At 43.2% G+C, this 250866-nt stretch overlaps 5 protein-coding genes and 1 long non-coding RNA gene across 9 annotated transcripts; all 6 read right to left on the bottom strand.

The window, feature by feature from the left end:
* Window positions 1–82165: 82165 nt before the first annotated feature.
* Window positions 82166–85538, bottom strand: LOC118115893 (gap junction delta-2 protein). Of its 2 annotated transcripts, none has more exons than XM_035167100.2 (2): window positions 85046–85538; window positions 82166–84092 (listed from the first exon to the last, which is right to left on the bottom strand). In XM_035167100.2, exons 1-2 carry the CDS (start codon window positions 85124–85126, stop codon window positions 83424–83426), a joined length of 750 nt encoding a protein of 249 aa, XP_035022991.1. In that variant the 5' UTR covers window positions 85127–85538; the 3' UTR covers window positions 82166–83423. The 2 variants fall into 2 exon arrangements, with proteins under 2 accessions (XP_035022991.1, XP_035022990.1); XM_035167099.2 differs by having other exon boundaries at window positions 82166–84267; window positions 85046–85532.
* Window positions 85539–86871: 1333 nt separating this feature from the next.
* LOC118115892 (actin, alpha cardiac muscle 1) lies at window positions 86872–90630 on the bottom strand. 2 transcript variants are annotated; one of them, XM_035167097.2, is made up of 7 exons: window positions 90507–90630; window positions 89717–89855; window positions 89156–89480; window positions 88905–89066; window positions 88430–88621; window positions 87305–87486; window positions 86872–87223 (listed from the first exon to the last, which is right to left on the bottom strand). In XM_035167097.2, exons 2-7 carry the CDS (start codon window positions 89843–89845, stop codon window positions 87080–87082), a joined length of 1134 nt encoding a protein of 377 aa, XP_035022988.1. In that variant the 5' UTR covers window positions 89846–89855; window positions 90507–90630; the 3' UTR covers window positions 86872–87079. The 2 variants fall into 2 exon arrangements, with proteins under 2 accessions (XP_035022988.1, XP_035022989.1); XM_035167098.2 differs by lacking the exon at window positions 90507–90630 and adding an exon at window positions 90253–90500.
* Window positions 90631–98729: 8099 nt separating this feature from the next.
* On the bottom strand, window positions 98730–101640 carry LOC118115894. The gene is made up of 2 exons (XR_004697608.2): window positions 101484–101640; window positions 98730–99390 (listed from the first exon to the last, which is right to left on the bottom strand). It is a non-coding gene; the product is annotated as an uncharacterized LOC118115894 (long non-coding RNA).
* Window positions 101641–102855: 1215 nt separating this feature from the next.
* Window positions 102856–150525, bottom strand: aqr (aquarius intron-binding spliceosomal factor). 2 transcript variants are annotated; one of them, XM_035167092.2, is made up of 36 exons: window positions 150394–150525; window positions 149874–149966; window positions 149093–149149; window positions 148858–148898; window positions 148708–148743; window positions 148470–148590; window positions 148211–148351; window positions 147370–147438; window positions 147103–147203; window positions 146924–147000; window positions 145898–145962; window positions 143479–143595; window positions 143282–143395; window positions 142762–142865; window positions 139847–139949; window positions 137662–137782; window positions 137074–137215; window positions 136307–136485; window positions 135243–135410; window positions 133369–133538; window positions 132016–132257; window positions 131714–131863; window positions 131198–131267; window positions 129793–129903; window positions 129070–129179; window positions 125953–126088; window positions 123535–123744; window positions 121250–121387; window positions 121082–121153; window positions 120032–120219; window positions 119729–119900; window positions 116076–116246; window positions 110454–110539; window positions 106195–106369; window positions 104759–104869; window positions 102856–103332 (listed from the first exon to the last, which is right to left on the bottom strand). In XM_035167092.2, the coding sequence occupies exons 2-36, from the start codon at window positions 149946–149948 to the stop codon at window positions 103048–103050; spliced, it is 4428 nt and encodes a 1475-aa protein (XP_035022983.1). In that variant the 5' UTR covers window positions 149949–149966; window positions 150394–150525; the 3' UTR covers window positions 102856–103047. The 2 variants fall into 2 exon arrangements, with proteins under 2 accessions (XP_035022983.1, XP_035022986.1); XM_035167095.2 differs by having other exon boundaries at window positions 102856–103329.
* Window positions 150526–151626: 1101 nt separating this feature from the next.
* On the bottom strand, window positions 151627–155607 carry LOC118115891 (zinc finger protein 770-like). The gene is made up of 2 exons (XM_035167096.2): window positions 155443–155607; window positions 151627–155112 (listed from the first exon to the last, which is right to left on the bottom strand). The coding sequence occupies exon 2, from the start codon at window positions 155074–155076 to the stop codon at window positions 151780–151782; it is 3297 nt and encodes a 1098-aa protein (XP_035022987.2). The 5' UTR covers window positions 155077–155112; window positions 155443–155607; the 3' UTR covers window positions 151627–151779.
* Window positions 155608–156212: 605 nt separating this feature from the next.
* On the bottom strand, window positions 156213–218187 carry dph6 (diphthamine biosynthesis 6). Its single transcript, XM_035168603.2, has 15 exons — window positions 218045–218187; window positions 217671–217762; window positions 216281–216471; window positions 203373–203446; window positions 202070–202188; window positions 194398–194459; window positions 193564–193658; window positions 193342–193435; window positions 191280–191430; window positions 190741–190866; window positions 189067–189196; window positions 188763–188937; window positions 170861–171109; window positions 164340–164724; window positions 156213–159803 (listed from the first exon to the last, which is right to left on the bottom strand). Exons 1-15 carry the CDS (start codon window positions 218065–218067, stop codon window positions 159685–159687), a joined length of 2085 nt encoding a protein of 694 aa, XP_035024494.1. The 5' UTR covers window positions 218068–218187; the 3' UTR covers window positions 156213–159684.
* Window positions 218188–250866: the final 32679 nt, after the last annotated feature.

Below are 250866 nucleotides of genomic sequence, written 5' to 3'. Positions count from 1 at the left end.
TGATGTACAGCTCCCTCTAATCATGCACCTTATTTGTTAAGGGACCCTTAGAATAGGATGAGCAGAGTACCACCTTCCCCATGTGCACCCACATGCACATTAGAACCAAGTCACTGTGTTTGACTGATTGCAGGCCATTAATCATCCTTATGAGCTGCAGTCCGTCTCTGTTTACATTGATCTGTGAGCAGAAGGGGGCCTCTGCTGTTTGTGTGATGTGAAGATGTAGCTTCACCAGAATCAGCTCAAACCTTCATCTTGTTCTCAAGTGAACCTCTAGTCTCGCTCGTCTGTGTGTGTGTCAGACAAACCTTTAAATGCAGAGTTTCTGTTTTTTAAAGGATGTTTACGTGCAGGGTGTTTTCACGAGGGCCAGTTACGCCTGTGAAGGATAGTCCCATTAAAAAGGATTGAAGCCTCTGAGTCCCCTGCTCACAGCGAGCAGGACATCAGTATGCAGACAACGCCCTGCAGTTTTGCAGTGCAGGATGTGTGAAGCCTCTGAATCACGGTGGAATATGCAGTAAGGAGAATTCATAACAAAATCTGTCACTTCCTTTTCGGCTATGATCCATCACCGTGGTCTTCTTAATATTCTCCAAATTCAACCAGAGGATTGCGGATCTTGCAAGACGAGTTATTGTAAGTGTGGTGTGTTTTCAGTTTTTTTTTTGCTGTCTCTGGGCCGGAGGAATCTGCAGTGTGAAGCTGTGAAGCAGCAGGAGTGTGTATCTGTCTCTCCATCGACTCGGGAGATTTATCTTGTGAGCATTGAGGCGGCGCCCGAAACCGTGTGTATCAGCAAAGTAACGACAACTGCTGCACTGACACCAGGGGGCAGCAATTAACATGAATTAATTACATTGATTTAGGATTCGAGGGCCCTGGTTAGAGCTCGGTCTTCCTCTGACACACGCTCACACACACACACACACACACACACACACACACACACACACACACACACACACACACACACACACACACACACACACACACACACACTCACAGGCACACATGTTTTTCATACATGACAATAATGTCCATATTAATGGTCTGTTAATGACTTTTTAATCATGAGTCCGGGAGCAAATGGTTAAAGTACAATTTTCTTGTTGGATAAGATAAGATAAGATAAGACTAAACTTTATCGATCCCGGGGAAATGCACCAGATAGTCAGACTGAAGTAGACAAGCAAACATGACAGTATAGAAATTCAATAAAATAGGCAATAAAATAGAAAATGAAAAGTTAAATAAAAGAAACATATATTCACTAAAGATGAAAAATATATATTTGTACAGAAAGGTGCTCCTGAGCAGTGGCACAGGATGTTTGCATGAGGATGTAAACTGTACGTGTGCATTATGCATGAGCTAATGAAATTGATGTATACGTAGGAAACAATAGTGAACTGCCCAAACATAAACATTATTATCAATTCAATCCAAAAAATATAACTCAAAAGCTTTTATCTTTACAGGGAGAAATAATCACATCAAAGCTTTCCCATTTAGATTCCACTAATCTTTTCTTTTAGCTCCGTTGTATAACATGTCTTGTCCTTTCCCTGCCCTCACATCTCCTCCACTGATCTCCTCCTGCTCAGAGGTTCCTCTCCCTGTCTGTGTCCGGGCTCCACCACTGAGAGGCACTGCAGCTCAAGCAGAGGCCCGCGGAGCGTCAGAACCCGGCTGAACCTTTAGGAGCGACACTGTCAGCTGCTCGCCTCAGTGCCAGCCCCTTAAAAGTTACCCAGGATTCCCAAACCTGCTGACTCCACTTCCCCTCCTGCTCCTCTCTCTCTCTCTCTCTCTCTCTCTCTCTTTACCGCAATACGACTTTTCCACCCAACTCGGAAAAGAAACTTGTTTATATCCTATTCTGCGGGCTATCCTCCTCTCCTCGTTCCCTCCCTCCCTGCCTCTCTTGCACTATCTTTCCCTTTTTCTGAGAAGCACGAGGTCCAATCCAGCTGTAGTCAAATCTAATCCCTCTAATTCAGTTAATCTAATTTTCTGGATGTGGTCACACTGCTGATCTCCAGCGCTGGTCGTCCACAATCTCTCTCTCCGCACTCTTGATTTCTGCCCAAATCTCCTCGGAGCTGCACTTTCCCACTTTGAAAAAGTAACTGATCGACAATAAGTTGATCCGGGGAGAGTTTATAAAGAATCAAAGTACCACACATTAATGTCAGGTTTTAAAACGGGGAATTTAATCCAAGATAAATTACATCCTTACCTTATATTATCCTATATAGGCCTCCCAGTGTTTCAGTCACAGTGGCAGTGAATCACAGGTTGTAATCTGAATAAACCCCCTGGATGATTCATCCTTGCACGGTGTTGTTCAGTTTGCTGATTATTAGTGATTAAATTAACATTTCGCAAGTCAGCTGTCTTTGTCGGGGGGGGGCTACCAGTTCATTTGATTAATTTAAATGTGACGCAAGGACGCAGTGCTAGAGGTTGTATCGTATATTTTACCTTGAAAATTCTGCATTACAGGGGTAGTTCGACCAAAAATGAAAATTCACTTAGTGTCTACTCACCACTATGCCGAAGGAGGTGGTGGGTGAAGGGTTTGAGTCCACAAAACACTTACGATACGATTGAAATACATGGTGTAAAACAACAGAAAAAAACGTATAATGCCTCCATCCTGCTCCTGTGGTGTCATCCAAGTGTCCGTAAGCCCCGACATTCAAAATGCAACTGAACCAAGGTTATTTACACCAGGTTTTTAGCCTAAATGTTACTGATTTCCTCCTTTGGAGCCGTGTTCGCACGTGGATCAAACGTCTACGTCTTAAGAATCAGTCACCATTTACTTCAATTGTATTGGATTTAGTTGCAACGCTGTTTACCCCTGAAACTCCAAAAGTGTTCTGTGGACTCAAACACTTCACCCACCACCTCCATCAGCACAGTGGTGAGTAGATAATGGTGGTAAGAATTTTCGTTTTTTGGTTGAACTATCCCTTTAAGTTTAACAGAAACCAATGAGTGTGTCCTGTAACCTGTATTTGCAGTTGTAGTAGTAGTAGTAGTAGTAGTAGTACTCGGCCATTCTCCTTGATAAACCATTATCTCCAGTGATGGAGCGTCTACAAATAGGTACCAGGGTAGGAAATGATCCGTTGGTCTCGCATCTCATTCAGTATTCATTAGAAGCTGCCAGTGTGCAGTACATGCGTGTTTGAGGGATTACCAAGGTCTATTAACAGATAAGAGGGACTTTCTCGGTGGAAATCACTGGAGATAGGGGTATGTAGGTTAAACAGTATGTGTCCCAACACTCGCGCTTTAATCACATTCGCAGATAAGCTCAGTGTTGTTTGGATCTCGGCCTCACAAGCGACACTTGTTTCATCATGCCCTTTCTGCTGCCACTCTCCACTTTGTCTCCCTCTTTCACTCACTCTGCCTCGTCTCTCTCCGGCTCCTGGCTGCGGCAAAGCTCTCTCCGCAGTGATCGTCAACAGAATGAAAAATCATCTTCTTTAACCTGTTGTCATGTAAAAGTGCAGAAGGGGGGGACTGGGATGGTGTGAGTCTCACAGAGAGAGGATTAGGGCCAACCAGGACACACCCTGGTGCCATGTCTCATTGTCTGGGTGTGTTTGTCCTGCCTGACAGCTGAAGAGGAAGAAAGCACATGATACCCTTTTAATGTGTCTGTCTCCCTTTTTTTTACTCGTCTTTCATTTCTATTTTCTCCTCCCTCCTCTCTCCGGACCTCTCCTTTGATCCGACACTTTCTGTCTCCCTCTTCCTTCCTTCAGCTGTTTCTTTCAGGCCCGTTCCTCCACCAGCGCCGCCACCACCACCACCACCCGCGGATCACTTGTGAATTTATAGGTCAACTGTCTGACGATTGCAGGCCCATCTTATTTAATTCCCTCCCAAAGGATGTCAGGGGGTGGGGTGGAGTGGGGTGGGGGGGATGACTTACCTGCTGCAAGCTCGGTTCCCTGAGCTCTTACTGCATGCTGTCTGCTCCGCTGATAGACTGCAGGAATCTAATTTGTGCAGCTCCGAAAGTCATGAATAGTGAGAGGGAGGTATCTGATTAAAGGGAGATCGTATAAGTGTGTGGCACGGAAACCTGTGTCCATGAAGTGTTTCACTTGTGAGGAGATAACCAACATCCTGATGTGTGTAATGACAGTTGTGACTAATCATAATCCCTATTTTTTTATGTCCCACTAATGATGCAATGTTGGACAAGGGATTTAAAACTGTTCAGCGATCCTTTTCCTGTCTTCCCTACCTTTTGTTGTGTCTCTACTGTACACAGCACCTTCCCCTACTCGCTGTCCTCAGCTGCCTCCTCCTCTTCGATCTATGGTCTTTTACCCTGTGAAATATGGATGTGTTCAGGATGACTGCAATGCAGCTGAGACAAAAGGGAGGGTGGCCTTGTCATCTGGGCTTGGAGGGAGGTGTAAAGAGCCCCCATGCTTTCAGGGAGCCGGATTGGACGGGGGGCAGAGCAGGCGAGCGGTCAGCAGATCCTCAACGATCCGGAGAAGAGAAACTCGTAGCCTCTCTCTCAGCATGGATAAAAAACAAAGGGAAACATGAATAGGAAAGGCCGAGCCAAAAAGAAATAAGCCTCTGTCCCATTCACAAAGAAGAATTATTCATATCGATGGCATATACACAAATATTACATTTTGATCATATCTGCAGTATTTTCAGACTTGCGTGTTGCTCAGTGTCGACTCAGCCTCTTGTGGTTTGTTTTCCACTCTGCATTTTGGTTCAGTATTTCTCTCACCCCTCAGCCAGGCCCCACGCCAGCAAATGGGGGAATCAGTGTCATCCAGTACCCACGGTGCATCACCGCGGGAAATACAACCCCGACTTTGGGGCTTTAGAAATGATCTATTTGCCACAAGGAGCGTTCATGCCGTCTGTACCTGAAACTATATAGAGAGGAAACGAGGTGGGAATGACAGGACACAGAAGCCTGTGTGAACATATGTTGTGACTTTTATTCAGATGTTGAAATAAAATGTTTAGGCAAATGGTGATTAAGAAAACCCAAATGTCAATGGCTCCAAATTACAATATTTGAATCAAGGGATGAGATAATGGCCGCTACTGACAATTATTATCATTATCATTGAATTACATGACATTATCAAATAGATCGGAATGAATTACTCGAGCTATTTTACCCCAATAAGCGAGATAAACGATCGAAACAGTTCAACCTATTGATTAAAGAACTAATAGGTCTAGTTGTTACGTTTGTGAAGTACCTCCTGTTTGCTGATAACATTTCCCTACTTACTTTACAAGTAAGGTTTTGCAGGAGTATTTTACAGCCTTCACCTATTTAAATACAAGATCCGAATACTTCTTCCCCCACAGCTGGTAACTTCCTGTATTCTCATTATAAAATCTTGTGTAACACGTCTCTGACTTTCTCTCAGTTCGGGCACTTAGATCGTCTCCATCTTCGCAGAATCCAATCGTGTCCTGTCTGTGTGACCAGCGTCTGTGTCCTGCTGCCCGTCAGCTCGGAGTGACAGACAATTAGCGGCAGTGGAAATTGTTTTTAGAAGCAGCCCCACGCCTCCTGAATTCCCTTGTCCCAGCTTATTGCGATAAGACGGTGACTCCAGAAGCAGGGCAACTGCACCACGCATTTATTTTTCAACAGGCACTGAGCACATACTCCTGAAGTCATGCATATACTAACAATGGCACTCCGAAAACAGGTCCTGCTGCACCTACTGCATGCACACACTTTGTCTCCAGTGTCCTTGTGTCTTCGGATGAGCCCCGTCTTACTCAGCACAGTTGTTTTCCTGACACTTGATATCCAATGCACGGAAGCGTTTTGGAGAAAATTAAATGTCTCCATTCGTGAGCAGAGCTGCTATTCATTGGCCGTTGAGGTGATTAGTTTTGAGAGCTGGTTTCCCCACAGCCTGAACAAAACGAGTCCCAAGTGTCTAATATCTTCATGGAAAATAATCAGTTTAGCCCATTTTGTTATCAGTGAACGGAGACGTTACTTTGTCGTCGGGTGTCTCTGGTAAGCCTGGAAAGGGACGCTGGTTTAGAGTCTCCCGCATTAAAACTTTAATATATATGCATGACTGTGGTCGACCAAAACATGTTCAGCCTGTTGCTTTCAATAACCATCATCCGCTCGTGTGTTACCCGAAAAGAGCGTGGGTAAGAATTCACACGGAAAAGATGTGACGAATGCTTTTTAGTATATTTGTGTTACTCATCACTACTTTGTCGTCAGATTAAAATTAAAGGATTAAATTTGACAGAAGACATTTTAGGAACAGCTGCTCTGTTAAGCATCAGTTAAAGTCAAATTGACTCAGATACTGTTTCGAATAACAAGCTTTATTTTGAACATTCTGTGGAATTTGTCCATTAAAATAACATTAGGGGCTGTGAAATAGTTTTTTAATGTTGTGAATTTACATGCCACTAAATTTCCATTATTTGTGCCCATTAACCTGAACCTTACATCAGGATCCCATTAACATCCATTAAATAAACAAGGGAAATTATCATTTTAAGAAACAACCTAATTTACAACAAATTACTGATTGTTGTTTTACGAGTCAACACTCGTAAAACAACAATCAGTTGAAACAAATAACTAAAACAATAATAGTGTGATAATCTATTCATACTTACGGCAATGACAAACCCTGAATGATTGAGTTAAAAGAAATAATGACTGTTACAAAATAAACTTTTATTTGCTGTTTCCAGGCCAATATTGGTACATTTCCTTATCACTTATAATAGACAGAATTATATTGGTGGTATTTAATATTATACAGCAGACAAACACCTAAAGCAACCTGTTAAAGTGGAGTGTAGGAATTAAAGGTGGAGTAGGCGAGTCAGACTGTTGATATTTAAATTTAACATAAAAAACAATATACGAGTCCCGTTAATGCTCATTCGAAACTCCACCCCCAAAACGAATTGACACACCCCAAAAATTGCACCCAATCAATAATGCAATTGATTGGAGCCACTGTGGAAGTGGATATCCTTTCTTGTAGCTGAGGCAAAATAAACATTATAATAATAAATGTCATCAAACAAACAACATGCACACAATATTGAAAAGAGACAACATTGATGGTAGAGAGGGCTGCAGGTTTTTACCTGATGTCGCATTTCAAATTATGAATCAATCCAAATAATCCAACCGTTCTAACAGACACATACAAACTCCACTGGCTGGTGTGTAGTTTCTTAGAAACGATGCAGTTAATGAAACGGGGTATTCTGGAGGAGAAACTGCACTGAAAATACACAGAAAGTAAATTGAATAGTAAACGTATTTATTATCAGTACACGCATGTGAGTACATATACTGCGTTGTATGTGTGATGTAAAAAGACTCTTTTCCTTTACATCTCATGTTGTTAGGTTACAGCACCTCCTCCTCCTCTTTGAGAAAACATAATACAAGGCGCTGCCTGAATTAATAATGAAAAAAGCAGTGGACTCTATAGGAAACAAAGCTCTGCAGAGGAAACTGGTGTCATGTGCAAATTGCAGGGGTCTCGATTTAAAGCCGACCTTTGTACCTTGACCCTTTGCATCTCTGAGTCGGCAGAGTTGGATAGTGTGCACTCAGCATCCCACTGCTTTGTACAGAGGGAGCTGAAGGAGGATGAGATGTGGGGAATGGGAGGAGCTGGGACACTTGAGTGGAGCTCCAGAGGTTGGAGGGTCAAAGGGAGGCGCTGGGCCTCTGAGACCTGCCTTGATCTCCTGGTCAATGCTCACAGCATCCCGCTCTGTGATGTAATGTGTGCGCTAGCATTTTGTTTTTTTTACAATGCAGTGGGATACGGTTTTAAGTAAAATAAATCCACTGGGGACTCCATATAGATTCTTGTAAAACAAGCATTAGGACAATATGAACAATAAAACTCTACCATAATCATGACTACTTGTCAGATTCTTACCACATCCCATGGGATTTGAATTTAGTTTGAACAGGGAACATCTAAATCTGACATATAAATTTTGTTCTGACAATGTTTCATTTTTATGGCACCTGGTGAAGTATTTTCCAGATTAAGAGAGTGGAACATTTTCCTTCAGGCCTCGTCAAGATCCACTTACCTTTCAAAGTGAATTTGACATCCTGCATTTGAGTCAGGAGTTATAAAGTCATGGGCATGCAGATATTAAAATCATACAAAGTTATAGCCACACATTCTTTGCACAGGTTATTCAAACGTCATTGACCCTGGTAACTGCAACGTGTCTGTGTATGTGTTGATGTCAGTACCCTGCAAAGACCCTGTATTTGGGAATAATAATGAATTCACGACCCTTCTCAGCAACCCCCAAGGAAATGATGTAACATCACACAACTCACTTCAATTTACACTTCACTCATCCACACCTACATCACTGTCGCCTCACCTGCTCCCTGGAGCTACAGGCGTCTGCAGTCTCCATAACAAAGAGGAGTTGTGCTGAGGAAATCTGCGATGACAAGTACATACAATTCAATTAAAAACGCTTAAATACCACATTCCTGTTTTGTGTCTGGCTTGAGATATATTTGACATTTAGCCTTTCGGACAGTCAATTAAATAAATGTTTTTGTAACATCCGGCATGAAAACGTAAATGTGTGGGTGAGGAGGAGGCAGATGAGGACATAGACATTCAGCACCAGATAAGTAATGACCAGAAAGTGTTGAGTCTCTGGTGTTAATAAAGGCAAGGTATTTACAGGAAGATAAGGAATCACATCAGAACCTGTAGTTTTGCCTATAGAACCTTTTTGGCCTCACAGTGTTCGTAGTATTCCTGATGACACACATCACCGGGACGGCGACTTTAATTTGTGTTTACACTGTGCTGCATGGACCACAATGCACTGCAGCCCTTCAGTTGAGAGTGTCGGTCTGTTTATCGTTGCGTCTTCCCCTCAATGAACCTGTCAGTCTCCAGTAATGGAGGGTTCAGTCTTGACCCTGACGTGGACCAAACAACATGTCAGAGCTGTCTGCCATTTTAAAGGAGAGCACACGGCGATGGTGAAAATCTCTCTCCATCTTACAGCTGGTTTGGAAAAAAATGATCTACTCTCCTACACTTTCTATTTATTTAATAAATTGTTCCCTCTTCCCTTGGTTCTCTTATTTCTTTGTGTTGTTTTTGACTTGTTGAATATTCAGTTGAGTCAAATGCAGTCGTGCATATTGAATCATTTTGTCTGTTTTGGTTAGCGTGATTTCATTTAATACCATTGGTTGATCTAAATAAGCTGTAAATCATGTCTCTACAATCCTATTGGCTGCCTTCATAGTGATGTCACGATGACACCTTTCCTTCCATATATTCATAATTATTATTCAATCTATATAAGCTTTAGGTTCATTTGTATAGTCCTATAGGAGGCAGAGACTTCATGTGACTTATATGATTTCTTTATGATACAATCTTCTGATCAATTGAAGCCTTTATTGTGTTTTTTTGGCCCTTATTTTTAATAACCTGATCTTGACCTTGACTTTTGGCTGAGCAGATCCAAAGGTGAATCATCTGGAGATAACCTGGTGAAAACAAGTCCATGTGTTGTTGAGTTATTTTTGTACACACACACACACGGGCGAAAACAATACCCTGATTCTGGCTACGCTGGCTCACAGGTTAATCACGATCTGGACTGAGGCGAATATATACAGCAATCTGAAAATGACCTCAGCTCGCATCCTGAACCTCCAGTCACCCTCCACTCGTGCATTGCTTTCCTGACAAAGTGTCAGTCTCTCCTGTGTCTCTATTAGCCTCAACTCTCCATCGTGGCGCCTCCCTTCCCCCATTCCTCCATCCCTCCGTCCCTCCCCCCTTACCTCAACCCCCTGGAGAGGAGCGATACCGCTGATGCATCACCACCCAAGATAATTTGTTTAAATGACAGATTAGGAGGGTAACTCGATTTGTGTCCGATACAGTATGTAGTGTCTGTTACCAATCTAATAAAGCCAACCCCCTCTGCTTTGCGTCCACCTCTTGGCCCCTCCCTGCTCAACACACCCTGCCCCCACTTGTATCTGCTGCAATAAGCTTCCCAGTTCAATGAGGAAGCAAAGGGGGGGGGGCAGCAGAGGCTTGTCTCCAGGGCTGTAACACGATCGCAGGCAGTGGCCACCAAGGCCTCGACATTAATTGAATTGCAAGGCCGGGAAGCTGCAAGGTTCGGCGAGGCGCTCATTGACACATTGATCGGCGGAGAGGGGCTTCAGGAAAATATGCCTTCGCAGTCGCAGCCAATCAATCAAACAATTAAGGCCCAGTCTCTAGCTGGCTCTGCTCCATTTAAGTCTAACCTCCCAGCTCCTGGTGCCGCACGTTCCAAATTAATTGCTTCTCGCCACAGAATAGGCCCGCCGCCTCCCCTCGTCTGCTCTCTGTACCTGGGGGAAAAGGTGACTGTGAGTCTGCATTTTACACAGTTCACATCTCTATAAAGCTTAACGCGTGAACACTGGCATTACACAATCCCCCCCCCCTGCAGTAGGCGTGTATGCAAAATGGCTGCTGAGATCCTCCTGTTATCTGTACACGCAAGCATGTCTTTATTAGATTTACAAGAAATTGTTATGTCAGCCCTTGTGATACTATCCAGGAATCCTCCACAGCTATGAGATGGGACAGAGTATTTTCCTATTCAGTCAGAGGGATGCACCCAAGGAGAGGGTGGAGGAGGAGAGGGGGGTGGTCATCAGTGCAGCCCTTCGTGCAGCATATCCCTCCTCCTTTCCAATCTCCTCCACCTTCTTCCTGATCCCTGTTCCCCTCTTTGCCTCTCCCCTCCTCCCAGTCTTACAGGGGGAGTAAAGCCGTGTCCTACAACAGCAGAAGGGGGATTATTCCTGGTTCGTGGCTCCGTGACTGGAATTCGCAGCCGCACTCTTCCAGCCATATGGCATTATCAATTGTGTTTACTATGGCAGAGCCTGTCACCTTAAGACTGTGCCTCCCTGGCATGCCGCCCCACCGAGCATCTGTCAGAGAGTACTAGTGGGGGTTTACTGTCTCTGTCTCACTTACACTCTGCCTCTTAAAGCCCCCCCCCTCTCACCTCTTTTTCCTTCTCCCACTTTTTTTTATCTTCCTTCACTTTCACCACCATCATTTTGAGGTGTAACACGCAGAAGGCTTTAGGAGAGATTATACATCTCGCCTGATACCTGATGTCTGTTACAAGCCCGGCTCCATAACCTCTCGCTACCGCCCTTGTATAGCAGAGATCACTGTGGCTACTGGCAGTGTATGATAAATCAAAGGTGTCTCTTTTTTAGGAACATGTCCTTAATCTTTTCCAATGGCCACCTGGCCTGATTTGTGACCTTGAGGATAGGTGTCTGATGCTGGGAGGTAGCGGTAGGATGTTACAAGGCGCATGCACACACTGCTCGCACCCTCACACGTGCACACACATACGTTCAGCAGTGCATTGGTTGTGCGTATATGTCCTTGGGCTGTAAACACACATGCACACACGCAGACAACTGAACGACCTTGGGTGTCACCAAATAAAGATTGAAGGTGTTGAGGAGTAATTCTGTCATCAAGGTGGCACCTGATGTAAACAGCCAGAGACAGACAGTCGGACTCCTGGATGCAGCCGGTCAGTCAGTCTGCACAAAGAGGTGAATACATTACATTAAACATTTTTTTATTTTTGCATTTAGCTGATGCTTTTATCCACCAGCAGAGTATAATGAATACACAATGAGTTCAAATTCCAAGCTCAGCAGCATACAGATGAGTTGGATACTAAAGCACCCTGTCTACACAGGTAATAGCCTCTGTATTTTTTGCATGATTCAAGATAGAGAGGCCTTCAATCTTCCCCCACGGGCACAACTTTCTTTATAGTGTGTTGTTATGTGTGCAGTAAATGTAAGTGAGTATTTTCCTACATATCTGTGTATTCATTCATGTCATAGTTATTTAGCATATTTGTGATTCTAGTTTATTGCATGTGTGAGCTATTGCTATGTGTCCTCCTCCCCATTTTGTATGTGCCATATCCAAGTGTGTATATGTCTCTAGCCAAGTGTAGGCCTTGTTGGTTTTTTTATGGTTATGTAAGATGGCTGTAGATCTGTTTTTGTTGTTGTCATTGTGTGCATTGGATTTAATTTAGTTTAAAATGGTAGAAAGTGGGTTGTGGTAGAAACAAGTGATTACTTACATAAAAACCACACCCAAACATAATCGATCGAACCTTTTAGAATATATAATATAAATAATTTATGATTTGGACAAATTCTCGATAAAACCCGTCTTCCACGAGTGGACCATATTGAAATCATCCCAGGCTTGACTGCAGCTTATTTTAGCCGGGCAGCTCTGATCTCATGCCAAGTCATTTTTAGCCGGATGATGATGTTTCCTTTATCTTTACCTTTTAAGAGCTGTTGATTCTCTGAGTCTTACGTTTTAAATACTCAGCACAGAGTCCAGGGATCCTCCTTGCTTGAAAGAAATGAACATAATTATCAGAGTGGCAGTAACAAAACGGAACCGGCTTCCGAATCGTCTCTGCTTCGTGAGACGTGATGATACATGCTCTACTTTTAGAGAGAATCTCCTCTTCTTGGCCGCTGTCTGGTCGCACAGATGTGTTGACATGATTTTTTTCCCCTTATCTTGCACTCAGTCGTTCATTGAAAGACATTGATTTGCTAAATTGGTCTGGCTGTCTTGACTGCATCAGATGTACAATGGAGTGACGATGGGAGCCAGCTGGCAGAGACGGCGATAACTGGCTAGAAGGACCCGATAGGAGGGCAGCACTCGTATTGTGTCCTCCATAATTTCTCTTTTTTAAATTGGTGTCTTCTGTCGTCCTCCATAAATTTCCACTTGAACTGAATATGTTCACACGTTCGCCCTTTCTTACATTTTGTGCGACGCGGCCTGGACAAGAAAATGGGAGCCGCTAATGACTATCACACTCGCAATCTCCAATTAGCTAAAGAGAAGCGCTGGCTAATTACTTTTTATAATGTTCACCAGCCCTTCAGGCTCTTAGATACGTGATGTTGCACTGGGAGGGGGTGATTCTGTGAGTGTGCGGCTCAAGAACAGCCAATTTATTTCACATTATATTCTGCTTTTAAACGTGTTAATGGCCAACAGATCAGATAGTTAAAAGTAACAGAATCCATGTATCTATTTTATTATTATTCATACATAAGAGTTGAACAATAACCCATCTATGTGCTTTTTATTTTCCCCATGGCTGCCAATTAGTGGTTTGAAAGTCTGATCACCTCTGAGAGTGTCTTACCTTAGTCAAGGAATCACACACATCAATAGCTGTGTGTCAGCAAGCCTATTAATTAACTGTTCCGAGGCAAAGTGAACTGGCTCGCTACTAGTTTACTCGTACACCTCACTTACCTTGGTGTAGGCAGACTAACTGACTAGGGAGGTTATGGATTACTTTTGCTTTTCAGACGAACTTCCCGACTTCTTCCACCAGCGGGCTCGTGAGACACCTCGTGTCTGTTGGGCGTCCCCTTCGGCCACGAGCTCAGCCAGCTCAGAAGCTGCCGTATGGTTTTAATTCATAACTGAAGGGGAAGTGTCCCTGTGTCGCGAAAAGAGTCCTTTCTGTGGGTCAGTGACTGTCTTCAGAGACGTCTTGGACAGAGGTTTGTTGGGCCACCTGTCCGCTGTCGTCTCGCTCTGTGGTGTGGGTGTCGTCTCTGAGTTCTCCACTAAAAAGGGAGTTGACCCCACCGCCCGTGTGCAGTGTCAGTCTCCCCTATAACCTTGCTATACACATAACAATACACCTACACCCAAAAAAAGATTTATAAACAAACCTCCTAACGGATCTTAACACTGACTGTGTTCATGTTTGTTCACCTGGAGAAATTGGAGGTAAGACTCAAAACTCAAGTCTCCGAAACGCTTGCTGGAAACTGACAGATGCATTTTGATGACTTGTGTGTGTGAGCAGGAAAGTGGTGTGTCCTATCTTGAGTTTTAGACTCTGGCTTTGTCAGTGCTGACTGCTGACGGTGGAAAGCTGCTGAGGAATCCCACAGGGATCCTATTAGGGACACTTCATCTGGGTGCTGAGGCTGCACTGCAGACATACAGTGCACACACACACACACACACACACACACACACACACACACACACACACACACACACACACACTCACACACTCACACACTGACACTTACAGTATTATCTCCTGGATTCTAAGTGGAGACATGCTATCACTTTTGTGCATATACTGCACAGTATTGTACTACTGATGTTCGACAACGTCTTCCCATCTTCCTGAGGCCTGTATTGACCTCAGTAGTTTCTGAGTACTGATCAAAATGTGTCTGCACACTGAAATATCTGAAACTGTCAAGTATCCAAACAAAGCGTTGAATGCTTCATCCGATTCTTAACAGTTTACTTATTTTATAAAATTTTCCCCCCGATTCAAATCAAAACTTAGGTAGAATATCTGGTATCTTAAATATTCCAAACAAGCTCCAGCCCAATCGTATTGCTTCCTTTTCAGCTGCTGCACCAATACCCATTTGCTCCAATGATCCCACAACCCCCCTTCGGTTTCGGTAGAGTAACTAAGACGAAGAGGTTCAGGAGGTTGAGGCAGAGGCAGCGTACTATTGAACTGTCTAAAGGGCACAGATTGATCTGGGATGGAAGTCGTCAATAAATGACCCTCATGATAATCAAAGGCTGATCAATATATGACCCTGTTGCTAAAATGCAGATCGATACACAACCTTGTTATTATCATGTAATGATTTAATCAACTGAAATACCCCTCTGTAGTGTCCTCAAGCACTGCTGAAGGCTGGAGTGAGTCTAGAGACTGGAGGTCAGGTTATAATTGTTAGTAAATCAAATATTTTTTGAAATTTGAAGCAAACTACTTGTAGTTCTTTGCACACGATACCAATTTGGATTAGTCAGCAGTTGCTTATTTCATGATTCAAAAATGAAGATGGGGCAAAAAAGATCAATGTTGATATTGTGATGATTAAATTCAGTCAGCAACCCTTTAGCAGTGGACACATAGAAAACCAGAGCAGAGTTACAGTCCATCCTATAGAGAGGACATGTACTATTTGATGGTCTTTGGAATTACACGAAATAGAAGGGGGGATTATAAAAAGGGAGTAGCACAAGCACAAGCCCTGTATCTGTAAGTCCTCCCCAAGGTCCTCTCTTACATTACTTCTGCGTTTGGGAGAGAGAGGGAGGAATAATAACTGCGTCCTTGTCTGATTGAGGGGTCTTTTTCTTTATTGGTTGGATTTAGACTCATGTGTGCTGTTCATTTTCTTTCCCTAATGGGCGAAGCAAAGATTTCCAACAGCCTCAGCAGAGACGGAACATGGCTGCACAGAAAGCTCTGTAACGTATAGAAATACAGACGTTCACTGCGGTTTAGCTTGGGGATTTACTTTTGCTGTAAAAGTAAGAGATATTACTAAAAGTTTCCTTTTCCCCTTTTCTTAGCTCGTATCAGGTATTTAAACATACATTATTGGGTGTTATATATGCTAAGGGTCAGTAAAGCCTCTTTTTCACAGGTCAAAAAACCCAATAACACCCACTAAACATCTGGCTTTTGTCTGCAATGGGAATGGATCTGCATTCACTCCCGGGTCAAATGGCTTCGCAGTAGACGCAGGTTTTTACACCTCGGTGAATGCACTAATTTGACACAACAGTGGGGTGAGAGAGCTCTTCAGTCTTTGGTGTGTTTGGGACGTCGAACACGAAGCACCTGGGGAAAAAAACAGAAAGGCAAAAGTAATTTGAATGTAAAAGAGGAACAGAAGTGAGGTCCGATAGTAATTACTTCTGATCCCCCCCCTGAAACCACAGGTCTCTCACAGGTTTACATATGAACCACACAGACAAACACAGATGAATGCATGTTACAAACAGATATACACATGCACGTATGCATGCAGTGCCATTTGTCCACACGGCTGTATACATAGCTGAAGCAGAGAAAACAGAGCAGTGCCCCAGTGTTTGAATAGCTGAGGAGGACTAGCAATGTGTTTGGCTCTTAGTCAGCTACAAGATGACCTTCATTCACATCTATCTCTCCAGCATGGATCCCCGTGAAGAGGAGGGAGGGAGGGAGGGAGGGGTGGTGGTGAATGTTTCGGTTCTGTCCACCCGCTGCAGTTCTACGAGTTCCTGGCGCTGAAACCGATACTCTCGCTCACGTGGGAGGAAGAAGAAGTGGGGGAGGAGGTGACGAGAGGACACCTCCTGAAGGTGAGCAAGGCAAAGGGATCCAGGGGGGGAAATGAAAAACTCAAGATAAAAGGGGGATGGGAAACAAAATTAAGACAGAGGCACGGAATAAAAAAAAAAAAGGGAAGCAGCTTGGCAAACGTGGAGACGTGCAGTGAGACAGACACAGCAGGGAAGACAGTGGGAACTGCAGATTTATTTCTGATGGATTCTCGAGCAGAAGGCAGAGGGAAACTTCTTCCCTGTAAGCGGATTTATGCATGAAGCTTCCCTCACGCTATGACACCGCATATCACGTGTCTGATTGGGAAAAGCTGATGGAGAGATGAAAATGCAACTATGGGGCTTTTTCAGGCACCGAAATACACACATTGAGATATACACATTGCAAAATGTTACGCTAGGGGCTAATGCGTCACCTCGAGAGACACTGACGCCACTTTTCGACCAGAGGAATTTCCCCAGGGATGAGGAACCTTTGCAGGAACTGTGTGCGCTTCCACCCCAGGGATCTAATTTCCTTAAGGTCATTCATGTAGCATCGTCGCGGTTGTATAGTCTTCATTACTGTCGCCTGGTGGACTGGAGTGGAACAGCTTGTTGTAGCCATCGGTCGTTCATATACCTGCAGGATAATTTGCTAAATGGTCTTTAGACCACAGTTGAAACATGTGATCTGCAGGAACCTTGAAAAAAGTTCACGAGAACAAAAGTTCCAGGTACTTCCAGGCCGCTCGAAACGCGGCTTTAGCTATTTGATGCACAGTGATCAAAGCTAGATACACACAGGACATGAGCATGTAGCTAAATACGCATAAAAACATTTCTGCTTCAACTACACCTGCACATTCAAACAAAAAATAGCACCTATGCTTTAAATTGAAAATGCCAAACCACACACCAGATTACCATCCAATCATGTGGTATATCCAGGGCCACGGTCCACTCACAAACACACAGTGAGAGACATGCACGGCGGATAAGAGCGCCCAATGTTGGTTAATCAGTGCAGCAGCTGTAGTGAAGTGAGAAACTTCTCACTGCTAAAGAGTCGTGATTGACAAGATAGTGTCGAGAGGGAGAGGGACACGTAGAGAGAGAAGGGTGAAGTGATCAAGAAGGAGGTTTTTTGGGAAGGACGCTGATAATCACAGTCAAAGTGATAAAACAGCCAGAGAGAACAGAGGAGGTTGCCTTCTCCTCAGATTGTTCATTTACCAGACACAGGCTCATAAAACAAGCACAGTTACGTTGTGAGGCCAGCAGGTGAAAGAGCTGTCTCTGGGAGTAATATAGTGTCATCGCCACTGGCCGGTGCTTCATTATGGACGTTATCCAAGGAAATAATCATTGCTCCTGCTGGCCAGTGTCCACATCCTTGCTTGGCGAGCAGAGCAGGCAGCAGAGTGTTGAGAGAAACATCAGTGTATCGAAGCAGTTTCCTTCTATCTCATTAACAGTGTTACAATAAGTTACATGAAATCTACTCGTAAACTCATTAGACTCAATGTCTTACTAGCTTAGCTAATGTTTCTGTGGTTTGTTTTGAATTGTGTGTCTTTCCACACAGGTCCAGGTAGTCCACGCATCGCCTTTAGAGCATAAGCTGATTGTTCCTCATTAGTTGTGTGGATTAGATCAGGATCGTAAACCTGCTCAAGGACTCGCTGACCTTCTACTTCCAGCGTTCTACTTCAAATATCAGCATGGCAACAGTTGCAGGGTTCAGTCGCCCTTTTGATCGTCCGCTGCCCTCTCGCACCTGCTTTGATGTGTCTCTGTGGGACGGACGATATCGTGACTCAATTAGGCAACAGTGATTCACTGGTGAATAATTATCTGCACTCAAGTGTTCCTCTATTCTTATGTAAATCTCCTTGTATCTAAGTCAGCAGGTTTTAAGTGCAGTGATAGAAAGAGAGTAACTACAGCCACTGTCAGGCCGAGTAGGTCACTTAGTCCAGCACCAGATCTGGGTCTAGACCTACTAATTTGGGAATGTAATTAAAATTTCAAAATAAAATGCTTCCTTCCCTCCTTCCTTTTCCCGTTTCCCTTTCCATCTGACATAGATGAGTGTGGCCTCAACACTTCCTTATTCTGTTTTAATTTTTCAGTAGTAGTCCTAGTAGTTTCCTGGTCCACAGTGTGAAAGAGTAACCCTAAAGAAGAATATATTTTTTACTGCCCGTCATTTCCCTTATAATACTTCTGTAGACCTATAGGCCTCTGTGTAAAATAAATTACTTTTAATGTGCTTGATCAGCAGCTACTTAGTTTTTATTAAATGGATCAAATAAATCATGATCATTAATTGATGATCAGTGACATTTTTTATTAAGGGAATTAATCACAAGGTTTGAAATTGAAGTGATGGAGAATGATCTGATGGGTAGTTAATTGTGGGTTTTACTCATCTCATCAGTTCATTTATTGCTCAATTCAATTGTAATGGTTTCCAGTTACATGCATTGTTTGCTATGGTTGTGAAATTACTGTTCCTGTAAAATATCAAAAAACAAACAAAAGCTCAGCAGGAAAGAGTGAAACAGACCAAAAGCAAGTTAAAAAGAAACTAGTGCATGTGTCACTAAGTGGCTGTGTCTGCCTGCGATAAACCTACTGTATTTGAGTAAGTCTTGTCCATTGGATTTTGATGAAGAAGGTCAGAGAAGAATAATCTGATTCAGATATGATGTAATCCAACTCCCGGAGCTGACAAAACAGAGGCAAGACGACGGGCTTTATGTGCCCACAGTGACTAATGTGCCCGCCAGCGCTGAGCTGTGGGGGGGTCATGGGTTTGTAGACACGTGTCATACGAGGAAAAGACTCCAATCCCCCACAAACATGCACTGCTGGTCCTTACTGTCACTTGCTTTATCAGACTGCTTCTTTGAAACGGTGATTTGAAAAGACGCTGGCGCCGATCTATCGCAATTTACAATTTAAAACGGGTACAACTGAAGATAAACAAACGTGTGAGCCAAGTTCTTTTTTCCCCTGTTATCGTGAAAAGATAAGGAGAGAATGAGGAGATGGAGAATACAGAGGAAGGACAATTGATAGGGACTTTGGTTATGCCTTCAGGTTTAAGTGTGACTTCAGCTCCGCTTTGACATTGGGTCTCTGTGACAGCCTCTGCTCCTGCTGCAAGACGCCCCACACTGACAGTTGTGGGTTTGTGTGTGCATGTGTGTTGAATAAGAAAAAAAACCTATATACATACACATCACTCCAACAGAATCATTAGACCTTTATGCTATTGAATGCACAGCAAGGACTGCATGAAACCACATAGTACAGGAGGGAAAGGACGCGTGAATCCGTTGGAACGCACGCCACGTACTTCTGACACGTTCACACCGACAAAGAGACGAAGGAATTAGCGAAATCAAACGTTTGTCCGCCGTCTTTGCTTCGCCAGCGAGGCTTAATTACTCACTGCCTCGCTCTGGCAGATTTTAGGCTCTCTCCTGATTACTGTAACTCAGAGGAGCGTTTGATGTGTCACTTTGTTGGCTGCGCTCGTGCCTTCTTCACAAGTTTGGAGTTAGTGCTACACCCGGCTCCACACACCTTATGGTAAGCAATAAAAAAAACCGAATGGAAATCAAGTAAAAATGCATTCTGAATACGTAGCTTGTGCACAAATGGGCTAAAAGTTGTGCAAAAGTGTTAAGAGTGGTTACAGCAGATATATACGAACACTGAAACATGTCGGAACATCTCTCCTTATACATCTGTGGATCCGTAAACTTGATAACTAGTCTAGTTCGACTCATTTATGCTGAATGTTAGATACGTATAGAGAAATGGATGAAGACTTCTGTTCCTACTCTTCATTCATTCTCTCCGTATTTGTTCAAATCTTCTGAAAGCTTACGGATACGGACGAAACGGAGCAGTACCACCGAAAACCATTGTGGGACAGTGTGATAGTTCAAGTGAAACAATCATAGGACACAAAGAAGAAATTTCAACAAGGGCAGAACTTTTTGAGGACATACTTTGTGAGTTGGTAAGAAACTAAAATCATCTATATGATAGAAAATCTCTCAGTCACTAAAAAACGTAATCGGACCATCAACTCCTGTCCTACTGAAAATCATTTATCTTGTTTGTGGAGCATTGGGCAGAGGAGTGTTAAATAAATAGCACAAAGACGCGCAGCTAATGAATTGCCTCCATTTTTGGCTCCTCATACAAATGTTGGAACAAATCCACTAATCACAGCAATTTGACTGAAATGGAAATGATTTTGCCACAAACTGCTGCTTTAGTCTGAAAATATCACATCCTGGAAACGTAGTCTCAATGAAGCAGATTAGCCCAAATTATATTAGAATTTTTCAGAAGCTACATATTAAAAACAGCTTTTAATCTATAAAGGAAAACAGTGCAAGGAAACAATCCTCGAGGTAGCACTGTGATCCTAACCCTTGTCTGGATATCGTGCCAGATTCAGTGCACGAGCGAGATTTAAGATCTGCAACGAAGATTAATGGCGGTCAGGACTCGTGGCTGATGGATGGTTCCGTGGGCGGTGTGGGTGATCTGTTCGCTCTGCCATGGCGGCACATTGGCTTGTAGATTTAGATCTAACCGGCGTCATCCTGTCTGTCTGTGTCTCCGTCTGCTCTGATTAACCATTGGTCCAATGTAATGACAGGTCATTTAGACCTAATCTGTAACAGGACTATGAATGTTCTGCATGTCTCTCTGAGGGGAGAGTGGGGGGTGTTATACAGAAAGTGAGAGATGCATTCTGATGGTTTTAATGTGCGTATCACGAGGAACCTTAGCCACTGTCAGCCCTGATCCTCCAGAGGAAGGAAATCCTTGGCTATAATCCATACACCTATTATATCGCTCCTGTGGAATGTGGCCAGCTCGCCCCAACTTTCTCACCGTCATGGAGGTAATGACGGCAGGAGCAGGTTACAGGTTCTGGCCCTAACAACAAATTTGGTTATATGTAAATGTCTGGGACAGTGTTTTATCAACTCATGCACTCCTTTATATATCCCGGCTTGTTGTCGTCCATATACCCTTAAAGTGTGTGTCTGACTTTGTGAATTTACAGTAGCGATTGTGCTCTTTACCCTTTCGGCCCTCACCCTGCACACACACACATACACTAAAAACTGCTTGTTGTGCATTCATGTAAAAGCTATTGATTCCCCTCCTCTTCATTTCTCAGAGGATCAATACCTGTCCAGTACAATGCATGTGAACACGCAGCTGAAAATCAGGGAACAAGCCCTTTTGATGTCTTTTCTTTCCCCGGGTTTCACAAGAAAAAGAGGCTAATTGGTGGCTCTTACTGAGAGCATTGTCCAGCTTCAGCTCCATTGTTTTCAATGGAAGAATATACCTTGACTAGTTAGCACGGTTGGCTAACTAATGGCTTCTCTCCGAGCAGCCAAGGGCTTTTGCATATAAATTGTGTTTCCCATAAAGTTTGTTGTTTCAGTCTTTATTGGTGTTTACTCTGCAGCTCAGGCGTCTAATTACTAGACAAATTTATGATAAGAACTGCATTATGTTTTAAATCCCTCAGCCGTGAGTGAGCGTTATGGCATTGTTGTTGCTGTCGATAATTTCCGTCCTATTTTTTAATTACTCTTGCATTAAAAAGGGCCTCGTGCTGCAGCGGCCTGCGTGGTTTAATAATAGCAGTTTCGCCCGGCTCTGCTGTTTAGCCCCGCGCTGCTAATTTTACGTCTACACAATTTCATTACTGTGTTCCAATAAATATTCATAGAATCTGAATGAAAAGCAGTTTGGTAATTAGGTGTTTGTTAAAGCACGGACTAATCCTTTGTGGGGCATAAAACACTGACTGACAGCTGTCAGCTTAATATCTTGTTTGCTATCAGTCCCTGTACAGTTGTTTCACCACCAATCACACCCTGCATGTTTGCGTTGTGTATTTGCCATATATCTACATTAAGCAGTGTGTCGAACAGATTTTGCACCCTGTATGTTTTATTTACTGAAACGCGTGACACTGCAGATTAATCAGGCTTAGGTATGTTTGTTGATTTATCTGATGATATTAGACATGTTACATGTGGTCAGGCTGACATTCCATCTGCTCTGCCATTATGGAAAATGCCTGGGCCTGATTGGAAGTCATGATCCCATAAATCTTCCAGCTGTCTAGCCAGTCTTAAATAACATCATACAGCGGCTGCTTAATAATCGCCATGACTTCAGGCGCAGTGTGTTTCAACTTTGCTCGTCTGACCTTTTTTTGATTAAAGTTTGTTGCTGATATTTTGAGTGGAGCCAGACCCATTTATTTTTTGGACAATAATAGAGATGAGCCACAGACATATCGATATCTGCATTTATGTTTGCTTAGATGAAAACTTTTATTTTACAGAATAAACAATACAGAAAAGAGATTTCTGTTTATATTTTACAGATGTATCTGTATCAGTAATTTTTTACTCCCTACAATCGGTATCGACATTGTCTCCCAAAAATCCATATTGGTCGGGCCCTGGATTTAATTTTTCTCATGTAAATCCAGTGATTTCACATTTTTCTTCTTAAAATCTTAAGACTTTGAAGGACGAAAATATATATTATTGATCTACAAATACCGTGAATCTCCTTTCACCTGTATTCACACATGTGAAGTAGCGATGCATGCTGACGGAGAGAATAGACATTTCTAGAGAAGCCAGTGAGGTGTGCACAGCAGGGGCTGGAATAAAAGAAAGAGGCTGTAGGGAGCCAGAAAGAGAGGAAGATGAAGGCAGAGACGAAGGGAACACAATGGGCTGACAGCACCTGCTGCAGTCTCAAAGACCGCTGTCGCCGCTCCTATCCCACAGCCCCCCTCTCCCTGTCAACACCACAGAGGAATGCTGCCACATGCAGGGGCAGGTGACACCTCCATGGCTCATCATAATACTGCACGTATGCAAACACACGCACATTCACACCACAAGTTTAGAGTGTATGCTGGTGTCCTTGTAGGTGCCAGGGCCTCCTGTCTTAGACGCCTTTAAACATTAACATGCACTCTTGCACGTGGCGAAGATCTCCGCACGAATGTCCTTGAAGATCTGTCTGTTTTCCTTCACAAGGATTTTCAGAACTTCTTTGGGTTGGTGCATGTCAGCTTTACATCTGTGACATCATATCAGTGGCGCCAAAGAAAAAATGGCACCAGCGTCATCCTGTAGACTACGGAGATGTTGTCCTTGACTTCCTGGCATCTTTGCTTTATGTGCTGCAGAGGGAGCAGCAGACTAAGTCCCTGATGGATTGGTGACACACCGCGATGTGTCTGCTGGGACTGTCTGCTGGTATTCGAAAAGTTCTTCTGTTTCCATGCTGCATTACTGCTGCTAGATTCCCAACAAACACTCTAACATGTAGACATGCTAATACTTGCGTGTGCACACAGCGCGAAGGGGCCTAAAGCCGCTTTCAATCATTAAATCCTAGAGGGAATAACTATTACTTACTGAGAATTTCTCTCTGGAACAATAGATTTCTTTGCAGCCATAGTGTACATTTTGGATGTGGACAATATTTCGTCAGGCTTCATGCAAAGAAGAATTTTGATTAAAAATGGAATGATAATAGAATGGATAACTGGTTAGTCTGTTTGGATCTCATTACTTCATGCTAAGATGCCAGTATCCCTGCGGAGAAGATGACTGGGATATCGGCTGCTTGCAGCAAGGAGGTGTTGGTTTCTGTGGGGGTTTTTTGATAGCTGGTGCAGTGCCTGTTCTAATCCTGCATGTTTGGAATGGGCTGTTTGCTCGTCCTGTGGGGATGCTGGTTGTCGCTTTCTTTCTGAAAATGTAAAAGTAAGCCGCAGTAAGTAAAGACCCGTCGAGGGACTCGGTTAGCAGAACCCTGAAGCTGCTCCACCGCTGCTGCACATAGAGCTGTTCACATGAATCATTTACATTAATGAGTCCCAGCCGCTGCTGCCAGAGCACTGGTCACCTGTTTATTAAAAGTGTATTAATATAGCATTTCCAAATCACACAATTCAACCTTGCTCATCCTTGGGCCCTTAACAACACACATGCTAAGTGTGAAGCCGATAAGATGGACGGTTCTCCAGGTATACCTTCCACATACAGACAGACGGATTTCTGGAATTCGTAGATGGATAGATAATAATATCTGAAGATTTGGTGGTTTGTACACTTAGACCAGCTCAGTGGCTCCATGAAGGATGATCAAAGTTCACCACTTTAGTCCAGACCAGGTCATCTTTTACAGCTGCTGGATGGATTGCTGTTAACTTTTGTCATGGTCCCCAGAGGAGGAACCCTTAGAAACTTGGAGGTTTTCCTCTAGCGCCACCATTGGTTTCTTATGTTTGGGATTTGAACGACACGCTGAGGTCCAAAAGTCTGGGAAAGTGGCCTCAGACTTTGTGAGGCCTCATTAAATTTCCATGAATTTTGGCTGAGCAATCAGTGTCGCCCTCCAGATGAATTATTAAGTTGTAATTTGCCCAATATTTTTGTTTGCCTGCAAAACCAGAGGGATTTCAGTTGTATTTTTTGTAATTCTAGGAGCAAATGTTAGCGCTGCCACATTAAACCAAGATGGATAACATATTTCTTACCATCTAAATATCAGCATGCCCTCACTCAGTTTTTTGGTTTTTCACTTTCAAAATATAACAAACTTCATATTGATAACACTTGCAGAAGTCAGTTCATTGCCTGTGTACTCTGTGCAACAACCCGACTTTTTTAAAACTCTACTTCAGAGACAGGAAATGCAAAAGGATGTTTCTTGTGAAATGAGGAGAGAATCTGCTCGATGAACAAATCTTTGACCTTTTGCAAAAAATGATTTCAATCACAATGAAATGTTCACTTAAAAACATGCCTGAAAACAAACCCAAGTGGACCAGTTATCTTGTCAGTTCTGCTTGCACTCACACTCGTGCACACACACACACACACACACACACACACACACACACACACACACACACACACACACACACACACACACACACACAAACAAAGCTATGCAAAGCTGACAAGCTCAGCAGGACAGGGCCTTCTTCCTCTTCATCATTTATTCACCAACACAGCACACTGTGGCCAGCACATCCTATAGAGCAAACATTTATTCTCAGCATTCTTCAATTTCCCACACAAAGCTCTTTTCTCGCTACACTCTGCCCTTTCACTAAACACTGTGCCGGCCATGTTGGTTCCATAAGCCAATTTTGCTCGCCACTATACTGTGATCTGGTCAGATAGTGCTGAGGGGAGATATATCGGCGTAACTGAATACATGCATGCATGGACAGTATTATATCTATATATATGAATGGACAGGATGGAGCTGTGTCCCCGGAAGGTCTTCATTTGTCAGCTCTAGACAAAGAGCACTGGACTCTGCTGGAGGCGCATCAGGGAGATGACACCATCTATCAGGTTCCACTTGAACCCTCATTAAATAAATGAATGAATATAAAATAATCAAATGAATTCAAAATTAACAACACAAATGTTTTATATCAAAATGGTATTTGTTTGTCTTTGTGCCCTATTTTTTTATAATGACTTTGTGTTGCCTTCAGGATTGTATGTGTCAGTCCTTGCACCTTCACATTTAGAAAGTCACGTGCTCTACAATCGTCCAATTTTGTGCATTGCCATTAAACTTTGACTTACCAGTAACTTTGGCCACAAGGGGTCTCTCAATCAAGACAATAACAAAAGACCTAATTTCATGATGTCGTGAAGCAGCGTGGGATCATGGGAGTTTTTGCCTTCACCACCATTGCTGATGAGAATCCACCCGACGGGACTCAGGCGCAAATCATGATATTTTTTAGACTATTTTAATGATTTCTTACATATTATAACTTTAACTTCACCTGTCTAATATATACATCCATCCTTCCTTCTCTGTTATTGTCAAACTAACATTTGTTGGTCTTCAGATGTTCAGTTAACAACACGAGACCAAAATTGTGAATCCCATTCAGCTAATACATTATGGTTGTTTTTTTTTACATTGGGAAATTGAACTTGTAATAGCTTCTCATTTGCCCGGCTCGTTCTCCACGAATCGTCCCTCGTGCTTGCGTCTCCTGAATCGCACACTGATGGTATTCATGCTTCGTGTTGCCTGCGAGATAGTTTCCCCGACGCGACTGGAATCAAAGCAATGGCCACATCATTAGCATGCCAGTGAGTTTTACAAGTGATGGTGGGGCATCTTCATGGCCCATTGGCACTGTGGGCCATGTTGTGGTCATGCATTTTTCATCTTCCTCGTAATATTGTGAAGCAGGACAATAATGTAAATTTGCGGAATGACTTAAATTAGCCAGCTCACCATGACAACCATATCAGAGGAGCGCAAACATATTTGAAAACCCTTTACGACATGTCATATTTGTACATCGGAGGACAAATGCACAGGAGAATATGAATTATTAAAGAAAACAAACGTATGCGAGGAAATAAAGAGCCTCCCACTGTGTCTTACTGTGCAGGTGTTCTTTTTTTTTTTCATGCATATCAGTTAGTGTGACTAAATGATTTTTTTTCTTTCAACATTAGAGTATAAACACACACCTGGGGACATATTGCAAGAAGAGATACGTCCCATTAACAGACAGCTTTCTGCTGCAGCAGCTCAAACCAGCAGGCAAAGGCTGCATATTAGAAACTGTACGGTTTCAGTACAACATTCAGTATAATTCAGTTCCAGGAAGGCATGTTCATATAAGTCCGAAGAGTAATGACCACATGTACAGATTTCTATTGAACTATCAATACCAGTTTAGATGTGTCATAAATCAAAAGGGTGGATAACATAATGAAAACACTGGAAATGCATGGCCACAGCATGTATAGGAAATAAAACTGTACCCCACATGTTATAAAAGATTACGTAAATGATAAACTTAAAGGCGCCGAGTCGTTATATTTTTACGTTGTGTGGTAATTCTGGGATATTTGCAGCCTGTGCTTCACGTGTCTGAACAAACACATTTGGACATTGTCTTCATTTCACCGACCACAACCGTAAACTACTTTTACTGTGAGACACGGTTATGGCGGTGATCGCTTTCCCCATTTCAATAAAAGGTCCCGTGAGAGCAATCAGACGATCAACTCTCTTCATGAAAGTCAAAGGATGGAAACGCTGTTTGCAGGAAACCGGAAGCCAGGTGTGACTCACAGATTGACGGTCACAGGAGACGCTCCGGAGCAACATGAGTAAGATTGTGAAATGTAGTGCCTCCGTCTGCAGGGGTTTTTTAAGCTCTGCGTCACTCACCCACCAAGTGCCTGTGCACCCCCGAGGGGGCGGAGCAGGAAGTCCGTTCCCCAGAGCATGAATCTCGCAGCCTGGCTACAGCGATGACAGCCTCCCCCCCCCGAACTTGAATCCCAGTGCCCTCGCTGCTAACCTTTGACCTTGAGCGGCTCAGTTATGCACAAGGGCCACAAAGTTCTATCAGAGAAGGGATGACGCTGCAGACTTTGGCTCACAGCTCGACTGTAAACTTTGATGCCCAAGTCGCAGCGTACGGGGCAGGCATGTGTGGATGCATGGACTTTTGGAAGATAAGTCATTTGAGTCATAGAAGAATACAACAGGCTCAAGGCTCCAGTAGCTCAGACGAAATAGAGTTGTAAGAAGTAGGTAGGCTGGAGCTGGAAGGGGCGAAGGTCACTAGGATACATAATGTTAACGATAACTTTTTCCCCATCCTCTGTTTCACGTATGTCTGTATACCGAATATTGTGCTTTATTCATCTATTTTTGCTCCTACAGCAGATATGTTTGGGTTGTTCATCCGTCCATCCATGCTTCTGTTCGTTCGTCAATTCCATTGTTGTGAACATGATATCTCGAGGACACCTTGTGGGAATTTATTCAAATTTGGTACAAATGTTCAGTCGAACTCAAGAATGAACTGATTACAATCACTCTGTCGAAGGTCAAAGGTCACACAGAGCAGTAGCACACGCCTGTAAGAGGTTTTCAAACAGTGGTCCCTCTCCAAGAGGCCCTAAGAATCATGTGTGAGGCCCTTTAAGACTCATGTGTGTCATGATTTGTAGGGTGTGTCTCTGTTTTCTGAGAGAAAACCTTGATGTGGTTCTGCAGCAGGACTGGGTGTGGCACCCTGAGGTTTTACTGCACGGCTGCTCAAAGTTATACGTAAATACTGTCAGAAGCCACTGTCTTCACACACACACACACACACACACACACACACACACACACACACACACACACACACACACACACACACACACAAAGCTCTCCTCTTATGGCTGTTCGTGCATACAGCTCACCGGCAGCAGCTTAGTTCCTGGTCGACCTTGAGGAATCGATGCAGAGGTGGTACAGCAGAGCTGAGTGGTCGTGTGGAAGCTCATAAATAAGAATGAAGGATGGCCCCAGGGGCCCAGTGTGAGGAGGATGTGGGGGCCATCACGAAAACACCCCAGCACAGAGAGGCACGACACAGACACTCGGCTGCCCAGCACCCCCTCGCTGATCTGGAGATTAATTACGTCTGTTTCCACATTACCATCAAGCCCCCCCTCTGGGGAACCTTGACTCCTTCAACCCCATACACACTCGTCTTCCTCCACCCACCCCCCCATCCCATCCACCCACACGCTGTAGTCCACGTCAGGGAAACAGGCAGAGCACTGTAACTCAATCTTGTCTTTTACAGCTCCATGAAAATGTACAGGGCTGCAGATTGCAGCATTTATGGCACTGATACTGTATCTCAGAGCCGGAGAATTTGTTTCCTTGTCATCAGCTATCATTTAACACAACATCTTTTTCCCCACCTCTGTAATCATATGTGCAATGCAGGAGCAGGCGCTGGAACTGTTTTCTCATTAGCCTTCCCTGCATGATGACAGCGCTGCCTTCATCACTCACTGCTCTGCCCTCAGAGCTTACACTGCCATTGGATATTGATAGGGCCCTTGAAAAATCGCCCTCCTAGAAAACATTCTGCCAACAAGACCCATAAAGTGAGCTGTGGATCTATAGAGAGGGTTAATGGTGCTTAAAGCCTGCCACGCTGTACACCCTCGTACATCAACCACCAATTATGCAATGATTGTGTTTTTTTTTCGAGACGACGTGAACTCGCTTAGAAACAAAACCTGAAATCTGTCAAGAAATCTCGGCTAAAGGTCAATTTGGAAAACCATAGATGTTTCAATGACTTAAAGGTGACACGTATCTAGAGGGAGAGGAGATGTCACAGCAGAATCTCTTAGTCTATCAGCAAGTGTTATTCAAATTTATAATATTTCAGTTTCCCGAAAGTTGTATATTATCTATTTTAAAAATCTTTTAAAATTATGGCTTATTTTTGGGGTTTATCAGGTGTGGCACTGATCTGTGATGCTGTCCCTCTGCTCCTGAGTGCATATAATCCTGAGTAAAGTCTAAATCAGGGGGAAGAGACTACAACGTAAAGCCATAAAACTGAATGCCACGGCAGCGAGAGCAGCTGACATTTCGACTAACCTTGTAATATATGACGAGACAAAAGCGCTGACATAGTGTCTATAATTCTGTTTGCACCGGGGGAATTTGAGAATTGTGTATTCTGGCAACGGTGCTATTCCTTGAACCGGGAATGCATTTGGCAGCCTGACCTTTGAGGTGGCCTGGTAAAAGGTTGTCATTGTTCCGCTGCAAATCCTCACAGGCTCTTTTTCCTGTCATGAGGATTACATACAAAGTTGTTCACCTCGGTTCGGTTATAAGCTGCGCTCTCTGTAATTTCCTGTTAAAAGGCCATGTCAAGGTCACAAGGCCGAGGACACGAGTTCCTCTGTGAGGATTTTGTTACATAATGGAGCACAACACGCGGCACCTATTTAAAGTCACAGTGAAACACAAGCTAGAGCATCTTTGCCGTCTGTGTCTGACATATTTCAGAGGGAATTTCTTCATTTTTAATGGGATATCACACTAATCAACTCCAGCCACACTTTTCTCATCACATTGAAAGATCAGGAAGAGAACAATGAGAGTCAAATTAATTTAAAAAAAGCTATTTTGTTAATTCTTTTTCCAGATTGAGATCAAACACACGTTTTCTCTGTAAACCAGCAGCAAACAGTTGTATCTGATAAGATGGGTTAGATTCCCCAAATCACATTTGATTGGTTGAATTAATGATGTGCACGACCCTGACCCCAACATGAGAGCGCATACCTCCCCCAAGGTATACCTCCCACTTTATCACCATATTGCATGTATTGATTCAGATACATTTACCATGTACACACACATTAAATGCAGGCAAAATATCCATTCTCTGATAAAGATAGAATATTTTTTGCTCTACGGTAATTGAATAAAGATCACCCCCCCCCCTACAAATATTTAATTTGATTGAAAAAGTTGGCACCAAATGTCACATGTTTCTAGGTATACAGTATACATGCCTGATGTTTTTCATAAAGACTAAGACTGCATTATTTTTTGAGAAATTCAAAGGAAGTGAAAACAATTTCCTGAATCTGCCCCCTTAATAAAATCTTCTCCAAAGGTTAATGGGTTCTTCTTTGGCCCATCCCCCACCATTCCACCAAGTTTCAGGAAAATCGGTTCTGTAGTTTCCTTATAATGCTGCTACAGACAAGCAGCAGTGAAAACACACCGTCCTTAATGGAGGTATACAACAAAGAAAAAATGTATTTGATATAAAATGCTCTAATGACATATATATACTGTATATTTGACATCTTCCAATTTAATTAACTTTGCTTGTTGTTCACTTGTTAAATTATAGGAGGCTGCATACAGTAATTAGCTCTGACCTTTAAAAACATCAATGTAAATGGGCCAGGGTGAGCCCATGAACTCATTACAATTTAGAATAAAATGAATTAACATTAAATAATAATGAAAAAATACAGTCCAGCTGTTATTGAAACGTATAAACACATTAGCATGAAACTATGTAAATCTAAGATCAGTACCACCCTGTTCTATTCTGTGCTGGCTACATCCAGTGCCTGTAGCTTAATAGCCAAAGCGGGTTGTTAATTCCAGCCTAATTATGTGCTTGATAATTGTTAAACTCATTATATGTGTATATCTCTTTAGCTGCATTATTAACTGCGATGTAGCTCACAGGTGTTTCCCCCAAAGGAGCCAGGAGAGCACCAAAAATAATCTAATTAAACACCAGCTTCTCCTCCTCCTCCTCCTCCTCCTCCCTAGGATATGATGGAAAAACATAAAACTGCTGCAGATTTGAAAAACAGGCTCCCCGAGCCACAGCCGGGGCATTTTGATTAAACACAGGCCAAAACTTCACTTCGACGTGTGAATTAATGATAAGGTTTGATGGGAGAATGCAATCTGATCCTTTCTGTTTCTTGGGTTTTTTAAATCCAGCAGAAAAGGCTTGACACCGTCTCCACTTATCTTCTGCTGCTACCCCATGCCTAAAGAGATTTCTGCTTATTTAATTGCTGCTGCAACAAAAATTCTTAACTTTGTACTTGTGCTGATGCTCGTACATTTATCCTCTTTTTATTTTTTTTCTTTACTCCCTCTGCTCATACCCTTCAGTCACTGTCTTTGCCTCTGTGCTCCCATCTCTCCGTCTTTCGCCCTCTCCGTCCCTCATTTCTGACTCTAAGCCTCGGAGGCCTCTGGGGACTGGAGCTGCCAGGCCCCCGCTATAGGTTCTTGGGGGGGTGCTTGTCGGACATTTTCTATTCTCGCCTCCGTGTGCATATCGATACCGGCGGTGAACTGAGGCTGGTTTTTAAAAACACGCCCTCCCTGCTCACTCTGTCAAAAAAGAAAGAAAAAAGAAAGAAAGCTCTCCATCATCTTTATTTCTTCTTCAGGAAACTTGTTGCACTTTTATATATTTTTTTCAATCCTCTCTCCCTAAGTTTGAGAATCTTTCAGTGTCACTTACCTGTCACCTTCACTCACTGAGACTGAACAGAGGTTGCAGGGACGGAGAGAACAAACACGACTCTGGCTCTGTTTAACAGTAAAGCATCTATACCTGACTCAGCCCTCTCCATCTGCCCAAACCTGGAACCCTCTCTGCATGGGAGAGCAGTTTCAAACAGCACGTCCCAGAACATTGTGGAGTCTGCACACCTTTCATCCCGCCCCCCCTCTGCACTGCAGCAGGAAAGGGTATATGCTCAGTTCTCATTGTTTGCTGCGGGCATGTATTGATCCAGCCGTAGGCATGCTGCTCTTGAAATAGCACAGACAGAGGCACAGAGAGTCGCTGGAGGGACAAATCCCTTCCAGGAGCTGAATGAGAAACAGCGGGATGTTATGTGAGTCTGGAAACCACACACCCTCTTTCCCCTGCTCCCTGTCTCTCTCTCTCTCTCTGTGTGTGTTTTCAGTCCCTCTCCATCCCCTGATCCAGAACAAGATGACCCATCTGAAAGCAAACCTTGACCCCTGCACACCAGGGACCGGCGGTTTACTCTGGTTTACTCACCGCTGTTCTGACCCTGTGCTGTGAAACTCTGGATCCGCTTTTTAAATACAGCGACGCTGCCATAAATCAAAAGCAGTTGTTCCCCTCTCTCCTCTTCTGCGAGGTTATTAATGATGTGTGCTGAGAGAGCTGAGGTGGACAAAGCCGAAGGCCTGCTGCTGCTGCTGCTGCTGCTGCTGCTGCTGGGATCGTCCCCTCTCAAATCCCAGTGTGGGCCTCGCCTTGTGTTTAAAATACCTCATTCTGCACAGCCGCACGTGTGTTTATAGCCGTTTTCACACATTAACTCTGGAAAACGTGCGGACATTTGGGTCTGGATATTTTCCGTTGTTTGCCTTTCACATGTGAAGAATGCAGCAGGAGATTGTCCCAGACAAATAGTTCACAACAACAGGAACAGGGGCGTCTGGGTGGAGCATGCAGGAGGCCTCACGTATGGATTCTGCTGCAGAAATTGTGTGTTTTTCTTTACAGCACATTGACGGCGTCGGCCCTCATCTTGTATTTCCAAAATTACATCTTTTTTTTTTTTCATCTGTCACGTGTTTCAAAAGTCATACACACACCCACCCGCTCGACATTTCCTCTCCCGACATCTTCCTGCTGTGTTCACACATGGGTTCACTCGGACATTCTCTGGAGTTTTTACTTGGGGGCTGGCAGGAGAGTTTTCCAAATGGCTCGGGCAGTTGCGTTGTGGCATCCGGCCCCTCGGGACAGATTCAGGAGAATATCCAGAGTTCAGTGCGTGTCTGAAAGCAGCTTATCTGGAGTGTGCACGTGCACGCATGTGTTTTTGTTTTGAACAAAGCGATCACTTTTGCACATCGGAAAACTAGCCCCCCCACTCGGCTTCATCTGCACACAATGCAAATCTCATAATCCTCGTGATTTTGACACGGTTCGATTAAAGTCGGGGAGCTGAGCGTTTAACAGAAGGACAGAGAGGAAGTGCTGTGATATGCAAACCCCACTTCATAAAAAGCTTAGTTGGGGGATAGTTTATGACGGGCACGATAGAATTTATTACAATAGACTGTCAGACGGCTGGATGATGGATTCTCCAGGCTATGAATGAGGGTTAAAAAACGTGGAGCCAAGCCTCGACTTGTATGGTCAGAAAAAGCAGAAAATAAGTGTGGCAGAAAAGATCAGCGGCCGGGGGAATAGCACACGGTGTCTGGGGCAAGTGAAGTGGCATCTGCAGGCATTAAGCTGTCTGTCAACGAGTGTTTGTCACCCCGTCTGACCTTGTACCCCCCCGCCCTACTGATGCCGGGCAGACGCATCAAAACAAGAGGTCCAGTTGAGTAACACCGACATGTCAGAGCTTTTTCTAACCAGTGGCGACTCTTTAATCATCGCATTTATTAAGCCACATGAATTATCTTGGCTGGTGGAGCGAGGTAAAGAAGTTGGAGTAGCACTGACCTGCTACTGGACATCTGTATTTAACAGAGACTCATCTTTGTGTGGACCTCTGGAACAAAGTCAGCTGCATGTTAAAAGACAGTAGAGTGTGGAAAGGACACAAATGAGCCCTATGAAGAGGCTGTACTAACGTCTCAGCTTGTCCCTGCAGCCATCACGTGCACACCATTTTGAGCATCTTAATGGCCTCTGCTGTACTGGTTTTGTGGAGCCCTGGAGGTTTAATTAATGAATGATTGCGGTGCTACTTTTGAAACCTCAAACATTTAATGGCATTTAATCATGTGACTCTCAACACACGAACACTCACACGTACAAGCACAAATATACACATGAGGTTTATGTGCTTTCAGTTGTATAATGTACAAATACAGACCAACACATATATACATTCTACATACATATACATTTGTTTCTTCTAGAGAAGGACCGATATATTGGTTGGTAGATAATTCTACAATATGAGACTTTAATGTGTCAATATGAAAATGTGTATTTGACACAATAAACAATGAAGAAAAGGTTTACTTTTATGTTTCAAGTAAGAAATCTTTAAGTTATATATATATGGTTGTATTTGTGTTTTCATGTTATTTATAGGTATTTATAACTAGAAAGGCCCAACAGTCCCCTTATAAAACCACATTTAAATTCATTAGATCCGGATTTTTATTTGGATCTGCACCAATTTGCAACTCATAAATATCAGTCCCCTAAACATGCCTGATTTTTTGTTTTCCTCATCATTTTAAAATACTGGAGACCATACGGATTATTGAAGCTAATAAGATGTTCTTGAAGCAGTGCTCATTAGTTTGAAAGGTCATGAATGTCATTTAATTTATTGATTCACGTCCTTTTACTCGTATACGTATGAATCATGTTGACATTTCGTGGCCTTGAGGGAAATTTGAATACTACAGCTTGTTGATGTTCACAAATAAAGACCAAGAAACAAGAGCTAGAGGCTGAGAAATCTACAGAACATGTTGCTGCACTTGCTGGTTACATTCAGAATGAGACGTTCAATAGCTCATCAGATAAAATAAAAATATTCTGTATTACGCACTGTTTATTATAATGAATCACTGCATATTTGTATTTTACAATACAGGGAGTACACGTTTCAGGCCTTGAGCTACATTAGCAGATGCTTTTGTCCAAGTGACTTGTTCAGGTGGTTACTACACATATTTATCAGGTTTTTCTACCGACGTTAGACATTAGCCGGTGCTAACGTATGATAAGTAATTCAGAGGCTCATCATGTTCCTGTTCCATGCTAGAAAACTGCATGATTCTCTCGTTTCTGTGCTGTAAACCATTTGATTTGATGCATAAACACTAGTTGTTGTGAGTCACGTCCGCCCAGTGTCGGGCAACACACTGAGTACACAGGATGAGATCTGAATATTTCCTTATCAAAACAAAAGCGCAAAGGAATTGTTGAATTATTTAGACTATAAAGGGAATGAAAAAGCAAAGCATGACAAGCTAAGCTATGAAAAATCCTTCATTTTTAGATATTTGTAAATGAATTCAGACACATCCAAACACAAACACACGTAGGTGTCTTTAGAATAGGTATTTGTATTGTATTGGTTTTGTGTTGTATTATTTATGTGATTTATTTATTTTTTCACTGTCTGTATGGTACGTACCTAAGGCAAATTAGTTTCCCTTTGTGGACAGTGAAGAATATCTGTCTGTCTATTTTGGACTTGAGAGAGTGTTACACCTTTTATCCGATTAATAAGAGGAGGGAAAAGGAAAGTGAAGAACCAAGCAGAGAGCAGAGAGAACAGGTGACACTGGACGACTATCCCATGAAAATGACTTTGCTGATGGCTGCTGTGCAATAGGAGACGACATCTGCAGGTGTCAGCAGATTTTTTTATGGAATCCCTCCTCCCCCCCCTCTCTCGACGGGGTGTCACGGTAGATATTTCATGTCATCGGGCGGATGCAGAGAACCTCTCCGGTCCTGTCGTGCTCTAACCTCTAAAAAAGGCCGACATCAGCAGGGTAACCTGTCATCCCACATGGATAGACACTGACCTGACCTGTGCTTTCCAGGGCAGGACACAGTCAACAAACCCCCAGCATCCACATATACTGAAACAACCCTACCAGGAGAAGTGTTATCATCCCATCAAAACAAATGTATAATTAATCACCCTCAAAACTGTGTCACTTCCAGATTCGGCTTTTTGTTGACGTGTTGAAACTTGGGCTCTGCGTGTGACCCCCTCGGTTTGTTTGTGTTTGGTTTAACTCTCCACTGTGGCAAGTTTTCTGGGTTCTTAAAAGGGTGAACTAGAAATACCATCATACTGAAGCAGCTTATACTGGGATATAGTGATTGAACTACACTGTTCTCTCTTTATAAGGGTTTTGTCAGGTCAACTGCAGCTTGGATTATCAAGTATCCTCTGGTCCATTGGGATTGGCTGTCTCTGGGTGTCTCCTCGATCACACCTCCTTTATTGTCTTTGCTGTTTTCACATGGGGTTGTTTTTTCCGAGCGTCTGTTTTTCGAATCTAAATTTATTAAACTGTAAAGACCTGTTGATCGATTGATTATCCTATAAATGGAAGCACATCTTTAATGGCACTGAGTGGAGCCCATTCCTCCCACAAGGCCCAACGGTCCCCTTATAGTCAACCAAGCTGCACCACATTGCACACACTCATAGACATCAGTCCCAGAAATAGGCCAGATTCTATTTTTTCATCAAGATCCGTAAATTATTTCTTGGGAAATTGATAGAATGTCAAAAAAAAAAATTGCAATCTGGAATTGCCCCTAATGGGTTCTTTTTTTTACTTATGCTCCATCCTCTAGCAAGGCTTTGTAAAGATATGTAATTTGTTACATATCACATTGAAAAAGCAATTACTTAATAAAATAATTTAATAGACATGTCTTTCATTATATGAAAATTTACTGGATAGTTCAATTACTCTCAGGAACTTGATCCATTGGACGATCTTCATATGAAGTTGCCGGGAATTTATTTCTCCTGGTTTTTCCACGAGAGGCACATTTTAACCAGTTCTGACCTGTGCTTCATTAACCACATTTCCTGTGAGACCACCACGACCAAGTGAAGCTTCACTTTGTCGACTTAATACTAACATCGATTCTGCTGTTTCAAGGTAGTCTGCAACACTCTAATTGCCACCTCTCTTCTCACTCATCTTGTTGTCTATTCGGCACATCTGCCTGTGTGTTTGTGTGTGTGTGTGTGCTGCGTGCATGTGCGTGTGTGTGTGTGTGTGTGTGTGTGTGTGTGTGTGTGTGTGTGTGTGTGTGTGTGTGTGTGTGTGTGTGTGTGTATGTGTGAGCTATGATCCTTCCCCGAATGGCTCCTGGTGTGAGGGTGGGAAGCTCATTAGCTGGGCCTGTCTCTAGTAGACAAGAAGAATAACCAATCACTAATTAAGTCAGACTTGATTGCCATGTTAGAAATCCAATGCCTCCATGAACATGCATGTATATAAATGGTAAATGGTCTGTATTTACAAAGCCCTTTCTTGATGACCACTCAAAGCGCTCGCTTATATGCATGAGAGAGACAGAGAGCATTTTCAGTATTTGATGATAGAAGTGTAACAATGCATTTAGCCTAAAGGCAGGCTCAACAGCTATGCACAATAATACAGATCATACTCTACTGGAACCTTGAAGTGGATTTAATAAAGGAATCAAACCCCAGTCGATTGTCCTTTTGGATAAAGCCTTAAAGCTATGTACCCATCCTGCGTGGTTCTGAGGACACAAGCTGCTCCTGGTGGAAAGTCTTCAATAGCTTTAAATGAAGGGCCTGTCAAAGAGGGGAAGCATTAAATATCTCAAACCCAACAAACCTGGAACAAAAATCAACCGAAAAAAAAAAATGTAGACCAGACATCTGTTCTATAAATTTTAGCCTTTGTGTAAATAGAAAAAAACTCATTTCCACTCCCACAGTTCGCCATCAGCGGATGTAGAGATGCTCTTAATGAGCATAATGATACTTCAGGCCGATCCACCGCTCATTAGAGCTGTCAGTGGGAACAGCAAAGAAAGAGTGCAGCTTTTACCTATTGTGTGTATTAACTATTACGACCAACATAATCAGAGCAGTTGTCTTTATGTACGAGCCATTACATACTGCTGTTGTCATCTATACCACCCCCACTGCGTCTGTAAATCATCATCGCTGAACTATCTCAATCATCATTGTTAAGTGTCCGAAAGATGATAAACAATTGTTTTATAACGCTCAGTTATTTTGAATTCCAGCACAGTCTGAGAATTTGGCAAAACACACTTAGCTATCTTTTATTTCCATAAGATTACATCTCTTAACTTATATATATTTTCTACCTTCTCCTGTCAACCACATCTGGCTCTAGAAATGTGTGCATGAGGTGCCCACATCCATGCTGCACGCTCTTCTTTTATAAATGATGTGGAAAATGCCATATGCAAGGTTTTGTTTACACACATTGTTTATACATGTGGCTCCCGCTTTTCCCGTGACAGGTTTTTTTGGGACAATATTTGCAATTTTCTTCAATCGCCGATGGAATAAACAGACTTCACACAGGTGCCAGATGTGTGGCAGTAGAACGTATGCAGAGAGTTTTAAATTCTGTCTCGAGCTCTCTTTACAGAACAGCTTATCACTCTTGGTCTTGGTTTTGGTTGTGCACGGTGAATGCCTTTAAAGAGAGTCCAAGACTGTGTGGTGTTCTCTGGCTTTAAGCTACGTGTTGGAGTGTGACCATTTGGAACAGGTACAAACACTTTTTCCTTTACGCCCGGTTAGACAACACTTGCTTGTTTCAGACATGATTTAGCCTTAAAGAGCATTTGTGAACACTGCAGCAGCTCTAGACCTTATGAGGAAAAGACATTAGCAGGGGCTTTGAAACAAGGTGGACAAAGCGGTCACTCACCTGGGTCCCCAACCCTACAGGACACTGCAACTACACCAAAGTCGGACACCCCCTAACGAGACCCCAGGCCAATAACTTCCTGCAAAAACCTTTTAATTTTCATTTTAAGAGGTTTGGTTAGAGACTATAACGTCTAAATGTGTGTTTATAAGGTACCTGGGATGGTGGTGGGGGTTTGCACTAAAAATGGACTTCGTTATTCGTATTGATGTATTATTTTCTTTCTAGTTTTGATACAAAAAGATTGGAACGATGTGGTTTGGTATCACGTGTTCATTCTGGTGGTTTGGGCCCCCTCGGGTCCCTTTTGCCTGAGGCCCCCAAAGTCCCTTAAAACTCTCACAGGCATCATTTACAACACCACACATGATTTCAAGATGATTCTTTTGCCTGTCCACTCTCTGAGTTTACAATGATCACACTTGACCAACTAGGTTTAAGAATTGTCTGCACTGCAGGTCGAGAGAGGACACTAGTAAAAAATAAAAAAAACCTCCCCTTTGTCTTAATTTATTCCTGCTGCACTATAGGTAAGCTGTATAGGTTTGATATGACTTTGCACTTTACCGTGGAGCTCCTGGCCAGTCTATTGTTTCCATGGAGTGTGGAGCTCTGCAGAAATGAGAGGAAATGCGTCAGAAGGCTTTCCAGGGCGCTGGGATGTCATCCCGCTGTATTTATCACCTGCTCGTCCTTCCTCTGCTCTCCTGCTGAGGTGGTTGAGTCACACTCACACATTCTCCCTGGCTCTCAGCTCGCCTTTGCTCTCATTCTCTCATACCTCTGATACTCATATCAGTCTTTCTTTTTTCGGTCTTTTCATAACCTCTCCCCATCCTCCCTTCCTCCATCTATCTCTCTCTTTCCATCTTCCCCTTGGTCTCCTCCTTGGAATCCCGTCGGTCCCTGAGGGATGAGCTGAGTTTGAAAGCCACTCATTGGGATAAATGGGTGTGCTCTCAGAAGTTTCTCCAGCCTCCTGGGAGGTGCAAAATCAGGCCTTAAAAAGGAGAGAGAGGGAGTGGGAGGAAAAAATCGCGAGGATTTGGAAGGGGAAAGAGAGACAGAAAGATAGGGGTAGACCGAGAGAGATTGTACATCAAGGGGCCCTTTGTACATTATTAGGTCGATATCTCAATCACGGCGTCTGCCATGCAGTGCTGCCGTGCTGCCGTGCTTTATCAGCCTCCACTTCTCCCTTTCCGCGGAGAAAAGCCCTCAGAAAACCATTTACTCTTTTTCTTTGATGTGAAGAGCTTAATGTCGTTCGGAGGCTTTCTCTCCACATTAAAACAGAGATTCCTGAGCTCTCAGATGGATGTGATAGAAGCCGAATTGTTACTGAGAGCTGATGCAGAAATTGTCCCGCGGCGACTGAAGTGAACTCCCATGCACTCTGATGAACTTTTTTTTTTCCCTCCCTTGGTGCAGCAACAAAAGGTCAAATGAGGAGAATTACCTGAGAGAGAGATGCACTTTCTCCTTGAGCTAAAGACAAAGAGAGCAGGATTCATTTCACTAGCTGCATTTGTGACGATCTCCAGAAGACGCTAATTAATTACAGCCATAATGAGCGGAGAGAGAGAGAGAGCACAAATTCCCCCTGCAGCCATCGGTCACGTGTTGAGGGATTTGATCCTGTCACTGTTTGTTTTAGCTGTAATTAATTTCCCGCTCTGTGCAAATAGGACTAACTGCTGCTACCGCAATCCACGTGTAGACATTTTTGGGGCCTTTTTAATGAACGCGGTGTTTAACAGCATCATGCACAAACCCCAAATTTCTGCATTTCTAAATCCCTCTTTTGTATACTTTGTCAGTTTTTAATTTCACAACTGTGGATTCGAGGATTATGAGTTTACGTCTGTGTAAACAAAAACACACCCTCTTCTCTTTTTACTCAGAGATTGTGGACATCAAACCTATAGAGTGGTTAAGAATGGCTGATGTTTCATTGTATGCGTTGTCTTCTGTGAACCGAATAATTAGAAACTCCAACTTAGCTTATAGCTGCAGAATCATACATATTAGTTGTTGTCAGGTAGATGTAGTATATTATCATTATATTATCAGTTTGTATACATATATTATCCATCTCATGCAGAAGTGAGTTCAGCTTCCAGAGTTCAAATTTAAGAATTTCAGTTTTGAGCAATATCTGGTTCATCTGCATCCAAAGACAAGAAGGTTTAGTGTTCTCTGATTGGCCATCTTTGAATTACCATCTAGTTGAAGGAACAGTTAAGACGTCATAAAATTCAAAACATCTTAAATTACTCTAAAAACCCTCTTTTTGTGTTTTTTTACACTTTAAATCCATTTTACAGAAAGAATAAAAATAAACACAATATTTCCTATTAGTATTTTCTCTTACTTTTTTGTCCCCCTTCCCTCAGGACCGCTGACACAGTTCCGTGGCAGAGGAGCGTGTGATTTCCAGTGAAGGATTAGATTGTAGCCTGGTTATGAATCTTCACCCGCTCTGATTTAGTAGCCGTGACTCCTGCAGTCCTCTGACAGCTGTGATTTGTTTATTTCATCAATCTTCCCCCTCGTAGACAGACAGGCAGATTTAAGCTGTTTTCATATTCAGCATCCTGTGCAGTGCCCTCCACACACACCTCTTGATATGTCTCACTAGCACTAGTATAAACCTTGTGATCATATTCATGTTGATAAAACACATTTTCCTGCATCCTACATGTTTTTTTCTGTGTGTATTTTCATACTGTCTTCATTTACACCAAGATTTTTTTTACCTAAAACTACGGTTAAATTTGCAGCCATAGTGGTAGCAGTAACTAAGGTGTCTGGCTAAATAGGTTCTAAGTGAGATGCAATAAACAGTGATTGGCCGTTAAAGAGCTTCCACGAGCTAGTTTCCAGTTGAAATTGGAGCAGGCCGGCTGGTGTCGAGCTGCAGGATTGATGGAGCAGCAGGATCCAGAGCCCCCATCACACCACCAGCTCGTCCCGGTCTCCCATGCCGATAAATTCTGATCCTGACCGCCCTTTCAGCTCCTATTTGCTTATTGATCACAGATTTTCATCAGTCTTAAGTATTGAAGTATTGCAGGGAGGAGGGCCATGAATCTTTTGCCAAATAGCACCAGAGGCCATAAGTTATAGAGCCCAAAACAGGGGCCCGGCCGCCCAGTGGAGGTCCAGCCTTAACCTGTCAGGGTGGGACCAGCATTGTGATTCCAGGTCCGCAGCCTGTGATGGATATGCAGGGATTGGAGTGATGGCCTCAATACCACCAGACTGACCTGCCGCTTAATCACAATGTGCTGTTTAAGCAGCCTAGCACCAACAGGAACGCACCAAAAAACACACACATAACTCTGTCTCATTAAACAACCACACACACAATTTGCAATCACACACACACACACTTTTGCTCCCTTGTTATTGGGCACATGCATTAACACACACATAAAAACACTACACCTCTTGCACCTTTCACGACATGTGAGTGCAGCTAATGGCACCACGGTACATCACGTCACACGCACACAGAATTCACACAGTCGCTACACCGGTCGTCCCAGTGTTCCCAGGAGAGGGGTCTCTGTCACACTGACCTTTTATTCTGCCGAATTAGCATGTCAGTCAGCGGCCCCTCTCATGGGGAGCTACATATAAAGTAGGGAATCACCCATGGTGTTAAGTGCACTACGCCTTGTAACGTTGCTATGTCACTACAGGGCCATGTAATTCATTTTGAACGCTTAAAATAGAGTTAGATCCCTTTCAAACCTATTTTTCCTTAATGTCTACCTGTGTTGGTGCAGATTGCATGTGTCTAAAACTGCTTTCAGACATGCACTGAACTCCAGATAATCTCCCAAAGTTATACAGAGGGGCTTTATGTGAGAACGCGGATGTCTGAGTCAGTTGACATTCTCCTGAGTTTCTCCTGCCAGCCCTTTCGTAAAAACTCTGGAGATGTTCAGAGGATTCACAGCAAGCGAGTTGAGGAAGTTTCAAATGCGTAACGGATGCAAAACTGATAAAATGTAAAAGAATACAAATATCTTGGGTTAAAAAAGAGGTGTCATACGTGGAGATGCTGACAAAGATATCAACTTGGAGAGAGAACAAGATTTGAGAGCTTTTTGACGATAAGGGCCGATATCATGTCCTGCCTCCTGCATCCTTTACTCCGCCCCACATCTGAAACAATCCAAAGATTTCCCTGTTGCTGTGAACGCGTCCGACTCCGAGAATCTCCTGCTGAGTTCTTCGCATGGGAAAGCAAACTCCGTAAAATGTCCGGACCCTCTTGTGTTCATTCCTGAAAATGTCAACATTTACTGCCCGTCCCTGACAATGTTAACTCGCTGTCATGAACAGCTGAAATAAAAAAAAAACTGTTATTCTTTTGGTTGAATAAGAATCATTTGCAGTCAGCCCTCTGAAGAAGTATCCATGCTGAACATAATCACTTAAACTGAAGTGACAGCACGTCCCAAGCAGACCCTCAGTGTAAACAGTCCTTTTGCTGCATTACCATTATCTGGGATGAATATGCTGTGTGGACATGCATAATACATGATAAAATGGGTGTTATTGTAAGCACATTCCCCTCCGTTTCTCCATGTAACAGACACATATATGTACTGAAGGGGACACCGCAGCACTGGAGGCCCATGGCTCTTGAAAACTCAAAGGCCCCAGAGCTGCGACAAATTATTATCGTCCTCTCTCTCTTTCTCCCTCTGCTTTCCCTGCCTCTCACATCCTCTTCTCTGTCAGTCAGCCTCCGGCCCTTTAGCAAGCGTCTTCCTCTCTGTCCCAGTGGGTTCCCACCAGTCAGTGGATCCGCCCTGGGTGCTGGCACTAAGCGCTAATTACACCGTCTATCTCACCACAGCGGCAGCCGTGGCCAAGCAGATCTCCCTTGTTTGCTAATCCACAGCTGGGCAACACTTCAGTGAATACTCTCTGCCAACCGCTGAGCGTAAGTTGACATGTAGCGGCGTACGGCAGCTGATGGGAATTCTTCCACAACATGATACATAACAAAGCATTCATATGTAATTCTACTGAGCAACATGCATCGAGATACTTCGGTTCGGTAGATGATTTTTATTTGCCGCGGTGTCCTGTGTGGTCTGTTAAATGTGAACGATGCAAGGCTGAAATCCAAGAAGCACGAGGGGTCATGCCACCAATTCCCATGCACATGGTGGGTCTTCCATGTTGTGTAACACTGCTAAGTGAGCATCAAGTGGCAGATGTCTGATGTCTGACACAAGATAGCTCCACAGTTTGGAAAGAGGAATTGAATCATTTACATTGTAATCCACTTTACCATCCCTTCCTCCAATCGTAAACTCCCCAATCCCGTTACTTTAAGCCCTCTTCTCCAACCTGAGGCTGCCAAGCTCATTGCCGGCTAGACTCGTAGTCGTGTGTCCTAGAGAGAACCGTGCCCTGAGAGACTCGGCTGAGTGGTTGAGGTTACAATGGGGATCACGTCGATCACGTGATTTGTCATGAGATCTCAATCCACAAGTGACAAACAAAGTAAAAACAAAGTTAGTTTGCTTCCCTGTGAAGCCTTGTAGTCAAAAGACAATTGGCCACAGACTTTGCGCTTTATTCAGCGACGTAAAGGAAACAAACAAAACCCAATTCAACCCACACGGAGTGAATGCAGTGAGTGTGCCTTGGCCCATTTAATCAAAATAGGCATTTCTATTTACTGAAACAGTGTCACCAAAATATGAGCTTTGATCAGAGGTTCATTATGCACTCGCATGAAATAGAGCAACATATTTCTCATGGCCATTAACTCCAGTTCATTCTTTGAAAAACACTTTTTATTGTCATATTCAAAATTCTATTGTAATTCTTGGATCAGCAAAGTATTTGTTTTATTCTTGTCACATACTGTAACTAAATTATTTGCCAACATTCATGTTTTATTTGCATTAAAGATACACAAGTTACTTTTATCCACTTGGGGGCAGCATGATGAGCTGAAAATAACCCACTGACACATTATAACAGAGTGAAATTGATATTTTGGAATTGGGGCGACATAGTATGTAATTTTGTAGCAGCTTTGGGGCAGGGCTGATGTTGAGCCAAAGTCTGCCTACCTGTCGATGATGGTAAACACTTTACAGGTGTTTTATCGGAAAAGAATTGACAAAATACATGTTGTATACTGCCACTGCAGTGAATGTATTCAATTATTTTCTTTTTTTGGAGGGGGGGAGAGAAATATATTGGGTTTTAAATGTCTATATTCTCCTATGTTCACAAGCTAGGCTGTGAATCTGGCATTGGTTGGTGATGGCAGCTAAACAAAAAAATACTTCATAAAGCCGGTAAACTGAATCAGGTGTAAAGTCCTTGTGGGTTCAACACTTCATCCTCACACATTTTGTACTGCCCCTTGGTTTCCTCACACCAAGGTCAAGCAGCATTAATTAGATCCTGGCACTGGCCATATGTGCCATTGTGTCTGAGGAAGCAAAGAGGAGCTTAACCGCAATCTGCCCTGCAACAGGTTCTATGTGAGTCCACACCGAGGTCTCCCCATGGACACGTGAACATGTCTGATGATGACAAAATCAGTTTCAAAAATCTTTATTATTTGAGATACTTGGGTAAAACAGCATAAAGTAGAAGCAGAAACAGAAGCTTTCACATGTTCTTTGCATTAATTGCGGTATGTATTGTCTAGTTACAGCACAGTGAAGACATAGGGTCATCGGGTGTGACAACCAGTCACCTCGCCCTCTCAGCGACAAGTTGTGTAATCTCGCGTGTGTGTGTGTGTGTGTGTGTGTGAGAATGATATGTTCTGTATATCACTTCCCCTGGAGGGTAGCTTTTCAGGGAGATATACCATCACACTGACGGGAGTGCTGATCTGCAAACGGGGACAAGATAAATGCGCATGTCATTCACAACCACATGGGATCTCTTCTTCACATGCCAGAGGACGGGTAATAATAAACAGTTGGGCCGTGACGGCGGAAGGCGCAGGTTAAATAGCGGTGGGGATACTGGAGGCCGTTTAGCACTCGAGCCCCTTTAAAACAGTTGCTGACCGGCACTGCGTATTACAGTGCAACAACTGGGGAAAAGATCGCTTTGGGTCAGCTCCATCTCTTAAGTCAAGGTGATGTAAAAGAACCCGAGTCCTGTCTAAGTGAAGCCCTGCTGACTGCTGACCTTTGTGTCTTTTCCCATCTATCGTGCCGAGTAGTGTGTGTGTGTGTGCGTGTGTGTGTGTGCGTTGGTGGTGAAGGATGCTTGTTTGCGTGCCAGTTTGGTGCATTTGGATGTGCGCATGCAAGTGAGGGACTTTGAAGGATCCGTCTTTGTCGTTGTGTTGCCTGAATGAGCAATCTGTCCTGCTCATATTCAGCCAAGCATATCCCGCCCTGGCCCCAGCCCTGCCCGTGGTGACAGGAAAGCTGTGGCAGTTTAAAACAGTTGACATTGTTCTGGCAGTGAGAAGTGCTTATGCCGAGAACATATCCGTTTGTTTTCTGCCATATGCAGCAGGAAGAGCTGCAGCATCTCTGATGGACGCTAAATCAGGTTTGGAGGAGAGGGTGAGACGAGCGGACCGTGCCACTGCAACACATCAAACAATGAAAGAGACCATAACATATCTATTTATTAGTAATGTATCGAAGTTAACCCTCACTGTGCATGGAGTCTAGGATAATTTCCTCCAGACATTATCCAGAGTTTGCCTTTGGAAAAGTCTCTGGAGGGTTTGGGTGAAGGGTGGAGCCTGGGTAAAGCAGGAAGGACATAATGTATAAATGCCACTGCGGAGTTTATGTATTTTTTTTGACAGCACATTGACACCTGCGTCGGCTCTCATCACCAAAAGCTCTCGAATTGCGATGTCTGTCCAAGTTGACATCTTCATCTGCGTCTTCTACGTGTATTTCACCTCTTTCCCATCCTGAGATATTTGTGTTCTCTTTGTTTTCAGTTTTGCATCCATCCCATGTTAGAAACATCATCAATGTGCCCACTCGCTCGCTGTGAATCCTTCAAACAATATCCAGCTGAAGTCCCACATGGGCTCGATTGGACATTTGGAGTTTTTACTAGAGGTGCTTGCAGGACAAACTCCAGAGAATGTCAGCAGCAAATGACTCAGACATTTGCATTGTGACATCAAGCCCCTCCGGATAATTTCAGGAGAATATCCAGGGTTCAGTGCATGTCTGAAAGCAACATTACTGTGCTGCAGTGTATCTCAAAACACAATTTTGATTGGATCAAACACTTTCAAATGAAGTGTCAGTCTTAAATGCAAATGAAGTAATCAGTTAAAGGAATGGTTTGGTGTTTTCTTTCTCGGAGTAAGATGAGGAGATTGATAACATAAATATGAAGCGACAGGCGGCAGCTGATAAAGACGTCTGGATCTGTCCAGAGCTTTAAATAGATGCCTACAATCACCTCTGAAGCTCTAAAGTAATTAACATGTTAAATCTTGTCATTCAAAAGGTGTAAAAACACTTTACACATGAAGTTTCAGGATAATGAACTAATCCTTTACATTTGTGTTGTGCTTCAGTGAAGCTTTAAGGTTCTGATGCTAAGTGAAATATTCTAACCTTAGACACCAGTTGCCAAATTTAGATATTTACCATTGCTTACATGTTTAAAAAACATTTTCCCAAATTCAGCCTGAAATATTTGCTATTTTTTGGAACTTTGGACATCAATGGAGGTTAGCTCATATCGGTGTGAACAATGTTTGCCTACAATAATTTGCCTACAGTACTTTTAAATGCTGAGTCCGACAAAAACCATTAACAGAATTAATAAGTCGTTTTTTTTTTTAAATAAGACCCAGGTTGAGAATTTCCTTTTTTAATTAATCTCATTGAGGCATTATAATCCTTTGTGTCTTCTCTGACATCTTGTACCACACACACACACCGTCGTGACTGTGTGCTTGAGTATGAAACTGCTCCATAGATAACAACTCCACTGTCTCCGTCACAGTGCGTGCGGTGACGGAAAAATAATAATAGCAGGAATCAGCATTCCAACATCTGGGGAATGTTTAGGTGTAAGTGTCACCTCAGGGGGAGATTAGTGGTGTTCCCGTCTCCCGCAGGGGTAACAGTGGTGTGTACAGCACCTTGCAGCAGATAACAGAGTTCAGACAGACAGTCGGATGTGTTTATCAGCACCAGAGGCGTTCCCCAAGGCTCCATATTAATGCCAGCCTTACTCTGCATCTTTACGTGGTGTGCTTTGGAGACTGGCCAACCCTTTTCTCCTCCCCTTCCTCCCTTCTTTACTCCCCACTTTCCTCTGCTGTTTACTCGATCTCCTCCCTTCTTCATTTTTTTCCTCCCTCTCCCTCTTCTCTCTACCTCCCTCTCTCGCTCCTCCTCCTCGTTTCTGGTGCATGCCGTGGTCTACCAGTCATCCTCTTTGTGTGTGTGTGTGTGTGTGTGTGTGTGTGTGTGTGTGTGTGTGTGTGTGTGTGTGTGTGTGTGTGTGTGTGTGTGTGTGTCAGACCTATCACTCTGGGCTGATTTACTACACCGTGGGGGACACAAAGGTGCAGGAAATGGAGGTCAGGACTCATCGTTAGTGGCCAATGAATTCTTAATTAGGGCAACAAATGGTGCAGTGCCTCTAGTGTGACTGGAGCGCACCCAAAGCCCCAGAGTTTGGAGGCCAGTCACCTACACTCCCTACGTTAGTTGAGTAGGTGCTGGACTGCGGCAAACATGGATAATGATTGTCTGCTGTTTACATCCCACACATACGCACACATGCAGTGATGTGTCTAATGTGACAGGCGGTGGGGGAGTTTAAGCAGATTTCAGGTTTAAAATACAGAGAAAAAAAATCCTCCTTGTTTTCACGGACAATGTGATTGGTTCAGCATTTTTTTTTTTCAGGATGGAAGGATCCCAGAATAAACAAGAGAACAGTGGAGGGTCCATTATACGGAGATTCTCAGCAGGGTTGGGATGCGATGTTCCATGTGCCGCGTGTGATAAAGGGGAATACGGCTGTTTGAGTCCGACTATTTATGTACGTTTAATGAGGCCACCAAGAATGCAGGCGTGGCAGCGTGCCCAAAAAGACCCTTATTTTCCTCCCTCTCCGTCATGTAATTGAAACACCAGCGTTCTTTTTCGAAAAGGGTCGAGACAAGAGCAGCGAAGGGAAGAAGCTTTTGCTCCGTTTCCAAAAATTATTTCTAAATGTGGGTCGTGATTAGTATGAGTTTGATGCAATTTTCCTACACAGCAGGGCCTAATTGCTGTTTCCATGGTCACTCTCATGGTACATTTAAAATGGAAATAATTATTTCATTTCAGTGGAATAGGACATTCCTCTTGCACCCAGTGGGATCTGTGTAATATGCTTTTTCGTCATCACCGAGTCTGGCTCGGAAGATGACCTTATTAAAATTTCCTATTTCCCCATCCTCTTCAGTTTGTGACATTGTCGGCACTTAATTGGAAAATCCTTTCCATTTCCGCCTCTCTACCCCAAAGGTTATGCAGTAAACGTTGATCCCAGTCAATACTTGTCTAATTACCCCCCCTTCTGCCTTGAGTAATGTATTAATCAATTCCTCTGAAAATCCACCGCTGCTTATCCTAAAATGTGTCACCTGTCAAGCATCAAAAAATCTCAAGCGTAAAGGGAACACTAAACCCTGTAAGCGCTGTGCCCACACTTGCCCTCCATTGGTGCATGTGTTATTTTCACCTGTTCTTACCGCCTTTTTTCATTCGCCCCCTTCCCAATCCGTCTCTTCCCTCTCCTCCAGTCCAACCTCTCATCCTCGTGTGGGTACATCAAACGTCCTCCGCCCGGCCGCGTGCTGACAGGCAGCCCACTGACAAGCTCCCGGGCCATTCTGAGGGGAGCTGAGCCTCCCTTCATGAGGCCCTCGAAGAGACAGTGTCACAGCGAATCCATTCTGGAGGCTGGCCAGCGTAGTCTGCCCCTCTCAGAGCGCACACAGGAAACAAACCAGAGGAGTTCTAGTTTGTGCATCTGTAGCGTGTAAACAGAAAAGACAGACGACTGCGATGACAGCGGACGCATTGTACGCCAGAGAACAAGAGAGAGGAATAATGTCAACTTTGAAGGTCCACTAGTACAAATGGTGAGCTGGGACCATTTCATTTAAGTACAAGATAACTATCAATTGACCATAGTCCTAAGTTCTAAGAGCGACACTCCCAAAATCCAAAATAATAGCATAGATGTTAGCATGTCGACCTCACCACATCGTGAATCCTTATCTAAATTAGTATGTAGGGTATGTGTTTGCAAATCCACAGTATTGTATTTCCTCGCTGCGTAAAGCCAGTTCTGGATACTCTCAGCGTTTCAGGCACCGCCACATGTATCCTGCTGTCTATTGGATTCGGGAAAGTTTACACACCAGTAATCACAGACACAGCACTGTTCCAGATAGCACATGATCCACACATCGGTTAGTCCTCATGCTAACTTGAAAATGTAAAGAATTGTTCACTATAAATGGCCAAATGTGATTATTTTGCTAAATAAGAGTCTGATCTTACATTTTCCCTCATCAAGCTATAACAAACATATAGTATATTCACCGTGAGCACTTTATTAGGAACACCATACTAATACTGGTTAGGGCCTCCTTTTGCTCTAACTGGCTGTTGTTGTTGTTTTTTGGGGGGGGTGTTGATTCCACCAGATGTTGGTAACTTTCATTTGAGATTCTGCTCCATGGTGACATCAAATCATTTCTGCAGATTTGTCAGCTCTTCCGATCTTCAAGACGCTGAATCCCAAATTGCTCCTGAAAATTGCACCATTAGTGAGTGTTGAATCCGTGAGATGGTGACTGAAGTGTAGGTTAAAGCGCTTTGAGTGGTCAATTAGAGTAGAAAAGTGCCAAATAAGTGCAGTCAATTTACCATTTACTTGCTACAGTGATTATCAAACTAAATGGTCGCTATGAAGCCATCAGGATCTAGCTTTAAAGTGTAAAGCCGACTAAATCAACAGGTCTGCTTCTGTCTCTACCTTTGTCTGAAATCAACAAGACACTGTTGGTTCAAAGTATTACCGGGTCGTTTGCCAGTTAGCTTGGTGGTGCAGGCTCCCTGTGTACAGAGGCTCGATTCCCCCCGCGGTGGCTGCAGGTCCAGTCCTTTGCTGCTTGTCTTCCCTGGTGATGCTCCACATCAGGCTAACTATCCAATAAGTGAAGTGATACAAGACAAGAACAAAGTACAAAGAAGACAAGTGCGGAATCTGCCACCTATAGACTGGAACAGAAAGGTTTAACTAACATAGACAGGCCCTAGCAGTCAATTGGTTGTCGTCATTTCCTGAAAAGAAATGATACAATGCACTGGCCTTATTTTTGTATTTAAGATTATAATTGTTTTCATCAAATAGGCATATGATCAATTGCCTTATTGTATTATCTCGTGCCAGTACAGTAAAATCCACAACACAATTTATCAAGACCTGCTGACAAGGCGGAAAAATGATGTCCAAACCGATTGGTCAGAATCCCAAAGAGTAAACTCAAACAGGATGATTCACAGGTGAGTTGAGGTATTGCTCTCTCACCCACTGAGTCGAGGTAACAGGTCAGAATAAGATCAGCCCCCAGGAGGATTTCATTTCATCTCACGTTGGTGAGAGAAGAAACTGGGAGGGTGGTTCCATTCCCTTTATCCGTCTCTACTCTGAGCAGCTCGCTCCATTCCGCGCGTGTGTGTGTGTGTGTGTGTGTGTGTGTGTGTGTGTGTGTGTGTGTGTGTGTGTGTGTGTGCGTGCGTGCGTGCGTGCATGCGTGCAGGCTACCGTGTCGCAGTCACATGACTCCTCTGCCAATTTATTATTGAGCGCTCTGCCACACTCTGACAAAGTCACAGCTAATTAATAAGTAAAGACAAGACCCCAGAGGTTCTGACAATCCCCAAGCAAATGACAAAGGAATAAATTCATTACAAACAGAATTAAGTCTTCCTCACCCAAAACCTTTCCCTTTCATCAGCTCTTTCATTCGTCTCATTCGTTGCCATGTGCTTCATTTGTCTGCATCTCTACTACTCTCCAGCACTGCCACGCTTTATTGAGAGCGGCTCGGAAATCATCTGAACTAATCAATCTCACTTTACTTTCCTCAGGAGCTTCTCTGTGGGTATCGAGGGGGGGTCGGTGTGTATACGTGTGTGTGTGCGTGCGTGCGTGTTTGTATCAGTGTGTAACGTTGATATGCAGCAAGAAGCTTCCACTAAAAACATAGTGCTGTCCAACTATATCACACACACACACACATACACACACACATAAAAGACATGCACACTTGCTTACACATGAGCACGTTCAATAAACACACACACACACACACACACACACACACACACACACACACACACACACACACAGTGTCATCGTCAAAGGCACCTAGGGGCAGCACAGCTCACGTGACAACAGCCCTAACGAGCTCGCCTGAGTGGGTGACCCTGGCCCCCGGCGAGAGGAGTGGTGTCACCATGGAGATGCAGAGGCGAAGCGTCTGAGTCACTGTGTCGTGCAGGTGCTTTGGGAGGCGGATTAAACGCCTTAATTTAGTTAAATTATTCTTACATGAACGCAATTGCACCTGTTACATTGTGAGCTGTTAGTGTGAGCGATTGCCTTTTCACAGATCCTGCGGTTGCACTTAAACAACAATTTTAACCAAATTAGATCAATATATTTCCTGCATGTCCCCGTTTCTCGCTCTCTCCACATTACTGTACCACAGAATGGCTTTCGCAGTCTGAGTAAGTGGCCATTATTCCTCCTGACAGGCCCAACCATGACACATTTAGGGGTTTTGAGGTGCATAATGATAACTGTGGGCTCCCAAATCTTTCATCATCTTCAGCAACAGAGAGTGGGGAATGAGCGAGAGACAGCGAGAGTGAGAGTGAGAGGGCGTGAAGGCGAGAGAGAGGGAGACAGAAGCGAGGGTGGAATGCAGAGAGCTCCGGGGTTCTCTTCTCAGTGTGCTCGGTGATGATATGAGGGGTAATGAACTTCCAGACTTTGTGCATCAGAAGCGTGACACTCCGCATCGCCATGACTGTCAGCGATTTCTGCCCCGTATGCGGTGAGACGAGGCCCTACGCCTTAATCTCCTTCCATCCACTCCATACCAGCTTTTGAGGCGCACTCTGCTGACTTAAAGCCTGCATTTCATTTGTCAGCCTAATGGTGAAATTTGTAAGGAGTTTAAATTCATGCTTCTCCGGGGATGTCATGTGGAGTTGTCTGCGGTGTCACCGGGGAAAAGAAGCGAGTTTGCTGCTTGGTGTGAAAAGTAATCACTTTAAACATGGACGAGTCAGAGCGGTTTAATGGTGGTATAACCGTCAGCGAGGCCGTCTGTGATTCAGTGTGCTGTATATTAATGACACACGTTCTATGAATCAAATGCAATGAAATGCATGTGTTAAAAAGCAAACATTTTCATCCTCCTGAAAGTTCATCTCTGCATTTCTATCTCAAGCACGTTATTTTTAGATGAATTGGAAAGTGAAGCCACCTGAGATGTCACTGTAATCCCTTGTTGCTCTGGAAACCTGTGCATGTTAACAACTAGAGTGGAGCGCATTCCTTCGCCAGGGCCAACCCATCCTACACGTCAAAGAAAAAAGGAAGGAGACTCATAATCTGCACTAAACTGTAAACGTGACAGACGTGATACTGGCAGGGGTTTGAGGAAGTAAAAATATCCTTTGTGGTACCTCTGGAACATATTTTTGAACCTCATCATACAGTATTTCTGGCTCTTAACTGGAGCTTTAGGGATTAGCCCCTCATAGAAAGCCCCTCCTTGACATTACGTTAAAGATTAGACTCAATAGCAATACTCTTCACCATAGATTCTATATAAACATACGAAATGGCCGCTCCCCGAAAGTGAAGCCAATGCTTACCGACCGTCCCCTGCTGGCTGGCTGCAGTTTAGGTCATAAATCCTGCCCCCTCCCTGTTAGTGGATGGGACATGGACCAAACTAAAAAGTCCCAGTACACATTAAATACAGTTTTAGGTAGTTCTTATATGCTGATGTACGTCCTCGTGCTCACTTTTTCGTTGATATTAAGTTATTTGATTCTTTAAGAACATGGTGAAATGACACGATTGACAGCTGAAACTGACTCCCGATTGGTTGAGAGCACGTGTGTTGGTGGAACCTCGGTACTGCAGCTCCATCCCCCGATGTCTACACTGCGCAGACTCTAGCTCCGAATGCACAAGATGGCTGTATTTGTATCCAGGATAGTGGGAGGACTCAGAGGAGTGTCGTCCATCTTTATATACAGTCTACAATACTGTGAATTCATCATTCATATTAAAGTATTATTTTCAGCTAATCTTTAGTCTACTTCTTACTGACTTCTGGCCTCTTCACTTTAAATTCACTATTTTGAAAAATAATCTCACATTAGCTTCCTTCATACAGCTGCCTATAGGCCTATGTTAGCCAGCTAGCTAGCTTGCAAAGCTTGGTGCATGCTGGCATAATCTCAGGTAATATTGCAGAACACAGACATGTCAAACTGAGCATTGTTCAGAAGTATATGTGGAGTAACTGGTCTATTTGTAAATGCAGCCACAACCCAAAAATATAACTGCAGTTACTATTATTTTCCTCTGGAGGGGCAGTTCTGCCAAAGAGGGCAAAAAGGCATTGTAGGTCAACTTCAGTGCAGCCTTGTGCACGTCCTTCTTTCACCTTTAAATTCTGAGTTGCTAACCCGGGGATATGTTTAAAACCCCGTATGATTAACCTACTGTTTGTGTTTCATGATCTGTTTGACCTCTTTTTAGCAATGTTTCCACTTCACTGCACCCAGAGCTCAGTAATTAACTTGGTGACTACATTATTAATTATAGATAACAACTGACTGCCAAAGCTAAGACACCTGTTATGAAAAATTTGATGTTAGCTTTAAATAAAAACAGACAAAGTGACAAAGAAATATAAAGCAGGTACAGTACACACACACACACACACACACACACACACACACACACACACACACACACACACACACACACACGCTTACAGTAGAAGCACTTTTTTCTTGGCTTGCAGTAGAGAGAAGCCGGAGCCTCTCATCACACATGAATAATTAAAACTGAAAGAACGCCTTTGCTTTTTTGCAGGGTCAGCGCACAATCTGTAGGAAAGGTCGAGATCGGGGACACTGTTGTGAAGGGGGCAGGGAATGAAAACAAGCTGGTGCCGCGGTGCACAGATGAAAGAGAGGTGTGGTTGTTGAGATTGGGTGACATGAGGGGGAACGGGGGCGGGGGGGGCGGAACACCGGACAGGAGCTGAGAATGAGATGAAATGGATTTAGAGAGGGCGGATGGGTCTTTAGAGTTATAACAAAAAAAACAGGATTGATACGTCGGTTTGGGGGACCGGACTGAGAAATCGATCATGGCTGCGAGGGAGACTGAAAACGCTTCGTGTCCCCGCTGTAGCTTCACCACATTGTCTTGTCTTTGTTCTGTGCAGGAGAAGATTTGCTGTGTGTGTGTACGACTCTGTCAGATTTCAGAGACGTTTCTCCACTCGAATGCATTCATGTTTACATGCCTTCTTACAGGAGGGAAACTGTGGAGCTGATGCTAGTGGGGAGGGGGGGGGTATTTCTGTGGGTGAGCACTTTGTTCATGCATGCAGATGAAGATATGCTAATGGTACTGACTGAAAGTCTGTGCAGGCGTGTGCATGTATAATTGCCTGTTTTACTCATGTTGTGACTTTGGGTACCAAGCAGCCACTGACTGGTTTGTTGTCGGGGATTAAACTCTGAATTAGGTTTGATGAGCTCAGGAGATGATGAAGACGTGGCATTCACTCGATGCTTTAACTATACGTGTACTGTATAAACCCAGTGTCGCCTAATAATGCTCTTCATTTGAGTGTAACATCCATTCTTATATCCCAAAAAAATATAATAATATGAATAGTACTTTCTAATTAATCAAGTCAAAGAAAATTGGAACCTATTACAGGTGAACAGGGTTTAAAAATCTAACTAACACATAAATAGACCATGAATGTTCCCCACCTGATTACTTACAGTAAGACATTTTCTTTTATGTTTCCTTCAGTTTTACTTTTGCTTTCTATTCAAATATGCATCCCACTGCATAAATTCCCATAAAAAAAAAATTCTTTTATAAATCACAATATTCATACATTCACGATTTAGAAATGTAGTTTGGGTCTCAAACTATACAAGTATCTTGTCTCCCACACATTGGCTGTCCCAGTCCTCAATGGGGATTTTCATAATGTGAAGGTTTATTATTTGCAAGCTTGAAATTAATGTTGGATTGCTTTGGCTTGTTAGTGCTTCATGGCAGGAGGAAAGACCTCAGGCTTATTCTTTACACACTTTATTCTCTTGTGTTTAAGGTTTCTAAATGGTCCAGACTCTTCAGACACAGAGTATTGCTCTGTATCTGTACTGTGAGCTATGATTGGATAATTACCTTTGCAGCGATTGAGGTGTAATATTCAATTCAGCAACAAAAACATGAAATGAGGTCTGAAAAAGCATTAAAAATCGTTTTTCAGCTTCTTTATTCCGTTCATTATTTCCTGCTGCAACAATTATCTCACGACACCTTGAGGTTTCTCAGAGCCGCAGGTTAGAAAACGCTTTCTCTCCCCCCACGCAGTTATAATCATCCTTTCACAACAAACCTCCATGTTTTGCAATAAAATTATATGAAAAGCCTTTGACTATATAGCTGTGTGTGCTGGGCTGATTAACTCCTGGCCTCTGAGCGAAAGATGAACTTTTAACCTAAGTTGCGATTGCTGAAATCTTACTCCCCAGCAGACACACACACACACAGACTTTCACATGACCTCGGATTGGTACCAGTCCATGTGTCCATTCTGCCCACTCTAATCATCAATCTGCAGCCCGGTTCACCAGCCGCTGGCACCTGTCAGGATGAAAGACATGGATTAGAGACAGAGAGAGAGAGAACCTGAAAAGGTTGGGCACACAATGCTGGCATCACGTGTCCCGTTGCTAGGGAGGATGTGTGTGTGTCTCTGTGTGTGTGTGTCTGTGTGTGTGATGTGAAGTCCAACATTACTGTCAGGCCTAGCTGCAGGCACAATATGATGATATCCAGATTTGTGTGTGTGTGTGTGTGTGTGTGTGTGTGTGTGTGTGTGTGTGTGTGTGTGTGTGTGTGTGTGTGTGTGTGTGTGTGTGTGTGTGTGTTTTCCTCCAGGACTCATGTGTGGCTTATATGATTGCGTGTGAAGTGTAAGAAAGCTTGTGCCTCTTCTGCGACGTTGTTTTGGAAAAGACTATCACTGCACATCATGCTCACCCATAGAGTTTAACAGCTACACACACACACACACACACACACACACACACACACACACACACACACACACACACACACACACACACACACACACACTAATGCTTATCCCCTCCCTATTTCATTTCTAAAAATAGACCTTTTTCTCAATGATCGCTCTGCTTCTCAAAGCAGCAGGCTGTAAGACAGGCATATGCATGGGGTTAACTACAGCCCATCCTCTGAAGAGCTCTCTCTCTCTCCCTCTCTCTCCGTCTCTCACCACCCCCCAACCTCACACACACACACACACACACACACACACACATATACAGAGACACACACTCACACACCCTCCAAGCAGCCCATTCAGGGTGCAGATGGCAGCCAATGTGTGTGAGACAAGAGACCCTGTGCGCTCAGTTGGTTAACAGGGAATCGGGCTCATTGACATGCAGGCAGCACTTCTCCTCCAGTCCAGGAGAGCCAGCTTCACTCGGGAGCAAGCTCGGAGACAGTAACTATGATGTCCATATGTTCATTACACCCTGACTTCCTATCACCCCTCTCTGCCCTTGGACAGGAGGATATTTGGCTCACGGTGAACACCTCACAATCTAGTGTAACAGACCTTTTCAGTAGTAGTTGAGGGGAGATGTTGGATGAAGATTAAAAAGGCCAACAGGCACTGGATACTAGATCCAAGAAAGAAGCTGCTTCTATTATTTCACTGGATATTTGTTGTTTTTTTATCTAGTAATTATTATTCTCTGGCATTTATCCTTCTTTACTTCTTGTCACAACACTTAGCTTTTTGGTCGGCCAACTATCTTTCTTTCCACCCTGCTCCTCTTTTACCTACAGTACACATCATCTCTCCTTTCCAGACTTATTCTATGTGTCCACTCCCTCATCCTCACATCAAGCCATGTATGTATCACATTTATGGAAGATTATTTTACTAATGAAACTGTTGGTAATCAATATAAAGCACCTGCCTCCATGATGTCAATGTCTGTGACAGTCAAAAAGGAAGAAAAACACATCAATCAATCATTAGTCAAATGTAATTTTTATTGACCATATTCACAAATGACAATTAGCCTCATATGTGTTTACACGATGCAACATCCTCTGCCGGAAACTAACCAATCCTGCCACATAAGAGTCTTTTATTATGAAAAGCAACACATTTAAATTTGTTCTCCTCTTAGCTTGTAATAATTAATAGGTTTGATGAAAATTTATTCATATCTTGTATCAAAAATACTTAAGTGTTTTTTGATGTTTATAAACACTGTAAAATACTCTCTGACTCCGACGTGATGACGTCATTAAAATTAAAATCGATGAGGTGGAAAAGTAATTTTTTGTATTGTTAAAATTCTCTAGTTTATTTTGATACATGGCGTGGCTGCTGTATTGTGTTGTTTATTTTAATACACTTACAATTACGGTATTTGGTATTTTAATTTAAAATACATTTGGATGTATCTTTGCCCGTCCCTGGTTAGGTATAGGTGATGTCCTCATTAGGAGCGACAGCGGAACCGGAGCCAAGTTACTGCGGCAGGTGGAGAGAAGGTCACTGCGGTGTGATTGCAGTCTGTTTGAGTTTAACATGCAGACAGGATCATCCAGCGGGATTAGTAGCTACAGCCCAGCAATCTCTTAAACATGTGCAGGAAGCGGTGCAGGGAAGCAGACTGATTGAAGGTCCCACTCCTGGTTTGGAGGGGCTGTGTCGAAGGCTTTCTCCTGTAAATATCTCAGATTAGGGTCAGAGGAGTTTGCTGCTCTGTCCAGTTTTACTTTCCATCACCTTGTCGTCTGTTGTCTTTGTGTTGTGACTTACGAGCCGCGTCAAAACAAAGCACACACAATAAAAACATAAACCCTCCCTCACACTCACAGCCCAATTAGTCAGGCAGTTCGTGTTCACATCTTTTTTTTTATCGCCTTACATCGCCAAGTTAATTAATAAAATTGTCATCCCTCGTAAATTAGGAACATTCCTGGACTCTGTGTGTGTGTGTGTGTGTGTGTGTGTGTGTGTGTGTGTGTGTGTGTGTGTGTGTGTGTGTGTGTGTGTGTGTGTGTGCCTAATCGGTGCCTCTCCAACAGCAGCAGTAGGAACAGTATGTGTGTCAGCAATAGCCGGGCACTAACAAAGTACCATCTATCACTCTGCTCAACCAGGCTTCAATAATAATTGGGTTGGAATAAATGGGCCATGATTTTTGGAGCAGAGAGGAGAGGGGGGGTTTGGGGGAGATTGCCAGCCAAAACAAAGCCACAGACAATTCAATACCAGGCCCCACCCCGGAGAGGCAAAGGAGCGGAGCAGCGAGGCAGAGGCTGCAGACACAAAGCGGATTGATGTCCTGCCCCCGTGCACGGCCACTTCTGAATAACGATATATCTGTTACCGAGGCAGGGAGAAGGCTGCAGCCCGGAGGCAGTGAGACAGAGTGACGCAGCAAAAACTCTGCAGCACTTTATCAGATGATGAAATAGATACAATGAAGTTAAACAAAGATAACATTTTGTCATGGGAATGCTGCGGATGCTGATAGGATAATAAAGACGAGGATAAGAGTAAAAGAGGAGGTGGATTAAAGACCAGGGTTATTTTGTTTTATGAAATGTATAAAGTTCAGAATCTGTGGCTCATTGGTCTTATTACTATTAATGGCATCATGCAAAGATTCAAATGTGCATTCAAGTGTGGATACACAACTGCAATGTGAATATCAGCAGTTAGTTCCTTGAGATAAAGAGTTTCCAGTTGGGTGCCTTTAGAAAACAATTGTAGAGGATGCAACACGACAACGTGATTAAAAGAGCATCAATGGTCAAACTTGTCAAACATCATGATGTTTTATATATATTTATTTGAGTTTAATACCATGTCCTTGTTGCTTTGCACAGTTTTCTCTTATTTGTCTGCACCAAGGTTATTATTTCCACTCTTACTGAAAACCCATTTCTTTGAAATACAGATTTTTGTGAGAAAAGTGAAAACACCACGAGGGGTAGGACGTGGTAAACACCTCATGGGGGCAACTATCCTCCACTTAGTTTGTATTTTGTGTAACTCTGCTGACAAATACACTTTGTATTGTAAAATTGTATGAGGCGCAGTGACAAGGACACACACACACAAGTGTTGTTAATGAAACACATACATTATGTTGCTCACGCCCCCTGTTGTTCCATGTGTCAAGATTTTATGCCATTTTAATGAGGCAGATTTATTAACAGGCAAAAGCCACAACTCATTTTCAGACATGAAACTACACATACGAACAACAGGGGTGTTCCCTCGTCGTCTTTCCAAGTTGACATCTTCGTCTTCATCATCTACATGAACGACACCTTGTTTTTTCATCATCCTGAGATATTTGCATTCTTCCAGTTTCGTGTCACGTGTTAGAAACGTCATCAGCACAGCCACTTGTTCACTCTGAACTCTCCGGACATTTCACTGCTGTATTCTCACATGGACTCACTCTGACATTTTTCCAGATATTATAGGGGGCTGGCGAAAACTCCAGCAATTGACTGGGATATTTGTCTTCTCACATAAAGCAGCATCATTTCAGAAGAATGTGTTTAGTTCATCTGACAGCAGCATTACTCTATATTATGTGACTGTGTATTTTAGAAATGATTTAGAAGTGATAATGACCCTTCCCTATCAAATAAAGTATTCACCTCTACACTTCTACAAATATATTTGTCTACAACGTACTGTATGGGACTGATTTTGATTTTCCGTGGTATCTGCTCTACCTGTTATCTAAGTTTTGTCCCATTTGGCCGAAAAGTCTGAAAGCAGTGATTCTAAAGGAGAGAGCGACCTTTGCAGCGAGGGCACTAAATCCTCGGTTTCGTGTCGGAGGACCGAGCGATGGGAGCCGGCCAGAGAGCAGAGGAGAAGAGGGACGATAGAGGAAAGTGAGACGTATCACAGAGGCCTGACAGGACCCACATACAGGGGATAACTGTGTCCAAGGAACCATCAGGCCTCCCGTGTGTCACACATGACACACACACACCCACCAACATGCATTCACACTCTTGCCACAATAAGCTTTACCCACTCATCCCCCCGACATTGTGTGAATGACAAGGAAAGCAGTAAGTCGCTGTGTGAATCCTTTGGCAGATTTCACTTAGACTCCGACTCGTTCATGTTTGTACACATGAATACACGTGTGACTCACCTAGCGGGGCCGTTCAATGCGTGCAAAGATGGAGACAGATACAGACGCAGGGAGTGTGTGCGACTGCGGATCACCCCTGCAAAACAAAACAGGCAGATTCCACCTTCCTCCAGTGGGTTTGCATCGGGAAAGAGATTAACACTCCTCTTCTTTCAGAATCTTTTATTGCACGGGAACAGAGTGGTGGCTCGGATACAGCCGCGGCAATGTGTTGCATTGCCTAAAGTGGGGGTTTTGAAGTCACAGATAATCTGCTTTTGAAACAATGAGATAGTGTTGCTTTTCATTCGGCTCGGTTAAGCCACGCGCCAAATGAGGAGAGGGAGATAGTGTGGATCAAACGCTTTTTTTTTTGTGTTGAATCCCAAATTTTTACAGCTCTTTAAAGTCTCAGCAGCTGCAAACGTTCCGTCTATTGTACCGACTTCTTTTGGAGATGATGGAATTTGGCACTTTAGCACAAAAATAAACTTGTGAAGTACTGATCTCAGACATCAATGGAAACAGAAGCCAGGCTCTTTTTTTTTGCACTGCTGCACGGCTACTGTATTTTAGCTTAATCTGCACATTGGTGTAGTCTCTGGAAAGAAAATACAGAAAAACCTGCCGGATAGAAAAGAACAAAACATGATTCTGCAGCAGCTGGTTGGAGTGATCGCAGCCTATGTGCAGGCATGATCAAAACTACACAATCCATAATACAAACTGATTTAAAGAGGTATTGGGACTGATTAGTGTTTAGGTCTCTGTGCTTGAAATCAATCATTGTGTCAAAAAGTGTGAGACATGTTGAATTGTGCAAATGGGGATAAACACACAGGCTTTCTCGTTTCCATTCACGTTTGAGTTGCCTGCAGGTAAACAGTCCGTGTGGAGAGCCAAAGAATCGCAACGGCCATCAGGTTTTTTTTATTTTGTTTGCATTCTCATGCATGTAGCTTGTTAATAGAGATTAGTAAACATGTCATCTGGACCTAAAACACCTACGAGAAGTGTCACCATTTGTGTTTTGTTTGAAGAAACTAGTCAAACTCTAAAAGTGTAGGATGAACGGAACGCAGAGTCTTGACCTGTAAACCCGCTGTCCTCACCACAACCCCCAAAATATTGCTCCAATATTTGCACCCGGAGGATAACTCGTCATCGGAGAATAGCCAATGGGCTCTGAGATTGGTTTTCTTTACTTGTTTGTTATCAAAATAAGTAGAAGAGAAGTTCAAATCCTTCTTTAGTGTAGAAAAAACTGCCCTTCATTAATACAGTATGGTTACTGGTGAGATGAGACAAGTTTAAGTAACAGATGCAAAACTAAAAGGCTCATCAGACACTAAAACATGGCCACAGCGATTTATAATACGAGACAGAAGATTGCAAATACGTCGACATGACATCTATGACCTCGTGGTGATGGACAGTTGGACATTGAACATGTACAATATCAGGAGCAGTAGCATGTTACAAGTTAAAGCTGTACTTCTGCTCTCACTGGAGTCAATTGATGAGCCAGTAATTTACTTTTAACTTCACTACATTTACCATTTTACCTGTCTACTCGAAATCAGTGGGAGAAAATCCCAGGAACCTGCCAAAGAGCCAAAATGAAGCTCCACATGTCTTTAAACCATGACACAGAGGTGATGATGATGATGATGATGACTGCAAAATACCAAGAACAGGATGAAGCTTCCAGGGAAACTCCATCGCCACATCTAGTCACCCTTTTTATTCTCCAGCTCTGCAGCCTCCTATACAGGTCAAGTGCCACTGAACTAATGAGGACTGTCTGCAAAGATCCTCCGAGAAAGATCCACGCTTATAAACAAGTGCTGTTTTTCTATCGTTCTACACTGACCCACGTTCTTTAAAAATATTTAAATGGAAAGTAAGAAAGATCTTTTTAACAAGGTTGTTCCACTTCAACTTGAGTAGGTTTCTCAAATGTGAATTCCCACTCCTACCTGTATTTTTAGTTTATTAAAGTGATAGTACTTACTTATCTATACTTATAAAGGAAATATTTTCAGTTCGCCTCCCACCACTTATATTGAAAATATGTTTAATTAAAAATGAATTTCAAATGTACATATTACTCATACCTCAGCAAAAGAAAAGGTGGTAGTGTGTGGGATGCATGTGTGTTTCTGTGTGTGTAAAATACTTAAATTATGAATTAGAAGAACATACACAGTGTGAATTGTGTATAGAGGTTTCATCCTGTAATGAAATCCTGAGCTGAACTCTCGAACCAGGAACGTAAACATAGCCTGAAAGAATAATATAGCACATGCAGTAGTGCAATATGTATATTTAATTCCCTCACTGAACGTGCTTACGTGAAGGAGAATTATTTATTATGTCAATTTAGCTCAATCCATATCTTCCATGTTGGTAATGGACAGCTTTTTTATTACTTTTATTATTGTCATTACCAGGGTTGTGATGCATGAAGCTCACTCCCGCTGTTATTTAGATTCACGCGGAGCATAAATCCGGATCCTTTTGTTCTCCCGTCTGTATTTGTATGGTAATGTTTGAGAAAGAGGCGTGAAGCTGAATGACATTTCTGTATTTCACTGGATATAAGACGCGTTGTGCGGAATACCAAACGCTGCATTAGGGGGGTAAGGGCAGAAAAGGACAAAGCGGGACGCTGCAGAATGTGTCATAATGGAGATCAAAACGAATGGAAAATTCATTTAAAAACCAACATTCAAAGAGATTTGTAAGCGGTGCACAGGTTTCAGTTCACATACGTCCGTCGCTCGGCGCGTTGGCCCCCGGAGAGCCGTGGAGAGGTCGGGGTTAAAACGGAGGGAAAAACTCAAAGAGGCAGAGAACACAGAGTCCTGAGCACACACGTTCATGTTTGCTAATGGAAACAGGCTGCGTCTCGGCCCTGCCACGTTCAAAAAGGGCTGCGGAACTGTCAACCGCGCTTTAATCTTCGGCAGGTGCACAAACAGAAAAATAGACGCGAGGAAGGCGAAAACAAAGATTAAGTGGAAAGAGCGCCTCGCAAAAAAATGGGAGCCATGGCAACTTGCTGCAGGTGTAAAGTGACTGCCCATTACGTAACACAGCTAAACCGGCAACCGCTCAATCACACACACAGCTCCATTAATGAGCAGCAGTTTAATTTTATCAATGTAATCCCACACATCCATTTATAAGAACTCTGTCATTAGTCATTCTGGATTTTTCTTTTTTCTCTCCCCTGTGAGTCACTATCAGCCGTTTTCCCCCGTGCAGCAAAGTGTCATTGTCATTTAGACAAGCGTCGCATTAATCATCATGTCTAAATTGAGCCTGTCCACCTTTGTACTTCACAAGTCTCATTTGTCGTCTGAAAGAGTCACGTAAAGTCTAAAACGCCTTTGAGCCTCATGACTGAATGACAAAGTAGAACATCCTCAACGTCCTTGAACAATAACCAAGATTAAAGTTGCCGTAAACAATATTAACTGGTGTTAACTTGAATCCAATGAGAATATAAAAGAGGATATAAAATTACCAACTCATTGTTTTCTGCCCTGTGAACAACAAAACAGCTCGAATGAAAAGCATGATTGGAACGATTCTATATATACAGTGCTAACCTTTTAGAATTCAATAATTCCATTTCAAAATGACGTTATAGATACGTAATTCATACCCTAGGATGGTGAATGATTGATTAATCTAAATAAGCTATAGATAATTGCTCTAACTGACTAATTGATGTCATGATGACATCATTCCTACTATATGATCATAGATTAATTTTCTCTTCATAATGTCACTTATCATATGATTATTATGATGAGTAATAACTGTCTGATCAATATTAGCTTTACATTGTCTCTCTATCACAATTAGTTTTAGGAATATATTGGAAAATGTTTTTTTCTGACCGTATTTTTGTTGACCTTGATGTTGACCTTGACCTTTGATCAATCAGCTCCTAGAGTTAATCATCATTATTATGTACAGACCCACACACAAATACAGGTGAAAATAATATCCTACTTTCGAATATATGTGCACACAGGGTAATAAATCCACTCTTCGACACCTGCTCAGCACCAAACAGCAGAACCACAAACTTGTAGATTAGCTGTTGGATGTAGTCGAGCCTTTAGCAGCGTGAGAGCCAGATCTTTTCTCTTGGAGGTTGTTGAACACTAAAACAGAGACTGAATATTGGACTTGAAACAGACCTCGAATGAAAGCAAATGATGCTTCGTATCTGCTGGCTCTGTAAATCAGCCACTCTTTGCTCTCCATATCAAAGTAAAAGGCAATAATGTGTGAGTGCTGTGTTAAAACTAGTTTTTTCGCTGAACTTGGAGAAAGAACTATAGCTTTAACCTGCAGAGGGCGTGAACACAATAACCCGAACACCATTCTAAATGTAAATCCCTTTATGAAGTGTTCAACGATTAAAGCATCGATTGGCCGTGGTGGTTGTTATGACTCTCGTGCTAATTGATTGCACTGAATTGTGATCATTTAGTGCGCATCACAGAAGTGGACGAACCCTTCAGCCCTGAGTGCCCATAGCAGCACACTTTGAATGTCTCAGTGTGGACTGAGAATCCTTTGCATCGCTTGTTTGTGTGGCGTCGTATGTTTGCAGTCTGAATGGCCTCTGGCGCGTCTCAGACACAGAGTGAGGGGCCGGGAGATGAGGACGGTACATTGGCCACAGCTGAGCTCTGCCACTGATGAGCAAACAAGTAATCAAACGGACACGAAGAAGAGGAGACGCTCCAGACTTTTGATAGTAAGGAGCTAACGAAGGATGGAAGGGGGGGGTAATCTGTGGTGTTTTCACAGCATGACACCGGTTGGTTGATACCTCGTATGATGCCGACTGTGGCGGCTGACAGGCAGGATGTCCTACCAGACAGCTGTCAGCTTCAGTGTGAGTGTGCGTGTGTTTGTGCTCTTACAGTTCCTATGGAGCCTGGTCACTGCGAGGCACCGTAGCCTCCCCCGACAAACAACAACAAGCTGAGCTGCTGCAGCTCGAGGTTCATCATGTAATTGGACACGTGTCGCTATCGCTCAGACGCACCGGGCACTGACTGGTGCAATAGGTGTTAAAAGCACTTGGAATGAGCTAAGGAGCTGCACATATAGAGCTGCTGAAGTCTACAGGTTTTGCATTTCAGGCTGTGGGGTGAAAAAAATAATCACAGTGACATTTCGGTGGATTCACCTCTGTGATATTAACAGGCATAAAAATAGACCAGTAAAGGTGCTGGTTATTTACAGTGGCTGTGCAATGAAAGTGAGGATGTCTGAGGCAATGAGATATTGCAGTAGAGGTAGAAGATGATTCTTTGTTCCATAATGATACTTCTCAAATAGAATAATAAAAAACCTTTCCAGGTAGATATATATACGGTATAAGAAGTCATGGGTTCAATTCCTCTTATTGGCTTTTGAGCCAAACACTTTTAAATCTCGTTGTCCAGTCGGGCTGAAGTCAAGCCTTACCCCTCTTGTGGAGGATATTTAAATAAAATTGAAAGAAAACTTTCTTTCCCTCTGCCCTGGAAATACTGTAAATCTTAGTAGAAGTTACTTTCCCTTAAGCTCCAATATAAAATAATAAAAAAAGAAATGAATAGAAAGTATGTCACAAGCTGAGTGGAGGCGCAGACTCTCAGGTGAGCAGTGGGATGACTCCCAGGAGTTTCTCATTGAAGACATCCATGAATCATCATTTATTGGGCCAAGCTTAAGAGAATGTGTGTGTGTGCGTGTGTGTTTGTTTTTGTATTATATAATGATCATTCAGTCCTTCCTGAGTCCACCTCTCTGGTGATGGACATCAGGACATCCAACGTCACCAGCTGTCCGTCAGCATCACCAAACAACTTCAGTTTTTACCACAAGTTCTCTCTCCCCGTCACCGGAGAGGCCGAAGTGGGACATGTGCACTGGGACGTCGTGGCAGGAGAGAGAGGGGAGGAAACCGGTTGGCTTATTGGAGACGTCAGTCCTGAGGGAGCGCTCTCGGGCCTTCCAACAGAAAAAATGACTGACAGTGAGTGTTTGCCTGGCTGGCAGTCATGGGCACCCAGAGGTGGGTGAGTGGTGGGGGGGCCAGGATGGCAAAAAAATGTGTCAGAATGAGGACAACAAACAAGGTCATGCAAACTGTGTCACAATCAAAACTAAAAAGGGACAAAGGGGCTTTTGAGGTGATAGCAGATGTGTAGTTTTAAGAGTAAGGCTCATATGGAATGAATGGATGTAAACATTTGTGTTTAGATATAGAGACATGTTCCAGTTTGTTAAAGGATATGAGGAAGCTCATGATAAATATGGAACATACAGTTTTGGACAAATTTGGTTTTAGCTTTGTTGCACAGTACTCGTATGAAGTTAGGGCAAGAAACCTGAAGCTGTTAGATGGTCTTTGGAGGTTTTAAACAAAGAGAGAAGAAAACTATGTTCTCACAGCTTCCAGACCAACATTCTAGTTCTGCATTGCCCCAGCACACCTACCTTAACTCTTTGTGCACGTAGCTTTTGCTTTGCAATGATTCCTGACACTCCCTTTGTTTTAAAACTATTGTCTTTTCAGGAAGCAACTGGACTTGCTTGAGGTTCTTGAAGATGTTTCCCCTCTCAGAACTGAAGAAGCCTCCTGAAACACCTCAAGTCCAGTTGCCTGTGTAGATTTGTATAACTCCTGAAGACATGGATGAGAGATGAGTCTTCACAGATCTGTTGCTTCACACTTTGGAACAAATTCCCTTTCACTATTTCAGGAGTATGGGAGAATTTGTAGGAAACTTGCAGCAACTTCAGCAACCAGATGCAGGCAACAAAACCTAACTCCCAACAACTTACGTCTGGACTCATCTGTGAGAGGCCGTGGAGCTGAAAGGATCCTGCAGAAACCTCACAACCAACTATTCAATGAGACCGTGAGACTGACCTGTTTCTGACCAGATGCATGATGATCAGAACGGACTTGGATGAGAGGTGAAATGTCCTGGATGCCTGAGAACCTTCACAGATGAACTGTTTTCTGGTTTACAACTGCTCGGGTCAACTGCCCCATGCTTGCTAGGCAAAGTGCTGCAGCCAATAAAAATGTTGCCCAATAATGACAAAAAGACCCAAATTGGAAAAAACTGATTTTATCCTTATTTTTCCAGTTCCAAAGCTAAAGAAGATTCGACAAATTGGGGTATGACACCATTTCATATCTCTTTGTTTTTGCAGAGCACTTACAAACAATGTAAAACACAGCCTATGTACCGCAACCCTGTAAACGACTGCACGGCTCGGCTCTGAACGTGCTCCGATAGATTTCTGGAGCAACGGTTGCACCTCGGCTCCGATGAATTATGCAGCTCAGGATCATCCCAAACGTTTTGGGGGAATTTAGGTTTTCTCCTCTGCGCCGTGTGTAGTAGTAAACACTGCATGATTTATCAAAGGCTGGAGACGGCTGGTATGACTGCTGCACGTTCCTGTGGAGGAGGAGGGGAGCGACCTGCATGAAAGTGTTCGGCTGCTTCTGTCTAACGCTGGATGGCACCGGCTCGGTCTGCATGTGTGAGGTCATATCTACAAACAAGGATGCTGTGGTGAAGTCATGTCTGGGGAGCTGGAGGAGACAGCAGTCTAAGAGAGACACGCATGTAGGCCACACGCATCCACTTACCATTTTCCCTTCTTTTTCATCTCTCTCTCTCCGTATCTCTTATTCTTTCTTTCTCTTTTGTCTCCATCTCGCATTCAAGGTTTTATTTCCCGTCCCCCTCCCTGTACGTTCCCTTTGTTTTTCGGCCTCGTTCTGATTCACAGCCCCAATGGTGAGGTTAGAGAAGTGATGTAATGCAGGTCTGCACTCATGAATGTTTGAGCACAAATTTCACACTCTATTTCAGTCATGTGAGCTGCCAGTGCGAGGCAGGGATTGACTGAGCATTTTCATAAAGTAAATGTGTGTTTGTGCTCTCGTCACGTGCTTCCACCCCCAGTGAAAGGAAATATGTGTAAGTTGTAGATCTGGGAAAATACGGCGGCGTGCAAAGTGAAACTACAATTTTGAACAACCGCAGATACATAAAGGTTCACAGTCGGACGATATTAGACATTTTTAAAAACACATATATTCTATATGTTTCGTCAGCTTACATAGATTTACAATTATTAATTAATTATAGTTTATTATGTATGCCAAGGGAGTTGTGTTTTCACCCCTGTCTCTTTGTTTGTTAGCAAGACTACACAAAAACAACAGAATGGATTACCACAAAACTTGGTGGAAGGTTGAGGTATGAGTCAGGAAAGAATCCATTTGATTATGGTGCCGATCCGCATCAGGGAGTGGATTCAGGATTTATTTTTCCCTTTCTTTAACATTGCGAGATTGGGCGTTTTTCACCGTTTTTTCCAGGGAACAATTCATGGATCTCACATTTAAGGAACTGATATTTATAAGTGTGTAAAAATGATTGAATTAACGGCGACTGTTGGGCCTTGGAGGAGGCAGGCGCTCCACTGAGAGCTGTTCTAGTTGTTTGCTTGTTTGTTAGTTTGTCAGCAGGAATACACAAAAAACTACTGACCAGATTTTCACAAAAATCAGTAGAAGGATGGAACATTGGCCAAAAAAGAAACCAGTAAAATTTGCCACAGATCCAGACAAAGGGGCGGCTCTAAAACTGTTAAGCCGGTTTTTGACATTTTTATCATTGTCACAGGGAGTAATTCAAGGAATTGTGTGAAATCTGGAGTGACTGTATTTAATTCAAGGGGAGTGTTGGGCCTTGACGGAGGTTCGTAGTCTCCTGAGTGCCATTCTACTTTAGTGCTGAAACGAGTAGTGCGGTGAATCTGTTATTCACTTGCCAACCAGTTTAATAGTTGACAATTGAAGGCATTTATCATCTGAAAATGCTGGAAAAAATTCAAGGTTTTTATATTTTCTCTCTATTCACTATTTCTGTAAATTTGTTATTTTCAGATTTCTGAATTTTGCTCTGACAAAACAAGCGTTTTTCAGGTGTCACTTCGGGCTCCATGCAATTATGATCGCAATGTCCTGAAATTTTCCACATTCCGCAATTTAGAAAACTATTGATGATGATAAATAATAATGGTTATTAGATGCTGCCCTTGACATGTGAAGAAAGAAAGGGAAAGGTCAGGTCTGCAGGTTATTGAGCATGTGAGAAAAGGCAAAAGCAAAAGTTCAAATACATCTTGTTTTTTGCATTAATTTCCATAAACCATCAATAAATCGACTGACATTTGAATTTGTGCGCGGTAGCATGTCTGTGTGTGTTTTCTGTATATAGAAGCTCCAGTAACCCAGAGAGATGATAATGGCCCAGTCCTCACCAGATGTGTGACGTCTCCCAAAGGGGCGACGCTGGTGCACTGGGCTTCAGGATTAATGGTTTGAATAAAAGAAAACATAATTAAAACCTTCCCTCATGCCCAGGTAATCAAACAGAGTGAGAGAGGAGGGGGGACGCTGGGTGTGAGGGGCTGCAGCTTTGACTGATAACCAGTCCCAGCAACCCCCCCCCCCCCCTTACACACACCACACACACACGTGCACAACATGCCTTGAGCTGCGGTGACATGCTGTACATGAGGACACACAATTGATGGCTCCTGTCTCTCGAATGCAGACGGCGTCATTTTTTTTACCTCCTGCGATTCATTACAGCGTCCGAGCGGCGGCATGCAGCAGCTGAACTTTTGGATTGTCACATGAATCAGCTGTTTAGTGGGATTTAGATGGAGCGGAGGGAGATGATCCCGTCTCCGAGACACATTCACGGCCTGCTGGTCTGTCAGAGGATCTGCCAGCGGATGGACTCCCACGGGGGGGGCAGCCGGAGTGTGTGGTGTGATTGTTCAGTGTTCAGCGGTGGCCAGTTCAAATATATTGTGTGGTTAATATCCTGTAAGTGTGCACGGGGTTAAAGGTGTTTTCTCAGTGTTGGGGGAGTAGGAGCATCAGGAGAGAAATGAGGGCAGTTAGGCCACAGCAACGAGAAGCTCCTGATTTAATTTCTGTGGGATGTGTTTGCACTGACAGATTTCTACTATTTGATACAGATGGTTTAGGTTTGCATCCCTTCTGGCTGCGGAAAAAGCTTCCAACGCAAACTCAGTACTGACTTGGCAAGACAGAAACCAGCATTTCATATTCATGAGGCGATTCTATAGTCTGTGTGCGCGCGTGTGTGTGTGTGTGTGTGTGTCTGTGTGTGTCAGAGAAGAAGAGAGTAATTCTGGGCACTGCTTTGTTTGAGTCGTGGCTTGCACATGAGCAGAGCTTCTGCACAGAGGCCGTTCCCGTTTTGCAGCGTGCGGTGCTGCGGGGGAGGACTGTGGGGGACAGCTGCTCGCTCAGGTCATGTGAACCCAAATCTCTGTTTAGAGGGAGACCAGCTTGTCTCCAGTTGTGCCTCCTAAGGCCATGGGAGAGCTCCCAGACCGGAGCTGGAGCAGCTCATCACCGAAGAGGCGCCGCGCCGAGCTCCTCATCACATCCCAGAGAACGGGAAACTCTTAGATAAACCTGGGAATAGATAGTTAGTCGTCTTACATGTTTTGTTGCCTGAACACTGGTATTAAAACAGAAAATAAAGTGTGGTTTCACTTTTTGTTAGGATGACGTGCAGTAAAATGCAGTATAAATATATAAATAAATCAACTGGTAAGTCAGGTATGCAAATGCTTGACTCATGCATTACTCATCGTGATCCAATATGTAGGCTACAGTACACTTACCATTTTATTAGGTACACTTGCAGTCAAATACAACAGCACTGCAATAAATCCCTCCCTTCATGAAGGTTACAAAGATACGTTTCCGTTTCCCTGATTACTCAAAAACTGCTGAATCTATTTCCTCGAAACTGTGTGGAGATGTGGGGCAGAACCCAAGGAACGTCCTGTAGAATTGTGGCCTGAATCAGGATAAATGGGCGGATCCAGGAGTTTCACTTTCTTCAACATGGTTAGATCAGGCTCTAGCCTTGCTGGAGCTCTGCACTCTCCAAGCTATATGAACCAGATGTGTTGATTCAGCTCTATAATCATTTTTGTTACTTCATACAAACACATGACTGAGAATTTACTGATAAATAATCAATGACATTTGGATTAGGTCATGTGATTACCGAACGTTTACTGGATCACCGTGTCACGGTGGAATCAGAGTTGAGTCATAGACTAAGAGGATTAATCAAATATAAAGCAGTTGTCAAACCGGTGCACTTAGTCAGTATCAACAAAAAGACTTTGCAATAACAGTTTAACTGAATATATCCACCGGGCTTTAGTTGTTCACCTGCAGTATATATTTACAAAGAATGCGTAAGGAAGGCACAACAGAATGCCTTGGTGCATTAAATCACAGATGTCCAGCTTTATGTAAAATATTACCCACGCATATATACTTTATATTCAGAGACGTACATCATGCACACGTCAGTGGAATCATGATAATTGTGCACACACTGATCATTAAAGTCTTATTTCTGACTGTTAAACATCACATTGTCTCAACACAAAGTTTTTATAGTATAACATATTTTTTACTGTCAGATTTTTCTTCAGATTTTAAACATCCACCAACGTCCTTCTCATTTATTATCTGTCCTCCAGTACATGACTTTCATAACTTTCAAAGAATAATCAGTCGGGGACCTTGTCCACTAGATTGTAATGGTGCAATTAATAATCTTTCATTTATACAATAGCTTCAACGGTTTTACGGTTGTTTTCAAGTCAACCATCACACAGCTGGCCAGATGTAACACTGCGCAGTAGCGAGGTCCTGTCAACACACATGCTCGACCAATCGTGAGTCAGTCCCAGCTGTCAATTGTGACCTTTCACCCCAATTTTTTAATCACTACCTAAAATGACAGAAACTCTCTTTGAGATAAAATGTATTTGACGTAAATTTTGCCTTTTTATTTGAGTCCATGTCCCATCCACTAACACGGAGGAGGCTGGATTTATCACCTATGCTGCCGCCAGCCACCAGGGGGAGATCGAGACGCTCTGTCTTCACTTTTTGGGAGCGGTCATGTCGTCCATCTTTTTTTTTTCGCAACAAGATACTTAGCAGAGCAACCTGTGAACTTCTGCTCTTTTTCAAGATGTTGATTATATTTCTCTGTGATGACTGAATCTGTGAATCTTTTTTTTTTTTTTGCAGCGTGCAGCTGAAGTCAGGAGAAACTGATGTTCAGCAGGTAGAGCCCATCAGTTTGCTGCTGGTGTATCGATCCCAGTATACCATTAAGCCATTTCTTTAAGGATTCCACTGCATCAGCACCCTGAAGCCGCGGCACCTTCCCCCTTGCTTCCACCAGCCCTGTAATGATTCTTAACGGCTCTGATAGGGGTTCAATTGGTCCTGTTTCATTATAATTGGTATTGTAGCAAATGATCATCTCTCAGAATCGGTCGCTTAAAAGTGTCACTTATCGATCTCTGTTAACAAGAGATGTGCATTTATGACGAGATATTTATGTCTTTCCTTTTGATTTTGAACGTCGTCTGCACTATCTCGCTCTCGCAGCATCCATACATACAGCTTGTTAATTATGATACGAAAAAAACAATGGCGCCGTTACCTTTGGCTGTAACGACAAGTTGGCGCGAGGAAGCAGAGAATCATTAGCACAGTCAACACTCGCCGCGCCAAAGCCCGGCGGCGCCGATCCAACTCGCAAACTTACACTTGCTCCTTCAAAGAAAAATAATGACACTCAGATTACAATTGACCTCCCTTCTGATCAACTGGAATTTCATGCACACATCTCAAGTGGCTTACAGCTAAGACGTCTTCTGGCACGCAGCGCTGGATTTCTGGTGCATGGGGGGAGGTGTGTGTGTGTGTGTGTGTGTGTGTGGGTGTGTGTGTGTGTAACTGGACGGCTTGGAAGGAGGGCCTTACACAAGATTTCTCAGTCTAATTAACGCCTCAGCAACAACAACAACAAAGATCCCAGCAGCCCCAGTTTTTCATTTGAAATGCTGAGAAAGGAGCAGCCCGGCATGTGCACTCGAGGGCTTATGGGAAAGCATATGTGTGTGTTTGTGTGCGTTGCTTTTCAGGGGGTCATGTTGGGCATACGCTGCATTGTGACACATTACTGGGAGTATTTGTGTTTCATGGCGGACGTCGGCATCATATCAACATGGGGGACAAAAGATTAGAGGTGTCAATATAGAGGTTTATGATGTGGGACGCTGGTAAATGCTGGTGAGTTGTGATAAAGAAAAAAATGTGAATGATTTGAACCTCTTGAGTTTGCACAGGATGAACAGGCCTGAGGATTGAAATGAATGAAAAGCATTGGATGAGTGATGCAATACCACAATCAGACTTTTTAATGATGTAATAATGTCATGATAATGGCATTAGTTGCAAAAATAATACACTGCTAAACTAATGTGAGGCCTACCATATGTAAATGCCTTTTTGAACGATGCATGACGTCATTTTCTGACTTGTTTGTGATTTCTTTCATGATGTCACTTATCATATGATCCGGAATCGTGGAATCATTTTCACCCTAAGCTTTAGATTCTCTAAGGCGAGATCCTTTGGACCATAATTCTATAGAATCCAGAGAGAGAGAGAGAGAGAGAGAGAGAGAGAGAGAGAGAGAGAGAGAGAGAGAGAGAGAGAGAGAGAGAGAGAGAGGTTAAAATAATACCCTGCTCCAGGCTAATCCAATGTATAGGGTAGCAAACAAACCCTACCTTTAGTTACAGTTATATTTTTTGTGAGATATAGTTATAGTTTTACTTTCTGCCCTGAGATGATTTAGATGTGCTGTTACCGTGTCTTGGAATTCAAGAGAAAAGTCTGATAACGACAAGGCTACAGATAATCCACCGCAACTGGAGGAGACCCATTTCTTCTGAAGGCTACAGCGACTGTGTGAGAGCTTCCACACACTTTCTACGAGGTACGTTTTTGCACTTAAGCACTAAAATCCTCTCGCTGAACACAGAGAAGCATAATAAAACACTTAACTGCAGACCAGGCAAAACAAGAAACAGATAACTGTTAGCTGCAGTGCGATCCAGGACAACAGTCCTGTAATAAATATCTTTTTGAAACAGGGGTTTGGTTTCGCGGTGACAAAAGTGTTGATTCAACTGTTGTAAGGCCTTAAGTGTTTTCTGCCTTGCTGTAGAGTGTCCACCCCCCCGACCAGTGTGTGAATGAGAATAAATTCTGAATGCATCTGTACTAAGGTTTCACAAAGAGCAGAAATGAACAGAGCAGCAGAGAGACGATGTTTAAACATCACCCATTCACCAAATATCATCCTGATTTTGTTGTGTCTTGACCAGAGGAGGAGGACAAATGAGATTTTTTGATGTTTTCCTTTGTTTCCGTTCTGTTTTTATTAGGATCTCATGGAATTCCTGATTCATCTGCGGCTGAATCTGACCAATGGTCAAATATATTTTAATTCCAGTGCTCAATAGAAAACAAATGTGTCTAAATGAAGCAGATATGATATTTCATGCTACACTCTGACATTCATTACTTCTGGTCACAGTTTATATATCCGTACTGCAGAACTCTCACTTTTATTATTTTTTCCATTTTTTTCCCAACAGCTAACTTGCCACATTTAGCTGTAATCCACCAGGGCTGCTATTTCTAAGGTTTGGAACAAAAACCCAGTCATGGTGTTTCTGATCGTTCCATCACAATGAAAGACTGAAAGCAGCAGCGTGAAGTGAGATCTCTTTCTGTGGAGCGCGATAGAAATGAAAAACCACGTCATTCACGGCAAACAGGAAAGATTAACAGTGGGTGAAGGAAATAAAGAGGGGAAGCAGGGGACCATAGAAATACTCCCAATCAGCTGCGAGGAAGAGGAGAACAATGTGTGCGGTTCACGCAGAGTCTAAAGGTAAACCACCGCCAACCAAGCAGCGGCGGCAGAGTCAGCGAGACCAACCCACACAAGTTCATCCCACACTTCCACTGGGATTTAAAGGTTCACCATCAGCCTGGTGATATCTGTGTAATGTCATTATTTGCATTTCAATTTTCTTTCTATTAAATATAGCAGCATCTTCCTTGGTTGCGAAGAAGACAAGTTAGCAGGTGGTCATTTCATTCTGCAGCCGCAAATCTTATGAGACGAGTATTATCTTCAATCCCTGTGAGCCTCTGTGATACATGGTAGTGATTCATATTCCTGTGTGTGTGTGTGTGTGATTGAGTTTCACTGTGGGTTGTTTAAAATTAATATCTCTATACCTCAGCCGCTGTCTCCTCCATCTTCCTGTAAGCACTCTGCTACTCCGTGCCTCCCACAGTCCATCGGTACAAGTTCCCTTGGCTGGCGAGCGCCTCCGTGTCCGATTCAAAACTTGCCAGCCCCTGATTTTTATTGGCTGTGTAATGGTGCAGAACCTAAACATTTATCAGGGTCGATGTGCTGTGTGTAGTACAAGCTATTAGGGAATGCAGAGGAGGCGAGCGGGGCGCGGAAAGTTAGAAACAAGCAGTAGGTGTCAGAATGAGCTGTCACCTGGAGGGAAATTAAAGACGTCGCAGACAGGAAATTGTTTAGGGTTTGTTTGTGGCTTTTCTTTGCTGCAGTGTGGCCTGGTGCTGTCTGCTTTGCATTAATGACAAACTGCTTAACCAGGGGAAGGTGGTGCAGCGTGGTACAGAGCTGTAGGGTCCTGCAGCTTTTAGATGCTGGCTCCTCAAAGAGAAGAAATGCTGAATTTAGAGAAATTAGTGCCGTGCCCGTTCTAAACCTGCCTGTTCTCTTTACCTGTGTCCGCAGCTACTTTAGAGTTATTCCTTGTCATTACTGAGTCCCCCTCAAACAGACCTACAATATACCATATACTTTGTGTTCATCCTACCTGGTTTACCTGCAATGAAGATTGTATAGTCAATGTTTTTCATAAAATAAAACTGAATTTGGTGTATTCCTCTTCACGTGTGTGGTTTATATACATAAGTTTGAATGATTTACTGGACTGCTGATGCTTTTTTTAACGTTGCATGCTTGTTGTTTCTGAAGCGACGCAATCTTCAGACCCCTATTTCACAACTTTGCAAAATAAAAGCTGTGTAATGCAACTCGATACAAAGCATCACAGCAACAGTGCTTTTACTTTGTAGACAACTTGATGTCAACCAAGAAGAGGAAGTGATTCTATAAATATTGTTGCCATGAAGGAGATGTGTCAGTCTAATATGGTGAAGGAAAAAAAATATATTATATGGTAGCAATTTTCACCCGAGGTTTGACCCAGTTACCAGTTATTACTGTGGTTTATGCAAGGACATCGAAGAAGACATGTTCAACTCGGTCCTCAGACTGAAGACATACTGCTCCACCCATCACTGACTGCTACAGTGCACTGGTCACATGTTTATGACATTTTTTAATTGAAATTGCATTAAGATGAACGGTTCTGGAGATAAAGAGCCACATCCAGAAAGACATACGTGGAATTAGTGGGTGGATTAATTAGTAAAATGCAAATGATGAAAATTATCTGCTCTCCTTCTTCTCAAAGTTGTAGTAGCTTCACCTCAACTAACTCACCCCACTAACTCTATCTTAATCTGACCTGTCTGGTTAAAGAGAGGAGGACTCCAATGTTTTTTGGGTTTGGGTGCATTGTGTCCTCGCACAGGTGCTGGCTGTCCCACTCTGAACCTCTGGTTGACAAATCTGTGTATAATCCACTAATGTTCTTAATCCTGAGGTCACGTTTAAAAAATGGATGAGAAATTAATCTGCTGTCAGGTCTGTCAGGTATTTTTTTTTTTTCTACCAAATCCATGTGCCAATACGGCCCCGCCACCGCCACCGCCACCAACCAAAACCAGCCAAACTAATCCCTCTGTTCGGACGGCGTCAAATGTTCTCCGTCCTTTTGTCCTTGTTTTGAGAAGATTTCATTAAAGCGGAGAAGTTTAAAAGACAAAAAACCCAAAGGACAAATCACAGGACGGAAGTTTGGCGTTGTGCTTCTTTGAGCAGCCTCAAAGTGGAGTTGTGTGGGAGGGGGGGGAGAGAGGAGCCACAGTGGCTGGAGACAGAGAAAGCTACTTTACAGCCAAAACAGAGCAGATGCCTTCGCTCCCCTGGCAGACGGAAAGTTGGGAACTTTGTCACACTGTGCGAATGTGTTACTGCCTCTTCCCTCGCACGGACGCAAACATCCGGCGTGTTTTGTTTCAGTGTGTGTCGTATCTGCCTGTGCCATGCTATGCCGTGCATATGTGCTGCAGTACCCAGGCTAATTTCATTGCTTCTGGCTGAGTGGATCAAAAAGACCTGCATTCACTGTGTTTCCTCAGTTTGCTCTCCACCCGTTTCATGCAGTAATCTGCGCAAAAGGCAGAATTAAAGCACTCCCCGAGCCAGCCTTCTCCTTTTGGATCGGTGAAAGAGGGAAAAAAAAACAGGGAGGATATGCTTGTTTTTTGGGGACAGAGGGGTTGAAGGATTTACAGACTCAGGTGAAAGTTCTGGTTTAATCCGTCACATTTTCTCCAAGGCCTCAAGAGCAGATTAAAAACCAGGGGAAGTACTGTCGGTATTTCCTCTCCTCTTCAGTATTCTAGAATTATGTTAATAGGCTTTTTTTGTTGTTATATTGCCAGGTTTTAATCTGGTTTATAATTTTTGGGATTACATGTAAAAGAGTAGAAGAAAATAATGATATTTGTACCTCAAGGAGAATCACAGATATGCACAAACACAATATACCATGTTACATTTGTTTTAATGCTATTATGACTGATTTCAACTGTCCTCGTCTCCTGACTCCGCCGAAGTTGTCAGTATGATGGAAGGTGGCTGCAAAGATTATTAATAAAGATGTCAGTGCTGCAGCTCAATCACTCGCCTTGTCGCTTAAATAAAAACACTCTCTGCTCCCAATATATATCACAACTTAGATCTGTTCGCTCCAAAATACTAATACTTCAGTCTGTCCTACACACTCAGGCCTCGAGCTAAGCAACTATACTTGCTAGTGTAAATCCTTCATTATGTTTAATACAAAACCTAAAGGGTTCATGCTTAAGTGGGAAACGTTATTAACTCATAAACACCGGTTGACTGGTCTCATTTCATTTCTGCATTTTAAAAAACGAGGAATAGTTTTAATCTACAGAAAAATGAATTTCTTATGAAAGTTTGACATTAAAATAAGCTTGATGTGGTGGTTTTCATGATCCTGCCCTGCAGCAGGAACATTTAACAGCTCTGTGCCGACATTTCTCTGAGAAGAAACAGCTGCCTTCGGACAAAATGTTCACAGATTGCGGCTTAAGATGAAGACTCACGTTTGAGGTAATATGACCTAAAAAAAAAACATAGTACAGACAATTTGAATGCTGCCATTTAAGCCCCATTCACACTGCACCAGTCATTTTTGATGTTCCTTTGATCATACTGGTTTCTTTAACGTTTTATACACCAGTGAAAACCGAGAAATCAAAGGGCTGAGCGGGAAAACATCAAATCAAACTGAGACCTTTGTTCTTAGCACCTACTGAGTACATTGTCATACAGTATGTATGCTCTGTATGTGGTGAATTATTGATCTAGATATTTGAAAAAGCAGATGCACAGCTCCACTTTTTATTCTCTCTTCGTGGAGCTGGAGGATATTTTAATCCATATTTTGTTTATTTGTTTTAGAACGGCACCTTGCCCCTGTGTGTAGATTGTCTATGGGAGTGCTCTCCTCTTCTACACTACGTGCCCAGAGAAATGCCTCTCCTTTTGTATGAAGGTCTCTCTCTCTCTCTTCGTTGACTTACATTAGACAGTAGGGATGTATGGCTCTAAAGATCCCTGCCTTCGCCCTGAGCACCTGCAATCACTTCAAATCTGACGTGTTCCTGCAGTGTTTTTACCTTGAGGTCTGAAAATAGCTTGTGTGCAGCCTTGGTGGGTGCGTTGCGCTGCAGTTATCAGGAGGCCGGCAGATGAATACACAGATCCTTGAGATGACTTGATCTCTATAGTCTCCGTTCCCTTAAATATGTAAATGTGAATCCTGTGCTTTGCCGTGTGCGTTTTTTTTTTTCACTCTGGCAGCGAAATGCTCTCTACGTGACCTGTAACCTGGCTGTCATGACTACAAAGGATGCAGGAGACACAGGTACAGTGTAATCTCTGCTGAGCCCTGCTACACTCACATGATGTAAATGCACGACAGCATGCATAATTGCATTGGGACATACCCCAATAATTTTTGCCATTTTGCCGGAGTTTGAAACCAGGTTGAACGTTGCAGGGAAATTTAGAAAAAACGATCAAAGCATCAAAATATAACGACAGCTGCATTTAAACCCCGAACTGTAGCTATGTAGCAGACGCTTCAAATGGTTTGTTGTGTTAAATTATTTTTATCTTTTCTTACATGCAGAGGTTTTTTGTATTTTGTCTCTCTGAAAAAGACACAGATGAGGGGGAGAGAAGGAGACAACGATGCACAAAGGCGTACGCTGCGCTGCCTCAGAGTGGAGCTGACAAATGGTTCTTCTTTCTTCTTCTGTTTTTCTTTTTTCTAGCTCATGACTTCGGGAGGAATCTCGGGTCCCTGCTGGGTTGGAGATGGATGTGCCGGTGCCGCCGCTCTTCGATTTCTCGCGGCTTTGCAGAGTCATCCCGGCAGAGACCGGCCCAACCCACATCACCTGCAGATATCTCATTTTTTATCCCTCTGAAGCTTTATTCCTCTATGTCTCTCTCTTTCTTTCTGTGCTCATATGAGTGTCTACCATCTCTTTATTTCTCCCCTCCTGATCTTTTGTTTTCTCCCTGACCTTCAAAAGTAGTACGCAACCTTTCCCTCAACACAAGCTGTTGTATTACATCCTCTCTCAAACGTGTGAAAACTGGGTTTGGGTTAGGCTCCCTAGGTTTTCTGAATCATGATCAGCTCTTTGGTCATTTCTGAGGACTACGAGGAAAGTCACAAACTGCACAGTGTCCATAGTGGAACCCTGGTGAATGTATAGCTCACTGTCAGAGCTGTGGTTCGAGTCTGGTTTAATGCATGGCTAAATAGACTAAATGTCCCCTCAGGCCACTCTGATATGTGGCATTGGTATTGATGTGTCTCATGAAAGCAGTATCAGTATTGCAACATTGCAGAGTGATGAGATCCTGTGCAAGGTGTGTCCTGCAGTAGGTTTTTTTTAATACAGAGTGGGTGTGGCTCACATCATCACTGCACCAAGGCAAAACTTCCACTGGAGATATATATATATATATATATTTACAGGATATCAGTGTGATGGGTCATTCAACATAAGCTGGAGCAGCAGACACACAAGTACTGCACCTCACACGTTTCTGGTGTACATGAATCCCACTTTTATTTTCCACAGAAACAAAATGATGTTCGTGGTGTTTTTTTTTTTTTCTGGTCGGTTTCGGTTACATTTAAAACCATTCTATGAAAAAACTGTAGCACCAGAGCAGATTTTTATTGCCCATTCTTTGATAAAAATGTCAATTTGTGCTATTTTTCCAGTTTTTAACAGCTTTGATTGGGAGAAGAGACGTTTTTCATTCTTGTATATAAAAAAAAAAAAGACTAGCACTTCATCTCTTTTTTCCAGTCCTTTGCCAAAAGAAAACAGAGAAAACTGTATAGCATTTTTTTCCTCATTTAAATCACAACAAATACATTGAAAGCAAATTTTTAAAAAAGAAAGAAAGAAAGAAATTGGGCGGCATTTAGCATAATCCAAGCAAGGGAATCAGCTTTCATGATGATTATTATATATCTATATATTTATATGTATACATATATATTATGTTTATATACAAGTATGGCACTTGATTACACAAAAGCAAGAAAACACTTCACAAATAAAAGCAGTGGGCGCTTTGGTGTGTCATAAATTAAGGAAGTCACAGACGTTAGCATTTGCAGCAAATTCACCAAGATACTGTTTTGCAAGTCAGCTATAAAGCAATGGAATGGTTACATATGTTAAGGTCAGTGGTGCAACACAGGCAACAGAAAAGAAAACATGAAGTACGCTGGTCGAACCGAGGATTTATATATGTGTGCACATATAAATCTGGATGGTGGAGTTTGTCCTTTAACCACTGTGTATGGTGCCGTTTAATTAGGTTGGTGCCAAAAACAGGTGGAAAAAGTAAATGTCTTACAAACACCGTCAGGTCAGTAGAGCACGTTTTTGGATAAGGTTCAGGCTCTCACGTGTTCACCCCCGCCTCTTTAGTGCAATTTTTTTGCATTTACTCTCTTCAAGTAGCCCAACACAAGCAGAACAGCCCACAAGGAAGTAAATACGTGAACACGTTTTAACATGGATGATCTCCAATTTCGCATCTTACACAGAGTATAAACGTTACTAAAAAGTTGCATCAGTGCAATAATAAATAAGGGAACAAACGTGTCATCCACGCCTGCCATGAAGTCCTTAAAAGACCAAAAGAAAGAAAACCAACCATCTGCCCACTCTTTGAAAAGTCATGACACGAATTAGGCGTGCGGAGCTGTCCGTCATATGTCCATCATATGTTTGTTTGTACATGTTATCACACCTTCCTCTTCCTCATCCTGCTCCTCATCCTCCTCACACATACGCGGAGTCACTGGACTGAGTGCGGCCGAAATTGGGCACACTCATCCTGGGCAAGTCCTTGTTCCGGATCTCATAGATGGACTTCCTCCGCGCCTGCACACCGCGCACGGCCGTTTTGATTTTCCTCCAGCCCAGGTGATTGAGCTCGGCCAGGTTGAGCACCACGCAAAAGCCGCTGACCGCGAACATGAAGACCAGGAACACGGTCTTCTCCGTGGGCCTGGACACGTAGCACTCGACGTCTTTGATGCAGGGGTAGCGGTCGCACTCGTACACCGAGGGCACGTTGAATCCGTACAAGAAATACTGACCCACCAAAAAGCCAATCTCCAGCGCGTTCCTGAACACCACCTGGATGATGTAAAACCGGGAGATGCCCTCCTGCCGCCGCAGTTTGGACTTTGTAGTTCTCATGGCCGAATTAGGGATCTCCTTGACCTCCAAGCAGTCCGGCTCGGCTTCTTTGGTGGAGTTCTCCGTGTTCTGGAGTACTCCGTTAACAATGGTGTTCTTGATCTTTTTGCTCTCATCGCGCTTCAGCGAGTCTTGATCCTTGTCCAGCGTCAGGTAGACCGTGGAGTAGCGCCGCTCCTTCTGCTTGGCCGACTGGTGCACCGAGTACGTGATGAAGCAGAGGCTCGGCGTGCACACCATGATGATCTGAAAGACCCAATATCTGATGTGTGAAATGGGGAACGCCTTGTCGTAGCATGCCTGGTTGCAGCCCGGTTGCAAGGTGTTACAAACAAACATGGTCTGCTCGTCATCATAGACGGTCTCTCCAACTATTGCTACGATTAGAATCCGGAAGATGACCACCACTGTTAGTAGGATCCTATGAAGAAGAAGGAAACAAAGCAGGGACACAAACAAACAACGTGAAAATACGTGTAAATATATAAGCGTAAAGCGGTGGTGGATGTGGTGGAGTTGTGCGCTGCCTCGGTGGCTGACGCGCACCGTCCAATTCTTTTGTGCTGGGTTTTTTTTCCTACGCGGAGCTGTCCAGTGCTGAAACTGGTCGCTCCTCGTGGATGCGATGTGTGTGTGTGCGCGCGTGTGTGTGTTTCCTTCGCATTGTGTGGTTTGGATGTGTTGTGTGATTTAATGGCTGAAATGAAACGCAAGCAATCGGCGTTGCTTCCTTTTTTTTTTTTTTAAATAAACCTGTGTGAGCTTCGTCAATGGAAAGAGGTGATAACACCGACTCGCGCTCGATCTCCTCCTGCCACCCCCTGAGCGCACAACCACCACTCCAACTCACCAACATACATCAAATGGATATTAGTGCATGAATGGAAACATGAAATGACACATGGATTAAAATTATGTGTGTGTGTTTTAGTTTTTTTCTCTTTGCACTTTGCAGCACCATCCCAGCTTTCAACTGGTTTACTCAGTTGTCTCGTTTTAGGAGGAGGACAAAGAGGAAGGAATCTGTGGAACCAGGCAGGGGAAAAAAATCCACTACACAGACACGGAGGACTTGGCACCATGCTACAGATGATCCTTGAGGCACAGGGCAGAGACGGGAGAATGGGGACCATGCTAAAGACGATCCTGGAGGCTGCTGCGTTTCTTCGGCCGCTCTTGGTTTCTGTTGATCATCTTACCTTCCTATCATAGTCGAGTGCTGCTGGACAGCAGCCTCCAGGAGCCTCTCTAGTATAGTCCATTCCCCCATATCTGAGCATCCGGAGAAGACGAGGGCACAACGGCACTCTGTTCAAATCCCTCCAAAAAAGAAAGCGCGTTATTTCCTGTCCAGCTTCTCCCTGCCTCTCGCTGTTGTCAGCCTCCAAAGCGTCCGAATGAGGCTAAAAAATGCATCCGTCACGGGATGCTGCCGCCGTCCCCGTTTCTCTCTGTCTCTCTGCGCGCTATCTGGTTGGTTCTGTGCAGAGCGCGCAGCGCCAGTGAACGTCCTGCTGTGTGTGCCGAGCGCCCTCACGACGTTGCCACACTTTTCCTTGTCATGAGAGTCTGAAGGGCTGATTACTGTAAGCCCTCCTATTTTCGATCTTCAGATCAGGTTGATGGGCTGCGCGCTGCTTGTGGATGGAGGGAGGTTGGATTTAATGTCTTTCCAGCGTTAATCCGCCTTTAAGTAGTCTCCCCCCTCCCCTCCCCTCGCCCATGCGTCACGTACGCGCAGACAGGTCGGTGGAGCGCAGCCAGGACTACCAGGGCTTCTGATGTTCGATATTTCAGTTGTGCGTATAGCGTGCGCCATTCAGTGGACACTGTTGTGGACACCTGTGTTATAGCCTCTTCAGTTTAAGGGTTTTAGCGTCAGAATCAGAGCCATGACTATATTCTTATAGTACTCAACTCACTGAGCTTCAGATCTACATGTGTTCCACACAACAACAAGCCACCCCTCCTGCAGGGTTTATGGATGCACCGTGTCCCTGGTACAAGGGTCAAGGTGCGTTTTTAAGTAATCGGTAAGTGAGGGATTTAAATAGCTTATATATTATAACAAGACATTGTTCTGTCTATCTATAACCAAAGGCTATGGGTTGTATAGGGACTTCTAACGGGACTCGGTCTCCATTTCTTGGAGCGGATAGCCTCGCATGCCCCGGGGTTTCCGTCACCATGTCGCAGGCTGCTGGCCCGGCTGGTAGAGCTGTTGTTTCCACCTCAGGCAAAGATGATGCTCTGGATACAGTGACAGAGTGAAAGTACCATCCGAGTTGCTAATCGCTTTACAAGGCAGTCTGCTCTCTCTCTCTCTCTCTCTCTCTCTCTCTCTCTCTCTCTCTCTCTGTGTGTGTGTGGAGGTTTAAAAATAGAAACAAAATATGTGACCCCGCCCTGCATGTTGCTCTGAGATTTGATCAACCTATGGTGTTGCCTTGCATGTGCACTAACATTAGACTTTGTGTGGAGGCACCGTTCGAAGTCATAGTTATCTATGTGATTGTTCTTTTAATCTACAGCTTCATTAAGTGTTCATTGTTTTATATATTATTACCAAGAATAACAAGTAGTTAAAGGAATTAATGTATAATAATAATAATGATTATTGTTATTATTATTTTAATTTTTATTATTATTGTTATTATTATTAATTGTTGTTGTTGGGATTTCTAGGCATCCCAAGCTCTGTGAAACGGGGGGATTACTGATCACGTGACGTCGGTGTTTTCAGTAGGTGAAAGTTTTTGCGAGGTAGTTCATCTTCCCCTCTCACCTTAATCTTTTCTAATTCAAAGCTCTGATATCCTTTACTCTTCCGTCGCGTGGGTGGGTGGGGGTGGGGGAGAGAGAGAAAGAGAGAGAGAGAGAGAGAGAGAGAGAGAGAGAGATTTTCTATAGTCCTGAAAATACAGGAACGAGGGTAGGAAGGAAGGAAACAAACAAACAAACAAACAAACAAACAAACAAACAAAGACAGGCAGAAATAGGGGAAGGAAGGAAAGAAGGAGTCTTCTTTTGAAAGTCCAGATTCTCGTTTTATTTATAAAGCTATACATATCCACATATAAATTGCACTTAAGTGTAAACAAAGAATTTTACGACAACATACGAATTCCTGCTTTGGAGCTATGAATTGGGCTTGGCACAGAAGGGAGACAGAGGGCGAGGGGGCGGAGGACTCGGGATGATGAGGGAGGGGCGGGAGGGGGTCAGCCTGGTGCTTAGAAGCACTTTCTGTGGACGATGGAGGGTCCGGCCTCATCATACTCCTGCTTGCTGATCCACATCTGCTGGAAGGTGGAGAGGGAGGCGAGGATGGAGCCGCCGATCCACACGGAGTACTTCCTCTCGGGGGGGGCGATGATCTACAAACACAGAGCACACGTGTTGATCTGCAGGGGCCCCCTCTCTCCTGCAGTGCTAACAATCCAACAGCGAGTCAATACCTTAATCTTCATGGTGCTGGGGGCCAGGGCGGTGATCTCCTTCTGCATGCGGTCAGCGATACCTGGGTACATGGTGGTGCCACCGGACATGACGTTGTTGGCGTAGAGGTCCTTGCGGATGTCGATGTCGCACTTCATGATGCTGTTGTACGTGGTTTCATGGATGCCGGCAGATTCCATGCCTGTGCAAACACAGACACAGCGGCCAAGTCAGTGGGTTTAACCCCCATCACAAACACACACACACACACTCGCACACACACACACCCTGCAGCAGAGGGCACATCTGACACCACCCTCAGCTGCCTGCGCCTCCAACAGGTGCTGAATCGGACAGCTCCGGCAGCAGCTGCCTGGCTCTGCGGCGCGTGTTGGAACAATGAGCCCCTTGCTTCAGATGACTCATGTCTATTTATCGGCCACGAAGCGGTAAATCTCAGGTGGATAAACTGTGACCTCCTCCAGTTGGTGATCCACACTTGGCAGCCAACCGCTAATGTGAGCGATAAACGCTTCTATCTTCAGAAAACCATCCACACTCGGAAGTTTGCTCTCATGCTGCTCCAGGGATTTACACGCGAGCAGTGGTGCAAGAAGTATTCAGGCTATTTACTTTGGTGAAAGTAGCATAATGACGATAAAGTAAATCTTAGTGAAGTACAGAAGTATTAATAATACTTCATCTGACATAAATGCTGATTTATTAATAATAGTTATGTTTCTATGTCACGTTTTGACATGTTCATTGAAAGTTTTTCAGGTGCAAAGAAAAACAAAGATAATTTTATATATATAGAAGCTATTTTCAGTGTCCAGTTATTACTATGTAGCCTCGGTTATGTAATTAATTACTGATGTTGTAGAAAACAGATTTTTATGTTACAGCCAGTGCTGTGATATAATGTAATGTTTGATGTAATGCTTGAGCTAGTACCTCAAAATTGTACTGAAAAATTTGCAATAGAAATACTTCAAATTAATATTTGTTTCACAGAAATGTGATTTAAAACTTCAGCTGCAGTGACACACACCCATGAACATACAGTTAAGCTACTGTATGTTCATGTGTGTGTGTGTCACTGCAGCTGAATCAGTGCTTGGCTGTGCGCCCTCGCCTTTACGCACCGATGAACGAGGGCTGGAAGAGGGTCTCCGGGCAGCGGAAACGCTCGTTGCCGATGGTGATGACCTGGCCGTCGGGCAACTCGTAGCTCTTCTCCAGGGAGGAGGAGGAGGCGGCGGTGGCCATCTCGTTCTCGAAGTCCAGAGCGACGTAGCACAGCTTCTCCTTGATGTCTCGCACGATCTCACGCTCAGCTGGAGGGATCAGATTTGTACAACGTGAAGTTGGTCAAATGTGTCCTGTCAAAACTTGTCTTTTCTTCCCACAAGTTTATTGTATATAGAGAAGATTTCCCCCATAATAAGGAGTGTTCCCAGTTTGTATTATTGTATGGTGCTGATGGATGATTGGAACATCAAATATTCTGTATAATCATTCTTTGGTTTATGTTTGTGGAAGAAAACTTCCCTACATGGTAACTGAAGAAACGCACAGAGCTTAGTTTGCCAAGACCCTGGGTCACTAGCTTCTACTCACCGGTTGTGACAAAAGAGTATCCACGTTCAGTCAGGATCTTCATGAGGTAATCTGTGAGGTCGCGACCGGCCAGATCCAGACGCATGATGGCGTGTGGAAGAGCGTAACCCTCATAGATGGGCACGTTGTGAGTTACACCATCACCGGAATCCAGGACGATACCTTTACGATGAACACGTACAGATTTATTTCACATAACTGCATTAACTCACGCGTCAGAATCCCGTTCCCACCTGGTGAATGTTCCATACCTGTGGTACGTCCGGAAGCGTACAGGGACAGCACGGCCTGGATGGCCACGTACATTGCGGGGACGTTGAAGGTCTCGAACATGATCTGGGTCATCTTCTCTCTGTTGGCCTTTGGGTTGAGGGGGGCCTCTGTCAGCAGGGTGGGGTGCTCCTCGGGGGCCACGCGCAGCTCATTGTAGAAAGTGTGGTGCCAGATCTTCTCCATGTCGTCCCAGTTGGTGATGATGCCGTGTTCGATTGGGTATTTCAGGGTCAGGATGCCTCTCTTGCTCTGGGCCTCGTCGCCTACGTAGGAATCCTTCTGGCCCATGCCAACCATGACGCCCTGATAACAGCAACGACCAGGGATGATGTCGTGGTACAAGTAATATTAATCATTACAGATTAATATAACTACAAATAAATGCAGAATTAAGTTTACCATATAAACATAGATGCGTAATTTTGATGCGCAGTTACGCACAGATAATCTGGCCCTCATCCAACACCATAGATCTTTTTTTCCCGGTTACACTCGTCCTTTCAATACTTCATGTGTTATGAATAGTTTGCCTAAATTACCTGGTGACGGGGCCGACCCACGATGGAAGGAAACACAGCGCGAGGTGCGTCATCGCCTGCGAACCCAGCCTTCACCAGGCCGGAGCCGTTGTCGCACACCAGGGCGGTTGTTTCTTCGTCGTCACACATGGTGTCAGATCTGAAACACACACACACACACACACACACAGACACACACACACACATGCACACCGTGTCACTTTTAGATCTTTGGATCCAATCATGAAATTCCCTGTTTATTGGAATTTGGTGATGGAAAATATTGTCTTCTCTTCATAGATAATCACAATAAACAACACACACACATGGTCGTGAACAATTTCAACCAAGTAAATCTTGGTTAGTCGTGGTTTATAGTGATTTATTCTCATATAAATAACAGTTACAATAAAACATTGTGCTTTTTAACAAAGCTAAAAACTGAGAAAACAAACTACTAGACATATAAAATACACTATATCAATCACACATTATGAATCATACAAACACATGTTATAGAATGGTGTTAGTATTTCACATTGTCTTTGCTGGGTCACCGGTGTTAGTGATGTGAAAGTTAATGTCTTCCACAGAAGCAGTAATCCACAAAAGGTGATGATGGAGCACAGGCTGACGCAGTGAGATGATCCGTTTCAGTTAGATGATGATTTGCGGTTAGTCAAAGATGGAAGTCTCTGTCATAAGTGTTAAAATCCTTCATCCATTCCCCCTTGTGATAAATCCACTGCTCTGCCTTTTTTTTCTTCTTTTTCCTCCTCCTCTGGTCGGTCTGTGCACAGGAGATACTCACCAGATCAGCACCAGGCACCGGATCCTTGAGTGTGTAAACAAGGGGTTCCCGAATGTCACGACGGGCCCATTTATACCCGTGCGAGTGTCAGCGAGACGGGGCTGAGCAGTGCGACCCCTTCTCCATATTTGGTAGCCCATCGCCCCAATGACAACAGCCAGTCCATGAATGGCAGGACAAGGAAAGGGAACTCCCGCGTGGACATCTGTGCCTGCAGCCCATGTATGGAGCAAAGAGGGCACAACAACAGGCTTCCCTTTGATCATTAGCCTGCCGATAGATCACAAGGACTGAAAAACACTTCTGTCACCGTCCAAGGCCGACTACTGGGAATGATACCAACAATATGACATATGTCGAATGCCAGAAGAATATCAAAGGTTTAAACAAAGGCAAACGGAGGAATCGTCGAAGGACACAATCAGAGGAGTAACTGGATTTAAAACGGAAAGAGACACGTTTATTTCTTGGGTCACAAAAACATCTTCTACTATTGTTTTAGATCCAAACCACAACAACAAACATTGGTTTGAAGACATGTGAAATTAATACATCTTCAGATTTGTTTGATGAATAGTTTTGTGTCCGTATCTCTTGAAGTATCCTTCATCACATGAGCCTGGCAGGACACACGGAGCCGTCCAGCACCAAATGGACAAACCACTCGTGTTCCACAGCTGGTGTCAGCTGCTGTTTTGCTCCAAACCCCACGTTTCAGATTCGTCTCAGTGAAGACAGGCTGAAGCCGCTAAAACAGTCCCTTTTTTAGTTCGGTGTAAGTGTCTCGTTAGATTTCAGGCAAATCCTGCACATACATTCGAAAACGACAGCATGTTGCCAGACTCACCATATGGCCAATGAGAGCATATGTTTGCTGATGCATCCACGTATTTGATTTACATAAAATCAATGAGTTTTCATTATTATAATGAGCTCCTTTGAGGTTATTGATGCGGTGGCCATGCAACATGCTGTGTCTGCAAGTGAAAATATTTGAAATTAATTAAAATTCATACTCCCTCGGTTTGTCTTTTGCATATTTTACTTTCTTATTGACCAGTCAGACAGAAATCTTGATACAAAAGAGATAAACAGTTTATTAAAACATATTTCTGGTGCCTTCCGAGGAAACGTTAAACTAGAAGCCACCAAACAGATTCAAAAACAGAGGGAAATACTTTGACCTAAGTATATTAGCAGTGAATTATTCTCCTTGGCATATTTCTCGTCCTCAACACAAACTCATACCTCAAACACCCTCCACCGGATTATTGATTATCTTTGTATCTATAGTTAAAGTCCAGGTAATGTATTCCTTCATGTAAGAAACCTTTACAGATAAATCAAAAGCCATGCTGATGTAATTTATTGTTCCCGGCATCCAAACGAAAGAAGAAAAAAGGAACATCTCTTGTTGTGACATGTGCCATATTCTTTCTTTACTCCTGCGCTGAGGGAAGAAGTAGACATGGGAAATGACATTGCCGGTTTGCTGGGAACAGACGGAGAGTGAGCTCTGAAGGCTGTAAAATAACATTGGCTAAGAGCAGTGGATGGTCCCACCACAAGGAGGACAAGACAAAAGGGCACAGCGAGCCATGAATCATATGCTGCTGTCACCCGACCCCGAGCCATAACCCTTCACTGTGTGACTCTTTGTTTTGGTCTTATGTAATGAATGGGAGGCTGTGGTCTGCTTTAAACATCCGTTTGCCCCAGTATTCAAGCAATGCTCGCGTCTAATGGCCGAGTTTAGCGAGGTCTGTCAGAGGAGGGCAGAAATAACCAGATCAAGAGGGAAAGGAGATTGTGCCGAAGTGTCAAATTCCTCATTTCGGTGATCGTCCTTTCTTCACAGTGTGCTCAGGAACCATCACTGTTAGGCGAAGGGCTCAGGATGTATATGATAATATTGTCAAGAGTGTAAAATATTTGTTTCACTCACTCCCAGGGCTCATGCCCGAGCCTGGATTAGACACAGAGACACTTGGAGACTGCTCAAAGTCCTGCAGTGTGACTTTCACTGTAGCTGTTGCTACTGAGATTAAATCGTTGTGGCACGATCATTCTCCTCCTGCTCGCGATCCCTCAGGAGATCGGCCTCATTACTCAGCAGCAGCGATGAGATAATAAGGACAAAACTGTCCAGAACAAAACACATATTGATTTTCTATGGGAATTCCACATCATAAACGGAGTAGAAACCCTTTAAAGAACCCTGAGGGGAAGTCGTTTGCCTGGTGCAGGCAAGGTTTTGTGCCTAAATCAATAATGTGCACATATACAGGAATGTCCCTCTGCTGGATCGTAGCATTTGAGCTGTTCATCAAAAGCTCGCTCAATACAAACGGTCTGAAAGCACTTTGTTCCTTGCAACATGGCGCTTTTATCCGCGTCGAGCGTCCGGGGCCATTTAAAGGTCACAGCAGAGAGAAGACATGGAACATATTGCTCGGTGACAATTGGGTGTCCTCTTTCTGGCCCATGCTCGGAATACTGAGTGACAAGCTGTTGTCTTATGTTAAAGTCGTCTACCTCTATACCTCAGAGGAGCACGGAGCTCGGATCCCCATCGCTCCGGCTGCAGCTATTCCACGAACATATGCTCGTTCATTATTGCTGACACACCGGAGGTCTCACTTTCCCCAAAATGCACAGTTTGAATCCACGAAGATGAACAAGACGCTCGGAAAACAGGTTCTGACTCTGACGGGGGGGAGGAGAGTTTACAGATTCATGAAGCGGTGCAGGTCAAAAAGTAAAAGTTTGTGTTTTTCCTCCGACTGCAACATGATGAAATTAATCAAAACAAACTGCAACAGCATTAATATTTTAAACACAGCAAATGATCAAAGATGGAAAGAAAATGTATCTGATTCATTATGAATTCATACCAGAGTGTTTATCAAAAAGAGGAGTTAACATTTAATGAGTTAATTCATAATTTTATCAGTTTTGTGGTCTGGAAATATCTTTTAAATGGTGAAAAATACCCATTATAAGTATCAGGCTCTTTTTCTACACAGTCAAAATGCAGAGAGATTGAATTTATAATTTAATGAAAGATAATAACTGTAAAATTCTACATTTGAGAACTTTTTGATTATTTATTTTGTTGATTATTCATTTGATAAACAGATCAATTGATTGGCTTATCGTTTTAGCTTTAAAGCAAATGTTGGAATCCATCTTATTAAATGAACCTTTTACAAACCAAAATTAACTCACATTTGTTTTAGTTTTGTCTCGTTTTTAAATGTATTGGTTTTGTTATATTTTCTGTAAACGTTATATTTCTAAATACTGATTTAAAATATAATCAAAGCCTATAAAGGAATAAATTCTGTGATTTATTTGACATTTTGACTGAAATATGTCTGTAAAAAAAGTATTAGTACATAATGAAATATTTAAAAAAAGTTTAAAGTAGTATAATGGTGAGATATTTAGGCTTGATCAGTTTTTCTTTGATCAGGTACTTCCATCAAACCTCTCACTACATTATATTTGTTTTATTCTGATAAATTGGCCATATTGTTACTTGTTTTTCCAAAGCACAGGATCATATAGGGACAAATATCAATACACAATCCCAGTGCTTTATATGATAATTCACTGATTCTGAACATGCTACCACGTTGCTAAAACCCAGAGGACGTGACCTCAGTGTCCTGGAAACCCAACATTTACTTCATCGAACTGTAACTGAAACTAAATTCTCCAACTTCCAACCCAATGAAGCTCAAACGAAAACAAACTTCCTCATTAAAAACCCTCGTTAGGAAAGTGGACGCCTGGGAAAGCTCTTCCTCTCGTGGACGGGAGAAGTGTTTGACTCTGACGCCTGGCGGACCGAGATTTCCTCCCAAAGCCTTTTACCAGTGTTTCCACTTCACCTCGTGTGTGTGCGTGTGCGTGTGCGTGCGTGTGAGGGTGAAATTACAGAGCAGTATGTGGTTAATTGAGTGGGGAGGCCTAATCTTTTCCCCCCTCTGTTTCTCACTGTCTGAACCTCCCAGGTCTGCTTGCAGCCAGTAGGAGCAGGCTTTCTTTCCATCACCAGTTTCCGACCCCGCTGAAGAATTCACCAGCTTTCCCTCTCTCTCTCTCTCTCTCCCTCTCTCCATCTCTCTCCTCCTCTCTCCCTCCTCTCTCTCCCTCTCTCCATCTCTCTCTCTCCTCTGTCTCCCTCTGTCTCTCTCTTTTTTAGCCTTTAGCCCGCTGAGGGGGAAAAACTGAGATAGTTGAATTCAAATCAGGGGATTTTTCTGGCTTCTTTCCTCAGGATGTTTGGGAGCAGACAAAAAAAAAAAACAATCTTACTCGGTCTCATATGATCATAAATGTTGCTTTACACATCTGGGCACTGGCCACCTCATTTTTTCCAAAAGGGGACTTTGTCTGAGATTAATATCTGCATTAAAAAGAGTGAGTGAGGTTTTTTGTCGGTGTTTGCATCCATCAGTAGAGAGGGGGTAAAAAAAAACCTGCTTTGGATTGAGAATGAAATATTCATGAATCCAATTTGAATAAGCTAGAAAATAGACAGCTACCCAGATTTCTAGGTAGGCTGCTCAGCATAAGTATTCCGGTATAAGTCTTTGCGAGGGCTCCCTAATTCTTCAATCCCCAGCTATTTCGGTGGCTGCTGAAAATGCACAGTGTCACTCACGGCTGATAGGAGAAGCTCCCGGAGCACCTGACGAATTTCAGCTACAGGCTTTTGCTTTCTCGCATATATTCAAAATTAATTAATAACATATCCGCGGCAATAACACATCAGTAATTCCAATATGTTGCAATATGCATCCACGCTGTTGACTAAAGGGTTGCTGCTAAATCTGCCTCAAAAGAGAAGTTTCCCTCAGGGATCAATAAAGTATTGCTGAAAGTATTTGCACTTGTTGCCCCCATTAAGTAGTTCACTAGTAAACCAATGGGTCTCGACAGTTGCTGCTGTATTGCGTCTCCCTGTGACCTACTTTAACCCCCTGGGATTTCTTTTTCTAACCGTCACGTTTCATGTTTTACAGTGAACGGGGCTTCAGTTGGACTTTTCAGCCGAACGAGGCCTGTGAACTTACTGTGAAGTTTCGCTTTCAAGCCGGATTCAGTCCTTGATGTTCTCAAATATCAAAACTATATCTGAAATGCCACAAAGTTATTTCAACTTTTTAAAAGTTTTGCCGATAGATAAACATCTGGAGTGGTAGGACTCAAGTATGCAGATCATGAAAAATACTGTTACAGGCAACACATCAAAACTCTTACTTGAGTAAAAGTATGCAAGTACTAAGAGCCAGTTTTACAGAAGTTCTCATATGCATGAACCTGTGATTGTGTTCTATATATTATATGATTATTATCACTCATGCATTCAAATCAGGGTGATTTTAAGTAATGTGCAGTTTAATAGAACCGAATCCTAGAAATCTTATTTCACTGTACATTCGGAATATTTCAAACATCCGGCAAAAGAACATCTGTATTTTGAAACGAGAATTTGTTGTTATATTCTGACCAGACACAGAAAAAATCAAATGTAAATTACAGATGAAAATGCTGAGCATGAAAAGTAAATGTCAAATTTATGAGCTGCATGTTTTGTATGGAAAATATTCACAATGTTTATAAAATAATAATTAAGATGCAAATACTCAATTCCTTAATGGCTCCAACCTGCTTTCATGTGACGTACATCACATCTGTTAAGTGCTGAGTCACGGCAGTCGCTGCTGTTTACTGGGACTCAAGGGAAATGTTCCACTTCACCTCAGACACCAGTCGACTTAAACACACTAAACCAAAATGACAAAAAAGCAGATGAATACTAGAAGAACAAAAATCATCTACACAACAATATAGTGAGAACCTAAAGTCAGTAAATTACCAGATATAAACATTGGATATTTCTATAAAATGTTTGTGCAGTCCTTCCTCAGTTTGTCATGATGGCTCAAATTAATCTAGTATTTCCTTAAATACTTAACTTTGATTGAAAATAAGCTTTGCACCTTGACTTAATTCTGAAAAAAAAAAAGTAATTTACTATACAAGAAACAAATCAAACAATATGAAGCAATACACAAAATAATTACATTTCATACAGGCTGCATGATAATAAGACTGTTATAAATGTAGCTACTGTAACCGTTATAACTTGGAGCTTTGTTTCTATGTATCGTCACAGTCCTCTGGATCCAAAACAACATGGTGACAAGGCATTTTTCACCTGATCCTGTTGGTGTTTAAACTGATTATTTATATTATATATTATAGTTATTGGCTTTTTACTTGACATCATCTCCTTCCATTCATCCATCATCTATGTCGAGTAGATTTAGGACTTGGAGATTTAAACACACATTTCTATCCAAAGTATAATTTGCCTGAGTTCGCTCTTCTTGTACGTGCACGGAGAGCTTTTAGGATTCGTACGACCGGCCACTGTGCAATGAACTCTTGACTTTGTGCATTTACAACAGTGTTAATGTAAAAGTGGAACTTAAAATAGCCCTAAAAGCACAAAAGGCACATTAGCCCGAACCCCACATGTCTCAGATGAATTCTCCTCAGTAGCCTTCACAGCCGGCTCTCCTTATCCAAAGCTCTTTCTTTCTCCCTTTCCTCTGGGTGTTGTCTTTCAAAATTCAATAACTTACTCAAGCATGAACCCATAACGTCAAAACTTCAGGGCAACCCGTCCACTGCTTTGAACCACTGGATCCTACTTCTTCAGAGCTTTTCCCTACATAAGATGTTGGATTTCAAAGCATCCAGTCTATGTGGGTGGAAACAGAGGCCTCAACCTTGAACCTTAAAACAAAACTTTAAAGACAAGTTTACTTCTTCAGCCACGTGGCCAGTTGTCGACTTTGCTCAGACGACTTCACAGACCCTCATCGTTAGAAACAATGAGAGAAAGACGAGTGTCTCGGAGCCCCCGGGTCGGACACTTCACACACCAGCTCAAGGATTTACACTTTTTTTGCGAGAGATGCTGACAACCCGTGTTTTATTTGCAATCTGCCTGCCGGAGTTAGCAACTCTCCCACTCTCAGCCACTGAGTTATTACTTTACTTTAACTCTTGTTTTCTGAGGAGCTGTCAACTCTTTTGCTGACTGCTGATAAAAACCTTCTCTTCTGAGTCTGTTTATTCCACTTTGGTCCGTTTGGTTCTCAGCTTGTCGTCTGAACATCTCGGGGGAATTTTCCATCAAGTAAAAACATTGCAGCATTAGGTTATACATTAATTATAGTGAAGCTTCTTAGGGGAACTCATCTGAGATCATCTAAATTCAATTCTTTTTGTGCTCCAGCTGACTTCTGTCCTGATGCTGCTCCTATGATTTACCAATTAAAGGACTGGTCGTTAACAAATGTCTTCCTAGAAATGACTTCTCGTCATTCACTCATGCACAAAAGTGTAATAGATTATGAAAATCAATATTTTTCCCTTTGAATTTCATGTTCTTCATGTTGAATTTTCCAAATGTTCATACAATTGCACCATGCATGCAAACCATGTTTATCATATTTATCAAGGCCTTAAGTTTGTACTTATGCATTACATCCATAATTATTCCATCTGTAACTAATATATTTTACTAGCACATGCAGTATAAACAATATAATAAATCTTAATATGCGGCGGCTTGATGCTTCCCTGCAGTGGCTGCAGGTTTGGATCCTACCCGGCCATTTGCTGCACGTCTTCCCCACTGTCTCTCCCCAGTTCATGCTTAATATTAATAGAGAAAAATGTGTAATTTTATGTAAATCAATAGACCCAAGTAATCAACTATATCCACTGTTAAAATATAAAACGTAATTTCATTTTCAACCTCAACTCACACAAGGAATCTGAATTCAAACTGTTTGAACGAGTTTCCTTTAACCGACCACAGACGTGAAGATTAACAGAACTGGAAACTGTTTTATAATTCCACATTAACAAAAGATGATATATGCATGTGGAAGGTTAGCAACTTTCAGTTCTTTCTTCATTTTATTTGGAACCGTCTCCCTGCCTCTCCGTCTGACTCATGTTGGGATAAGCCCCCCGTGACCCTGAACACCAATAAGTGAGCAAACAAACTGATCAAATAAAACTTTAAAATCCTTCCATTTCTGTTACTCTACATATCTTCCTCTATTTATTTCCCCACATGGTTTACCTACCGAACACTGGATACAATAAACCAGTCAACAAACACAGAGGGCAAGTTCAAAGCAGTTTTAATCGTATTATAAGTTTCCATTCAGTTCATTTACAAGTCTAAGCATTCCTTTTGTCGAATTGACATTTTCATTCCTATCTTCCCCGTGCAGGGTCATCATGAATGAGGCAGCAAACACAGACGAGGAACACAAAGCCTTTCTCCTTCCTGACAAACCCATACAAATTTGAAATCCACGGTTAATTACATGTTAACTGAACAAAGGGGAATCCACCTTCCAGACCTTCCAGACCTTCTTGTCCCATTAAATGCCTGTTAGATTTCTCCCCTGTACTGAGTGCAGATCATCTCAGGATGTCAAAAAACACAAAACATCAACAGTTCTCCCCTGACGTGAAGGATTTTCTCCGTAGAAAAGCACCAATCTCGCCTTTGACCCTTTGCGTCGTCCCGTTTCCGGGTCGCTCGGGACGGGTCTCAACACAAAGGCTTGCCGTGCCTCATGTTGTTGGCACAGGTCCGGCCCAAGTTGGCCCCCTCCAGGAGCAGATCGGAGAAGCGGTCCAGGCCGAGGCAGGTGGTGAGCGGGCTGAGGAGGCCATAGAGACCCCCCAGGGTGATGCTGAGGGGCCAGCCGATGAACAGCAGGACCACAAGCCAGACGATGGACCAGAAACAGGACCCACAAGAGGCCATCCTAGACTGGGAGAAAAAGAGGAAGTGACCAGTTGGAGGATTTAACTCGTGGTGAATATAAGCATGAACAGGATGAGTAAAGTAGACATTCGGCTTAGGGCTGTGCAATAATATAATAAACAATAATTATTGCAATCTAAACCTACTTCAGAAATATTCCAAAAGTTCTACAATATAATGCAACTTTTGTATTGTTTACATGCAGGACATTGTGTGCAGAGCTGTTTATAAACAGTCTATGGTGCAGAGTGAAGTTGGAAAACTTTGCGTTCATCCTACCTGGTTTAGCTGCAATGAAGATTTTATAGTCATTGCTTGTCAAAATTAAAGCTCTGATTAAAGCAGTATAACAAAACAAATGTAGAGCTTTTACTTTGAAGACAACTTGCTAAAGAGGAAGTGATTCTATGAATGTTGTTGTCATGACGAAGATCAGCGACCATGACTTGGATATGATGAAATAAAAATAATCAAGTGGGACAGATATTACTGGCTGCAGGTTGTAGTTTATCAGAGGACGTAGAAGAAGGACGTAGAAGAAGACATGTTCAACTCGGTCCACAGACTGAAGACATCCTGCCCCGCCCTCACTCACAGCTACAAAGTGCTGGTCGCCACTTTATTCAATGTTTTATTAATATTGAATATTATATTGTTATTATACAGACGTTTATGGAATTAGTAGGTCGATATTTTTCATTTTGTCATTCTCTGTCTACAAAGACGAGATTCAAAACCACAACCTTCACTCAATCCAACTTTAAACTTGAAAAGAAACATTTGTCATAATATTTGTGCAGATTGACCGATATGAACATTTTTATCTCGATATAGGTTTTGGCCATATGGTCCAGGCCCAACCTGTTAACACTGAAAACAGAGTTGGAGCTGGAGAGGAGATCTGGCAAAGGCCCATGTTTGATCGTGGATGACAGCGTGTCAGTGACTACAACTGCACGAGAGAGAGAGAGAGTGCTCCTGCGAGCGGCCGCGCCTCCTCAGCGATGATGAGAGATTATCAGATTGAAATGTGCCCTGTTGATGATCTGCATGTACTTGTCAGGATTATAGGCAGTGGCCTTGACAAAGCATGATAAGCTGGCAACCTCAAGCAATAACCACCAGGCCGCCCACTTACACGGCGCTGAGGACCGGCGGTGGCACCTGAGTCACCCACTAATAGCAGATCAGCAGAGATCATGCATAGTAATGAGCATTACTTCCTGTATTGACGCTGATAACGAGCGGCGGCCGGGAGGATGACGCGCTGCTATTTTGAGCAGTAAAAAAAAAAAAAACTGTTGTATTTTCTGCCTTGAAAAACTGCTAATTGGAATCTATGCAATGTGTGAATCCTCACTACCCGATGATTTATGCAAAGTTTAGTGGCAAACACAGAGTATGTGGAGACTTCTGCTGCAGGGGGAATTTTAGATTTCCAAGAAATGCAATATTAAGTTAGTTAAAAATCCTGCAAAGGAAAAATCTGCCCCGAGGCTCAGCCTTGAAGTTGTAGATTGTGCAGCTGATGGTTTTTTAGGAGTGTGAACGTGTTGTGCGCTGTCACACAGATTCAATGGTCACATCCTTGCTCCCCTGCGGGCACTGTACTGCCCTGACTCGTGTGTAGTTAAATTTCCTGTTGTGACACAACTGTCACGTAGGATTGGGCAATAAATTACACATCCAACACGAGCACATGCACCACGGTGGATCCCATGCTTTACAGGAAACGCCCTTAAAAAATACAAAAAACATGGCGACCACTAAACCACAATTATTCTAAAAGCAGAATAACATTACACAAGCTCTTGACTTCTGCCTTTTCTCCTCACATGACACATTCTTCCTGTTGCCTTCTTTTAATGACTGAGAACCAGAATCCCATTTTTTGTAGAAAAGACCGCTTTAAATACAAAAAAAAAAAAGCACAAGACATTTTTAACGTGGTAATCATTCAGTACACAGAAAACACTAAGGTATAATCTTTAGTTAGTTATCCTGCATGCTGTTAGTGCCTGTGAGGCTTCCACCCATTGCAAAAGTTAGAAGTTGCAAAGTAGCTATTAACCTAATGTGAGTATAAAATACATGTTCACCTTCAGCAGGGAGAAAAAGGCTCTGGAGTGAGATGGCTCCCGGTCTCCTTCTCGTTTGGACCTTTTTTTTTTCCCAGTGTCCAAGATCCTGTGAGAGACTTTCCACAGATGCTGTGTGTGTGTGTGTGTGTGTGTGTGTGTGTGTGTGTGTGTGAGCACTTCCCACCAGTTAGCTCTAATTTGCCAACAAGGTCCAACTGGCTGCTGAATTCCCAAGAGCCCAGCGGTGGAAGAACAAACTAAAAGTTAGCGACTGGGAGGTTTTTAAGCCGAGGGGAGGATATTACACAATGCAAACATTCATGTGACTCGAGGAAGTCTGCCTGGTGTCATGGGTTTTTTTTTAGAGACCCACATTTGGATGGAAAATCATGTGTGTTTGTGTTATTGCTGCATTTCTGCGTTTATTGTGGTCGAGTAGAATTTACGACATATTTTCAGGAGTCAGGTGATGCAGTTCCCTCGGTCCCAGTCTTGTGGGATCTCTGCCAAACCTTTGGTGAGTAATTCATACGTGCAGCCTCAGCTGACAGAGATTATCTCCCCTTATCTAACCTCTCTCGTTCTAATCCTTTCCTCAGCCAACAGAAACAGAGCCTACTACTCCAAAATACTCGCGTGAGCCGTGGCTCTCAGAAGATAAAAAATAAAAAGAGATTACACGACTCCGTACTCGACTGAAGGCAGGAAATGTGTCTCTGCGTATCCATCAACACATGCTCCTCCATCAGGTCTGTAGACCGGCCCGGGCGAGAGCAGCTGTGCAGCTGACCTGTTCGCTCAGCTCGCCTGAGGTATGATGTAACAATCAACCCCTGGTGCATGATAATGAATGAATTTCCAGTCTGTGTTTTTCGCTGCAGGGCTGTGGACTGTTTTAACCTCTCCATTTGTCTAAGGTGGACTTATATTTAAATTACCTCGTTCCCATCCCGGTTGGAACTTGGCTTTCGAATGGCTCATCTACTCGAATTTGACCCAGTTGATACGATATCTTGTGCACTGAGCGATGTGCTGCCACCGCTCCATGCAAAGTTATGAATGGCAGGGGATTGGAAGCTCGCTGGTTGAGTGTGTACATCCAGAGGGCAAGACGAAATCCCCCAGCATGCACACTGGCCCCCGGGTGAAGCCACTGACCTACAATTGCAGCTTAGTCGCAGCTTGTGTAGCTGGTATAGGCCGAGACAATCAGCTTTGAGTTGTGCTTAAAGCAGAGGAGGGAAACAGATGAATGGATAGAAGTATCATGACGGAGATTTTGACACTGTCTGTCGGCATGTGCGTGTGGGAGAGATCTATAGATAAGAGTCTCTCCAAGAGCATTACACACTCTGGTGGGTTCACGGATACTAAAACGTGTCAGACAATGAAGGGTTTCTGGGTTTTTTTTTAATACAAAAGTACTACAAAATCAAATGTTGTAGAAAATGAAACATTATCATCAGGATCTAAAAATTCAGAATCACTGACTCCACACAAATTTTTTTTTCTTAAGGGACAGTCCCTGGTCCCCTAAATAACTGAGGCCCTCAATCAGGCAGTAGTCCCATCTGAAGACCCTCTACTGCTCCTGCTCCTCCGCGTTGTCCTCGTCATCGCTGTCGCTGTCTCTTCCAGGATGCTCTGGCATCTTCGCATGGCTCTTTGTATCTTCAATCTCCTCCTTCGTGCCCGTGTCCTCAGTTTCTGGCTGTGAGCCGTCTTTTCCTTCTGGGGTGTCCTGCTCCATGGGGGTTTCTTCCTGCGGCTCCGCGGAGCTAGGCGCTGCTGCTGCTGTTGCTACTTCCTCCATCACAGCGTCCGTCTTGGTTTGTTTTGGAGGCAGAGCCATCGTCTGCTGCTGCTGCTGGAGGCAAAGGAACATGTGCAAAATGTGAAATTAGGGCATTTCTACGTTGATTTTTCATATGGTGGAACAAAATATCAAATCTAGTTCTGCTCTGCTGGGATTATGATTGTCAAAATATCGCTATAGTAGTATATTATATAATAGTATTGATGGTAATAACAAAAATTCTTTATTGATATTGTGAAAATCTTCTGCTGAGCATTTCTCTCTCCTTCTCTCTGTGAAAGTAACGGAGGCGCTCTGGAGATGCAGAACCAGCTGTTTTTCTTGCAGCGCTCTCTCTCTCTCCCTCTCTCTCCCTCTCTCCCCCGCTCTCTCTCTCCCTCCCTCTCGTTAAGACCAGAAGTTTATTCTTTTACATCCATGAAAAAATAAAAAAGCGAGCTGACTAAGGAAGTGATGTGTTCTGTCTGCGTATGATCTCCTCTGCCCCGTTTCTGTATCAGCGGGGCACCTACACACATAAGGCACAGTCAGAAGGTTGTGTGTGTGTGTGTGTGTGTGTGTGTGTGTGTGTGTGTGTGTGTGTGTGTGTGTGTGTGTGTGTGTGTGTGTGTGTGTGTGTGTGTGTGTGTGTGTGTGTGTTGTATGCAGGCGATGCAGACGTGAAACTTTACCATGTCAAAGTTTTCCTTGTTTCGGAATATAGGAAAAATATATATATTTGAGTACATTAATATAATACTGTAAATCTTCTTCATTCATCTTCTATCTGCACGACCCTGGTAGTTATTAATATTTTGCAGATTTTGAGCATAATTCATTTGCCAGAAGTGAGATAAAAGGTTAAAGATGAAATTGACAGACTTTCTCTAGATATTGTGATAATATTGTTATCGTAACTTCTTTCGGCTACGACAATCAAGAAGTGAAAACATGATATCGCGTCAGCCTTCATGGGGATATGCTCCACGTCGAGGTTAATGTACTTTAGATACCATCAAAGCCAAATGGGTCTCTCTCCCTTGATGGTCGTTTTATTTTGCCTGTCTCCCTCCATCATGCTTCAATCCTCTTTAAGTGAACACAAAAGACAATAATGTGACACCATATATACAGTTTAAAGTCATTCAAGCTACACACTTGTTATGCTCTGACGATGGTCTGTTAATTCTCCAACTGTTCTCTTACAACTGACCCATTTACTCTGCTGCATTAAATTGTAATGGTTGAAAAAAAATGGCGACCAGGGAGAAGAGTGTGAGCGGTTTTAATGTTTCTTCTTCTCTTAATGTAACGAGACTAGTAGAGGAGGTTAAATACGATGCGAGTGTGTGTGTGTGTGTGTGTGTGTAACCAATAGAGCAAAAGCACCAGTTTGAACTAGTCTCAGGTGTCTCATAGCAGTAAAATTGATATCATGAGACACCAAAGGTTTTTAAATGATTCACACTCATTATTGTATACGTAAAATGTGTTTTACCTGTCTGTTTTTCTGCGAGGTCTGGATCATGTGCATGTACATGTTATACGCCAGGTTGGCCATCTCTGGCATGTTCTTGACAATTTGGTCGGACTGTCCAGAAGCATCTCTCTGAGGGGAAGAAAGAAAAACACGATCGGTGAGAGACAGACTGCGTTGAATCCGCGATGTTCTGTGAAAAGGACGTTAATGAAGAGTTCTATCCGTATCGTCAGCAGTTGTTCCTAATTGTTACCACCTGGTAAACTACTGGCCTGAGGCTAAACGTGCCGGAGACATTAGAATTCACTCGCTCGCTGCAACCTGCTTGTTATCTGAAAACAAATGTCTCACTTGATGCCTGCAGCTATCACTGCTCACACACACCCTATCAAAAGCATTTGAGGAGGCAGAGTTTGTAATTTCATCATATCAGCATGCAGACGGAGTCTTGCAGCCTAAACTGGGGGGGTAAGTGAGCAGAATATTCAATCGACTGGGCCGTTACCTCCTGGATACAGGGGTGATGCTCACAGAGGCCCTTTGGGCATCGTGTCAATTTGAATACGCTGATGGCGCCAGTAATGTAAAAGTTAACTGTGTGTGATTTTATTGCTGTGAAACCGTCAGTGAAGACATCACCGTGTGAATGTGCTCCTCAGTGATTGAGTGTGATTAGGCATCATGTTTTACCGCCTGTCCTGTTCTCTCTAATAGCGCTGTAAACACGTACTTATCCATATGGAGAATTAAGCAGCAGTGTTGTCCTTTATTTTTTAGAACTGCCCCTGAATCAGCACGGCTAAGTAGCCTGTGACAGTCCTGGTCGTGTGTTACCAGACGAAATCTGACTTTTGATTTGCATCTGCGTGTTAAGCAGCGGGGGTTTACTGACTCCGGATAGACGGGCTAAGCAGGGGCCACATGTGTGTGCCCAAAACAGCTGTCCCCCATGGGAATGAACACTCCAGAGTCAGAGGAAGTGTCACAGGCTGTGGGGTATTTTAGACACCCCTGTTGCCACACATGCCAGTCAGCGAGACACAGTGACCAGACAACAGTCGTCTTCCAGTGGCCCTGGCGGGATTTGGGAGTGTGGTTTTGCTTTCTGACCTTTGGGGTTTAATTATAGCTGGGCCCGTGTTTCCCATGCCTGCAGATGGCCCCGTGCAGAATGCTGTTAACAGACCAGGGCCTGTGGGTAAAGCTGCAGTAAGACTTGGGGCCGGAGAGGACCAAGAGGAATGAAGATGCCATTCAGAATATAGAGGCAGGATTAGATGGAGTCAGGGGTCTGTGGCAGCAGTAGCATGGGGAGACGCTGGAGAGGGCAACGGTTTTATGGAAACTGCCCCTGGCGCAGAAGTAAGCTTGGTTTTTATCTACAAACCTGGAGAAACTCATCACATTATTCTCCTTCAAGAAAGTAGCGTGTGCATGCATGCGTATTTACGTACAGGCTGTTCCTGGCTGTAGTACTCGTGCGGTCTGATGTGCAGCTGCAGAGGTCGGGCGGTGAGCTGGTTGAAGGCAGGAGTCAGCTCGAAGCAGTTCTGGAACAGGGACACCCGTGCAAAGATGTACAGACCCAGTCTGGCTCTTGACATGGCAACCACCAGACGCCTCACATCCCTGTGGAGGAAAAAAAAAAAGTTGACAATTGGTTTTGACACGGGTAGGGGGGGGAGGGGAGATATCAAAGAGAAGTGGCAGAGGTGGGGGAGGAACGTGTGAAATTGTAAGAGGAGAAGAAATGTGTAGGGGGAAGAAAAACAAAAACTGAATAACAGGATGAAAGTGGAGGAATCAAGTGAAGATTGTAAAGAAAGGAAAGAGGCAGTGTAGTGTGGGAGGAGAGAGGTTTAGTGAGGGATAAGCAGCGATAGGTGAGGGGGACAAATATAGACGCTAAGAGAGAAATAAAGAGATGGGAGGCAAAAGGGCAGGGATCAACAGCAGACATGGAGAGGGAGAGGGGGGAGGGTGCAGGAGAGGGGCAGATAGGTGACTGTTTCTTGCCATCCAGCAGAATTAACAGATTAGAGACAGAGGGGTCGACCTGCTTGACTCGACGTGAAATCCAAAGTGGTTGTTTATCTGCCCCACTGTAGAGGAATGCCACTGAATGCGAAGTATAGATGTCTTTAAGTCTTCCTCATATTGTATCGCTTTTACTTTTTGCTACACTACCGCCCCCTATGATTCCCGGTGGTACTGCTCTGTTCCGTCTGATTCCCCCGTGTCTGCATGTTTTCAAAAGACGTCCATTTCCCTATACATATCAAACGTTGAGCATAAATGAGCCTTTACAGTTGCAAACAAAAGACATTCAGGAAGAGAGACAAACCGTATTGCGCAGCTTCTAAAGGCCGTATCAATGTTTCACAAAGACGACCGATGAAAAAGACGGCACCTGTCAATGTTTTAGTACGTGATAAATCCTCGTATTGTGTGTTTTAGGTGTTGGTGTGGTCCACCTAATGGAGCTGTGCAAAACATGACCATTTAGATTGCCTATAAATCTACACTGAGACAAAAGCAGGGCCACAGAGCATGGAATATAAAAGAGCATTGAGGGGGAGTGAGTCTTTGGTTTACTCAAGCAGTGGAAGAATTCGACACGCTTGCAGAGATACACTAACATTAACACGTACAGCGCACACATTGACATGCAGCCAAAAAAAGTCCACCCTTGCACTTCAGGAGATTAAGAGGATTAATTCTTGCAATATGGATGATGACTTCCATGAATATGTAGAGGGGAGAAAAAACGGATTATGGGAAACCGTTGTCAGAGTTAACGTGTACAACCTACAGATTTGTGTGAGAACTGCTGCACATTTGGAGCGGCAGACACTGCATGGTGGAAAAAAAGCAAACTTCAAAGCACAACATTTCCACAGAGACAAACTACAACAGCCTCGAACCAATGAGCACGCGGCTCTAGAGGAGATGAGCCAATCACGAGGCACGATAGCCTGTGGACATGGCACAAGTGAGAAACGCCCACCTGGGCTGTGCTGTGACACGGCAGGGCAAAGTGGACGAGTACCATTTGTGTGTGTGTGTGTTCCCACATGCGAGTGTGTGTACATGTCAGAGCGTGTCTGGATCTGTGCTTCCTTGTCACAGTGTGTGCTCCTGCATGTGAGCGTGCCTGTGTGTATCAGCAGGAATGCCTCTCCTGTCAAAGCAAGGGGTCAGCTCATCATATGGTCAGCTGTGTCCCCCGTGGTTGTCACGGCAACAGATTGCCAGGAGGCGAGATGCAGGAGGAGGAGGTAAAAGTCAGTGGTAAAGCACCGTGATCCCAGTAGGTGAAAAACACAATGGAAAGCACAAGAATATCCCATGAATCACTGCTCTTTGAACCACTCAACCTTCCATTCAGAAGAGTCAAGGACCCCAAGATATGAATGAATATTAAGTTAAAGCATGAATATGAAAAATTGCATTAAAAGACATTCTTTAGGTATTTCAGTTGCTCTGTTATTTAAGGGGAAGTGTACAGGTTCCACACATTAAAATCAATGCTCAAGTCTTGGGCAGGTCTACCTTTGTTTGAAAAATTGGGGACAAAAGTCTGGGGGTGTATTAAAGTTGCATACAATACACAGAGACAGACAGTGTTGGGCAGAAGCCATAAAAATGTGCTGTTTTACAAAGTGAACCATTAAAAAAAAAAACCGAGGTTGTGAGGTGTGAACATAGAGCTGATGTGACTAAACAAAATCTTTAATTTAGTTTCATCTGCATCTCCCAGGAGCACTGTGGCTTGTCAACATGCATTTTAGCAAATTCCAGTCACAATTTTTTATATTTCTCTTTCTTCCTGAGCCCAATGTTTGGTGCAGTCACACACTTTTGTATCCTTGATACTGGAGGTGCATTTTCCTTAGTTCTTTTCCCACCGGTGGAAGAAATCAGTTTTCCTGTCGTGACCACGCCCCTGGAGGATGAATATAGCCCCATGTTGTATAAAATTCCTACTTATTTTAGCAACTGTGGCCACAGGAATATCAGGTTGCCCGAAGATGACCACTTTCTTTTAAAACATATTATTATGGGAATTTTTTGCCTTTATTGCATCGATAGAGGTGGACAGCAAGTGTGAAATGGGGAGAGAGAATGGGGGAGGGACACGCAGCAAAGGGGGCTTGCGCTACTAAGTGACAATACGGGCGCCTCAAAGACGGCCATTTTTAAGGTGTGCCACAAAATGTAGAATTTTTGAAGATATTTGTAGAATAAGTAAAATTCAGCTCTATTTCCAGCTTGTACGTACACAAGATAAAAGAGCTTTTAATAAAAACCCTTTTCAGGAAGAAGACAGCATCGTTCAAATATTCTCTTGTAACCACAACTGTTCTAACCTTGACAGATAAGTGTGTGTTCTCGAGGAGCCTGGGAACACTGAAGATCACTCACAGTAAGAAGCTGAATGCAGAAATAGGTTCACAGGGCCTGTCCTGGGTAAATAATCCCCATCAAAGTGAATAGAAACTAACTGTTCTAGTACTGTCCTATCCTCCTCCATTGAATAACTGCAAATTGTTAAAGGGATGTGTTTCGATGTGCAAAAGGCAGCCTTTAATATCCAGCGTAAGACAAGATCAAGTGACTGATGCTGAGAAGAGAGCAGGCACTGCTGGCAAGATAAATGACCACTTTCTGGGGCCCACTGCACTTCTCATTCCCAGCGAACACCAAGTTATTGCTTCATCTAGTTCTTAAATGTTTTTCTCTTGCCAGCTAAAACTGACCATGTTCACAGGTCGTGTGTGTGTGTGTGTGTGTGTGTGTGAATCTAGCTACAAAAGGAATGGGTTATTATTCACACTGGGGCTCCAATTTGCACACTGTCCAATGTGAGGACGGATGAAGGCGCTGGCGGTACAGCTGTGAGCTGTGCAATTCCAACCGCAGCTACTGTACATCACAGCCAGAGGCCAGCGAGGCGAGCTCGGAGTGCCGTGGAGCAGTTCAGCCTCAATTGTCTGGTATTAAAACATGCGGCGATTTAAGTGTGAAGAGCTCATTGGGATCTCATGGCAGCTGAGGAGTGAAAGGCCATTTCACTACAAATCAATTCAGGGAAATGAGGAAGGAGGCGGCAGAGAGGAGACGAGGGAGCGGAGAGATAAGGAAAAGCGAGTTGAAGACTGAAGAGAGGCCAGCAGGGGAGTACAGTTAAGCAGTGAGCTTTGGGATGTGGAGAGAAAGACGTAAAAAATACTGCCGCAGTTTGGTTAACAATCATGCATCTTAATCGCTGTTATATGGTTTGACTTGGTTCAGAACGGAGCTCTTTGTTCGATATTCTCAACCCAATCATCAGAGCACAATAGCTTCTCTTACCCGGGACAAAAGGTAGCGTTAGTTCCACAGACATGATCCTGTCCTGAGGCCCCCTTTAGAGTCCCTGCGTCAAATTTAGCTCATGCATAGTTCAAGACAGGGAAGACTCTTATTGTTTCTAGTCTTTTAGCAAACTGCGTTCAGTAGTTACACATCACAAAAGAGAGAACGCCTCCTGAGAGCAGCAGGTCTCGGGAGAGTTACACGCCTGCATTTATGCATGTGGCATATTCCTGGAGGATGTGTATCTTAGGTGAAGATCTCAGTACACAAGTATGTTTGCGGAGGAGTAGCTGCTGATGGTGTCTATTCTGGGTCAGGTACGTTTTTTCTGCTTGGCGTGCATCGAAGTAATTACCTCAGGTGTCCCACGGCTTTGGTGCGGACCAGTGAGAGGATGATGTAGTCATTCTGCTGACCCTGGAACCTGTCCACCGTAGTCACCTGCATGGACACACAAAAAAAATACTCATTGTTGGACAGAAACATATCATCAGATGTGCTACCTAAGCTACAGCAGTGTGTATTTACAAAAATAAATGAGTGTTTGCGTTTTAGGCAGGTGAAAGGATTTAGCCGAAATGTTCAGAAACATGAGCGAGACTGATTTCCGTCTTAAATTATTTTTCTTTTTTCGACGAGCACCGGTGCCTGTGTTGTCTTGTTATTACCGTTATCGCTTTGGGCCACATGGGCAGCAGGCAGGGCTAATACGGCTTAGAGGGCATTTGACGCCACTAGCCTCTTACCTGGGCCCAAGAGACCCAGGGCAACGGTACTGGGGGCCACACTGCATGACTGGATCAGAGCTTATTTCAGGGAGACAGAGAATGGAGGAGAGGTGGCTCTCTGTGGGAATCTTTCATTCAAAGCTAGAGGAAATTTGTGTCAGCCAATTTGCCTTTAAACCCTGGTAATCCTGTCTTGTTCGGAAGTGTACTTATTTCTGTACATGAAGAACAGAGATGTGCTTTGACACTGTCAGTACTGTCGCACCTTACATACAGAGAAAATACTGCACCTGCACTTGAAACTTGATATTTAGCCTGGAAGAGGGGATGCAACAGTAAAAACTGAACTCACTCACTGAGACACAAGAATAAAACCCGTAACTGGTCTTGGTAACAGGCCTTCTTGTCCATCTTTAATCGAGTTGCCTACTTGGAGGAGCTACTTTGAATGCCTCAGGTTCCAGGAGTGAAAGTCCTGTTTGTTTTTCCCACTGAGATTGTTGTGTGATGTGATTCACGTGACTTTGTAGCATTTCTAAATCTTGGATTGGTAGAAATCCTCAACAGCAGCAAAGACTAATGGGAAGTGTTGCATTTAGCGCTTTCACGTCAAATGTTAAGAAAACTGTTTGCTCAGAAATAAAGTGTAAATGATATTCAAATTGATGACCCTAACATAAAGCTATAGGATCATTACCTGATCAGGGAAAGTCCTGTGTTTCACTGTTGGGTAGCATGATCAAGAAAAATGTGAAATAGGAATATAAAACAGAAAAACCCACTTTGAGAATCCTCCTACTTATTATGGCATTGGCATCAAAGTTAAAAGTAGTAGCTGGGAGGTTTTCTCAGACTACATGAGAACAGAGGTTACAAAAACAAAACAAGTCTCAAGTCCTTTGATATTGTACAGAAAAGACTACTGTCAGGTTATATAGGCTACAGGCAGAGAAGTCCTAAGCCATGCAGAGAGAGGTTGTCTTTCCTCTGAAGATCTATATGCTAGAGTGGATCAATAGGACGTCAGCTACCATTGAGAAGCCACACAAGCCCAGGAGAACAGCAACCGACCTATGAACCAACCCGAGCTAAATAAAACATGCTGTGGTCCCAGTCACAGCCCTTTTAGCTCGTACAACTTCCAGTCATCCTGGAACTCCCTTTGCTGAACTGAACCACTTCCCAAAACTCTTTTGGGGTAAAAAAGAAGGCAAATAGGGTTGAGTGTGTGAATGTGTGAAAGGAAATGCAATGGGGCTAATGAGCTAATACACCAATACTTATTTAGGTCTCTCTGTTGCTATGCAGAACAGGTGCAGCACCAGAGGCAACAATATGTCGTTTTTTACAATAGCACGAGGCGTCGAGGGCTGTATGTGCACGTCAAAGGATAAACGTTGAAGTCAAACAGCCGAGATACACATGCATGCACGCACATGTCCACACAATTGTGGCATATGCAGAGTTTGCCGAAGTACGCTGTGGACTTACAACTACAACTGCATGGTTTAAACTGAGACAGTGCAGATTGTCTTGCAGAGAACAGAGAGGAGGGGTGGCAGACAGTGGCTACAAAGCCCAGATAGAGAATCTCCCCAAGGTGTAGCATTTTGCATGGTGTTTAGTTATTTATGAGGAATCTTCCAGGGAGTGAATTACAGAGGTCATGTCATTGTGGCACATGCGTGTCTGTGGATACAAGGAAGCACACAAACACACACATGCACGTTGTTATTAGGAGCAGTTGAGAATCATTTTCATGATACTCTATCTCTCAGCTGATTTCTGGATCTCCCCTATTTTTCGTTCAGTTACTCATTGTTGCATTGCACAGTGGTATTTACACAAGTCACACTGCAGTATTATCAGGGACTTTGGGATGTCTCAGGATTTCATATCTGTCAAAAAAAGATATGCTGGGAGATTTCAAGAAGGCATGTGTCCCCTCTATGTCCACATTTAATTCTAACACGTTCAGGCCACTCAGCGGAACTTTGTTTACTGTGAGGAAAGTTCCTGCTCTGCAGAGAAAAGAAGGGATGGGCTGTGTGTGTGTGTGTGTGTGTGTGTGTGTGTGTGTGTGTGTGTGTGTGTGTGTGTGTGTGTGTGCATGCTCAGCCATGTGAATTAGTAAAGGGAGGAATGCAGAATGTCCTTCCTCTCTTCTAATTCATCTCTCCTCGAACATAGATGTGAATTTAAACTAACTAATGACAACTCCATCACTTGTGTTTCATAGTTTGCTTTCTCTGGATTTCCGTGGCAACCACACATGTAACAACTCTGAATCCAGTTTGTATTTATGGGATTAAGTTTTGTTTAGTGACATGAATGAATACATACTATCCAAGTGATGAAAATACAGACCCAAAAGTAAACTTGAGTGTACTTTGTCCAAAATTCCCAGAGTACACTAGAAAAAACATTAATGCAAATGCATTGGTGCATAGCTGCATGCATGTGTGTGCCAACTGCCGTATTTGGGATTCAGCTAGTGTCTTCATTTGAGTTTGAGACTGGTGCTAACTGGCCCTCCTTAATTAAAGTCGTGACAGCAAAGGGTGCTGGCTGTTGACATTTTCTTGGTTTTAGCCACTGTGACACATTGTCAGACACACCGGACCCGGCGCTCAGCACGATGACCTTTCAGCCGCTCAGCGTTTTCCCACAAGAGTCCCTTTCTCTTTGTCATCTCTCCCCTTCTCTGGCTATCTTTCTTCTCAGCAAATCTAACAGCCTGTCACCCCTGTCACTTTATTGCTGGGCATGCATACTGACTCAGGCCACGAGCACACGGAATAATGCTTTATGTCTTAACGTTGCAGGACATCCGACATGACCAAGCACAGTTTTCTGGCGAGCTGTCAGAACGGGGAATACACTTGATGACAATGCAACAAGGTGGGGTTGCACATAACAAAACACAGACACAACAATAGGAAGGATCATTAAACACTCCAACCCTGCAGGTGGGTAGAATGCACCATTAACTTGAAACTGCAAACTGTTAATACAAATCACTTGGACAATTCATGAAAAGCAACTTGCTGAGAGGTTTTTTTGTACCTTAGAAATGTAGATTTTTAGTATTGTCAACAAATTAAACAAAAACAAAAATCGATGAATTGAGGCTGATACACTTCCTCTGTGCCACAGATCTCCAATTGGCCAAAAAAAACTATAGAAATATATACTAGAAATATCTGTTTTTGAACCATTTTTAAAAATGTATGTTAAAAACATCATAATGAATGGGTTTAGGGCCGATTGTCTGATTGAGATTTCATTATATTTGTTGACAAAAAACAATGTCATGTGAAGCTACACCAGGCCGGTGTGGAGAAACACCTTGCTTTATCACTCACACTTGAGAAGCAGTAAAAATATACAACATCTCTGTAACTATGGCACAATTATACAAAAAAATTATAGGTGATGGAGCCATTTTCACTCAAATCTCACAACTTTCTCTGGAAATCCTGGATAGTCTGAGACATTGTTAAGTCTGTGAAAGGCCTGAAGAACCAGGAGCAGAAGAAAGGTGAGCATGCGGGTAAAGAGAAAAGGATGAAGACAGAGGAAAGGAAAAAACGGAGGCCAGCGGGTAAAAGCATTTGGCAGTACAAACAGAACAGTGATGGGAAACTGTGCCAGCGTTTTGCTGACTTAACACCGTGTAAAGGAAAGAAAGCAAGTTCAGGGGAATAATGTGGGCTGGATGGAGAGAAAACTCAACAGGGATCCTTCAGGGATGAACACAGCTCAGAGTTTACACCCACACTCTAAGCATCCAGGCTCTTTGAAATCGTTTACACACACACACACACACACACACACACACACACACACACACACACACACACACACACACACACACACACACACACACACACACACACACACACACACACACACACACACACACACACACACACACACACACACACACACACACACACCACGCTGACTTGCATTCATTGTGGACATCGTAACCAAAACATATCCCTAACTTTAACCATGACCGATTCATGCCTAACACTAACCTCACCACAATTCACATCACACCCCAAACCTTAACCAGGATCTCAGGCATGACATTTAGCCTCATTAGGACCAGGCTTTTGGTCCCCATGAGGTCTACTGGCCCTGACAAGGTCAGTGTTTATACTAGAACAACATCCTAAAGAGGCAGAAACAAATGAGTGCACACACTCTTTACAGAGGTATGCAGTTGGCTGCTATGTTCCCTGTTGCAGAGAAGAGAGAGCACAGCGGTGTCCTGCTCTATTTGGGTCTTATGACCTGCAGCAGTCTTAACGGTCTCATGATTTGATGAAGCCGGACAATGAATGCCATGAGGAAATAAATTTGCTTTGCCTAAAACCGTGTAAGCAGATCAAGACTTTTCATGAGCCACTTATTAGTCTTCCATGAGACCAATGTAGATTCACTTAAATCAAAAGATTACTGTATGTTACACTGCAAGTATAAAGACTTGCAAATCTACTTAAAATGCCCAAACTGTTGTTAGTGATAAATAACTTAAAAGAGAACAAGTGTGTGTTTGTTGTAACATTATCCAGAAACAGCAGTAGCCTTGTGGGAATTGAGAGCTGTGGATGTTCTCTCTCACAGTAACAGAGAGTAAGATGCTGGTGAATTGACAGCAGCTGACATCTCGAGGTGTGAAGAAACTGTGCTCATGTGCGTGTCATGTGTATAAGGTATGTCCCCACTTAACTAGTCTGACTCCCACACACATATATAATGTATAGAGTGAAAACACACATGTTGGGACTGTGGATTCCTTCTTGAGAGAAGAGGAAATAAAACGTGTCACCCTCATGTGATTAGGAGCAGACACATACATGTGGAATCGGGTGTGTTTGTGAGCTACACCACTTGAGACGTACGTATATGTCCTGTATTTGGCCTTTCAGGTGAATTTAAGTCCCTCGGCTGAATGTAGAGACAGAGTATGAATCCTTGAAAGGCTTCCAAGTACAGTAAAATTATGCTGCTAAAGAAAGGTGTGTGCTGATTTAGCCTTCTTACAGAACACTACATCAAACAATTACCACAAACAACTTGTTATTTCACAGGATTCTGCATATTAGCACATTTCAACTTGCAAACTTACACCCATGTGCTCTATAAAAAAGGCTCTTTTAGCATTTTATAATGATCTATTTGATAGAATGGACTGCATCCTACTTAAAGCATGAATTAAGTGGTGCACGTGTCCTTACCTTGTTGGGCTGTCTGAAGAAGGGATTGCCACCACAGCGCTGGTTGATGACGTCTCTGATCAGGTGTTTCTGCCCATTGTAGGTGGTGAGGATGCTGATGCGGTCGGAGGGGTAGCCCAGTAGACGCATGTACATGTACAGAGCCACACAATACTCAGCCTCCGCCAGGTTCTTCGCAGGAGGAGAGATAAGGGGAGAGGATAAGATCAACATTATTATATTTTCACAAAACAATATTGTAATCAAACGGAGACAAAACTGATGTTTGGGAGATTGACATAGAAAAGTGTTTTCCATCTGTACGATTTCTGAGTAAATCATAAATACAGGGGTCTTTCTTCCTATCAGCGAATCCAGGGCTGTCTGCTCGTGTTTGACACCTCGCTCTTCACATTCTCTCGTAACATCTTGCTCTGGCCCTTTCCCGCCTGTCAAGTGTTTAAATTTCCAGCCGGATAAAAGCCCGCTCATTCATGCATGAGTAGCAATCTGATCTGGGCTGGAATTAATTGCCTCAGACAGAGCTCAACACCACCACTCGCCAGGCTGGGACAAAATGTCCCATTCCAGGATCCCCTACATCGAGGCAGAGAGGAGGAGGAGACATTTTCTAATATGGTTCTGATTTTCAGTAAGTGGGGAGTAGCTAATTGGGGTTTCAGATGTGTGACAAAAGGCTGCATCATCAAACTTTTTGTTACTTAGTCTGGTGGCATAATGTTGTCAAACTACTATTACTGAATTTTCATGTGAATTGAGAAAGGCCAGATCTTCCAAATAGCTGCTGCAGGCTGTTTCCACATTCTACATTAAAGTGCATATTAAAATATAAATGTATATGCAAATACAGGCATTTAAAATAATAACACGGTCCTAAATATGTAAACGAGCAAACACGCATGTACTTTACAATCAACAAATTCCTCAGCGTGTGCACGTGCATCATCGCTCCAAGGCTGTACTCTGCCCTTCAAATGTGACCAAAAAAAGAGGGCAACAGTTTGCATTATTCATGCAGTTTCAATTAAGCCTGGACTGCAGCCTCACATCTCTGATAATAATTTATGCAGCCTCATCAACTGTTCCCGGTCCAGCTGCACTGGAGTCAACACATCAAAAACAGTGACAGCCTCTGTTGCTCCTCATGCGTTACCTGTCTCCAAATTTCACAAATTCTTAATTGTTAATGGCCACGCCATGTTTCAATTCTTTGCTCAAGTCCAGCAGCAAATGCCAGGTATGAGTTGCTGTTGTTTTAAATTGAATATATTAAAAATTGGTAAATTAAATATGATATGCATATCAGTGACAAGATGATTGATCTTGTTTGCCCAAGTAGTCCTGTTTCAAAATCATGCTTCACCAACAACTAGAGTAAAAAATATTGAAGTAGTAACCACTCCATTTGAGATTTGCGATCAAGGTTGTCACTGTATACCCATAATTTAAGTTAAGAATCTGACTGCATTACACATACTAATTAGGTTGCTTTATAGTTTGGTTGCTGAGGGAAAAAAAGATCACGAGACCTATATACATATGCATGAGTCTCTCTCTCACACACATACACACACACGGAGTGATATCTAAGTAGACATCTGGCTGGCATTTCCAGTTTTCCCTACTTTATGTGCATGTTTAACATAAATGTGATCTAATGCCCTAACACCCCAGAGATCTGGGTAACCATAACAACAAGGTCAGACCCAACCCATAAAGGGTTTGAGCCAGTAGGCCAAGGCAAGATGAAGACCGTGGAGGATGGAGGGATGAAACGGGCGGAGAGCGACAGAGATATGGGAGAAGGAGAGAGAGGCTTGTGGTGTAGATACAAACACATAAGAGGTAAATAAATTCATATCAATCTGGCTGACCTGTGAGTAAAGCACGTCATGCCATATGCTCCTGAGCAATTTAAGATGTAGCGAAGCAGAGAAAGCTACACTAGCAGGCCTGGTTGGCTGAGCAAAGCCTTTTTCTAACAGAAGATGTGGATTTTGATAAGCATCTACCCTGTAAGAGCCATCTGACAACTTTGGAAGTACTCTTAACGGGCTGAGACTCCATAAGGAAAGTGCTTTAGTAAATGAGCCAGAGAAGCACGGACAGACCTTTGGACTATGGACTGTCCGTGTGCATGTGTGTGTGTGTGTGTGTGTATGCGTGTGTGTGTGGGGTGTACAGTTCCTGTGGAAGTGTAAAACGGGTTTTGTGCAGTGTTTGTTCAGCTGTGACAGGCATTCAGCATGCGGTGGATACAATTGCTTCTCTAGTGTCCAATTTATCCCCCCCCCCCTAGTTCCTTGGAAAGTGTGTGTGCTTGTGTGAGTGCATGTCTGTGCACACTTCTATCTTTGTGAGGACCACTCTGAGTTGCCCAGCGTATGGAGAGAGGACATTTCTGAAATCTGAGAACATTTTGGTCTTACTGACAAAGCTTCCATGGGGTTTGAGGGTTAAGTCTGGGTTAAGGTTGGGCATTTAGCTGTGATGGTTACATCTAGGGTAATGGGTGTGTGTGTGATTGTGTGTGTGACAGGGTGAGTGTTACTGGCAATTCCCTTGAGGCGCCAGAAAATGGCAACAGGCAAATAGAGTTGAGGCTCATGTGACTTCATGTCTCGAGAAGTGCACATGATTTGGATTTAAAAACAATAAGTGCAACAGACACTAGCGTGCACAATGTTCAACGCTGCACCGACATGGAGGACTGGGATAGATTCATTAAACATTTGTCTTATAAACAAACAAGTCTTGATTCATTCATATATTAATTTATCAACTAATTAGACCAATTAATCAGATGCTTCTGGATTTTTGATTTCTTAAACCTCTGTGGTGTTAATTATAAAAATGAAAAATATATCTCCAACAACTAATCTGGTTTATTTTTCCTTCCTTTAAAAAAAGAACACAGCTTCTCAGAACCACTAGATAATCATGTTGAAGAAACTAGTTTTGACTGTTAATGTCTACATGGTAGTTTTCCAGTTGAAAACAACATTTGGGCTCCTGTGCTGGTGATGTGCCAAAATAAAAAAATCTTACAAACCACCACACAGTCTTGTCACAATGAAACAAAATCTGGTTCCTTGTGTGACAGACCAACCCACTGGTCTGTGATGGGCAGCCAGTGTTAGCTGCAGACCAAGCAGGGTTATGAATATATCATATGGACCGGTAGCTAAACCATTATATTTAAATAATGAATGAACCGCTGTGTAGCAGCCAATCCAGAGGATATGGAGGCCGGGGAGGGATATGGTTCTCTGCTCTGATGGAACTAAGTGTACATGAGTGTGTATCTGTGTAAGGGAGTGAATAAACTGTGTTTGGAAACTGCCACACATACTGTAACAGGAATGATGTCTGTTGGTTCAACACTGTGTGTGCACCTGTGTGTAAGAGAGTTTGTTATTTAGCAGGATTACGCAAAAAACTACTCAACCAAGACAGTAGGAAGAATCCAAACAGTTTTTGATTGGCTCCAGATTACGGATTAGATCCAGTATTTTCGGTGGAGGAACCTGCTCACCGAGCGCCCTTTTAGTTTGATTGTTGATTTTAAAAGTAGAAAGGTTTGAAGTATACACTAGATCCCATTTTTTGTTGTGCTGTGTGTGTATTTATGTACTGCAGTGTGTACTACTAACCTGGTAGAAGTAAGGGTTGGGCTCGGATTCACCCACACCATTGAAGTCCTCTACATTAATAAGCTGGAAGTCAAAGGTTAGGCCAGGGTTGGGCACCTGGAACTCAGGCAGTTGCTGGACATGAGGCAGGTTCCCCAGGTGTTTGTAGCGCCAGTTGTACAGATTACACAGGCTGTGGGAACAGGGAGAAGAAACACTGTTGTTACTGTATGCTCTTTAACTGAGTGGACAACATTGTTCATTAACACACTGCACCACACGTAAAGTAAAAACTATTATTGTGTTCCTGCCAGGGCGACCCACCTCGCTCGTGCACGGCCCTGTGCATCCAGGTCTATGGTGGGCACTCCCAGCCGCACAAATCTGGTGAAGAGAGACTGCTCCATGTTGGAGTACTTCTGGAAGGCCATGTTCTTGATAACAGGGGGCAACTGGTGGTGGTCTCCAATCATGATCCAACGCTTCAGTCTGCTGAAGCCATCCTCTGGGTTCTGTAGAGAGAAAAAAAACCCAACAGAAAACCTGTTAGAGACAATACTAAAGTGAAACAGGTATAAAGGATCTTTGAGACTCCATATGAGACTTAGTATATATATATCTTTGCATTTTGCACAATACAGGTGGTGGTTACAGCCGTGCTCCAGAGAGAGAACATGTCACAATATAATTGGATGTACAGAATAGGATGCTATTCTGGTACTGTGTTCTATGAAGGGCTATTTGGCCTAAATCTTAGCCACTGGCAGTGATGCATTGACGGCCACAGTATAGCCTATTTTACTCAAGTCTACATTATGCTGCCAAATTTTGCTAATTAGATGTGGTTTGGGTCTTGACCTCAGACAAATCTGATACACCGAGCTTTTTAAGTCAAGAGCTGATTGAATCACTGAAATCACGGATAAGAGATGATTGACTGAATGACGACCGGGAAGTGGAGGAAGAGGAATAAAGAGTTTAGCTGTGACGTACACCTGGCAGAAGGCTCTGGCTATGGCTCACTAGAGAAGAGATAAAGAGAGGAGCTCTGGCGAAGTTGTTGAATGGGCCGATGTGCTTAACGGCCTCATCTGTAAACAGACATCAGCACTATCTCGGACAATTAGGCACAACTACCAAAGACAAGCACCATTAATGTGTGTGGAGCCCATCAGTCAGATCTTAACAGCGCAAGTCAGGTAATAGAACACTACATCTCGAGTTAATGATTAAACTACACCTAATGTGGAAACTTACAATACCTCTGGTTTGGCAGATAATTTTCAAGCAGGGCATTGGTGTAGATCTCAGTCTTAACCATTAATCATGCAGATATTAAGTTAAAGATTCATGACTTATTCATGAGAGGCTTACCTGTAACAATAGAGGGATGAAGGTCTCGATCTCCAGAATCTGAGCCGCTTCTTCCATCAGGATGTTGTCATACTAATGAAGAGAGTCCGAGATGTAACTTAGCAGAAATACTGAAAGTAACGACAGCGAATACAAGCTCAAACAGGCCGTCAAGTGAGAGGAGTCTACCTTGAATCCCAGCTCCACAAGGTCGTGGCGTTTGAGTGCAGCATGTGTACAGGTCATAGCGATGATTTTGGCTTCCTTCACTAGCAGGTACTTGGAGCGGTCCAGGCCACTTCTCAGCAGCTCAAAGGCCCTAAACTCCTTCAAGGGTAAAGAAGAGGAAAAGCAATGACAAACATACGAGACTGAAAAGAAGTGCCGGGTAACCTACCCTGCCTTTTAATGAAGCATATTAATATAATCCCTCTGCATTCAGACCTGTTCAGACCTGGTATCAGCCCATCTCAGGTTATCCGATCACAAGCGTACAGCTCAAAGTACATCAATTCACACCTGTCATTAGAATGAGTCTTCACATGTGGTCAGATCTCACTTCCCTGCTCTAAATGCAAACTAAAAACATTCATCATTTTTGTTCACATTGACCAAATGTTTTTAGGATGGAGAGAAAGAGAGAGAAATGATATGTGGCAGTTAATGGTGATCCGTGTAGCCCAGGACAGGTTTATGTTCGCACAGCTAAAAGACTACATGCACCCCCGACCACGTCCGAATGTGGTCTAAGTGATCGGATCTCAAATGTCCTCAATGCTTCCTGTATTTAGAGCTGTGCACTCGTAATTGGATCACCTGAGATGGATGTTAATTTCAGGTCTGAACAGGGCCACATTCTCCTCCCTTCCCATGATGCAGATACTGAGACAACCACACAGGGCTGCTGTGCAGAGAGAGTACTAGTGTAGTTTCCTGTTCAATAACTGCACCTTGAGGAGAAGTGCGGCACATATCTTCTTACATGCCTTACACTGGAATGGAAAATCAAAAGCCAGTTTTTTTTTTACCAAAATACGAATCAGTTCACTTCAGAAAGTCGATCATCATGGCGGCGTGGGGGGGGATGTGGGTATACAGGTCGTACTATTTTCACATTGCTACACCAGCTGTACACGGGCAGCAAAGGGAGAGACGGGGAGGGAGGATGGGAGAAACAGACTCGGACAGCACTGAGACATAAATATTTGATGAGTTACTATTTTAGCACTATATTAAAACCAATCAAAAGATAAAATATTGATGGGGTCTATTTTTAACCCTCATGGCTCCAGAGCGGTTGAAGGGTGAAATCAAGATGGTAGGTTTTCAGGGACACAGAGACGAGAGAGAAGGGGAAAAAAAGTAAGTAAAAAGGTGTGGTGGGACTGCGGAGGAGGAAACAGGAGATGTTTATAGAGAGGAATCTCAGGAGGCACACCGTGTCCCTGTCTGTCGAGCAATACATTCTTGGGATATTCCTATGACAGCTTATTCCAGACTGCTCTTACTTTTTGAAAGGCAGACAGATAAGCAAATTCAGCAGGATGTTGCTTCCCCTGCCCTGCACCACTGACAGCAATACCTCTTAATGGGTGTACAGATTTCACTGCAGCATGGGTGAGGCTCAGGGAGGAGGGAGAGGTGCTGTGATGCAGTGATACAGAGGCCAGCCAGATAAATCAAGGTCACCACATGTGTTGGGATATTACCCCAAGCCAATAACTTCTTTATTGCTTTTTCAGAAACCTCCTCGGTGTACCCATAAATCTGAAATGTTATTGTTATCCCTATAGAAATATAGAAATGATAACAATGTGCTTGAGTGTGAAAAAAGTTTTTAAAAATAGATAAGTAGTCATATCCTTCACCATTTTTGTGTTGCCTACCTTTTTCCCAAAGGGTCATCAAACATACATGTATAATATAGTACTTTTCTGTATCTTATATAATGATTGTGTCTTTCAACTGAAGAGGTGATGACTTAAAGTGGCAGGAGAGCCACTCATAAGCAGACACATCACTGAGAGACAGTCAGTGTCTCACCATTCACTGCTAATCTACAGCAACCTGTCACTATGGTGGCCAGTGAGACACAGTTACTTGAGAGGGAATGTTCAACACCTAGACAACCTGCTGGGAAACAGTCCAAATACAGCAGACATATTCTCTGTGTGTGTGTGTGTGTGTGTGTGTGTGTGTGTGTGTGTGTGTGTGTGTGTGTGTGTGTGTGTGTGTGTGTTTAAGTCAAAAAGAGGAAATGACATGTTTACATTCGATTTGAACTTGTGCTGCTGTGAATTTTAGCGCAAAGCAGGTTGAATTTAACTGTATTGACATGCTCTATAAATAAAATTGCCTCGCCTTATTGCAGTCAGGTAACGTCTTTACATCCCGCTGATTGACGCTCAGTGGGGGAGAGAGTGTGTGTGTGTGTGTGTGTGCGCGCGCGCGCGCGCATATGTGTGTGTCCTTACTTCCAGCTGGGTAAATATTTTCTTGACGTGGCGGTAGCAGCCCTCTGCAATGTCCATGTCCTCTTCATACGAGCGACCCTTGAACACAGGCTGTGGGGCGTTGGAGAAGTACTTGTGGAAAGGAAAGAATGAAGCCACAGCCTCCGCCTCCACTGTCTTTCCCTGTTTGGGTTTGACTTTGCTCATGTACTGTTCCCAGCGAGAGATCACCTGTAGTGGGCAGAGAGGGCAGACGTCAGGTGTATTCACATATGAACTCCTGACAGTGTCCTGTACTTGGTTCTCTGGATATTGCCCTTTTCCCCATGCAGAACACAAGCAGAGAGTGTCTGTGAGATTGTCTCTATTACTTATTTCTTTAAACGTCACAAGCACACTGGCAGGTTCTATGTGATTTCAAGGTCAGCAACGATATTAGGAATGAGAAGTACCCACACAGCGGCCAAAAGAAAAGTGCCATTAATTCCTAAGATGTCATTATAAAACCTTTATGAGAAAGAAATGCAATAGAGACTTGATATTTTACAGTTTAACTATACACTTGTAAAAAATATTAAAAACAAATAGAAAATGAAAATATAACCAAATATATAGAACTTGAGTTAAGATTGATTTAAATGAACATGTTTTCTGCATTGTTTATTTTGTAAGATGACAGCATCAGCATACATATAATATCAGTAAAGGTAAACGCAGATACCTCATGTGTAAGGATCATAAAGACTTATTACATTAACTGATAAATTAACCATTAAGTACAGTGGTACCCCAATTTGGTTTAAAGTTTGAAAAATCACAAAAAAGCTGCAGTAGTTTATTGATGGAGATTTAATGTTTAACAAAAAGCTGTTTGAGCACACGTGGGGTTGTGCGTGGCACTGACCTGCCTAAATGGCGCTTGCTGTATTTTCTTTAAACCTGTGTGACCTTATCTCGAAGCACTTTACTCAAAACTTAACAAATGAGAAGAGATTGCCTCACTCTTTCAGAGGTGCCCCCGCTGAGCTCCTAATAAACCAGCTTCAACCAAACAGCGGGGTAGCCTACTTCTATAAATACCCTTGTGAAAAGAAAAAAAAAACTTTAAGGATAACATTAATGAGTCTGCTGGAGGACTCGGCTTAATTGTGTGTTAAGTATCTGTCTGTACGGACTATTAAGACCCCATCAAAACCTTGACATACAAGGTTTCAGTGCATATACATTGTTCTCATCGCTTGATGACAGAAAAGTCTCCCTCAAGGTCACGGATTCACTCCACTAACAACCCCATCACATTCCCATCTTTAAATGTCTCTACACTGATGGACAGAGATCAGAGCTAAGACAAATACTGAGCTTAAATCAAGTGTGCGTTGGGAAACAGCATCAAATTAATAGGGAACCACAGTGGTTTGTGCGAGAGACAGACCACTTAAAGACTTAAAGACCATTTTGTGATAGGATCACAGCAGCTGCTCTTCAACACATGCGTTCTTACCCATGAGTACTATGAAGTCATACCTAAATTATTAGTACTTCGCAGTTTTTACGGCTTATTCTACTCAGTACTACTAGTGAGTACCCATGAGTACTTGGAACACACAATCTTTGAACTTGGCCTTAAACTCTGCTTTCATTTTGATCCCAATCATTCAAATATGAAGTTTTACGACTACATCTTTCACGGGCATACTGCATGACACTATCATCATGACCAACTCTGACATGTAAACACTAATCAAAGTACTAAACTGACCCAGTGGTAGTTCCTTCTTCAGAATCCTATTTTGAAATGTCCTCAGATACAGAGACATACACACCAATTACACACCACACACACAATGATGCATTCCCTCGTTCCTTACCCTAACCTTAACAATCACAATGAAAAAAAAAGGTTGGAGATACACCCTGCACTTCCTTATGTTACAACTGTCTATGATGTCTATTTTAAAACCCTCCTAGTGAAGCATGAGAATGCAAGTTAGTAACTGTCTGCAGAGGATTTTTTCCCCAGCAGCCTGAGAGGACAGCGATAATTAGGTGACAGGAATAAACAGTCAGGGTTGGGACTTTCGAGGTATTTGCAGTCCACGCGAGAGTGAGTGTTGGGAATGCAAACTTTAATATCGTCTGGTTTTGATTGGCATGAATATGTCTGAGGACCAGGGCAGACAATGCAGAAATCTATTTTAATTCATTCAGCAACATATCCCCTGCATCCTCCTAACTTTCTCTGTAATTCATAAGTCAATATTAATATCTGTAAACAAATTTCAAAGATGTTTAATGGTTAAGTAGTAATACTTAGAGAAGAGGCTGACAAAACAATCAGGACTTTGTTCTGCAAATCTTTTTATGCAGTCACATTTTGCATCTTTTATTCTTGTCACATAAAAAAAAAAAAAACACAAAATCACATTGTTATAGTCTTACCTGGTAGAGGTAGAAGTGTCCAGCTGTCTCACAAGTGTAAGAAACATCTCCCGGGACGTCCAGGCTCTCCTGTAACCTCCCCACCTCCCGGAGGAGCTCCAGCCTTCTGGCCAGGACATAGTTTACACGGCCATATCTGGAGATGCACAGCACGGCATCGTTAGTCAACTTTCTCAACACTTTTGTACGAGTATAAACAGAGTCACAACCATCTGGAGCAGCAGAGATTGGTGTTTAAGAGCGACCTACATGCTGGTTTACACCTCAGACAAACAACTGATATAACGTATCCTCCAAATGTAGATTCAGCCTTTAACCTGGTCTGGATCTCCTCCCACCATGGCATCATATTGTTTATCATCCATGAATTGATTAATAGAGCAGAGTTGATATCAATCTGATGGTTGTCATGTTATTGTTGATTTGATTTTGAGTAAATCTGGTTGTAGTTGCCTGTATTGTGTGTCTGCCCTTTGAATCAGAGCGTGAGGGTGCTCGCATTCTGGTCACCTGAGGACATGTAGGGTTTCACAGAGTAAGATATATTGTAAATATGGCCTTTGATTACAGGTTGAAGATGACAATGCCTACTTAAAGGTTAATCTAGGTTCTTTCATGCATCCCTGTCTGTGAGCAGCTAAACAATAATGCTCGAGAGCAATTAGGAGGTGGCAATGAAACGAGCAGCGCACACAGACAGGATGTGGGAGGGGTCGCAGGGTAATACTAGAGGTGAGCTCTATTTTTAGACCCGGTGCAGAGATCCTCAGTCAGCAGATGACTCAAAGACGACCACACTGATCTGCCTGTTTGGCCTGAAAAAAAGAAAACGGGGGAGTGACCTTGCTTCTTAGGATGACAGACCTGTAATGCATTCAGCTACTCTCAGGGACAGAGACCCTAAATAGATATGTGTGTGTGTGAACAACAACTTGAATTTATCGACGTAGTTTTTTTTAATCCAATAATGTTAAACTTGCACACCATTGCGGCATTTGTGCTGGAACCTGGACGGCAATACTGATTTTAATGAATCTAGGGTACAAATAGAGACTGTCAACAAATTAATTTTAAATGTGATCTCCTCTATGTTCCGCTCTAAAAATCTCATTAAAAAAAAGGCACAAAATTCATCACGTTATTCAGGGAGGCATTGTTAATTGATAGTAACGTAGTTTTCCCTTTTGTTCGGCTTTCGGAGGAGCACTGCCTTCCATTTTTCATCTCATATACAGTGTTAATTAAAACTCTCTGGCTCCTCGGTGTCAGTGGGGTGGAAGGAGTGTAGAGTCTGCATGTTGTTGTGAGGCAGCCAGGCAAGCGGGGAACATATTAAATGTTGCTAGCCAAAGCTCTTTCTTTTATATCTGTTGCTGCATTATTTAAGAATGCAACAGACTGCTTTCCCCCCCTGTGCAGACCCAAGCTCCCATTCAGCGCTCTTGATTCTGAAGTTGTTACACTGGCACTGAGCAGCATATAGCAGATGAGACATGCACTTAAACCCTCCCTTCCTCCCTCCTCTGCAAGTGTTGCTAAGAGATATAGGGTGTAATTTGCGCAGAGCCACAGATGGATGAGGTGGTAATTAAGGATGTCGGCTATAAGGGAACTTTAAATAGACCCAACGTAAAAGCTGAATAATATTCAATAACAACGAGCTTTATTTGAACCAAGGTTAAAAAATTGCTGTTAAAAAAATTGACGGCTCTGGCTGATTCATCTAATAACGGTGGTAAATATAGTGGCAGTCATGTAGAACTGTAAATGTTTGGGGTATCGTGAGATAATCTCTTTTTCTCGAGTCTGTCATGAGTGCTTAAAGTGCACTGTCCCCACCTTCTCTTTGCCAATCTCACTATGAAGCAGTAGTGAGGACTGAGTCACTATCCTTCAAGGCATCACACACACACACACACACACACACACACACACACACACACACACACACACACACACACACACACACACACACACACACACACACACACACACACACACACACACACACACACACACACACACACACACACACAGAGACTTGGGCGAGAGAGCTGGTGGAGCTTCCTTAACAGGACTCTAGTGGTTCTTGTCTGAGGCTATTTGTCCTGTGCCCTGCCACCAGTGCAGTATGAGGAGTAGCAGAATTGTCTGTTTTATTTGCCAATTAGGGACAAAGAATGTTCTAAAACAACTAGTATTAAATCCATATGTTGCTTTAGTTAAATCACAGTCAGGTTACATCTCTGATCGCAGATTTAAGGTTCCTTCCTGAACTGAATTAAATAAACAACTGATGGTCTTAAAAATCTGAAATTAAAGGAACATCTTCTATGTAATCATTTATTTGTGTATTTAGTCATTTTATTATTTCACCATGTTGTAAATTAATTATTAGGTTTCATGTATCACTGAGGTTGGGAAATGACAACATTAGTACTTAATACTTTCTTAATGATCCAGAATAATTATTCAGAACTGGGGAAGACTGTTTACTGAAAAGGTTTCCAGAATGTCCAGAATGAGTCATTATCTATGACTTGTAGCACGCCCTGGAAACAGTCTTGGGTTCTTCAGATTTTCTATACATACATGTGGTAAATCTACATCTCAATTTCTCTGTGAGTGCAGGGCAGTGGGGAAAGATCCCTTACACTGGTAGAAAGGCCTGAGAGGCCAATGATGCCTAATGAAGATAAACCAGGTTCCTGGCCTGGCATATAGAAGTATCGAGTAGCCCTGTCACTGTGTTGGCTCACACTAATTATGTATGTGGGCAGCTGGTCTGTGTTAATACACGTGTGGGGGTGTGTTTGTGGGTGTGTTTGTGGGTGTGTGTGTGTGTGTGTGTGTGTGTGTGTGTGTGTGTGTGTGTGTGTGTGTGGGTGTGTGTGTGGGTGTGTGTGTGGGTGTGTGTGTGTGTGTATCGGCTGTGATCAAACTGTGAAATTTGCATTGTGCATACAACAATTTATTGAATGCACTTTCACACATGCATGTGATAATTCAAGTTGTCTTGATTCATGCATGTGTATTTCTGTTTGTTTGGCTGCATGTGCCTGGGTATGTGTGTGTGTGTGTGTGTGTACTCTTGCCAACTGCCCCATGCTGTCTCACCTGCTGAAGTCTTTCTCCGTCTCCAGCTCCTCCTCTCCGTGGCCCAGACGCAGGAGGTGACGCTCATCGATGTCTAGAGCCATGATCTTTTCAAACAGCTGGTTCAGAGCCTGGAGTGGAACGAACCATGGTAACAAGTAAACATGATCAAACAAGGAAAACCCTTTCTTCAATGTGTGTTTATTATTATCTGTCAACAATGCCAGTGCATATGAATCTGTTATGATCTTGTTATTAGTGTTGTAATGTGTTATTTAAGCACCTTGAATCTACCTCTGTGTATGAAACCTGCTTTATAAAAAATGTCATTGCCTTGCCACAAAAAAAGTGTCTATTTCAGTATAAGAACTATAAATGTTAAGGAGAACTATTGCACAAGAATAAAGTTTTTTTTATCGTTATTTCCAGCTATACTTCATGTGGATAGGTTTCCCTCTGGCAAGTTTTCACTGAAGTAAAACAATAGCAGATTACTTTATGATTAAATACTGGGGGTGGGGGGGTAAGACCAGGGCAGGAGGGAGCTTAGATTAAAAATGTTTCCTCCAAGGTTTGAATATGACTACGGCCTGATTAATGGGCAGTTCAGAGCACAAACTGTAAATTCTCTCGACAGCTTCACACAAAGTGTTGAGGGAAAGAGGGAAACTCTTCAGAGATCAGAGCTTGGTTTTAGTGCATAAGTGCTGTGTGTGTATGTGTGTGTGTGTGTGTTGGGTTAACCTGATTTGAATGTGTGACTATGAGGGTCCTCTGCTCTGGGAAGTTGTGATAGAGGTTTGAGATGATCTGAACGGCAACATCCGTCTTTCCGGTACCTGGTGGTCCTACAACCTGGAGGAGCAGAATGGATGGAAAGGAAGAGGAGGAGAAGAGAAGCATAATCAGAAGTTAGGTTACGCTGCAAAGGCGCTCCCCCCCTGTAGACAATCTAGTGGTTGTGACAGCTCGGCCATGGGCATGTCAGAACAGGCTAGGGTAGTGCCCCATCGTTAGCCACGCTCAGACGAACCCAGTGCAGAGTGGTGTTGCCTGGCATGACAAGACAGTCCTGTTGACTGCACAGATGGGGGAGAAACAAGAGAGCTCCAGAAAAAGGAGAAAAGCTATAGGAAGAAAAAAAAAATACATCTTACGATCTAATTTCTAGTTTCTTCATCACTGTTACCATAATAATAAGCCTTGTATGTATTTAACTGGGGGAATAACATCTAATTTATTGAATAAATATTCATGAAACAGGTTGGTCTGAGTGTGGGTCTCTCAGGTGAGTAATATGGGCTAAAAATAGTAAGTACAATTAGATGCCCCTGCATAAATCAGTACATAATCAGCTCCTTGGTTTCCCAACATGAAAGCCAAGCTCTGCAGACTGGGAGGTAGTGTGTGTTTGTTATGGCTGCTAATGACTGTGACACATGCCAAGAGGGGAGGCTAGAGGGAGCGAGGAGAGCAGCAGAGGAGGCTTTGCATGTTGAGTTGTTTTACGACTCCGATGATAGCCTCGTCGCCTTATTTACCTCAGATAGCTGCAACAATAAATAACTCAGAGCTCAGTGCCAGCTTCTAGTCACCACAGCGGAGTAGCACTTATGTCAAAAAAGTGTCAGCTACCCAACTCTGGAGATACAGTAGCTGGCTGGAATGACATTGCTCTGGATGTGTGTATGAACTGGATTTATCCAAAGCTAAGATTCTATAGCATTTTATGTCGGGGTTGAACATTTCACTGGAAAGGCAAAAATTACAGTGAGGATTTCATGGAAATGTGTCAACACTCTACAGGAATGATGGAGATTGAGTTGTCAAATTTACTGCTGAGGGAATTCCCTTGCTATTCATCACTAAGATTAATGTCTGCAAAGCTTTCTCGTCAAGCTGGAGCAGTATGAACCTGCACTATTGGCACTCACTCAAGCTTATGCATGATGCCTTTATACGACTGGACTTATGTATTTTTTGGCTTCACTTTTTCCGTTGAAGCCAAATATTCAAAATTATTATAACTTTTGGAGTCTGTTTATCTTTTTTTCTCTCTTTGTCGTCGTTTTCTTTGGAAATCTGCGATCCGACCTTAAAACTTGTGTGAGCAGATCATACAATGAAACCCTAAATACCACGTCCTTACCATGGTGAGTCCTGGCTGCATCCCAGCTCGAATGGCTTCGATCTGAGTGGGAGTGAACTGAATTGTGTTCCTGTAAAAAGAAAAAGTTGAATGAAGTTCAATGAAGTTTTTGCTCTTGACAACATAAACACATTTTTACTCAACTGTATTTAATATTTTTAAGAGGCGCTTAATGCTGCAAGCTTTGTTCTGAACTTTTTTGAAAGTACATTAAGCGGGAACTCCCTGTGGACATGCTGATGCCATCAAGATTTAAATATCAAAGCGTAAGCCGGAAATCCTTAAACACCAGTAGATGAATCTTAAATTTTGATGAAGGGTAATTATGTTGTGGTGCTCTAATGAGTACAGGAATAATAAAGCAACAATTAATGTTGGCAAAAACCACAACCAAAAAAGCACCACTACATTAAACACTGGAAGAAAAACTATGGAGAGAAACATGGACAAGCAAAATCGATACAGTCAGGACCAGTTGTTAATGGGAGGACCAGTGACTTTGCCTTGACCTCTCACCGTTTGGGCTGGTTGTAGGGATACGGACCCCGGTTGGGCGGGACATAGGGCTCAACGAGCAAGGTCATGTCTTCCTCTTTGTCTTCCACTTCTTCATCTGCCTTTCTCTTCTTGGTTTTGTCTGAGTTGTTCGAGATGGGAAACTTGATTCTGAAAAAGCAAAAGAAGGATGGAAAATAGTATTATGGTCATAAACCAACATTTTACCATACAATACAATATGTAGTATTGTGGAATCAATTGTATCTAGTCCACTGTATTATTTCTCTCTTTCAATTTATAATTGAATGTTTGACTTTCACCTGAAAGGGGGGACTTGCAGGTCAGGATTCTCTTCTGTGACCTTTATGGTGTTACCGGGGAAACACGAACGTAAATGGTCCAAAGACAGAAACGTGTCATTGAAGTCCAACGCAGAGATCTGATTAGGCATTTTGGAATAGTGGGCACTGCCTTGGTCCCCATAGCCGAGAATGATGTCGTGAAGCCAGTCTGGGACGACGCACTCTGTGTTCATCAGGTTTCTGATGGTCTCTAGCACTGCCTGAAACAGAAAGAGATATGTCAGATATAAAACCATAAAAACAAGAGCCTGAAGGAGAAAAATCAAACTGAACGAGGCAGACAATCAGACAACAGACAACCATCCCACAAGAGGAGGTTTAGTGGGATAAGAATAGCTTTGTGGTGGGCTGATGGGATAGCAGGTAATTTGACTGACTGTCAATTATATTTTAATGAGCCGCAAACTGTCTAATACCGTATGCATCAAACACAGTGTCAGAAAACATGTTTACTTTTATCTGTGTCACACATCAAAGATGGAGGAGAATGTTTCTTGAATACCCATTAGTTCCTGTGTTTTTCAAGTTCAAGAAGAAAAAAAAAAAAGGAGCGCTTCAAAAACTTCTGACGAAATAAGACAAAGCTCATTTGACAAAGCTGTAATGAGAAGCTCATTATATAATACATATAATACAAGGATAGAAAAGAAGAGTTTTGCGCAGTTGTGCATGTTCATTCTTAAGGAACTGGAGCAAAACGAAGGAAAAAACATCACACGACAGGTGTAATTCTTAATAGATGTTTCACACATTAGCACTGATAACTTCTATGACATGCTGAAAACTTTGATAGAAATATCAATGCAGATTTACCTTTTGTGAACTAGCTTTAAAAGCAGGGCGCTGCTGAGACTCCACTATGTTATAATGACAATATAAGATACCCAAAGCATAACAACAATATACTGGTACAAAATACAATGTTGCCTTGCTACCACAATGGGGCTCTAATGGGGCACAGTACACAGTAATACTTATTTATGTTCAATTTCTGCCAACAGATCCCTTTCACCTAAACCTTACACACTGGACCTTTAAGGGTGAGACGGAGGTCAGTATGTATGACCATCCAGTGAGAAGTGTCTCCCACTGGGATCACCGGCGGGGGGGGGGGGCTTGAGTGGGTGGTAATCTCAGAGCTGCCCTGACCCCAACCTTACAGCTACAATTCCAGAGAGAGTATAATATGTGCCATACATCACTCAAGAGGTGGTGTTGGTCGGACCAGAGCTCAAGGACTGAAGATAAAGCACTCAAACACACTGTGTGGTGCGGGTGAGTGACCTGTGCGCTTCAGAACGGGGTCCAAACCTTGAAATTATTCTCCTTGGGTTTGCGTCTCATGATGATGTTGAAAGTCTCATACGGGTCTTCGGTGGAACTCTGAATACTGCTGGTCACGTCCTGCTGATACTGGTTGGCGTCCAGCCAAACACGGAATGTTCTGGCGTCTCCTCGCAGCTTTGGCTTTGGTTCAGGTCCTGGAACAATAAGTGGTTAGATAAGTGATTAATATAGGAGTAATAAGTCGAAATTTATAGGACATTTTTAAAACACTTTTACAATCTCAGTGTACTATCAAAATAAATACTCATACAGATAATAAAATTGAAAAAAAGAAATGGCTTTAGACCATAGACTGTATATAAAGATGGCTGAAATGACAGCTCCCCAAAAGTGAGCCAAAGCATCCTGATCACCACCTGGTGGATGGCTGCAGTATAGGTCATTTATCCCACCTCCTCCATGTTAGTGGATAGGACATGGACCAAACTAAAAAGTCAAACAATACTAAACAAATTTTTCTCAAAGATGGTTTCTGTCATTTGAAGTAGTTCTCATCACACTGATGTTTGTTCAAATGCTCATTTTTTCCCGTAAGTTTGGTTTTAATTCGTTATTTGGTGCTATAAAAACTGTGACTCCTCAGGAACAGGAGCCGGCGCTTGACTGACAGGCTACGGGCTTAAGACTCACTCCCATCGGGAGTCTGTGCAGTGCAGCATGTGTAGCTTTCATAGATGTCTAAATAGATTCTTGTATGGTGCTGCAGGGCACAGAGCTGGAGAGTGAAACTCAATCCTTTGGCCTCTGAAGTCTGTGCCCATGTATGCGTGTCTGCGTGTGAGCCGTCAAAACAACTATGTGCCATTGTATCCAACTCTCAGTTATTAATAGGTGAATTTATAGCAAGTAAATATACAATGGTACAATGGTTCAACTCAATCACAAGTGTCTCAAAATGCACCTCTCGGGGGTTGCACTCCCCCCACACCTTCACAAGACGCCCTGTGATTTATGTGCCTACTCCCCCGCCACCTAGTCAGCTGGAGTACCACTTATCCCTGTTGGGGATCTGAAAGTTTACCCAAGCCGACACCGGCTGGCAGGATGTCTTTTTAGAAATCCCTGCCCTCTGCATATTTAATCCAAACAGATGAGAGGGGATAGGGGGAAAGGCTGCTTCAGTGCATGGACACATGTTACGACAGGGGAAAGGCAAACACTTAGACTAGCTCGGCTGCAGGCTAACCACTCAGAACCAACCACTCAGAGGGGCAGCTTTGAGCTGTGGGAAGAGCACAACACGGTAAATTGAGATCATGTTACTATATGAATATATTTCACTTTCTAAGAATAACCAGATATTTCGGATTTGGTCAGAGGGGGATTCCTTCTGTGTGGATACACAGAAACAGATTCTCTAAGTATATTTGATTACATCAGATTTTAAGGCTTTTAATGGGGAAATAAGGCCGCGCACAACTCAGGTTTCTAATGTTAGAATGCATTGCTGCTGGCAGTAACTCAGAGATAGAGGTGAATGTATGCTATATATCACATTACTGTATTCTGCAGGACAAGCGTATTCATTCATTCATTGTCGTCTTACAGAAGCACATCTCTCCTTAAATCCAATAAATAAAGCAGGGGGCAAGGCCCAAAGCTCTCAGGTGTTGTCGTCGACCTCGGGCTAATGGAATGTTAATGTGACCAGGTCAGGTCTCACTGTGGTCGTTACCATGACAACCGCAGCCTGAACCTGTCGAGGGGACAAGTCGCTGGATGATTGTGTGTAGGAGGTCTGACGGGAGGATGGATGTCGTGTGTGTGTGTGTGTGTGTGTGTGTGTGTGTGTGTGTGTGTGTGTGTGTGTGGAAGGAGGAGGGGCACTATATGCATACCTTCCTCAATGACACGTCCCTTGTCATCCAGCATGCCCTGCACCTCACAGCCTCTCACATACGCCAGGCCAGTCTGCTCCACAAAGGGCTGGCGCCGGTCGAAGCGTGTGCCATAGGGCAGGTTGGGCCGCACCGTGACCAGAAAGCAAACGTCGTGCTTCCGAAGGCCTACGGGGAGAGAGGATTTGGGGGAGAGAGCGCTTAGATAGAGAGAACGACTGAAAGAACAGGGATTTAGAGGCAGAGAAAGAATTTTAAGGAGAATAAAAAGGACACAAACAGAAAGAGGTGATAGAGGAGTGTTGGTGAAAAAAATAAAAAGAGTAGTAGAGTGGAGAAGTTTGAAACCGCTCCGTCAGCATTCGCCTGATCTTTAAAACATGAGGCTCTAATTATACGATGGGGAGAGGGCTACTGGACAGGAGCAAGTTACACCTTATACATCCACTGAATAACAAAGAGGAAAGTAAAACCATAAAAATGGGTATAAAGAAAGTGGAGATATCAATTTGGGATACATTAAACTTTCTATTTTTTTTTTACACCAATTTAATACTTCTATAGCATTTCCCCACTGAGAAAATTGGCATGTGAACCTAGTCCCTTATCTTTCTCTGGCGAGCGATAGTGGACAGCCCCCGCTGAAGGCTTCATTGTGCCTTCTATGTCCCCAGTGAATCAATGTCTTTCACTGTTGACATGCGCCTGTTAACATTATCTACAGCGCCCCTATCAAACACACATGGATGAAAGATCAGGGAATAAAACAAAGACGCTTAATGGCGGAGGCTACTAAGAAATGGCATGTCTTCACAGAAACATCAGGTAGGCAGGTGTCATTGGTCAAGGTCCAGTGTGATGGGACAGAGGGGTAAAGGGAAACTATATAGAGGTTATAAACCACTTTCTAGAAGGAAATAAGAAAAGTAGAGGTGTGGCAGTGCAATAAGTAAAGGGTAATAATGTTTGTATGTATATATGTGTAATAACATAGCAGACGAATCAAATATAAAGTGATAAATACAAAATATATTTTTCCTCATGATAAAGACGTATTTTATTACCTTCCCACTCATGCTTGATATGATCCTGCACATTGAGGTTAACAGTGACATCGGCTCGTACACGAGCAGGCCAGCTCTCCCCAATGTTGGGCTTGGCAACCTCCACTATGGAGAAAGCGGTGATTGTCTGAGCCATCCTGGCCCAGCCGCCGAACACCGCTCCACCGTACTCTGATTGCCTGCGTAGGGGAACAGACACAACAGGAACGTCAGACAAGTACTGTGGGCTGTCAAGACTGGAAACAAGGTGGATTTAGGACAGCGAGACTGCTTTATTTATTTACTTTTGCAGCAGCAACAAACAGGCAAGTTGCCACATCACTTGACATAATGGGAGCACTTATTATGTTAAGCAGTGGGTTTCCAAATGTGTCGCTCTAAATGTCACCGTCTTTTAATAAAATATTATCATGCCACAGTTTGAGAAGAAGACGGAGGATAAGAAGTGTGCTGTAGCCGAGCTAATGGTAGAAATGTGTTCTACTTAGGGAGAAAAAATACAAGTCATGCTTATTAGTGTGTGTACAACAATATTATTTCAAACTCAGAATCTGTATGAGCCTTTTATCACAGTCTTTGAGTGTCACCCAGGGATTTCACTGCACAAATCTAGATTCTTCAAGCCTGAGCTAAGGAAGAGCTTTTTGGCCCATGTCTTCTTCAAAACGTTGATGTTTTTGAGAGCAGTACGGTTAATGTGACTTTAACAAATGAAAACATTTAAACCACACGTTTCCTGTGGCTTTGGAGAATTGAGGACATCTCACCATGGTTTCATACGCCACACCACATCCTCTATGTCCTGTCTGATCTCATAGGTGGACTCCAGACGAAAGAGGTTGAAGTTCCTCAACAGGTAGTCATGGAGCGTCAGGAACTGGAGATTCAGTTTAGGCAGCGCCAGGCAGCCTGAGAAAAAGGACAGATAAAAAGACACCCAGATTGAAAAAAAAAAAAATGCATGAGTAATAACACAAACTTGAAGTAAGTCAATCAAAAGATGTCTTTTTATATCAAATTACAAAGAGGTTGAATGTCCAGTTTTATGTAGCTACCTTTGTTATAACGACTAGGGTTTTTTTTGCAGACAATAGCACATTTACATATTGCAGTAAATGACGGACGCAGCTTGAATCACTAATAGTGTGTGAGTTTCTGAGGGTGTCCTTGCCAACTAAAGAGGATTCCCTGAGAGAGGGTTGCCACTTCACTCCGTCGAGTGCCCCAAGGATTAGACACAACAAGGTGTGGGCGTACGCTTGTGACAATAAGGGACTGACTAGACACTGAAATTATTTGAAGTGCATATTAACCATTCACAGACACAGACATGCAAACACAGTCCCAATGCCCACCTTCGCCCGAGTAGTACTCTGTCGGGACGATGTTCTCATCCCAGATTATCTTCTCTGTTGGATACAGGGGCATCTGGTTGAGTTGCTCAATCTGAGAGATTCTGCGCTCGTGACGTGATACCTGTGTGTGTAAGGCGCGAGAGAGAGAGAGAGAGAGAGAGAGAGAGAGAGAGAGAGAGAGAGAGAGAGAGAGAGGACAGCCACACAAAATTGGGTTAATGAACACGTGTTCCTCATTTGTCTCGCTGTTTCATGTCTTTTATCCCTTACTAGAATTTAAAAAAAATCATTTTCTCAAAATCCGGTCACTCAAAACATTAGTTTAATCTCACACATGTTGAGCTGGTTTAACTGAAGCTTTTGTCACTTGTATTCCCCTCAGTGTAGTTCCTCTGCTAAACGTCAGTGGATCAATGTTGCTAAAATGTTTCAAAATGGGCCAAAATGTAAAGGCCCCTTTAAAGGCGAGATATTAACGTGTATTCCGACATATCAGCAATCCACGTTGGTTTATGTGTTTATATTTAGAAGGACTGGCAGCTGTGTCAGAGGATATGAACAAGTAATAAGTCAAAAGCAACAGGATCTCTTCAGGTATTGTGATTAGATCTGTGATTCACATGTATATAAACAATTTATATAACAGTAATGAAGTCACTGGTAATTTTGTTACATACACATTAATTTAGCATTTTCTTTTATAGGGACATCTAATTGAAATTGTTTTGTAGAACATTGCTGATAAGAGGAAAAGCTTTTACTCTGGTGCGCAAGTATCTTTCTTCTTTATTACATTAGTCTTGGACCTCAGCACCCGCTCCTCTGAGATTTTGTGGTTGTGCACACAACTATCTTTTCCATTGTGCCTTTACTCTTCTGGAAAAAGACACATTAAATGAATTATTCACTTCGTCAAGGGGGTGAAATCTGCTGCTGAATACAAACCAGCTCATCTGTTACACCAGAGAAAAAAAAAAAAAAAAGCCTAGATGAGCCGAACCCTGGCGCTGGTGTGAAAGCAGCTCTACTTCTCAGAGAGCGGTTCATCCCTCCCTCAGCATATTTATGACCACGTTCTCTGCAGTGTGCATCATTGTTTTGCTTTTGTGTGGCACAGTTCTGGTCTCGTGGCCCGTTCCCCTTAACCCCACCTGGTCAGAGATGTTGGTTGTTGGGGGCAACCTTAGGCGCACAAATATGTGTCCCCTGACATTGTCTTCAACAACAATCTAATCAGATGATTAAGAAACTGCTCTTCTCCATCGGTTCTCAAAGAGGACGTGGGGAGGGTCTGAGTGGGTAATTATGAATAACTGCAGGGCGGCCTTAAAAACAGCCACTTTGATGAAGAGGTCTACACCACATGTATAAGTGTGTATTAGGGGAGAGTAATGGGACAAGGATCCAGATGATTCCTGGAGGGGTTTTTAAAAAGGAAAATTGGGAGAGCGAGGGATGGGGAACCAGAGACCACCTTGCGAAAGATACTTAAAAAACAAGCTCTTTATCTCATCAGCACTGTCTTCAATTTACCCTACGTCACACAAATAGCCACATAGAGCAGTAATTGGATTAGAAGGCAAATTCAAGAGGGCCAGCCAGCCAAGAGGGGATACTATATGTATTCCAAGGTCAACATCTTTAATTAATGACTCTAAAACGAGAAACACAAAAGCTATTATGCTGTAGCGTCAGACTGGCCGGTTATTGTTCTGAAGAATAACTGTTCACCAACAGTGTTTGAAAGGGTGCACCAGTACCGACGCTACATCTTTTATATGGATGGTTGACAAGCACTGTAAATGAGGTCATGCTTCATTCCCTTGCTTAACTAAACAATCTCTGTATGGGCAGTTTAAAAGGTCTGAGGCATTAAAGGTTGCCTGGGATGCATATTTTACTTTTATTATACATTATATTTATTTACAGAAAAACAACAAGACCGGGACTAGACCAGTGACTTATGCCCCATTTTTTCCCCATCAAGAAACTGTATAAATAAAACAATATATTTTGCTGTGAGGCCTCACATATAATTTGCCTTGTTTGAAAGACACATACCAAGTTATAGATTTGACTGTTCCAAAATGCAACAGAACACAAAAAGACACATCTTTTCACATCACAGCCACTATGGCTTGGGAGTTCTCAAATATGCATAGACAATATAATAAAAGCCACTAACCAGCAGCTCAAGAAGAACCTCCTTCTCATAGGTGGTGCTTTGCCCTTCAGGCAGCTCTGGCAGCAGACATAGGTACGAGGCCACCTGGTGGAGCGTGTTGGGGCTGCGGAGAGAGATGAGATAAACAAGTCGGCTCGATAAATAACATTTGCATATTAAAAATTCAGTTAACACTCTTCTCAGGGATGATAATTAAGCAATTGGTATCCAGTGAGAATGAATTGGTAATGACTGAAATGGTGAAGGTCAAGATAACAACATGATACGTGACAATCTGATGTCTACCAACATTACATAATGATAATAAAAACATTAATATTATTATAAATATATTTATATACTTTGGGCAACACTTTGCCATCTGAGGGAGATTTATTTAAACTGTGATGACAGCAACAACTCTACACGAGTGAAAATGCACAGCCTTATCAAATTCTTTGTGCTTGTTAGCTCTGTGGCACAAAGCAATTCTCCTGTTTGCTCCGACTCTGCACTCCTGCCCTGTCAGCGTGTGTGTTAAGGGGCCGAGCCGCACTGATGCGACAGGATTATGAAAATCAAAGCCCATCTCCGTCTCGAAAGGCCGAGGCGTGGCTTTCTGCATACAGACCTGTGTTAATCAGGCTGACACACTGTGACACAGGCAGGGTCTGGTACACAGCAAAGGACAGGCCCTGGACACATTGTGACAGGCCCGGACAGCCACACGTGGCACTGACCGACCATATCCGTGTATCTGCATGCATTCTGCGAGTTGCGAGGCCATGCTCGGCCAATGGGGTGGCAATTCTGCCAATGTTGCAGTTTGGTGGCCCAGTGGATGACCTGGCATCGGTCATGTGGACATTCCTTCCCTTAGCAACAAAATAGCAGCAGCACAACAGCTCACTCTGAGTAATAGAGATGACTGGACCAGGTCATGACTGACAGCTGAGCCACGGGCAGGGTAAGGTAAGGATGTGGACAAAACAGTAAGTGGTCCAACAGTAAGTTCACTCTACAACCTGAGGGATGTCTAGACCCTTGTTAAGTTTTGAGATGTCATTTTAGGTGAGGTGTGTGTGTTTTTGGCACAACTGATATTACCGAGTAAGTTAAGGGCGCTTTTAAGTCAACTACAAGCCTCGTTTTACATTCAACAGATAAATATGATAAATGGCTTTTCTGGCAAAGTAATCTGCTGAAAATGAAACTGCTTCCACCCTTATTCTGTTTTCTTTCCTTTGTCTGATGAAACCCTGAGAACAGGATTCAATGAAAAGTGAAGGTGATGGACTAAAAATACCCTTTTCAGTGACAGGACCCTGCTCAACAACTAATTCACCGAACAAATTACACCAATTATTCCAACATTTCCAGAAGGGACGACTCCTTCATCCATTTCTAGCCTTTCACAAAGCGATGCTTTAATCAGGTGCTCATTCATCTTTGACCTGAAATGACACTCAACGTGTTTTACGTAACCAGAAGAAGCATCTGTGTATGTATGTGTGTGTCTGTCTGTGTATATGTGGGAGAATGGGCTAGTAAATGTGTGGGCAGGCTATGCAGTAATGCTGCGTTTGTGTGTTTGGGGGACTTAGCGGATAAATTCAGAGCGCGGGTGACTGCGAGCTAAGCCCACGGGTAGCGCATCTGGAATAAACTGGCATTAGCATGAGTTGTTTGGATGAAAAGTGCCTTGTTAAATCTGATTGGCATATTTGGAGTTACCCAGGAGCTTCTTTGGTGACAGTTGTGGAGAAGGGAACAATGCACCTCCTGCTACATTCAAAACCCTTATTCTGGGGGAAAAGAGCGGAGCTTCCAGAAATGCATGAAATGGTTCGGCTAAGTCTTTACCGGATTCAGATCGGCTCATAACCACCTGCCTGACTCAAAGAAACTTAGGGTTTAAGCATTTATAATCCACTGCAGAAGTTAAATAGAGACGATAAGATATGGAAATGTCAACTGCAAAGAGGATATTTCTGTTGTTCCAACATTGCACCTCAGAGCAAATAGAGACATCACTTACCGTGCAAACAATCAACTAATCAGTAACTCACTTAAAGTGTGTGTTGTAGAGCCAAAACATGAAGGCTTATAGACCGTTTAAAAGCTTGTGTCAGTAATAAAAACATTTATTATGATATCAAATGCCAAGAAGGGTTAGAAACCCTCACGTAATTACAAATTACCAATAAATCAATGTCTTTTCTCCTTCACGCACGTGTACCAGTTAGAAAAACCACACACGGGCTAGTGCATAAAAGCGAGGGTGCTTTTTGGCTCTTTGGCCAGCTAATATGATCTGACAAACACAGCTGTTCAAAGAGTTTATTCTCAAGCCACTGCAAATCGATTAAATTAATGAGGCGTGCCTCTCTCTCTGGCTGGTACCAGCTGCCTGTTCAAGGGCTCACTAGCTGCCATTTAGCAGGGAAGTCAGGCAGCAACGGTGGTGCTGATGCTTTAATGCAATATAGGACCAAGATGGGTATAAGTGTGCATACAAGGCTTACAAGTATTAGTGGTCCAAAGAACTGTTAAAAGTCATGGGCCAGATAAGGAAATCTCCATCTGTACTTGTTTGCTGCAGGGTTTGTTTCTATTACACTCGTTTAGCTAAGGACATGAAATTAAGGTATTTTCTGTTAAAACCATACAGAACACCAAGGGTCCTGTATAAAGTATTTGTACAAGAGGCAGATATAAAGCAAAACAACTATGAATCACCTCTAAGTACAAAGTACATGTGCACATCAGGAAAATGTTCTGTCGACTGAAACAACACTAAAGCAGTTATATTAGTAACAGTTCACTGTAATCTTACTCAGTCCAATCATGCATAACCTCCCACCACCTCCCTCCATCTGTGCACCGATAAAAACTGCAAGTTCATTTAACGATTCACTTTGGAAGTTTTGCTTTACCTGAGATGCCCAAAATGTTTGGTCAAGGAATCGCGAGTGTCTACAGCTGCAACATTCGACAGAGCAAAGTCCTGCAACTCTGGGAAATGAGCAAAAGCTGCCCTCTGGAAAACAGAACACAAAGAGCGAACATAAATTTAAAATAAACATTACTTACACTACAAGAGCAGGATAGGCAACTTTTAAATGATAAAGAAAAGGTTATTGTGCTTTCTACAAGGATATATAACTGAAAATTGCTACAGATCACACATGCATATCGGTCAACATTTACATAAATATCGAAATGTCTGTGAAAGAATCATATTGGTGGATGTTATTTGCCAACCAAGGCTCAGGCTCTAATTGAGAGGCTAGAGCCATCACTCAACTATAAATGTATAAATAAAACATCGCAACTAAAAAACACACCAAAGATGTCAGTGAGAAATACACAAAAAAAACCTGAGGGGGACAAAGCAAGCATGGGAGCAACTGTGGCTAATTGCATGTCTGTCTTTGCCCTTTTACACATCTGTACCTGTAGAGAGGTGATTTTGTCATAGTGAAGTGTAGTCATCTCTTTCTGCGTCAGAGCGTTTCCTGTCTGGTCACTGATCTCGAAGCCTGTGTAGAACTTCAGCATGTCCAACAACTACCAAGATCAAACAACAGCATGAGTTACTACAATCATTTCCACACATACATGAATACATCTGACATCTGTGTGTGTTGTACCTGGCAGAAGAGATGTCCGTCCTTCTCTCTCTTGGTGAGGCTGGACAGGTGGCAGCTGACCACCAAGTGGGAGTCGTCTAACACTGTGTTAAACCAACGCCTGGTGGGCAGCAGGGCCTGAACACACAGAAAAACATGTTAAGGCATTGGACCACAGGCTCAACAGAACTGACTTTCACTTCGTATGTAACTGGAAAATCGCTGCTTTTGTACAAAATAACGCTAGGAAAACAAACGAAATGATTTGAAATAAAGAAGATCTGATGTCTGTCCACCACAGCTAAAAGGAATGTGGCATCATTATAAACGGACACCTCTGTCAGGGGGGTCAGAGGAATCAATTCATCTAACAACAACCACAGTTCCCAGAATCTGGACCGTGATTATCCATACGTCTTATTGATCCATGGTCTTTTTTTGTCTTGAGGTTGTTTTTGAAACATATGACCGAGAAACAAAAGATAAGGCAAACCGATAGTGAGCTACGAAGCTGACAGGAGGGGGGGTGGGGAAACGGATTCACCTACTACAACTTGCTTGTTGCGGAGCAGGAACATGACAAGGAGGCAGAAACAAGAGGAAACCTGTCAAAGTGAGATAACTGAGGCGCTTTGGTCGGAATATACCAAAGAAACACTGAGCATTTTAATGAACTGAGTGAGAGGACGACTGGTGCAAATAGAGAATGTCTGAGATATATTACACTGTGAAGGCTGAAAGTGCAGAACAGCCCAGAGAACAGACGCAGCATTGTGAAACGGAATATGAAACAAAATACGGAAAATGCACAACACCAAGAAAAGGAAAAATCTATTATTCTATTCATTCAAAAAAGCTCTTCAAAGGGCACCAGCTGCGGCAAGTGATACCTAAAGACTGAGAGAACAGATACCGTTACATCCAGCAGCCATCTTTGATCTCAACACAGTCCTGACAGCCTGCATGAAACAGCCATGAAAAGGGGGGGTCTTTTTTCCTGCATTAATTTCCAGGTCGTCATCAGAGAGGGGAAGTATGGATTTCAGGCATCTGAGGCTTTGTAAAAGGATAGTGCTAAGGGACAGGAGCCGTCTCTGGAGACAGTCAGCTTGCCGGCCACTAGCCGCTGCCAAGAACAGCAAGGCCGGCCTGTCAGCAGTCAGGTCAGATGAGATCTGTTGAGCTCGCTCGTTTGAAACAGCAGATCTGCAAAGGGCTGCAGGAGCAACTCTCATGAGTGGCATCGTGTCTTCACTTCACGTAGCCAACCACCTCAAAAGTTTTTTTTTATAATTTCTTGAACTAATGAAAACATTAATCATCTCTGTGGGATATTCCATCCCCCTTAAAATGACAGGGCTTACATTGCACCTCATGTAAGGGACATGAAAACCCTTGCAACAGGAACTGGTATGTTTTCAGTTCACTTCGATGTGGAATGAGAAGCATTCATCTTGTAACCTAAACTCCTGTCATCCAACACAGTGACGCAGGTTAAATCAGAATTTGGTGCTGATCCAGATGGACAACGGAACGATGCACATTTGAGCAGAGCTCCTCAATATGATGCAGAACAGCCCCAGTGCAAGTACAAGAAAAGGCAGAAAAACTAAATACAGCATAACTGTACAATCCCAATTCTCCAATAGATTGTTGCATAAATCTTTTTAACTAGATGAATACAGACACATTTGCATACAAAAACTCTTTAAAAATACCTATCATAGCCAAAAAAAAGTATTGTTATATAGATGCAGCTCAAGTTATATTTTTGGTCTAAATAATGGTCTTACTTCATGCATTTCACCTGCCAAACATTCTTTGACTTCACTCCAGCACATAACAGTCGATGAGGAATCAAGGTTAAGACATTTGATGGCAAATTTAGACCGACATGTTGTCAATCTAAAAAGTGATAACACCACACAATGAAGAAATGATATGACCTATTGTTCCTTTAATCACAGGGATTCATCTCTTTCCTAACTATTGCGTCAAACAGACACTGCTCATTACTCTACACCTTAAACCGAATGTGAACAGCCTGGCTGTCAGGCTGAAAATAACCTCTCGCGCGCCGATCAAAGAATACTGTTTCACATCCTGCATAGTTTCGCAGACAGCAATGACAGTGACGCATTGGGTGGAGCTGGGACTGGACACTCACCCACTGTCTGTTGACCTGACTTAGCTATAACCATGAAGGACAAAAGGCAAATGAGCTCTGCAGAAACGGATGTCTACACCACTTCCATTCGTCAGGATACCGCGATTAAGCAAATATACTGCAGACCTACACTCTTCTAGTGTAAATACAGAGTGAAAATTAGCTTGGGAGGGAATCGTATTTTACCGTAATCATTTTGAGCATGAGACAGTTCATATAGCACAATGTCATATTTGCTGAATAAGGTTATGGTGCACGAGGGCTGTGTCTTACCTCCAGATCGATCATAAGTTCAATGAATCGCTCACAATAATGTACTTTGTCCATGCATACGGCCTCTGTGGAAAAGGGAGGAAGATCATGGAGGTTAGCACTTCACTTTAGATCAGAGAATACATGTTGTCAATGACAAATGCAACCTGACAGAGAAGCAGACGCAACGGTATGCACATACAATGCCAAAAAAAAGAAATATCTGATGGAGCAATGGAAAGGAGGTTGTGCGGTTATCACCAAGGACATGAGAACAACAAATGCATGTGGACAACACCAAGGTGCCATGCTGGGTGTGTGAGCCGCACTATGAGATACTGCATTGCCAGCACAGCAGCATGCTGGGACCTCAGCCCTCATTAAGCATGTTGGTGTGCGTGTGTGTGTGCGTGTGCGTGTGCAAGTGTGTATGCACTTAACGTTGAGGCATGCAGCAAGTATTAGAGTGATGCGACTCCTGCTGGCCTTTAGATTATAATCTAGTGTGTCAGGTTTGAATTCTACCTAAGCACACAAATGCACATATTCTGTTTTTAGCATTCAGGTGGGGGGGCCTCTGTGTCAGCCTGCATTACAACATAGTAGTCAGTGCTGGTGGCTCAATGGCAGCTGGACCACATGCTCCATCTGCATCCACACGACTCAAAAAGAAAGGAGGCGGTGGTGGAACTAGAATAGTGATGAAGGGGTAATATTGTGTTTCAGACTGACACTAAGGTTTGTATGACATTGTCTCTGACCCTGTGAAAGCTTGAGAAAAGCCTATGTATATTAATCATGCACAGAGAGCTAACAAGAGACCATGAAAATAAGTTTTTTGAGACCAGAGTCACTGGAAAATAACCCGATCATTAACTTTAACAAGAATTTGGAGGTAGAAATCAAAGCCAGGGATGAGATTTTTTTCAGAAAATACAGCCAAGATCTAATGGCCCCTGTTGTTGCTGAGGGAATTCCATGTTTAGTCATTGGATGCAATAACACAATGAGATCCCAAGGGAAATAAATATAATTTCTTCTGTTTACCTGATGGCGGTATTGACATGAGAACACCGAGAAATTTCTTAATGAGAGCCGAGAGGAAGGTCCTCTCTTTTTCCGCCCTGAGGGAGACACACAGAAAAACTGAAATCAGAGGAGAGTTCTGCAATATGATTTCCTTGTCTGGATAAATCTGACCAAGCAAGCAGAGAAAATAAAATTACTGCTCAGTTGCATCGGCCTCCATCTTATCGGATTTCTTCTTTATTAGATTCCAGAACTTCTGCAGCTTTGGAACTTTCTTCAGCTCGTGTTGGAGTCGGGACTGAAAACATGACAGAAACAAATCAGTAGAATCTATTCCATCTTAAGGGCTGGTGTCATAGCGATGACGCACTTCTCTCCAATGGCATTATCGAGCAAAGTCAGTACTTCGTGTGTGCCGATAACCACCAGGGAAACTTAATTAGGGTAATAGGTTGACATCTTACTGGTAAAAGGCACATCCACATCGGCAGAGAGATGAGCTGCTGCACCTGTTCCCTGATCAAATCTACCTCCTGGGAGAGAGAGGGAGAGAAAGAGAGAGAGGGAGAGAAAGAGAGAAGGGGGGGGGTTGTCAAAATGTACTGCATGTGACCGATTTTTATTACACTTCATCCCATAATAAAAGTCTGCAACTAAAATATTTAGAGGCCTTTATATGATACAATCAAAGTGCAGCAGGCTATCACAGCAGATTTTAAAGTGAGACATCTGCAGTGCTTCCGAGTGGTTTAATGCGGCTGCAGAAGATACAGAGGGGAGTTCACCCAGCTTGGACTGCCTGGTCTGGGACTGCCACCTAGTGGACATTACAAACCACTGTCTTCTTTTCCACAACAAGGCCTTTTGCCATTGCAAACATTAATAGGTAAAACTCTGATTATCTAAATTCTCATCCTAAAGCCTTCAAGTCATATCGTCTACAACAACAATCATCGTTAAGTTAGAGTCATTCATAATATTGCTAAGATGTATGTGATACAAAAAAATGCCAAATTTAAAAAATAGAAAATGCCAATTTTTGTTTTTTTATATTACTGTTGCTGTGGTAAGCGACGCAGAATTTTCAACATAAATCTACGTGACCAGGTTTTATGAGAGAAAAACGTTTGACTTTAACCACTTAATTCTGTAGTCAGAATTTAAAAAGAAGACTCTCAGTAAAATCGGTACTGTTTTAAACAAAAACATGCTCATTTAACATTCTTGCAGAAGAATAAGTAATCCCCAGTGGGACTCGTTTCTCCTGTGAGTCTAGACGTTGGATGTCAGTGTCCTGGTCCTCACCAGACTGTTGAAGCAGTGGTCCAGAAAGACCAGCAGCACGGTTTGTTCTTTCAGCGTGAGGCCGGTCTCCTCGCCTGCCAACACCGCCTTCATCATGCATTTGAATAAGAAAGGAAAGTGGCTGGGCTCCTTCTTGAACACCTGACATAAACCACACAACAGAAAAGAGAGAAGTGTGAGTATAAACATTGTCTCCTCAAAACTTGGGATTACCATCTGATGACTATTAAACTTAGATAAGTAATGGATTTGTTTTTACCTCCCAAGCTGGGACATTCTCTCTGAACTTTTCGTTGACGATGCAACAAATGGACATGAGGTAGGCGTTGCTGGACACCTCAGGAGTGTAGTTCACCCACAGGTAGTTCTCAAGGTACTGGCTAAAAAATAAAATAAAATAATAAATCAATATCAATCCACCAGTTGCTGTCATATGTTTTAAAATGTTGATGGTTTCTTAATAAATAGAGGCAATCGGAGGAAGTGCAATATCTCACCTAAACTCAAGCAGCATAATTTTTCTGATGGCAAATCTGAAAACAGAAAGGAAATACATAAATAAGAAATGAAATGAATAAGTGGTACAATGTGTAATATGGATTTTAAAAGAAAGTTCAACTTAAAGTAAAGATGGTATTTTTACTTACTTGGACTTGAGAATCTCTTTTTCATACACATCTTCCATCACCTAAACAAACAGCAAAGGATGTTAAAATTCTGTGAGTGCAGGCAAACAGAGAACCCCCACCTTATGCTCAAAAAATGTATGGATTTACTCTAACATGTACTATAAAACTATACTAGAGCATTTCCACGTACTTGTAAAACTACAAACATTCTACCCGTTTATACCTCTGAGAAACAACAATGGATATATCTCACCTTAGGGTCGAATGGCAGTTTATTCTTTGCATGAGGAGCCCAATATTTATTAGCCAGCTGAAACGAGAAAAAAGAAAAAATGTCAATAGTAGTCAAATGGTTCGTTCTCCCCATTTAACACACACGTTCATACAGAGCAACTTTAAGCTGCGCTTCTTCTATCAGATGGTTCAGTATCTTGTATCTCAGCAAAGAGTCTGGAGGAGCCAGGGGTCAAACCACCAACCCTCTGGTTAGTGGACGACCCGCTCTATCACCACAGCCGCCCAACTAACAGTGCATGAACTGGCTATGTATATGTGGAAAACCTTAATGTTTAACAACGAGCAGTCGAGGCTTTCTGGCTTGAATGTGTCAATTTTCTGGTTTAATAACAAATACACAAAAATATGGAGCAAGGAACATTCCCCGATTATGAGATTCCTATCTAGACTGGACGTTATTTGATCCACCTTCAAGTAGAAAACTGGACTTGCTACAACTCCTGAAGATATCTGGATGACTGAGAGCCTTCACAGATATTATTTGATCTGTAGTCACAATCCTCAAGTCCTCTGTAAAAGGTAAACTTCTCCCCTTCGTCCCCATCTTTGCACCTCACACATGCACTGAGTAATTTTGATCATAACATGTCTTGTAAACAAGTACAGATAGGACTCACTGAAAAGCCCATTGGATCATTTACAGGTGATATAGCCCAACTCATTTGTGATGTCCTCAAAAATCAACACTTAAAACTCATTTCAACACAGTGATCGACCACAGCTTTTATTCAAATTACCTGAGTGACATATTCAGCGTTGATCTGGGACACAGAAGGAGCTGCAGCCTTTTTAGCGGGGGTTTCCTTCTCCATGGTCGTCTTCTCGAGCAGCTACACAAGAAAAGGTACAAATACTGTTTGAAAGATGCTGTGGATCGAAACGATCAAGTTAGGAACGTAACTATTAACGTGGCCAAGTTCAAAAACGTGGGGTAACTGAGCTATCCGTCAAGAATAGTGCTGAGGAAGTTAGCTAGCTAGATTTTAAAAGTTTAGCAGGTTAAGAACTGTTTCATATGCGCAGTTCGAAATGTTGCGACACTCGCTAATAGCAGTTTTTCGTTCGTTAAACATAATTTTAAAAACAGCATTGTAAAATAACACAGATACACGTTAGTAGATTCACAATATCAGACAACGAGCTAAGCTAACTAGCTAGCGTTACTAAGATACAGGTGACTGTATCTATAGTTTTTTATCATAACATCGGTATCCACGGTCTCAATGTGTATATAAATACAAAGTGAGTGTAACTAACCTTTGTGTGTTTTACAACATGTGTGGAGCGACGCTCAAAGCTTCGTTACGCACGTACACAACCAAAACGCGCTGTGTGCGACCGACTTCCTCGATGGGTCCGTCCCTGAAAAGCGTCCCCGCCAACTAACAGCATGTCTACAGTTCCGCACCCGCTTCATATTACTCTTATCAAAAATACAACTTTTAATTAAGATAAGATCAAACTTTATTGATCCCAAAATTCCCTTGTTACAGCAGCAGACAGAATAAACATATGTAATCAATCAAAAATATATAAAAGAAGTCAACAGAATAATAAAAAAAGAGAATATGTACATCAGTCAACTTTATTGTCAATTCTACCATATGTACAGGACATAGACGGGATTTATCCCTGGTGTAAACATAGGCAGAACATATAAGTACGCAACATAATAACTACTCAAAACATAGTACACAGTACGACATAGTATGCAGTAATAAGGCACACGATGGTTCATAATATTCACTCTTTACTACAGAAAAAAAGTATTTCAGAAAAGTGTAGTGGTAGAGGATGATTGCACAAGAATGTAAGAGCATAAGGTTTTACTGAGAAACTTTCTGTATGATTAATATATGATATGATAATGCTACATAGGAAGTGTGGAGGATACAGACGTGCAAACTAGTGTTTAAATAGTTAAGAATAGTGCCGGTCCTAAGTGGATTGTGATGATAGAAAAAAACAGCCAGTATTTATTTGATGTTATGTTGTTGTAGAGTCTGACATCAGTGGGAATGGAAGGACACTGTGGAAACGTTCCCTCTCACACTGTGGGTGCAGCCGCCTGCTGGTGAAGAAATGCTCAGGGCCTCCACAGTGTCGTGTAGAGGGTGAGAGGTGTTGTCCATGATGGAGCTCAACTTCGCCAACATCCTCCTCTCACCCACTTCCTCAGTGAACTACAGAGGGCAGTCCGGGACTGAGCTGGTTCTCCTCACCAGTTTGTTCAGTCTTTTTCGGTCCCTCTCCGTCCACACTCCCAGAAGACAACAGTGTAAAACACAGCAGAAGCCACCACAGCATCATAGAAAGTCCCTAATCGTGTCCTGCACACTCCTGGTGGACCAGTCCAGTTTGTTTGTTGAGGTTGGAAAGTATTGTTTAGAATTATAATGAACGTAAAAATATTTGAATTATTAAAATGTACATTGTACTATTTGAATATATTTTGAGAATTGTGCAGAGTAAATTGTACAAGATTCACTGTAAAATACAAATGTATTTTTATTTAGAGGAAAAATATGATACACTACACTTCATAAATATATATACAGACATGATATTTATCCAATATCATGATCACCATAAACGCAAGATTGCACACGCGCACAAAAACCCAAACATTTCAGTGTCACGCCATCAATGAGTCTGTCTGTGAGTTCTGACATGTGATCTCTGAGTGAAGGTTTTGCCACAGACGTCACAATTGAACGGCCTCTGACCCGTGTGGACGAGAGAATGCCTCTCAAGTTTGGACGGGGAGACGAAATGTTTGAAGCAGACGTCACAGCGATTCCTCGCGGTCGACTTCGTCCCTTTCGGTTGAACCCGAGCAGGACAGAGATGTTGCTTGAGATCGTCGTCGCTCATGAAGTTTGTCGTGCACTCGCCACATTCAAACACGATCACCGGTTCACACCAGTCCCCGCCTCGGGAATCTGTCTGAAGTAGATTCACAGAACTCACATCACCGCGCACTTTGTTTTTCAGGGAATTAGCCGTCACTCCTTCCCGCTGACGGGGTGTTCCTACGTTATTCGTATTACCCTCGTACTGTGGTGACAAAGGTGGAGCGGCAGTGCTTCGATTTTGGATGAGCTTACTTATTTCAAAGGCAAGCTCGGAGGGAAACGAATAGCTAAACTGATCTGTAGCCTGATCAGAACTGTCTGTAGCTTGATCCACTTTTTCTCCTAATTCATAATTCTCCTCTTGTAAGCCCGTTTCCGGTACTGCCAGCCAGTCGGTGTCGATTGCCTCTGGACAATAAGCTAAATCTCCAGCAGTAAACGAGCTAACACCAGCAGGACTATAATTGGACTCTCTCTGCTCTGTTACTGCATCCAAATTAAAATCTGTACAATAAATAAGGTTTTCAACAGGTTTTTCCTGGAGATGGTTGGTATTTACCATTTCTCTGTGAGAACAATCCAAGATCCTGCTTCTCTGTCTGCACCTGCGCTCATGTAACTTGAGATGGCCGTGCTGGGTGAGCGTTTTGCTGCAAAAGCTGCATTTATACGGCCTCACGCCAGAGTGAGTGAGCAGGTGCCTGGAGAGCTTGTAGGGAGAAGAGAAGTTCTTGCAGCATATTCGACACGTGTGAAGCTTCTTCTTTTTAAAAGAATTGCTTCTGGTGTTTGTCTTAAAGGGACCGTTCACTTTTGCGATCGGTATTTCCGGCCCGGTACAATCCTGCACACCTTTGTCTCGAATTGTCGCACCACGACTAACCGAATGTGTGTCGGTGTTTACAGAGTGTTGCAGAGAAGGGGCACAAACAGTGATCCTCGGGTAAAGCTGCTGCTGCTGCTGCTGATTGTGAGTTTTCAGTTTTTTGATGCTCGCCTGCTGATTGACGGGTTGGGACAGTTTCCTCGTACAATGTCCCCCTTCGTGCGTTTTCAGATGTGTCCTTTGCCTAAAAGCTTTCCCACACGTAGGACACCGAAACGGTTTCAGGCCCGTGTGTACCATCTCATGCCTTTTTAATTTAGAGGGGCTCGGAAAACACTTCAAACACTGGGAGCACTTGTGTCGCGTGTTGCCAGGAATTTGCACTGGTTTAGCAGTCTGTGTCCCTTTAGGAGCTGTTATCAAGGGCAAAACTTCACTTTTCTTGGAGGTTTGTGGAAACAACTGGATCCCTGATTCTGTCTTGACATTATTCTGAACAGTTGCTGTAGAAGGGGTCTGAACCGGGTGTTTTGCGGCAATTACATCACTGCCAGTAAGTGCCTCATTACACTTTTTATGTCGTAACACTTCCTGCACCGGGACGTCTGCTGCCGTCCTCGTGTGGAACCCACCGACGCGTGAAGGCGGCCGATTGATGTACAGCGATCGCTGCTTCTGATATCGGGTCAACAGGTGAGTGCGACAGTGGACCCTCAAGTGGGTTTTCTGCCGAAAGCGCTTTCCGCATAACTCGCAGCTGAAGGGCCTTTGTCCGGTGTGAATCATCATGTGTCTCTTGAGTTTCGACGGGGATGGAAAACATTTAGAACACGAGCGGCACTGATGTGAAGGGTTGATTCTCCGCTGCTGGAAAGTTTCCCTCGGCTGTTCTGCTGGTGGAACGGACGCAGCCTCCTGAGGAAAAGAGTCCCTGCGATTCTCTCTCTCTGTTTCTGGTTTAATGATGATGTTGAAGTCGGTGAGGTCGGCAGGTTTGATTGCGTCCGAATTTGACATTTTCGCATTATTACAGTTTTGCACAGAGGTGGGACTTCCCAATTCCTTTTGGTTCCAGTGAATTCTACCATGCCGTATTAAATTCACCTCCAAACGAAATGATCTGTTACAGACCAAGCACCGGAATCGTTTCACATCTTTTTGTGTCAAGTGTTGCGACCCTTGTCCTCCGGACTCGTGACACTGAAAGCTCGGATTTAACGTCTGTTCAGGTTTTACAAATGAATTTAACTTGATTTCAGTCTTGTTCAGTTCATGCAAAGTATTTACACGTATTTCACATTGTAGCTTGAGCTCCACCGACGAGTCCTGATTGCTGGATGGGCGCTGAAGCTGCGTCTCAGGCTGCGGACGTGAGGTTTTACTGTCGTGAGAAAGTCTCAGTCTCGCATTGGCAGCAGAAAGTGGGCATTTATTTTCTGTGCCTAAATGAGTTTTCAAGTGGCCCTTCTGTCGGAAGCTTTTCCAGCAAACTGAACACGAGTAAGGTTTCTGATCCGTGTGGATAAGAAAATGACGTTTTAACTTGGACGGTGAGCAAAAGCCTTTCAGACATTTAGGACACTGGTGTTTCAGAGACATTATTCTTTTACTGGCGCTTCTGGATTCTTGTGACTGAAAGTTCATCTTCCTAGGGCCCTTCTTAAAAATGCTCTGGCCCCTCCCGGGCGGTTTGGACTTGTTGTGAGTTGGAAGGTGAATCCACAGCTGGAGAGATGAATGAAAAGACCTTAAGCAGACTTTGCAGGTGTGTCTTTTGTGGCCTTCGCATGCAGATGGGTTCACATTGGGAGGATTGACCAGATCCTGATGCACCGGATCCACATCATGCGAGACAGTCTCTGTGACTTCAGTTACACGTGACGTGGTTTTGAACTGGTTTCCAGTCTCTGACACAGGGAGACAAATGGGTGTGCTTCTCCACTGGGGCTGGGAGGCCACAGAGGAAGTCACAGTCGACGGGATTTCAGCCCAGTTGCCACCGCCGCGCGTGCTCGTCCCCGCCACTGGTTTATCACAGCTTGGTCGCTGGTGATTGGTTGAAGTAACCTCCGGTGGCGTGCCCGCTGGAGGCCGTGAGCGGTGGACATTCTGCAGATGTAGTTTTAAATGATGAGACTGGTTGAAGGCTTTCCCACAGGATCCACAGCTGAAGGGCTTCTGGCCGGTGTGGATCAGATGGTGTCTCTTCAGTTTGGACGGCGTTGGGAACGTTTTGGGACAATCGGGGCACCGATGCATTTTGAAATCACAGATGGATGTTGGTTCTTATTAAACCTGGAGCAAAGCAGATGACATAAACATTGAAAACAAGGAACTCCACAAAGGGGCAGTTAATGGAAAACAGAACTGAAACAATACAACAAACTCCTCTGTAAATAACATTCAATTAATATATTTAATTAACCGCAGTTATGAATTATAATGTGTACAATACATGACAGTGACATATTTGTACAGCACTTCCCACTCATGTGACCGACAATACACGCTAACAACACAGGAACTTGACAATGGCGATAATAACAACACAACAAAAACATGCAGCAAACGTCAAAACTAACCAGCAACCGTTGAATTGCTGATCTACGCGTCATAAACACTTACTATGAACGTTTAAAGCCCCATTACAACGGGTGAATTCATCGTTAGCTGACAGGTTGAGACACCGTGTTAGCTTCGTTGCTAACGATGCAGCTGTCTCTGAGGCCTTTTCCGGGAACACGCGTGTACGTCGCTGGAAATGTTTCGACGAGAAACAAAGGTCCGATCCGCTGGAGACGTGCAGAAGAGGAGAGGAGACATCTTGGCCTGGATATTAGAGAGGTTTCATTTTTTTTGTTTGACAACATCAGCTCAGTATAAAGATGTGAATCTACACATCCCATCAATCACCTTAATTTTTCAGTGATCAAAAAAGACAAAATGATAATAGATAAAATATAAATCTTCACCCACAACAGGAGCATTGTCTATTTATTTAGTCTATATAATAAAAACATTGTGAGTATATAGTCATCATACTTTGTACTTCTTCTTGCTCCCTTTTGATTTTGTAAGTTGAATCATTTAAGTATTTGTAAATAATAATTTTTTCCACTTGTTTGTATAATTTATCTTTTTTGAATTTACATGTTCGAAATACATAAAAAGGAATGAATGAATACTTCATTCACATCTTCACACATCCACACATTTGTAGCCAGTGAAATTATTGTACTGCCAATTGCTGTTATTCTGGACTCCAATAACCTTACAATTAAATACTACATCTCCATTTAACCATATGTATTAAACAATGTTATTCATTACGCAACAAAATAATTTATTGACTCAGATTATATTATATACACCCTTTTATTGACAACAAAAACTGTGAGTAGAGTAGTATATTTTACCAGATATAAACTGTACATCAGCACATCGCTGTGAAGTCTATAAAATAATGTCTGGTATAATATTAAAATGTTGACTAACTGTACATATTTACAGTTCATGTGCTCAGAAGGCCCTGATGAGTGGGTATGAATGTAAGTGATTGTAATGAGTATAATATCCACAGGGCTGAGGCGTATTGAAGATGATATTTCACCAGTGTTATTAAATATATGTTCATGTTCATAATCGATACACAACACATCTGAGTGTGAAGTCAGTGCAGCTGCTCTCCTTTGCTGTGTCAGAGGATTGTGTTGTCTGACGTTGGCAATGTATACATGTGTTGAACAACTTCTGTGTTTGGTGTTTTGTACCAAAATACTGTCAGACTACGATAGTCCGAGCACCTACCTCACGCACGGCTGAACAGTCCTGAGTCCTTAGGAAAAACAGGACGTGGTGTGATAACCTAAACAATTTATCGGTCATAAGACATCATCCCAAACAATGGAAAATCAAATCTGTGGGTTATTCTCTGAAAAGTTAACAATAATGAAGAAAAATGCTCTGTTATGCAATTCTTGGATCCGCCAGCCGTTTCCTCAGCAACATTTAGTGTGTTCTTTTCAGGCCCAGGCATCATCCCTCCACTAAGTTTGATGGAAATCAGTGAAGTAGTTTTTGTGTAATCTTGTTAACAAATAAACCAACAATAAAGTGAAGACATATCCTTCTGGGTGGAGATTAAAAAAAAGTGACAGCAGTTGACAATATTGAGAACTGTTTAGAATTGGATTGATTTTGACTCTGAGACATTTTTAAAAGTCATCTTTGAGATAATGAGGCTCTCAGGCTATAAGGAAAAAAATGCTCTATAGTCTCAAATTGCAATCGTTATGTTGACCACAAGAGGGCAGCAGACACCACTCAATGGCATGTGATGGCTTGCCAGTCAAGCAGATAGAGCAAGTTTAATTAAGTCAGAGCAGTGACTGCATAATCATGCGTTTACAAAATGCCAGGAGAATAAATCAATGCATTATGAAACAAAAATGACTCAAACATAAAAACAAAACAAACCGCAGCCATGGAGGCAAACAGACGGCAGCGTGAGGAGGCGTCTTGTGCAGCTCGGTCGCTCCTGAGAAAGAATCCTATACTGTAGCCCAGTGCTGTGGGGAGAGCGAGTCACACACACAAACACACACACACACGTCAGCCTGGTTTGGCCTGGAGCAGGAAACGCAGAGTTTAAAGTCCATGTACAAGGCCACAATGACAAGGGCCGCGGGCTGGTACGCTGCACACAAAGGACAACGTTAGCCACAGCAGCTAGTTGGTTTGCCGCGTGGTTGCAGGTCAGCTCGGTCGAAACTGTACATTTGACAAAACACGTGAGGAAACCAAATGTCACCCTGTCTTTTCTCATTCTGTGAAGAAAACACGGCGGTGCGGTGAGGACACAAACAAATGTGTCTGCCACGGGCCGTCGTACCGGCTGGGATGAGGGTGTGAGGACATACTAGTGGCTTTACCCGCGTCTGTATGAAAACATGGCCACTGAGAGACAGCGTGTCGTGTTCGCAGCGTGGTCGACACGTGGTCATCGAGCATCGAGTTTTAGTTTTGTGATTACCACCATGTGAGTGTTGTTGAAAATGGCCAAATAAAACCTATTTAGAGGAAACGTCTTGGTTGGTTGTGTGTGTCATCGCCAAATCTGTCACCGTTAAAAAGAAACACTTATCGAAACTACTCCAACATAAGGAAATATTTACCTCCACTAAGGAAGTCATGTTTTCACCCTTGTCCATTTCTTTGTTTTGAGATTACACAAAAACCTCTCCACGTGTTACCACAAAACCTGGAATCATTAAATACTGGTGCAGATCTGGATCAGGGGCTGCATCCTGGAATAACCTTTTTTTTCCCCTACTACCTTTAATATTATGATTGCAGTTATTTTATTGTTGTTGCTTTTTTTGACAGTTTCACAAATTTCCCCAGAGAATGAAAAATCAGGCACCTTAAGGGAACTGATATTTACGATGGTACAGTTTGAATGGATTTAAAGGGACTGTTGAGCCTTGAGTGCCATTCTAGTTGTGAATGGAATATATGTTTTTTTATTTACTTGATTAAAGTATACAAATACATAATAAAAGTACTTTGTTGAAAAAAAAAAAAACACCCATAACTTAGCACTGATCCGACAGCTGCATCATTCAAAGAAATTCTGGATCTCCCCCTGGTGGGGACTTTTTAAAACCACGTGCGTGAACATTAACACACCGTATATATTTATGGGGCATTGGTTTGCTCGCCCTCATAAATAATTGCTTGTTTGTGTTTTTTCAAGCCTCAATAAAAATCTTCGGGCTCTATTGTTCAATTTTTGATAACAACAATCAAAACAATATTGTGGAGGGTGAGGATCAATAGCTCCACTCCACCGTCTCTCCTCTTCATCACGGGCGCGAGGAAGAGAATAGCCGGAGTGAAGATGCATTCCAACTCGGTCGTCAATACGGTTCATGATCTTTGAGAAAAGAAATGTTCCAGGAGCAATGGTTAATGGTGTTATTTTCTCCCCACGTCGTCACACTGACACACACACACACACACACACAAACACACACACGTGCCCTGCAGCTGTGTGTGGTAGCGTCTCTCTCCTATTAACCAGGCTGCCTTAGAATCAATACAAAACATAAAGAGGCTTAATCTTTTCAGGTGCTTGGTGCTGATTGCCCATTACACAATAATAACACACCTTGAATCCCATGGACCATGAGAGCACAGAAACACAGCCCCCCACTCATCCACACACATTACACACGGCTACACACCAGACACACAGTAAATCTATAGGTTTACAACTGAACAGATGGTGTCAATGGTGGCGCTGGGCCTTTATGAGGGGTGTTAGTTAGCGTGCTAAGAGAAATTCCACCAGAAACAGTAGGATTCAGGGGGGATAGAGTTTATCGCCTCGTGGAATGAGACGCTGCTACTGTCTCCGTTTGTAGACTGTGCTCTCTTGTCCGCTGGCATGCAGGCTTGGGTTGCTAGAAGTTCCACAAGTCTCATCTCCGCGGGCAGAGCAACAGCTGCTTGCAGGCCAACAGCTCCAGCCGAGGACACCGAGGATTAACGGCCAAAGTTCTGGTGGTGTGAAGTGGAATAAACACTTCCTCGAAACCGCACACCGACAAAACCACTTGGAGACGGAGCTTTGCATTTCGACGGCCGGCGCTGATGAACATTCAATATTAATGAGCAGTTCTGCAGGTCGTTTATTTTCTTTTCCACAGTCGCTGATGGTCCCGGTTTTAAGTGACTTACAAACGGGACCATCGGCGGCAGTAAGTCATTAGGTGTCGGGCTGTCAGAGCGGCTCCTCCACAAACGACCCGCTGAATTCCAGTGCTGTGGATGACCGGAGTCCGGCTGTTGACACTGGCTGTGTTTCTATAAACTGAGCCAGCAGGACAGGTGGAGGATCTGGGAGCCGGGCAAGTCCAGGACTGGAACCAGGGCCACTGACGGACTGGACCCTTCCAGGGAGCGTCTTAAACTTTCTTCAAGTCCTGGCGGGTAGAGGTTCAAGAGGGAAGTGGGGGGTGGGGGTAAAAGAAGAACAAGTCGTTAGTTTCGTGAGAATTTAAACTGGAGGATCTCAAATAGCCGTCCCACCGGGGCAGTCCCAGGACGGAGGCTGCACTTAACCCTTCGACTGGGGAACATGGGCCTGTTTACAAATGATTGGCATTCTTACATCCATGGCAGATTGCAATCCCCCACCCCCCCACCCCCATTTCAACCTCCTGCAGCGCAGACATATGGTCAGCAAGGACTGAACTCTAAGCTACCCCTCCCAAACTTGAACATACATACAAGCAAACACACCGACGCAAAGGGAAGGGGTGGGGGTGGGGGGCAACCATGGCATGCCCTTTGGACAACTGAGCAGCAGCTTGTTGGGGAAGGGGGGGGGGGTCTAGTGGAATGGATCCTCTGCTCCTGTTGTGGTGGGATGTTACGAAGCTGTGTTGGGAGTACTGCTCGGGTGTACAGGAGCTGAGAGATGTTGTTAGTGAGTGTGAGTGTGGTGAGTGTGTGTGTGTGTGTGTGTGGCCGGACTACAGATGGACAGTGGACAGGCATGTGAGAATCCATTGAGCGTCTCAGAGCCCAGTCCTGATGACAGCCCGTCTATTTAGCAGCAGCCCGCTGGGATACTGCCTCTTCCCTCTTCTGCTCCGCGAGCTAATTGGTCACAAGTGTTCCTGTCTCATGGTTGACTGTCCTCCCTCATTTCTTCTGATCTAACAGCATGTTGGGACGGGGGGCTCGGGCGTGGTCAACGTGATCCAACATGGCCGGAACAGAGTTACACATCTGGGAGAGCATAAGTGTGTTGGTGAGATAAGGCGGCAAATGCAAAAGTGACGACACCACACGGTACTGGTGTTTGCTCCAAGCACCTGTACCGTAACTCCTCAAATAGACAAGCACCACATTTTAAACGGCACCTGGCTGGACGGGGTTTTCATAAAAGACGATTCACTTGACCGCAGTAACTGACTCTGCTCGTTTCATTGTCAACATCAATTGTTGCTCACTTCCGTTGTGGTTGTGTTTCCATTGTGTAGTTTTTGCAGCTGTGGCTTTTGCGGTTACGCCATAGGATACATCACGATACATGGGTAACGACACAATATATCATTATTTATTGCGTTACAATAGATATTGCTGTATATAGCAATAGTCTACACAGGATATTGTGCTCACACTATCAGAAACATCAATCTCTTGACATTCACAGTGACATCTGTCTGATATTCAATGTGTAGAAATGAAAATCTGGACCAGTTGTCTAGAGTCTGAGAAGTCAAACACAGTCTCTAGGTCTTTTAATAACATCTACCGGTGCTGCACTGCTGCTGTCTGACATCTGTGTGAACTTGTAGAGAAGCAAAACCAGGACAGAGGTTTCATGAGCAATTCAGTTCTATTTAATAAGCCTCATTCTCTTTCATTCGAAGCGCACGCAGCATGACAACCATCCTCACAAAGAGCCCACACACCCTAATTAGCTAATATGCACTACAGCTTAAAACGCTCCCACTGAACACAGGGAAATTTTAGAGGGCATTAAAGCCTAAATATGTGTTATCAGAGCATGTGATGCACCCTGGGAAGCGGGATCCTCTGGAGAAGGCTCGCTGACAACACAACGAGCCGGAGAAATCACAGACGAGAGGGGTGGTTGTATTAGAAGAAGAAACGCTCCCTTTATCGCACCTTTCGCACTGAGTCCGTTTTAAGTCGGGACGTTTTAATCTTTGTACGAACAGATAGGACATAACTGTGCTCTCCATGTGAGATCTCTGTCTGTGTGTGCGTAGACAGACAGGCCTGTTTGTACATGGGTGAAAGACACGAGAGGGGGTGAAGGTGATTCCAGCGAGCATGCTATTCTGTGTTTTTTTATGAGTTATAAGCGAGTAATTACACAGACCGCTTTGCCCCAATCCCTAGAAATTCTTCTTTAAAGTAACACAAAAAAAATCGTATGAGCGCTTCCCATCACTCACCCCCGTCCCCTGGTCTCACAGCCCCCCCGCACGGGGAGCCCCATTGAGAGGCCCAGGCAGGAAGATTCAAAAGCCATCACATTAGCAATGGGATGGAACTAAACCATCTACCCAAGAGGACCGGCCATTATTCTGCTTCACGGAGAAAACACAGGGAGCTGAAAGGGCTGCTGGTAAATCTCTGTGTTTTTAAAACTAAACCAATACAAATCCCCACAATGCCAACAGCTTTTTTAAAAACTAATTATTACATATATATTATAAGCCTAAGTGAATTGAAGAAGGGGTATCACTGTCAGTGAAGGCTGTGGTATAAAGGGGGAGTGGCATAGCTGATGCCTGCTGGGCTTATGGGGCTTTTAAGCAGTGGCCGAGGCCCAGAGCCAGTGCTTTTTATACGTGCTACACTGACTTAATTTGACCAAACTGGTCAAATTAACCGGTAAACAAGGATTTAATTAGAAACTGCTCATGAAGATCATTCATGTAATCGTAGGACAATGAAAACAGAGGGGGAGGGGCTGAGTGTGTGGAGGAGGAGCCACAGAGTTTCCTCAAAGCAGCTTTTTATCAATAACCTAATATTAACGCCAACAAGAAATATAACTATAGAGATTTATTATATGACTCATTATATGACTTTGCAATTCCCCTCAGCTCTTAAGAGGTTTAGTGTCTTTTGGTTTATTGTTTTGGTTTTGCTTCACTTCCTGCCCAGCACCAAACAGCAACTGTCAAATTACCATTATGGAGCATTTGGTTGTAACCATATATTTTATTTGTTCATGTAAATATTGCTCCATACTTACTGAATGTGTAAATGAGCAACTTGTTTGCAAACCCCACTAATCCCACTAATAACTCTGTCTGTCTGTCACTTTTATATTTTCTCGACTATCGCCCATCTGATTGACTTCGAACATGGCAGTGTCAACCAAGTATTATTTGTGAGAAGGTCTCCACACCTCTACCCTCAACCCGCCCATTTATTTATAACTGCACTTGCTGTTACCATGAGTGACGTCAACAGTGATATCACAATTTGTACAGAGTTTCAGTTTGTAGAAACCATTACTCCCATCACACTATTCTATTGTAACAGTGCCACGCATGTGAAAACCCTTCACTGTTGTGCTCACACCAGCTTGTTTCTGCTGGTTTTGGTGGAGCTGCGCGGGGCCTATCTTTGAGAGAACCTTTCTATCGTAAGTAACAGGTTGAGACAAGATGTTTAAAGGTTTCATTTGGAGCATATGTCATGTCTTTCAGCTGTAAATCCTGACGCAAGTAACCGGAGGAGGGGGTTGTTCAGTCACATTCTGCTCCGGCGTTGTTGTCTGTCTGCCCGCTGACAGCAGCAGTTGCCAGGCTGAGCGCCAGAGGTGTTACTTTTCTTCCTTTGACTTTTTGGATTCATCACCCAATGAGCAGAGGCTGTGACCCATGAAGAAGCCCGTGGGGGGGGCTTCCAGGGCCCGGCTGTGCGTGCAGAGTAAGGTAACAGATTCCAGCTCGATGATGAGTCAGTAAATGGTTTTAGGGAAGTAGCCAGTGCAGCCTATAATCAACGACACATACATGTCAAGGGTAAAGATCTAGGTTGACTGTGCTCCAGAAAACCAATGAGCCATCGACAGAATAATAGGCTTCTATTTAAAAAAAAACATTATATTATTCATACGAGAATCTCTTATTTAAAATGTACATTTGAGATATTTTAATAATAGTTTCCCCTCACGGTGAACTCTTCCATTTTAGATAATGACAGACGAAATAAATGACAAGCATCGTATATATATCATGAAACAATGCTCAATAAAAATTATATATATTCAGGCAACACAACAAATAGCGCCGTTCTGTCGCACACATCAACGCATATTCTTAACATTCATCACAGTTAACCCTAATTTCATGTCCTCCATAAGATGAGTTGCGTCGAAGCTAAAAATGACAGTAAGATGGCTAGTTTGGCACGGATTCAAAAATGTTAATTGACTGCTCCGGTGGTGATTTGACAAGTGAGCTCGTGTGATCGATGTGCTCGTCGCCCCCTTTCTCCCTCGGAGAGAACATCTCTCAGGATAAAACAAATTCCGCCGCACATATGTCTTGGTGGGAACCTAGAAACCTGGGAGCAGTAGATGGTGGCGTATAAAAGTGTAATGATGACAAAAGACCGCCAGCTGCTTGGGTTACTGTACACAGTGCAGACACAACAAAATGACTTACAATAATTAAACACAGGAAGCGGCGGATATCCTCTGGAGAGGCTGCTTTCTGGAATACTTTCTGGAGTTTACTTAACCAGCCTCAGCTCAAACTTTCTTTGAAAGGAGAGTGCAAAGAGAGACGGGCTGTCACTTTGTTTTCATTAATGCAGCGACGGGAGGCCTCACTTCACAAGAGCGGTGCGCCTCAGAAGTGTAACAGCTTATTTAGGATAAATCCTCTTAATGCGTGTAAATATTTGACCGGTTTTAAAAGGCTTGTGTGTAGTGTCTTGAGTGAGATACGCTGACGTACCTTTAACAATCTGCTGTGCCAGTGAGTGGCCGCGCTTGTAAAACACGCGGGCGCACAGTGGCACCAGCTCAGCATCCATCTTCTTCATGGCTTTCTTGAACGTGACGGCGACTGCTTCCGTTACATCCTGCACGTCCTTGACCTCCGGGTCATCAGCGGGCACGGCCAGGGAGAGGGAAAGTGACGCGCTGCACTTGTCGGCGGACATTACGGTGCAGCACTCTATGGACCCGCAGGCCACCTTCGCAGTCATGTGACAGGAAGTCCTCTTGGTGTAATCATCCTGGACGGCGGTTACGTGAAGCTCAACGGCTGCACCCTTGGGCAAGGCAGGTACCACGGCGACCAGTAGACCAGGTTTGATGTCAGGTTGCCACAACAAGTCCTGCAATGCACACAGATGGTATTCAAATGAACTGGCTGGTAAATTATATACACACACACACACACGAGTCGCACACTACAATCAAACGTATGGCCCTCCTGCTGAGATCCATTCTGACCACAGACGCTCCTCCATCAACATTATCGTAAAAACACGTCAAACAAATTCTGCCACGCTGCACTAAGACGGACTTTTCACTCCGCAGACTGACAGGCTATCAATTAACTGGAGATTGGGAGGTGACCCTTGCTAATGATAGTGTACAAACAATCCTGAGAGAATCCATAATGCTCACAGCCGCTCGTCCGCTTCGAGCTGCATTTGCTGACATGACAGGTCCCATTTAAGATGACTCCTCACCTCTCGGAGAAGATCACTCACAACCTGCTATGGCAGCTTCGCCACATACATGTTTAGTAGAAAACCGTCTCGATTTTTATCTACAGAGCCAAGAAATTCTCGTTATTCTTTTCTCCTCCTCCTCCGGACCGAGGGGCCATTAGCAGTAACAAAATGTCTTGGAGCAGTGCTACAATGTGGCCCTCTAATAATACTTGGTTGTGGCTTCATCTGCTAATGGGAGAGAAATGAGTGTTTTATATAACCATCGTTTCGGTTGGAGTCGATAGGGCAAACACACTTAACCCCCTTTTCAGTCGGCTGGATCAATTTTCATCCACTTACACCCCACTTCGTAAGTGCAGAATAATAACAGGTTACTTGCATTTTATTTTGATATTCACTCACAAAAAAGAGAGAGAAATCATTGACAAGAGCGGATGACGGCCTCTTTGTCCCTTCAACTGACGGCTCGCCGCGTCCCAGTCGGCCAGACTCGCTGGAGCAACACTTACCATCAGATTAAACTTGAGCAAACGCTTAATTGTGTATCAGCAGCTAACCTCTTGCCTTGGAGAGTGGAAAAAAGGGGCCCTGAATGTGTACGAGTGCAGGGCTTTAAGGTTGAGATTTCTTTACTCTGCTGATTCTGAAGAGCGCCGAGCTGCCGGTGATCAACAATAACAATCACGGGAGCGGAGAACAATAGCCGTGTCGGCGCGGACCTCTTAGCATGTCAGACAAAGTGACAGCACACATACGTGTCCGATGCTTTGATAAATGTTATATTAGCACTTCTGGCGCTGGCTGGGGGAATTCTCCTGGAGGGAACTGCTCGTGCACTTGTCAATAGTGATTGAACATGGAGCAGAGAGCGGGAACTGGGGGAGAGAAGTGACAGGACAGGGGGCCTTGCTCAGCCAGGCTTAAAGGCCACCCTGCAGGCCCTGGGTGCCGAGGTACTGTACCCGGCCGGCTGTCCGCAAGGAGATCAGGGGATTCAGCACTCTGCTCCAGCCTCTGGCAGGACTTTCTTCTCACAGCACAGTTGCTGAGTTTTTTGTCAGAGCTGTCGGACAAGGTTACATCAGTATCTGTTTGTTTCTTTATTAATGTCTGCACCAAGATGTTACATTAGGTGGGGAAGTTTGTTCAGCAGTTCTGTGCAGCTGAATCTGCCAAAGGTGCATTGTTGCGTGTGTGCTTGTGTGTGTGTGCTTGCGCGTGTGTGCTTGTGTGTGTGTGTGTGTGTGTGTGTGTGTGTGTGTGTGTGTGTGTGTATTTCTGCTGTTTTCAGACACGATCTCATGAAAATTTCGGGAAAAATTGGATCCGGAGTGTTCAGAGGAAAGGTGGCGCCTGAGTAGTGCACGCAGGAGGCATGAATTATGCTGCATTTCTCACCAGAAGTTGTCGAATCTCGTCGGCTTTCCAACTTCATCTCTGTCTTCTAAATGTATGCTTCCCCTTTTTCATCCTCAGATATTTGTGTTTTCTTTGAGTATTTTACAGTTTTGCGTCATGTCTGGATTCTTCAGACATGATCCTGCTGTATTTTCACATGGTTGTCACTGGACATTTGTTTTCCTGGCCAGAATTTGCGTTGTCATATACGGCCCCTCCAGATAATTTCAGGAGATTATCTGGAGTTCAGTGCATGTCTGAAAGCATTCACACTGTGGTCAGAGCTCCATCACAGTGTTTCCCTGCCAGTAGAAAGAGAGGGGGGAAACGCTGGCTGATATCCTGACCAGAAATCATTTGTTAAATTAAGCCAATAAAACACAAACTTTGATATATGGTGGAGCTTAGTGCTGGAGTGGCAAGTTCACAGGGCAGGAGGGTGGCAATGGGAGTGTGTGAGTGTGTGTGTGTGTGTGTGTGTGCAACCACTTAACACAATCCATCTCATTACTCCATTTCCCCTCAGTTGCAGGGCGTGCAGCCGTTCTTCCAGTGCTTTCTCACTCCGCAGGCAGCAGGTAAACGCATGAAGTCTAAATCTGCTTGGCTCAGCTCTCCACGCTGATGGGGTGTGACCTGCCTCTTCTTATGTTTGTTTTCTTTCTCCCCACTTTCCTCCCTCTCACTCGCGCCCATGCGCCCGGAGCGTGCGGCAGGGGCAGGATGGCTGAGAGGCGTAAAAGCCGAACGGTAAACACGGTAATAAGGAAGTGGTGTAAAGGCGAGGAACAGCGGGGAGCTGATGGGACTGCGCTGCTTAGCCAGTTCCCCTACATTTCCTGCCCAGCGGGACACCTCCAGCATGTGGCTCTATGTCTCAGCACTTACTGTAGTGCTGTCAGCCTGCCGTAATATCCCCTCCCATTCACTCTCCTTTCTCCAGATTCCACTCTGAAGCTCATCAGATTGTTTGTGTAAATGAATCACACAGGGTCGAGTCCGCGGGGTGAGGAAAAGTTTAAGAATGAGGCCATTAAAAAAACATGGCAGAGGCCAAGATAGCTTCAAAAAGTCCGAAGTAAGCAGGAGAGAAATAATGACGAGACGGTTTTACTGTGGTATTCAGGGGAGAAACTCTCCACACTGCAATTTCATTACCGCTGCAAAGATGTTTCCACCCTTGTCCATTTGTTTGTTTGTCAGCAGGATTACGCAGAAACTACTGAACGGATTTCCACGAAACTTGGTTGAAGGACGGGACATGGTCCAATAAAGATCCCCATAAAATGTTGGTGCAGATCAAAGAATTATTGATCACTTTAGCTGCTTTCAGCCACACACACTGAACTCCAGAGAACTTCCGGACATTCTCCGGAGGGGCTGTATCTGAGTAAGAGCCTCCGGACTTTCTATGGTCTTTCCTGGGGCAAGTCCCAAGATCCTCCACAGGATTCACCGCGAGCAGCTGGGTTTTCAACGAACAACGGACGCAATAATGAAAATAGAAACATAACTTTCTGATCCAACATTTGGCGTGGATCTGAATCAGGGGGGCGGATCAAGGATTTTTTTTTTTACTGTCTTTAACATTGTAAAATGTGGCGTTTTTCAACATTTCTGTTAATTTCTCAAAAACAATTAATGGATTTTGATGAAAAAACAGAGATGTTAAGTGGACTTAAAATCACAAGTGTGTGAAATTTGGTGCAGATCCAAATAAAAACTTTTCACACATTATAAAAATGTAGCACGCTTAATAATAATTTTCCTCTATGACACCTTTTCAGAACGTGTTATTGCAACACAGAGGGACGTCTGTTTAACATTTATTGACTTATCACATCAACATCTCCATGTTCATCAAACCCGTCGCACACACACTTGCACACACAAAGACAAACAGGCTCTTTGTGGTTTAATGCACCGTAAATGCAATTTCACACTTGTGGAGACTCCAGTATGCTCCCAATTAACCCTGCGAGCTTCTTCATCCACCTGATTAGATAAATTATCAACGCACAACAACAACATGGCTTCACAGACGGGCTAAGCGCTGGTGTTTCCGTCATAATGCACTTCACCCGTTTGGTGGATGGAAATACAACAGGTACGACACTTATATGTACGTAAGAGTGCAAGGCTACATAATATAAAATGTCATACTAATAAACTTCAATAACTGAGCCTGATATTACAAGTTGTGGCCATAGTTTCTTTAAAAGCCAAAATGTGATCATAATACATAATAAATAAGACTTTCGGGACAAACAATGAAATGAGAAAGAATAAGTACAAGTGTAAATATGCAGTTTAATGACTAATTAACCAACTAACTCAAAATAAAATTCAATATGACGCATTTAACTTCTTTAAACTACCACTGCGACATTTAAAGATTGAATAAAACTATATGGTATAATGTTTATATCAAAGTTTAATTTGGCACTTTATATTTACATTTACACGTAACAGATAATTATGTAGCAACTATCATAATTCAATTTCTAGTGTATTTACATTTTGTGAACTCTGCCCTATTTTTCATGCATTTCTCTGCAGCTTCATTTCTGAAAAAGACTTCATTATGAACTATTACGTTACTAACTCGGAGAGTAAATTTGCGTCGGCTGTGTGTTTGAATGGATCCCCACATAAAGCTGCTTGTAAATGAAGGTGGAACAACAGGTGGAAACTATGTTCTAACTGTTCTCTGTGGGAGTTTTGTTACCAGTGTTTGACCCGAGTTAAAGATCGTAATTACAGTCAGTTCAGATGAGCACCGGTGCTGTGGATAATCCCCCCCGCCCCCGGCTGAGAGCATCTCACCATGTTTAGGATAAAACACTCGCCACAGCTGCTCTCTCCCTATCTTTACCTGTGCATCTGCATCTGAAGGGAAAGAGAGGGGCACGTTTTGACAGCTGAGCTTGGAAGGCAGACCAAGACAATTTATCTAATTAAGTCAAAGTGAGGTTGGGTTCGTCACCCAGCACCTAAACTCAATCTGGAAGTCTTTCGGAAATTAGACATGGTCTCCCCATAGAAATCCTGGGTTATGCAAATGAGTAGTGTTGCTTCTTCTGAAACCCCACGTGGAAGCACAGCAGATGGGCGATGCTGTCCACCTTCAGTGACCTCTGACCCAAAGCTTTGCCTCTAGTTAGGCCTGTTATCCAAACAACCCAATCTACATGCTAAATTGATACTACGCTTTCAGCACTTCAAAACTAGAAGGGCACTTGGAGAGCGCATACCTTAACGCCTTATCTCGCCATGTTTAAGAAATCGAAAGAAAAATTCCTGGAGCCACCCATTGATCCGCATCTGCTCCAAGATTTTAAATTCCTTTGCTGTAACCACACACTTCCACCAAATTACGTAGAAATCGGTTGAGTGTTTTCAGTTTTATCCTGCTAACTTACAAACAGATAAGCAAATGAGAACAAATGAAAACATAACCTCCATTGCAGACGTAAAAAAAAGTGTGTCATATAAATTCACAAATAGTTACCAGCTCCTGACTGAAACACACTGAATGTATTTAAAGTGGAATTTTGGAATGAACATTTAAAAGGTTTAGAAAATATGATTTCTGGCATTAATATTATACATTTAGATTTTCCATGCACTGCTTTACTTTTGAGGAAGTGACACAAAGTTGACATCCACTCCGCAGTCTTTAACACCGCTCACCAAGCGCACAGAGCCACATGTTGGAGGTGGGCTCCTGACGTTTTTCCCTGAGGCCCTGCTCCCATGGCGAGACAGATTATTGTGGGAGGAGAAGGGCTGCCAGGGGAGACTGGTGCCCCCGTTAGACGTGTGGAGGCAGGGGTTGTAAGCTGGGGCGGCGGAGTGGAGGGAAGGATGGAGGGAGGGTGGCAGGAAAGAGGGGTGGAGAGGGGGATAAGCTGCTCGGAGAGTTGAACGGAGCTCCAAAACGGTGTGTGGGGGCAAAGGATTAGGGAGGCTCTGAGGAAGACATCTGCTTCTGTGCCGAGCTCCACATTATCAAAGACACCAGCGTTTCCCACATCATCAACTTTTCATGAGCGCACTCGCTGGTAAATATCAGTCGCTGCGGCTCGAGTCTCGAGGGGAAGAGAGGGGGCAAGGAACTTTCGCTTATTTCACAACAACACAAATCTGAAAGGGCCTCTCTGAAAAACTTAGATACATATGAGTTTCTCCTCTTTTACTTATTCATTGAAGCAAGGATCTCACTGTCTTTTAATCCATTAAACATGTGTTCCTCCTATGTGGGTGTAATATCGTATTATGAGTATGATCAATATTTCTTCTGCATCTATAATAAATCAGCCAGACGGAGCTCTTCTCCTTAACGACTGGCACATTTTTCATTAAACAGAAATCTCACTGCACACGGGCTGACCTGCTCTTCCTCTGCGGCCGTCAGCATGCTCTCCCAAACAGCTCTGACGACGGGGATGTCTTGATGTCTCGTGGTGTAGCAGTGAGCCTGGACGACATGAGCCAGAGTCAAGCTGCTGATCACAGCCTCCAGAACCTTCTTCACATGGCTGAAGGACAAGTGGGCCTGCCCCCTGGTGCCGGCCTTCATCAGCTGCAGGGTACAGGGGACCAAGGCAATCTGGCCTGCACAGAAAACTGACTCATCTACCTGGAGAAAAGAACACAGAGGGAAAACAACAGCGTTGAGACTGATTTTTGTTTCATTTAATTTCAATTAAATTTGTTTTAGAACTACCCTCTTATATAAAGTAGACAATTATAAATTTGAACATTGAGTTGCTATTCAATCAGAAAATTAGCCGTCAAGATCCTAATTTTGTTTAATTAATAAAATAAAGGACAATATTCATCAGCGAGGTGTTATAATCAAATTAACATTAATTAAAATCATACGTTTAAGTAGCAGTGCATTAATTAACAAGTTCCACCTCTCCTGTTTTTCAGCATCTTATCACCAACAATTTGCATTTCACAGTTATAAAGCGAGCAGGTATTCCACTAGAAGCCTGCCACTGCATCTCCGTGGCACCAATGTTATTTACGAGCATAATTAACTATGTGATAATAGGCTCAATTCTCTGTTAAATACCTCGAGTGTCTTGAAAAAAGAAAATCTATCTGTTTAATGCAGAGAGGCGACTTGGGATGAGGTGTGACATTAAGGAGGTCAGGTCTTTAGAGACCCTTTGAGGCTGGAGGGTATTAGTGCCGGACACTAGCTGCTGGTCAATGCAAACAGATGCTGGTGACATGTTGACAATCGCTGGCCAACGCAGGGATCCTGGACCTCATGCAGATGTCAAGGGAGGATCATGGAGGTCTCAATCAATTGATACTTGGCCCGAGACATGATACTTTGCTAATTAGCAAAGACACAGCTTAGGGTATCATGTTTCACATTGAGGTTACCAGGGTTAAAGTAGAATACAGGTATTAGTTAAGATTAGGCTCTAAACCAAACCTCTTTGCGCACTAATATCAAACAATGTGTCTCATTAAAACCTACACAGATGGTGGCAGGAATCGACTGCATATACAAACGGACGACACGTTTCCATTTCCTCCCACTGTCCAGAACTGAAGCCAAAATATCCTGGTTACAATCGCTGCCATCTTGCACTGATGACATCATCAGAAGCCTGCACAGAAGGGCTCTCAACAAAGAAGTTCCTGGATCAGCACCAAACAAAAATGGGTTCTTTTGCCACATAAGTTTCGTGGTAATCAGTCCAGTAGTTTTAGTGACATTTTTCCAAGAAACAAATGGACAGGGGTGAAAACATACCCTCCTTGAGAACTTGGACATATGTCAGACGGCCACCCACCAGGGGGCAATCAAGAGACACTTTGGCTTTGCTTTTGTGGAGCCATAAGGTCGTCCATCTTTATATACAAACTCTGATATGACACAACTTCTTCAAAATAGGTAGTAAATACAGGATAGTTGAAGTGTGTTAAATCTCTTTCTGATGGGACAGTAAAGAAGAACAAGGTGCTAGCTACACAGTGCTAGAGGGAGGACATGGTGGACGTGGTTATTTCAGATGGATGTTTAATCAGATGGGTTTGCAATGATCCCCCAGCTCCTGGGTTCACTTGTCAACTGTGACAAATTGTCAGCTTCCATCTCTGCTGCGCCAACTTGCCGGGACAGCGCGGGAGACGAGAGACGAAGTGAGGACGAGCAAGAGGGGTACGAGTGAGTGAAGAGGACGAAAGGCAGGGGATAAGGCCCTCGCTGCTTTCAACCAGTACGGATCAATCACCGCATCATTTACCTGCGAGCGGGATCAGCCCGAGAGCCTGTGTTACTACGTCTGCCTCACATAAAAGCCAGATTCCCACACATCAACAACAAATTGTCATTGGCATTTCATTTACGAGCCTTCAAATGCCATCATATCCACTCCAACAAAGAAGAGCTCCATCAGGTTGGACGGAGGGCCATAATCCTTTAACAAGCTTGTCCCAATGAAAAGCCCGAGCTCCATTTTGAATTCATAAAGGTCGGCTACCATTTGTCGATTTGAATATCAAAAGGGGCTCGCGTGGGGGCCCCCTTGACTGTTAAAGGCAGACTCCCATAGCTTCCACCAAGCAGGTGTGTGATGATCAATTATTAAGGATCCCACTCTGGTTACTCTTAGTGGGAGGTGGAATTGGGGATTTGGGGGTTTGCGGCAGTGGGGGCACATCTTTCTGTAGTGAACCTGGATGGGGGGGGGGGGAGACAGTGGCGAAGGCAGAGCGAATACTATTTACATAAAATTAACAGTTCAAAAGAATGAGTTCACACACCAATCAAACTTGTTAATTGACTGTCAATGGTGTGTCCCTGAATATACAACACAACTACATTATTCATCTTTGGCTTTGACAGGAAAGACAGTCCAATTTGCATGGGCGTTCTAAACGTGATCAACAACCACAATGCCACATGCATTTTTAATAGGCGGGAGATGAGATCCTTTAATATTCATAAGGGTCAAACAACTGCGTATGACATTAAACTTTCTATAACAAGGTAAGTATTTTTCAAATGCTAACCTTAGCAGTCTAAACGGCCCACAGAGAGAAGGGAAGAAGCGCCGTCTTACAGTGCTCACGTTGAATCAATAATGCACGTCCATGTTGGTTTATTACTGTTCTTCTGTTTCTTAATAATATTTGATATTTGCTGGCATAATTCAAAGGCTTTTTTAGATATTTCATCTTTTATAAATAGACCGTTAAGGCAAAAAAATTTACTGTTTTAATTATATCCTGCTTCAGTTTTTATCAGAGGAAACACAGTGGGTGTGCAAGCATGATGATGATGATGATGGAGCTATACCTCAATATCAATATTTGATATTTGAGTTATGTTGTCGAGATGATGTCAGAACAGTCAGTGGCTCCAAAGTTTGTTTGTTTTTCATCCTTTCTTTCCACGTGTCAGATTTCATTTTTCTTCTTTCAAAATAAAATCATTACTCTAAACATGAAAACTGTGAACAACAATCTCTTGCTCTACGAGATCCATGATAGGCATCACCATGGAGACACAATAAACAATAATAGTGAGTCTTAACAATAAAAATCGACTTTGACAGCAACATCAAAATAATCTTTTAACAGGCCCCTCAGCCAAACGCACTTCCAATCAGCCGTTCTATTTTTATATTAACTACGCTGGTTCTCGCCTTTATGCTTTATCGACCTTTATTTCATGGCTAAAACACCATCATTTCTCTAATAAACCCAATGACATACCAAAAGGTCACCAACCTCAAAGACATTCTCTGTCCATCTCCGAGAGCTGCAGACAGTAACATATATGTAAATGTACTCAGGAAGCGCCTGCCTGTGTCCGCTTCCAGCCCTTAACGGTGTCTCATTTCAGGCTGGTGTGTCTGAGGTGTTTCTAATTGCATTTTTTTGTCAAAGAGCTCCCAGAGATGACCAGACAGTGCTAGACTATATTCACATTGGTGTTGGAGCCCTCTGGGCCCCCATCGCGTTGAGGACGTCTCCAAGTGTCATTAGCCGAGCTTTCCAACGGTACACATGAACTGGGCGAAGCCGGGATAAAGTGACCTGGTATTGACGAACAGTCAGGTTTTTCTGCCCGGTTCCAAGGACAGAGAGAGGTGGAGACTGCTCCAGCGGTCCTATCAGATATGCTAATGGTCACATTTCTCCCCATTGAGACCTCATGCATAATTTAAACAGGAAAATGATAATACAAAGCCTGTAAAAAAGGTTGGATTAATATGGTGTAACTTTTCCCGTATGCAAGGACACATGTAACTAAGCTAAAGGGATAATGGCCGTACAGTATCAGGGCGGGTAATTCCATCCAAAATGTAATTAGTATTTGTGATATGTCCTTCCGTGGTGATGTTCCTACATGGTCTCAAACTGCTCTTAAATTACATCAAAATGTCGACTTATGTGACGAATCTTTACTTTGCTTCTCTCCTAGAGATTCGAGGTCTGTTGAATATGTCACAACATACATATTTGCAACACTTCCTGTACCTGTTTCAAAGTAAAAGCATTTTCTGTTAACTGAATCCATTCATTTGTTATAACAAGGTTTTGATGGTTAGCACAGGACTGTTAGATGCTAGGCTTCAACCCGTAGTGTGCTGGCTTTAAGTTGAGTGCATAGCCCGACATTTAATTGAGGAAATACACGCAGCAGATCCAAGGCACCAGTACCACGCGTCTCTCACACAGGCAGTGTGGACCGGGATTTACAGTATTTGAAACGGGCCATGTGGTGCCAAAGGTAAGATGCAAAACTCTCCTCTGTGAAAGAGTCTCCTTGCATTACGTTGAATGTGACAACGGCAATTCATAACAAGTGTCAACACCGAGATGGATTTTCTTTGTCATGTTTCAGGTGAATCACCAGGAAGCTGTAATCACAGCTGCATGATCAGCCTTGAGGGGCACGTCACTTGAGAGGGCGTCCAGACAGTTTTTCAGTCCGGGCTTGATGCCGTCTTTTCTTCTTACTGCCCCTTCAATCTTCAGAACCAAGACAATGCTGTAAACACCCTGGAATCCATTCACAAGGTGAGATGCTCACATCCCTCAGCTGTTACTGTGTGTTCACGGCAGCGTCGAGGACTTTGTGTTATTTGAGCTCACATACCTGCTGTTCATAACATTTAAATGCTGGAGCTTGTTTAGAAACCTCTTCTGACATTTGGGACATTCATTCATTAGTAAATTTACAGGTGACAATGTGTCAAATATCAGAAGATACTAGAATTTATCATCAACTACACTCAATGTAGTTAAGGATAGGGATATTAATGGAAGAACATAAAATTGAACCAAAAGCATTTGCACTGTTCACTGGGTTGAAGCCTGAGAGAGACACCAAGTCTGATGGGGAATGTGAGCTGGTAACAGACATCATCAGTCAAAACCTGTGTCGAGTTCTCTAAAGAACTAAGAGTCCTTACATACAGACTATGAGATTTCAGGGTCTTATAAGTCACAAGCCACACAGGGCAACACAGATCGAATGTACTTGGTCAATGCGATGACCTACTGAATCGCAGGCTGCAGCACAAGTCAATATATGAGAGTAAAAGATCATCGGCGTACTTCATACATCTGCTGAACGTAAAAACATTTGATGACAGTGTCACACTGATCAGTACAACATTTTCCTTCAGCATTCTTATTGGCTAGTTAGCAGACGTCAGCAGTGTAGTAGCGGTAGTCACATTACGAGATAATCATCTGAAATCTCTAGAAACTCTATTAATTGTGCTGCGGATATCACGTGATTTTCTTGACAACACACAGACGCCGGCGCCTGCTCTCATCGCCGAAAACTTCCTTGACATCTTCGTCTGTGTCTTCGAACGCGTACGACACCGCTTTGTTCTCACATGGGATTCTCCGGCCAGGCAGGGAAAGTCCGCGGATAATCCGAATGCTCTCACTCGGACATTTGGTGTCACATATTCACGTCCTCCGGAGAAAGTGCGGATAATCTCTGGAGTTCAGACAGCAGCCGTAGCTACATTCATTTCAGATACTGACTAAGTCTTCCTTGGTCATTCACTCACGCAGTCTCTTTGTGTCACTTTCCCAGTCAGTGTTAATCACCGACTCTTTATGATTTATATGGTCCTTAATCTATTCAGCCACTTCTGCAGTCATTCACTGTCAGTCACTCATTCATACGCTCTTTACAAATGCATGAGAGAAGAACTGCGTGATTTTTATATTTTGTGTTTGTGTTTTGACTATTGTACGAGTTGGTTAAGTATTTACTGTATATTTTAAGTGGCGGGTACGTTCGTGTATTTGGCCTAAATGTGTCTTTTTCCAAAGTTTTCAAAGGCTGATGGGGGAGGGTTCAAGTGATGCTTTGGAGACGTATCATTTTTCTTTTAAATACTCTAAAGGTCTTGTTTGTTTACTGTAAAACAATGTGTTTTATGAAGGGACTGCCAAAGAGTAATTTATAATCACAAGATTTAGAAATAAATATTTTCGAAATGATGAGTCAATAGCTTAGCACATAGTATGTGTAGCAGTTCACAGTTCAAACCTGCAAGTATATCTCCATTGGAAAGGAAAACAGTGATAATCTGCTAATCCCATCGTCAGTAGTTTATTATAAAAGTAACTGTATTTTTAACAGTTACTTTTAACTGTAAATTACAGCAACGGGAAAACACCATTCATTTTACACTAACATGTTGGCGCCCCAGCAGCCAGTTCTTTAACAGTCAAATCTTTAACAGTTACGATCTTTTGAGACTTGTTTACAGCCTCACTGTGGAGTTCAGGGATAAAGGAGTGCTTTCATACTCACAGCTAAAACTTTAAGATTAATTTTTGAAAGTTGAAATGATGTGTGTGAGCATCACTGGGTCAGATCCACACCCAGGAAGTCTGCTTTTACTGTGGATTCAGGATTGAAATCTTAATTAGTCGTATAGACTGTTCTAAAATGATGTGACATCGCTTCTTCCACTTTTAATCTCTTATGGAACATTCTTAATATATGTGACAAATCTCCAAACTTAGGTCTTTTTCTTTTTTCTTGAATATTTTAGGGTTGGCAAACAGCTCAAGATGGTTGAAAACGTAGGGATCAAAAAAAAAAACTGAGGTTGAAGTTTTGTAAAATGTGTTTAAGTGCATATATTATTTCTGCGTTTTGTTGGGGATTTGATGTGCAACGGCTGTTTAATCCTTGTGTGGTGGATGGCAGTTTGTCAGGGATGTGTGCTATGATTTCATCTCGAACTGGCTTCAAGTCTGTGGGGCTCTTTCAGCATTAGCGCATTCAAAGCAGATCACGTCTGGGAGTGGGAAATGATAAGAGATGGGCTCATGTTGTGCTGCGCCCTGAGGAAATCCTGCCTCTTCTGACACCTCATTTCTACAAATACAAACCTTTCAGGAGAACCACAACCTCTCTCCCCTCTGCAGAATCTCTCCCCACGTTAGGCTTCTCATTTAAGGCATCGTCGGGAAGGGGGAGGGAGACATTTGCCTTTTTATATTTCCTCCTTTTTCTCCCTCTACTATCTCTATTTTTTTTCTCCTCCTGTTTTGCTCCAGTTTGAGCCTAACCCTTGTATGCTCAACTGTCACAGAAAATCAGTGTTACTTAAACGGCGACATAAATAGCCGTATGAAGTGCACAAAGACAGACAAGTATAGGTTATTCCTGAATGCACTCTCTCGGGTCCATAACTCTACATTCACTCACAAAACGAAACCATAAGCACTCGATCAAAACACATGGTTATTACGTTGACAAATTTAAAAAGAACACTTACGATACGCAACTATAATGAGCCATTGTTGAGGCAACGTGTGGTCAGTCTGAGGCAAGGACACTGGCCTTTCCCCCACCCCCACCCCCACCTTCTGTATGCTTACGTCTATTTTTCTATTGTGCCTGTTATGTCTGCCCTCGACGTGCCCATTGCATAGACACTGAACCGTGTGGAGGAGTAACACTGTCATGTCAGCTCTGGTCAACTTTGTGTTGGTCAGGAGCTGCCGCTCAGTACTATGACCAAGGTCAGGGGAGACTGACTGGATGCTCGGGGACACATGTGAATAATCAGAAAAAAACGAATAAATAAATCTTTCAAGCCTTCAGTGAAAAACTATTTTTTTTACATCAGAAATATCGTTTTGATAAATTTTGGCCTGGTTGTAGTGTTGTTCTTGTGTAAACTTATGATGTTTAAGTGAAGAAATTAGATCCAATTTTTAAAAAAATACTCAAAACTGATGTTTATAAAATTGTTTGTCGCTCTGGAGCACTGTGCCCCACCAGAGCTGGGCTGTGGGTGGAGAGGGATGGAGGGGCATGGGTTTTCATTGCGTTAGGCAAAATGCCCCTTCTGCCTTCAACTGTCCCGACATCACATTTTTTGACAAATTGGTTGTGAGGCTTTTACGACTGATGCACATATCGCAAAAATCATTTCTGCCAAGCTTCCTCTATGACCTGCCCGTGGGACATGACAAGCCCCTCCATGCATCGCTCTATCAAACCGAATCTTTCCAGGACAATGCAAATTATGACAAATTCCATCATCCTGCATTATGCGCTTTCCCGCTAATCTCCCTAATTCGAGAGAATCGGGAGGGTCTCGCTGTTTCAGCTGAGGGGCATGTTGTCTGATTGAATGATGCTGAAACTGCAACACTCAACCCCCGTTCTTTCTCCCTTCCCAGCTGTGACCATCTCGTCTCTTCTGTCTTTTCACATTTTTTATATTTCATGTGAGGCTACGTCTCTCACTCTGGCTGGTAATAGAAGCACTGACTTAACCTGGGCACAAAAGAATGATGTCAACACGAGGCGCCGTGGCACCACCGCTGCAGTGTTAACTGTCACTTGTGCTGACGTGGAGCAAGTCTGCGCGTGATATGAAGGATTGGACCGCGGTTAAAAGAGTCGACTCTGGATAAGACAGTGTGAATGACTAAAACAAACCAGCCTGTGACCCAGCGACATGAAACTACTGATCCAGGGAGGAGGACTACACTCAGACACACACACACACACACACACATCCTTTCTCCCTTGTCCCGTTACTTTGCTCGTAACAGACGCAACACGTAGCTCAGTATCCACAAATGAAAGATGAAAAACAGACAAACTAAACCTGAAAGATGAACTAGACAGCACAGAAATTGCAGAGAAGAGCAAAAAAAAAGACGTGTAGTTCCCTCTCATCTCAACAGATGGCAGTATGGCTGCATTAAAAGGGCAGCTCGGTGATCAGCAATCCTGTACATAGGCACAAAGTCCTTTCAGTCCACGGACAGGCTGGCTAGACAGCATCAAAGTCTCCATGGATTCTCTTTTTTTCTGCTCTTTTTTCAAAATGCTTGCAAAAAATAGCACCACTGAAATCCAGATGCATGGAGGAAAAAGAACAAATGATTTATAGAAATAATATGTGAAAATGTTTGGGGATCACTTTGCAACATCTATTTATTTTTATCAATGAATACCAAAAAAACTGATTCATAAAAGTTAAATGAAATATCAGAAATAACAGAAAACCAAGATTATCCATACAGGAAATACTTTAGAATTATTAAGTGTTACTTTATTGGAAATATGTACCAGACGCAATAATATTCTCACTATAGAAAAAACGATAAAATACAATATGCAGCAGATGTACTGAATCCCTGCAGAAAAATATAGAAAATATTAACATTTTTTTTATAAGTGCATCAAATTCAACTCAATAAATTCTGACATGTGGAAAATATTGTGTACTGTATATTACACTGGATGAACTCTTAACACGAACGTCTCATCTTCATTACATTACCTCTAGACTCGCGGGGCATGACATTCCCTCACATAATAAATCTATAATATCAATAATAAATATATATCAAGAGTGAACATGCTGATATGTCCGCAGTAAAGAAAAAAACACAGGAGGCTGTATATTATTCATCTGTAGCAGTTTTCTGCCTCAGTAGTGAATGCTTTGATGACAATGGCATTTGAAAAATGAATGACCCAGGTTAAAAGTTACTGCTCAGAAGAAATGCTGCGCATGAAATTTATGATGAAGCGAGAGGCCAAAAGTAAAATGGAATGTAAACGCTAACTCTTCCCTGAACCTGTGGTCTTTAAATAAATGAGGATAGAGTGGCAATGCTAGCCCCAACACACTGTTGCATGTGGATGTGATATTCGTTTCTACCCACTTGTAATGTGTGCAACTAATGCAACTACGGAAAAACATCAGAGCGTCATAATTATATAAATTATCTATAATAGCTGTTTACTCAAATACAAGATCTGCAGCAGTCAGTAGGTGAATCTGCTGCAGCAACAAGACATTACTAACCACCTCTCAGTCTGGGCTGGTGATAGTTACTGTTACAAAGCACAAGCTTGTTGGTCACATATCACTCATGTCTCCCCTTCATTACTTATTTTACTTTATGACACCGAAATGTTCAACTAATAATATTTTTAAATAATTTAAGCATATTTTCCTAAGTTCAACAAAATTATTTTACATTTAAATTCCCCTAATGTTTGTGTGATTTGTACTGATTTGGATGAGAAGATTCTTGGTAAGAGTAAAATGTTGTATTGGTAGGGGTGTGTGTGTTATTGTGTGTGTGTCCCTGTGTTTTGTCTGCATTTGCCACATGTGTATATTTCACAAGGAGCATCTTCCAGGCCCTCCCCATTTGGGTGTTTTTGTGTGCATGTGTGTGTGTGTGTGTGTGTGTGTGTGTGTGTGTGTGTGTGTGTGTGTGTGTGTGTGTGTGTGTGTGTGTGTGTGTGTGTGTGTGTGTGTGTGTGTAGGCGTGCGTGTGTGCAGGCCCTGTCAGCTATGCCCTCTCGTCACTGCAGGGGGAAGAAACACACCCGGGCAGCTCTGAATATAGTGGCTAGTTACCATAGTAATGGGATGGTCATACGTCTCTCCTCTCTCCGACAGTGATGGGAGTGGACAGGACACGCCGCTATGCTTTTTATCTATGCATCTGGTATTCAGTTATTTCATTCTGCATATAAAAAGCCAAGGCGAGCCACCTCTCCTCCTTCACAATTCAAACAGAGGGGTGAAATGGGAAGTAAATAGTTGGATACGGGGTAATAATTCACACATGGGACTACAAATAATTGATGTGTTTTGACTGAGTGTTTGTGATTGCGATTGTAATAGCGCGAGTGTCTTGGCAGATATCAGCCGTGGTGGGATCTTTACATGACGCGTTTCAGATGCCTTCCTGATGTCTCTGAACCATTCACCCCACGAACCGCTCATCAGCAGTGACAAAGTGAGAAGCAAACAAACATGCACACACACACAGACACACACACACACACGCTTTATCTCTCAAAAAGCATCTATCGCATAAAATGATATGGATCAATCAAATAATCACAATAACAATCATGTTTTTTTTTATAAATATTCAGAGGTGAGATATTCTTATATAATCCGGATGTTTAGCATTCAATATTAACACCAAAGAGTGTCTCTTGAGACGTCCTCTTTAACAATGATTTCGTGGCACATGTCCACCTGTGTGTCCATGCATGACACGAGGCACAATTAACACATTTTTACATATATACACAAACACATGCATATTTTTTTTTATTATATTATTTCTATATGATATAATAAATATTCTATCTATTCTACCTTGATCTCTCTACATTACTTGGTATGCATAACTACAATTTGTGCATGTATGTGACTGGGGAGGTGGGTGATGGCTGTGACTATCCTGTCTCTGCTTCCTATGGCTTGTTGACATGAACCAATGCAGTCAGGCACCAATAATACATGAAGAGCTGTTCAAAGGCAATTAGGATCAGTTGTCAGGGCCGGGCCCATTAATGAGTGGGAGTGTGGCAGGGGCCAGGGCAGAGGCACAGCACCGGCGTAGGCGACCGCCTGAGAGCCGATGCACTCTGACAGATCCAGTCCTTCCCCTGTCCTCGCCTGGTACAAGCTGATACCAGCCTGTGCCCACGTGGTGCCACGGCTGCGGCGGCAGTGGAAGTGGCGGTGCAGGATAATGTAACAAAGAACGCACTGACTCCTGAAAATGACTACTGCCGTGGCAGGTCAGCCTCCGTGCGGTCACGGCGAGAGAGAGAGAGAGAAAGGGGGGAAGTGGGGCATGTGGGATAGTGCGGGAAGGAACATAATTACCTCTGCTGCTATCTACCACTTCCCATAAAACTGCCCGCTAATCAGATTAAAAAGGTGGTCTGCTTTGACCTCTCACATATATGAGGCAAAAGTTCTCATCAGCTCCAGCACAGTGCCAGGATGGAGAGCTTTGACCCTGAGTTGGGACGGACATACATCTTATGATGTGGAGCTGCATTAGAGGAAAGGGAAGGATGTTCTGTTCGCGTAATTACTTTCCACCAAGGAAGTTATGTTTTCATCTGCGTGTGTTTGTTTGTTAGTTAGCAGGATTATGCAAAAACTACTGGAACAATTCATGACATTTTGGGGCAGATCTAGGAATATATATTTTCTTTTGACATTTTCAAAGATTTCTTATGGAATAATTCATGGACCGTGATGAAGAAAAATCACGTATAATAAGTTAACTGATATCTATGAGTGTGTGAATTCTGGTGTAGCTTGATTTAATTTAAAGGGACTATTGGGCCTTGGCAGTGGTGTGCAAACTACATAGGGCTATTGTAGATGTACTGAGATGAATTGAAGATTATGCATACGTGTCCTGGGTTTACAAACCTGCCCTCAAGCAAACATTTGTCAATGAATGTAAAAGGTATGAATCTATCGATGGTGTGATAATGAGTGCACTTAATTGTCTATTTTGTTTGTCTCACAAACATCCTTATCTACTCGCTGAACGTCCTCTGACTGCTGTGCTCCCATCCTATCAGTCATGAGCGTGTAGCAGTGAGTCAACTGTGACTCATTTTAATGACCCAACCAGTTTACCTTGTCATACAGCCAGGGCCCATCACAAAGAGCACACAGGTGTACGAGGTGTATGTGCGTGTCTGCGTGTCTCGGTAAGACCTGGCCTCGGGGCATACAGCCGGCATCCCATTGTGGTGAGGTCTTCCCAGGTTTGATCAGTGGGTTTTCGTGTGTGTCCGGTTCAAGTGAAGACAGTTGACCCCGGTGTTTGGGTAGGATGAGTAAAGCCTACAGAGACAGACTCCCAGTGATCTTCAGAGACAGGAACTGAATCAAAGCTCGCCGGCGAGAGGCTCCGAGGTGAAGCTCGACTGTCAGTCAAAACCTCTTCTGACTCTCTCCAGACAAAGGGTTCGACTCATTGCACAGAATTCAGGCGTCCAGGAGAGGAAGCCGCCTGCCTGTTCTACTCGTGCCCGTCAGAGAAACGAAAACAAAAACAAAATCTGTGTTAACATCCTGCGCTGCAAGTTGGAGCGAGTAGCTACACGTGCCGAAGAGCGCCGTAGTTTTGAGACGCCTTCAATCTCACCGCTGCTCTCGAACCGCTGAGCCTTCAAGACCTAATTTTTCATCGACTCAATTACTCGACAACTGTTCTCGTCCTGGCCCCACCCCTGCCTCCGTGCCTCGTCTCCCCTCCTCCTCCGTTTGGAAGCGATCATTTGTTCTTTTATTAAAGTTGATAACATCCCTCGCATTGTCTGAGCGTGCACGCCAGAGAGCCGCCCCTACTGTTTCTTGCCTCCAGCGTTTCGTATTATTGGTGCATTATTTCACGCATGCCCTCCTCTTTTATCAAGCGCTTTTAAAGTAATGTTAATAGACTAGAAAATTGAGACATTTATGAAGTATGGGCCGTGTTTATGAAAAAATCCATAAAGTATGACAGGGAGAGGTGAGATAAAAGCAAGGTTTTAATAGATTATGGCAAACAGGGGAGAGGCGTCAGATGCTGACAGGCACCTCCTCCGAGATCCTTCATATTTTATGGGATTAATTTTGTTGTATTAGAAATGAAGTTAAATGTCCTAATTAATCTGTTCGTGCTGCATGAATACTTCCCTGGGCGCAGACACACGCACACACACTGTTTTTTGGCTAATTACTCCTCTGTGGTAATTGAGGTAGATATAATCTCTAGATGCAGGCTGAGGAAGTTTGGGGAGGTGAGGCGGGTGTTGAATTGTGCAAGTTGGCTCTTTTGCAATAGTGAAACATTCCGGGTGAGAACAACAAACCATAAAACTAAAGTGCTTTGCTTAATTTCTGCCATTCATCACAAAAAAATGTAGCTTTCTCATCCACCACACTAGTTTATATTTAGCTGTCTACCCTTTGATTATTCTCTACTAGGAGTCGTACTGATGGGCCTGGATATCATCACAAACTCATCATAGACTATTTGTTCTCTCAAAAAATTTCTAATGGAAAACATTGAAATATATTTGTATAATATTTTTTAAACTAGAAATACGGTGCTGCTGTTGTATGCCTCCACCAGCCAGTACGGTTTCAGTCAACTTATTCTTTTTCCAAACTCATAAGAGGTCATCAAGTTACCTTTGACCACTAAAATCTTAATCTTTGAGTCCAAGTGACAACTGGACTCAAAGCAGAGTTGAGACTTGTTTTGTGCCAAAAACATGTTTTGTGAGGCCACCATGACTTTGAACTTTGACCACGAATTCGAATCAGTTCATCTGTGAATTCAACTGAAAGTTTGAAAATATTTGCTCAAGACGTTCAAAGGACCATTAACATTTTTTGTAAGGTCAAAGTGACCTTGACGTCTGACCTCCCAAATCTATTCAGTTCGTCTGTGAGTTCAACTTAATGTTTCTACTGAATTTGAAGAAATTCTTGAGATATCATGTTCAACAACACATGAACAACTTCAAATTACTTTGGGGGATTTTTATCATTTTAAGTCATCACTGTCTGTATCCTTAAAACAATCTGTGATAATGTAAAACATCTTGTTGGCTGAAATAAACAAAATCAGAAATCCCTCTCTTTTGGCTACATGGGCGTCTCAACCTCACCGTGTCCCAGCCTGACCCCTGAATTCTTCATCAAAAAGGTCCGACAAAGTTTGGCTCATTGTTTTTTAGACATTTTGACTCATGTAAGAAGATTAGTCAAATTCCCGCACCCCGCCTCAGTACACCCCCTTAATGTTAACTGGCAACGTCAGATTCACTTCTCCCTGATACCTCACAGTCCACTTTGACAATTGTCAAAATCCAATGCAAATCCTATCGTGGGCTTGTGCTCGACGGTCTTCCACAATATTGACTGTCACTCACAATTAAGGGAACGAGGAAGGGGGGGGTTGGTGTTCACCAGCAACCCGAGGCTAGCGCTGTCTGCTCCCCAAACGCGGCCCGCAGAATCTGATCAGTGAGTATAATTTCCCAGCAAACATCCCAGGGGTGAGCCACTTACCTTAACAAGAAAGAGGAGATGTTTAACAACCGTTCAACTGATGGTCTTTCCATTCATAGCCGGTTTGACTATTGTGTTTGCGTCTGTAAATGAAAATCCGAAGCCAACGTGAAGGGGACAGGCCCCATTCATTTAAAATAGGAGTGGGAAAAAAAATTCCTGCAGTTTGAAATTCCAGTTGTTCACTCTGAACTTTTAGTAATTGATGGGTCAATGTTTTCCATCTGGCAACTCATGAGCGTAATCGTCTTTTATTGGTACAAATGGATTTCTGTGTAAAAAAAAGTAGGACTGCTGGCTGAGGACACAGGCCCGTGCTCTTTTTTTCCTGCTATTATGCTAATGCAACAGAATAGTTTGAAAGCTCCTTCTAAGAAACAAGTAGACAGAAGATGCAGTAATAACTTTGATTTCTTTTAAAACTACACCATTACTCGGCTTTTGTTGCAATGAGATGATTTGTTTAGATATTTTGCAAGAAGAGCCGGGTGTCTGAGAGCATGTTTTGTTTTTAGTGAATTGACTGATGTAATAAAAGAGTGACATTTGTTATATCTTAATTAGATCATGCAAACTGCGTCCAAAACAAATGAAAGTAAAACCTGCATTAGATCTCGGAGATAAGACGGCAAAACAAAACGACCGGCGGCAAAAACTTTGATTCTGCAAGACTCAACAAACGTGTTGCCAATAATACAAAAAACACATGTCAATCAGCCACGCCACAACATGACACAAAGTAAAAACAAAGCATAAATTAAACCACTGTTTTGACCTTTATAGCTTGCGGCTTTTACCTTAGCTATTACGCATTAACATCAAATCCACCGAGACGATCCCCAGATTTGACATGATAAAGGTTAACTAATTCTTTAAATCAAGTCGGATCTGAATCTGTCAGTGTGCCAGGCCGAGTTGACATTCAGTCAGCCTGCCATTACCGAGAGCCGGAGCTGAGAGACGTGACAAGTGAGACGGATGGATGAATGGATGGATGGAGTGTGAAGATCCAGCATCCATCACATGCCAATTTCTAATGCAGTTTCCCCCTCTACCTTCGAACGCTACCGGCCTTCATCGTGGAGACCCGCTGTGGTCAGATCCTGCAGGGCCGGCGCGCCATGTTCTGTCAGTAGCCATGTGCTCCCTCTCAGACCACTGGACACTTGTCAAATTGAATGCACAGAGCTGGACAGTGATTGGTTTATAGCCATGCAAGACACTAGATTTGGTCTCATTAACAAACAAGAAAGGAAACAATCAACCAGAATAACTAAATGAAGACAACTATCATTTGCTATTTATTTTCTCACAAAAACTCGCCTGGTGCTTGAAGATGACTACATTATCTCGAAGTAATTAAGAACACATATTCATCTTTTAATCATCTCAAGTTCAGCCCTTCCTCCAAACCCCCTTCGGATCCCTCTTTTAATTACCAGTTCTTTTCCACAGAGAGTGGATGTGGTGGGCTCCAGGTTATTTGGTCTCAGACAGCAGTTTTTCAGCCTCTGTTGTTGCCAGAGCCCTGTCGCCATGGTGTCACATGGCAACAGTCACCAAGGAAAAATTTGTCATTAAGACAGAGTCGGCGTGGCACTGCCGGAGAGGAGGGGTGGCACCGCGTGCTTGCTCACAGCAAGGGGGTAATTGTATCAATATGTAAAAATCTCTTGCTGTACTGAAGAGCTGTTAATACACTTTTGATCAAATTAAGCCACTGCAGCGTGAAGGAGAAGCAAACACACAGAGAGATGACGCGGCCGCCGTGCACGGCTCCGAGCAAGCAAACTCCGCTCATTGTTTCCCCCAAACTACTTTGGATATGAATGATCATTAGAGGCACGGAGAGATTAAGACTGTTTTCCAGATGCAATAGCACATGCCCACAGCTGACTGCAATTTCATGTCTCAATGAGACTCTATTGAGGAAATCAAACACCCGTTGGCATGCAAAAAGCAAACCTGACTCTGTAGGTTACATCCCAGGAATCCAAACGGCACCAGATCCTCTGAGCTTCGGTGACACACTGGTGAGATATGCCGTCAAGCTCGAAACAAATGGCTAATCCACACATGTTCTCACTCATGGACGGATTTGGCTGCAGGATCAAGGACAGTGTGGAGGAGATGGACACTATCCTTGTTGACAGTACCTTGACAAGCATAATCCCATACAATACACACTGGGTAAACAAAGCGCCAAGCCATCCGTGCAACCACGGCCCACACTTCCTCTGCTCTGCCTTTGAATTCCAAATTTTTTTCGGGGCTTTAAACAATATGAAAGAAGTTCAGATTCGTGGCTTTACAAACAAGTGCAAACATGGATACGTACTGCGCGCAATAATGTGGATACATATCTACGTGTGCACACAAAAGTGGTGCTGAGAACAAACTATCACACAGAGCAACAATCACGTCCATCTGAATGCATGCGTCTGCACAAAAAGCAGAGAAAACACAAGACACGCACTAAGTGTTGTTCTGTTCAGCTGCTTTGTAAGAGTTAAACAAAACAAAGTGTCATAAGAATCACCGGAGCTTCATCATATTAATCCATGACTAACCTTCCCAATATGATTCTCTAAATTGCTTTTCTGACAAATTAAAGTGAGCATAACACCAGCTGGAAATGCACATATTGACACCTAAACCAACTAGAATGACCTGATCACTAGATCTGAATTTTGCAGAGACTCATTTTTCACTTTAAAAAAAAAGTCAAGATCCATAAATTAACAAATAGATTAACTCATGATATAAATTATTATCTGTTGCAGCTCTACATGAAACATTAGGCAGATTTAAACATAAACTTTCCTTTCTGGCTGCCATCAAATTAAACCTGTCAGCAATGTACCCCCCCCCCCCGTTAGTGGACCTGAAGAGCCTTACCCTGACAGACTGGCTGTAGGGCCCAATGTTGGCTGGGGCCCAGTGGGACAGGCTCTGGACATGCATGGCCTCTCTCTGGTGAAAGCAGCCTTCCTCTAGCGGCTCAGTCCAGTCGTGGAGCAGACAGTCTATCTGCAGCAGCTGACCGGCCGGGAGAGGGGCCTGGACACACACCCTGCAAGAAGAAGGTAAATATGGAATGAATGCTGTAGTGGAAACAAAGGAAACAAATGCTTTTGAGCTTTTCCATAACTAATACGACAAACACAGACAAAAGGTGTGTCTTGTTTGAGTGCAGCTTTACCTGGCTGGAGGGTTTGTGCCGAAGTGTTTCTTATAGACTGTGTTGAGTGGTCCATATTCTTCCATGCTGCTCACGTACAAGTGAATCAGGATAATGTCTGTAATCTTCCAACCTCTGTGGTCCAACTCACCTGGACACAGGAAACACATGTATATAAATATAGTATAACCATACTGATAATTACCATATCTCACCTTGGAAAAACCTTTTGTTTAAAACAAGCAGAACAAGCGGCAAACTCAATAAAAAAATCCAAATTGGCAAAATTGTAAAACTTCAGACCAAAGAAAAGTGCATCTAAGATTATAACTGGTCCACAATTTCATGCAACTAGTTTGAGAAACATCTTTTTAGTTTACCTCCAGAAACCTGTCCATTTCTAATTTGTTATACTTATTATTTTGGGAAAACTGCAGCTTACAAGGTTACCATTGAATGAATACTCCCGGAGTCTGAGACGTTTGCTTGGGGGCTGTATGCAATAGCAATTTGGGACCATGTTAAACTGCGAGGCCGTACCTACAAATAATGCATATCGGTTCAAACAGTCATTTGTACACGACCGCGATTGCAGTTAAGGTAAAAAAGGAAATTTCTTCTGACACTGAAATCCTTTGAAGCTGCTCTAAAGTGCTAATGGTGTGTGTCCCCTCTTTTAAAGCACAGTCTTAACACAGTGTGTGTGCACATCGTAGACTCTGGGTCCAAACGCAGGCGCAAGCAGCAGCAGCAGCAGCTCTCCCTGCGATCATCTGAGGGAGCTTCAAGTTTGTTTTTCCTTTGCCAACATCAGCGTCTCAGACTACTTCGCCTTCATACAAAGAGGTTGTTCATTAAATATTAACTTGTTTAATATTGTCTCTGCACTGTGAAGGCTGTTCAGCTGAGCACCACGATAAACATTAAATATGCTTTTCATCTTTGGCTCCTCTTTCTCCATCAAACAGGAGAAAGGGAGAGAGAAAAAAGACTGCGATGCACTGTAAAAGCATGCACTTTTAAACTTCTGCAGGGCACAGGGAGAAAAAAAACGATAACCCACCCAACATGACTTCACTGTGTGTGTGTGTGTGTGTGTGTGTGTGTGTGTGTGTGTGTGTGTGTGTGTGTGTGTGTGTGTGTGTGTGTGTGTGTGTGTGTGTGTGTGTGTGTGTGTGTGTGTGTGTGTTTAGAAAGAGGCCTGGTTTGGGTTAAAAAGCATGTCCTTGATTGGTGGCCAACACACCAAGCCATTCTGGTGACGGATGGAGCCTCTGACACGCAGGGTTTTTGCCTGCCGGCTTGACAAGCACTTTTGAATAAGGAGCGACTTTTCAAGCTCTGTCACACCCCCCCCTCATGTGTTTAGCTAAAACAGCAAGGAGAGAGAAAGACACCCAAGGGACCGAGAAGACTTTCCCCATAAGATTCTCCCCATTGGTTCTGTAGGGCTTAAAGTGAGGAATGTAGTACAGTACGTCCTGCGGAGTCTGTTTCACTGAGCTGCTTAAATCACCCCTGGACAAAGGAATTTCATATCATCCCCCCTTGATCATATCAAAGATGAATTTTTTATGCTATCAAAGAAAACATATTAAAGGTTAGTTTACTTGTGTGTGTGTCGTTCTGATGCTAAAAACCTTTTCCAGCATACTTCTTCCTCTCTCTCTCTCTCTCTCTCACACGTTCCCTTACTTTGCAGCTGCATGAAAGCTGCCGCCGTCTGGCCCTCGATCCCAGGGACTTGGCTCTGAAGGCCGTTGATGCCACTGATCCACTGATATCCTCTAGAGCTTCTAGGTGAGCAGGATGGAGGGAGATCTGCAGGAAGAGATCCAATAAAATTATGAGTACTTTGTGTAGACGTAAATGGTTATTCTAGTGCTTATAATGCTTGATGGAGACTTTCAGGACATAAAAATTAAGTATATCATGTCGTATTTGTCTTTATTTATAACCAATGAGACGACTGTATGAGAGGGAACTCACGCATTGGTGGTTTATGTCAAAGGAGCAACAAATTCAGAGACTGTCACAAATACACTTCGGAAATGACAGCTCTTGTCAAACAATCACTCAAAAACACCAGCATCATGATGCTGGCCGCATGACACAGATTCAGGGAGCACTCACCACACACAGATATCATCTGACACGCCCATACATGCACGCAGACACACACACAGACAAAACACACACTCGCGCATGCATGTCTCACAATAAATGAATCTCACCGTGGCCCCGCTGACAACTAAGGTCACAGCTTGATGTAAATTCTTGTTGGTTGTCTTCAGCTTGATCAGCATATTCCACCTCCTCAGTCATCTTGTCAATGGCGCTCTGGCAAGGACAACTACCATGGGGCAAAGCTCTCGCCACCGCATCCTGCGATAAAGCACCACAGGGAATACATCAGGCCAAACGCCCACCAAAGAGCGCGGAGCCCTTTTGCAGAGACAGACAAAATGCTGTATAATTAGCCAACCTTTTCAAAATACGCCAGCGCCGCGCGGACCGTGTTTGTCAGTCTTTCATGACAAGGGGCCCAGACACATATAACTTCAAGGTGAATGAATGTGAAACAACATGCTAACATATTCGCGGGTTTAGGCGAACGGGGAGCGGTGTTTCCTGATACCGTAGATTCAATCATGCTGCCTGTCAGTCAAAACTCATGACTGGGTGCCTGAGACATGTTTTGGATTTCAACAGGGTTTTTTTTTTTTTTTCTTCTTCTTCTTCGTCTTCTTTTTTACTTATACTACCCTCTGCTACTTCTTTAAATAACAAATCATTACCATTCTCTGAGGCATACATATTACCTGCCAAATCCTGCTGGGCGTCACACATTTGAATACATATTCCATCTCTCCTCAACACCCCTCTCACCCCACCCAACACTCACTCACCCCCCCCCTCATCTGCTGTCAACCGCATTAGGCCATATGATAATCACATTAATTATACTTCAGCCCCTCTCTCCTGGCCAGCATGAAAAATAGCTTGACTAGCATTAACGGAGGGCAAATGATGGTGGTCCATCCCCACCCCCTGAGCCCGGTGTAGTTTCCTCTAGTGCTGATGTCACTGCGGATCTGTCACCCTGACGAGAAGAGCTTCAGAAGGCCGAAGCAGGGCAGGTTCTCCCCTGGTTGCCTGCCCCCCCACCCACCGCACCGACACCACCCCCCACCCCTCGCAGACCCTGGATCTCCCTTGCTCTTCCAACAGAAACCTAGGGGGGGGACTGTGGCAGCGTTTGTGTGTGCGTGTGTGTGTTTGTGCGATGGGGGTGGGAGCAGCACCGAGGGGGTGAAAAAATATATAGCTGTAGGGAGTGAGGCTGCAGGGTCACGGAGGTTGTGGGATGGGGGTATGTTTTTTGTCCATAACAGTCCCCAGCCCCCCAACCAATATGCAGACACACACTTATACAAACGCACGCAGGGCTACAAACAGCAACGCACACTCTCATATTGCACATATACAAACACTGAACGTATTATTGTGTGATGTGCAAAGAAACACATGTGCAAATCCCATGCTTTACCCTGGAGACATGTTGATCTACAGGCGGGGCGCCATCCCTCAATGTAACACCGACACTCGCGACTCGCTGCAGCAAATACAACGGCACGCACTTCAAGCATCAGCTGGTGTCTTATTAAAGCAGATCATTTGGAAATCGGAAGTGCACATAAACGAGGTCAATGTCAATCTACGATGATATTGGAAGTTTTTCTGTTCTTGCGAGTGAAGCCCCATGTTTCCTAGTGGCACCCTTCCAGTCAGTGAACCCTCATCCAGCTCCTTCTCATACACCAAAAGCCATTCCCTACCGCCTCTCTCTGCAACCCACTGCTTGTGTCTGCGAAGCCAGCTACCTGAATGCAAAGCGCCTTAATGTGAGCGGACATGTTTATTAAGCCGGGCCTAGTTTCAGGCTGCAGTGAATATTGCAGACGTCAAAGTAGGCCATGTGGGGCTAGAGGAGAGAGAGCAAGGGATGGAGGGAGAGACCGAGAGCAAGCGAGTGCGGGAGAGAGATTGGCCCTCTGGAGGTCGATCTGAACTCTGCCCTACAGTGCTGTGTATCTCTCCTCCTCAACAAAGTTATCAGACACCAAAGGGTTTTGTTCTTGTGTTTGTTTTTGCCCTCAGAGTGGGTTTAAAGTAATCAACCCCAAAGCAAACTCCAAACTTTTGTTGTTGAGTTATTGATCCAGCATCGAACAGGCATTGGTCTTATTTGCGAAACAAGTTACACTCGTGGATTCTTTCAGAAGCTCGACTCACGCTGTCTTTGTTCTCGGTGTGCATCTCGGTGAAGCGCAAGTAGCCGACTGGAGCGAAGGCATCTGCCGAGTGGATCACGGTCTCCGCTGCATCACTGCACGAACGCACAAACAAAACTTCTGTGTGTTGTCGGCAAAAAAAAACAACTTTACAAAGTTGACGCAGCCACACGCTGTAAAAGACAAACACTTTTGCGTTTATAGTTTACAGTGCTTTACTCACATAACAATTTTCTTTTTGAAGAGAGGACAATCGAGGGTGAAGGTTTCATATTCTCCTCCTTCCCCACAAATATGGACTCCGTACTTCTGAGAGAGCTGAAAACAACACATCTTATTCAAATTCGCACACATTCCTGCATTTCATTTAAACACAACAAAAAGCAATTCAAACAGTTTTATGTGACTACAGTGTCTCCATGTTCAAACTAAAGTTTATTTGAGCTGTACGAGTCTGGAAAAAATGAGTATCAGGGTTTTCTTGCTTAGAATTGAGATCATGATTCTGTCCTGTAATCACCAGGGTTTTCTTCTGGATTCATTTAGTTTTTTTTCGCTTTTAAAATGTATTTTATTCATAACTCTTTTTGCCACTTTTTATTTAATCGCTTCATTTTCCCTGCCGTTTTTTCTATCATGTGCCACGTTGTCATTAGTTGAGGGAGAAAGCAAAGATAGTGCAGCATTGTGGGGTGCTTTAGATTATTTAAGTAAAAGTATGAGTGTGTTTTGATGCAGCTGATTTTCCAAATTAAAATACAGTTAGTAATGAGGTCGCATATAGGTGAGAATCAAGATCACAATTTTAATACAAGTAATCGTTCAGCCCTTTAGTTTGAAAAAGCTTTTTTGAGACCAGTTTAAGAGACAAATACCAAAAGCAAGTGCAACACTGTGATAAAGCCAGTAAATGTACAAGAATGTAATTGGTGTGACACATTTTCTTACAATAAATTATCCTGAAACAAAAATTTTAAGAGAAATACAAATATATATATATATATATATAGTGTTGTTAAGTGTTGCACACATGGAAACGCATGGAAGTATCAGTGACCTGTTTCAGATAGGCCTCCATGTCAGCCAGAGGTTTTCCCAAGTGCTTCTCCGGATCCAGGCCTGGCACCCACGTGGGAAATAGGCACAGAAAGACAGAAAGACACACAAACACCGTCGCACACGGACACATGTATGGAAAGAGAGAAGGAGAGAGAGGGAGAGGAAGAGAGAGAGGTCTGATCAGGAACAGAGAACAGTGATTGAAGATGACAGGCAAGGAGGTTTACGGGCAGTCGCACAAACACACACGTAAACCTGCACCCTGGATCTATTTGTTTGACTTTGCGAGTAGTGTACACAGATCTCTCCGGGTAAGGGCAACAGTTTTCAAATTGCTGGCCACAGACCCCCCTCCCCACCACCACCACCACCCCTCTCCTCCCTGCCTGCTGCTCCCCCACATCTCGTTCCCTTTGAGAACATAAACTCTGAAAAGAGATCTTGTTTATTTGCCTTTTTCCCTCCCCTTCCCCTGAAATGGTGCATGGAAGTGAGTCACCGGCACGGGAGAGAATGGAGGGAGGGAGGGAGGGAGGGAGGGGGAGGGGGAGGGGGGAGCTTTGTGTGCACACCCGGTGGTGGCACACTCTGAAAGTACAAGCTCGCTGGCCCTCACTCGGCAAACAGAAAAAAAAAACTAATAACCAGCTAAAGAAATAGACGTAAAAGCCGTATTTTACAATTTTAATACAATATTCAGATGTAGACCATGGCCTTGATGGTGCATTTAAGCAGTGTCCACCCTACCCAGCTTGTTGAGCATGGGAGGGTTTTTTCTCCCCCGTGATGCCAAATCCGGATTTTGACGTCCAGACGACTGTTCCTGATGACATGGCACCACGACATGAACTCCCTCTCACCTCGTAAACATCTTCCCTCACAAAGTGTGTACACTGTTCCAGCAAAAACAGAAAACAAAAACCCCAAGTACCAGGTGCTTCTTACAGAGAATGGAACAATAATAACAGGACGTGAATGTAAAGTGCTAAATCTTAGGAAGTCCCAAAGTGAGCAGTAATAGCCTCCTGCCCCTGTGTTTATTGTAAAAGGCCTATGCGTTAATCTAAAAATAAAAAGTACATCATGACGGTGACTGGCGGTGAAATGCCTTATTCTACATTTCTTTCCATTTTCTCCTTTTCTGTGGCTGCCTTGTAATTGATTGACATAATCATTAACAAGTTAGTAATGACCTATACGGGGTGACGTGCAGTTGTGACAGTACTGCCATCGCAATTGGACAAGATATTGCAGGATCATCCCTAATAATTTCTCCTCTACTGGGAGGCGTCGCCGCGTGGTCCTGCTCATCGGCACGCGCATGTGTTTAATTAAAGGAACAAAGTTAATTGTAATGTGAGAATCTCTCTTTTCTCATGGCCTGACAGCCTCAAAGGTTAATGTGTCATCCGCGGGGGCCCCATGGGGAGCAGGGGATGGGAGAGGAGAGGTGAAGGAAGGACGTCGCATCCCATCCCCAGTTCATCTTAATCCCAGCTGTGTGTCTCCTCCGGGGCCCCGGCGGTCCAGCGCTGCGGGGGGAGAGACGGAGGGCCGCAGCGGAGGGAGGGAGGGAGGGAGGAGGGAGGGAGAGTGTGGAGGGGAGAGAATGAGCAAGGCCCTTATTCTCTTCCCAGGGGATCGGTGGTCTTAATTAGTGTGAGAATATCTAATCTCAACATCCTCTCATCTTAACCCTGCCACAAAGGTAATAAGGAAGGAGAGGAGGGGAAAAAAGCATTAAAATTCAATCCCATTTAAATATCCTCTTTAATTAGTCATGCCTTTTAACAAATTTTAATAATTGGCTCCAAATTGCTGAGGGGATGCCACATTTTTTAATATGTTAATTAACTTCCCTGCTCTTAAATAATATATGATACATGATTTGATATTTACAAGGAGGAGAGGACATTGGAAAGTGAGGAAGACAGGAGTGAGTGATAAAATGATACAAGGGTGGCATTACCGTGGAGGCATTCCTCCCAAGACCACTTAGCACTTGTACGAGTGTTTTCCTAATTGATGCTCCTCACTAACTTAAGGTTACCGCAGCCATTTGGAGACGAGGAGCCGCGGAAAACGAGCTCGCGCTTGTGCAATACCTGCTTCCAGGAGTCTCTGAGTGGCCACTGGTGTGAGCCTTCAGCGATCTAACACCACTCATTTACATGATCTTCACATCTCTGTCTCCTCGGAAGCTGTTTTACAACTTGACCTAAACCCAATTACCTAACCTCATTATGCCACATTAAACCCAAATAAGCCCACTAGAAGCCGCCATTAGTCCGCCGCCAGAGACAGCAGGACCGCTCTTCTGAGAGAGGGGAGTTTCCCGGAGAGAGACGGAGAGGAATGGCTCTCCTTTAAAAGAGCTTTTTACCTCGTATTATCCTATAAAACTCCAATCTAATTCAGTGAACTTTAAAACCGGGGGAGTCCAGTAATGAGGGAGAAAAAACCTTGTCGACATTTAAAGGGGTTGAAATTAGCGAGGAGTAAAAAGTTCGCCGGGAAAAACCAGACAACCAGGTTTGTCTTTACACTGAGGTATGAAACTTATGGTAAAAACTTTGAAAAGACACAATAGGTGTTAACCGTATCGCGGAAAGTTTGCAATAACAAGTGGAATCGGGAAAGCCCTTTTCATTGTGCTTAAAAATTCACTTTCAATTTGCAATTCTTGAACCAAAAGGCAAAGTTCTCAGCTGAAAGAAAACATCTTCCACGTCTGAACAGAAAATACTCCGCTTCCCCGCAAAGAAGTCAATGGCAATTATTTCCAGAGCGCACTTCTGCACTGATTCTTTTTAACGATCATCATTGGCCTTTTCCCACCTTGAAGAGGTTGATTCATGTAAACCCACAGCAGCCAGTTTCCTATTTAATTGAAACTGCTTGTTGTTTTGGGTTTTTTTGCTTACTGAGTCTAATGCTAAATTAAAAAGCCGGGAGATTGCAGATACTGTCTGAACGGAGCTGAGCGCAGTATCGCAGACATCCGCGGGTTGTCTTGAGATCTGGCGTGCCGGCTGACAGCTCGGATTTAATCCCTGCCTTCAGAGAGAAAAGGCAGAGAAAATTGGATCCATGATGTGTAACATTTTAGCCTTTAAACGGATGAAATAAGCATCTCCTCCCCAGTAGGTGAGCTGCATCAGCCTTTAAACGAAACTCTCAAAGACCCGCGCCAAAACAATGGCTGTTCACAATCACCTAATCTTCGCGAAGAGAGAGAGAGAGATGGAGAAATGCAGAACGGAAGGGAAGAAAGAGGGGGAAGGAGGCGGCGCCGTACAAAGGATGATAAGATTAAGGTTATATGTGAAATTTGTCAGACTCTTATCTGAAATTCAGTGTCTGTGAACAGAAGAAATAGGCAGCGCGAAATGTGTAGGGATCACTTTAGGATGAAATATTTTCGGTGCAATGAATCAAAAGGGAGAAACTTAACATGTACACACTGAACAGGACATGTTCACTTTTATTTTTACAACTACCAGACATCAAACTCAACTGTGACCCCTGTACTAAGGTTAAGACTGTTTTAGACGATTTTAAAAACATGGGACACCAACAAACATAATGATAGATTTAACCGATTTTGAATCTTATAATCATCAGAACGCACAGAGTGGATGATTTGGCCAGAACGTCAGACCACAGACCTGCCGTTGTTAGGAAATGATTTCACAGCAGCGATTCCAGAGACTTAAAATCTCACAGAAACCTGCGATATCTTCCTCTTCTTCAGTTGCTCTATGGCGGTTGGCAAACAACTTTTAGGTGTCTTGCCGCCACCTTCTGAAGTGGAGTGTGGAGCACTCGCAACATCCGGCTCTCTTTCTCGCTATTGCAGGTTTCTTTCAGAGATGATTCGAGATCTGGGAGGCCCAGACTCAATCGGTAGCATTAAGAGGAGCAGGTCTAAAATTTCCCCGATTATCCTCTAGTGTGCAGCAGCCTTTAAATAGTTGTCTTTCATTTCCTTAGGTATCCGGTTATATGTATATTTTCTTGTTGTGGAATATTATATGAATTTTTTCAATAAAAATCAATGGCTAAGAGGAATGAGGCTTTTAACGTGCTGACCATGTAATCACAACTTTGTTTTCCTCTGTTCATCGCTCTGTCTGTTCATTTCCAGTCATATTAAGAATACACACATAAGAAAACAAAGATAATTCAATAAACTAGGAGTAATAAAAAAAAGCTAAATCTGTCTTAAGAAATAGTTAATGGATTCAGTGACATTAAATGTGAAACAATTAGTCTATAAATCAATTAGTCAAGTGAAAGACAATTAATGAATTTAAATTAATTTAACTAATCTTCTCAGTCAAGATTCATATCACAGCTTCGCCAATGTGAGAACTTGCTGCTTTTCATTAAACCGGGTGATCGTAAACTGAATATATTCAGGTTTTGGACAAACCAATATTTCTCATTATTTTTACACATATCAGTACATCCACTTGACATTGGAATTAAATTCTGATTTGGTTGTTTTAAATTTCACAAAATAATTAAGCCCAAAAATAAGCAGGAAGCTAAACATACAGACCCCAGTTTAACTAACACCATGAGTCAACTCCTTTAACTCTTTAAATCTGGGAGAAGAGCTTCAGTTCTTCACTGAGGTACAAAAATTGACAACAACAGATAATATGAATTGATTAACTGAAATGACAAAAAAGTCAATTTGGCCTGGGTAAGAGGACAGCGCACTTCATTTCAGGAGTAAATTGCATCTCATTCTTTAGCAGAGACACTTAATAAAGAGTCTGAATCCTGATCATCATGCTCTAATCTTGAAAACACGTCTTCTTCTATCTACCGTAGGTACCAACTCCAACACTCTTTAATATACAGTGGATAATGAAAAATCAATGGAAACGCCCATTCATTACCTTCAACAATGGCACAATAATCAGTCAAATCTGTATAAAACATTAATTGTCCTTTAAGTAAATATTAAATTACATCCTGTGTCCCTTCAGTGGATGAGGTGATCGGAGGGAATGTGTGTGACGTGAATCCTCCTCCCCGCAGCACAAAGGCTGCGTTCGTGCGAAGGGGAAAAGATCACGCGGCGATGAAAGGTTTTTCCCGTGGACGGACCTTGATTTCACACATGCCAATTATCTCCGGAGCTGAGGACCAATTAACCGCGGAACCTGTGCCCTCACATACACCTGCACTAATCAATCAATTAACTAATTACATGAATATTTAATCGGGGCTCGTGCAATTGCCAATTATCATGGTTAGCGTGAGGGATTTTGCATTATAAGGAGACAGTTCCCTAACAAAAATATACATCTCCCTCGTGAGCCAAATGCTTTTCTTTTTCTTTTTTTTTGCTAATTAGAAGCACTTTCATGACATTCACAGGCTTAGACTCAGATATTTGAACTCACTTCCCTATACGTGCAATCTGGCATCTTCAGAAACTAAAATCTCCTTTCTCTCTTTTGAAGTGTTAGCCCCGCCATCAGCACGCAAACGAACACTTGCGTAGAATTCACTTAGAGGATCATCCCGCATCTGGACAGCTGTCTTTTCACCGCAGGGATTTGTCATCAAGGAAAATATCCTCCCGTAAGAAAGAAAGACGGTATTTTTTTTTTCCTCCTCTTTATCCATTCACCGCTAATTTCCACCTGTCTTTTTGAGTACCTAATGAAGGTATATTAATCTTGAAGGACTTCCTTCTATTCACCCACCCACCGAAACCCATTTTCATGCCACCGCGGAATATCATAAGCTGTTTTGGCTGTCGGTTCACAGGCGGACTTAACCTCTGCCCTGTGAGAAGTCGTGTGTTTTTCCCTCTCCTCGTGAGGTCTGCACGAGTAAATCCCTTGAAATCGTCCTCTGATTCTCTCACACACACAAACACCAAAGGCCACCGGGTACGCCCTTCTGTCACCCAATCTCCCCCTAAACAGCACACCTCACCGCTCAGAACTGCTTCCACCAAAGCTGCAATTATATGAGTGCGGCCTAAAGTGCCCCGGGCGCTCCTTGCACCCCTATTCAATTCTCTCCTTTCTAATTACCACTGCCTGGGGACAGGTGAGGAGTCAGGGCTGATAAGATCTTTTCTTTTTTACCTGTAGCCAAAACACACATGTGCACACACACACACACACACACACTTGCACAAACACATACAGAGGGGAGGCCAAGATACACATGCGAAGGCACCCGAGGTGATTTTCCTTTCTAATTATAATCTTCCAAAAAATGCAGAGAATTTGCTTTTAGACGTAGTTGTGTTTAAAGGTTGGCGGGGGTGCAGGGTGACTGAGGTCTTTAAGGGAGAGCATTCTCCACACGCACTTTATACCAGAAGAGTAATTGGGCATTATGATTGATTTATCACTAATAACTGCAAACTGTGATCTTATCTGCTTCTAGGTTAAAGTAAGAATTAATTCTGACTAGTAAACAATAATTATAATTGCACGGAAGTAAACGGAAAAACATGTAACACGGATTCTGACATGATCTCGCCACTGATGAGCATGTGGCAAGTACTATTATTTATTACTGAGAAGTTTTTTTTAAATCATGAAGCCATTACTAATGACAAATGTGTGCAGCAAATAAAGAACCAATGATAAATGGCTCGACACGTGCATTTCATGAGAGGTTATTTGAGCAGTGTTGAAAGATGCGCGGAATATTGTCAACGCAGCGCTCGACTCTGCGGGTCATCCGTCAGCCGAGGACCCCTTCTCGACTGATCGCTACCAAAGGTGACAACAAGCACTTAACAGCACGTAAACAACGTCTACATGATGATGTATCGCCACGAGTAGTTTGAGAGCAAAAAGAACTATTTGCGGCCGTAATTATCATTTTTCACTGGCACCGTCAAAGCAGATCCAGCTGCACTGTCAAGTAGATACAGGTAGGGATCTTAACATCATGTACCAGAGAAAAGAAAGAGAAAAAGTTTTTTTTTTTTTTTTTTACTCTCTCCTGTTATGCAGTAATCTGATCTTCCTCTCCTCAGGCTCCAAAACAGGCAGGTAGAGAGCAGGTGACACCACATTAACCTCTTCCCTCAATGCTGAAGCAGTTTGAAAAAACGTAAATGAGAGATACCAGATTTTAATCTTCCCTTCACGGACCATGTAGCCGGGACTATGCACACGCAGAGACTGCAGCGTTCCGCACACACAATGGTGACATGTGTCGCTTATTGACAGGTTGCATTAATGTTCGGGCTAATCAACTGTGATTATTTCTCAACTGCCAAACCCTCCCTCCTCCCCGCCCCCACCTCACCTACCCAAAACCACTGTGCACTTCCCTCGCACCTCCTCCCTCGGTGCCTCTTATCTTTTCATATTGTTCTCTGCTTCAATACCTTTGCCGCTGGCACAAGTCTCAACACCGCTGCTAAGCCCCAGATTAATGATTAGGGCCTTACTCCGCTTGTCTTCTCTTTTTTGCTCTGGTGCCACCTCCCCTCTCTCCTCTTCCTATCACACACTTATCCAAATTCTGTCCTTTCAATCCCTGTGCCAAACACTACTTAACCACCGTGGCACCTTCCGAGAAAGTAAAGGGGGTGACCAGAAGGGAGGGGACACCGGGCTGCTCACCAGCTGCCTGAGACACAAAAGCGTGAGACAAAAACAAAAAAAAATACTCACCGTAGGCGGCGACTTTGATGAGGATAGCGTGGAGGTCAGATGATATCATCTCGGAGAGCAGGGACTCTTGGTCTCGGCGCCACAGGTAGGCCAGGGGCTGCAAACCAAGCCGCAAACATCTGGGGAACAGGTGAAAGGGAAAAAAAGAGGGAGAGGTAGGTTTGAAAAACAGAAGGAGATGCACAGTGGTTAAAACCGAATATTGGCCAGCTCCAGAAGAACTTCAAAGCCAACAAGGCTGGGCACCTTCTCCGTTTTCAGGAAAGCTGCCACCCTGATAGACCCACAGCACATGTTCCCACCTGAGACCAGTGCCAGTGGCGTTTTTTTAAGGAGGAGACAAACACAAACAAAAACCTGATCTTCAGCTGTGGCTTGACTCACACGACACACACGTCCACAGTAGGTAGATTGATCACAACTCATATAATGAGTACTTGAGATGTTTATAGGTATCTCGCATGTTTAAGGGAAAAACATATTTGCTAATAATAAGGACGCTTTTGTGCGACTAGGAGAGAAGAGAGGACCAAAACCCCAAGTTCCCTCATTATGCCTGATTTGTTTTTTTATCAAGGTCCAGTAATTATTGACTTGGAAAACAGTGAAAATGTGTTGATGACTGAAAAACTCTCCTAATGTCAAAGAAAGTGAAAAGATATCCGCCTGGATCCACCTCCTGATCCAGATCCAAACCAACATTTCATGGGTTCTTCCATGACACAAACCACATCCCTCCACCGGGTTTCATGGTAATTTTTCCGGTTGTTTTTATGTAATCTCGCTTACAAACCAACAAACCTACAAACGAACAGGGGTGAACACATAACCTTCTTTGTTGACGTAATGAAAGAATGAATAAAAAAAATACAAGGGGATAACCATCTGATATTTCCATGAAAAAGTGCATTCTTCTTTATTCTATATTAACGAAATAATGCCAATTATATCACGATATAAAATTAAATTATATTATAAGTATTATATAAGTTTCATTACTTTTCTTCAAATCATTGCTCCATAAAAACAGGGCAACACCATAAAATCAAGGCTAGTCTCAAATCTCAGTGTGTGTATGTGTGTGTGTGTGTGTGTGTGTGTGTGTGTGTGTGTGTGTGTGTGTGTGTGTGTGTGTGTGTGTGTGTGTTTGGAACACACAGTGAGGTAAAGTCTACAGAGGATGTTCTCTTTTCCTCCAGTGGACCACAGCGTGCGTCAGTGTGTTAGTTCAGGGGCTGAAACGCAGTGGGTGGATGTGTGTGCACTTGAAGAAATCATGAACGTGCATGTATGTTTGACTTACACATTTTCCACACGGACCCTCTGGTAATCGGAGAGAATGGCCCCCACTGACACTGCCTCCACGGCCTCCTTTTCCTGTGGGCAGAAAAATATGGAGTCGACTTTACCACAAACATTTTTTGGCCTTTTCCATTATACAGTATGTGCAACTTGCATTGTTACAGCGATATGATGTCACTGTCCCACGGGGCCAAACACTCTTTGCTCAACCTACAATGGTAACCCAAAGAGTTATCTGAACAAAACCACACCAGCACATGTTAACATATACACACGAAAACTGACGCAGGCAAAGACGGTAGATTCCTGACGGCTCTTCCTTCCACTGCACCGCAGTCCTGTGGGGATGTTTACACTCTGGTCGTATCAAGGCCTTTATGGCCCAGCCCATATCCCCTGGAGGGTTGCGTACATGGCTGTGTGAAAGAACACTCTATGAGTGTTTATGTGCACGTGTAAGTATGTGACTGGAGGCTCCGGAACCGCTAAAGGCAGTTCCTGGACCTTATCTGCCTTGTAGTGTGTGGGGGAGGTGAATGGGTCTTGGCCGTGGCTTCCATCCTCTCCGCACTCCGGCAGGAAGACAGAACCGTGGTGACAACTCAAGGTATCAGCGGAGCGCCGTGCCTGTGAGTGGCATGTATCTTTAATATTGCTGAGGGCTAATCTAATTGCTTTTCATATCGTATTCATATTTCAGAAACAGTGAGACAACTATGCACTCGAGAGATACTGACACAGCCTTGAAATGCGTTCAATCTTCTCTCGCTAAAAACAAGCTTGATGCAGAGTGACGCACACAAACAAACACGTGCACACGCGACACAAGAGCTGCATGTTCACCCACATACATACACACAAATGCACAACCCCCTTCTCCACCTACACACCCCTCCCCTACAGACACACACCTGCAGATTCATTAGAACATTACATGGGCTGTAATTAGAATGAGAGGCAAGGGTAGGAGCAGTGGAGGGATGCACAAGTCTCCAGTAAATTACCTTGTAGCCATTATCAATTTCCCTGGCTACTGGTCCTTAAGATAACCCCCCCGCCCCTCCTCCTCCCTGTGGTCCCTTCCTGCAATTTTTCTCTGCCTGATAAACATGCTGATTAAAGCGAACAGCGTGTAAACCTTTGATACTTTCCTAAATGAAATCCATGCCCTGCCTGGGGCTTGACGCTGAGCTGCGACGCACTGTGCCGCACGCACACACACACACACACACACACACATACACAGCTCCATGTAGGCGTGCCAGCTAATCAGATAAAGGATGGGCTCTGTGTGAGTGCGGCCGCACACGTGTATGTGTGTGGTGTTTACGCTGCAGCAAAGGATGTGAGGTATAAAGGCGAAGCTAAAAGCAAAGAGACAAGTACACAGCTCAAATTTAACTCTTTGACCTAAAGTTAATCACCAAGAGATCTTAAGAATGTGGGATTCAGCGCTCACGTTTAAATATCTCTCCAATATGTCCAACACCGGAATATACATTATAGTCAATTCCGCCCAGTGACAGTAATTAAGTCAGACTGATAACATTTCAGCCCAGCACAGACCCAAGGGGGCTGCAGGCGGTGTCATGTAATTCTAGGTAAGCCTCAGGGCCAGCACTCTATTCTAATACAATGATAACCTTTTCCCTAAATGCAATTGTCACTTCCTAAAGAGGCAAATTAGGAGGTAAAGAGTGGAATAAGGGGAGACAGAAAGAGGAAAAGAGATAGGAATGAGAGTGTTGAAGAAGTGCGCTACATCAACACCAATTTGGTCCCTTGGCTTTAAACCTGACAGGACCAGAGAGAATCGGAGCAACAGCACAATGAAAAACACCCTCCTCTTGTGCTTTAGTCGCTCTGTCTCCGTCTGTGTCCGTCCTCTCTGGACTTGTACTCGGGCCTGTGAGGTTCAGTTCAGTATTTACGTGACGTCATGCAGCCTTGTCAGACCCAGGCTTGCTCCCCACACTAATGATAACACAAGACAAATTTCTCACACATCCTCTTGTTTTCAGTGTAGGCTCATGCTATGAGATGTTTTTGGCAAATAGTTTGGAAAATGATTATTTTTGGATGCGGTTATGTTTTTGTCGCCATTATAGCTATCACCAGGAGACAGGCAGGAATGAGAGGGCAGCTAATGCTGCTGTAGACGTGATTTTACAAAGTCTACGCATACTTTCTCATCATCTGTGGGAAAGGTAGGATAAGTTATTGTGAAGCAGAGGTACATAGATATATACATATAAATCTGAATTGACTGATATTATGGGAATTGTTCCATGTGTATTCATGATGCCATAAAAAACACAAACTTTGATTTTATGGTGGCTGAAAAATTTATCAAAATGGTTTATAGAAGGAATACTTGACAAAGCGACAAGGTAGCTCATGAAGCACATTATAATAATAAATAATAATAAAATCTTTATGAGAGCTATCTGGCTAAACGATGTTTTGACTACATTAGAGGTGCGATCCGGGTAAGAAGCTAACATAACGATAAATCAAGGCAGAGGTCATCAGGACTCCTGTGACCCACAAACCACTTTTCTTTCTTCATGACTCTTGGCACAAGATTCGAAGACAGAGCTGCCTCGACTCCGTGTCACTTTTTCTTTTTTTTTCAACATTTAATGACCCTGGTTCATTAAAGGAAGCTTCACCTGATCCAGGACCCCGCGGCCCTGTGTTAACTCATGCCCAGAGCAGGACTAATTCTGGCACGACGTCGTGCAACAGCGCAACTCCCTCGCAGCCCGATCAGAGGCAGACTAAACAAAGGCCTGGCCTGGCTTCCCCTGTCCTCTCCTCCAGGCAGAAAAGCTATTAATGAGGATCTATGGCCCAGAGCAATGGAAGCCCTCAGTCCCCCCAGCCATGTCCATCAGGGTACTTAGCCCCATGCAGTCATTAACTTCTGTTACTAATTGTCAAATTCATTAAACTAATCCTTCCCCCACATCCGGATGTCTCCCGTGGAAATGGATGGAGAGGGCTGAGTTATTAAGATGTCAGCTGTGGGGAAGATTAAGGCCAGCAGACATGCTCTACAAAGAAACGATACGGCCATTAAACTCTATATCAAGGTAGTGTATGTGATATACTTTGTAATTATATATACATTCATCTTCGTAAGCGAGTGAAAAGAGTGGTTCAAATGTATTCACAGTCACAGACATGCCCTCGTTCAAGATATGTATCTGCCCCAAAGATACACAGAATACACGACAATCATTAAGCAAAGAATTTGACTTGAAAACGCAGCTTTCTTTCTCTGTCAGTCTCAGATTGAAAAGGTACTTACGCGTTGCCGAACATTCAGTCTGGGTAATATTCAACAGTCAGAGCCATTAACGGCATTCGCGGCAATTAGAAAGCCATAAAATATTAAAAATTCAATATTCATATTCATATGGAATGCATCAGAACCCTCATTAGCTCTCTGTCAATGGCTGTCACAATGAGATCTTAATTATACACCCTAACAACACAAAGAGCCATTCTGCAAAAATGGTGGGTTTCCAAAATGCCTGCTCCAGCCTTTCCTGTCAACTAGGAAGCCGGAGCTGGCAGATCTCGACTATTACAGACAAAAGGCCACATATTTCCATCAGAAAGTCCTCTATTTATCCGCTCCTAAGTTGTTGACGTGTACTTTCTATTAAGTCACGTTCTCCTGTAGGTAGTTCAGGACCTCGTGTTTCATGGCATGGAGGTGGGGAGGAAGACAAGGTGGGGAAATTAATTTAAGTGGTTTGAATGACAGTTTGTTCAAGGGCGTCGGGGGTGCCATCACGCACTCTCCATTGCCACGTCCGCACCGTCACTTCGACGCCACCTCTCACCCCGCAGCATCCTATCCCTTCCTCCTTCTCCTCCTCGTCGTCCCTCTCTTCCAGGATCCATCAAGTAAGTGACTGAACGCGACATGGTTTTAATGTTCTCTCCATTAGATCAGGCCCGGCCCCGTTGTAATGTAATGGGATTGTTCTCCCCGTTTCTCGACATGGTGGGAACACGGAGGGGGTTGGACCTCGTTGTTGCAGCAGCTCAAGTAGATGTGATACAGGGAACAGGGCCAGCTAGGGTCAAGTGATTGTGTTTAATGTAATGCGGACATAGTCCCGGGGCGTGTTGGGCTGTCCTGACAACTCAGACATGCCAAACTGACAGGAAGCTTAGCGTGAGCTTAGCAGGAGGAGACGCTGCTTATTTGTTTTAAATCAGCATTCTCATTATCATTCTGTGCAGACAGTTCTACTCCAAGGTGACTCCCAGAGTTGGTGGAGGAGTGATAGGTTGTGGAAGAGGTGTGCACAAGGTACAGGATGCAGGCCAATTATAATGTTATAGGTTACGCCCAATGCTTGAAATATATTATATACTGCTTATATATACAAACTGAGGCGAAGACAGTGTAAAATGTCTGATCCATCAATGTAAAGCAACAAATGGACACGCAGGCTTAGCGAACGTCTTTGTAAAACAAACATCGGGCACAACTTGGTTCCAGAATGCTTTCAGAGACATTCCCCTTTGTAAAACGGTGGGGCTGTCTGTTTGAAGCAGCTGCTGAAAGACGGGCTCTTCCTTTGTGCTTGTGGATGGGCAGGCGAGGTGACTCACCACGTGTCAATCTTCGACCGTGCAGAGTGGTGGAATAAGGAAAACAAAACTACTCACAACGCCAGCTGCTCATAAACCTAAACGCCCCGACGGCTTCCAGAGATGATGCAGGTCAGAGTTACGACAAGGGGCAGGGAGGAAGCTGAATAGGGGAAAGTATTGTCCCTCCACTGAGGCCACGACGCAGATGTGACCAGTCAACAGCGGATGTGACATCGGACATTGTCCCATCAACGCGATGAGAGACTGACGCTCATCAACCCGCAGAAATGTGTCAGTTGACAGGCTCACGTGCACAGATTCCAGAGTCTGGAGAAGAATGAAAAAGAAGCTGCGGATTTTATCCATGAAAGGAACTGGTGCAGCTCTTTATGGCTGAGCTTGTATTTGTACAGTTTCCTCGCCTGAAGTTTACACACACACACACACACACACACACACACACACACACACACACACACACACACACACACACACACACACACACACACACACACACACACTCTTTAGTGTTGGATAGTGATTCATTTACAATGACAGAGCTGTTTTCAGCGATAGAGCCTGAGCATAAATATGCCATGCCGCACAGCTGGAAAATGTAGAAATTCATCAGGGTTAAAAAGTAGAGAGATTAACGTTTCACGAGTTTCCTCTCAGATATATATGGTTACGTAAACACAGACCCAGCCAGTCGTCAGGCTGGGAGGGAGAGGGCCTTGGCCAAAGCAAGCACAAAGCCCTAGTTTCAGCAGTCCAAGGACAAGGAGGCTTTCCATATCAGCACGCATGGAAAACTAAATGTTGGGAAGCAGCAGGGAGACATAAGGTCATTTATCGATGGACTGTATGTCCATGAATACCGGCAATTCAAGCACAAGTTTAGTTATTACTGGCTCTTTAAAAAAAATGCAATATATTAATGGTTGTTTCTAGATTATAAATTGTCAGTCTGTGCCTCTACGCCCAGACACTCAACTGTTATGGGATTTATTTTCTTTGTGGATGACAGAAAAATCATGTAACTTCCTGCAGACGTTAAGGGCCTCACCTCTCACCATTAAAAAGGATAAGGTGTTCCAATAAACAGTTCTCTGTGGGGCATGAAACAAAAGTCCTAATCCCAGCTGTGTCACAGCAACAACCCCACTCGGCTGAGGTAAGAGCGTTTGAGCGTCTCAGACAGGAAGCTGCCTCCAAAGAAAGTGAAAAAGGACAGAATCAAAGGAGGAGTCTCCAGCCACAGAGAGGTAAACCATGTCAGTTGCTTTTCATGGTCCATAACAACCACCTATTCCACAGGGTGTATGTGCAGACATGCACTAATGTCCATGTATATACACACAGTCGGTGACTTACAAACACGCACACACACACACAGTACAAAATGTAAATGTTTTTCTGGTGAGGTCAGGTTCCAGGCTCTTGGCTCTGCTGTCCTCTATCCTCCATAGCTCCTGCAGACATCACAGACCCCCCCAAACAACTCCTCCCCCCTTTTCCCTCCTCCGAGACAGACTAGGAGAAAATATAGCAGCGATGCTGGTTTAACCCACTCTCCAGACTCCAGACAGTGTTTTTCTACGGCTGGTTATGACTTTAGCTGCGGGAGGCGATGGGGCCTGCCCCCAGAAAACTGTATTTCTTGTGGGGACTGGTTCAAAAAAACAAAACAAAACATAAAACCCCGTCTTAATTTTGGAGGAGATGAACGGCAGGGAGTTGAAAGACTTGGCACTTATTCCTCAGCTGTCTGTTCTGACGCAGACGGGGTCGGGTCTGACTAAGCTGTTGATACTGGTGAAATTCTAAAAGGTTTTTATTTCAGGTCGACTCTCCTTGTTGACTTCTGTTTTTCTTACGTCACTGGATCATCCTTCACATTTTTACATGCAGGCATACACGTACAGCAAATAAATGAAAGTTCATATTTTCAGATGAACTTGAAATGGGATTTCTGTTTAGTTTTTTTTAAAGACAGATGGAAGCAGACTGAAAAATATATTTTCAAACAGAGTGATTTAAAAATGTATCTCTGATGATCGAAAATACCAGCAGTTTAGAAACAGAAACCCACAATGATAAAAATGAGTGAATTTGAATTTGCCGGTACTAGAAGATGATCACAAATTTCCCTCAATTGTTAACATGAAAAAGCACAAATAAAAGGAAGAAATGACAACGATACAATTTCCTTGATAGTTTATTTACATCAAGTCATAAAAAAAACATATTAACCAATAGATCAAATGCAAATAACCTCTAGATACACCCTCAGTCCGCCCGGCATCAAAAATAAAAATCAGAAAAAAACAACCATAAACACATAAACGTTCTTCATTGGAACAATGTTCAACCAAGCAGTGGTAGTGGCTCATGCCCTTGGCAAGGCGAGATAAGGCTATCAGCTTCCATCATCGCTAAACAAGATTGAGCAAAGTACATTAAGCAGAAAAATACAAACAAATTACAAAGGCTTGAGGCTAGGCTCTTTATCTAATGTTTGCGGGGACCGTTAGAGTCAGTTGGAGGGAAATGGGCCTGCATCTAATAGATCCTGTCCCACCACTTCCACACGGCCGGCGAACAATACACAGCGCCATTATCTCAGCGCTAATGCTATCCTTCCTCATGTGCAAAACAAGCCTGCAATCTCAGCCCCACTGCCGCTGTGTCGACCGGCACAAATACAAGCAGTCTCAGACCAAAGGGAAAAGATAACAATGGCGGTCGCATGTGGAGGCGACACGGAGCAATGTCAGCTGCTTGAAGGAATCTCTACTGTAGGTCAGGCTGAAATATTTATTTAAATACGGCCCTGAACTTGAGTGGAAAACACAATAAAACAAACTTTTCTACAAAGCGATTATCCACGGGTCTTAGGCTGCTTGTAAGCTACTTCCAATAACAACATTTAGAGGTCTCTCCGCACCACAAACCAGCTGCAACAAGCTCGCATTAGCTCGGTTATTGATCCGAGCTCCTAAACCCTCGCTGTGACCCCAGAGGTCATGATTTATGTATTAAGCAGCTTTTTAAAGAAATCCATTTTCCTGTTGAGCCCCCGATGTAAGCCTAATGCAGCTCCATGCCGGTAATCAGAGAAGGGCTGTGTGTTTGATTTTGTAACACCCCCCCTTTTATAGTTCAGACCCCTCCTCAACGACGTGTCTCACAACACCTCAGCTCCCTAATCAATACCGCAGAGCTCCTTGTTCAACTGGAGATTCCTCTGCCTGCCTGTCTGCCTACCAGCCGTCCTCCTCCTCCTCCTCCTCCTCCTCTCTGCTCCTTTCTTTCTCCTCTCTCTCCCTCGGTCCCTTCTCCCTCCTTTCCTCGCAGCGGGACGCACCTCCATCAGGGCGCTCGCAACAACGCCGTGCCAGGCTTCTGAAGGGTCCGGATGAAAGTGCGACGACAACACAATGGAGACAAAGATGCCAGCAGACGAAAGATAGAAGGAGCGAGGGAGACGGAAAGAATGAAAAAAAAAAGAGGAATGTTTGGACTTGTGGACAGGCTGCCTCTGCGATCTCACAGGGCACCGCTCTTGTCTGCTGATGTCGATAATGGAGTGGCTGAGGATGGGTGTGTGTGTGTGTATCAGGAGAAACAGGGAAAGCGTGTGTGTTCAAGGAGCGTAATCTCACTTTAAACGTGGTGTTTTAAGACACAGCAACAGAAGGGAATGTTTCATCTACAAAGGCCGAAGGTCTCAGTGCACTTTCTCCGAGAGCTTTCCCATAGAGCTCCTGGAGAAAAAACTGGCTTGATTAAACAGGAAGGGAAGAATTTGGGTGTTAACTGATCCACAGTATCAGCTCCCATTAAAAAAAAAAACTCTGTCTACAAAGTCGAATGCATTACAGAGTAGGAAATTTGATTTGAAAGTAACATTTCCATCGTTCTCAAAGCCGGGTCTGAGCACGACAGAGATGTCACGGTGCTGCTAATTAGAGCTGGCAGAAAAGAAACGTGTGCACGGATATCGTCTATTGTTCCTCATCACTCTAATGAGCTTAAATGTCTTTGTCTTTATTCATCAGATCAAAGGTTGCAGGGTTGCTGCAATAGAGTCACTATCTTTTTTAAAATAGTATCTATCTACTTCATCGAGGGATTGAAGCTGCGGTTGCATCTTACGGAGACTCACTAGCATTCATGCCGTGTGGGGCGTGCTGCTTTCAAGGTGCGACGCCTTTGTGTTGTAAAACGTTCGACCCGTCTTGAACGTAGCAGCGTACGGTGGTGTTTCTCAGACAGAAGAAAAGAGGATGGGAGCTGCAGAGTGCTGAAAGGAGGCAAACTGGGGGCGAAGCGAGGAGGCAGAGGTGTGTGAGGAGAGCAGAGATAAAACCCTGTTATCCTGTAACAGAGGCCCGATTTGACCTGACCTTGAAAAACGCAGGCGTGCGCTCGCCCGCACACACACGAGCAGGGTCACGGGGCATAAAGAGCCACTGTGTCAGGTCACAGAGCACAGAGACGAGGATAAAGGACTTGAGGGATGTGATATGACTAATATGAGGAGTTTTGCAGGCCTTCGGGGGGACTGGCGTTACAGCCAGCGGTGACTGACACTGCTGATCTGTATCACACATCACAGCAGATCACAGCGGAGGGGAGCAGACCAACCACACACATTAAGTGCAGACACAGAACCTACAGTGTGTGCAGAACAGGAAGGAAAACGTATTTATCTAAGATACGCACGAAACACAAATTCTATAAACTCGCAGACTTTAAATGTCTGACAGGAAACAAGGACATCGTCATTTCGATGAAAATATTCTCTTAGATGTCCGAAAAATTGAAAGATTCCCACTGCCGCTGACTAAACAGTTATTTCTCCCCCTCAAAGAGCGGGTTCAAAGATCAGCACCGTGCAGGATGGGATGCCGTGGCTCGCATGTCTATCAGGTTACACACTTCAAAAGACACGACCAGCGATGAGAGCAAAGGGGCCAAGGATAGGGCCACATTGTCATTCTGCCATTATCACCACTACCAGGGGATGGACGGCTCATCCCCCCCCCACCTATTATAATTGAGTTTTTTTTTCTCCTCTATCAACAATGGTTCTGAAGAATATGATCTCTTCCTTTGAATCTTTTGAATGGCTCCAAACATTCTGTTGAGAGGCCAAAGTGTGGAGTCGCCTCGGTCCGTCAGCTCTGGGAATGGTCTGTAGATGGCACTGTTGGCTCAGGCTACGAGTCTGTTGCTTGCATTTCAAAGGAGGAGTAGGAGGAGGAGGAGGAGGAGGAGGAAGAAGGGGAAGAATATCCACTTAAAACTCATCAACTCCGGATCTGAGGGGGAATTCTTTCATCTATGCTCAAGTGTCATTTGCCAAATATAATCTTGTAACTTCTAATTAATTCAAACTGCGAGAAAAGAATCTTTCAAAATATCACACTTTCCAAACAGAACACATATTTCCGTGCTAAAACTGTTCTTTTTCAGCTCATTATCAAAAGAAGTGTTTTTTTCCTCCCTTCCCCTCTATTATTCCCTTCACAAATCACCAACACCACAAACTTTATGGTGAGAAGAAAAACATTCTCCGTATAAATATGAAACGGTAAACTCAGACTACCTGAGGAAGAGAACGTGACGGTAATCTGTGACTTTTTAAGAGCAGATTTAAGACGCTGTGACAGAATTGTGTAAGTTTTCTAAATACTGGGAATTCATTGATCTCTGAGAGTTTATCATCATTCGCAATGCAGAGCAAGTGGTACAAGTTTGTAAAGCTACCAACTAGTCAGAAATGCAGCAGTAACCTGAAATTCGAGATAAGAGAGTTGCATTCTTATGGTTGACATCACTCAGCGAGCGAGAGAGGAAGCCTGTTGTTTACGGTGCAGGTCTGTTGATGACGGCGGGAGGGGGTAAACGGAGAGATGACTGGAGGTCTGCCAGCCCATGAGAAGCCCCCATGGGAGTCCAAGTGCCGTGATCTATGGCCCGTCTGACTGGTGAGGTCAGACCAGAGAAGCCCTGGAAATGGGAAATTAGCAGCCCTTTGCAATTAGAGCCCTGACCACAGGCAGAAATGGCATATTGCATCACGCACCGGAGACACGTCGGCTATTTGACTGTGAATACTTATGAGACGGCCCGATACCATAAATTTGACCGTGTGAACGAGGAAACTAACAAGAAAAACAAACAAGCACGAGCCGCCTCACCGAGCCGCATGTGTAAAACTGGGGATTTATTTATATAGAAGACAACAAAGATAGTCAGGCAGAGGACGGGAAATGCCCCGAGGCGGGCTGACTGGCCCTTGCCACAGAAGCGGTGTGCGGACACGCAGGGACCCTGGAGCAGCCCTCGGCTCCGGACGAACATGTCTTCACACGGACCTACAGGAAGAACCCGCGCACCCCCACACCTCGCTCATTTACACCACGTCAAGCCAACTCCCGTCTCAACAACAAACTCCATCCCATAAGAAGCCCTTAAATTTTGATGCTCCGAGCTATAACGTGTGTGTGGTGGGGGGTGCGGGAGAGGGGAAAGAAGTGTTACACCCGGTTTGTGCTGACAGCAGGGAGAGCTGCTGCTGCTGCTGCTGCTGCTGAAGTGTGTGTCCAGGTGGCTGCAGGCAGTCAGGTAGGCAGGCAGTGCCAGCGGTGTGTTAAACACACATGCAGTTGTCTCAAACCTGTCAGTCAGCCACCCTGCGCCACACCGGACCACCGAGGTCTCATACATAATTTGGCTTCAAATTAATATTTTTTTCAGTGTCCTGGCAAAAGTGGTATTTGATGAATTATTAACCTGGTGATTAATTTTTGCATCTGATCTTCTGTCAAGTGAGATAAAAAAAGAATGGAGTTTTTCCTGTGAAGCCAGTTGTTGAAGGGCACCTCGTTCCAACTCCACGCATAAAACTTTCATAAACCGATACAACAGGCACACGCTATTTTCCCAGAGTAACATAAAAAGAAAAACTTACTCCACTTTGAAAGTGGAATCAGGACATACTTCAATAAGACAGACTAAAAGCACCAACATGGCTTTTTAATCTCCGGAGCAGCTTTACGTAGGTGCTAAGGACTGTTAGTGTACAGCCCGGCCAGATGAAGCCCGACAAGCAGAGCCTCTTTGAGATGCTGCTGATGGGCTACTAAGTGACTCTGAATCCACAGAGAGTGACTTGTAAAACATCTCAACAGTGTGACATATGTCATGAACCTTAGCCAAGATGGGACGTTTAGTGGCGCTGTGAGAGCTTGTTCGCTGAAAAAAGCAGTCGAGCGAATGTCAGTGGTGGCCAATCAAACGACTTGGGTGTATATTAAACAAAGCATTGCGATAGTGAGTTCACATAATCACATGGTGGGATAACACTATTCCAAATAAAAATCACAGTAGATTAAAAGCCTTGTATATCTCATCACGTACATACATTCTTTTACTGATTCTCATTTGTTCAATTTGCCTTGTTTCCCTTTGCAGTTTTATTTTATGTAGAATTTATGTATATCTGTACATATGTAGGTTTAGTTATAGAAGAATTAATGTCTGTGCGAATAATAATAGAATATATTTTAAATTGCAGTATTTCCAAACATGCACACAAAAGTGCATATTTGTAGAAAATATATGTATATACATTTTGAAGGCGTATAAAAATGTAATCTCTTATAATGTTATATATCAAGGATTGTGCTGCTCTAAGGAGTATAGATAATATATGAAAAAATATGAAAACAAATATTTAATTCCAAATTACAGAAGCAGTCTAAGAGCCTAAGATGTTCTTACAAATTATCCAAATGGCACCTTGAAGAGCGTATTAGGTTTTTAGTTTTGTTGTGATACATAATTTAAAGATGCATCATTGAACTTGGCGAACCTGACCCGTCTCTTTACTAACGCTAAAGAACCAGGTAAACAAATGACGGATGACACAGTCAATGATAAATTACATCCTTAGAGATAAACTTTAAAAAGACAATTTTTTACACAGACCTTATATATGGGCAGAGAGAGATGGATAATTTACTAAAAAGGCAAAGAAGTGAACCAAGTCCAATGATACTGAGCTTCAACTGAACAGGTGGCAGCAATGGAGAAGCCAGGGGGACACATGCTGCTTTGTTGCTTCTGTGTGTAACATACAAAAGAGTCAAATAAACAGCAATGTTAAAAAATCTGAGCTATGCTGTTCAACAGGTTTTTAAATCCACATTTGAAGCAGCATCCACTGTGCTGACAGACACACTCCCAGGATATGAACATCCCATCACTGTATCTCTCTACCTTGACGAGGCGCAGCAGCTCATACAGGTCCTCCACCTCGTCCCCCTCCGTCTCCCTGTAGTTTCTGCTGGTGTCCAGGCTGGAGCCCTGGATGGTGCGTCTGTATAAAGGCAGATCCATGGCTTCAGCATACAGATCTATGGCCTCGTGTCCCACGGTCTGGTACATGTAACTGTCCAACTCGTCTGCAGCTAAAAAGATGAAAAGAGGTTTGAGTGTCTGATGACAAGCCATTGATCACATTTCTGAGGAAAGGGATGACGAGTTTAATAAAGTCCAAAGGATGTGAGAAAGCTGAGGGTGAATACAAATCCAGGTTAACGTTTAGATTAGGACGACAATTGATTAATCTGAGGATTATTTTCTCAATAAATTGAGTAGTTGTTCTGTCTAAAGATGCCAAACAATGATTCTTTGAGCTGAGGGTGACATCATCACGTTTTGATTTTATTTGATCAACAGTCAAAAACCCAATAATATTGTATTTATTAAAGATATAAGAAATGATGAAGAAGATTTTAAAAGGAACTTGTGTTTCAAAACTACTGAATAGTTTAAGTAGAGTAAAGATCCATATGGGAAAAAATAAAATACAGTATATACTTTTGAAATCAAAATACATATCAACTCCAAAGTACCTCTGTCATTCTGAAAATGTGATAAAATACTCAAATTAATTTGAATTGGAAAGTTACTACATCAAATGACTTATTCAGCTTTCTCACAATTCAATATTTTAGCAATGGTGTCTAGTGACTGTGAGGTCATCAGTTCGGTCCCTCAGACTTAACCTGAGTGGGTAAAATGAGAGAGCATCACTTCCTCATTCCCACCACCACGAAGCCTTTGAGCAAGACCTTTAAAATCCTGATTGCTTCAGAGGAGTCACTCAGTGGCCTACAGATGATGGGGGTGTTGTAAAGAGCAGCTTACGCTATAACTACTGAGCAGATTTCCGCAAAACTTGGTGAAGGGGTGGGACATAAGACAATTAAGAACCCATAGTGTTGGCACAAATCAGGACAAAGGGGTTGGATTATTTTTTTTCACTTTCTTTTACAATGCGATAGTTTATTTTTTACATTTTCACCAATTTCCCAGGAAATTATTCATGGGTCTTAATGAAATAAACAGACATATCTAGGGGAGTGACGTCTGTCAGTGTGTGTGATTTGGTGCAGCCTGAGTGAATTGAAGGGGGCTGTTGGATCTTGATGGAGGTATGCACCCAATCTAGTTTTGCATACACATATCTACATACATAAATCTAGTACATAACTTTGTGCAGTAGTTTGATTCTGCACAGGTCTGAGTTTCCTGGGGTGCAGACGTGCAGCTGGCTGGCCCACATTAACCCCCCCCAGCAGCTCTTCCTCCTCCTCCTCCTCACCTGTGGGGGCAGGACGCAGGTTGGCCAGAGCTGCGATCCGGTGGCCGGCAGCGACACACTGCATCATGTTGTAGCAGCTGTCTTTGCCCCCACTGGAACACAGAATGAGAAATAGCCTCAGACACAGGGTAAGGCTGTGCTTCATTGAATCATTAGCATGCAGAACTATGAGTTATCAGCGGGACACAGTTCGCGATGTGGGAGTGTGTGGAGCAGCAGCGTTAATATGCAAAGATAAAAGAACCTGGATAGAGATGCTCTGTTCTAAACAAGGAACAAGAACATCCATAACTGAGATTGAATCACTGCTATGCTAACAAAACTAAAATCACTCCCACATCTCTGAGACAGTTACAGCAAATACGAGGGGCTACCTTATCAACGCGACCACTTTCATCTTCCTACGTTTCCCTTAAGAGTCTAGTGACAGTTTGATGGTGACAGTGCTCAGCAGCAGGTAGAAGGAGGCAGAATCACACCACAACAACATGTGAGGCATGTGAGACCAAAGCTTCCGGGTTGCTGAAGGACCCCTGCTCTCCGCCGAGACGTCCTCTAAGATGCCTGAGAGAAAAATCAAACACTGAGTTTCTCTTTCTATTTAACTCAATATCAGGTTTTCACCATAATCAAACCCAAACCAAATAAGACTATTGACGAAGCAGATTGTTCAAAGTAAAATTATACTGATTACAAATATCCATAATAAAAACATAAATAGATAAACACAGAAAAAAATCAAAAGTGAAAATAAAAATATATATTTCAGCAACACATGCAAACAACTTTGCAGGCCCAGAGGTCATGTGTGTATTTTTATTTTTATTTTATTTCTTAAATTTAACACATATGAAACACTTTTGCATGCTCATTACAGGTGGTGATTATTTTGTATTGATTAAATTATCTATCTATCTATCTAAATTATATGTGAAAGTCACAATTCCATATTTCATATTCCATATAACACATTTTATACATGATAAATTGAAAAGAGTTTCATAGGAATTGTATTATTTTACATTCGAAAGCAAGAATTTCACATGTCTTCTAACGGCACAAGGCACACATTTTGAAAAAATGACTTCCTGTACAGTTCTGTTTACTATAATGTAACAGAGTCAAAGTGGCTCTGCCCAGTGATTGTAATGCTGACACTGACATGCATCCTTCCCATCTCGCGTCTCGGGAGAGAGGACCAGAAGTCCACGCTCTGGTATTCACACACACACAGGTTGCACTTTTCCTCTGAGGGAGCCCTATTTCGCTCAGAGGAAAAGCCTTTGATGCTCTTTTTGCTCTCTGTTGTTGTGCCAGAGCAGAATAATTGCACTGCTTTCGTGTGCTTCCCTCACCTTCTACCCCTAAGCAGGCCAAAGGCAACTGATTTTGTTTGAGTGTACAAAATTGAGAGAGACGTCTCTTCATCCCCTGGCTTTCAATGGGTTGCCTTTTTTGTTTTTGTTTTATTCTCCCTGAACGTGTGACACAATCTACAGATGCAGATGAGCACCACTTGTTGTACAGGCAGTACAGACTGAGGTTACTTTTCTAAAGAGTGATTATGATGTCTGAAGAAGAAATAAAAAATGTCATGTGTTCAATTTTCTGTCTTTCCTTGTTCTGTTGTTTGATCAACTCCTCCTTTCTTCTTTTAATATATTGATTTATTCTATTTTATTTAACATGGATATGTATCATATTATCATCATCATCAATGTGGCTACAATAAAAATCTCAATTTACAGACTAATGACTAGACTAAATGTATTATACTGATATAAATATTATTCACCCTCAGTCACTGGGCAGACAAACCTAAACACAATAAATAAACAAATTAATTTGTACGATAAATATCTGACAACATGTTGGAAATTTCATTTGACAGGACGAGTGATTTTTCAAACTGTTTCTCGGCCACGTTGGTTTGAAAAATGTCCTTGTGCTGGTGTGTTGGCGAGAGCAGGACACGTCCCCCTGGGTCTGGTTGTCCTTCAGTCTTGTAAACTCATTAATATATCACCTATGTTTTCCAATTTTGCGGGTAATACTTTATGAAACAGCTTCACCGCCCCTGGTAATTTCCATTAAAACCCCAGCCCATAGGATATGACTAATGCCAATTTTAGTCACTTATCAGTTTTAATTCATGTCGTTTATTTCCCTGACAAATAAAGAGGTGTGTTGTTCCGTTTTTATTTGTGGCAGCGTTTTTGCTGACGTAAAAGAGCGTTTTATGTCCATATTGTTGGTGCGACGGGAATAAAAAGTGTTGATGGATAGCCCAACTGAGACACAGCCAATGGACGTGAATATGAGACGCATAAATATGAAAGCGAGGTAGCAGGAATCAAATGACACCCTTGGCCTTTTCTTAAAGGAGCATGTGCATATGACAGGTGATTTACACAGACACACAAACTAATTTTTGCCGCACAAGGACACAAAAAGTTTGGGGCGTAATGAGAAACTAAGGCCTCAAATCACAGGACGATAAATTGAGTGTCAGAACAGGCCAGCCAAGGTTGCACGCTGAGTGGCCAGAATAAACTACAAACACACACACACACACAACAAACACACACACACATTCACTTCTGTTCCTTTCAACAACATGACAAAGCAAGTACATTTGCTGCACAGTGCATCGTGTACACATCTTTCTGAACAGATTGGGGCTATTTGCAAAACATTTGTCAGCAATGTGTCCAGAGAAAAAGAGAATAAAACAATAAAATCTTTAATTCTTTTTATTGGTCCCACTTGCAGCAGTAAGCAGGCACAGTTTAAAGCATGCATTGCTATGTTTGAATGTACGATGGTATGTATGATGAAGAATTTCGCCAGTATGTTCAGATGAAATCAAATTTGTCAACAGGATTTTTAATTCTCAGTTTGACAATTGGGTGTTTTAGTAACAAGTTAATACTCATCGGTATTGTATATTATTCAATTGCACTCCATTGTATTTTACTTTAGTTATTGAAAAACCTTTATTTTATTCACAAGGAATTTACTTAGGTACAGTAACAAAGTAAATGTACTTTATTACATCCCACCACTTTATAATCATGGACACAAACTTACTCAAACTACAACAGTTTTGTTTGAATAATCTTTGGAATGATTCGCCATTAAAAGAGATGCTAAATATTTAGGCATAAATGTGCAGCTGAGCTTCAAATATCAATATGTAAGACTTCATTCTGTGAGAGACCTTTAATGACATGAAAATCAGAAGAACGATGGCAGCAAACTTCACAGCAGAAACCTCAAATTCCTCTCATTTAACTTAACATTCATAACTACTGTCAAGGATAACTTTCTGCGACAGCTCAGGCCAACTTGTATTATTTTTCCGACTCCACAAATCGAAATTGAATTTAACTGTAATTTGGATTTAGGTCAGAACGAAGCCACAAACATGGAGCAGAGGACACAGAGGACGCGGAGCCAAATTAAGCTCTTTGCCTCCAACATCCCGTCGTCCACTCTCCATGCATCTTTTTCCCCCTCTGGACTTTACAGTCAGAGTCAGAGTCAATTCAAATCTTTGAGGTTTTCTGCAAAAGAAACATTCTTCACTGTGGCGCAGTGAGCAAAACAGAAAACTCTAATTCCAGATGAAGTGTAATGAGGGCTGATGACAGCCAAATGTTATCTTAAGATAGTGATAAATTTGCACTCAAGTGAGCAATGGTTTAAAGCGGCCCTGCGTATTCTTAACTTTCCTCCTCTGGTGTTGCCTCCATCAGGGGCTCATTTTCCAAAGAACTATCAACGTAATGATACCTCTTTAGGGCCTAACCACATCCAAATCAGTTAGTAAACAACCCAAACGGGGATCTGTACACATTTTTACAGACAATTAACTGTTATCACGAGGGGCCCAAATGGATTAGTAGGCTCATTAATGTCTGAGGCTAATCGGTCCTTGATTGGAAATGTGAGAGAATGTGAAATAAAGTCGTGGTTTGATCCAAATTGTGTTTGATCATGGCACCGTCCGTAACAACAGTCCCAGTCTGCAAACAGTAATTGAGTTTTTTTTTTCTCTAAACCCCCCCCCCCAATGAAAATCTGGCTTTCTCCCTCTCTGGGTCCCTTTTGGCTAGACTACATAAACCATTGAAATGGATCGTGGCTCATGGGCTGCTGCTCTTTTGTGAAAGCTCTGAGATCATTTAGCTGATGCCTTTTATTAAATGATACATATTTCTCCTCAGAATTATGCCTTTCAGATTCATTTCAAAGTGGTGATGCTGATTCAGAGCTACTTGTATTTATTACCTCCACCAAAGGGGTTGTGTTTCCCCGCTGTCCATTATTTTGTATGTTTGTTGATAAGCAAGATTCATCAAAAACTATAACTAATGTAACGAGTAACTCAATTTCCCCTGGACTCCGTAGTCAAAGGTGACATTAATAATTTTTTTTTTTATTCTGATCTTCTATGGCTCTGAAGGGTCTGCATTCCTTTAATTTTAGTGCATTGGACATAAACTAAATTATTGGACAAATTAGCTTTTTGCCTGATGGTGGTGCTAGATGGAAAAGTCAGAGGAATCACCAACGTTCCAGTAATTCATCCTGAGAGGCGAGGCTTCCACTAGATGCCACGACTCTTCACTAAAAGCCCCAAATTCTGTCCTGCTGGTGGCTCTAGAGGAAAAATGGTGGGTTTGCCAATGTCAATAGGATTCGTTCTCTGGAGGCTGTGCACGTCTGGCCTCTGCAGTCGTTGTTGGAATATTTCAGTCTGGACCAAAGTGGAGGATCAACCCAGCGACCAACAAACAGTAAGCGTTCGTAGAATCAAGAAATTATGAACTTTGAAAACACAGCTTTTGGCTCATGAGTGATAAAGTGTGTGTGTATATGAATCCTTTATAGTATGTATGTATGATACTTAACTATGAGCTGATTGAGAAAAGCTCCACATTTCAGGATTTCAGAATATATAAATAAAAATAAAAAACTCTGCGACCTTTCCAGCGCTATTCAGGAAAATCAACTTTCCAACGTACAAACCAACTTATCATCCCCAAGTACAAATGTCATTTCCTGAATATTTCTCCTTGATTTGAAATTGTTTTGCCCTCCCCCCGGCGTCCAAGAATCAAATCATGGCTTCGGTGGTTGAGGCTTGTGAAGCTCCGGCCAAGAGGATGTGGTCCATTAAAGTACGGCCACCATTCCACTAATTATGAAGCAGCCAAAGCAAACTTGCACGCACTGCTATCACCTGACCCAGCCGCCAAACTCTCTTCCTCCTCCAAGATCTTTAGTCTAATGGTTTACAGAGACACGATGATCTTGGTAAAGCCAAACCACTGGACATTTGGCCCTAACTGCTAAGAAACACAAATCCAGTGATGAAAACTATGTACAGAGGAAAAGTACCCATAGTTTTTTTATGGTCAAACCCACATTTACTAAAGCATTTGCTCACATAGATCAAATTTAATTTATCAATATTTCAAGTATAATATTTTGGGGGTTTGCAGCTTATTATACTGGTAAATAAATATCGCAAGTGAGTATCACAATAGCCAGTGTGTGTAATCTGTTAATTGTCCGATGGGATGTTGGAAGTTGCTCATCTGCTCTCTGATATACAATCCTCGGACAGTTTCCCTCTCATCTGACAAACACGATCCTAATCCAGGAAATAGCCTGCAATCAGAATATTGGACCTGACATCAGAGGTAGCCACAGAGGCGATTCCCACACACCCCTCCCACAGCTTCAAAGGTCTTCCTGGGCCTGTTATGGGTTTCCCCCGTGATGAAGTGTGACACTCCACAAACACAAAAGCCCCAGCTCTCTCGTGGGTCTCCTTTGCTTTTCTTGGATCACTCCGGTCCAGGCCGATGCCAAGTCGACTTGGCGGTTGTCAAAATGGGCCCCATATCTCTCCCGAAGAGTGCGTGTGGGGTACGTGTGTGTGCCGTCTGGGTGTGTGCATGCGTGTGGTTATGTGCGGAGTGTGTGTGTGTTTGTGGACGGCCCCTGCCACGGTCGCAGGGCTGCGTGTGTGTGCTGTTTCCACCTTGAAAATTAGGTAACGTCCATCCATAATCAAAGCCACCACCTGCAGGAGTTACTGGTTTTTCACATGAAGTCTCCAGAGACAAATGATTTTCTTTCCTTACACCGGAAAATTAAATATAATCATTTCCATTTTTTTTTTTTTCACCCATGTGATAATGCCATTCTCAAACATATCCTGCTTCTGGTTTTGACTGCGGTTTTTGCTTCCTTCATTTTCAACATTAATCACCCGTCTTTCTTCTTTCCTCGCGTTTTCGATCCATCGTCCCCTCCTCTCTCTGCCCCCACATTTTTCTTTCATGCGTCCACTTACCCTCCTTAGTGGTCACTTGTTTCCCCCCCCTTTGCAGTAAGACGTCACCTGTGCTGTGCTGAATAGCCGGCCGCAGCTTTTAAGCCAGACCAGCCAGCTCGGTGCCAGAACACAGCGAAACTCAGGTCTGCCATTTGTCTTGTGGTTTTTGAGTTGGGGATATTTGTCTAACGTGCTGTCCAATGTCAACACCGGCTCTAAATACCCTTGCTGCTGCACGAAGTGGGTTTCCTCGGGGAGGATGGGGATTGATTCAGGGGCTGGAGATGAAATGCAGAGAGAGGAGGGAGAAGGAGGACGGTGGAGGGATGAGCATTGAGGAGAAAGGATATCGATCAAGGCAGATATTGTGTATATGTAGACGACAAAAGGAGAAAATCATTAAAAGACTGAATCAATCTGTACATTAAAATCTTTCTCAAAATAAATCCTGCCTCTGCCCACATTACCAGCTTGTGGGTTTCTCCCCAGCCACGGCGTGTACACAGGGGGTTAACCATTCTAAAGCGCTGACAGGCCCGGTGTGAAAGATGGCCTCCGATCATTCAGAACCATTTCTAAACCTGTGACTAACCATAAATAACAAACAAAATCCAAGGCCTCCCACCAGCATTAACACCGGCATCGCCAGATGAGAAACTGTCGGCGAGATAGGAGATGACCTCAGGTTTACGGCCTAAAACCTGTTGATCCTGAGCGATTGATTGTCACCCTAAGAGAGAGCGCCCGCCTCCATCAATCCCCCCACCACCACCCACCACCACCACCGTCTCAGCAAGAACGAGATGAATTCTGGCAGCGATTCCGCCATGAGAAGCACATCAGCGGCCTCTGCCTTGTCTTTTATGAGGAGAAGTCCATACACTGGGCCCAATATTCCTGGTTACTGGAGTCGGGTGATTAAAGTGTATAAAAAAGGGGGCAGCACCACTAAAAGGCAGTGATTTAGTGAGCTGTCGCCTCAGTTCAGGCGGGGCGACAAGTTCAAGTCCCCGCAGGAGGGCCGTAATGAAAATGAAACAAGGGGCGAGACGGCGTTAGGCAGGACAGGCTGGAGGGTTGAAGGGTCGCCGAGGGGTCGGAGATGTCGGTGGGACAGGGTCACCTGGGGGGTGATGAGGATGACGATGATGCATGGATTCAGATTTTCTTGTTTGTATACGCAGGTTACCTTCAAAAACTTTAGGTCCACTAACTTATTTTGGGACCACACATTTTTTTAACGCATTCCTGCGGTGACACATTGAGCTCCAATTTCCCTGTGGTTAGACAATCAACAATCTCAGTCAACATATCATCATTAAATGCGACTGTAACTGTGAGACTGTACTGAAGACTTTTCCAGATGGTGTGTTAAAAGCTGCAGCTTTTAACCTCAGCTGCCAAAAAGGACATTTTTAACGACAAATTAGACCATAACTACATGTTCCTTTTCACAACTTCCGTATTTGTTTATGATTTGTCTGTTAGATTTGACTTTCTCATGATAAAGCTCATGAAATCAGGGCTTTTTGTCAGCTCCAGTCTTCTATCAGCCTTCCTAAAGCTCAGAAACTAAGATGCTACATTTCGTTTGTTTAATCTGTACAAAGGCAGGGGGATTTTTTTAACTTTGGCCCATAGACTGTATGTAAAGAAGGCCCCTCCACTTCCTCCCCATATTCAGAATTGAAGCCAAAATATTCTGGATACCAATGCAGCCATCTTGCACATTTCGAGCCAGAGTCTGTGCAGTAGCAATCAGGGGATGTGGTGGCTAGTTCCCACCAATCACGAGTCAGTCTCAGCTGTCAATCATGACGTTTGGCCCTATTTTTGTAGCATCAAATAATTGATTAAAACCAACTTACCAAGAACTACATAGTTTTCTACGTTGATTTGAGAAAAATATATTTGACCTGTACTTTGAGATTTTAGTTTGGTACATGTCCCATCCCCAAACATGGAGGAGATGGGGTTTATGACCTATACTGCAGCCAGCCACCAGGTGGCCATCGAGGTGTTTTGGCTTCACTTTTGGGGAGCAGTCATGTTGTCCATGTTTTTACACAGTTGAGGCTTTGGACAGAGCCCAGGTGAGGTGTTAGTGTTTCCAGTCTGTATGATAAGTAAAGCTAATCTAAGCTAAGCTAAGCTAAGCTAACCGGCATCTGGTTGTGGCATCATATTCACCAAACAGGCATTAAAGTGCACGGGATCAGTGTCTTTCTTTGAACTCAGGTAATAAAGTGAAAAATGTCTAACTGTTCTGTCATCCAGGCCTTAAGTTGTGTTGTGTTGTGTTGAGGTGTGTCAGAGTTAACACACTTCCAGTGTTCTCGGCTGAAAAGGAGGGATTACTGAGTCCCTGACCTTCCACTAACCTCGACCTGACCTTGTAAAAAAAAAAAACCCTGACCCCATCGTTTCCAGCCTTACAGGATTCATCTGCTGGCCTGGCTCTCATCTGTGGGAGTGGGGTTTGATGCCTTCAAGTACCAGCGAGCTATAAAAGACACATCCTGATGGGCCTTCCTCTGTTGTGTTTAATAGCTGTCTGTACACCCCCCACCCCCCATCCTGACCTCCGCCACCACACCCACCCTCAGCCTCTGAACTGGCCCTTGGCTAACCCTTCATATCCAGGGTTCAGGGTCAGGGCAGCAGACTCCCAGCCTGTTGGGCGGTTGCCCAGAGGAGCTGATGCAGCTGGGAGCAGCGGGAGGGACACAAGAGACCCGGGGAACCCAAAAGAGAGGAGAGAGGCCGCAGTGTGTTTACAGCATCTTAAATTTAGGGAGGGAGGGAGCCCAGGCTTACACGGAGCATGACGAAGGAGCGGTGCAGTGTATAAATAAGTGTCACATAAAAAGAAGTGTGTGATTCTTTCACTGCCGTCTAACAGCTGAATGGACACAGAAGAAATGTGCATTAATGCCTTTTCTGGTGCAGTTCAAGAAGTCAACCGCCATTTTTTCCCAAGTTACTAACTTCAGATACTAACTTCCATTGCGATGTCATGAGATCTTACTTTAGATCCAAACACCTGTAGATGAACATATCATGAAAGACACATAACTAGAATGGCACTTTCCTCCGCTGAGGCCCAACAGCCCCGTTAGATTCAATCAAGCTTCCCCAAATATCACACACTTGTTCATATTAGTTCCCTAAATATATTTGAATTTTTTCCATTAAGATCAGTGAATTATTCCCCTGGGAAATGGTGAAAACCTTGAAAAACGTCCTATCTTGGGATGTTAAAGAAAGTGACAAAACATCTCTGGATCCGCCCCCTGATATGGATTCGTGAAAATCTGTTAAATATGATATGATGTGGTGTTTTATGGAAAATATAATATATATAATAAGTGGGCTACGTGTCCTTGTATGAATTTGAGTGAGCTAATTCTATTGAAAACTACTCACTTCCACAGAAGGAAGTCTCTCCCGGCCCTGAGAGCAAAGATTCAAGAGTCTGGTATCTGCTTCTTCCTGCTGGAGAACAAAGAGCACACCAAAGTCTAAACACACACACACACACACACCCACACACACACACACACACACACACACACACACACACACACACACACACACACACACACACACACACACACACACACACACACACACACACACACACACACACACACACACACACACACTTATCTAATATTTTTGGATTGCTTGCGTCTGTATCAATTTATGTCTGTACGTCGTTTTCGTTTCCTGTGGAAATGAAACGCTATTCAGCTGTTGTTCTGACTCGTATTTCCTAAGCAACTCTGACCAAGTGGGCCGACACAATAGATGTGAATCTGTTGAGGAACGCATTTTCGTGGCGAAGACACCCACGATACAAACAATAACATCCACAGAGCCCACTTCCTGAAACAAATTCTTTGGAATAACAAACGCCGGCTGCTCACGGCTCTCTGATGGCTTAATTTTTCACTCGGTGTAACTTGCTAATTTTTACAGCTCAATGTCCTCCACTCAGCCTGTATCACTAAGTCATAAGCACGCTGCTCCCGGCTGATATATGGGTCCGCAAGATGATGTCAGCGAAAAACACTTTCAATAATTGCTATGATTAATATTCCCAACCTTCCCTTCTCCATCCAGCCACATATCTCCAGAAAGGTTCATCTATCAGTCTGCTCTCAAACTGTTTAAGTCCTCTGAGTGATGCATGGCGCACGGCCAACCCTGTGTTCCAATGCACACTATTTACATTCATTTAAATTATGAGTCGATGAGTCTCCGGTGCATAAAATTACCATGAGTTAAAGTGATAGCACGAGGGAGAAGACAAAGGTATTTACTGTTTAATTGTTTCGACATCGATTTCCTTTCTTTTTTTTCAGTTGAAAAGGTGACATCAAAATTGTTTGTGACGTTGTCATTATTCAGTTTCAGGAGAGCACATGTAAATTGTACTGCTAGAAAGGTGTTGACTGCGTCCACGTCCACGTCCATGCTGTCCTACAGCTGCAGGCTGGAATGTGGATCTCTCACAGGACGGGTTTCCTCTTGGCTTGCACACTAATTGTTTAGGAGGAAAAAGGTGAAACAGATATGTATAAACAGCGGAGGGGTTTCCAGAGAGTCAGGAGAGACTCGCAGGGCCTGGGACAGTAGCTGACACATTCACGCTGAAGACCCAGCTCCGCCATATTCTGCCTGGTGGCATCAGAAAAAATAAGCTCTCACTTCCTCAGCGTTGACGGACAAGTTCATGCTCCAGTGGGAAACACTTCTCGTACACACTCGCTTTGAACCTGTCAGTCTGACTGTCCAGAGAACATATACACTAACAGGACAGATAATACAGCAGAGTGTAAAGTCGATTATTGGGGTTTGTGCTTTTTTAAATAAACTGTAGCCAGAAATACATGCTTCAAGTACGTCAAATACAGTAAATAAGGCTTTGCAGCTGTATATGAAAAATATTTCTAACTGGAATAGCACTCAGTAGAGAATACCACCAAAGCCAAACAGTCCCCTGATTAAAACCACATTTAAATTCCCTGGACCCTGATTTTTCTTTGGATCTGCACCAAATTGACTCAAAAACATCAGTCCCTTTAATAAGTCAGTTTTTTTCCATCAAGACCCATTAAATATTCTCTGAGAAATCAAGGAAAATTTGAAAAAAGGCTTGTGAAAAAGGGTCCACCTCCTGATCAAGATTCAGACCAGAATTTTACAAACACCTCGCTGACACATAACACATCCTTCCACCAAGTTTTGTGAAAATCCATCCAGTAGTTTTTGCATAATCTTGCTATAAATCAAACAAATGGACAAGGGTGAAAACATATAAAAATAAATTGTTATAATAAATTATATATAAATAAATTATATATTACAGGCTTTGGACAACGTGTGTTATAAATAATGATATAAATAATATATTATAATATTAAAACACACTTACATGAATAATTTACATTTACACAAATATGTGTGTATATTCTTTAGAGATTTTTAAATGGCTGATACATTTTAATGAAGCAAGTGTGAAACAAAGGTCATGTCTAAATCTATTGGTTTGTCTCATTTAGGTACATATGTTCACAATAATGTGATTAATTATGAAACCACATACTGTGACGCATAGAAATAGGATTCGTCCTATAGGTGCATGTGTATTTTAATATAAATATAATTTCTTTGTCTCTTTAATCTGTTTTGAGTTGTTCTGTCTTTCCCAGTCTTGCACTGCTCTCGATCGTACAGCACTTCATTGTCTTTGTGTATCACATAAGTGCTGATCATAAAAAGGAAATATTGCCATCACCGGGAATATTTCTGCTCCCTGGATGAACGAGATCTCAGACAGTGATGTTCGGTGTAACAAATTGATAGGAGTCAATTAAGCATCTATTATTAACCTCCTATGGTTCACTGTCAATTATCTGTCCCATTAACTCTGTAATACTGTACTCAGTATGTGTTTAACACAGAGGAGATCCAGCGTGGCTCATATCTAATCTGCACTTGTGGAAAAAAGAAGGAGCCAGAAATCATGAGTTTTTAATGTAAATTCAATTTAATTAGATTGAATGAAATGGTTAAGGTCATTTACACCTCTGTTGCTTAGCTCGTAGATGATTTATAATAATAATATTAATGTATGCTTGTATAGATAAGTAATGAATGCTCACTTCTGCGTCTTAAAAGTCCAGGCTCAAAGATGTGTTTTCTCCGCAGTGATGATATAAAACGATAATGTTACTGTCCACTTCAGAGATGGAAGGGAAGTACTTATATCTATTTAAAGGCACAGGGACATTTTAGAGAAAGACACTTCTTAAACACAGTTGATCTTTTCCCCCTCAGAAAAGAACACGTGCTGAAGAGGCACTGTGGAGAAGATAATCCCCCCACATGGAAATAAAGCTAATTTGTCACATGTGGCGTGGCGAAAAGATGCCCCTGAAATTTCTCCCATGTTGCTTCCAGTGTCTGTGTCGCGTGATGCCAATTCCTGCCACGTCGCTCCTGATGTTCATCAGCAAACCGTTGCGCTTGTAACAGGAAATCACTTTACTGTCGCACTAACTAAATACTACTTACACAAACTGCCCTGAAACACTTAAAACAGGATATTTGATTGTGAGAAGTCACATTGTAAACTTGTTGCAAAGCAGCTACACCAAACACGACGACATTCAGGGAGCATATTATGTGAAAATTTGGTTCTTCTTAGAGTCGGGAAGGAAGCCGTACTAACCGCAGTAATCCCAAACACGGCCCGACTAGTTGCTGACATGAAAAGTGGGGCTGCCAAGCCAGACATGCTGTCATCTGACCCTGGAATACGGACTGCAACTGCACACACTCGTGTTCTGAGTTAGTATCTGGACATCCTCTCAGCGTGAATGGACCTGCAGTGTCCCTGAGTCCCTGCCAGCCATTTTTGCTAATGGCTCTTCTCTGAGAGATTTACGATCCACAGACACAGGACAATTAGAGAAAGGGAAACACAGAAGCCTGGAGCTCTCCAGAGAAAGATTTACAGTTTACAGAGTTGCTTTTTTTTTTAAATTGAAAGTCTGATTAGAAAGTGCTGATGGTCTGATACAGCGGAGGTTGTACATACAATGTCAGGTTCATTCAGGTGTCACTTAACCGGTGGCCTCATTACATTCTCTCTGGGTCCGTGGTCCTGTGACTGACATGTTCTCTTTGTTTGTTCACTCTTCTATGTCTCCCATTAACATAAGTAGATGTAGTAAATGAATTACAGTGAGAAAAATAACAAGATGGCAGAGCCTAGTGAAGTGTCTTAGCTTATAGTACCACGACCGACACTGCACCAACACCTCTTCAGTCAGGAAGTGAAACAGGAAGCACTTGCAGTCACGTTCCGAGAGTCCAGGAAAAGGGACTCCTGCAACACAGAGAAAGGATGTAAGCCTGGAAGAGAGAGAGAGAGCTAAAGGAAAGAGCGAGAGACAAAGACAGATTGAGACACAGAGAGACAAAGAAAGAGAAACTAAGAAAACGAGTAAGGTTCACTTCAGGTTGTTGCATAGAGTATTCACAGTTTCACTGTTGACGTTCAGATGCTGTTAAATGGTGTTGATGCTTTTCTAGCCTTGATAACCACTCAAAGCATTTCACTTGTACTTTGTACACACACATTCATACAGTGCATTTATGTGCTGAACTCTCTCTCTAACCCAAATCACTCATACGCCACCTGCACAGCCGTTAGGGGCAGTTTGGGCTTCACTCTCCTGCCCACTTACATTTCAGCACACAGAACGAGGAAGACTGGGATCGAACTGCCGACTTTCTGGTAAGTCATCCACTAGCAGGTCGTGTTAAAGTGGCGGCCTAATCTGTGAACACACTGTTGCCTTTTATCGCTATGCAGATGACACCTTGTTCTATCTGTCAGTGACACTCAACTATATCTGTACGACACACAGTCAGTTTTACAGTGAAATTGAAAGGAAGTTCAGGCTATGTTGATTCCAGATTTCACTGATTCTCAAGATAAAGCCCACAGCGAGCTCTCCTTTTAACAGACAACGTCATGGCTGTTTAAAAACTTGGCTGTCCTTTGCGATATCAGTTCAGACTCTGTCAACGGTTCAAAGAGCAACTCCAGTTATGTTTTTTTTGTTTTCAACTAAACTATGAATCACTATGGCTTCGGGAAAATCCCATGACAAAGTAATCCCAGATTTTTTCATTTATTTTTGCTTAAAAAAAATGCTGCACAGCTGTGCAATTGGGCTAAGGGGTGACATGGTATCCAGTATGATATCCTGCAACATCCTACTAGTAAATGTTTTATAAGGACACCATTGACCCTTATAACTGCATACTATGTCGTACTGTGTACTATGTTTTGAGTACTTAATATGTTGTGTACTTATACGTTCTGTTTTTGCGTACTCATATGCTCTGTCTACTATATGTTTACACCGGGGATCAGAGAGAAACGGCATTCAATCACGTCTACGTCCTGTACATGTGGCAGAATTGACAATAAAGTTGACTTTGACTTGACTTTTTGGGCCAGAACCCATTTGATTTATTGCCAAACTGCCGTTATTTGAATCTGATTTGTTGCATTAGAAGTTGAGGCTGGTTAGATCCCCATCATCCTTTAAAATCACCTATTAAAACGTATTTGTCTGACTGAGTCCTTTCTCTATCAACCTGCATATGTTCAGTCTTATATACTTATACTACGCCATCAATCACAGTGAAGGATAATGTAGAGATCATTTAATGACAGTAAATCTACAGTAAGTCTGTACATCCTCTCCCCTCTTCCTCTCTGTGCATAACGTCTTACTCAGTGATTGTGTTCTCTGATTGTCCGTGTTTAATGGCAGCTTCCATCTGCCAGCTCTGTGTGTCTGCAGGCTAGCGGCCCACGGCGCCCCGTATTAGAGCGTGTTGGCGCGGGCCCCAGGCGCATTCCGCTTCTGGAAGTGTGATTATTGAGGCCTGATTACAATGTCTGTGACCACAATAACAAACCAACCCTCGCTGAGTGCTTGGCAATCTCGTTGCAAAACAAAACGGCTGGAGAATTAATGACGCTTCAAACTCGGACAGGTTTTTTAGTGCTGATAATCTGGATCCGGGCTAATTTGCAGCAATTGGTGGCATATGGTTTGGTTTTAGTCGGTGTCCAGCAACAGATATGAAATCTGTTGGAGTGGGGAGTGATATGGCACCACGTCAACAGAACCACTCAAGTTAATTTAGAATAACTGGAAAAAACAGACTACAAACACTACAACAGGATATAAAAGATGAGGAGAAAATGGAAAAAAGAAAAGAAAAGAAAAGCCTACAAGAGTCAAAGAGTCATCAAAACAGCAGTTCAGCTGTCTGGATTGCGTTTTCCAGAGGATATCCATGGGGTGGCTAAAGCATGTCGCTGTGGAGCAGAACCAGAGAACAGAGAGCATGCTGGTTAGTGTTTGACACACACCTGAAAGCCCCATGTTCTCCCTCTGTAGAACTGCCTGTGGTGGTCTCCAACTGCCTGCTTGTTTTTGAGGGGTACTCATTGCCTCATCCCTGCCTCCAGGCAAAACTCCATCCCCATCCCTATACCTCCTTTCTTTTTCTCTCTTTCTACTCTCCTCCTCCCCTCACTCATCAGCTTCCTCTTTTGGCGCAATCTACTGTCTCTCTCTCTCTCTCTCTCTTCGTCTCTCTGTTCCTCCATCTCTCCATCCCCTCAGGGCAGCAGGTTCGGGTAGAAGTCTATTGCAGCGATCAGAGCTGATAACCTGTATTCTGGACAGGCGTGCCACTCGGGGCCACACCTTGCCCTAGGATAGGTCCATCCATGCCGGGGGCAACATAGGCACAGGGGCCGGGGGCTAGGCCCAGAGTTGGGGCTGAGAGCGTGAACTGCAGCATGAGCAGGGGGGTAAAAAAAACGGCTAGACAGCGGGTCGGGAGCTGCATGAGCCTCAAGGCCAGGCCAGGCAGAGAGGGGTGAGGGGCAGGGATGTGGAGCCAGGAAGAGAGGGCAGGGTCAGGGCTAGTGACAGGGGTCTGCATGGTCCAGCTGAGGCTCTACTGATCCATGGTCGAGTGGAGCTGACAGGTGAGAGAACAGCACCACCCCTAATGATGGCAGCCAAGGCAGGGGTGGGGAGGGGAGTTGTTGGTGCCGGTTGGCGCGTGCTCCTGCACTGTGGGTTTGACGGGGTGGCAGAGGGGTGAGGCGCGAGGAGAGGAAACGAGATGTGGTGAGTGATGGAATCAACCGCTGCAGCCCGCTGTGTCTAAAGCTTTTGTTTGTACTGATGTTTCGAATCAAAGATCAATTGGAGGCCTCGGCCATGCTGCGTCTGCAGTGAACATACACAACTGCAGTGGAACCACCGTAAAATTACCTCAAACTCAACTTCAATAAAAATGCATTTGAAAGAAAAAAACTGTTTTCGAAGAACAAATGCTATAAAGGAAAGTACTTCACATTCTGCCACTTTAGATTTAAATATCTTATTGATTACTTTGAAGTCTCTTCTCGGCCTGACTCCCAGTTACCTTAATGACCTTTTAGTATCACATGAGCCAGTATGTAGCTAGACATGCTCAGACGGAAGTCTTTTATCTGCTGTGGAGAGAAAACTAAATGGGAGAGAGTGTTTGCCGTCAGGGCCCAAAGGCTCTGGTGGGACCTGCCTGAGGGAATCACACCGGCCAAGTCAGTGTCAGTCACTTTTATCTTTTATCTCATGATCCTGGTTTATTTTGCTGCCTGGTGATATCACACTATAAAAAATACCACCCTGTGATAAGCACTCTCTGTAGAGGATTATAGCTTCATATAGGTTCATCAGCAAAATAAATAAAATGCTTTCGGACAATACTCACAGGATTATGACGAATAACAACAACAATGTTGGCCGGTGGAATATCCCATAATAACTTTAAAATGCTTATTTTACACTTAGTATTAATACTTAGAGGTAAAAAGCACATTGACTGACCATGTTTAAATGTAGAAATAAACTTGTTTGCTGCAGTTTGTGCTGTGATGCGCTGCTCTGCTCTTATCACCCATTTTACCACCACAACTCACAGATTTGTCTTGTGCAGATTATTATTTTTTTGAATATTTTTAAGCTTTGCCATCAGAAACATTAGACACTTACGCTTAAACAGACGGTTTTAAAACCGGCCTGTCTTTATCCTCGCCAGAGAGAGAAGGCTGAGACGTGTTGCCCTCTGCTTTTGTTTCTCCGCCACTTTTCTTCCTGTCAACGCCCCGAGCGCAATTGCAATGCATGATGGTACATGTTGCTTGGTTGTACACCACTTTAAACAATGCATTTTGGGAAACTACAGAGTATAAAAAACATTTCACAAAAACATTCGGACAGCACTGCAAAATGGCACATTCGCAAAATAGTGGACTATTAGTGAGTGATTTCAGACACATTCTGTTTTTCTTCACTCTGCTGGCTCCACAGTGTGACAACAGGCCATGTGCTCTTCCTCCACTGCCATCTCACTGTCACTTTAGTACCAGAGCACAAGCTGTTGGTCCGAGGAGCGGTGGGAAGGTGCCATGTGCAATCACATTTGTGCACTTATGCATATCTTTAAGTATGTGCATGCAAGGGTTTGCTAGATATGTTTGTTGCAGAGGCAGGACTGCGTGGCAAAGCTCCATCTGCTCGGCTGCCTGGACTGCCCTGATTCCATCACCTTCCATGGGTTTTGGGGGTTAGTGGTGGGAGTGGGGGGTCGACCGAGGGACGGGGAAGGATTGTTGGTGGTGGCGGTGGTGGTGGTGGGGGAAGGACGCAAAAAGTCACCCTGAATCCGTCGGCTGATTAATCAAGGGTGATTTGGCGGCAAGCGCAGCCTACCCGCTCTTTCCTGGCTAGTCTGTGTGTATTTATTTAGAGTAACCCGTGGCCAGTCACGCCTGACCTCAAACCATCAGGAGCAGCCACGGTTGCGCCCAAGCATAAACAAAAAAATGCGTAATGAAGGTACGAGGACAGAGGGTGGGGGGTGACGCGGGCGAGGAGAGGAGGGAGGGAGGGGGATGAGGAGGGCAGGCGCTCGTTTCTTTTTCTCAGAGATAGGGATCTTGAGCTTTGCAGCAGAACTCGCGGGTCCAGACGTTGAGCTGAAGTAGTTGCCTGTGTCCTGGTGTTTACTTCTCGGCTGACATGGGAAGGGAAATCATTGACCTCTGTCGGTGCAGCGGGGTCCATCCATCTTCCAGGCTCAAGGTATTTTTTCGTTGGGGTATCAAATAGCTCGCAGCGAGGGGGGGGGGGAACCTTCCTGCTACTTAACAGTTCATTAGAAACACAGGCGACAAAACCGAGCAGACATAATTTAAGATACGAGAGGAAATATAAGATGTGAGAGATAAGAAAAGTCATGAGAAGGAAAACACAGCAAGGCCTGGGATTGTGAGCAGCTTGTTGCAACAATAACACATGAGCCACAGTTAGCAGCCAAGTTCAGTTGGAAAACAATAAGATTCTTTTCTATGCTGTTTTTAGTCTCATCTGCCCTCCACCCCCACCCCCCACTTTTGAAAGGCTCCAGTTCACGTAGGGGTTAAAAGCATCAGGCTTCATCAATTTCATCATCTTAGCTGTGATGTAAGTGGTACGGCAAGCAGGATAACAAAAAAAACAAACAAACTCCAAAGATGGAGCCTCTATAGAGGGTTATTGATCGAACATGAAGGTTAGCCAGAAGTCTGAGAAGGTTGGCTCTCGGAGGTCCCGCGTGGCACCGAGAGGCCCCGACTCTCTCCGTCTTCATAAGAGCACAAAACACAGGAAAGAACAAACACAGTGGACGGGAGAGAGGAAGGGGGGAAACAAGAATATAGCCTCAGTAAAGCTGAGGATGTTTATTTTGATAAACCAGGTGAGGAGGCAGTGTTGTAAAAGGGCAAGAAGAAAAAAAGCAACATTCGAAAAACCACTTAAATACTGAAACAGTATTGTAAGCTGCAAATTAAAGGTACTTTATACAGTTTACTATCATGTACCGAGCCTGTATCTGCATGTTAAGTCCTCAAAGATAATTGAAAGGCACAGGGAGCAGAAGTCACCTGCAAGGTCAGGTGGCCTGTTTACCAACCTCGGTGTCCTCCACACGTCTGCGTCTCTGCCGTGTGTCGGAAAGTATATCGTGAATGACACGTGGTAATGGTGCAGCAGAGGCAGAGCGGCGTTTCAGGCGAGCAGGTGGTGAAAGACACAACCCACCACCTGGTGCTGGGAGAGGAGGGAGAGAGGGAGAGAGGGAGAGAGAGAGAGAGAGAGCACAGCCTCCCTGCACAGCTTGTTGGGTTCTGACCCACCACAGCCCTCAGTCTCTACAAACCTAACCCACCCTCTTTTTTTCCTTTTCTCTGCCATCACGCTCCGATCAACCACCATCAGCCCCAGGAGGGGGCCTGACTCCCGTAGAGGAAAACAGGGGGTGGGAGGATGAAGGGAGGGCAGGGGAGAAGGAGCGCAGCGGTTAACAGCAGCACCTTTTTGTCCTGTGCCTGTCTGAACCTGGCGTCCTACGGCATGTGACAGTAAGAGATGCGTGAGGTTTATTCAGCAGTGCCCAACACTGACCAGATCACTTTGACTTCCTCTCTCCTCGTGTCCATCTCTGTTTCAATATCCTCCTCTCACTCTCTCATCACTTTATTGCTTTTCCTCCTCCGTCAACAAAGGAAAAATCCACTCTTTTCAGATTTTGACGAATGGGAATGAACAGTTGGGTTGATTCATAGTCTGTATATAAAGATTGATAACGTGTCTACAGTGGTAGTGACGAGTCAATCTCAGCTGTCAGTCGTGACGTTTCGCTCCATTTTTTTAACATCAAATAACTTATTAAAACCAATCTAACCAAAAAACTAACACTTGAATGAACATCCGTGTGATAACAACTAAACATCTTTGAGGAAAAACAATATTTTTAAGTATGCTCCAAGCTACAGGAGGAGGAGGCAGGATTTAAGGCCTATACTGCAGCAAGACACCAGGCCATCAACATGCTTTGGCTTCACTTGGTTATATACAGTCTACGGGTTGACTTCACAGTGTCTGGTACAGTGTAAATGTTATTATGAGTTCAGATTTAGACACAATAATATACAGTTTACTGTACAAGAGTTGGACAGGATAAGAATAAAAACTGTACTGGGACATTATGAAGCCGCGTAAACAAAATACCTAATGAAGAATTCTGTAAATTGTCTCTATATTTTTTTATTGAGCGTATTTTGTGAAGTAAAATGCAGAATTTTGATTTTCTTTTTATTAGATTTTGGTCCCAGTAAATACAAATGATTTATGTTGTTGCAGAAACTTAACATTCTGCATGCGACCACTTTTTTTTTGCATTTACTGTGAGTGTGGAGGAAGAATATTCAGCAAACCTGCACATTTCATATCTGAGGGGAAAAAGACTGATGATTAACCTGCACTAATAAAACTTCTAACATAACTATGCACGTGCCAAGTGTAAAAAGAACCCCCCCCCTTGACAAAGTTAAAGCCCCTGACTGCTCCTCACCTGACAAAACAAAACAAAAAAAAAAGACATGCATAACCCCTTTGACTTTTCGGCAGCTTGGATTTGGAAGCCGCCTTGACAGATGCGATAGCAACTCTCCGCATCCCGAGATGGGGGAGAAAAAAAAACTGAAAATGCATTATTAATTTCACAATGTGGATAGCCAATATTCATAGAGCGGAGAGGAGGAACAGGCAGGCGGCCCGGCTGGCGGATGCGCCATCCAACGAATGAGAGAGCAACTCTAACCTTGAGCTTTCACCATCGCCGGTTGACATCTCTGAAAACATGTTCGTTCTTTTTTTTTCTTTCCAAGCGGTGGTTGTCAGCCGTACTGTCACAGGCAGGGAGAGGCGACGTTAAGTAAAGAAGGACACATGTGGCTCGGTGAGGAGGGGTTGGGGGGGGCCTGCGTCTCTGTAAAGTCACTCACAGAGTTCCTGTCACGGTTAAGTAGACAGGTGCTTACTGTTAACACCCCACTAATATCTTTATGCATATTTATGAATCCCCCTCCCTTATAATACGTTGCTCGTTAATGTCACAGCTGCCAAATATTGACTATGACTTTCTTTTAAAAAATGCATAAATAAAACAGCTTTTAAAGATTCTGACCTGCTTAAATACATCTCTTTTCCCGTCCCTTTGATCAGAAAGCTTTTCATTATTTAAGCCTTGCATGCTTTTTTATATTCTGCCACCTCATCCGCTGCAAATATGCAATATATCTTTATTTAGCGTCGCTACGCGTCCCTTCATCTACCGGGGCCACGCTTAATCCTCCCTCTTTTTCTCGTAAGTGTGGTCCAAGAAATTCAAGTGCACTCATTATGGGAAAAGTTTGCAAAACTTGCTGCTGGGTCTCATCAGTGAGAAAGAGGGAAATGGCTTTATAGTCTCTGAGGATTTGTACGCTGATTGCTCCCTAATTCTGACTCCCGCTCTATAACTGTGCCTTTCTATTCCCATGAAAACTTGGCCAAGGATTGCAGAGTGCTGCTCTTAGGAGGAATATGGAAGTGGACAAGTTCCTCCTCTGCTGCAAAACCTCAGTCCAGTTTGGGCAAATATTCCCATCAGACAGACCCGCTATAAATCGGACCTCCTGTACAGGATACACTCAGACAAAGGCCCAGACGAAAGAATCAATGGAGTATAAATCCAATTTCATATTGAATTTAGGAGCTTGGATTGAAAATTACCATAATTCTGTAGTGTTTTACTGACTGAAAACGGGGGATGGTCGCTATTTACTTTAATGTATGTTAAAGCTACTGCTGAAAACAGGAGGAAAAGGATAAATTCAGAACATAGACTGTAAATATGGACAATAGGTCTCCACTTCTTCCCATTCCACAAAAACAAAGCAAAAATATCTTATATACAGATCGTCATCTTAAACCTTGAAGTCATTTGGCGACAAAGTCTGCACAGTGATGATCGTGGTGCTGAGCAGCGTTATCAAAGGTCCTGCAGATGCACGTGCTCGACCAATCACGAGTCAGTCTCAGCTGCGAATCATGACTTTTTACAAATAACTAAATAATACCAACCTATTGGAAAAATTGAACACACATCATTGGGATAAGAACTACCTAAGATGACAAAAAACATCTTTGAGAAAAAATGCCTTTAACGTGTACTTTGACTTTTTAGTTTGGCACATGTATGTCCCTTCCACTAACATGGAGGAGTCAGGGTTTATGACCTATACTGCAGCAAGCCACCAGGCAGCTTCTCATGTGGGGATCTGTCATGTTGTCTTTATAAACAGTCTATGGTACCTATACCTAAAACCAAACAATAGAGAGATCTGAAGTGAAGTCAGAATTAAAGGCTTTAATAATAAGCGCTTGTTGTTGGACAAAACTGCTTAATAAGAATCCTCCTGTATGTGAGCAGGAATAATCAAAGAAATGAGAGCAATGATCAGACACAGTAAATTCTATTAACATGTACAGAATATCCGTGTTCAAACCTTGAAGCCTTTGCATTCTGGTGGGATTTTGCTTTCTCCCTTCTTGTCTCTGAGAGTAAACAAATTAGCCCCGCGGAGCCATGGGTGGGGTCAGAGGTCAAGCCTAACACAGGAAGGCATGGCGTGACAGGCTTAGGCCACTTGGACTCCTCGCCCAAGGAACAGATGTTATAGGCGGCAGTGTGATTATCGCCACGGCGACCGAGGAACAGGAGCAATGGCCCTTGGATGGATGCTGGTAATTACCCAGGCTCCCATGGGAAGGAGATGACACGTGCCCGCCACTCTTGGAGATCACAGGGGCGTGATTAAAGCTGCAGTAACAGTTGTTAATAGAGCAGCAAATAAAGGTAGCAGGGGATGAAGGGATGGAGAAAGCAAGGGAGGGAAGGAAGTAAGGGGAAGGGGGGGCATAATGGAGGACTGTCTCTCCTTTGTCCTCTCCCTTGTTTGTTTAGCACACGATGACCTTCCTGTAAGGCAATGGATTAAATGAAGGAGAGTTCATTTGGGCAAGAAGTGAACTTCACGAAAAGGTGGAAATCGTGCCAAATAGAGTGTAGCGCACATTTTTCAAGGCCGATGTATTAGACGTAAAATATGTACATTTGGCCACTAGGTGTCTCTCAATCCAAACGACAACCAAATACCTAGTTTGATGATGTCGTGAAGCAGCGTGGGATCATGGGAGTTGTCGTCTTCACCACCGTTGCTGATGAAAAGGCACAAAATATGATCACAAATTCTGTAATGTATTAAAGTTTTATTCACGTTACACAGCGTGTAATCAATTTCGAGTGGCCAATACCATTAAGCGACTGGCTAACAGGCCAACTGGCTAGCAGTGTGTGTTTTCCTCTGTCACACGACGTTTGCCCCTGAAGTTACAGCAGAGACGGGAAAAATTATCATTAATTAAAGCGAATATGAAGGAATTTAAAAGGCGACCAAAATGACATGTCTCATCACCTTGAATAAAATAGTTGAATTCTTAAGGTTGTTCTCAAATTGTTACATATTCCATCTTTAAGTAAGAAAAGATTAGTAGTTTTGACCAATAACTTTTCGCACCAGCACAAACAATAACGCAAAGGGACAGGTCCAACTCAGACAAAATAAATCTTCACACGGGCAGAACTACAGCCTCAATGTCCAGCAGCTCAACAAAAAAATATGTCTTTACTGTACAACAAAAATGTCACAAAGTCACCTCAAGACCTCTGCTGGCATGAAATCAGCCAGGAACCTCTTTAAGTGCCGCAGCGGCAGTGTTTGCTGGTGACAGGTATGTTTTTGTCTCGCTCGGCGGTGTGTGATGCAGAGAGTGCCCACGCAGAGCTCTTAAAAGCACCATACAAGACCCCGAGTGTCAGCGCACATCACCGCAGCCTTTTAGAGCCACAAAACCCTCTGACAGCACCAAAATGGCTTCTCACGTTGTTTTTTCTTTTTTTCTCTGCTCCAGTCGGCTCCTTATAAATGACCACATTCAACTCCTGTATATCACTTGACAGGCCCATGAATTCTTTCTTCCTGCGAGGCCTGATACAAAGAAAAATACACATTGCATTAAGGAGGACTTATTGAAAGTGGGTTTAGATTTTTGTATGAGCAACAAACGGATCTCAGCTTGATGGTAAGTTCTCTTTTGAACGTCAGCCGCTTGAGAGGGAAAGGTTAAATTGGAACTGTTGGGGGGCAAGTGAGAAGTTGCCAAAACATTACGGCACACCGTGCGATTCAAGGCTGACGACTTGAAAGGTTATACTGCTGATACTGCATTCTTAAAGGCAATAAAGGCCCTTCGTGATCAAATGTCTGGACCTAGGAGACAATAAGGTTTTGTGTAATGGTTTCCCGTAATTAAATCAAAGCTATATTTCAAGTTATATTTGTAGTCCTGCGACACATGATGTCTCCATTGTAATTAATGCCTAACCCACTGTTCTTTTGGCACTTTACAACGAGGAGATTGCTCCTGTAAAAGAACGAGGGAAGTAGATGAGAGGAGGCGGATCAGATGGCCGCGGTGATAATGTGCGAGTTTGCCAGTCAGGTCTGTCTTCAATGGCAGAGGGGAGTCCCAGAGAGAATTAGCCATGCTGAGCTCGACACAGAATACCCACGTAGATAAATGGCAAGGTTCTGGCAGGACATATTTTTGGGATTAACTCGCTGACCCAAAAAAAGTGATGCTTTCAAAATGAGACCACCAGGGACAGCGGAAGGGAAGTAGCCGTTTTCTTCAGCGTTTAGAGCCAATGTCAGCCCGTGAACCCCGATCTTTCATTTAGCTTTTAAAGAGAAAAGTTCCACCAGGGATGATTTGTCCATCGTGACGCTGCCAGTTCATACATACATCCAGCCAAAGGCAGAGGTATGGATAAAACATCTTTATTCTAGTAAAAATAGCTTCTCATTAGCATATAGTGCTCACAAACCACTTTAAAGCAACAAAATGGGGTCTATTCAGTGTCAGTGATCCTCAAAGACCTAAATGGAAACGGCCACATCTACTTCTGGTTTCCCACTTCCTAAAGACGTTTTTCATTTTTTGGAAAAGACCACCACTGACGTTACCATACACTCCTCTCCTCTCGCTCACTGTATCCCCCTCTCTCTCCGCTGCACTCTTACTCTCTGTGGTAACATTCACACATCACACACTGCAAATGTCCGCATGCTCTCTGTTTCTTTGAGTGTTGTGTGTGTCAGTGTTTCATGACTTATTCACTCATCTTATCCCACTCACGACATCAATATTTCATGGGGATGGAAGCATGTTTTCCCATGGCTTAATAAAAGATATGGTGTTCATGCACAGCACACACACACACACTACGTGAATGCATATGTGAGTGTGTTGTCTGCGGCGGTGTAACAGCTTGTATTTTCTGACTGTCTGTCTTTTCCTGCGGTGGAGAACAAACAGTGTCAGTGTTAGTCTTCAGAGCCGGACCTGCAGTCAGGCAACAGGGCAGCTCAGGCGACGTCTCCTGAGCTAATTTCATACAAATTGGTCAATTTAATTGCCTTTAGTTGTCTTGGCAATTCTGGAAATAAATAACATCACGGTCGGGTTTAGTTATTCTTAGCTGACGTTGCCACATTTCCCAATAAACCCAGTTTATGTCTGTCACAAAGGGAGATTTAAGAGTTTTCTCTCTCTGTTTCAAGGGAAAACATGGAAGTGATACGTGAAAGTAATACTGCTGTGGGGGCAGCAGGGTGGTACAGTGGTTAGCACTGTAAATTTGTGCGAGTCTTTCCGTTTAAAGTTTGCACGTTCTCCCCTGTCTGGGTTTTCTCTGGTATAACACGGCTTCCTCACACAGGGCAAAGACACGAAGCTTAGATTCATTTGCGATGACAGAAAATATCGCCAGCCCTATGATACGCTGACGGCTTGAGTGTCCCCAACCTCTCGCCCCAATGTTAGCTGGGATATGCTCCATACTACCAAATTAGTTTTTATTCATTTTGAATTGGAATCACAGAGCTATTGATGCCATCTATGAAAAGTAACCCATGTTTATGTGTAAAGAATGACTGCATTTATGTCACACTTTTATCCAAAGCACTTATGCCCCTTATTCCCCCATTCACACAAACACCATGTTGTCACCATGTAAACCACTGGGCCTAACTATCTTTTGGCGATTAGCATTTTGCTCAAGGACACTTTGACATGTGGGGCTGGAACTGCCAACCCAGAGATAAGTGACCAATCTGAGTTGCAGCTGTTCACAGCTTTCTTTCTGGTGATTATGTTTTTGAAACCAAAATAAATATCCCACTGCATTGGCTACCTCCTGTTTCACCATCATCAAAACAAGCTATAACTTATAAATGCCTCTATCTGCATTCGATCTAAAGCCGGGGGTTGGGTTTGCCAGATAAATTGATTGGTTTAGTCTCGTGCGTTTAAAGGGCAAGCACGACCGCATTAACATACCGTGTTACTTGATTAGCGACCGATCGGTACAGTGCTACGGCTATATCAATTCCACAGTTAACACTCATCAAATCTAATCCTGGCTGCAAATCCCCATGCTGCTCGCTGTCATATCCCGTCGGCAGGCTGCATCTAAACTGATTTAGCAACCTTTTGTCTTTTCTAATCTGGTCAAATCAATAGAAACATTCGCCCTTGATCCAGCCACAGGGGGGGGGCCTGGATCGATGTGAATATTGATCAATAAGTGGTATTGGATGCGTTGGGAGGTCAGTCAGTCGTCATAGGGTCGAGGCTAATCAGTTTAAGTTGCCCACAGGCAGGAAAATGGAGGCTAAGTGAAGTTTAAGTAGTGACCTGGCCTGCGGAGAGAGAGAGAGAGAGAGAGGAGAGAGAGAGAGAGAGAGAGAGAGAGAGAGTCCTTGGCTCCCACAAAGAAAGAGGGAGGAGATGAGGAATGAATATCAGGACTTTTATTTAACCTGTCAGAGCATTTAATGGTTTCATGCAACAGTCACTGAGACTGTCACGCTACGCTTTCATTTTCAGTCTCACCTGCACTAAAATAGATTACTGTATATCGTCTCCGTCTGAAGAAAAACACAAACTGTAAAATCCTTTCATGATCTGAGAAGAACGGAGCTGTTCTCTTGCTTTCTGCTTCTTCAGGTATCTCATCTCGTAAATCTGTTAACTTTAGATGAAAAACTCAAGATGAGGCAAACGTGGAGACAAACAATTCACTGGACAGAATCAATGAGGACTTGACCTCAATTAGGAAATATTCATTCAGTCCTTCAGAATGACAGAAGCGTTTCTCAGCCCCTATCAGCTTTTTCTGTGCCTTGAGAATTGTCATACAGAAAATAATACGTTTTTTTTTTAAGATTTGACAATGATACTGTTATGATTTGGTTGAGTTTATTCACAGAAATTTATTCTGGGCAGACGTCAACACTGGTGCCGCCCCTCATCGCCAACAACTCTCAAAACGTCTCTTTTGGTGTTTTATACGTGCACGTTTGTCCTCATGAGATATCTGTTGCATGTAAGAAAAAATAAATCTAAATATATTTTCCTGCTGTCCTCTCACATGTGCTCACTCAGGCATTTTTACTCTTTCCAGAAAAAGTTCCGGGAAATGTCGGTAGCAACTGCCCCAGACATTTGCGTTCCCATGTAAAGCCTCTCTGGAACATTTCAGGTGAACGTCTGAACTTCAATGCGTGTCTGAAAGCAGCTTTTGTCAGGGCTGCTGAAACCTCATCATCATCATCATCATCATCATCATCATCATCATCATCATCATCATCATGTGGTTGAAGGTAAAGAAAGACCCTGGTCCTGGGAAAAGAAAACAGTAATTTTGACTCCTGAAAATGGAGCAGAATGAAGTGGTCTGCCGTGTTAAAGTCAGCACTTTTGAATATGTGGAAGAATGTGACACAGATTCCTGCGTTAGAAAGAGAAGGAGAACACAGAGGCTACACTTCAATCTGACAGATTACATGAGGCACTGATGAATGAGACATGGCCACGGTGCTGACACGCAGGGCCAGTGCACCTAACCCCAAAAGCTGTTCCTCTCACACGTTTGCAAATCTGCTGAGTTCACCCATTACTTTTCTGCCTCACTTTTTTACATGCTGAATCTGTGTGTTTCTCACCTTCCCTCTCACTCCAGGACGTATGATCAGGCCCGACCAAGGTCAAGGACACACGGAAACATTAGAGGAAAGAGGACACACACGAGAAGGATGAAGGAACCCTTCAAGGGTCACGTGACATGAATGATAAACGCACTATATTCTGTGCAGTTAAAAAACACAAAGACCTTAAAAGAAAAAAAGAGGCAGACGACCAGGACGCAGACGAAGAGGTATGGGAGCGAGGAGGAAAAACAAGCGCGGTGAGTCGCGGCGGAGTCGGGGCAACAGATGACCTTTTCAGAGAAAGCCCCTTACACAGTCAAGGTACACTTTTATTTATAGAAGGTATTTATAGAAGCGATTTTCCCGAGGTTATCCTGAGCAAAATGCCAGTTCTCATTACCAGCCGGGTCCTGCCTGCGCCTCATTTTACGGCTGGATGAGCCCAGGCAGCGGGGGGGACCCAGCATGCAGCCCAGGGTCACCTATTAAATCCTCATGTCCAAGAGAGCACTGTCATGCACTTCTTGTTCTACACTGGGTGGGGCTGTGGAGCAGCAAGAATATAGTGAGTAAAAGGTTGGTCGAGAGTGTGTGTGTGTGTGTGTGTGTGCGTGTGTGTGTGTGTAAGCGTGTGTGCGTGTGCATGCTGTTGGGCGCAGAGTGATTTATTAAGGGAGTATGCCATTAGTACTGGAGCTCGCCACTTTATGTCCCTCCTGTTGTTTCAGGTTGTGATGATAACATTTTGAAACCTTTTCACTCACTGTAACAAAATAGTTCATGGAACATAATATGAAGATTTTATTTCTTTAGGATATTAAATAACACCTATCCAGTTGGTTGACAAAATGCATCATCATCTGTGGAACAAACACCTGACTGAGAGCAGAAGGGAGGCGTCCATGCTTGTGTGTGCATACACGGTGTGACTCTGGGTTTCTGTGTGTGTTTCCGAATGTGTCTCTCATCGGAGCAGCGTTGAGTCACCTCGGGCCCTTCTGCCGGGGCCCTGGAGCCCCAGCGCGGGGTCATTGGAGCCCAGGGACATGCAGACAGTGTGGAATGTCAACTCAAAGACATAACCAGACATGTACAGGCTCCACTAATGATGGCGTAGAGGGAAGGCGTAATGAGATCTATCTCTGGCGCTAACACACACAGCCCACCTTGCTAAAATAAAAAGTCATGACGTACTGAATATGACTACAAGTTAGATGGCTCTGTCCAACCAAACAAATGTTATATTCCTCACTCCTTTTTTCTTCTTCTACACTGAAAAAGAAATGGATGATGAGGCAAAAAATAAATACAAAATACAACCTGCACCTGCACATTCTTCTCAGGAAAAGAACAAATGGAGAAAGCACAGACTGAACAGACTCAGGGTCAATGGAAATGAAAAGCTCGGTACCATCAGGACAACATTCATATGTATTTATAACAAAGAATTTGCACCAGAATACAAGCGACTAAGGACATTTCTGGCTTTAAATCGCATTAATTCATCACATTGAAAAACAGTATGGGTTTAACATTGACTGTATGTTCTTATTTTCCACATTCCCAATGCCCCCCCCCATCCCTTATGCCGCTTGTTTGGTGCAAAGTTGTGAAGCTGTCAGGTGAGACACCATTAGACCTGGGTCCTGACAGGCTGCAGTAATGATGGCCGAGGAGAGGGCCAACATTTTCTCTCTTTTGCACGGGAGACGCGCACAGACACATGCACACATGCAACTGCTGTACAGATGCTTGACGGACAAGAGTCCACTTAGTCTAGGCCACTCTCTATCTGTGGCAATAGTAACTCCTCTGGTCATTTTGGCTTGTGTGTGTGTGTGTGTGTGTGTGTGTGTGTGTGTGTGTGTGTGTGTGGTTGTTATGGGATGACAGTGAGAGAGAAAGAAAGAGGGAGAGATTTATTTTGGCCTGCAGCCGACATATATTTCAAAGCTTTATAGAGATTACAGCGGAAGATGTCTAATCTGTCGGTTGTCATTTCCTCCCACTGCGGAAGAAATTTGCCTGGATCAATTTTTTTTTCCTATTTTCATTGAGGGGAGATTCTACCACAGGTTTGACATAATCTTTATCTTACTTCTTGGCCTCATCATCTCACCAGCGGGACCAGATTGGTGCTTGTCAGAGCTTGGGCTGTTCCCACGTACCCTTGTAACAACCCTCGCCTTCCCCCACCAATGGTTGATTGGCTTATAGGCTCTGCTATAGGGCTGTAATTCTTTCCATCCCGCAAGGGTCTGTAACACTTAGCATGAATGGAGCAATTCCAGAGGGAAGATAGTTGATGTGAACTTGGCATTGGGGAGTTTTGTTTGCCTCGCAAGGCACATTTAGAAATGTAACATTGATGTGAATATTAAAGGGAGCAAGGACAAGAAGAAGAAGAAGAAGAAAGTGGAGAGACTCATCTTGGTTTGACCACTTCCAGTGCTGCTGCTGGAAACGTTTCCTAGCAACCATATACAGTACACATGTCTAAACTCTTTATAGAGCTCAACAGTCTGGTTCAGGAAGTAATAGTTCCAATTCATTTTCTGAACAGAGGCTTTGATAATTAGCCGTAATATTTTAACCATCCAAGGTAGACGAAGAGATTGTGAAACATTCTAAGCTCCTATAGAAGCCACACATTTAAAAGATATCAACTGTGTTCTAGGAGAAACATGTTTTATTAGCAGTGTCAAGGAGAAACAAAACACTACCCACAATCCTCAGGTGTAGTAGCGATGTCTTTGATTGGTGGAGCTTGCTGTTACCATGGAAATGTAACCACAACTAAGAACACGTTGGCTATGGTTGAATGGTTCGGCGTTACATTGCATTAACCACAGAGCGACCATGATTCCCCTTTCTAACATGCAGCGTTTATTTAGAGATGAAAGTCCAAAGGTGTGAAAATAACATTGTTAAATTAAAGAAGAAACGCTGGAAGTCGTTGGAAAGGGATCAGTTGCAATGATTTATGGGCTACGTAGTTTCTTCGCTCTTAAAATAATTATGTACTATATCTTGTACCTTTGTTGTCTTTTTCTGTTTTCCAATTACTGTTTTTGCTCGGAAAAACAAATATTTTATCGTCACATTTCATCTGGTAGCTGGTCGACCTGGTTCCAGGCTTAAAACTCTCTTTATAATCATTTTCTGAATTGTCAATGGAGAAAATAAATGCAAAATTTACTTCTGCAACCACAGCCGCTGTACAACTGCCTCTATTTTCTAACGGCACTTGAGTCGCACACTTTTGTAAATCACTAGTTAGAATCTAGTTACAGAGCGCTTCACAAATCTACTAATGGATTTAGTGATAGCTGGTTCTACCCAGTCCTGAATCATTGACCATCTCGGGATAAGACAAAAAGAGGTTTTCTACTCCACACATGCCATTCATTACTAACTTTAACTATCCAGTTAATCTGGGGAGCAAGGATGCCAATAGACGGAGCTTATTTTCCTTTCTCTCTTTGGAGTGGTAAAAAAAAGACAAAGGGATACAGTGCAAATTTATCACAGACACATGGTCTGAGAGTCTGGCTGCCATGCTCCCACAATGCACTGCCTTGGCAACGCATGACATCTTCATTCCAATGATCCTCCTCTGCAAGTCTCCCTAAATTAGCTAAAATCTCATCAGCCATCAACATCACAGGCAGCCTCGACCACTGAAAGCAGCCCCCCCCCTAAAGGTGAGACCCCCCGCCTTCCCGTCCAAAAGCTACCTTTCCAAAGCCACACAATTCTCAGCGTTCCGGTGTTTGGAAGTGAGGGAGCGAGGTCTGTCCCCCAGGGCTGTTTGCCTGCCTGTCTGACATCATAGACTGCGGCATCTTCTGATCCGCCGGCACAGAGAGACGATCTGACAGGCTTAATTTACAATGTCAGGCCTTTCAAAACCATTTCCCCCTCACGCTGACAGCAATCCTGCATTTATAAATTAGCAGAAACATTAACCTTTAGACTGATTATAACGTGTTGTGAGGGAGGCAAATTAACTTCCATTTGTTAATGTCAGATTTTGGGTTCAAATGGTACGGGGGAGAAAATGAAGTAAGGAGATTGAGAAGATAATGTGATGTATTGTGTGTCGTGAAATGAAATGTTTTGATGATGAATATGATATTGTTTTTGAGGTAACGTGAAGCGTGTTCCGTGGCAGGTGAAGCTCGGTAATTGCAGTCGTGCTCTCATCACGCGCAGCACAAAGGTCTTATTGTTTGTGGAAAACATGATAATACTGCTTTTTTCCCCCATTTCATAAGATGTGATCATATCATAGTGCAGACTGGATGTTCAGAAAATCAAGAAATACGCGTATGATGTTTAAAAAAATGCACAATGCAACGCCGCAGATGTGATTTAATGCATGGGAGGAATGCCAAATGGGATAAATACCAGGTCTCCTGATTGTTATTAAAATGCAGCAGTGCCGTTCGGTTACATCAGTGCGATTGCTAAGTTGTGCCTATCAAACCAAGAGAAGTCTCCGCACGTTGGCATGTAACAGCTTGTCATGAGGAACTGTTGCCGTAATATTTGTGGCTATTACCCTAATTAGAGGAAAGCACACAGATGGTGTTGTTTCACAAACTCACAGGCTGAGAATCAAAATGTCATCACTGCCAAAATTAGTGATGGTCTGAGAAAATAACCGAAAAGGGAAAAAGAAAAAAAAACTCTTTCTCACA

Source organism: Hippoglossus stenolepis, chromosome 10 (genome assembly GCF_022539355.2).
Source record: "Hippoglossus stenolepis isolate QCI-W04-F060 chromosome 10, HSTE1.2, whole genome shotgun sequence".
Taxonomy (NCBI): Eukaryota; Metazoa; Chordata; class Actinopteri; order Pleuronectiformes; family Pleuronectidae; genus Hippoglossus; species Hippoglossus stenolepis.
This window is presented reverse-complemented; position numbering and strand designations above follow the sequence as displayed.

Bases quoted from the DNA above. Each gene is read 5' to 3' on its own strand.
- LOC118115893 (XM_035167099.2), bottom strand. From the start codon at position 85,116: ATGGGGGAATGGACTATACTAGAGAGGCTCCTGGAGGCTGCTGTCCAG. The intron at 84,268-85,045 runs GTAAGATGATCA...TCTTCTTCATAG, and splicing joins CACTCGACTATGATAGGAAG to GATCCTACTAACAGTGGTGG.
- LOC118115892 (XM_035167097.2), bottom strand. From the start codon at position 89,845: ATGTGTGACGACGAAGAAACAACCGCCCTGGTGTGCGACAACGGCTCC. The intron at 87,487-88,429 runs GTGCGTAAAGGC...GTGTTTGCACAG, and splicing joins CTTCCAGCCCTCGTTCATCG to GCATGGAATCTGCCGGCATC. The intron at 87,224-87,304 runs GTATTGACTCGC...CTGTGTTTGTAG, and splicing joins CCAGCACCATGAAGATTAAG to ATCATCGCCCCCCCCGAGAG.
- aqr (XM_035167092.2), bottom strand. From the start codon at position 149,948: ATGGAGAAGGAAACCCCCGCTAAAAAGGCTGCAGCTCCTTCTGTGTCC. The intron at 149,150-149,873 runs GTAATTTGAATA...TTCTCGTTTCAG, and splicing joins ACGCTGAATATGTCACTCAG to CTGGCTAATAAATATTGGGC. The intron at 119,901-120,031 runs GTGGGTCGCCCT...CTGTTCCCACAG, and splicing joins CAGGGCCGTGCACGAGCGAG to CCTGTGTAATCTGTACAACT.
- LOC118115891 (XM_035167096.2), bottom strand. From the start codon at position 155,076: ATGCATCGGTGCCCCGATTGTCCCAAAACGTTCCCAACGCCGTCCAAA.
- dph6 (XM_035168603.2), bottom strand. From the start codon at position 218,067: ATGAAAGTGGTCGCGTTGATAAG. The intron at 191,431-193,341 runs GTGAGTCGAGCT...GCTTTATCGCAG, and splicing joins ACACCGAGAACAAAGACAGC to GATGCGGTGGCGAGAGCTTT. The intron at 188,938-189,066 runs GTAAAGCTGCAC...TTCTTCTTGCAG, and splicing joins GGCACAAACCCTCCAGCCAG to GGTGTGTGTCCAGGCCCCTC.